General features: G+C 48.3%; 5 protein-coding genes and 1 long non-coding RNA gene across 16 annotated transcripts; 3 read left to right on the top strand and 3 right to left on the bottom strand.

The window, feature by feature from the left end:
• Positions 1-40,459: 40,459 nt before the first annotated feature.
• Positions 40,460-77,709, top strand: FHL2 (four and a half LIM domains 2). 3 transcript variants are annotated; one of them, XM_060168523.1, is made up of 6 exons: positions 40,460-40,586; positions 62,790-62,967; positions 70,794-70,968; positions 74,306-74,475; positions 75,197-75,383; positions 77,420-77,709. In XM_060168523.1, exons 2-6 carry the CDS (start codon positions 62,812-62,814, stop codon positions 77,569-77,571), a joined length of 840 nt encoding a protein of 279 aa, XP_060024506.1. In that variant the 5' UTR covers positions 40,460-40,586; positions 62,790-62,811; the 3' UTR covers positions 77,572-77,709. The 3 variants fall into 3 exon arrangements, with proteins under 3 accessions (XP_060024506.1, XP_060024505.1, XP_060024504.1); XM_060168522.1 differs by lacking the exon at positions 40,460-40,586 and adding an exon at positions 51,070-51,282; XM_060168521.1 differs by lacking the exon at positions 40,460-40,586 and adding an exon at positions 51,467-51,611.
• Positions 77,686-95,249, bottom strand: C13H2orf49 (chromosome 13 C2orf49 homolog). Of its 4 annotated transcripts, none has more exons than XM_060168527.1 (5): positions 94,927-95,249; positions 92,795-92,961; positions 89,671-90,052; positions 87,318-87,392; positions 77,686-78,130 (listed from the first exon to the last, which is right to left on the bottom strand). In XM_060168527.1, the coding sequence occupies exons 1-4, from the start codon at positions 95,026-95,028 to the stop codon at positions 87,336-87,338; spliced, it is 708 nt and encodes a 235-aa protein (XP_060024510.1). In that variant the 5' UTR covers positions 95,029-95,249; the 3' UTR covers positions 77,686-78,130; positions 87,318-87,335. The 4 variants fall into 4 exon arrangements, with proteins under 4 accessions (XP_060024510.1, XP_060024509.1, XP_060024508.1 ...); XM_060168526.1 differs by lacking the exon at positions 77,686-78,130 and adding an exon at positions 78,137-78,445; XM_060168525.1 differs by lacking the exon at positions 77,686-78,130 and having other exon boundaries at positions 87,182-87,392; positions 94,927-95,241.
• On the top strand, positions 95,130-142,442 carry TGFBRAP1 (transforming growth factor beta receptor associated protein 1). Of its 5 annotated transcripts, none has more exons than XM_060168514.1 (12): positions 95,130-95,391; positions 113,253-113,953; positions 121,341-121,535; positions 123,039-123,193; positions 127,305-127,387; positions 128,946-129,287; positions 130,976-131,033; positions 133,776-133,919; positions 135,477-135,620; positions 136,177-136,336; positions 137,629-138,062; positions 139,908-142,442. In XM_060168514.1, the coding sequence occupies exons 2-12, from the start codon at positions 113,266-113,268 to the stop codon at positions 140,082-140,084; spliced, it is 2,580 nt and encodes an 859-aa protein (XP_060024497.1). In that variant the 5' UTR covers positions 95,130-95,391; positions 113,253-113,265; the 3' UTR covers positions 140,085-142,442. The 5 variants fall into 5 exon arrangements, with proteins under 5 accessions (XP_060024497.1, XP_060024496.1, XP_060024499.1 ...); XM_060168513.1 differs by lacking the exon at positions 95,130-95,391 and adding an exon at positions 99,280-99,421; XM_060168516.1 differs by lacking the exon at positions 95,130-95,391 and adding an exon at positions 99,280-99,421 and having other exon boundaries at positions 141,407-142,442.
• Positions 142,443-149,005: 6,563 nt separating this feature from the next.
• On the top strand, positions 149,006-152,933 carry LOC132531032 (uncharacterized). The gene is made up of 2 exons (XR_009543995.1): positions 149,006-149,169; positions 151,823-152,933. It is a non-coding gene; the product is annotated as an uncharacterized LOC132531032 (long non-coding RNA).
• A 71-nt stretch (positions 152,934-153,004) lies between these two features.
• GPR45 (G protein-coupled receptor 45) lies at positions 153,005-154,605 on the bottom strand. The gene has a single exon (XM_060168719.1). It carries the CDS (start codon positions 154,362-154,364, stop codon positions 153,066-153,068), a length of 1,299 nt encoding a protein of 432 aa, XP_060024702.1. The 5' UTR covers positions 154,365-154,605; the 3' UTR covers positions 153,005-153,065.
• Positions 154,606-236,665: 82,060 nt separating this feature from the next.
• Positions 236,666-278,435, bottom strand: MRPS9 (mitochondrial ribosomal protein S9). Of its 2 annotated transcripts, XM_060168519.1 has the most exons (11): positions 278,285-278,435; positions 274,580-274,759; positions 267,271-267,333; positions 267,152-267,182; positions 257,195-257,274; positions 248,235-248,320; positions 247,229-247,304; positions 244,728-244,896; positions 243,691-243,799; positions 239,597-239,766; positions 236,666-237,860 (listed from the first exon to the last, which is right to left on the bottom strand). In XM_060168519.1, the coding sequence occupies exons 1-11, from the start codon at positions 278,417-278,419 to the stop codon at positions 237,769-237,771; spliced, it is 1,191 nt and encodes a 396-aa protein (XP_060024502.1). In that variant the 5' UTR covers positions 278,420-278,435; the 3' UTR covers positions 236,666-237,768. The 2 variants fall into 2 exon arrangements, with proteins under 2 accessions (XP_060024502.1, XP_060024503.1); XM_060168520.1 differs by lacking the exon at positions 239,597-239,766.
• Positions 278,436-287,143: the final 8,708 nt, after the last annotated feature.

Genomic DNA, 287,143 nt, shown 5'->3' on the forward strand with positions numbered 1-287,143 from the left:
GGATATGGCTCAGAATATTATCTAGAGCCCTTGAGGAGGAACTAAAGGTCCTTGACTTTGCTTACTGACTAAACTATTATTTTTTTGGCCTCCTTTGACTGTTTTCCTTTGTCTCTGCATTTCCTCACTTCTCTGATTAAACTTATCCTTTTGCTCAAGTTTTTCCATAGACAAAAGCAGGCTGAGACATACAGAGGGGGGAAGGCTCATAGGGTCCTGCTCCGTTTCAGCGGCACTGTTCACAATAACTAATATGCGGAAGCAACGTAAATGTCCATCATCAGATGAATGGATAAAGAAAATGCGGTATATATACACAATGGAATACCATTAAGCCTTAAAAAACAAGGAAATCCTGCGATATGAGAGAACCTCGAGAACAGTATACTAAGTGAAATAAAACAGTCACCGAAAGACAAATATTCCATGGTTCTGTTTATATGAGTTACCTAAAACAAATTCAAAGAATCAGGGCCGGAGGAAGGGGATGATTGTGGAGTAACTAATCAACAGGCAGAAAGTTTCTTTTAAGCAAGGTGAAAAAGCCCTAGGAAACTGCTGTACAACGACGTCCCCCATAGTCAACAATACCATTGATATATTGTGCACTTAAAAATGTATTAAGAGGGTAGAGCTCATGTTAAGTGTTCTTGCCACAATGAAGTTTAAATTTTTTTAAAAAAGAAGAACTAATTGAGCACCTGGCTTACAATGTAAGGAGTGTGTTTTGATACCACATATCTAAAGCCTCATTTTCTTTCTTTTTTAAAGTCTTTATTGAATTTGTTACAATACTGCTTCTGTCTTATGTTTTGGTTTTTTGGCCATGAGGCGTGCAGGATCTTAGCTCCCCGACCAGGGATCGAACCCGAGCCCCCTGCATTAGAAGGCGGAGTCTTAACCACTGGACCGCCAGTGGTTAAGCGTCGTACTCTACTGAATTAGTTGGCTTTTCGATCCTCGGAGTTTCAGAGCTCTGGAAGTGATCTTGACGTGTGCTCCTCACCCCCCCTTCCCGCCCTCATGGGCTGACCCACCTTCTTTGGGGAAGACTGGTTTTCGAAAGAAAGAAATAGGATGTTTTCGTTTTGTTGGGTTTTTTGGGGGGGTTTTGTGTGTGTTTTGTTTTTTTGCTTTTATCTGACCTCCTTTTTCTACTTCCTGCCCACCTTAAGGGTTTTACAATCGATGAACATCTTCATGCTAGAAAACAGATTTCGACTCCTTGCTCAAAGCCCGTTCCAATTCCTCCCAAAATAGAATAGAAATTGGGGAGGTCTTCTTCCCCATGGTCTTTCGTGACGAAGTAGATGACGATGGAAAAACAGGGCAAACAAATACATGTGTCACAGTGGACAGCTGTCACCCGCTCAACAGCTGGCGTCTGTCTTCTCGAGACAGTACAAAACCTGCGTGTAAGGAAATAAGTACCATGGGAAGAAAGGGGGCCTCTTGGATTGTCTCCTCACCATGTGCTTAGGAAGGAAGGTTTGTTACCTACTTTATCTTTGTCTCCTTACCAAGTTAATTGTTGGGGGCGGTGAGTAGCGTTTTCACCAGACCTTTATTTTCTGGTATCGTCTAAATCAGGACGAGACGGCTCTGACCCCCTTCTTCTGTTTGCACGTCTTTCATTTCTTTCTCTGGTCGCCTCTAGCTCCCTCTCTCCTCTCCCGGACCTCCTTGCCAACCCTCCCACTTCCTTCTTCCCCCTCCATCCATTCCTGGCCCTCCCACATGCCTCCTGTTAGACACTAAGCCCCTGGCTTCCCGCCTGATGGTAGGAGTCCAGCCTGAAAGGACTGCTAACCTCTTTTCACCACCCTTGACCTGGGTCAAGGGTCAGTCTTCGTGCCTCTGTTAAAATGTCTTCGCCATCGTACCGATGAAACGTCAAAGAATCAGCTAATACTGACGTCCCTCCCCGTGTGTTTGGAGAGTCTTACCGCTGAATTTGTGTTGCACTAAAACCTTCCATGTTTTCATAAGTTACAATGACCAGTACCGTGAAGTGATTTAAAGGACAGGGCCCCTTGTTTTATGCAGGTAGAGTTCATTTCCAGGACAGGCTGACAAATACTGTAACATCTTGATTTTGTCAAATGTTCACCAACTATTTTTCAACTATCTTAGTTTCAGCAAAACCAAATCTCTCCCTTCCCGGATTTGTAAATTCATGTGTACTTTAAGTGAGATATAATCCCTATGTTTCTACTACATTTGCACTTAATACAGCCAGCTATTGTTGTCCTAATGTCCAAGAACACTTTAAGGATTTCAACAAGCCTCTTTTCAAAGGCTTTCTTCCTCCCAGGCCCCTAAACAGGAAACTGTATTTTACTCACGGTAAACAGATTTGATAGCTTCCAAAGTTCAAGTGTGGATTCGTGCCAAGCGCCCAACATGATTAAAGAGGCTCTTAAGTTTGACAAAATGTGTTCTGTTTCCTCTGGTTCAGAAGTGCGCAGATGTGAAATTCCCTAGTTTATGATCTTATATGTAAGATGATCAATACATTATAGAAGTGCATTTATATCTTTATATCTCTCTCTCATTTAATGCTTTCTTTCAAGTTCTGATGCTAAGGTCTATGAACAGTTCTTTACTCTGCATGCAAGCATAATTAATAAAAAGCTTTGCATTACATATGATAAGATTTGAGCATTCAAATCAGGACATATCTGACTTGGAGGCTCCGAAGCCTTCTCACGGCCAGTGGTTTGATACCTCTGCTTTCTGATTTCTGACACACCCTGTCCTACTCTCCTCCATCTGAACACCATTCGCAGAGTTTTATAGCTAATTACTTCATCATATTAACGAAATTGGTTTCCATGCTCTGAATGCCATTGCAAAACTCATTTGTAATATGCCTGCTGCCCTCTTAAAAGTGGTTATTTTCCCTCCAGCTAGGCTGGGCTAGCAGAATGTAAGCACCAGTGTGCTTGCCTGCTGGCGACCAATCCGTCAGTCCTGGCATGGCTGGAAACTGCCTAACAATTCCCAAATTCTGTTAAACATGTAAATACCACTCAGGACCTATGTTTCTAAAAACTCAGATTAACTATTTTCAGGCATGGATATACAGATCTTTATCCAAAAATGTCAACCCCCATTTCAACTTTCATGGTATATCTGAAGAATATAAAAAGCATAATTAGGAAAATGAAGATGTATTATTAAATACACAGACCTTGAGGAAATCCCTGAAGCAGCCCATCAAGGCTATCTCTTGATATAACTTTGCTCCCTTAAATATATGACTTAATTGGAGCTTTTCTGTACATCTAGCCCAGTGGTCGTGGATGTTACCTTGTACTCAAACACCTGAATCCAAGATTTCCCTTTTTTCTTTTTTTAATAATCCAGCCGACCTACTAGTTCATTGCTCCATAGCCCAGTTCTGAGCTAGGACAGGATTGAGTGTCCCCAACTAAGCCCAGCTCGAAGATTCTGAGGCTACTCCGGCAATATATTTTCCTGCCAGGATCACTTGGCTGTCAGGTGTATGGAAAGTGATTCTTGTCAAAATGTTCCTCTTTCATGTATGCTAACAAAACACTTAGGAAAGTGGTCACACAGTTCCTGAGCATCCCTTGGTACTCTGCAAGTGTGTATGCTTACACACACACACACACACACACACACACACACACAGACGGCACATGCACAAACGTGGAGCATGTAGAACATTTTCCTATTTATTCCCACGTATCCCTGAACCTAAATGACTTTCACTCTGTCCCAAGAAACGGCCCAAAGCTGATTTTAAAGTGTAACTTTTAGCACAACTATTCCAATCTTAAGAAAGAGAAATTTCACTGTGTGACCTGGAGGCCCAGGGCTATCCCCAGGTGGTTTAGATTTATTAACCCCAGATAGCATTCCTGTCCTCTAATCTCCCAAGAATATCTAATTCTTGTCTTCTCATCTCACCTTTATGGTACAGCCAACAGCCAGACCTCTGCAGCCATCATCAGAAAGAATAGGAGAGGCAAAGGCTGGAAAAGGCTGGTATTTGTCTGCTCATTCGGAGGAAGATCATTTGCATTAATGGTTCATTGTTGGCACTTGTTCCCTGAACGTCCTGAGAGCCTTTACCTGGTACTTGACAGCTTTCCTGCCTCCTGTGTCTCTTACTTTAGTTGGAAAAAGAAAGAAATGAAAATATAGGAAGAGGATGCATGGCCCTGAGGATGTTTGTCTGAGGCTAGGAGAATCAAAATGAGTGGAGAAATGCAACTCACTTTTGCATATTGATTTTGTATCCTGCAACTTTACTGAATTTGTTTATTAGTTCTAGTAATTTTTTGGTGGAGTCTTATGGTTTTCTGTATATAACATCATGTCATTTGCAAACAGAGACACTTTTACTTCTTCCTTTCCAATTTGGATGCCTTTTCTTTTTCTTGTCTGATTGCTCTGGCTAGGACTTCTCATATATAGGGGAGCAAAATTTGCCACCCCCAAATGTGTCTCTTGGTATGAAGATTAATTTACGTTGATTACTTTTAAGAAACAGACTCAGGACTTGACCTCCCCCCTTAGCTGCCTAAAAAATGTAGATGGAGGACCTGTTCCGGGAAGGGAGCTGTCACCATAGATAACTCTAGTGTGAACTAAGCAGGTAGGCAGGGAGGAACCCAGCAAAGTCTCTTAAAACTCCTTTCTGAATCCCACTGTCTCTGCCTGGCCCAGCAAACATTTGTTTACCAAGCCTCACTTTTCCATCTCCATGTGAATTGCCTGCCTCCCCTTTGAGATCCCAGACCACTAACTGAATAGATATTTTTCCAAAGACATACAAATGACCAACAGCTACATGAAAAGGTACTCGTCATCACTGATCACCAGGGAAATGCAAACCAAAACCACAGTTAGATATCAGCTCACACCTGTTAGAATGACTATCATCAAAAGGAAAAGAGATAAGTTCCGGAGACGATGTGGAAAAAAGGGAACCCTTGTGTGCTGCTGCTGAGAATGTAAATTTGTGCAGCCACTATGGAAACAGTATGCAGCTCCTCAAAAACTTAAAAACAGAAGTACCATACGGTGCAGCGATCTCACTTATGGGTATATAACCCAAGGAAATGAAATCACTACCTCAGCAGCATTATTCAGGATCAAGATATACGTTTCCATCAATGGATGAATGGATAGAGAAGATGTGAGATTACATATATTATTCAGCCATAAAAAAAAACGGAAATCCTCAGTTTATAGCAACATGGATGGGCATTGAAGACATTATGCTAAATGAAATAAGTCAGACAAAGACAAACACTGTATGATCTCACTTATATATGAAATCTATAAAAGCTAAACTCATAGAAACAGAGTAGAATGGTGGTTGGCAGAGGTCGGGGTAGAGGGACTTGGGAGATATTGGTCAAGGGGCACAGACTTCCAGTAATAAAGTGAATAAGTTCTGGGGAGTTAGTGTCCAGCATGGTGACAATAGTTAACAATGCTGTATTTTATACTTGAAAGTTGCTAATAGAGTGGATTACAAATGTTCTCACCACGAAACAAAGGTAAATATGTGAAGTAATATTTGGGTAACTAACCTTACTGTGATAATTATTTCACAATAGATGGTATAATCACATTGTACACCTTAAACTTATACAATGTTATATGTCAATTATATATCCATAAAGCTGGGAGTGGGGAATGAAGTGGAGATTCACAATTTTAAAAGGAAGTGGGCAGGGGCTTCCCTGGTGGCACAGTGGTTGAGAATCTGCCTGCCAATGCAGGGGACACGGGTTCAAGCCCTGGTCCGGGAAGATCCCACATGCCACGGAGCAACTAAGCCCGGGCGCCACAACTACTGAGCCTGTGCTCTAGAGCTCGTGTGCTACAACTACTGAAGCCCATGTGCCTAGAGCCCATGCTCCACAAAAAGAGAAGCCACCGCATTGAGAAGCCCGCACACTTCAACGAAGAGTAACCCCCGCTCGCCACAACTAGAGAAAGCCCGCGCGCAGCAATGAAGACCCAACACAGCCAAAACTAACTAAATAAATTTATATTAAAAAAATAGTGAGCAAAACTGGAAACTCTGACAGGGAATATGGGATTAGCAAATTAAGACAGACATTTTTTAGTAGAAATTTCTTTGGTGCAATCCATGATCCTTGGGGCTGTTGGAGATCAGTTGACATATAGTCCCAGGGTTACGGATCATGGATTCAGTTGTCTTTCAAAGACTTACCTGCCTGCTGCCTGACTTCTGTTAGTCCCAGCCTGATGTCAATCACCTTGTGGGTTTTGGGGTGTTGGAACTTGAAGCATCTGTGTTGTGTGTTTAACCCAGTGCCAGAAACTAGAGGAAGTGGTTCAAAGTCTGCAACTGATGGTCCACATTCCGTGGATCCATTTGACCCACACTCTGAAATGACCTGAATACGGGTTCTACTTGACCGGATACTCCACTGAGTGCTCAATGAGGAAACTAAATTAGAAATACAGTTTTCGCTTTTGAAATGCAAACCTGATGACAGTATGATGAGGAAAATAAGACAGAAACCATTTGAGCACATAAGCAAGGCTCATTGTCTGGTTGTTAAAATATTGAAATACTTCCTTATCCACTGGAGACAGCAGCTTCGCAAGCTCCCCAGATGTCCCACTGTTGCCTTCAGATGGCTGGCCCTCCCCAGGAATCTTCTGGGCTGCCACAAGATCCAGCCACAAAAATGTTAACACCTGGCACCTGGCTCAGCAGGAGGCCCTGGACCTGCCCTGGAATGACTGGTTGGGCAGTCATTCCAGGGTGCAGATCTTCTAACACAAAAATCCCCACACAAATTACCATGAATTCTTTCTTTAGGAATTCTAGTTGCTACAATTCAAAAAGACTCAATGAGGATATTCCCTGGCAGTTAGGACCTGGGCTTTCACTGCCGAGGGCTTGCGTTCAACCCCTGGCCAAGGAACTAAGATCCCACGAGCCATGCGGTGTGGCCAAAAAAAAAAAAAAAAAAAAAGAGTGAAACTGGAGTTAGACTACTGGGGACTAGCCCCCGAAGGCAGAATATAACTGAGAATGTTTGTCAAGAGGGATAAAAAGCCTTGAAAAGACAACTGTTGATAACCAGCACGTTCCGGGGGAACAAGGAAGTGCTTTGCCCCTAAAATAGAAATTAGTGGGGTGAGGATGAGTACGTGCTGCTTTCTTCAGCCTGTAACAAGCTTGGGAAAGCAACATAGTATCAGAGGATGCTGGAGCTGAAGGTGTAAACAGGTCCAAAATGTATATTCAGTTTTTGGTTTTGTTTTGCGGTACGCGGGCCTCTCACTGTTGTGGCCTCTCCCACTGCGGAGCACAGGCTCCGGACGCGCAGGCTCAGCAGCCATGGCTCACGGGCCCAGCCGCTCTGCGGCATGTGGGATCTTCCCGGACCAGGGCACGAACCCGTGTCCCCTGCATCAGCAGGCGGACTCTCAACCACTGCGCCACCAGGGAAGCCCTCAGTTTTTTTAAAGTGAGCATTTGGTAGCTTGAATATTGATTATTAAGGGAAAACTGGAAACCTCAGTATGATTGTAACTGTTTGAGGCTGATGTCAGGACGGACGGCTTTACTCTGCAACTATTACCTTGGTGCTTCTACAAAAACAGAACTTTGAACTTGGCGTGATGCGTCCTCTTAGACAGCACACACTTTTGTCATTATTGCCATTGTTGATAGCATGGTGATCAGAAGTGGGTGGGAAATTCTCTCCCCACTGAAGGTGGAGGAACCTGGGACCCTTCCTATTTTTCATCCCTCACCTCCCCCCTTGCTAATCACCCATGGGCAGAACCTAAGGCTTTGGATCGCTGAAAGGTAAAGCAGCAGCTGGGCAAGTGGGACAGGACTGGACAGGGAGTCTGGGAAGTGGGGTTTGAGTTCTAGTTCAGCCATTGAAGCTCCTTGAAAATGTATTATGTTATTAAAAATACATTTCCTCTTTTTCTGTTTAAAAATTATATATATTCCTTATAAAGATAATGAATGATAATCCAGAAAAAATATAAGGCAAAAAATAAAAACTGCCCAATTTTCCACCAACCCCAGAAAAAAAACCCTGGGGTCTAACATTAACAATCTACTGGACATACTTCTGGATAGCTCTCTCCATGGTCCATATATAAACACACAGCACGTAACATGCCACTTTACATCAATGGAATCCTGCTTTATATGCTATCTTATAATATGCCTTTTTTTTTTTTTTTTGGCTGTGTCGGGTCTTAGTTGCGGCACGAGGGATCTTCGCTGAGGCATGTGGGATCTTTCGTTGCAGTGCGCAGGCTCTTTGTTGCAGCATGCAGGCTTCCCTCTAGTTGTGGCATGCAGGTTTTCTCTTCTCTAGTTGTAGTGCATGGGTTCCAGAGTGCGTGGGCTCAGCGCGCAGGCTCTCTAGTTGAGGCGCGAGAGCTCAGTAGTTGCAGCGCACAGGCTTAGTTGCCCCGAGGCATGTGGGATCTTAGTTCCCTGACGAGGGATTGAACTCACATCCCCTGCATTGTAAGGCGGATTCTTTACCACTGGACCACCAGGGAAGTCCCTATAATATGCCTTTTTTACTTAATATATGTTGTAGACATTTTTACTCAATGTATATAGCTCTGTTTCATCTTAAAGATTGAATTACGCTCATTGTTATACTGTTTTGATGTACGTTAATTTACTTGATGAAACTGTAGATGAGCAGTTTGATTGTTCCATCTTTTTCTACCATAAGTAAGTCTATGATGAAAATCCTTGCATCTATATCTTTTCACAATTATCAAACAACTTCTTAGAACAAAGTTCCAGAAATGGAATTTCTACATGAAAGGACCTGCTGATTTTAAATTTTAAGAAACATTGCCAAACTGCCCTCCAGAAATTTGACCTCATTTATACTCGCAGCAACAGTTACAGGGAGTTGCCTTTGGATTCTGGTACCATCAACACTGAGTAAAGTCAACTTTTAATCTTCCCCAATTTGATAGAAAAAAGTGACATCTCAGTTTTGCTTGTATTTGCATTTATTTTATTACTAGTGAGGTTGACACATTTAAATACGGTCACTTACCTCTCTTACGGTGGTTGCTTGCTAAATCATCAGCTTTATGTACTCTTCTATTGGATTATTTACCTTGTATTAATTTATACAAACTGCTTTAGGTATATTAATACTTGATCATATATGTTATAAATATTTTCTCCTTTTCACCTTTGCATATGATAGTTTTTGCCCACATTGAATGTGGCCCAATTCAGTGTTTTCCTTTCCAGCTTTAATAGTCCATGTCTTCCCTTATCTCGAGATTATAACAAGAGCCCACTGGATGTTTCAGCCTCTGACGATTAGATGGATCCAGTGTCCAAATTCAGAAATTCCGTGTTTCACTTGGTAACTTACACTCCCTCCAGTCTTCGCCTCTCGAGCCAGCGTCCACTCCTGTTCCCGAATTCCCTTCATAGTGCTAGGGGATCACGTTCAACCTCTCCCTGTCACCGTGGCTGCAACTCTCCATCAGTGCTTGGCCAGGCCAGGGCGAGACTCAGGTTACCAGCTAGGGGCCAGCACTGACTTCCACATGGTCACAGAAGATAAACATCCGTTATCACAGCAACAGCTGCGTGGCCCTGCCTCCAAGGCCTCTGTCTCACTTAGGTCCCCACGTCTGGAATCGTGCTCATGAGCTGAGCTCAAGCTACTGTCGGTGGCGGCCATCTGAAAAGTTAGCCCCTCCTGGGACCTTAGGGTGCTCGTGTTTCTTGTTTGTTTCTTTCTCTACGATTTCATCTGTCCGAGACCCAAACTTTTAGTTCTGCTGCACAAAGCTAAAGAGTGGCCAGAGGGAAAACAAGGTGAATAAAAGTCAATCGGGGGTCAGGAATGAATCACTAAACATGGATTTCACGGGGAAATTTCTCCTTAGCGTGGCAGAGCAAAGGTTTTCTAAAGTAATGCGAAGCCGTTGTGAGGAATGAATGCCCAGGGCTGTGTGTGATAGCACATCACCTTTCACATAAGAGGTGACTGTGAGAATTCCCTGAGTGATTAAGGCATGAATAATGCAGGGATGAATGAAGAAATGAACAGAACTCCCCAACTACCCTATTGTTGGATAGAGTAAGCCTTAAATTCTATACTGTGGCAGTCGTGATAAAGGAATATGAGATTCTGCTCTCTAGTTTCTACTTAAGATAGGATGGTTTTAAATGCGTCTGAGGCCAGTTCTCAGATGGGGAGGTTGGAAGTGGAGGTGGAGATTCATTAGAACCACCTGAGCAGCTTTTTATTTTTATTTATGTATTTTTTTAATTAATTAATTTTATTTTTGGCTGCGTTGGGTCTTCGTTGCTGCACGCGGGCTTTCTCTAGTTGTGTCGAGTGGGGGCTGCTCTTCGTTGCGGTGCGCGGGCTTCTCATTGCGGTGGCTTCTCTTGTTGCAGAGCACAGACTCTAGTTACGTGGGCTTCAGTAGTTGTGGCACGTGGGCTCAGTAGTTGTGGCTCGTGGACTCTAGAGCTCAGGCTCAGTAGTTGTGGCGCATGGGCTTAGTTGCTCTGTGGCATGTGGGATCTTCCCGGACAAGGGCTCGAACCTGTGTCCCCTGCATTGGCAGGCAGACTCTTAACCAGTGTGCCACCAGGGAAGCCCCATGAGCAGCTTTTTAAACTGCCCACACCCCTGCTTTCTGCAGACGCAATGGTGTGCGTGGTCCCACCTCCCTGTTCTGGGTTCACTGCACTTGCTCCTCTGGGGGGAATCACGCCCGTCTACAACCCTGGACACTGCCGAGGGAGCTCATGCTTTGTTACTATGCGAACCCCTGCACCACCTCCACCACCCCCAGTGTGTCCACAGACCTCCAGGGCCAGCACTGGCCAGACCGCCCGAGGCTCCACCCATATCAACAGCAGCCTCCTTTGCTTCCTGGTGACGCTGTAACAGGTGCGGCTCCAGGAAACCTGTGCACTCAGGAAGTCTGGGCGCTGAGCACCTGCCATGTCTGCGCTCACGTGACTGACAGCTCTGTGAGTTAACTGAATGTTCACAGGGCCCCTTACCTCGCACACCTGTGGCCCCTGGTGCGTGGAAGAAGCCCTGCATCTGGCCTGGGTGCCGTAGTCCGGGCCCCTCCCTGCTCGCCCTTCATGAACCGGTTACACCCTCTGTGCGCAGCCACGCCCCTGCTCTCCCGCTGACGGGTATCGATTTCCCTGAATTCACCGACTTGACGCAGTTCACTACCACTTATTAATTTAATATTCTTTCTGTTGCAATACAGTATCTTTTTCTTCTGATTCTTATACGCATCAAAGTGATTCATTAAATGAGTGACTAGTGTAGTTATACTCCAGTTTCCAGGCCCTCTTCGTAGCTAGTCTGGGCTCTCCTACTTTCTAGCTGCCAAAGCAGCCTCTCCCCTAACTTGGGATACATGTAGCTAATTCTCTCTACAAAGGGCTATATATGTTGACTGATGAAAGCTGAGTAAGGAACTCGCCTTCTCAAAGCATCCCTCTGGCAGTCTTGGAGGACACAGAGTTCACATAAACATGAAAAGATCAATTAGGTCAACTCAGAGGACAGGGTTACGGTTTCCGTTAATTTGTCCAGATATTTGTATATAATGAGACTAATTAACATAAAACCTTGGACTTCTAGAAACAGTTGGAAACGTCTAAATAGGGAAATAAAATCTACTTCAGGTAATTTAGTGGAATTTAACGCCGAGGAGTGGCCACAGGGGCTCTGGAGGAGGAGCTGAAGGCCAGATTGGGAGGGTGAGGAGAAAGCCACTGTGCCTCCATGGGAGCCCCAGAAGCGGGGGTCCCCCGAAGGACGCCAGACCCGCGGCAAGAGCGGCACGTGCTGCCTGAGACACTGCCGGGGGCATCGGGGAAACACGCCTGTCTCGCTTTCCCCCAGGCAGCGCCCCCTAGCGGCTGCACCTTCGGAAGCAGCAGCCACAGGGGCAGGGGAGGCTCCCGTGGGACCACGTGGTCCTGCCGCAAGCAGAGCGGGCAGGGGCGGGGGTGGAGGTGCATCTGGGCGAGGAGAGCCAGAGCCCGCCTCGCAGGCCTCGCCCGCGTCGTGGACCAACACAGACCACGCGATGTGAGGAGTGAGTCTGCACCGAGAACTCCTGGGAGTCGGGTCTACCCTCCGCCCCTCCAGCCTGGCAGGTGGCAGGGGACGACTCTACAGCCCTTACACTGAAGAAGTAACCGTCTCGCCTCCCCTGAGAGCCTCAGCAGTCAAGCCTCTCAAGGTGTATTGTGTGTGTGTGTGTGTGTGTGTGTGTGTGTGTGTGTGTGTGTTACGTGGGCCTCTCACTGTTGTGGCCTCTCCCGTTGCGGAGCACAGGCTCCGGACGCGCAGGCTCAGCGGCCATGGCTCACGGGCCCAGCCGCTCCACGGCATGTGGGATCCTCCCGGACCGGGGCACGAACCCGTGTCCCCTGCATCGGCAGGCGGATTCCCAACCACTGCACCACCAGGGAAGCCCTCAAGGTGTATTTTTAAACAAACTGGTTTATGTTCCCTCACTGGTACTGGGGACTTTAAGGTAGGGAAGTATCCACAAAACGCCCACTCTTCGGACATTTCTCCTAACTGAGGCACAAGGGGCAAACTTTCTGGATTCTTCAATTATGTTTATGTGTATTTATTCTAAAGAGTATGAGATGACTTAAGGAAGAAATCACATATGTACCTGTGCCACCCACGTGTCCATCAACTGATAAATGGGTGATAGAAAACAAAATTCAACTGAGTAAAGTTGAAGATCTAGTTGGCCTTATCCAATGACTCATGAATCAGGCAGCACCCCTCCTAGTAGGTAGAAGGTGCTCCCGGGAGTTGTATAAAATGGAAGGTTTGTATAGGTGGAAGGAGGCGGCGGGACAAGGAAGTTACTAGCTGGAAAGGAAAGAAAGGGCTGTTTCAGGGCAGGTCACCTTCCCCTACGGGGAAGGGCAGGGATCTTCTTGTGCAAATGACCTCACCCCAGTGCTGAAATTTCAGATTGTCTGTTTAAAGGTTACATTTCTGGGAGAGATTGAAACTGCAGTTGTCTTTTTTTTTTTTTAATAAATTTATTTTATTTATTTTTGGCTGCGTCGGGTCTTTGTTGCTACACGTGGGCTTTCTCTAGTTGCAGCGAGCGGGGTCTACTCTTCGTTGCGGTACACGGGCTTCTCATTGTGGTGGCTTCTCTTGTTGCAGAGCACGAGCTCTAGGTGCACGGGCTCAGTAGTTGTGGCACGTGGGCTCAGTAGTTGTGGCTCGCAGGCTCTAGAGCACAGGCTCAGTAGTTGTGGCACACGGGCTCAGTAGTTGTGGTGCACAGGCTTAGTTGCTCCGCGGCATGTGGGATCTTCCCGGACCAGGGCTCGAACCCGCGTCCCCTGCATTGGCAGGCGGATTCTTAACCACTGCACCACCAGGGAAGCCCCCGCGGGTGCCCTGATTGCTGTCCTGTGGGCAAATGACTCCATGTGGGTACTGTGGTTTCTTTCTAACAGGATAAACAATGCGTATGTACATACAATGGGATATTACTCAGCCTTTAAAAGGAAGGAAACTCTGATACCTGCTATACGTGGATGCGCCTTGGAGACCTTGTGCTACCTGACGGAACCTGATGTGAGATGTACAGTCATGTATATATATTGTCCCCAGCTTTATGTCCAGAGCATCTGAAACTCTTGTAATTTCCTAAGTGATAAGAACAAAGGGGCATCTTTTGTTATCATATTTGGGTTTTGTCCCAGGTCCTGAAATAGCTCCAGAGGGTAAAGGTGAAAAGCGTGTCCTGTTATTCACGACAAGCCCCTTTCAACCACACCAGAGTTTATATCAGTGACTGGCTTTCTGGAAAGCCCTAAGGATGGGGGTGGCTGGTTGCCAAGGGAACCAACCATGTGATTAGCGGGTTGGAATTTTCAGCCCCACTCCCGACCTCAGAGGAGGAGAAAGGGTCTGGAAGTTGACTTAATCTCTAACTGCCAATGATTTGAACAATTGCACCTGTGCAATGAAGCCTCCAGAAAACCCCAAAGGAGGGGGTTTGGAGAACAGGGAGGTGCTGCGAGGGTGGTCAGCTCCCACACCTTGTCCCACACCTCTCCACACCTTGTCCCATGCATCTCCTCTATCTGTTTTTGAGTTATGTCCTTCATATTAAACAGGTAAACATAAGAAAAGTGTTTGCCATTCTAGCAAATTGTAGAACCAGAGGAGGTGGTCATGGGAAACTCTGATCACAGCCAGTTGGTCAGAAGTCAGAGGGAGGCCCAGACTTGGGTCAGGCTTCTGAAGTGGGGGGCAGCCCTGTGGGCCTGAGCCCTTCACCTGTGGGATCGGACGCTATGTCCAGCCGGACACTGTCAGGACTGATGTGAGTTGTAGGACACTCAGGTGGTGTTCACAGAAGATTGGAGAATTGGTTGGTGTGGGGGAAAAAATGCATTTGGTGTGGAAGTGAAATGTGAGCGCACAAAGGAAAAATAGTTTTGTTCTCTTTAGCCCATCACAATAGGACAAATCCTGCATGCTTCCACCTACACGAGGTACCTGAAGTAATAAAAATTGCCGAAACAGAAAGTAGAATGGTGGTTGCCAGGGGCCGGTGCGCGGGGGAGAGAATGCGGAGTTAATATTTAATAGGTGCAGTTTCCGTTTGGAAAGGCGAAAAGTGCCAGTGAGGGTGGTGGTGATGGCTGTGAAACAGGAGGGGAGAGGGCAGGGCCAACCTTTGAAAGAAAGACACAGCCCGAGGACAGGACATAGACTGATTAGAACCAAATGGGTCCGAGATGGTGGACAAGTCGACTTCCACTAGACCTTGAGCCCAGGATACGCTCACTGTAACACATCGGCAAGCGAAATGACACACCCACAGGCGCCATGACAGTTCCAAGACCAACCACGAGGATCTAAAAGTGGGCGGTGGCCCGATTCCTGGAAATCCCCGCCCCTTCCTGAAATAGCTGGAATACTCCTCCCCCTCATTAGCCTATGAAATTACCCACCCCTATAAAACCTGACAACCCCAGACCCTGGTGCTTTCCTCACCTTCTAAGGTGGCCCCCACTCTGTCTTGTGGAGTGTGTTTCTCTCTAAATAAATCCACTTCTTACCTATGACTTTGTCTCTTGCTGAATTCTCTGTAATGAGACATCAAGAACCTGAGCTTCAATAAGTCCTGAGACCAGGTGTGTGATCTCTGTTGGAAGACTGTGGGGTTTGGCCGGGTTCGAGTCCTAGCCGAGTGGGTTCAAATCCCAATCTGAGGAGCACGGTTTCAGCTGCACAGCAGTGTGAATGTACTTAACGCCATCGAACTGTCCATTTAAAATGGTTGAAACAGTCACTCGTATGTTATGTATATTCCACTGCAATAAGCAAATATTCGCACATAAAAATGGAGCTATGTGTGGTTTTCCTCCTGAACTTGTATCCGTAAGTCTGGGCATTTGGGGCATTTTAAAATGACTTCGCGACTGCGGTGTGAGTCATGAGGGCTGTACTTTGAGTGACTCATGAAACGCTGTTGCTTACATTAGCTGGACACGGGCCTTTGGCAATCAGGTGATGCTCTCCTGGGTTCTGAGGAAGGCAGTCCTGCCCCGGTCCGTCCAGATGGAGCAGCTGTCAGAGGGGTAATCAGAGCAGAATCAGTGAATGTTGTAGTCACCTGGGAGAGGAGTGAGGTGTGCTTCTCATCCGATGATGCAGGAAGCAGAAGGGGAGTGATTATTTCCTCTCTGGGCTCTTCAGTTTCAGCTTTTCTTTTTTCTCTTTGAATTTCTCTATTTTATTAAAATTTTTTTAATGAATTTTTATTGGAGTATAGTTGCTTTACACTGTTGTGTTAGTTTCTGCTGTGCAGCAAAGTGAATCAGCCATATGTATACATATATCCCCTTTTATGGATTTCCTTCCCATTCAGGTCACCACAGAGCATTGAGTAGAGTTCCCTGCGCTCTGCAGCAGGTTCTCAGCAGTTATCTATTTTCTACACAGTACCAATAGTGTATATGTGTCAACCCCAATCTCCCAATTCATCCCATTCCCCTCCTTTCCCCCTTGGTATCCATAAGCTTCTTCTCTACATCCATGTCTCTATTTCTGCTTTGCAGATATTTTCACCTGTACCATTTTTCTAGATTCCACATATGAGCGATATGATATGATATTTGTCTTTCTCTTTCAGCTTTTATGAATGCAGGAGTGAGCAGAGCTGATGAGTAGACCTGAGGAGGTGGGAGGGAGCGTCCACCTGCGGAAGGTGTGCTTTCTCTCCATCTTTATATTGGTCTGGCTTCAAACATCAGCCCCTTGAGGACGGCAAGTGGCATCAAGCAGATGGGAAGCTGCCAGGAACCCGGGTGGCCCCTGTGAACTGGCAGCCCCGTGCCGCGGAGGCCCCCTCTCTCTTTGGGGCCGAGCTGGGTTTGCCCTCAGGCCCTCAGCCTCCTGCAGCTCAGAGGTCCCCTCACCACCTCTTTGGCGGAAGAAGAGGCAGGTGACGAGCCGCGGGCCAGCACAGCAAGGACAGTGGTGTTTCCCCAGGCTTCCAAGCTCCTTCTCGAGGCTCCCCTTGAGGGGAAGGGGCAGGCAGCGTGGTGTTCACCAGCATAACTGTGCTACTGACCACACGACAGGCAATAAATTGGAGACGAGGTGCTGGGGCAAGGAATAACGACTTTATTCGGAAAGCCGGCAGATGGAGAAGATGGCAGCCTAAAGTCTCCACAAAACGATGTCATCAAAGCTTGGATGCCAGTTTCTTTTATAGCACAGAGAGGGGGAGGAGATGAGGAGGTAAAGTGAAAAGGCCGTAAGACTTGCAGATATCCCCTGGAAAGGCCAGCCTCAGGGAGGCTGTGTTCATTTGTGTTCAGTTTTTGTTCCTGGCCGCCATCCGCAGGTGGACAGGGTCCGGATGCTTCCCTGAACAAAGGCACTTTGGTTTAACCTTCAGGCGGAGGGGCGGGGTTCCCCAAGGCAGGCCACTGTGTACAGTCTCCTTTCAGTGAACAAAGGCAGCGGAAAGCGAAGGTGAAAGTAAAAGAAACAGAGCCAACATGGAGTTGGATTTGTCTCTTACCTGTTACGACTGCAGCTGGTGGTCGCGGCCCTCTAGGCCTGCTCCACACGTGCTGGCCGAGCCGCGACTGTGCCTCATACATCGCAAGGGCTCAATAAGTGGCAGATGGAGTTGTCATTAAGCAGGTGCACATCTCGGTCTAGAAACACAGCTATACAGGAAATATCACTTTATTTTCCTTAGAGCAATTTAATGAGGACCTTGGGCACCCATCTCCCCACAGCACAGTAGGAAATTCTCCCCCTGGCAGTACTGGGTTCCTTCCTGAATCTGGTCCAGAATCTGGAGGACTGTGTGGACCCCCCCACTGCGGGTGGGGCAGTCCCATCACTGGACACCATCCCCTGGTCACGCCCCAGACCCCCCTTCATTCACAACCCCACGGCGCGAGGGCTGGGGGCACACGGGAGCCACTCTCTACCTGCTTCTCAAGACACTCGGTCTTTCTCCTCTGCATCCGTCTGGGTCCAGGCAGGTGAGAGGCCACACCTGACCTAGGTAACTGGAGGAGAGTTTTACCAAAGATACTCTCTCCAAAGGTGTGGGCAGTTAGGGAAACCAGTAAGGGAGAGTGAGGACCTTGAGTTGGCAACTGTGGAGGTCATTATGTAACGGGGAAGAGCCACATCTGACTCCATGTTGGCTCTGTTTCTTTTACTTTCACCTCTGCTTTCCGCTGCCTTTGTTCACTGAAAGGAGACTGTCTGTACACAGTGGCCTGCCTCGGGGAACCCCGCCCCTCTGCCTGCAGGTTAAACCAAAGTGCCTTTGTTCAGGGAAGCATCCGGACCCTGTCCACCTGCGGATGGCGGCAAGGAACAAGAAATGAACACATCCCCTCCCCGAGGCTGGCCATTCCAGGGCATATCTGCAAATGTTATGGCCTGAATTTTACTTTACTTCTTCATCTCCTCCCCCTCTCTGTGCTATAAAAGAAACTGGCATCCAAACCCCGATAAGATGGTTATTTTGAGACTTTAGTCTGCCATCTTCTCCGTCTGCCGGCTTTCCGAATAAAGTCGTTATTCCTTGCCTCAGCACCTCGTCTACGATTTATTGGCCTGTCGTCGGGTGAGCAGAGCAGGCTTGGACTCAGTAACAATTTCCCCGTCAGCCCTTAGAGTTCAGGAGAAGGAACCAGAGCCCGAAGAGGGCTTCCCTAGAGGGACAGAGCCAACCACAGCGGGGACGGAGCACCGAGGGCCTGACCTCACTCTCCTGTCTTCTGCCCTCCGCTGGTACCGTCTACTGGCCAAACCCAACCAAAAGCCAGAGAACAAAGGCAGAGGATAACCGTAGACAGAGAATCACGATGCTGTTATCAACGATGTGAACTGGTGTAGATGAACGTGGTAAGGGCAGATCTGATAGGGATGTAGGGGAGAGAATATCAGATTCCACAGCAGGTGGAGTTTGAGGAATGATACCTCCCGCTATGGGTAACATTTTGTGTGCCTTTGGCACGTGACTTGAAGCAGAGGGATGGGTCGGATCCAGGGATTCTTTTTTTTTTTTTTTTTTGCGGTATGCGGGCCTCTCACTGTTGTGGTCCCTCCCATTGCGGAGCACAGGCTCCAGACGCGCAGGCTCAGCGGCCATGGCTCACGGGCCCAGCCGCTCCGCGGCGTGTGGGATCTTCCCGGACCGGGGCACGAACCCGTGTCCCCTGCATCGGCAGGCGGACTCTCAACCACTGCGCCACCAGGGAAGCCCCCAGGGATTCTTAAGTGAGGAAAGCTTAGCCCAGTGCTGGGCACGTGAGCCTTCTTCCTGTGGTAGCTCTCGGGACCCTGAGACCCCAGTCATGGCTCCGTTAGCTCTCTGACTCTGTAAGCTGGTTCATTTCAACACCCAAACTAGGTCATCCTAAGCCAGGTTCAGAGAAGGGAGGTCTGGATTCTCTCACACCAAGAAATGGTTACGCTACTTTTCAGGTTGAAACTTCCCAGAGCTGTTCGCAGCCGTATTTATACTCCTGGACGTCTATGCAGCCGTTCCTGCCTGTTTATTTTCTGGAAAGTGCGGAAGGAATGTTTATGCAGAGATTTCTGTCCTAGTGCACGGAGCAGACAAGGACGCGGCAGCAAAGGCCAGCCTTGGCCGCCTGGCTCCGTGGATAGACAGTCAGCAGGAGACAGGCTTCGTCAGCCTGCCCCGCGTGGCCTCGACCCGCGGGCCCTGCATCCGAGCTTCCCAGCACCAGGGAGCAGGGCTTGACGCTGTTCCCTGCCCCTCCTCCAAAAGAGCTGCTCTCTGCAGCTCCTGGCCTTACCACTAAGCTCTCCTGCGCCTGTCCTGTGCTTGTCCTTCTCTGGCCGCATGGTTAGCCCATCTTCCGCTGTCATGGAATCTGCTAATCCAACGAGGGAAAATCTGTCCAGGGCAGAAGAGACTAGCTCCCTCCCACTGGGGCAGGTGCATTAACCCCCGTGCCTTCCCAGTCAGGGAGGGCAAGGAGGAAAAGGCCGTCCCGGCGGCAATCTCGCCGGTGACAGCCCTGGTGACACCCAGCCTCAGCAGCAGGGCCCAGGGCTGCCCTCAGGCGGCTGGGAGAGGCGCCCCGCCGGCAACTTACAAAACTCAGCCCTGCTCCGGGAGCAGCAGGGCCGCGTCCACAGAAAGATGGCAGCACAGCAGGAAACGGCAACAACAGTGACCAGGAGACAAAGACGCGCCAGGTTCAAGGTGAGAGGCTCAGGCTGTGACGGTAGCTCACGAGAGGTTGTGAGCTCCTTGAGGTGAGGTTTTTGATTTTGTTCAGGGCTGAGGCTCCCGGATCTATCAGAGTGCTTGACACGTGGAAAAAGCACAACGAATATTTATTGTAAATGAAAGAATGAATAGTACAGATGGATGAACAAGGGGATTTCCTGACCTCTCGGGCAGAGGGCCTGAGAGCCAAGGTGGTGGCAAGTGCTGGCGGCTGGGAGAAAGGTCCCGGAGGTCCTGGGCCACTGGTCTCCATCATCTCTCTATCCTTGTGTCTCCTGGTTCTGGTTCCCAGTGCAGGCTCAATACACAGGTGCTAGATAAATCAAAACGTTTGTCCCAGACCTTGATATCCATCAGTTTTGGTCCCTGAGTTTTTGGAAACTGGACCAAGAAAGGCAGGTCAGCCTTTCTGTGATACTGTGGAAGAGAGGCAGTGCCCCAACCACATTCAGTGCTTCTCCCTGCACCCCCAGTCCTGGCCACAGTCCGGAACCCTGGGCCTCAGCCCCCATACGTGTCTGCTCCAGGGGACACAGTCCATCACATCCCACCCCCCTCCAGGGCTGTGTGCCCCCCGAAGGAGAGTGAGTCAGCACAGAGCAAGGGAGGAGGTCACACCAGGATGCTTCTGAGCGCCGTCCTGGAGTTCAAGGGAGAGACCTTAAACCGGCCCTTACAGAGGCTGCCCGGTGCGTGGGCACCCCAGTTCCTGCCTCAGGCATGTTTCCTGCAAGAGAAGCCCTCATTCAACCCGACCCTGCACTGACCTCTTGTCTCATTTGGGAAACTGGCCTGCGGCTGGAGTCCCCCTTCTCACCACGGCCCCTGGCCACGAGTCAGCACTGGAGTCAGAGGCAGGCGTTAGGTAGACTTTAGGGGAACCGTCCAAGAGGGACTTGGGCTCTGAAAGCTCCAAAGAACTGTCTGGGGGGTCGCTCAGCCTCCAGGTTCTGGCCCTGGGTGGGGTCTGTTACAGGGCCCCATCCTGTAACAGCGACTCCACACAGCGCTTTGAAACTACCCGTTCTGTGCCTTAGACCACCAGGTCCTCTTCACAGAGGGGGCAGCCCCCCTCTAGTTTCTGCATCAGGAGAGAGGCAGTCAGAGGATGGGGCCCCTCTGTGCCACGACCCCGGGAGCCCAGTGAGAGAGGAGGCCCCTTCTCCTTACACCTAGCAGTGACATGTGCTCTCGACGACACAGGTTTGGAAGTCATCACTAAAGTCAGAAACAATGAAAGAGGAAGTTGTCATCAGAACGTACAAATCCTACCAATAAAAGGCACAGAGGTGCCTTTGTCACGTCCTGGTCAGAGCGTGAGTGGGGACGTTAGGTTGGATGGGGTGATCTGGGGCTGTGGATGTGCTCTATCACCCCCATTACACACACTCTCTTATTTTCTAACTCCTCTTTCCCTTAGCGTTTTTTGCTTTGTTTTCTTTTCTTTTCTCTCTCTCTCCTCTTGACTTACGTTGCCTTGGTGGGGGCTCTCAGGGGCCCTACTGGCCTTGCTTCATCACATCGATCATATCGGCATGAAGGAAGGCTGCCGAGTGCTATAAAGGTCTTTCCAAAGACCAGGGAGACCCCGAGGAACTCTGTAATCCTGAAATAAATGGGGGTTCATTAATGCAGGGACCCAGAGCGCTCTCTTCTGATTCTCAGAAACTTCGATTTTAAATGAAATTAAAGGGGGGAGGGATAAACTGGGAGATTGGGATTGACATATACACACTACTATATATAAAAGAGATAACGGATAAGAACCTACTGTAGAGCACGGGGAACTCTATTCAATACTCTGTAATGACCTGCATGAGAAAAGAACCTAAAAAAGAATGGATATATGTATAACTGATTCACTTTGTTGTACAGCAGAAACTAACACAACATTGTAAACCAACTCTACTCCAATAAAAGTTAAATTTAAAAATAAGTGAAATCAGGGCTTCCCTGGTGGCACAGTAGATGAGAGTCCGCCTGCCGATGCAGGGGACACGGGTTCGTGCCCCGGTCCGGGAAGATCCCACATGCCGCGGAGCGGCTGGGCCCCTGAGCCATGGCCGCTGAGCCTGCGCGTCCGGAGCCTGTGTTCCGCAAAGGGAGAGACCACGAAAGTGAGAGGCCCGCGTACCGCCAAAAAAAAAAAAAAAAGTGAAATTACAGTTATTATAAAAGCAAAATTGGATCACTGTAAACAATTTAGAGATTGTGTATAAACCAAAGAAGAAAATGACATCAGCTGTAATTCGACCATCCAGCCATAGCCTCGTTTTCTCACTGGGGCGTGTTCTTTCAGAGGGTCTGGGGGTTAGGGACTGCGTGCAGTCACTTACTACAAATACCCCATCTTCCCCTTAAAGTGGCTGCTTTCTTAGTACCAATTATCATAGTACTGTTTCTAAGTCCTTAAACCCTCTGCCATGGCATCTAAGGTTGCAGGGTGTTTCCTTTACGGACGTACTTTTCCTCGTTTAACCAGGCCTCTGTTTATAGCCATTCAGGTTGTTTCCAGCTATTCCCAATTATGAAAAGAGCTGCAAGAAATGTCCCTGTAGCTGCATCTCTGCCCACATCCCTGGTTCTCTCCTTAGAATAAATCCCTAGACCTGGAATCACTGCCTTCACACAGACAGCGGTCCTCGGATGAAATGCCTTTCAGAAGAAATTTAGTGAGTGAGAAATTTAGGGATGAATCAGAAACAGTCGCTCCCCCAAATTAGTCTTCTCCCTTGTCTCCTGGCAAATGATTTGAAAAGGCTCTAGGAAGATTGCATTTTCTTTAAAGAAGGTGACTTGAAGCTACAGAAACCCTCACCATCAGGCTGGGGCGGGGAGGGTGGGAGCCAGGGCTTTCTGTAAACGCGTCCACTCCTAGCTTCCCGGAGGCCCAGTGTTGATACTACTGATCCCTGGTCTTCCCAGAATCTCCACCCAAACAAATGTCCCTGAAGCCGGGGTGGGGTTAGGGGGGGCTTGCGGGGGAAGGTGGTGGTCAGCTGAAACTCCACTCAGGCCACAGAGGGCTGTGTGTGCTGGGGAAGTTTTTTCCCCTTCTGTGCCTCAGTGCCAACCCGCTAACCTGAGGGGATTGCAGCACGGGGCCTCGGAGGCTCTGCCATTTGTCCGACAAAGCGAGATCCCTCCCTGGCGCCCTGTCTCTCCCCTCCCCTGCCGCCGCAGGAATACGTGCCAGGCCTGGGATGTCCTTGAGGCCGGCAGGCCAGATGGGGAGCTGGCAGCCCCTTCCCCTCTGGGGGCTGAGGCTCCTTTAATTTGCATACCTTAAAAGGCCTGCAGGAGCGAGGGGCTGGGTTCTTATCTCCTGTGCTCTGGAGGGGCCTTATTTATAGCCCAGCTGGCCAGCAGCTGCTCGCACGTTGGGGTGAACGCACAGGGTGGTTGACCTCCCGCTGCTGTCCCCCCTGGTTGGGCTGGAGGGCAGAAACCAGACAGGTAAGGCTCCAGTTTCTCTTCTCTTTCCCTTCCCTTGCCATCCTTCCTCTCGTGTCTGCACAGCTTTGCACCCCAGCTGTGCAGAGGGAGTGTCCGGCCCTGGGAGGGAGCTCTCTGGCAGTGTGGACCGCAGACCCAAGTAGGACCCAGTGGCAGGGACAGCTGGCTCTTCCAGCAGCTAAGCTCCCGCTGCCCCCAAAGCTGCAGCAGGTACCCACGGGACATTAAGAACTTGGGGGACCCCTAGTTTATCTTACTCTCTCTCAGTGGGAATCAGGAATTTGCGTTGAGTTTTGACACCGGAAAGTTTTTTTTAAAAAAAGAGGAAAGAAAAAGAAAAAAAAAATGATAAAATCAACACTGGAAGGGGGAAAAACCACAGTGCCCTTGAACTGCTTCTCCCTGACAGAATTTCCGGATGGCCTGGGGTAAAAAGGCAAGCTACTGATACGTCTGATTCTGTTGGGGAAGTGTGTTTATACAAGATGACTCGTTACGGCTGATGGCTCGAAAGTACAGATCACTGCTGTGTGCTTTACAAAGGAAATGCATTAATATTTTACTAATTTCTAGAGCAGGATATACGTGAAAGACAAAGTACTGAGTAATGTTCTAATGCTTGGCCAGCCGCGTAATAATGTTAATACTGATAGAATGACACATATGTGATAATAGGTATCATAGTATAAACATCCTCTAGACAGACCTCAAGCAAGGCATTTTATCAGGTCCAATCTATAAGGAAAATAATTGTGAGATCAGTCTTTTTTAAATAATTCTGAGGTCAAAAGATAGATTAATAGCTGTGTTACAGGCTAATGCTGCTTTATCACGTGTTTGCTCCATTTAGATTTATTGTTTTGTCTCTTGAGCTATGTTATTTGAATCTTGCTTTATTGCTGGGTTTATAACAACCAAATGTGCTTTAATAGTCTATTACATTTTGGGATCCATTCTACTGTAAAACAAGTTTTTGTTTTTAATGGAGTAGCCAACTTAACTCAGATGATTACATTTTGGAGGCTTTTTCTAATATGAAGGAAATATTCATGTACCACTTCCATGAAAAGCTGCATATTCTCCCATAAAGTGTACCCTGACCGCTCACCCACCCATCTCGCCTGTCTTCGAGAACATTTTGCACCTTTAGTTTCCACCATCCTCTTAGTGCTTCCGTTGATCTGGGGTCCCTGAGGCTGGGCCCCACCGTTCTCTCTGCATCCCTCAGCTCCAACACAGGCACCTACACACCTCCTACTGTGTGTCCTAAAACACTTCATATTTAAGGATAGATGGCCAAGAAACACTGATTTTAAATTCTCTTTTCCCCATTTGTTAAAACACATTCAACTAAGTAAATTTTTAAAGATCTTATTGGCTTTATTCAATGATTCATGAATCAAGCAGCATCCCATCCAGCAGATAGAAAGAAGCTCTAGGAGCTGGACAGAATGAAAGACTTTTCATGGCAGAAGGGAATGGCAACAAGGAAGTTGTACTCGGCAAAAAAGCAAGTTGGTTATTGAAAGGTTACTTTCCTTTAGGGGACGGCAGGGGTCTATCAGGCAGGTGACCACACCGGTCCTGGTCAAGCCATTCCTGACTGACTGGGTTAAGATTCCATTTCTGGAAGAGCTGAAACTGCAATGAAGTCTCAGTTTGGAGACGTGGGGCTTACAATAGGTGACTCCATTGGGGGCCTGTTGTCTTGTTTTTAACACCACAAAAGAAAGAGGTGAAATTATATTCATAGTGTTTATATTTTCTTTTGTTTTTTCTTACTGTACAAATATGTGTTCACCACAGGAAGTACAAACCAGCAGAGAGAAAAAAATGGAAAATGATGTGCAGTCTTACTACTCAAAGATAACTCTTAGCATTGCATTGTGTATCATAACTATTTCTTGATTCTAAGAGGTCTTTGATTGTAACATCAACCATTAATTTAATGCTAGCTTTAAAAGAGAGGGGAAAATTTCCCCCTATGTTGTACAGATTAAGATGAATCCAAAAACAATAAATTGGGGGGAAAATATAAATTGTAATTAAGGAAAAATATATATATGATCAGGTTATTTGGTAAACTACTTTTTGTCCCATTCATAGTCAGTGTATTTTTACTGTGCATTCAAGCTCTAATTCTTTGAAAATTGCTTTTCAATTTTTTTATATACTAAATTATGACATTTTTCATTTAGCCAGAATATTAAAATATCCATAAGAGCTGGATAAGTGGGACGTAAAAAAATCATAAAATGAGATTTAGATAAGTAATTTTTATCAACATACAACTTGTTTCAAAGTACGATCTGCTGATTTCTACACTATTAATGCTACCTACTGAATAAGAGAAACAACTCAAACATCCAGGACCTGGATCTTTATTCCCCCTAAATTTTGTTTTATTGATTTTTTTTCATTATCATTGATTTGTCAGTCTTCATACTTAGTCTCCAATATACCAACGTAAGGTTGAAAAACAGAAAGGAACGTAAGTTCTGAGCAATATGATATTTAACAGATATATTTCATAAATATCATTAAATGTTTTTAAGTGTAAGCCTATAAAAATAAAACCAATTTTAACTTTGAGGGCATTTTTACAATTTGGGGCTTTGTTTAAATCTAAAAGAGAAATTTTAGATACAAGACAGACAAAAATTTATTTTAACAGAAGACTTTGTTACAGTTAAACTGTAATGCTGAAAAGTTGAACTGAAGTAAAACCCTATCCAGCCAACAACACATGAAACATGCTCCAGGTGTTTTATTAAGAAGGCTGCAGGTCTTCCCTGGTGGCGCAGTGGTTAAGAATCCGCCTACCAATGCAGGGGACATGGGTTAGATGCCTGGTCTGGGAAGATCCCACATGCCGCGGAGCGACTAAGCCTGTGCGCCACAACTACTGAGCCTGCGCTCTAGAGCCCGCGAGCCACAACTACTGAGCCTGTGTGCTACAACTACCGAAGCCCGCGTGCCTAGAGCCCGTGCTCCGCAGTAAGAGAAGCCACCGCAATGAGAAACCCCCGCACCGCAACACAGAGTAGCCCCCGCGCGCCGCAACTAGAGAAAACCCGCGCGCAGCAACGAAGACCCAACGCAGCCAAAAATAAAGAAATAAATTTTTTTAAAAAAGAAAGTTGCATAATTAGGTCTTCCGGGGAAAGAGAAAGAGTTTTCGTTTGGTTTTTAAGAAGTGAGCCCTCTTTCTCCGCCTGGGACCTGCCTGCTCAGCATGGAGGGGACCTGAAGGGGCAGGGGGACCGACTGTCTTCACGGAAGTCGAGGTCACCAGAGCACTTCTTGCTCGGGTTCAGGTCTGGGCTGACAAACCCTGACCAGGATTTAGCATGAATGCAAAATAGAAAAGTAAATGGTGTTGATTATTCTACTTCTCTCTAATTCGTAGCCTTTGTAGGAAGATAAAATGGGTAATATGAAGGCACAAATAGTTATATGACAACATATTATATATAATACTAAAACGGTCAACAGTGAGATTGCTCAAAAGTCAAGTATGGTTAAATAAATTATGATATAGACAAGGGATGGATGATGTACAACCATCAAAAATAACGTTTGCACAGAATTTTTAATTAAAAAATCAGAATACAAAGATATATATATATATATATATATATATATTTATTTATTTATTTTTTTTATTTTTTTTTTTGCGGTACTCAGGCCTCCCACTGCTGTGGCCTCTCCCATTGTGGAGCACAGGCTCCGGACACGCGGGCTCAGCGGCCATGGCTCACGGGCCCAGCCGCTCCGCGGCATGTGGGATCTTCCCGGACGGGGCCACAAACCCGTGTCCCCTGAATCGGCAGGCGGACTCCCAACCACTGCACCACCAGGGAAGCCCCAAAGCTATATTCTTATAATTAATGATCTTAACCTATATAATATATAAACACTGAAAAAATATACCAAAATATACACAATTATTGTTTTTGAGGGATAAGATTAGTAGTAAGTTTATATTCTCTCCACATTTTAAATAGTTTGCTACGTTTTCTACACGGAGACTAATCATGAAAGTTTTTTATGGCAAAATTCCACGCAAACGTAAAGATTCTAATTATTGCCACCAATTATAAAAACTGTAAATAACCTATCAGAATGTTTAGCCTCTTGAAACAGGAGGTAAAGTTTACTGAATGGTTACTATGTCCAGGAACTATGTATTATTGGCTCATCTAACGTACCACCAGCCTACACGTGGGTATTATTATCATTGTTGTTATTATTATTATTCCTACGTTCAGATCTGGAAGCAGGCTTAGAAAAGTGTTATCAGTGCAGAAGGTGCAACCCAGTGAAAGACAGGGCCTGGGATCCAGCTGGGGTCAGAAGCACAGCGTGCTCTGAAGGCCTGCGGGAATGTTATAGGAATGGTGGCTGGTATTCCTGAGGAACGCTACTTGGAGTGGGAAGGGAGTCCTTGGGTAGAGGCTGCATACACTGTGGTGTGGAGACTGAGGAAGTGAGGAATGCTGAAAGGGGGGCAGGTTGGCCTGCCAGGTGTAGGGCGGGGCCCTCAGGAAGCAGAGACGCTCTGTGTGTGTGTGTGTGTGTGTGTGTGTGTGTTGTCTGGGCGTGTGTGAGAGTGTGTGGTGTGGGGTATGGGGGAGTGTGTGTTGTGTACAGCGTGGGGAAGTGTGGTGTCTGTGTGTGTGGTGTGTGCTTGTGTGCTGGGGGAAGGGAAAGAGGGTGGAGATGATAAATGTTAAATGCCGTAAGCTTCCTTTTTAAAAAACTCTCCAATTTTGTTAAGAATTGCTTAATTTATTAGGAAACAACAACATTTTGCTCCCTTCAAATATAGTTCAAGAGACAAAAGAGCAGGTGAGAGAGGAATCCCCTTATTTCAAAACCCCAATTTTAATTGCAGTGAATTACAGACCAGCTATTATGCCCTTCCAATCCCTAAATCAAGACAGGTCCACAAGACTTTCAAATCAGTTCGGTTCCATGAAAAAATAATCATGTGTGTGCAACACAAAGAACGCTCAGAGGTTTTGAAAGTGCGTGAGACAGACTCCTTTTAGGCACCTCTCTCTACTCCTGCAAATTGAACAGGCAAAAACGCTATCAACAGGTGCAAACTTGTTGGCATCGAATTAAGCTGCGTGAACAACCGTCCGAGCGAGGGAAGAAATATTTACGACCACAATCCCACGTCTAAAATACTGTCAGATGGAAAAACTCTCAAGGCAGCAAGGAGGGCTGAGGGAGCACCTTCTAATTAAGATAGAGTTCTCTACAAGTCGGAATTCATACCGGCAAGTTCAACATCATTTGAATAATGCAGTTTGGACAGAAGAACGATAAGCCCTTCGGCCACCGTTTCTGAGCAGCAGTAGCACGAATCCTCCAGCCTGGCGGGGGATGAGCTCTGGCAGGATCCTCGAGCCGCCCTGAGCTGTTTCTACTTTGGCAGGAGACACTTCTCTATCTCCTGGGAAGTATCAGCAAACCTCAGCCAGCCTCAGGCAGCAGAAGCCGGGCAGCTCCAGAGGCCCACGTGAGCTCCATTGAACCTCAAGTCTCTCTTTAAACTCCGCTCTCATGTTCCAACTTATATTAGACCAGTCTGTCTTCTGCTCAAAGCTCTCCAATGGCTTCCCAAGTCAAAATAAAGTCCAGTGCTACATGGCCTCCAGAGTCCTACAGGATCCAGGCCCTGGAACCTGCATTCATCTCCTTCCTTCCTCCCTCTCCACCTAGGAGGCTCCTGTCACACCGCCCTGCCCCAACTGTGCCGTGCATAGCCCTGCCCCAGGGCCTTTGCACCTGCTGCTGCGCTAGTCGGTCACGCTCTCCCCCGAGGAAACCACACGCCTCCCACCCCCTTCAATCACACCACATGCGAGAGCCAGCCCCAAGGGTCCCACCTGAAATCACACCCTCTGCCACTCCCTAGCTCCTTGCCCTGGTTTACTTTTCTTCAAATCACTTATCTCACACCCACAAAGGGACGTGTAGGCGCAGAATGAGTATCTGTGAGAGACGAAGGCTCCAACAATCCACTTTCATAAATTTCATTTGAATTCTTAGAAGCTTTTCCAGTGTCGTTCATATATCAATACCCTTACAAAGTATTCTTATCAGGGTCCAAGTCTCAGGCTTCCCTGTCCACAACTTGAACCTCATTTCAAAAACGTCCGCTGCATTTGGAGTTTGTTCAGGGAGAAAGGTGGGAACTGGGGGGTCAGGCTGCCTGGGCTTTGTCCCCAGCTCTGCCATTTACAGCAGGGCGAGACCTCAACCTCCCAGAATCTTGTCTTTAAAAGGGGGATAACTATAACAATAACCTCTTAAATACGTGGGAGGATTCAACAAGGCAACAGCCACAACAGTAATAATAGCTACCTGTGATTGACAGGTATGAGGACAAACTGAAATCCAGAAAAGTATCTTAGGCATAGTTACTATATTAGTTTCTTGTTGCTTTTGTAACAAATTACCCCAAAACTATTGTCTGAAAACAACACAAATATATTACCTTATAGTTCAGGAGGTCAGAAGTCTGCAGTGGGTCTCCGTGGGCTAAAATCAAGGTGTGGGCAAAGCTGTGTTCCTTCTGGCGGCTCCAGGAAGGAATCTATTTCCTGGCCTTTTCCAGCTTCTAGAGGCGCCTGTGCTCCTTGGCTGGTGGGCCCTCCCCCACCTGCAAAGCCAGCACGGTCACGTCTTCAAATCTCTCTTATTCTGACTCTCCTGCCTCTTTTCCCCACGTTATGGACCCTCGTGATGACGTTGGGCCACCTGGATAACCCAGGATCATCTCCCCGTATCAAGACCCTTAATCTAATCACACCTGCAAAGGCCCTTCACAAATTCTGGAGATCAGGACATGAACGGTGCTGGGAAGCTGTTATCCTGCCTACTAAGCGACAGAACTGGGGTTGGCATCCAGCTGGTCTCTTGACGGCTGTGCTACAGTAGGACACGGAAAGCCCCGGGAGTAACGAAGGCAGGGTGGAAAACTTGCATCTCAGATTCGGGTTTTTGTCTTCGACACTGAACAAGACGATTCATCCCCTCTGCCCTGCTCACTGGACAAGACGATTCATCCCCTCTGCCCTGCTCACTGGACAAGACGATTCATCCCCTCTGCCCTGCTCACTGGACAAGACGATTCATCCCCTCTGCCCTGCTCACTGGCTATGGGCGCCAGAGCAGCACAGCTGACTCCAAAGTCACTTTAGCTCATCGAGGCCAGTTTTAAATAATCAGTCTCACTTCAACCTCAAACATAGTAAGTATTGACTTTCAAGAAACCACAGACAGGGACTTCCCTGGTGGCGCAGTGGTTGAGAATCCGCCTGCCAGTGCAGGGGACACGGGTTCGATCCCAGGTCCGGGAATATCCCACATGACGCGGAGCAACTAAGCTCATGCGTCGCAACTACTGAGCCTGCACTCTAGAGCCCGTGGGCCACAACTACTGAGCCTGTGTGCCACAACTACTGAGCCCACGTGCCACAACTACTGAGACCATGTGCCACAACTACTGAGCCTACGCTCTAGAGCCCACAGGCCACAACTGCTGAGCCCGCGCACCTAGAGCCTGTGCTCCGCAACAAGAGAAACCACCACAATGAGAAGCCCGTGCAACGCAACGAAGAATAGTCCCCGCTCACTGCGACTAGAGAAAGCCTGCGCGCAGCAAGCAACAAAGACCCAAAGCAGCCCAAAAGAAATAAATAAATAAATTTATATTAAAAAAAAAAAAAAGAAACCACAGACACTCCATAAAAGTCGGTTGCAGAGTGGGAATGAAAGCCCCGCTTGGAGACAGCCCATGCCGCACCGCCCATGGGGGTCAGGGTAGCGGGGCTGCCTGGACGCAGGATGCGGAGCTGCCGCCAAAGACCCAGAGCCGGGACGCCCCCATAAGAGAGCAACCAGCTGGAGTCATGGCATTAACACCTGGACGGCACCTGGTGGGCTGGGGTGGGCCATGTGAGAGGCAAAGAGGATGCTTTTCATTATGCGCAGGTCAGCGGTGTAAACAGGCCGGGCTGGCGGCACTGCTGGGCAGGGGCCGGGCTCTGGGTCCCAGACCTCATTCACAGACACCAAAACCCTGGATGGAGCTGCCTTGTCTGGAAACACGATCATTCAGAGGGGTTTTCAAACCCTGTAGGCTTCTTGCAGCCTCAGACATTTCTGTTCCTTTCACAAGGAAGATAAGAAGCCACAGGTCAAGTTTCGTACAAGGAACATCTGGGATTTGACCCTTATGCTGGCCACCGTGTTAAAGGCAGGTGTCCTTTCTCCAACAGACAACTGACATTTGACAGTTCTGAGGTTTCTTCTGTGATGTTTTCCTGAATCGGTTGCTTTTTTTCTCTGCTGTCTCCCCACACATTTGTAAGGGCACCACACGTTCACAAGAAGTCCTCCTTTGCCTGATTCTCCCCCAAATGCAAACTTTTCAAACTGGGGGTCAACATCATAGGTCTTAGTGAGTCACGATATCCATCTAGTGGATGGAGACCTGCACTTTTTTTTTTTTGATTTGAAATGTTTATATTGTAAAATCATTACCATGATAAGTTTAGTGCACATACGTCACCTCGCAGTTACAAATTTTTTTGTATATGATGAGAACTTTTAAGATCTGCTCTCTTAGCGACTTTCAATATATAGTAGAGTATTGTTAACTGTGGTCACCATGCTCTATAGTACATCGCCAGGTCTCCTTTACAACCGGAAGTTTGTACATTTTGATCACCTTCACCATTTCACGTTTTGAAGAATAAAATGAAAAAGACTAGAATATGGAAAAGATAGAATAAAAAAGAACAGAAAGCATAGTGAGGATAAGAATTATTTCATGACAATCGCTCCCAGCACTGCACGTGGGGCTGGGGGAAGCCGTGGGGATGTAAAAATGTACTTCCTAGCTTGTGTTGCTGTCAAAGACTTGGAAGCACTGCTGTCAACATGTGCAGGTTCCCTTTCTCCTGGGTCCTCTTGACGCCTATGAGCCCCCCTCAGATACTCTTCTCTCTCTGCAGATGGCTTTGCGCTCCTTAAGGCAGGAGCCAATGAAATGCTTTCCTACTTGATCAGCTCTACAAATGTGAGTCTTCGTGGAAAAAGGAAAAAGGAAAAGGGAAACAAAGACCAAAACACAATAACCTGTGCCATTCACCCAAGAGGGAGACAGCCGTGTGAGCAGAGCTCTGGGGGAAAGGCTAGACGTGCCCCCCCCCCGCAGCATCTCCCCTGCAGCGTCTCCCCTGCAGCGTCTCCCCTGCAGCACCACTTGCGCCTGGCCTGGAGGTGCATGAGTGTGTGTGCTCCTCTAATTCACCTCCCTTCTGAGTCCCAAAATAAGTAACAACACCACAGCCTGGGGGCCCCTTCCGCATTGTTTCACGGTCTCTGCAGCCATGCAGCCTCTTCCTGTAATTTGGCAGAAGGGCTGGGGGGTGCTCACTGGTTCCCACATCAAAGGCTGCCTTTGGTGACTGCTGGCCAGGGGAATGGAGAAGAGGGGCCCCCGGTGCAGAGCAGAAGGGAGCAGGACGTCTGGAAGGAGAGAGAAAGCAAACTGCAAAGGTATTTTAATAGACATGCCGTTTCCATTCTTGGCCATGTGTTTTTCATTCTGATTTTGGTTACTTTTGACTTGAATTATGGAGCTCTGTCTCTTGGTTCAGGCAACTTAGACGCAAGTGCTTTTCTATCTCAAAAATGAATACTGACTTTTGCGGGGGTGGGGGTGTTGGGGATGGTGGGAAGTGGCTGAGACAGAGAGCGTATCACCTTTCAGAAGGCAGGGAATTTCTCCTTTCCCTCTTCCTCAGGGGACTAGAGAGCGCATGTTTCCAAGAGCCCAGGGGACTTTGACAAATGCAGATGGTAAAACACTGCATCCGCATGGAAGAGATCGATGATGCGATGCTGCGGCCCTTCTGCTCAGAGGAAGCAGCTCCTTTCCCCAGAGCAGCAGGATGTAGAGATAAACAGCCTTCCCACTGCAGAGACATGGTGGACTCATCGCAGGGCCCCAGCAAGCACTTCCTCACTTCTCCTCTAAGATGCAGATAATCATATTTGTCAAGGGTCGTTGTCATGAAATACGCTTTTGAAATCTTCAAGTGGCTTCTGAATAGTTGAAAGTTGAGCTACAATTTCCAGTCTTCAATGAGCTGCGCCGTGGCCTGTGTTGGAGCCCTGTTGCTCCCTTGACCATTCCTAGCATCTGGGTATCAGGAACTACCTAGTTCTGTGGCAAAATACAGGAGCACCCTCACTCCTCTGGGGGCAGAGATCAGAGATGGGGAGGGAAGAGGGGCCCCAGGGACACCACTGCCTGAGTCAGGCTCATCTGAGCTGCAGGAAAAGGCAAGAAACAAGAGACAGAGAAAATTAACACTCTGATACCGAAGTCCTCACCATGGTTCCCTGGCCATCTTAGGGACACAGTGTCTACTGAGTGGAAAAATCAGAATGAAAAACAATCACACTGCAAAGATTTTGGTATCTTGACCAATGCAACCCCTAGGCTTGAACCCAGGTCCCCTGCATTGGCAGGAGGATTCTTAACCACTGCGCCACCAGGGAAGCCCAGCATTATTGAATTTTATTATTTAAAGACATTATTTAAACTGTCTTTGCTCTAACAAGAGATGCCACGTTTTAATTTATTATTCTGTTTTATTTAGTAGATCATCAATGCACAAGGTGCAAAATTCGAAAGGTACAAAAGGAGAAATAATGAAAAGTGGTTCCTCCCCCGACCTCCTGCTCCCTCTCCTCCACAGAGGCAGCTGTGATTGCCAACTAGAGATACTCTAGACGTGTCCGGTGGGCATGAGTCCCTTCCTTACGCACATGGGGCGGCGTGCTCTGCACAGTGATTTGCACTGTGCTCTTTTCTCTCACGCCCTACTTGGGGCGTGTTCTGAGCACATATGCTCCGTATGCAGTGAGTCTGCCTCATTTCTTACAGCTGTCAGCTTCCACAGTCAGGATGAATGGTTTATTCGACTCTCCCCTACCTATCAGCATTTAGATGGTTTCCCATCTTTTGCTACTGTAAACAAGGCTTTAATGTCCTTGTACATGTGTGTTTGTGTATAATAAATATATACAAGTACAACACAGGGTCTGTCATATGACATCCCTAAACTACAGTGTATCACAGAAAGTGATGTCCTAGGTCCCGAGAGCGATTGGTAAGAAGCTGCAGGGCAAGCAGCTCTTAGCTTAGTCGCTGTTAGCGCAGCTCTGGGGACAGGAGGTGGTCTTCCCTTTAAAAACAGTGGGGCTTCCCTGGTGGCGCAGTGGTTGGGAGTCCGCCTGCCGATGCAGGGGACACGGGTTCGTGCCCCGGTCTGGGAAGATCCCACATGCCGTGGAGCGGCTGGGCCCGTGAGCCATGGCCGCTGAGCCTGCGCTCCGCAACGGGAGAGGCCACAACAGTGAGAGGCCCGCGTACCGCAAAAAATAAATAAAAAAATAAATAAAAAATAATAAAAACACAGTGGAAAGGAAAAAAAAATAGAGAGTGGAAAGTTTCCTTCTCTGACTAGGAAGAAAAAGCAGGTTTTATGCTTCTTGATCTTGGAAAGTTTCTGTCCATTTTTGCCAGGAGGGTGAAGGGAGAGAGGAGCCTTGGAGAGAAAAGGGACGGGAGAGGCTTTGCCTTTCTCTTGGAGAGTTTATTCCTGTGCTGGTTGAGAAGGAAGAGGTGTGAGGAGAGGAGGTGAGCTGTCCCAGAAGGCGGCACAACGCGGGCGGAGGACCGCAGGCCATGGAGTCAACCTCTCCTGGTCTGACCCCTGTCCACACCGTGACCTCCGATGTTGGGCACATCACTGACCCTCGGGCCTCGGTTCCTACCTGGGTGACTACCTCTGCTGCTTCTGTTTATTCGCATTGTTACTAACCCGGATTCTCGGCCTCCTTAATCAATAGAAACTGACGAGAGGCCAGACAGGAAACTCAGGCAAGGCTGTATTGGGGCCCCTGCTGCAGCTGGGGGAGTGAGAGCAAACAACAGCTTCCCTGCTTTCTCCCTCCCTGAGCTGGGCACGAGCTGGTGAGGGTAGGGGTGTGTCCAGGGGTCAGGCCAGAGGGCTGGCTTAGGTGTTCTGTCCACCCCTTAGGTGGTGTTGAGTGCAGGGGGCAAGCACAGTACCCTGCTTTTGTTCCTGACACCCTGTGTTTGCTCCAGGCTCTTCAAAAGTGGCAGTTGGGGTTTTTTGGTCTCTTTTGTATCTTTTGGGTCCAGAATTTGCCCGGACTTGCTCATGCACGCAGTTACTTTTAGTTCCATACAGTTTGTTTGTATTTTGTTGGTCAAGGAGAGGTGCGTCCATGTGCAAGCACTGCAGCAAAGGGTCCCGGGTCCCAGCCTGTCTCACTATCACACTTGTCTTACCACCAACGCCACATCCTCAGTTGCATTGAGTTCAACCTACTGAGGCTTGGCCTCTGTCCCACTGAAATACATTTCAGTCTCCACGCGGCCACATCCAGGGAGCCCTCAGCCCACCATCACTCCCGGCCACGACTCTCAGGGGTATGTCAGTCGCTAGTGTACCGCTCTCTCTCGTGATCCCCATCGCTGCTGGACAGCCCGCCTCAGTCCTGTGCTTCCTCTTCTGCCTGCCCCACAAACCCTGGAGCCTCCTGGAACTTGACCTTTGATCCCCCCTCACAGTCCACACCCTCTCTTGGGTGACTTGCTGTGTTTCTTAACTGCCATTTAGCCTCCCATCCACATCACCTGCTTTCACCTCCCCCAAGTGTTCATACAAATTTGGAAACTATTTCTGTTTGGATGGCTGTCCCCAAAGTGCTTCCATTTCAATAGGTTAAAACCTAGGAATTCCCTGGCGGTCCAGTGGTTAGGACTCCACGCTTTCACTGCTGAGGGCTCGGGTTCAGTCCTTGGTGAGGGAACTGAGATCCCGCAAGCCACAAGGCCAAAAAAAAAAAAAAAAAAAAAATCAATAGGTCAAAACTGCGTTCATCCCCAACAAAAACTTGTTTTTTCTATTTTGCTGATACTGGTACCTTCCAGTTTTCCAAGCCAAAGAAATTATCTTAGACTCATCCTAGGTAATATCATTTCTACTGAGTTGACATCTTTAAAATTCTTGAAGCTGACACCCTCCCCCGCCCCCAGTTACTCCCACCCTTGTTCATCGCACGCCTTCCACCGAGCGGCAGCCACCTGTCACAGGTTGGGTTTCCCAGGAGCAGAGTGTGGGCTTTGTGAGGAAGTGCTCCCCCTCCACAGGAAGTGGGGAAGCAGGACAGGGAGGGGGAGGGCTGAGCCAGGACGTAGTTTCAGGTCAAGTCCCAGCCTTAGCCGGATCCCGCAGGGATGCTCTGGGTACCAGACTTTCAGGAGGAGGCTGGCCTTCCACATCCCCCCACTCCGGGGAATCCACACAGAAGCAGTAAAAGGGATCCAAAGGGACCCCAGGGGGTCTGAGCAGAGGATCTCCTGAACCTGCTAGATGAGCCACTGGTAGACTCCTACACCTGAGCCAGAGTCGTGTGGCCCAGGGGTCCCCATCCTGTCTGCAGCCCACCGGGCCGCACAGCAGGAGGCGAGTGGCAGGCGAGCCTAGTTGATCTGTATTTACAGCCGCTCCCCATCGCTCTCATGACCACGGGAGCTCCACCTCCTGTCAGCATTATGGTGAGTTGTGTAATTATTTCATTATATATAACAATGTAATAATAATAGAAATAAAGTGCACAATAAATGTAATGCACTTGAATCATCCTGAAACCATCCCCTGCCCCCAACCCCCTGGTCCATGGAAAAATTGTCTTTCACAAAACTGGTCCCTGGTGCCAAGAAGGTTGGGGACCGCTGACGTAACCAATCCAAGAGCTGAGCAGGGCAGGCTCCACGTCAGCCTTTTCAGAGGCCTCCAGTCTCCTAGCAGCACCCTCTGGAAACTGGCTTTCTTCCCCATCTTAATAGGAATCAGAAGTAGACAAGGGGAGGAGTCCGTGTTAAAATCCAACATCCCCTCCTGAACGTCTGCGCTGCACACCGGCCCATTAAAGGCTCTGAAAAATCCTGCAGTAGAGAAACCTATGAACCTTGTTTAACCTGGGAATGACCCACCTTCTCTGACCTTGGCCTTGCACGCTATCTCGCTGGTGTCCTGTGTGAGGCCCTGTTACACGCTGCCATCGGCAGACCTCATGGGAGATGCCAGCCCACAGGATAACGCTCCCTGACAGGGCACACGAGGTTCTCCATGGCTTGGCCACACCTCCACACCCTCATCCCTGGCTCCACTAATGCTTGACGTGCCACAGGGGCCTCGGTGGCCCATTCATGTCAGCCAACTGGCCACCTGTCAAGGCTCAGATCCAATGACATCCCTTCCAGAAGCCTTCCCAGGACCCTGTCTGCCAGTCAGTTAGTGTTCTCCAGAAATAAATCTCCAGAGATTTATTCTAAAACATTGGCTCATGTGATTTTGGAGACCAAGAAGTCCCAAGCTCTGCAGGGTGAGTCGGCAAGCTAGACCCCCAGGAGAGCCTGTGTTTCAGTTCTAGTCCAAAAGCAGGAAAAATACTGATGTCCCAGCTTGAAGGTCATCATGCAAAAAGAATTCTCTCTTACGCGGGGCAGGGTCAGCCTTTTTTTTTTTTTTTTTTGTGGAACGCAGGCCTCTCACTGCTGTGGCCTCTCCCGTTGCGGAGCACAGGCTCCAGACGCGCAGGCTCAGCGGCCATGGCTCACGGGCCCAGCCGCTCCGCGGCATGTGGGATCTTCCCAGACCGGGGCACGAACCCGTGTCCCCTGGATCGGCAGGCGGACTCTCAACCACTGCGCCACCAGGGAAACCCAGGGTCAGCCTTTTTGTTCTCTGCAGGCCTTCAGTGGCTTGGGTGGGATCTACCCCCGGTAGGGAGGGCAATCTGCTCTATTCTGCAGATTCATATGCTAATCACACCCAAAAACACCCTCACAAAAGTCCCCAGAATAATGTTTAACCAATTATCTGGGTACCCCATGGCCCTGCCAACTTGACACACAAAATTAATCATTAGAGACCCTCAGTTTGGGCTAAGTGCTTTTCTTGCATTCCCATCACTTTCTACACTTGCACTTTTCCGTAATTTTTTTAACCATCTTTGTTTATAAGTGTACAGTTCAGCAGTGTTAAGTATATTCACTGTTGTACAACAGATCTCCAGAACATTTTCTTCTTGCAAAACTGAAACTCTATACTCATTAAACAACTCCCTGCTCCATTCTCTTCTCAGCCCCCAGCACCAACCCTTCTACTTTCTGTCTCTATAAATCTGACTCCTCTAGGTCCCTCATATAAATGGAGTATTTGTCCTTTTGTGACTGACTTATTTCACTCAGCATAATGTCCTCAAGGTTCATCCGTGTTGGATCCTGTGATGAACAGGATTCCCTTCCTTTTTAAGACTGAATAATCTTCCGCCATTTGTATCGACCATATTTCGTTTATCTGCTCCTCCACTGATGACTACTTGGGCTGCTGCCATCTCTTGGCTGTTGTGAATTACTTTGCTATAAACGTGCAAGTGCAAATGTTTCTTTGTGACTCTGCTTTCACCTCTTATGAATATATACCCGGGGGTGGGATACACTTTCTATATCTTAACCCTGACAGATGGTATTGGGATTTCGTCTCTACCAAGCTGGCAACCTCCCTTCCGGTCGTGCTAGACTGTAAGCTCTGGGAGCAATGGCCCGAGCTTTATTCATCGCAGTGGCTTGGTGAGGATGACTCACTCAGCAAACAGCAAGGTCCTGCCTGATAATTTCCTCTTGCACATCCTCTTCAATCCAATTGCTCTCAGAAGGATGTCATCTGAGCTTTTAATATCAAACAGTGCCAAATTCCAGGCACAACTTTTTCATTTCAAAGATTAGAATTCTGGGTGAGTAGGGAAAAAAGATTCTAACTCAAGCCAGGAATAATAGACAAGGGCTATTAAGTTGTGCTCCAAACGAATTATTGAGAAAGAAATGTTACACATGACACTTAGTTTTCTTTAAAAACTTGCTCTAAACGTGACAGCATTGATATTTGATAATACTCTTTCTAGAGTGATAATTTGTGTTTCTTTTTAAGTTACCCTTTTAAACTTTACCTCAAAGGTAATACCAGGAAATTATGCTAATGTCCTTTAATTTTGTCTACAGTTTAAGATATATTGGGTGTCAGACTGCCTTAATTTTAGGATCAGTTTTATTGACTGAAGTGAATGAGTTTAAGTGTCTATAGTGATGATATTAATGTGCATGTTTGTGCCCCTAGAGGCCCATTTGGAATTCTTTTATGTTGGTTCACATTACTGCTTGCCCCCCAGCCTGCCCTGCCCTTTACATTTCATGAGGATTTAATAAACAAGCCATGGGTTCAGGGCCAAAATGGTGAACGTTTTGTAAATGATGAAATGGAACTTGGAAATATTAAAATAAAATCCTTCTATGTACTGGTCCCGCGACATCTTACCTGAGGTTGGTTTAACAAGCAGCGTGTCAGGGCTTCCCTGGTGGGGCAGTGATTGGGAATCCGCCTGCCAGTGCAGGGGACACAGGTTTGATCCCTGGTTCAGGAAGATCCCACATGCCGCGGAGCAATTAAGCCCGCGCACCACAACCACTGAGCCTGCGCTCGAGAGCCCGCGCGCCATATGCAGCATGTCGCTTCCTGAGATACCCAAGCGTATTCATCACCTAAATTTTCTAAATACTCACCTCCTGCCTTCGGCTTTGTAGCGCTGTTAACTTGTCTGAAAGGATCACTCATGTCACTGCTGCTCACCTAAGCCTCTCAGCATTTCTTTCCACCCATGTGGATGCCAGCATCACAGAAACACAAGCCGATACAAGAAGATGTGCATCCCACGCTCCGCCCTCGGGCTCCTGGTGCCAAGAAAGCCTCCTGGTCTTAGTAAGACCATCCAAAGTGCTGGTTTCAGACACCAGCATCAACTCGTAGGGTAATACGTGACATCTCCCAAAGGTGAGCAGTGAGAACAGACTTCAAAAGGCCTTGTCCTCATACACCTGCTGGCAGGTAGTTTACTGCCATTCAGAGCAGTGTCTGCTGAGGACTGGCCTGCCAGGGATGTTCAGCTAAAGCGGTCATGGCCCTGCCCTGGATTCACGCAGACCGACATTCAGCTTAACCCGCTCCTCTCCATCTGTCGAGACCAGCCCTGGACTCTTCAGATGCCAAGAGGAGAAAACCATTCACCCCGCAGTTATTGGGGGTTATTTCCCTTCCTGGGGCAGATGCCTGCTTATCGTGAGTACCGTGGAAGTGGGTAGACAGGCCAGGATGCTAGAAGGTGAAGGATTCACCATAAAGCTACCCGGGGTCTCCTTCCAGCTGATGAGCTGCTTCCACGGGGGGACAGAGCCCTCCTGCTTTCCTGTCCTTGCTGGTCCAGCCTCCCCGCCCCCAAATCACAGACTCTGCTTTCAGCTTCGCCGCGGGTAGAGGGTAGTCCGGGGTCCACCCCCTACCTCCCATCTCCCCTTGGAATGTCCCTTCCCCTGGGCTAACTTGGCCTCGGGCCCCATGGCAGGAACCAGGCAGGAGTCGGCTTGTCCTCCTGGCAGAGCTGCTGGGGAGGCCCCGCGAGCCTCGCTGAGTAACCTGCCCCAGGGAAGAGCGCAGCCCGGGTTCTTCCAGGCGGCTCCAGACTCCAGAGGAGGCCAGAACACACCTGAGACGCTGCAGGGTGGATTTTTTTTTTTTTTTTTTAGGTACGCGGGCCTTTCACTGCCGTGGCCTCTCCCATTGCGGAGCACAGGCTCCAGACGCACAGGCCCAGCAGCCATGGCTCACGGGCCCAGCCGCTCTGCGGCATGTGGGATCTTCCCGGACCGGGGCACGAACCTGTGTCCCCTGTATCGGCAGGCGGACTCCCAACCACTGCGCCACCAGGGAAGCCCTGCAGGGTGGATTTTTTATCCCCGCTCTGCCTCCTCTTTCTCAGACAAAGAGCCTGGATAGGCGTTAAACAATAATATCACAGGATTTACTAGCAGCCTAAGCAGGCGTCTGTAAGAGCCGACCACGGGCCATCCCACCCGGTTAGTCCTGCGCGCAGCCTCATTCACCACTCCATGCAACAGAGAGGTCAAGTTCACCATGAACTTGCGGCTGATCCAAAGTGCCAGGTCTCGGGCCCCCTTCCCCTTCCCTTGGCTGCTATCTTCCTGGGCTTAGTGTCCTGGCCTCACTTGGGATGGCTGGAGCTGAGTGTGAAGCTAAGGGGTAGGGAATTTGGGGGTAACTTCAGCTTCTTCCCCGGAAACCATCCCAACTTCCAGGCATCACTGGTGAACAGTGGCCTCACTTGCCAGCGTCGATGAAGCAGCCGCCTCCAGCTTCCCCAGCGGAAGCTCCCCGTCACCTGCTCTCACCACCTTCCCTCCTTCCTTCCCTCACTTCCATCTGTCTTTCCTGCCAACACTGTCCCTCCGTGCGTCCTTCCCAGGAGGCCTCTGCGGCCCCATCACTATGTCCCAAGGCCTTTCCTGCCACCATCTCCAGCTGTTTTCTGGCCCCATCGGGAGGGGCCCCCCCGGGACGGCGGCCGCCGCGGGCTCCCACCCGCGCTCTGCTCCCCCCGCCCCACCGTGGATGCAGAGCCCACCTCACACCGCCTCTCCTCCTGGGGTTTCGGGGGAAAGGGGAAGCGAGGAATCTGCACAGACCGAGTCTGAATCTCAAGCCGAATCCGGCCTCTGGATCCTGACACCGAATTAATTTTTGGAGACAGAGTTTTGGGTGAAGTAGTAAAAAATAGCTTTATTGCTTTGCCAGGCAAAAGGGGCCACAGCGGGCTAATGCCCTCAAGACTGTGTGTCCCACCCTGGACGGGGTCCTGAGGAGTTTCATAGAAATGGTTCAAAGAGGGCGTGGTCAGCTCGTGGACACTCTTCTGATTGGCTGGTGGTGAGGTCATCGGGAGTCGGCATCAACAACCTTCTGGTTCCAACCGGTCTGGGGTCTCCCGTGCTTGTGAGCAGCAGACAGTGAACTTCTCCCGCCTGGAGGGGGTTTCAGTACCTGCAAAACAGCTCAAGGATATTGTTGTGTGCATCCCTCGAGGGGGAACCAGGACCCTGCCCCAAGGCTGCACTATTGTTTCCTGACTGCTCCTCCCTGGTGTCTGCATCCTCTCCCTTCCCTAATTAGCAACTGTTTGAACCTGCCCTTATGGAACTCAGGGAAGGTCCTGGAGGCTGAATGAAGCCTATTTCCTGTAACGAAGAAATGGGGGACACAGGCTTTCGTGCCCAGGAGCCCACACCTGCTCCGGATCAAATCCACACCCACCTCACCTTTCTCTACAAAACGTTCCGCCACATCAGCTGTCAAACAAACAAACAAAACCATTTGTTGTAACGGTGATAATGAATCGGGGACGTCAAGCTGACATCCGTCGACTCTCCGCCTGATCGGCTCTGCTCCAGCAAACAGACGTGTCCTCTGTGTGCGCCCCATGCCTGTGAGGAAGAGAGATCTTTCCAGAATAAGCCACTTCCCCCTGCAGCCCCAGCTGGCTGTGGAGGGCGTCCGTCTCGTAAGCACAGGCTGTCACTCTGCCAGTGAACGGTGCTGGCCCCAGTCCCAGTCAGGAAGGGCTCTCAGACCACCTGCTGGGCCCCCATGCTCGCCTCTGGCCAGGTGTGGCTGGCCACGGCCAAGGGAAGTACCAGTTTATCACTCTGGTCCACCTTTGGGAATGTTTATACATCAGTAAGATGAGCCGCATGACAGGCCCGTGAATCGGAGACTAGGAACTGAGGCAAGAAGGCCATTACGTATGATTATAACAAAAGCAACGAAAAGCAAAGGTTAAAGTCAAAGAAACAGATCCAACCCGGAGCCCATTTAGCTCTTCCCTGTTACAGTGAATGAAGAAAATACAGCGGTTTTCTTTCTGAGTGATTCTGCCTGAAAAAAAAAGTCTGCTGGATGGAGGTGAACAGTGTGCTCCTCTCTGGGCTGTGTCCCTGGCCGGCCCGTCAAAGGCGCTCCTCGAGGGTTGGGGCCCCTCTTCAAAGCTCCAGCAGAGTCGTTGCTGGTAAATAGGCCACTGATTTCAAGAAGACGCTCCCACATACGGTCTGCAACCCAGGCTGCTACAGTTATGGAGGAGGGAACCTGGCTGATTTCTGTGGGAGCGAGAATTTGTTTGGTATGTTCCCATTTGTATAGATGGAGTTTGCTGAAAGCGTTTAAGAGGAAATCAAAATGCCCCAAGTGTTATTTAAAGACACGAATAAGGCCAGTAGGGGGTGTGGGCAGAAGCAGGTCAGGAGGAACCGCCCTCCGTCACTGGGGAAGAGCCGGAGGACCATCCCCAGAGCGGCCCGCTGACCCCTGTAGCCTCCTTTTCAGCGTCCATACCTGCAGATGCTACACCCCCGGGCTTCCTCCAGGTAATGCAGGAAGCGTGATTACAAGTCCTTGTGTGGCCATCTGGAAGGGCAGGCCCTTCTGCTTTGCTTAATTCAAGTTGTCTGCAAGTTGCATCTCAGCGCAGAGCTCTGATAACTGAGCTGCCCAGAGGGACCACGGGCCTGATTTGTTTGCTGCAAAGAGGCCCATGTGAGCCTGTGTATGGAGGCCCTATTATTTTGGGCGTTTTCAGGAAAGCTGATGTGAATTCAGCAAATATTGAAATATAGAAACAAACGTCCCAATCCTGGCCCATCGGAAGCTCACACTCTCTCCTCTGTTGTTCTAAACGAACGAAAGACGAGGCAGTGTGGAATGATGAAAACGAGGCTACCGGTGGCACCCCAGACAGCCTCCCTAGGCCAGATGCTTTATCTGGGTTATACAGGGTACACTGGAGTTTGCCGGGCAGAGCGGAGCGAGGAGAGGAGTTGCAGCAGGTCACAGGATGAAAGGCATCTTCCTCCCAGGCTGCAGGGGGACCTGTGGGCGGGGCCTCGAGACCTGCTCGCCAAGGTTCTCAGTCCCCACGCTCCTGACCCGATAACTTTCCAAACACGTTCTTAGAAAAAGGAAACCTCTCAAGCGTTTCCTTCAACAGATTTTAGCAAGTCCTGGGGACTCAAGGGACCAATATCAATGTAGGGAAATAGACACGCCACAGAAAAAGGGTGGGAGAGAGAGCTGAGTCCACAGAAGGTCAACAAGGTCGGGGAGCCCGGTTATGGTGAGGCCATAAAAATAGAATTGCAAACTGCTGAAAAGAAGGGGAAAGAAAGAAAAGAGAGAAGGAAGAAGGAAAGGGAGGGAGGGAGGGAGGGAGGGAGGGGGTAGGGGGAGGGGGAAGGCAGGAGGGAGGGGAGGGGAAAGCACCTGAATGCCAGGACGGCTAGATGAATGTTTTGGACATCCGGCGGTTAACTTGCCCCTGGTCCATCCCTGCAGGAGGCGCATGAATAATCTGGTGCAGTTACAGAGTAATTGCTCAGCATCTAACTGTGCAGAAGTTTCCAAAAAATATTTGTGCAGTGAGGATGGCCCAGAGTTTTAAGAGATGTTTTGAGGTACAAAGAGTACTGCCAGGAGAGGCTGAAGGTCAGACGTTTTAGAAAATCTTTTCCTGGTTTTTGAAGTCCACTGTTGCAATGATGTAGGAAGAAGCTTGACCGTTCCAGGAAGCTCTGCCAGGACTCTCGGGTCCAGTGTCAAAGCACTTTCTGAAATAGGTGGAGGATAGTCCTTAACTTGTTTTTTAGAGGAACGTAAATCAATTTAAACTACGGTTCTTCATCACACGCGAATCCACACGATGGTGAAGAAACATCCACAGGAGACATTCCAGAAATCTTTCAATTATTGATTAGCCATAACGGTGAGCTGAATAAAAACTAGATACTTAACCCTTTATGGTAAGAAGTGAGGTGGTACATCCTTTGTCTCACAGGTCAGGTTGAGGTCTGTTACCTGCGGCCACGCTGCTCCACCAGAGGTCCTGGCGCCCAGGCTCTTCCTGGCTAGACCACCAGGTTTTCTGTTAATGACCCTGATTTAGGGGCAAATAGTACAAAAGGATTTTGGTGACCAGGAAGAGAGATGTTGGGATTTTAAAGTTATAGTGTTCACTCATAAAGTTACTTCACAAAGAGTAACTGCGATTTCAGTGTGGTTGAAAATCAACATTCTGAGAAATAAGTGAGGCATGAAGAGCTCCCTTATCAAGGATGCCAGGAAGGACCGTCAGAGGACCCAAACATGGTTCCTTTAAAACAGGATTTTGCCAGGTTTGCACAGACCTGGGACATTTACGTGTTCTTTAAATGGATTTTGGACAGGGGAAAAAAAACACAAAAAACTGCTGGCAAACAGAGAAGTGAATTGCCTGCTACAGAACAGGACTGGAATCAGAGACCAAACGATCCCAGAGAAAAAGCAAGAGGCAGAGTTTTTCTGGGCCCACAGTAGAAATAGTTTCCTCTGAAACAGCACAGCGTTTCCTGATCCGAAACAGACCCAAAGGAGCTGCGGCGGGAACGGCTGCCTTTCATTGGACGTTAAGCCACCGGACAGAACCGTTCCTACTGACTTAGCAAAGGCGCCCTGGAAACTTGTGTCAGATGCTCAAATATGCAGGAACCAACGACGGCAAAGTCCGGGAGCCCGGAGCTGCTCCTGGATTTGACTCCAACTCAGATGTGTTTGGAGGCTTTACACACGACCGTTTGCACCCAATAAGTCAAGGTTTATGGAAAGGAGCAGGAAGAAACGGGATGTGGAAACTCTGCATCTTGACGAGGAACCAGGCATCTTCCCTCCAAACCAGAGCGTGAGGGGCAGGGGCAGGGGCTGGGGCAGGGTTTGTCTTTGGTGAGGGCTGAGCTTTTCCTGAACGTCGACCAGGCACAGGAACAACACTTGGGTCCTTCACGAGAGAGCGATCGAGCCACTGTAAGGAGACCAAGTTCTTTCCGTTTGCTCCGTGAGCACCCACACAGGGCCTCATGCACTTTCAGGAAAAGGGAGTGCAGGTATCCTGAGCCCCCTCCCCTCCCCTCCCCTCCCCTCCCCTCCCGGGAGCCCCGCCAGCCTTGTGATCCGAGACATTCACTCCCTCCCCAATCACGAGGCAATTACGGATGATTACCTCTGAATCAGGGTCAAATCATCCGCCGGCTTCCTGCCCAGGGCTGGAGTGGGCGGAACGACTGCCTGTGAGAAATGCTCTCTGCAATGGGAGAAAAGTGTCCTGAAGATCTCCGCTGGGATGGCGGGTTAGGATAGCCAGCCCTCTCCTCCCGGCGGCGGCGAGGGCGCGGGTACCCGTGGGTGTCCGTCACGGGGGTCTGCAGCAAGCCCACGCTCCGGGCAGCTGGCCCTCCTCTCAGGGCCGGGAAGAAAGTTCCGTTTCAGCGTTTGCAGCACCGAGAGGCGTCTGGAACTTCTTGCCCTGTAAGGTTTCTACCTTGTGGCTCCCTCACGACAAGTGTCCGACAGCCTGAGTGGTACTTGCAGTTGGATCTGAGTCCCTGGGCCTGCTCTGTGATTAGTCTACCCCCGTTCCCGCCCCCATAGAAGTTTCTGGTAAATTACTGAGTCCAGAGAGGGAGTCCCTGGCGGGTATTTCACCTCAAAGCACTTATCAGTCATCAGCATTACCTGGAGCGCTTTGTTCAGACACGGAGCCGGCCTGAGAACGTTTGCTTCTGCCACGTTTCCGGTGGTCCTAATGCGTCTGGTTCCAGGTCACTTGGAGAAACGCTGGCCTACCGCACAAAGCTTTCCCTTTCTCTCCCGTTCTCCCCGAACCTCTCCCCGAACCCCCAACAGGAGGGGAAGGAGCCATTAGGGCGGTGTTGGCTGGTGCAGGAACATTAGGAGAACTGAAATAAACTAGAGGAACTTGGATAACCCGTCAATATTGCCACTGGATCCCTCTCCCAGGAAATACAATTTCTTAATTTTTCTTCTTCTATGAACTAGACTTGTATCTGTAGCAGAGAATTTTTCCCTCAAAAAGACAATCATTTATCTTTAGAACAGGATCTAAACTGTAATCCTTCCTGATGAGAATTCTGTCTCCTGCTTTTTCTTTTGTTGAGATCTAATTGACTTACAACATTATATTACTTTCTGATGTGCAGCGTGATTTGAGATTTGTATATATTGTGAAATGATGAGCACAGTAAGTTTAGTTAACATCCATCACCTCAAATTTTTTCTTGTAAACAGAACTTTTAAGATCTGCTCTGTTACAACGTTCAACTATACCGTACAGTATTATTAACTAGTCACCACGCTGTACATTAGATCCCCAGGACTTATTTATCTATAACTGAAAAAAAAGTTTGTACTGTTTAATCACCTTCACATTTCCTTCTTATTCATATGCATCTCTCCTTTACCCACAGAATAAAAGCTAATACTTACTGAGGGCCTACTAGGTACCAAGTGTGTAATAGTGGTAAGCAGTGTATATGCAGCGTGTCAAAGGATCTTCCCAACAATTTTGCAAATGATATGTCATTGGCCCATTTTACATATGAGCAAACTGAGGGTTAGGGAGGTTTTGTGGCTGCCCAGGGCCACAGAGCTAGTCACAGGTAGGACAAGGATTCAAATCTGGGCCTGATTCCAGAGATCAGCTATATTGCTACAGATAGTTATATTTTCTCTAGTATTCCATCTGCTATACTATAAAATAATCAATTACAAAATGAGAGACATCACGTATGAAACAATTCTTCTGTGACCCAACCATTCATTCAAATCCTGTATTTAATAAGCACATACTCTGTGCCATGCCCTATAGTTAGGTCCTGAGAATACAGTTGGCCTTCTATATCAGTGGGTTCTGCATCTGAAAATTCAAACAACCTCAGATGGAAAATATTAAAAAAGAAAAAACATTTCCAGAAAGTTCCCAAAAGCGAAACTTGAACTTGCCAGACTCGCAGTTAGTTACATAGCATTTACAACTGTTTACATAGTTTATGTATTATAAGTAATCTAGAGATGATTTAAAGTATACAGGAGGTAATATGCAAATACCACTCCATTTTATGTAAGGGACTTGAACATCCTTGGATTTTGGTATCCTCAGGGGTCCTGGAACCAATACACCTCGGATACAAAGAGACAACTGTACAATGATGTACAAGATAGAACTTTACACAATATATTTTCCCAGAATGTCTAGTGAACTATTTTTTTAGTAGTTTGTCCTTTGGTTAAAATTGTTCAGAAAAGTACCTATGTCGTTAAGCTCAGAACGCATTCCGCCTTCCTCTGTTTGTTTTCTAGCAAACCACTTTTGACTTTCTAAAAACTCAGTTTAACAAATTTGTTTCCTATTTTTCTTAAAGAAGGAGCATGTGTTGCTTTAACTTTTAAAATACTTTTATTTTTGAAGGGACAATACATACGTATAGCTCAAAATTTCAAAAAAGACAAAGGATTTACAGTAAAAAACAGTCTTCCTTGTACTCCTGACCCCCAGCCACCCAGAACTCCCCAGTGGCAACCACTATTACATGTATATATTGTCTTCCCTCTTCCCTTCCTTATTAACACAAATGGTTGGTTACTGTTGCCAAATTAATAAATATACTTATCTCGTTCTTTTTAACAGCATATAGAACAGCTGTTCTTTTTAACAGCTGCATATAGAAATAATTATAAAATGTACCATGTGATATTTAATTAGGCCCAGTTGATGAACATATAACATGGTCCAATATTTTTCTATTACAAACAATTCTACGATGACTACTCCTGTATGTATATGAATTTACGCATGAGCAAGTCTACCTGTAAGTTAATTTCCTTTAAGGGGAAATGCCGGGTTAAGGGCAAATGATATGTGCATTTGTAGTTAAAATTCTTTTCATTACTGAATATTTCAAGCATTCAGTAAAGAGAGAGACCAGTATCATGAACTTCTACCACCTTCCAACGATTACCATTAATCTATGGCTGATACTATTTCATATATATATACCCTTCAGCCCAAATTATTTTGAAACAACCCCAGACATAATGTTTTTTGTTTTTTTGCGGTACGCTGGCCTCTCACTGCTGTGGCATCTCCCACCGCAGAGCACAAGCTCCGGATGCGCAGGCTCAGCGGCCATGGCTCACGGGCCCAGCCGCTCCGCGGCACGTGGGATCTTCCCGGACCGGGGCACGAACCCATGTCCCCTGCGTCGGCAGGCGGACACTCAACCACTGCGCCTCCAGGGAAGCCCCAGACATTATGTTTTTTCATTGGCAAACATTTTGGTATTATTTCTGAAAAGTAAGGGCTTTAAAAATATGTGTGTGTGTGTGTGTGTATAATTTCATTATCATACCTAAAATAAATTAATATTATTTATTAATGTCACCATTTGTTAGTGTTACATTTCCCAAGATTGTCTCATGAAAACTTATTTTTCCAATAGTTTGTTGTTTGATTCAGAATCTAAGTAAGATCCGTCCATTCATTGCAGTCGGTTAAGGCTTTTTTTAATCTATTAGTTTCCTCCTCCATCTCTCTCCTTTCTTTCTTTCTTTTTTTTTCTCTGAGTGACATTACTGTAGAAACAGAGTGAATTTGCTTCCAGAGTCTCGATTTTGCTGATTACATCCCCATAGGGTCATTTAATATGTTCCGCTATCCTTTAGGTCAAAGGAAATATACAAAATTAAACTGTAGAATTTCTTAAAATAATAAGAAAACACAACATATAGGAGTCTGTGTGACATAACTAAAGTAGTTATTAGAAGAAAATTTATAGAACCAAATAACTATCGATTAAAAAATTAAAATAAATGAATTAAACATTCAACTCAGAAAGCTAAAATAAAAAGTAAAATAAAATCAAGTAAGCCAAAAGAGAGCGAAAAGAAGATAAATGCAGAAATTAAGCTTTCATTATTTTTTTCAACTTGTTTTTACAAACTGAAAGTTTAGGCTCATCATTTGAGAACTAGATCATTTTGTAATTTGCAACTAAATAGACAACATACCTAGGTAACTGTCAGAGGGAAAGGCTTTTCTACAGTTTGCCCTGGATTTCAAGATAGTGCCTGCTTTGACTGTCAGTGGGAAATCGGGTCCGGAGCCCACACTTCCGTTCTTGGTGAGAAGCTGCAAGGTTCAGGCAGGAAGCGGGCGACGCAAAGTTCTGGGGGCTCAGGTCTGGGGCGAGTCTCAGCCCCTAGTGGCCCTGGAGTCACTGACGGGACTAGGGGCACCTCCTCTCCTGTGAGATACCAGGGCTTGGCCTTGACACACTCCAGGTCAGACGGCAGCTGCCGTAATTACTGCTCAGCAGGCCTTGAGCAAAGGTCTGTGAGCTGAAATTGCTTCACCATAAAACGGGGGTATTATTAACCCTTAACTTTTAAGGGGCGAGAATCCAATGAGATGCCCGGTGGAGCTAGATGGTAGGTGGTGGCTAATAGTAGGTGTTAGCTAATAGGATGTAGGTGTTCGCTAATAGGATGTAGGTGGTAGCTAATAGGATGGCGCTCAGGTTCTGTGATTCCGTGATGGAGGCCCATATGGGGAGCCGCTAAAACATCACGGGACACAGAGCATCAAAGAAGGGAAAGCAATCAGATAGCTTCCCTTCTCTGAGGCCCACCGATGCTAAACGCGACACGCCTGCCCGCGGTCCTTCTGCCCACCTTGCGCCCGGGCTGCACGCGGAGGACGTTTCCATCCCGGCCGCCGTGAGCTCTCCGCCTCTGACCCCCCCAGGCCGGGCTCGGGGGCCTGGGCTCTGGTGTGGGAGGCGCTTTCGCCTCCTCTGCTAGGTCTTCCTGGCCCGGAGGGGGCCACAGAACGTCCGAGGAGCCCTCGGCCTGGAGTGTGGGCGAGTGGTCCTTCCCCTCCCCTCCCCAGCGGGACAAAGACCCGGCCTTCCCCATTCTTCCTGCCATCGGCAGGCTCACTTGGTGGCAGAGGGGCCGCGGGGGCCGCGGAGAGACGCCCCCCTCCGCAACCCCCGTCCTCGGTGCGCCTCCCACTCCTCCGGACCCGGTAAGTGGCCGCCCCTCCGCCGCGCTCCCCCGCACCTCCCCGGCCGGGCCGCCGCGCGCTCGGGACCCGGCGGGAGTCCCGGAGCCGGCGCCCGCGACGCCGCAGGACGGAGGAAACGCCCGCGGCAAACAAAGGGCCGGGGTCCCCAGCGCCGCCCCGGAGCCCAGGGGCGCTCGCCCGCCCGGCAGCGCCGCCCGCGCCGCCCAGCGAGCGTCTCCTTATTTGGTCAAATGACACGCGGGGTTCTCCGGGCGGGGCGGGGCGCGCCTCTCCCCGGGCCCAGCCGCCCGGACCTCCGCTGCCGTCCGCCGTCCGCGAGAAGCCGCGCGGTGAGTGCGCTCCAGCCGGGCTAGGGCCAGGGGGCCGGCAGTGGGGGACGGGGGACAGGGGGGCCGGGGGCGGAGGAAGACCTTGGGACGGGGGAGCCTGGGCGGAGGGGGACCCCGGGGCAGGGGAACCGGGGGCGGTGGGGACATCTGGGGAGGGGGTGCTGGGCAGTGGGGGGACATGGGGACAGGAGAGCTGGGCCACGGGGACACCCCGGGGGTACCTTGGGTGGGAGGGACCCCGCCCCAAAATTGAACTACTGAACCACCAGGGTTAAAAAAAAAAGGGCTTGTTTTAGACGAACACAGTAGTAATCTTAAACTGTACTTGTGTGATACCTTAACATAACCTAAAATTGCAGGAAGAGAGTGTTAAATGCTTTATTGACAAATGAAGAGAGTTCTCTTTACTTTCGGATGCCCATTTGGGTTTCCGTTCCCACTAGTCTAACCAGGTTAAATGAGCTGCACTAGGGCACTTAAATCACAGCTGGGGCTCATAGCCGGGAGAGCTGTGCTCAGAACCAGTGCCAAATACTTCCCACCCCTTTGGCGCTAACCCCTGCTTGTGTGTGTTTTGTAATAATACGTTAGAGGGAGAGGCCTTGGTATCCTGAAGGTGATTTCGACTAAAAAACATTTGGGGCAAGTCTGAGAAGTACAGGGATTCCTAGGCTGCCTGTTAAATTCCTATAAAAGCAAACAGTGAAGAACGTTTTATTGTGCATCTATATGAATTTTTTCACAGTGTCTTTCATCCTGAATTTTTAAGGCTTATCAGTTAATGTATAGAAGGGGGTTCAGTGTTTGTTAGCCCGGCATGCCTCAGTGCTTCTGCACAGCTACATGTTCAGAGGGCCGTGTTGGCTTACCACAGGCCGGGCAGTGCCAGGTACCGTGGGGTAGGCTCAGGTACAAACGTGCCACGAGGCAGGTGTGGCAGGTAGCCCGTGTGCTTGGGCTGGAGCTAGGCTGCCTGAGCTTACGTTCCCGTCCATCAGCCCTGAGCGGTGCAGTCTTGGCCAAGTCACCTAATCTCATGGTGCCTCAGTTTCAACAGCTGGAAAACACGGATAAGAGAGTGGCTTGCTTTGCAGGGTTGACGTGTACATCAGAAGCAGTGTATACAAATTGGATATTACCCTCGTCTTTACAGATACACTGCAGTACAGAGAGATCAAGGTAACTTTTCTCAAGGTTTTCCAGCCTAGAAATGGGGACCCTGAGAGCTGACCCCAGGCAGCTCTTAACTTGAGAGCCTGAGTTCTAACCACTGAGCTATGGCGGATGCACCCCAACACTTCAGTGAGGGCTTAGTCTGCATACTTTCCCCCAAGGTTGTTGTTAAACCACTTCCAGGACTGAAAAGACTCTAAATTGTAGACAAAAGGGCCCACCCAGCAGGATATTGAAAAGAATCATCCTGGGTTCAGGAGGTCTGGGTTCTCTTCCTGTCCAGCCCTGGGCGGGTTCCCCAGCCTCTGGGGCTCAGGCTGCCTCCTTATCAGCAGGGGGCTGGAGTAGGCAGGTAACTTACCTAAGCTGCTCTGACTCAGCGCCGGGAGATACCCAGTTCTGTGAGCTCCCATGAGCAGAAAGAGACACTGGATACTTCCTAGGTGGTTTTCTCAGGACAGCTTTATCAGAGCCACCTGGGTCCCGTGGACTTACACTGAGCAGTCACTTCCTGAAGATGGCCCCTCGAACGGAACGCACAAGCCCTTCTCTAGTGACTGAGAGCCCAGTCTTCCGGAGTCCAGGCTGGCATTGTGACTTGTCCTGACTGGTGGATTTCGGCGTTAGCTCTTGTGGTGGTTAATTTTGTGTCGACCTGACTGGGCCACCAGGCGCCGAGACACAGATGTTATTTCTGGGTGTGTCTGTGAGGTTGTTTCTCCGTGTGGTTCACATTTTAATCTGCAGCCTGGGTGCTCTTCCCAAGTGGGTGGCCTCATCCAATCAGCTGGAGACCTGAACAGCATAAAAGGCTGAGCTGGAGCGGACTCCCCCTGCCCTGCTGTGGAGCTGGGACTCCGTCCTCTCCAGGCTCTGGTCTCAGACTGAAGCATCAGCTCATCCTGGGTCTTGAGCCTGACGGCTTTTGAGCTAGAACTTAAACCTCTGGTGCCCTGCTTCTCAGGCCTTCAGACTCAGACCAGAACCACCCAGTAGCTCTGCTGGATCTCCAGCTCGCTAGCTGCTTGCGACTTCCAGCCTCCATAATGATATAAGCCAATTCCTAATATCAATAATAAACCTCTTCATATTATATATATATATTTCCCCTTGGTTCTGTTTGTCTGGAGAACCCTGACTACCACCGTTCCCCAGTAACTTTGCTTCCCAGTTCTGCCCACCAGCTCTCAGTCTTGTTTTTATTGAGGTTCCATCACCCCTTTCCTGCTGGTGGTCCTCACTTTCCTTTCGCTGTAAAATGTGCTTGCCCACCCTCCTGGGTCTCTGATGAGAGGTTCAGGGCGGCCTCCGGTCTGTCCATCTTTAGTCCACGTCTCACGGGTGATTCTCACACACTGAGTTTGGACGTCACACGTCACCCTACTCGTCCTTGGCTTTTGTCAGCCACACGTTGGCAGCCCTGATTTAGCCTGTGACTTACAGATCTCCTTTAGGTGTTTCTGAGTGTCTGCGCCCACAGGAGAAGTGGCTGCCGTTTTTGTTTTTTATAAACTGCATTTATTTATTTATGGCTGCATTGGGTCTTAGTTGCTGAGTGTGGGCGTTCTCTAGTTGCTGAGAGCGGGGGCTGCTCTTCGTTGCGGTGCGCGTGCTTCTCATTGCGGTGGCTTCTCTTGTTGTGGAGCATGTGTGGGCTTCAGTAGTTGTGGCTCGCAGGCTCTAGAGCGCAGGCTCAGTCGTTGTGGCGCACAGGCTTAGTTGCTCCGCGACATGTGGGATCTTCCCGGACCAGGGATCGAACCCGTGTCCCCTGCACTGGCAGGTGGATTCTTAACCACTGTGCCACCAGGGAAGTTCGTCTGCCTTGTTTTTATGGGTAAATAAAACCAGTGTAAAAGAGCATCCTTGAAGCCTGTAAACATTTAGGTTTCAAGAAAATAGGTCTGGGGCTTCCCTGGTGGCGCAGTGGTTGAGAGTCCGCCTGCCGATGCAGGGGACACGGGTTCGTGCCCCGGTCCGGGAAGATCCCACATGCCGCGGAGCAGCTAGGCCCGTGAGCCATGGCCGCTGAGCCTGCGCGTCCGGAGCCTGTGCTCCGCAACGGGAGAGGCCACAGCAGTGAGAGGCCCGCGTACTGCAAAAAAAAAAAAAAGAAGAAGAAAAGAAAATAGGTCTGTCTATGTTTGGTGGTACAACTTTTGGAACAAATAAGAATTAGCCAACTTAGGCAGCAAGCGAAGCCAGCAGCAGGAGGTGTGCACGCCTGTTGTGCCAGGGCCCTGATGGTTGTGCTAGAGAAGCACCACGGGGAGCAGGGTTGCGAGGACAGTGAGGGGCCAGCCTCCCCTGGAAGTTGGGATCATTGCAGACGGAGGGCCAGGGTGAGAGCAAATCAAACCGAGACCTGCCTTTTGGAGACGGGAGGAGACGCATGAAGGGCAGTGAGGGGTTTTCCTTTTGTTCTGTGTAAACAGACATGGATAACTGGACCACACGTTCCCGGGAAGCAGAGGGAGAGAGGGTGGGGTACACGCCCCCCAGCCACACACACCACACACCCACACACACCCACACCATACACGCCACACACACACACCACACACACCATACACCCCCACACCCACACCACACAACACACCCACACACACCACACACACACACCACAGCACACACACACAACACACACACATACCACACACCACACACACCGTACACACACACCACACACCCACACACATCCACACCATACACACCACACACACCATACACACCCACACCCACACCACATAACACACACCACACCCACACACATCACACACACACCACAGCACACACACACCACACACACACATACCACACACCACACACACTGTACACACACACACCCCCACACCACACACACCACACCATACACACACAGCACACACACACACACACACCACACCATACACACACAGCACACACACAGCACACACACCACATCACACACACACACCACACATACCACACACAACACACACACAACACACCACACATACACACCACACACACCACACACACAGCACGCAACACACACACAACACACACACACCACATCGCACACACCACACACACACACCACACCACATCACACACACCACACACACACAACACACACAACACAACACACACACCACACACACACACACCATACACCCCGACACACACCACACACACTATACACCCACACCCACACACCACACCCTCACCACACACATACCATACACACCACACACACCATACACACCCACACCCACACCACATAACACACAACACACCCACACACATCACACACACACCACAGCACACACACACAACACACACACATACCACACACCACACACACTGTACACACACCCACACCCACACCACACACACCACACCATACACACACAGCACACACACAGCACACACACACACACCACACCATACACACACAGCACACACACACCACACACACCACATCACACACACACACCACACATACCACACACACAACACACACACAACACACCACACATACACACCACACACACCACACACACACCACGCAACACACACACAACACACAACACACACACACCACATCGCACACACCACACACACACCACACCACATCACACACACCACACACACACCACACACACAACACACACACAACACACCACACACACACCACACACACACACCATATACCCCGACACACACCACACACACTATACACCCACACCCACACACCACACCCTCACCACACACATACCATACACACCACACACACCACACACCACACACCACACACATAACACACCGCACACACACAGCACACACACAGCACACACGCACACAGCACACACACATCACACACACACCACACACAACACCACACACACCACATACCACGCACACACACCACACACACCACACACTACACACACCACACACACCGTACACCCACACCACACCCACACCACACCCACACCACACACACCCACACCATACACTAGACACACCACACACACCATACACCCACACCCACACACCCACACCACACACACACACACACACACACACACACACACACACACACCACGTGCTAGTTATGGACCTGAGGCCGATCGCCGTCCTAGCCCGCGTAATGATGCTTGTCCTGCGTAGACAGAACTGACACGTTTCGAGATTAAATATCCAGATAGTATCTTAAAGGTGATTTAAACTCTTTGGAGCTAGAACTAACCTCTTTCGGAGACTGTGTGTTTTATCTCAGTCTCCCAGGGCCTAAGACGGTACCTAGAAAAGAGAGGTTACTTAATATATCCTTGTTGGCTGGATTTAAAAGTCCGCAGGACATCAAAACAAGTGTCACTATTCTTAGTTTATGGTCTTAAGGTCAGAATCTGACATTTGTTATTTCCCATTTTCTGTATCCAAAAGATAATTCCAAAGACAGCAGTTCACCTTATTCAAGCCTTGTCTCTCACACAAAGCATTTCTTAACATGAGCATAGACAAATCAAGCTTGTTAGACGTTTTTGAAAGTTACCAGTTTATATATCAAGTTATAATACCTCCCTGATCCCTGTCTATATAGTCAGAAAAGGCTCATAAATGAAGGCATAAATATACAGCAGTAGGCACAGTCATTCTTAGAAGAATCCCAAAATGGATTTCAGATGAATTTTAAATATTATAATATGTTTTTAAAAATAGCAACATCCCTTAAGCTGGTGTCCCTCTCCCTTTCACCAGAATTCCTATTTAAGAGAAACAGTTCAGCTGGACGAATGGAAAGAGTGTCGGGGTAGCAAAGCTGGTTCGTGCGTTGATCCTTCCGTCCATAGAAAAACAAACTGGTGCAGAGTGTTCTCTGGCTTCCCTTCTGGGGTGAGAGCCCCTGCCTTTGGACAGAGGATCTCTGATTTAAAGGCTGCTGCATCCGTGTAGGGCACCCAGGGCCCCACTGGTACCTGGAGCCTGGGTCAGGGGAGCTGGCAGGTCCGCGCAGAGATGTTGGGAGCATCTCATGGTGAGGCTTGTGTGTCTTGGCCTGACCAGGCCTCATCCGGGGCTGTGCAGCTGTGTGTTCACGTGGGTTTGGATCAAAACACAGTCACAACAGTTCCACCCTCTGTGGAAGCAGCAGTGTAACTGGAAGGGGGAAGAGGCCAGAGGCGGAGGAGAAAGAATGCAGCTCAGGATCTGTTGCATTAGAAATTGTACCAGCATCTGATGCCAAGCCCCATTACATCTGGGGTTTGCTATGCAAAGTGGTTGTTCACATAAAACATCCCTCGTTTCCACTCTGGATGTCGCCTACGTGTTTGTGCTCGCCGCCCATCCACGTGTCCGTTCATTCATTCCCCAGGTGTTCATGAAGTGCCTGACCCGTGTTTGTCACCTGGTGTGGCCGCAGTGATCCTAGGGTCCACCTTTGCGGGGCGTACGGCTGGGGGCTGGGAGGTGCACAGGCAGTCAGCGTCCTGTGGTGTCATGAAAACACTGCATTTTCCAGTACATTCTTCAAAAGAGCGAAGAGCCCGCATCCAACAGACCAATTTTCTTAATTCTCTCTAAAGAGCTCTGGATGCTGGTAAGCCACGGCGTTTCCCACCTGGGACCCGGGTGGCATTTAAAGCTGGGCGTGGCTTCTTCGGCACTGACTTCCTGAGGCTGCTCCCTGCCTGTGGAAAGGCTTTGGGAATGTTCACAGATTCCTCTGGAGGAATCGAGGATGTTAGGGCAGTCTCCTGGAGCAGCGTGGATAGAGAAAGACGTGTGGGTTTCGAGGGGCAGGAGGCAAATGGCATCTTTGGGGTCAGATTAAAGTACGTGGTTGAGAAAAGGGAGCATTGAAGAGGGTGCTCCAGGGACGCTCGTGCGGCCCAAAGGGCCTCCTGTTCAGGAAACACCTGAAACTCTGTGCCTCCCTTGATTCCCAAGAAATGTTTCCGGTAAAAAAAAAAAAATGCACGTGCTTCCTGGGCTCTGAACGCCCTCCTCCCATCTCCCTCCTCCTTCCTTTCTCTCCTTTCCCCACCTCTCCACTTCCTCTCCTCCTCCCTTCTTGTTTCTCTTCTCTCTTCCGTCCCCCCTTCCCTCCCCCCCCCAGCAGCCCGCAACTCCAGACACTGACAGTGCTTAAACCTGAGAAGATAAAAGTAGCCCACACGTATAAGCCTGTGGACCTCGCAGATAGTCATTATTTTCCATGGGGCAGCCCTGCGCGTTGCTGCCTGCTGCGCTCTGAACCTGTGTCCTTGCCTCGGACTCAGCGCAGGTGGAGAATTGGTTTGAATCAGAGACTAAAGCTCTGCACCCACCCCTCACCCCAGGACTTTCCTCTCCCAGCACTGTGGTCAGTGGCTGAGCCTGTGGCCACACCTGTAAACCTGCCCCCTAAGATCCGGGTGCTTGTTCAGAGCCAAGGGGGATGATATCAGAGGATGACGTAACCCCGGGGGAGGGGTGAGAACTCCCAGACGCTGGGATTTGGGTTTGGTTCATGAATAACAAGTCAGCAGTCACACCTGCGGTCCCGATGTCTCCTTGCTTGCTTCTGCTTCATGCTGTCAGCACCTGTGCACCAGGTGATGGGCAGGAGTGACAGGTAACCCGCGGGGAGGGATACGGCAGTTGAGAGAGGGTAAGCAGATTGTACACAGTTAGGTTAAAAAAAACCAAGATGGGCTTCCCTGGTGGCGCAGTGGTTGAGAGTCCGCCTGCTGATGCAGGGGATGTGGGTTCGTGCCCCAGTCCGGGAAGATCCCACATGCCGCGGAGCTGCTGGGCCCGTGAGCCGTGGCCGCTGAGCCTGTGCGTCCGGAGCCTGTGCTCCACAACGGGAGAGGCCCGCGTACTGCAAAAAAAACAAAAACAAAAACAACCCCAAGGTGTTCTGTTTGTTTTTTTAAAATTAATTAAATTATTTATTTATTTTTGGCAGCAGTCGGTCTTTGTTGCTGCATGCGGGCTTCCTCTAGTTGCAGCGAGTGGGGGCTACTCTTTGTTGCGGTGCACGGGCTTCTCATTGCGGTGGCTTCTTTTGTGGAGCATGGGCTCTAGGGGTGCGGGCTTCAGTAGTTGTGGCGCACGGGCTCAGTAGTTGTGGCGCATGGGCTCTAGTGCACAGGCTCGGTAGTTGTGGCACGTGGGTTCAGTAGTTGTGGCTCGCGGGCTCTAGAGCGCAGGCTCAGTAGCTGTGGCGCACAGGCTTAGTTGCTCCACGACATGTGGGATCTTCCCAGACCAGGACTCGAACCCACGTCCCCTGCATTGGCAGGTGGATTCCTAACCACTGCGCCACCAGGGAAGCCCAACCAGGCATTTTATAAGATTAAAACATGGAGTTATAGGAGGCGTCTAATGCAAGGCTATAGCTAAGTTTTTGCCATTAAAAAGAGGCTTAAGATGGATCGTATAACTTTAAATACACAATTTTGTATAATAATTTTCTATTTGGTAGCAGTTGATTGAAGAAGAATTGGTTTTAAACACTTTGCGGTGGAAGGGACGCTCTTGGTCTCCTCAGTAGCTCGTGGGCTACTGATTGTGATGCTGAGGGGTTTGTGCTTCTTGTAACTTGCCGGAAATGCGGTCAGATTTGTGTCCCTCTGCTCTGCCCCTCATTAGTGATGGTCTCACTTTCCACCCCAACTTGTTGGTTTAAGCATAAGTGCTGTCCTAGTCAATAAAACTGGAGTGACTTCTCAGAGGAGATAAGGAACAGGATGGGAGAGAGATCCACCAGCGTCCAAGACAGTTCTGCAGAAACGGGGGCTGTCAGACCCTCCGGGCCCGTTCCTCCTGGGGGTTGGTTTCAGGGATGGGGGCGTTGTCTCGGGGTCACCTCTGTCCCCTTCAGCTGACGTGGAGCCCTGTGTGTTCTCACAGTTTACTCTGTTAGATGATTTCTGTCCCAGTCCTGCAGAGTTGGAGGACGTAGAAAGCGTATTCCAGGTCTGTAAGCATCACCAGGGCCTCACCTGGGACGAAAACAGTTCCCCACTTTGATGACTCCAGAGCACAGGAATGGTGCTCAGTGGGGTTGGTGCAGGCTATGGTCTGTCGTCTCCTTTCCCCCGCAGGGCCTGTGCTTGTCCAAACCCACATGGAACCACCTTTCCATTTAGATCGGGAGTTTCTTTTTTCTGAGTGAGACGGCTGTTTGGGAATGCTCATGAATCTTCTGTTTTCATTAATATTCCTGGCCTCCAGTTTTTCCATCCATAAAATGAGGTAGTCATAGATAATCTCCCAAATTATTTCCAGATTAAAAAATTTTATGATCTATAGCCCTATCTCCTTTCCTTGTTCTTATTTCAAATCCTCAAGTCATTATTCTTACATTTGTGTGACCAGAACAGGCAAATAAGATTCCACAGGTAAATGGCAGCCTTTATTCGAAAAATCTATATGTTAGAGGGACGGCGCTTAACTGAGATGAGCTAAACGCTGGCCGCTTGCAAGGCCAGTCACTGAGGAATTACAGGAAAGCATTGCATCTTCTGCCAGCATAGCCGCTGCAACCTGACGGTGGCCTTAGGACAAAGGATATTTACATGTTGTGTTTCAGAGCAAAACTTCAAACGCTCAAGAGCCTCATCTTGTGATGTTATTGCAAGAATGTCCAGACAATGTTTTCTCCAGGAAGAGCAATTCATGTGTCCAGCTGCATGCTTCATACTCTTGGGAAAAAACTGTCCCATAAACACAGAAGTAACCAAGGATGGTTGCTTGAAAGTTGTCCATTTCTTTGCTTACAGTTGTCAGGATCTTATATACACAAGGGTACAAAATAAATAAACACTATCAAATTCGCTATTATCTCATAAACCAGGCAGCAATATTTCATTTGCATCCTGGGGTATGATTTTGGAATTTCACTCCTAAGTGGGTGGAAATGACTGAAAATGGAATCAAGTTTAATCAGAGTTTGTGAAACGTCGCTCAGACTTACACAGTCAACCTGTCTCCCTATTTAATAATTTATAAAGCTTTTTCACTTGTAGCAAATCAAATATTGCCACTTGAGAAGATATTTCTAAAGCAGTTGGACCATGTTTCTAATGGCTCGGGGGCGTTTCTCCACACCTAGCCTTCCCAGGGTGGACTGGCTCTTTCTGGGGTAGTGCTGACATGTTTGTGCAGGAACCGCATGGGGAGCGGGGCAGGGTGAAACCTCCCGCCTTCCGCCTTCCTCTGCCCCTACCCTGTCCCTTCTGCTCACACACACACCACACTCATCCTGGAAAAATGCAGCTCGAGGTGTCGCCTGGAGTGGCCGTTGACTGCCGTCGCTGTGTTTCCCACCGTGATCATCCCCGTCCTTGGAAGCCAGCCTTTCCCTTTCTCCTGCTCCCTGGATATCTGGGCTGAGAGAGGATAGTCTTGTCATCGGGGAGGAATGAGGCCCCCGGGGCGCCTCCTCTTGGGCAGGGGCCGGGCGTGCTTCCCAGTGAAGCCGGGTCGAGGTGATGCTCCCCTGGCCGCAGGTTTACCGGCTCTGACCCCCCTCCCTTGGCTTCTGTGGTTTCTTCTTACTCAGATTCATGAATCATAAAGGGGAGCTCACGGAAAGTCTTTTTATAGCAACGAGCATATTGTTTTCTATCCCTGCTGTGCTATTTTGGGGGCGGGGAGAATGGGAAGATGTGAGGTTGCGTCCCACGTTGGAAGCAGGCACTCCTTCCAGGGGATGAGGGCTCTGATGCCAGCTCTTTCTTGGGTCCAAAACTGGGATCACGTTTTCTGACACAGTCACCCAGAATTGGGACTTTTAAAGAAGTGGAATGTACTCGGACACAGAACTGCCCCCAGCTAAGTTTTTAAAAGTATCATTGAAAATTACACCCGATTCAAGGGTGAGTGTCGATTGCTCACGCAGAGGATGTAGCCACCGATGGGAAAGGTGATGGGAACGGTGACCCTAACGGAGCAGGACGGTCACTGCCGTGTGCACGGGATATCGGGCGCGCTCACCGCACCTGTCCTTTCTCTCCTTCCTGGTAGGTGGCACAACTCTGGTGCCAGGATGACCGAGCGCTTCGACTGCCACCACTGCGAGGACTCCCTCTTCGGCAGGAAGTACATCCTGCGGGAGGAGCGGCCCTACTGCGTGGCCTGCTTCGAGGCCCTCTTCGCCAGCACATGCGAGGAGTGCGGGAAGCTGATTGGCTGCGACTGCAAGGTACCCGCCCCTGGGCATCCCCCAGCCCCGTGCTCCCTGCCCTCCCTCGGGCCTCCCAACCCCCCTGGACACCCAGCCTGGACTCCCCAGGAACCACGTGCTTCTCAGCACAGTTGTGCTCGCGTCCTGGTCATCACCCTGGACGCCCTGGAGGCCCCTCTGCTGGGCTCGGACCCTCCACTGGTCTTTCCCAGCCTCCTCCCCACGGACTCGGTCTCTGCCCGTCCCAGTCCCGCCGCACCTGGTCGGGGCTTTTCCGGGACGTGTGCGCCGAGCATCCCAGGTCCACTTGTGATGGCCCCGTGGTCAGCATTCTTAGCTAACCGGCCACCTGCCGCCCAATCCCGTGGTCCCCCGAGGGCAGCGCTCTCCCTCCTGGGCTGACTCGTGGGGCAGGTGCGCGCGATCAGTATCGGCGCAGTGAGCGTGCGTGTGGGAGAGCCAGCGCCCACCCCCGGCTGGAGGGGCTGAGAGGCCCTGCCTGCACTGGGGCGTCGGGGGAGCTTCTTTTCTTCGTGTGGACGATGAGGATGTGTGGCTGCCAGCTGAGCAGTTAGGGCTGGCTCTGCTGGGGGCGATCCGGAGTGGTCCAGCGCGCGTCTGCCCTGTTTCTGTCGCATCCATCCTTCCCATGACGGTCAGTAAGCAGCCGGCTGACTGGCGCTAGGTGTTTAGTGACAGTCGAGGGATAATTTCCATCTTACGGGGAAGAAGCCTTTGCCCTGAGCAGAGACCAAGGGTGTGGGATGCCCCCACTTGAGCCCAGGCTGCAGCCACGTGTCGTGGCTCCACAGAGGAGTGGCACGTGGAGCGGAAGGGAAATGGGACTCGGCACCTGTCCCGTGGAAGCCTTAAAACAACCAGAGCTTTGGCTACGACCACGGGCAGAAGTAGCTGCTCTTGCTTGTCTGAAAGCCGCCTGCCCTCCGACCTCCAGCTCTGTGTGATGTGTGTTCGAGCCCCTCTGCATTCATCTCCAGGCCGAGCACAAGCGCTTGGACACCGAGCTGCCCCGTTCCGTCCTGGCTCTGAGTCTCACTGGCTGTGTGATCGTGGGCCCATGGCTTGACCCCTCTGTGCCCGTCCACACGTTTATAAAAGGGAGCTACAGGGCTTCCCTGGTGGCGCAGTGGTTGAGAGTCCGCCTGCCGATGCAGGGGACACGGGTTCGTGCCCCGCTCCGGGAGGATCCCACATGCCGCGGAGCGGCTGGGCCCGTGAGCCATGGCCGCTGAGCCTGCGCGTCCGGAGCCTGCGCTCCGCAACGGGAGGGGCCGCAACAGTGAGAGCCCCGCGTACCGCAAAAAAAAAAAAAAAAAAAAAAAAAAAAGGGAGCTACAACAAGGGAGACTGCATTATGGGTTCTTGTGGTGTGTAGCCGCCATGCGCTCAGCGCTCTAAGGAGCGGCTGATGGTGTGGAAAATTCCACCCCCTCTTCTCTTCCGACTGCTTCCCTGCAGCGTGCTCCCTCCCCCTGCCTGTCGAAGCTTCGCCCTGTCTCTTCATCAGTTTTCACTAGAGAAACATCAATAAAAATGTCCGCTTTGAGGAAGAACTAAGAGGCAGAGAAAACAATTATTATTTTATAAAGGCATTACCTGGAAAAGACATAAGTAGGTGAAAGGTTCAGATATCATTCTGACAAACAACTCTGCTTTAAAGGAGACGTTTTGGAGATTTAGGGCTCATCATCCTTGCCTGGGAGCTAAAGTAAAAACAAAAGTGAAGTCACTGATCATTTCTTCAGTATGATTTAGTGGACAGACCCTTGAAACTAGTTATCCTTCAGCACATGCTTTAGGAGCAGATAAACAAGAATTCCCCAAATGGGGCCAAAATCAACAAGACTGCTGCAAAGTCAGGCGTCAGTCACGCTGAACTTTTCAACCCGGATAACGGTTCACTCTCTGCGGAGTTACGCCACGTGATTCTGCGCATGTGGGAAGGGAAAAGATGTGAACTTGCAGTTAGACCTTGCCATTTGGGGCTTCTGAATATTTGGAACGGTTTTCTTGGCTTTCAGAAGTAATTATGCAGTTGGTTTTGTGGAGGAAGTGATGGCAGGAAAAATGTGCCTCTGCACTTCGGGAAGAGAAGCCCCAGCTTGGCAGGTGGGGCGCTGGGCAGAGCAGCTAGGGTGGCGGGTCTGGTGGCCGTTCTTTTGTCTGAAAATAGCAGGGGTGCCGTAAGCTCCACTTGGGTCTCCCTCTGAAGGACATTTGTGTGTAACTTAAAATACTGCAAGCCACTGGGGATTAGGCTGATGTTGTATTGACTGACTTTCAAATGAGGTAGGCAGGACTTCAGGATGACCTGCTTCCATAGGTAGCTTACCTGTGTTTCAGCATCATTTCTACGCAGACTCTCTTTCTGTCCTTTCTTTCTGTTTAGTTAACTCTGAGGAAATGCTGTGATCTCCAGGGGTAAAAATTATTCATTTTTATGGCCAGTGGAATAGTTGACAACAGGTAATACAAATAAAAATTTATGATCCTCTGACCTTATGCTCTTCCAGAAATTTTTCCTGGACACCTGTGGATACCAGCAAAAAATATATATATTTTTTTGCCTGATTACAGGTGTTTTTCAGGGGATAGGTCTACCTAAGTCCCGGGCTTCAAAAAGTCAAGAAACCAAAGAAAAGATAAGCTGGGCCAGTACTCAGAGATGGCTGCTGGTCCCTCCCATCAGCACATTGGTGCCTTTAGCAAACTCTGAGCCACGTACCTGGCTCAGACTTTGGGTTTTCCGTGTCTCTGCGGGCAGTGCCATAAAGTCAGACGGGCCTCCAAACCCACCCACCCGCGTGCCTGGAGGGGGCTGCAAAGAGGAAGACGTGGTAACAGTCAAAGGACCTTCTGCAGGTCTAAAACCAGCATTAGGGTCTTCCCTAGTGGCGGTGCAGTGGTTAAGAATTCGCCTGCCAACGCAGGGGACAGGGTTTCAAGCCCTGGTCCGGGAAGATCCCACATGCCGCGGAGCAACTAAGCCCGTGCGCCACAACTACTAAGACTGCGCTCTAGAGCCCGCGAGCCACAACTACTGAGCCCGCGTGCCACAACTACTGAAGCCCACACGCCTAGAGCCCGTGCTCTGCAACAAGAGAAGCCACCGTAATGAGAAGCCAGTGCACTGCAACGAAGAGTAGCCCCTGCTCACCACAACTAGAGAAAGCCTGTGTGCAGCAACGAAGACCCAATGCAGCCAAAAATAAATAAATAAATTAATAGGAAAAATAAATTAAAAAAAATAAGTAAACAGGTCCCCTAGAGGGCACACCTGGGACAGGGCTGCACAGCATCGTTCTTCAAGGATTTGAAAGAACGTGCAGCTGGGGACGTGGTAGCCTGACAGTCTCAAAGTGCAGAACACCTTTTCAAAGTGCTGGGCACGAATGACACGGCAGATCCACTGATGAGGTGAAATCCCGTGGTTTTGAGGACTGGCTGGTTTGGGAATCAGCAGCTGAGCTTCTCCCAGCCTGGGAGGGATAGACAGGGTGTAAAGGAGGATGAGGGACCCCCCTGCCCGGAGCTGCCCTCATTAACTTGTGGGCGAGGGGGCACCTCCAGGCCACTGACTCCCCCTGCGGCTCAGCTGAGGTCTCAACAAGGGCACATTTGGAGCAAAGCCACAAGCGCTTCCCATATTAGGAATATTTCTGAAATGGAAAAATATAAATTCTGAGAGGAAGTGTTTGGGCCTTATCTTACCTTGTTTATCAGACATTTTACTGCAGTTTATGACATTCTGCGTGCATAAGATCAGCAATGGTCTTTTTTCTGCGACGTGTCAAAGATTTTTTTTCTTCCATTTTTTTGTATCTCTCCTTCGTGCTCTTTCTCTACAGAACCTTAAAACCAGGGTATTTCTAGAACATTTCCAAGTTCTTGAAAGTCAGCGCGTCCATATGTCTTAGCCTTGAACCTCCAGAATCTAAATGGTATCTTTGGGGACCACGTGGCGTACTCGACACATAACAGAATTAAGTGAGACGAGACTAGCTCGGAACTAAAAACCAAAACTAAAACTCTGTTTGGAGCCGTGAACACCAGAGGTGGAAAGAGCCGCTAGGAGCCCAGTTTTACAGACGAGCATTCGGAGCAGCCGTGCATTTCGGTTCAGGCACCGGGTCAAATCAGCCCAACCTAACCTGGAGCCTTGGCCTTTCTGTGCCATTTTCCGGTCCATCCCCACGAGCCCCGAGCCCCCAAAGCCAGTGGCATTTCCCACCTCCGCGCCCACAGGGCATGGACTCTGCAGAAGTGAGTTCAGGAATTATCAACTTGACTCAGACTCCCTTTTCAGGACCCCACAAGAGGAGAATTAAGGGAAACCCGACGGCACAGCAGCAGATGAGGGCTTCCATGTGCGGTCCTGAACGAGCTGCATGACGTGGGCTTTTCCGGGGGTGCCCGCGGGGGTGGCACCAGGGGCACAGGGTCCTGCGGGGCCACCATCACTCATGGCCAGACAGGCGTCACCGAGTGGCTGGTGCCCACGCGGGGCCTCACAGCCGAGGGGGCGGAGGGGCCCGCCCCCTCGGCTCTGAGGGCATGGGCACGGAGTGAGAGAGGGAGGACACTGGGGCAGAGGGTGAGGCTGGGCGAGCGCGCCGAGACCTGCTTGCAGAGATGCTCCCGGGCTGCAGGTCAGCAGGAGAGATGCAAGAAACGGGGTTCATGGTGTCTTAGCATTGTTATGTTAAACTTGCTCACCTATCAGATGGGAATAAACCTTATTCCATGGGGTGGGGTTATTGTGCGGTTGAAATCAAGTAAGAGGGGACTAAGAATTTTAGAATCAGAAGGGCTGTGGAGGCCAAAAGCACTGTACAGAGCAGTGACTGAGCCAGGAGCTCGGAGCCTAGGTGAGGGCGTCCGTTCCATCCCCGTCTTCACGAGTAAATGTGATCTCAGCAAGTGACGCTTCGGGGCACCTGCTGTCACCACGAGCTGGCATCTACGACTGACATTAATTGAGCCGTGTCAGGGTGCCAGGACCGTTGTCAGGGCTTCACCATCATCCCTGTTTCCCCGGGCGGATCGGGGGCTGGGAGGGGCCAGGTGACTCACCCCCAGCCCCACGGCAGGTACATACGTGGCAGAGCCAGGGTTTGCGTCTGGACCCCTCCGCTTTACGCACTGGGATGAAATGCATCAGGCATTTTCGACACTGTGCTCCTGGGTCCCCGAGGGCACCGGTGGCACAGCAGGTGTGCAGGTTGGTGACCGGAGGGCAGTCACTGCTGGCTGCAGCTGGAACAGGGGTGGACCGGTGCCAGTTCCCCACGGCCCCGCCCCCGACAGTGATGCTAGCTTGTTCAGAGACTGTTCGTGACTCACTGAGGCTTCTGAGAGCAGGAGTGTGGGTTGGTATTTATCTCAAGGAAAAACACTTCATCAGAAGGTTTGAGAATTATCAAATGCCCCTGAACGAACATTTCAGGGCCGTGGAGTGTTAATGCAGAAACACGTGTGTGTGTGCGTGTGTGCGTGCACATCTGAGAGGGGCAGACAAGGGAGCAGCTGTGTGAGGTCACAATGCTCCAAGGAAGGGACAGCTGGTGACTCAGCTGAGCTGGCATCTGGGAAGGACAGAGACTAGCTCGCTGGGGCGGGATGAGGGTGGGACCAGGAAGGGGGGATGATTCCACGTGGCTGCTGTTACCAGCCTGGAGGGCTGGGCAGAAGGCAGGGCGTGAGCAGTCCTTCCCTTGAATACAGGACACGGGATGCAGGACGCAGGACAGCAAGTGACCAAGTGACCAGCAGCCTCGGGAGGGTGGAGGCTAGGAGCTGGGCCTCCAGAAGGTCTAGAAGTCCTGCCTGGGTGCTTATGGTCTCGTCAGGACAGGGCAGTGGTACCCAGATTTCTAGGGAACTTTCTAGTGTCAGATGTCTGTCAACAAATCAGCTCTTGTCAACCTAGCTAATGTGTTTTCATGCCGGAAATGTTAACCGTAGGCAAGTGGATTTCTGCAGTGCTTTTGACCCACGAGATCGTTTTAAATGAGCTTTCCTCTGACTGTCCAGTCCCCTAACCATGCGCGGCTCCGTCCTCCTATGGGACTCGCTAACCAGGGCAACTGGTGACAGCTGGTGGCTTCGCTCTCACGATGTCATCCGTGGAGGGTCCCCCTGGGCTGTGTTGAAGGTCAGGCCCCAAAGGCAGATGTCCTTGGACTTGGCTTCCTTTCTTCCCGGTTCGCTCGCCGCCTCGCTGTCCCCTGCCCCGCCCTCCCGGCTCGCAGCTCAGCGGGGTGGGGCTCACGGAGGGGACCCGCTGAACTTCTGGAAGGGTGCTTTCCACATGCCACGTGATAATCAAAACTTGTTTTTTAATTGTGGTAAAATACACATAAAATGTGCCATCTTAACCGTTTGGAAGTGCACAGCTCAGTGGTGCTGAGTACCTACGCTCTGCTGTGCGACCGTTTCATCTTGTAAAACTGAAGCTCTGTCCCCACTCACACCTGCACTGCCCCAGCCCCGGGTACCCACCTTGCTGCTTCCTGTCTCTGAACTTACCTCCTCCGGGACCTCATATAAGTGGAATGATTCAGTATTTGTCTTTTTCTGACTGACTTATTTCACTCAGAGTTCATCCATGTTGTAGTGTGCGTCAGAATTTGTTTCCCTTGTGAGGCTGAATAATAGTCCATGTTTATCCGTCATCTGTGGACGGACGCTGGGGTGACTTCCCCCTTTGGCTGCTGTGAATGTGGGTCTGCAGAGTCCTTCTTTTTTTTTTGCGGTACGCGGGCCTCTCACTGTTGGGGCCTCTCCCGTTGAGGAGCACAGGCTCCGGACGCACAGGCCCAGCGGCCATGGCTCACGGGCCCAGCCGCTCCGTGGCATGTGGGATCCTCCCGGACCGGCGCACGAACCCGCGTCCCCTGCATCGGCAGGCGGACTCTCAACCACTGCGCCACCAGGGAAGCCCTAAATGCATTTATTCTATAATCAGTGTCGTAATAGTGATCCCATGATCAGAAACTCCTCGTCTTCTTAAATCAGGCTGATTATTGTTCTTAGTGGACGGGGCATTATTTATTTAATTATTTAAATTTTTTTGGCCACGACGCTTGTATCATGTGGGATATTAGTTCCCCGAGCAGGAATCGAACCCGTGCCCCCGGCAGGGAAGCACGGAGTCTTAACCACTGGACCACCAGGGAATTCCCAGCGGATGGGACTTTAAATGGTTTGTTCGACTTTCAAAGCCTCAACAAAGACAGTGCTGAACTGCATTCATTCGTTTGGCCTCCTTGGTCTAGCCGGGCGGGAGCTCTCCCAGCCGGCTACCTGGAGCCGCGGCACAGCTCCGCCCGGTGCCCCTCTGTCTTGCCCTCCCGGCCTGTGCCCTTTCTCTGCCCAGCTCACGTCTTCGACGCTCAGCTGATGGTACCTACTGGATCTCTCCCGACCTGCTTTCCACCAGGTTGACCCAGGGCCCCGTCCTCAGGCTCTGTCTCTGAGCTTCCCAGCAGCCCGGCCTCCCTCCAGTCATCCAGCACAGTGGGGTTTGCCCAGCGTCCTCGCGGCCAGAGGACCCCGGGGTCTGTGTGTCCAGGAGAAGCGCTGATGAGTTTCACGTGCCGTTTCTCGTTCTTACAGCCCCCAAGGGAAAGCCACTCGTTTTTCAGATGCATGTCTCGCACACACCCCTGTCTAAACAGCGGCCCTAAGAACAGCAAGAGAAGCATCCTACCTAACTCATTCCAGCCCCTCGTTGCCCACTTGCCCCCCTCGCTGTGGGTCCAGCAGAGCCCACGCCCCCGGCCCCTCTCCCGTCTCACGTCTCGTGTGCTCCGGGCCTGCAGGACTTGTCCTACAAGGACCGACACTGGCACGAGGCCTGTTTCCACTGCTCGCGGTGCAGGGGGTCCCTTGTGGACAAGCCGTTTGCTGCCAAGGAGGACCAGCTGCTCTGCACCGACTGCTACTCGCAGGAGTACTCGTCCCGCTGCCAGGAGTGCAAGAAGAGCATCATGCCAGGTGGGCACCAAGCCGCTGAGAGAGTGTCTGTGCGCGTGCGTGTGAATGTGCGTGTGCGCGCTTCCCCCGCCCCCTCTGCCCTCTTTGCCTCCCGCCCGCCCCCGCAGAGCTTGCGCGCGCGGGCATGAGTGTGCATGTGTGCGCGCTTCCCTCGCCCTCTCCGCGCCCTCCGCGCACACGCAGAATTCCCGCCCCGTCGGTTACTGCCGCAGATGGGTGCTGGGCCGGGAGCTGGGCGCTGTGCCCTCATGCAGGTTATGTTCCCGGCAGGCTCGGCGGCAGCTGGGTCCAGTGCCAAGGCCAGTGATGGGTGGCCTGTCTGTTGGTGGGGGAGGATGGGACTGTGTCCCTTGCTCTTTGGGGGGACTTTGGTTTCTTTGTTTTATGGGAGAGAGGAATCTTTCATTTTAAAGGACAGAGTGGACAAAAATACTTTATGGAATTTTTCAATACAGCATTTAAAAAACGAATCTCGTTAGACACGCACACAGTGCGGGCGAGAAGCGCCTAAGATTTGGACCTGGGATGCTTCATCGGCTACTTAGGGTCAGTGACTTCCTCTGTGTGACCAGTGAGGGGTGGCTGGACGGTAGGTATAGCCTTGGCAGATTTAGCAACTAAAATACAGGACTCCCAGACAAATCGGAATTTCAGCTGATCCCACCTGGGACCTCGTTAATCTGGCGTCTCTACCAGAGAGCCACCTTAAAACCCGGAGAGGACTCTGTCCATCGACTGACTTTGGGGACGTGGCCCCCGAATCAGGCTCAGGCTGGAGGAGTGGGAGTCAGGGGCACAGGCCGGGACCCCTAGCTCTTAGGAAGCTCGATACAGTTGCGCAGGGAGCCCTCAAATTGCCCTGGAAGGTATCTGTTCTCAGGACATCTTCTTTGGTAGATACACTTCCTTTAGTCCTGCGAAGGTTCAGAATTAAGGGCACACATATAAAGAGAATCCAACTCAGAGCAATAATAGTGTGTTAAATAATCTGGTAACGTGTGGGTGAAGTTTAGAAAAAATTGGGTCTAAAGAGTAAATTAACCTTATGATTCTGACTGAAAGTGTGCAGTCAGGTAAGTGGTTTAGGCTTGTGGTCTTACACTGGAATTTTCTTAATTTGTAAATGGTTTTGATGCTTAAGATATTTTAGGATTCATCATATTTATAAGTTTAATTCATTTCAACAACAATTACTTAAGAACTTAAGGGACTTCCCTGGCGGTCCAGTGGTAAAGAATCTGCCCTCCAATGCAGCAGATGAGGGTTCGATCCCTGGTTGAGGAACTAAGATCCCACATGCCCCGGGGCAACTAAGTCCGCGCGCTGCAACTACTGAGCCTGAGCGCCTCAAGAGAGCTCGAGTGCCGCAGACTACAGAGCCCACGCGCCCTGGAGCCCGTGTGCCACAGCTAGAGAGAAGCCCGAGCGCACCAACAAAAAGATCCTGAGTGCCGCAACTAAGACCCAACGCAGCCAAAAAAATAAATAAGTAAAAGAAAAGAAAAATAGGGGTTACTTTAAAAAAAAAAAAAGAGGAAGCACTTGAGGTGCCGTTTGCTAGTTGAGGCTTGGTTTGCTGGTTGAGGTTCTTAAAAGGCATGTCAAATACATTAAATTTTCAAGTGTCCTTTTAAAGGAGTTCAGTTCACTACATTGGTGAATGGAACTGAACACAAAGAAATGCACCTTAAAAGTAATTTTTTAAATTCTCTGTATTCATGAATGCAGGATAAAGATGTGCAGGATGAACTTCAATTGAGGGTTTTGAATTTTCAACTTCAATAGAATGAATATCAATTTGTAGAAACCAAGGTACCCTGCTGAGTCCTCCTAGCCCACACAGCAGCTGGGGTCACCCTGCCATGTGAAGAGAATCAAGGCTACAGGGCTAATTTAGAGTCAGACTCCTGACTCTGTGGGGTAACAGCCTGGAAATTCCAGATTGGGAAGAAAGATTTTTTTTTTTTTTAAAGTTATTGATTTATTTTTGGCTGCATTGCTGCGCGCGGTCTTTCTCTAGTTGTGGCGAGCAGGGGCTACTCTTAGTTGCGGTGCGTGGGCTTCTCATTGCGGTGGCTTCTCTTGTTGCGGAGCACGGGCTCTAGGTGCGCGGGCTTCAGTAGTTGTGGCACGCGGGCTCAGTAGTTGTGGCTTGCGGGCTCTAGAGCACAGGCTCAGTAGTAGTGGCACACGGGCTTAGTTGCTCCACAGCATGTGAGCTCTTCCCTGACCAGAGCTCAAACCCGTGTCCCCTGCATTGGCAGGCGGATTCTTAACCACTGCGCCACCAGGGAAGCCCTGGGAAGAAAGCTATTAACTGCCGCTTTGACAAATATATGTCTATCTTAGAGCAGAAGGTGAATTTTTCTTGATTCTGGCAGGCTGATCTCAAGACGACGCCCTCCTCCTCCCCAGGGATGTGCATCTCACCGTCTCTGCTGTAGGGGGTTTTAGGTAGAGACGGTGGAGAAGCCTGGCTGGTACCTCCGGTGACAGAGGCACAAGCCCAGAGAAGGGCAGCCAGGAAGGGGAGCCTTGGGGCCGTCACCTTTGAGCAGCCTCGAAGGTCAAGCTGATTTTAACAGATGGAGAAGTCAGGAGAGGAAACGGATGGAGCACCAGAGGCAGGGTGTCTGGAAAAGGCCTGGTGTGTGAAGAAAAAAATAAATAAATGCAAGCACTAGATACTTTTTTTAAAAAAACCAAGAAAGAAAGAAACCAAAAAAACAAACCTGGACCTGAGCGCTAGCTTCCTTCCTTGGTTTGATTTTAGAAAGTGCTACGAGCAAATCAAGGTGAAAGCGGTGCAGACGGTCAGTGTGGCTTCTGCAGCGAAATCAGATAGAGGACAAGAGGCCCCCGCTCAGTGCAAAGCTCGCCCCCCTGCCCACACCGGCAAGTCACCAACCGCGGTGCACGGCTCCGTCCCCACCCAGGGAGGCTGAGCCCCAACTAGCAGGCGCACCACGGCCTCCGGGCCAGGGGCACGCTGTCACCAGGCCTTCACCGGGTTCCTCACTTGCTCCTTTGAATCAGAAAAAGACGCCCCTTCCACCAGGCGGTGGGCTCTGTCGGAGGCGCGTCCTCATCCGCAGCCCGTGAGGAGGAGCTTTGCCGCCCTCTGCTGGCGACGCTGCACAAGGACCACACGGTCTGCACCCAGCCCTCTGGGGCTGCGGGCAGCCAGCGGGCGCCCTCCCACGGACCTGGGACGGGGCAGCACCCCGAGCTCCGGGGTGGACAGAAGACTGTCCTTCAGAGCATGCAGAAGGCACGTGTGGTGTGGCCCGGGGCCTTCAGCGGGCATCGCGATTGCCCTCTCTCCCCGACCCGCCAGGCACCCGTAAGATGGAGTACAAGGGTAGCAGCTGGCATGAGACCTGCTTCATCTGCCGCCGCTGCCAGCAGCCCATCGGGACCAAGAGCTTCATCCCGAAGGACGGCCAGAGCTTCTGCGTGCCCTGCTATGAAAGGCAGTATGCCTTGCAGTGCGTTCAGTGCAAAAAGGTACCTCGTACTCCCCCTGGCCCTTGCATACCTGTTGTCCTTTCCAAAAGACCGTCCACCTATCCCTAAGGTGTCTTTGTTCATCGCCCTCCTTGAATAAACAAGAAACGGCCCTAGACCTAGTGGGGGGACGGGGAGGGGAAGAGGCAAATGGAAAGGCCTGTCCCTGGGGTGAGGACAGCTCGCTCGTCACTGATCCAGGGCTGCGTCAGGTTAAAGAAAGAAAAGCGTCCTAAGACCACAGACAGGGTGGGAAGGCGGGCTCTGGGCTCATTTTTTCCACCCAGGAAGCCAGCCCCACGGTGTCTGTTAAGCCTCGTCCTTCCCCCCGGAGTAGCTGAGGAGGCTGTTGGAGCAGGTGCACCTGGTGGTAGAGAGATGCTACAGGGATCTGCCCGCAGGTGGGGCTGCGTGACATCAGACCCTGGCCCCTGAGCTGCGGTCTCCCTGCTTCGCCCTCCTGCCGGCCAGGAGGCAGTGCTGTCCCAGCAGACACCCCGGTACCCACGTCACGAACGGGGATCCGGGGTCTGCAGTGGGGGCCTGGCAGCTTGGGGAAGGGGCGGCGGGGTGACCTTGCCGTCCGGAGGACAGCACCTCTGGGACCCGGACGCCGGTGCGGTGTGTCCTGGGCGACGACCGCGCGTCCTCCAGAGGTGAGGGCCGGGACAAGGGCACCAGGCACAGGGCCCTGCGGGAGCTGACGCCCTTCTGCCCGCAGCCCATCACCAGCGGGGGCGTCACGTACCGGGAGCAGCCCTGGCACCGCGAGTGCTTCGTGTGCACCGCCTGCAAGAAGCCTCTGTCCGGCCAGCGCTTCACGTCCCGCGACGAGTTCGCCTACTGCCTGGGCTGCTTCTGCGACCTGTACGCCAAGAAGTGCGCCGGCTGCGCCAGCCCCATCAGCGGTGAGTGTCCGGTTCCCGGCCTGCACCGCCCCCTGCCCCTCGTGTGGCTGCCAGGCTTTGGCTTGTGGGTCTGTTCACGTGTGCAGACTCTGGGCCGCCGCGCTCCCCTTCCCTGCACGCTGGGCGCGCTTCCCTGCCTCCCCTCCACCCCACCCCCGATCCCCACGGCCTCTTCTCCACAGCGGCTTTGGGCTGGATTCTCTCCAAACCGCAAGCTGTGAGTCTCTGACATCCCCGCACAGGCCCCGGGAAGCAGCTGGGCTGTGCAGATGCTCCCCGGCCTCTGCGGGTGGCACGCTCTGGGTGGGCCCTTCCCACCCCTCAGGCACTTGGTGGAGCCCAAATCTGGGTGAACTACAGAATGCGCCCTAAATTCAGAGTGGAGAGCAGATGGCTGGTGGGACTCCAGCCCTGGAAATGCGCCCACTTTAAACACCTCTGGGGAACTTTACACATGTCTGCTGCCTGGTCATGATTTAATTACTCTGGGGGACGACCTGGGTGTTAGAATTTTTAAAAGCTTCTCAGATGATTCATACATGCAGAAAATCCTGAGACTCTCTGGCCTGAATCACTCGTTTGGTTCTGCCTCAGGGCCAGGGCCCGGGCCGTGTGATCCGCGAGTCACAGCGGGTGACCTCAGGGCCAGGGCCCGGGCTGTGTGATCCGCGGGTCACCATCATCTCTCATAGTCACTGTGGGCCTAGGATGGGTAAAGGCAGTTTAAGATGTTTAGGGAAAGAGGTGAAAAGCTTTGCTGGTGCAGCTCCATCAGTAGCAGAGGGAGTGTGGTATCAGAAAACTGGCCTCAGTTATACACATAGAGATTCCTTTTTTGATATCCTTTTCCATTATGGTTTATCACAGGATATTGAATAGAGTTCCCTGTGCTCTAGGGTAGGACCTTGTTGTTTATCCATCATATATATAATAGTTTACATCTGCTAATCCCACACTTCAGTAAAAAAAAAAAAAAAAAAAAAAAAAGTTAAATTAGGAAGAAAAAAAGTCCCTATCTAGGTTTCAGATCATAAAAAAAAACGAGAACTAGCCTTGGAGACCTGGGTTCACCCCCAGTCCTGTCACTCACTAGCCCAGGGGATTAGCCTGAGGCCACCCACGTGTGAATGGATTTAATGCCAGACAGCAGGCAGTTAAATTACAAAAGGAGCTAACTGCTGGGTGAATGACAGACTTCTGCTACTGAGACCTCCAACTATTAGCCAGTGTTGTTACTTGTTCTTAACTTGGCAGACTGAGCCGTTATTTCTGGAAAGAGTTTGTAATTGCAAGTCATGATCCAAATTTCACCAAGGATTACCCCGTGTATTTGATTCCATTTTGTTTCAGGGGCCTTGGTGGCCGGACAGACCACCTGTATTGTAACAGGTAGCCAACGTACCTTAAACATTTGATAAGTAAATGTCAGACAGAGTCAGACACCCCAACTGAAATGAGTTCCTGCTTCCCTTGTTTCGATAAAGGATGGCTTTCTCCACTGCCCACACGTCCTCCTAACCCGCTCTCACGTTCCACCGGCCTCACTAGACCTCCGTGGGGTGAGGACATGTGGGCAGTGGAGAAAGCCATCCTTTATCGAAACAAGACGCCCATGTAGCATCTCTTTCGTGAGGCCGTTCTGGGCAGTTCCAGAGACGGTTCACAGCTTTCTCATCTGCGCTCCCTTTGGCGCCTCATTCATTAATCGCCAAATTTTTGAGCACCAGGCCTGAGGCACCCAGGGAAGGAAGGGGTGGGAGAAATCGGCTCTGTAACTCACGCGTTTCACTCGGGTGGGAGGAACACACACACCCCGCAGGCTTCTTATAATGACGGCGATCGTCATGTAGCTGTGGAGCCCGTCTGTCTCTCTTTCTCCTGCGATTCAGGAGCTCCCCGACCTGAGCACAGGATGGGATTTAAACGTGGAGCCCAGCACTGATCACACCGCACCAGCCGGGCTTGGAACGCGTCCACGCAGGACCCCCCCCCGCCCGCCCCCCATCCTCACCCGTGTCCTTTTCCTCCGTCCACAGGACTGGGCGGCACGAAGTACATCTCCTTCGAGGAGCGGCAGTGGCACAACGACTGCTTTAACTGCAAGAAGTGCTCGCTGTCGCTGGTGGGGCGAGGCTTCCTCACGGAGAGGGACGACATCCTGTGCCCTGACTGCGGGAAGGACATCTGAGCCCCTCCCCGACCCCCCTGCAGCCCCCCCAAGCTCTGCTCACGCTGCACCTGGCTCCACCAGCCACCTGGGGACTTGCTCCGCGCTGCTCAGCGCTACTCACGTCTGTTTAAACCCTTCATCTACCCTTTGCGCTCATTCTGTTAGAGAAGGAGAAAAGCCATGGAAGCCTGAGGCGGGAAGAGGGTTTTGAGTTTCTGTAATCAGGCGAGGCCAATCAAAGTGTAAAAATCCTTTTGAGTGATACCTTTATAAACGCTTTTCTTTCACTGCATATTTAATTTTTAAGTGCAATTAATGTGTCACGAACTTGAACATTTCCAAGCTACGTACGGTAATGAAGAGTTGGTATTTACAACAGTGTAACTTCCTGTCGTGCAGGGCCCGAAGCAAGATTATATGGCTTACAATAAAGTTACCCAGAGCCAAATCTTTTGCCAGGCGCAGTGTGTGAAGTGGTGATGCAGCATTCAGGTTCTGAGGACGAATAACACTTTCCTGCGGGTGCCACTCATCACTCTGGCGGGCTGGGTGGGTGTCGACTGAAATGGCATCACACCTTTTATTTAAGAGAAAGTCTCAGTTGGAATTTCTTTCTCTTGGAATTCAGTGCTCTGCCTTTGACGCAGTGACACAGGCCCCGCACATGGGCTAACGGCCTCGCAGGCAGCATGGGGTCACTTTTCTGGACAGAGCTCGGTGCCCTCCCATCATCATGGGTGGGCCACCTGACAGTGGCCTGCCTTCTCCTCTGTAAATGGAGGGGTGCAGAGGCACACAGGCACCTCGAGGCCGGAAATGACATCTTGGTCGCCCGTGTAGTTATCAACACCCGGGCAACTGAGGGCATCCTGGGAGACTTCAGCGAGTGTTTCTGAAAAGAAAGACAGTAAAGAGAGAGAGGATTGCTGCCATCAGAATAACACTCTTTTCCGGTAAACCTCTAAAAACGGTTCGCTACTCACTTGACCCAGAAAACCCCATAAAACTGTGCAAATCAAGAGGTTCAAATCTTCGTGTTTACTTTAAGAACGCGCGTGAAACTGCCCAGGCCGTTAAGGTAGGCACATCCAAAAAGCCACCAAAATATCTGAAGGATGTCACTTGACAGAAGCAACATGTGCCATTCCGTCGTTACGATGGTGGAGCTGGTAGGTGTGCCCAGGCCAAACGGTGGCCCAAAGAGAGTGCTGAATTCTTACTGCACTTGCTCAAAAACGCAGAAAGGAATGCTGAACCTAAGGGCTTGGATGTAGATTCTCTGGTCACTGAGCACGTCCAGGTGAACAAAGCCCCCAAGATGTGGCGCAGGACTTCCAGAGCTCACGGTGGGCTCAACCCATACATGAGCTCTCCCTGCCACAGGGGACGAGCCTCACTGAAAAAGGGTAGATTGTCCCTAAAGCAGAAGAGGCGGCTGCACAGGAGAAAAAGGTATCCCAGAAGAAACTGAAGTGACAAAAGCGTATGGCCCAGGAATACATGCCATAAGAAATAAATGCAAATAAAAGTAAAAAAAAGATTAACACTCAGAGCCCCTAGCCTGGCAGTAGTCTGTAAACTCGTCTGGGAAAGAGCAGTTTACAGTTGGGAAGCACTGAGCCAATTTATGAGGTAGGGCATTGCATGCTTCTCTGTTTATAGTAACAGTTGTGACTTTCTGTCTTCAGTTTTCTAAGACAATGCAATATGATAAAATGATAAGCTCTGCAACAGAAAAATCTGGTAGAAATCAAGTCCCGTCTGTGCAGAGCATGCGTGAAGTCAGTTTCTTGACCTGAGCACTGGTCAGTGCAGGAAAGCCTTGATCATGGCTGAGACAGGCCTCTGGATGGACAGTCAGCTGGAGGCTTTGCTTAAAACGAATACCGCCCACCACCCCTTGTGAGTTGTTTTGCCAGCTTCTTCTACTTTATGATACAAAAGTAAAAGCATTCTTGCAGATGTGCTTTTGAAAATAAAAAAGCAAACTGTGTTTAGAACAGTAAAAGCCTTCTACATCTTGTGATGGAGCGTCTTACCTGCCCCTCACGATAGCCACGGGCACACCAGACAGCCAGCGTTAAATTACCCAACCTTAACGGTTAGGAGAGTTCCACGTCTAGTAAGTAGCTCCTATTGGAATAATCTTCCCACAAGTTAGAACCACTCTGGACAGAATATTTTTAAAAATTTGAGAACACTGGAGCATGACCCACAGCAGGAGGACTCTGGAGGGGCGTGGGCCCTGGAAGAAGAGGACAACCGGTAGGTTTCCCATTCTTATGGCTTTTAGGTCAGGGCAGGCCCCACAGGGCAGCTACAGCTCTGTTAGAAAACCTGCAGCCTCACCAGCTTGAAGAACCAGAGGCCAGAGTTTGGGACCAACAGCCTCTGGAAAGTGAGATGGAAAATTCTAGAAAAAGAGAGCCCCAAGTTATGTGTGTGAAATCCCTACAAATTGCTGGCTGAACCACCAGAATCCAAACAGCCCCGCCAAGCCTCAAAGAACTGACTTCTTTGAGGAGGAACTTCTGGATGGTGGTGTGCACCACCGTCAGCCCAGGTCAGCTGCGCTCAGCTGACCCTCTGCCCAGTGGAACAACCCTTTAGCTGGGGAAACTGTATACAAACTAAATAACGTAAAGTCTCTGAAAATGTTCCTAGCATACAGCACATGGAGAAACATTTATTCAGGAAACTCGACTGCATGTTAACGAGACCAGTGAAGTCTGTGGCATTTGAGCCCCAGCTGATCCCACCCTACCCCCACTCCCCAGTGTCACGTGACAGAAGTCCTGCTCCAGGTTGGTGCTGCCCGGAAGGGAAGGGCTCCTATGGTTGAGGGCTCTGCCCCAGGGGTGACAGGCTGAGAATTCCGGGGCCCCAACCTCTCATGCGGTGGAGGTTCCACATCCAGAGGGGCAGTCTGAGAAGACCAGGGGCTACCAGTCCCCCCACCCCGACACTTGCCCAGCACCTACCTGGGAGAAGGAGTGTTAACTCTAGGAGAAGCCAACACTGTCCAGCCCCAGGGGGGGAGGCAGGCTCTGTGAACTGGCAGCTCTGTGAACCTCTGCAGGAGGGCACTATTTCGTACCAAGAATGGAGAAATCTGCCGGAGGGGACTGTCAAAAACAACAGAGACCTTGGTGGCGAGCAGTCAAGAGGGGGCTGGTGGCTCCATGATACGAACAGCAAAAAGCCAAACGGCAGGCAGGTCTGAAGTTTAACTGAAAGAACTGGGGAAAGAGCTGAGAAGAGCTGTCCTGGGCTCCCACTTAGGCCAGGAGACTGTGGGCATGGACTGGTCTGCACCCACCCACTCAAGAGCAGTCAGAGGGGGACATGAACAGACTTGAAAGCATTCTCCAAGCCACACGAGCTCCTCGGCAAAGAGCAGAGGTCTTAACTAGCTCAAGGTGCTTACACAGATCCTCCAACCAAACACTGCTGAACGTGTGTTATAAACACGTTCAAAGAGGGACTTCCCTGATGGCGCAGTGGTTAAGAATCCGCCTGCTGATGCAGGGGACACAGGTTCGATCCCTGGTCCAGGAAGATCCCACATGCTGCAGAGTAACTAATCCTGTGTGCCACAACTACTGAGCCTGTGCTCTAGAGCCCACGAGCCACAACTACTGAGCCCTCGTGCCACAACTACGGAAGCCCGCATGCCTAGAGCCTGTGCTCCACAACAAGAGAAGCCACCACAATGAGAAGCCTGCGCACCGCAATGAAGAGTAGCCCCTGCTCGCCGCAACTGGAGAAAGCCCTTGCACAGCAATGAAGACCCATCGCAGACAAAAAACCAAAAAAACGAAAAAAACATGCTTGAAGAACTAAAGGAAACCACATTTACAGAACTGAAGGAATGTGCGTGAGAACAATCACTCATCAGACAGGGAATAACCAAAAAGGAATAAACATGATAGAAAAGAATCAAGTGGAGGGCTTCCCTGGTGGCACAGTGGTTGAGAGTCCGCCTGCCGATGCAGGGGACACGGGTTCACGCCCCGGTCCGGGAAGATCCCACATGCCGCGGAGTGGCTGGGCCCGTGAGCCATGGCCGCTAAGCCTGCACGTCCGGAGCCTGTGCTCCGCAACGGGAGAGGCCGCAAGAGTGAGAGGCCCGTGTACCGCAAAAAAAAAAAAAAAAAAAAAGAATCAAGTGGAAATTCTGTAGTGGAAAAGTATATTAGCCAGAATGAAGAAATTCACTAGAGGGGTCAATAGTAGATTTGAGTTGGGAGAAGATAAAAAATCAGTGAACTTCAAGATGGATCAACAAAGATTATGAAACTGAAAAACAGAGAATAAAGGAAAATGAACAGAGAAATGTGGACATCACTAAATGAACCAACATTTGCATAATGGGAACACCAGGGAGAAGAGAGAAAAGGGACAGAAAAAATAGTTAAGAATTAATGGCCAGAAACTTCCCCCCAGTTCAATTAAAAACATTCATCTAAAAATACACATCCAGGACTTCCCTGGTGGTCCAGTGGCTGGGACTCTGCACTTCCACTGCAGGGGGCACAGGTCTGATCCCTGGTTGGGGAACTAAGATCCGGCACGCTGTAAGATCCCTGGTTGGGGAACAGCCAAAAAAATAAAATAAAAACACATCCACAAAGCATGACAAACTCAAAGCAGGAAAAATGCAGAGAGACCCATCAGACACATCACAGTCTAAACGTTGAAAGCCAAAGATAAAAGGAAACGTCTGGAACGTGAGCCAAGGCTCGAGCTGTCACACCCACCTCTGGTCACACCACACACAAAACTTGCCTCTGCCTACCCCGCACCTACCCACCCACCCTCTATCAGTGGGATCACTGCAACGCACAATATTTCTGACTGGCTCTAAAATAATACAGTTCTTTGATAATCCTTTACATTAAACAAGACTTTTATCAAATTAGAAGAAACGTTCTGTGTATCGTTGGCCCACGGGCTAAATCCTACCACCTGTTTTCTTAAAAATTTATACTGGAACACAGCCATGGCCATTCATCTATGTACTGCATGGCCCACAGGGCCTAAAATTTTTACTATCTGACCCTTTACAGAAAGTTTGCCAACCTTGCTCTGTATCTTGATCTGGACAGTGTTTTTTTATATACATATATTCATAAATACATATATATGTAGATTCACTGAGCTGTATAAGACTTTTAAAAGTCATAGTATTTTATGATATCTCAATAAAAATAAAAAAATTTTAAACGTGTTACACTTTTTACAGCTTCTGTACTTAAGTCGTTTTTTTTTTTTTTGCAGTACGCAGGCCTCTCACTGCTGTGGCCTCTCCCATTGTGGAGCACAGGCTCCGGACGCGCAGGCTCAGCGGCCATGGCTCACGGGCCCAGCCGCTCCGCGGCATTTGGGATCTTCCCAGACCGGGGCACGAACCCGTGTCCCCTGCATCGGCAGGCGGACTCTCAACCACTGCGCCACCACGGAAGCTCTATTAGCCATATTTTAAAAATGAATATTTTAATTCAAATATGCTAAAACAAAAACTTAGATAATTTTACTAGATAAAAAAATGTTTAGGGCTATTATATATACTTATTGAACTAGTCTTATTTCAGTCTTCTGATTAAACTGAACGCTTGGTTAAGTCTGAACACAGTTAACAAAGAGCTTCCAATTGCTCTTAGAATCAAATCCGAAGTCCTTACACGGCCCGTTTAAGTCCTGTGTAACCTGGCTCCTGGCCCCCTGCTTTGGGGTCATTTCATACTAGCGTCCCCAGTCTCTCACTGATCCTAGCCACACCAGCCTTTCTGCCGTGAAATCCTGTCCAGCCTCAGGGCTCCACTCTGCCCCTGGCTGGCATCTGAGTTATCCAGGGCCAGGAGCAAAGCACCCCAACACCTGGTGGCTTCGTACACCCCTCACTCTGCTCCCTCATGGCTCCGAGTCAGCTGCCTGGGCTGCTCTCACCTGGCAGCAAGTGGGGAAGGGTGATGAGCGGTCCCAGGTCTGGGGGTTAGTGCTGGCTGCTGGCTGGGACACGTTTCTCCCACAGCCTTTTCCCACGGCTGCTGCAGGGCTCCACGAGTGAGAAGCACCAGTTTGATCAACACAAACTACCAGGCCAGGCCACACCCAGCAGGGGACACGGACTCCGCCTTCGACGGGAGGAGCAACAAAGACCATGCAGCCCTTTAAAACCCACCGCCAACAGGAAGCTCTTCCGGAAAGCTTTCCAAAACCGCCTTCCCTAAAGCATCATCTCTTCTCGGAGGCCCTCCCTAACCACTCCTCGCCCTCCCCCCATCCCTCAACTGTTTCATGACTGATTTTCTTCCCGTCATTCACTGAGCAGGAACTTGCTAACGCACGTCTTTAACTCTCCTGCCTCAGTAGGGAAGACAACCGAGTTCAGCGCCACAGCACAGAGCACGTGAGCCAGCAAAGGGCACTTTAGTAAAAAACGATCTAAATGGAAATGAGATTTTTTCGTCTCTTCTGTCCAGACAAAAAATGAAAGATCTACTTTTAAGTTCAAGGTATTAAAGTTACCTGAGGCTTTTCCAAGTTAATTAGTTAATTTAGAGCTTCAGTCTCCAACTGTAAGATACCAGTAAAAAACATTAACCTTTCCAAGATCACTCCCAACACAAATAACCCCCCGACCGAATCTCTGGTCAGTGCCCCCCTGGTAGGAAAGCTTCCACAGGACAGGTCCGGGGGACTGTGTCTCCATCCCACGAAGTGCAGTGGCCGCCAGCGAGTCAGCCGTGCAGGAGGCCTCCCGTACAGCAGGCTGCCCTGGCGACCCAGCACCTCCCGCAGGCCCAAGATGTGGCTGGACTATTGGCACCAGGGCTGAGCCCAACTGACCTGGGCACAGAAGGCTGTACTATAAAGAATAAACAACACTTTTTGACATAGTTTAGTGAAATGGAAAGAGATCAAATCACTACAGAGTGTGTTTCCATTTTATTTTTTTGTGAATGAGAAACCTACTCAATAATTTTATTCCTTTTATTTAAATAAGGATAAGGCTCCTTAAAAGACTTTTTACATACAAAAATGTACATTACAAGGTTAACCTTTCTGTACCGAATTACAAAACCTGCACAGGCATTTAATGGAAAGAGCACAACACTTACAAACGCTGTGACCGTCTGGAGCCTCAGAACTACTGAGGTCCCACAGTAGTAAACAAAGGAAGCTCTTACATACATATGATTTAATCCACTGGCAGTTTCACTTAATGTAAGTTTTTAACAGGTTGTTGCTATTAAATGAGTCTCTAGATCAGTTTTAGCATCACCTCTCAAAACTTAAGTTAACCAAAACACTCTTTCAAACAATAACTGCAATCATGAAGAATTTTAATACTAGCAGAAATACCACAGCCTCCCAGCAGTAGTTGAGCCAGCCTTGCAGAGTGCCTGGCAGCCGCCCAGATCAATGAGTGGGCCCTGCTAAACCACCCCGCCTCCAGAGCCACTGCGGCAATTCAGCGCCCGGTGCCGCAGGGCCTTGAGACTCGCAGACCCCCGCAGCAGCGTCTGCGGTCCTCAAGAAGCACGGCGCTCGCCTAGCCCCGGCCCCAGCGATAAGCGGGCCGAGCAACACAACTTGTAAACCTAAGCCTGGAGCTCAGGGTCTACAGGGTGACGGAGAAGGAGCAGAGAAAGTGAGCTGTGGGGGAGGGGAGAGTAAGAGAAAGGAAAACAGAGAACAAGGGGGGGGGAAGAAAAGAACGGGACCAGCTGCTAAGGGCAGAAAGTGGACACATGCCTATTCCCTGGGAGCCACCTGACTCGACCGACTGCCCTTCGCTGACCCCAGGAAGGGCTCCAAGCCGCCAGATGAGCCCACGCTAGGGAGCGAGGGGGGGTCCAGGTGTGCGCCGTTCACACCAAGGCCGTGGAAGCTCTAAAGCCCACAGAGCACCACCTCGGATCCCTACCATGGCCCACGGAGCTGTGTCCGCGCACCGCGAGGAGGCCTAGCGCTCGGATGTCAGTGTACGTGACACACAGCACAGGGCTGAGGCTTCTCCACTTTTCAAACTCAAAATAGCTCAATAATATGCTGCTATATGAGCACTGATTCTGAATGTTCATAATATAAACTTCAATTTGAAGCAACAATGTTACACAGTTCAGCTGTTATTACCAACCTACTCTGTAAGTTAAATATACAAATTAAAAATTAATTTTATTGAGTAACTAAAAACAAGTTTCCACTGACTTAAAACTGTCAAATGGCTAACTCTCTCTTAACTAAGAGAGAAATGCAAATGGAAGCAGAAGAGACAACAGAATGTAGAATATAATTGTCATTCTACCCTGAAATCTGCACTTTTAAAATCTCCCTTAACACACAGCTGTGTATAGGATTATGGCTGTCCTTCAACAATATTCCAAATATCAGCCCTGCAGACAACCAAACATTTAACAATTTAGCATAACATTAACAACTTATGCCACACTCAGTGTCTTTCATTTTCGTCTTACCGGTATGGATTTATAGTCTGGATAAAGGCAGAAAGGCTAACAACTGTAGGGTTAAAGTTTTAGTACAGTACTCACCTGCAAGGCTGAATTAATTTTTTTGTAAGGCTATTCAACAGCTGAACTAAAATGCTTGTTTTAACATATCAAAAAAGGAATGGATTGCTCTAAAAAGTGTTGAAAGGCAAACCCCATTCGGAGATCAGTCGTACGAGGGGAGAGTATAAAGTACCCTTGGCCTTGGTTAGAAATACACAGCAGCAAGTGGACACCAGAACTCGTGAACCTGACTTCTGCTACACAACTGGAGTGACACCACTTAACACCAACGAAACCTCAGCAGTGCCTCCGCGGGTGCCGGGCCCTGCCCCCACGCTGCTCTCTCGTGACCTCCGACTCAGCAAACCCCCTTCTGCAGACTGCACACGCGCTGAGTTCCCCTCACTGCCAGGCTTCCTGGATTCTCAGGTTCTAGAATTCTACCCACCCTTCCTATCCTGTAAGCTTTCTGCCATCAGGTACCACCTCTGAAGTGATTACTTCCCCTGAAGAGTCTGAAGTCGGCCTTATTTGGAAAAGATTAAGCTCCCAGGAGAGAGTGATACCAGAGCTGAGAGGGAGGTCAGAGCCACCACGAGAAGAGGGGCAGGGCTGCCACATGACAGGAGCGTCCAAGGGCTGGGCCGGTCTACTCACAAGAAGTCAATTCACAATTAGAGGGAAGGAGCGATAGCAAGCACTGGTTCCCCTTCTGATTTTTAGGGAAAGAGGCAACATGAGCACTTAAAGAACAGCCATTTTATCTGTATATCTGGACAGCTTTCCACGGGGAACCTTGAGGAGGAGTCTGGCAGAATTCACTAGAATACTGCAATGAATTGTTATTTTCTTTGCTTGGGAAAAGAAATGAAAATTGTGAACTTCTAAAATATCCGAGTTTAAAAAACCTCAAATTTCCCCAAAGACCAAAAGAGACTAATGCGAATAATTCCTAAAGTTCATCAAATGCTTTATACCAGACTTGCAGCTAATTGAGTAGGGCCAATATAAATGACTTATACTAAATCATTTGTTTAAAAAGAAATTCTTTCCTAATTGGAGCATGAAAGGCAAGATTTCTTCCCCCCAAAGGAAGGAAAAGGAGGGAAAAAGGAAAGGAAAGGACTTTATTTTTTTGAACCTAATTTAAACCTCTTAAGAAAATTCCACAATAATCAGGATCTCTGTAAATACTGTCAGTAAATGTGAACTTGTTTGAAAAACTACAGTTACAGTTATATTTACGTTTTTGGAAACTTTCCTTCACGGCCATGTAACATGCTGTATCTTCCTCTTTGCTTCTGGGGGCTTCAGGTTATTCTGAAAAGACATGAGAAGAAGTCAGTTTACACTTGCAGAAATGTCAGAGAATACCCAAAAGGCACATTTTAAACCACCAAGCTTGACCACTGAGGCAGAAACGGTGGGGCACTGCTGCCATCTGGTGGGGAAGGCGAGGAAATAAGGCAAGCCCCGGGCTCCCGTTTTGCCAGCTGTGGTTCTCAGATGTTTACCCTGCAGAGTCACCCACGGTAAAGTTGACCAACTAACCAACATGCCCAGGCCTGGGCCCTATCGCAGAACCGACTCAGTCAGCGGCCACGGGAGGAGGCTGGGACGAGGCTCCGGCTCTGGCCAGGTTTTCTGGAAGCCCCTCGAGGTGACCTCAGGCACATGCGGAGTTGAGAACCACTGACTGCTCCCACCTTGCTTCCTCCCTGCCGAGCCCATCTCCTCCCAACCTCACAATCTAAGACTTTAATACAAGATTTAAAAGAGAAAAAAATCACACCTCTGAAACAGTAAAAGCTTTCTGGGTAGAAAAATGCTTTCCAAGAGACTGGGGAAAAACTCCTCGAAGCTCACTCTTATCCCAATATTCACGGTCTGGACCGCTCATCCCGCTCGCCCCACAGGAGTGACGGGGTGAGGGCAGAGGCAGCGCGGTGCCGGCGGGAGTGCGTCCGCTGAGGCCACACAGACCTGGATTCAGACTGCAGGCCGGCCACTTACTGACTCTGGAACCTGGACAAGGTCATTTAGATTATTTAAGCTTCTTTGCCCTCATCTGTGAAAGGGGAAAGCTATTGCACCTCCTTCACAGGGTTGCTGGAAGGAGTCAGTGAAGAACTAACACGAGAACTTTGGGCGGCTCAGATACAGAGCAGCTTTCTTTCTCCAGGGTCTGCTATTTTAGGTTTTTTTAAAATTAATTAATTAATTAAATTTTTGGCCGCGTTGGGTCTTTGTTGCTGTGCGCGGGCTTTCCCTAGATGCGGCGAGCGGGGGCTACTCTTCGTTGCAGTGCGCAGGCTTCTCATTGTGGTGGCTTCTCTTGTTGCGGAGCACGGGCTCTAGGCACACGGGCTTCAGTAGTTAATGCTCGCAGGCTCTAGAGCGCACGCTCAGTAGTTGTGGTGCACGGGCTTTGTTGCTCCACACCATGTGGGATCTTCCTGGACCAGGGCTTGAACCCGTGTCCCCTGCATTGGCAGGCGGATTCTTAACCACTGCGCCACCAGGGAAGCCCCAGGTCTGCTATTTTAGAAGGTCTGAACCACTCAGAGTTTTGCTCCCTTTGACACACAACTTGAAGATGATAATAAAGCCAAAGTATACTTACAGGAATGCTATGGACGGAATGTTTGTGTCCCCTCAGAATTGTGTTGAAACCTAATCCCCCATGTGATGGTACCTGGAGGCGGGGCCTTTGGGAGGCGCTTATGTCATGAGGGTGGAGCCTCATGAAGGGGTTTAGTGCCCCCATAAGGGGCCCCAGGGAGCTCCCCTGCCCCTTCTGCCACGTGAGGACACAGTGAAAAGCAGCTGACTCTGAACCAGGAAGTGGGCCCTCACCAGACACTGAATCTGCCAGCGCCTTGATTTTGGACTTCCAGCCTCCAGAACTGTAGGAAATAAGTGTTTATTGTTTGAGCCACCAGTCAATGGTATTTTTTGTTATACCAGCCTGAATGAACTAAAATAAGGAATAAAAGCTATAAAACTGCTGGATGTTTAAAAGTGAAATCACTTTTCTGAGAAGACTATGGGAAGATCAAATATATATAGATATGTAAAATCTCATAATTAAACTCAAAATAAACCACGGTAACTACAGCAATCTGCCGTACGAAATCCAGGCATCCAAATGCTAAGTCTACTAGAGCGCAACAGAGGAGACTCCAGCCTTCTAAAGACAGGCACGTGTGAGGGGTGGAGGAGGCAAGGGGTAACTCCTAGAGATGCTGGTGTGATTTCAAGGTAAGTGCAAAACAGACTTAAGGTCAAGCTCTAAAATGCTACTTAATAAATGTGCGACCCTGGGCAACTGAGTTAATGTTCTAAGCCTTGCTAACAAAGGACTATTTCTCTCTTTTAGTTCCAAGATAGTTAAAGGATCTAAGTGAGGAAAATCTAGGAAAACGGCCTAAGAGACATTCTCTTTACACATTTTAAGCAGAAATAAACTGAGTGCACTTTAAGAAACATTAGCTTATCATCATGGAGTCCAGGACTCAAACACACGAGAAATGAGGTGCACAAGTGAGCCGGATCACTGCCGGGCTGGAGAACGATTACACGTCCTGTCCACACTCACCGCGGCCTCGGCCTCGGCCTCCTCCCTGGGAGCAGCGCGCTTTAACTTCACCGGAGTACTGCCTACAGGCGACAGAGGCGGCGACTTCACAGGGCCGGAAGGACTTTTCCTATGCGTTAAGTCATGGTTCTGTTTAGTGTCATTATTACTGTGTTCCATTCTATTGTTCGTAGGCAAATTGGAAGACAAAATTAGGGGTGAAACACCTGAAGAGGAATCTGACAATTTTCGAAAGGCATTACTGGTAGCACCGGCCTGAGGCCGGGACTTGAGTCGGTCATTGTCTCCGTTCTCCGTCTTCTTCACTTTTATGCTTGTACTTGTTGAACTCCCGTCAAACACGATGAGGGGTCTTTTCCGAAACCCGTCTGCAGTGCTACTCCTGAAATTGGAGAGATGTGTCATGAAAAATACCCTCTGGACAGCAAACCAGTTCCCTGGGACTCAAAGGTAAAACAATGACCGAAAAAGATTTATTGATAAGACTAATCTATTCTAAGTAGGACTACTGGAAATAGGACTACAAGAAATGCAGTTTTCTATGATTAGTTTAAGTGAAATGATAATTTTCCAGTGCTTTTAAGTTTAAAATATTTATTGACAAAAATTTAAAGTTACCTTTCATGTGTACATAGTTATTTTTAAAGCATCAATCCACCAACTAACCCCAAAACTTAAAACAGGATTTCCTAGTAACAAAAAAAATTTTTTTTTAATTTTTAAAAATCACCATCCTATTGATAGGGTTATCTTACCCATGTATCAATGATTATTTAGAAAGGAAACAGATTATAAAACTATACTAAACTACCATAATGGCAGTCTACAAACAACGGGACAGGACATCCTACTCCATTCATTAAAGGTCTTTAAAGCCACGGCATCTTCTAAACTAACTGTAACATTTGTATAATTTTAAGTTTATAACTTGGCAGGTCTTCACATTTAGCTTCCGAAAACCTAACTTCCACTCTTAATCATAAAGATGAATAATAAAAGCATTCATTTGTTCATTATTAATTATACCTCAAATGATCTGTTTATTTAAAATAAACATGGTAAAAGAACTTGAGTCATCAGGAAGAGCACTTCAGCTCTGCTGCTCAGGGGCCAGCAGCTTCAGCACCATCTCAGAGCTCAAAAGAAACGCAGCACCTGGGCTGTGACCTGCACCGATGCAGAATCTGCATTTTACCCAGATCCTAGGTGACTGGCCAGACTCACCAATTCTTAGGTCACCAGTGAACACCATTTGGTAGAAGATGAAAAACAAGCTCAATGTCCACCCACTGCCACCTCAGAGGGGAACAGACAGCAGGACTGAGGGCAGGACACTCCGGCTGGGGAGAGGCCGGCCTAAGACTCAGGACCACGCTGAAGCTGGAGAAGCGCTGCAGCGAGAGCTGGGCCTGCGTGGTGTGCCCTGGGGGACACCGGAGCCCCTCTGGGGCTCAGCTCCTCCGGGAAAAGCATCAGCAATTCAAAAAGGCCTGATGGTCTCTTAGATCCTTCCAGCTTTAATGCTCTGATTTGAGAGTCAAACTGTGATGTTTACAAACAGTCAAAGACCCTTTCCAAAATGATATAGAAGAATTGAGGGATTACCATAGGAAGTAAAACATAATAGTATTGAAAGCTTTGCTTACGACCATGTGCCTGAATATGCAGGTCAAGAAGAAAATACTTTCTTAACAAGAGTCAGCAAAAATAAATTAAAGGTATACACGGCATAATTCACAGGTTTACAACAGTTAACACTAATACACGGCCTGTAACCACAGAGTTAAAGTGATGCTCACCCTGAACTGAATGTGCTCCTGACCAACAGTGACACTGCACACACATCTGTTCTCCAAAAGACTATACGCAGATGAGCACACGTTACGTTCTTCAACTATTCTCAGACTTGGGGAACGATCTCCCTATCAGTCATGAATTTTTCTTTGTACCTAGAGATTAAAGCCACTAACTCAGAGCCCGCGCTCTCCTCACCCAGCCCTCTCACTCCATCTTCCCCCACTTTCTCTAGTGCACTGCCTGTGACAGTAAGGCTCTGAAAAGAAATTCAGCAATTAATCAATAGCACCCACTTGTGATAAACAGACACAAGAAAAGAAATAATTAGCCCATTTAGGGATCTTAGGATACTTGGTCCTCACTAACCAGCTACACTGATTAGTTAAATGTAACTTTCTTTATAAAAGGAAATTCATTTGCTTGTGGTTTTATGAAAAATTTTCTGGAATTTAAAACTTTAAAATAGTATACCTGAAGCTACACGACCATCTCTTCATTTCTATTTTATTCGAAGACCTCAGAGTCTTATCTGACTCCACTTTTTTCTGACAATTCAACAAATCTTATTGGCTCTGCCTCCAAAACACATCCAGACCCCAACCGCTTCTTATCAAGTCCTCCACTACTTCAGTCAAAGTCACTGCCATCTGCTGCTAGGATTACAGCACAACCCCTTAAGTGGTTTCCCTATTCCCCTCCCCCAACCTTAAATCATTTCTCAGTACAGCAGCCAAAGTAAACCTCTTAAAATGTACATCAGATGGTGTCATCACTCTGCTCAAAATTCTCCGATGGCTCTCATCTCAGAGCAAAGCCAAGGTTCTTACGACTGACCACCTCCTGCACTCACCCCTGTGCACCTCCTTCCCTGCTCTGCCCTTGATTCTCCCTGCCCAGCCTGATGGCCTCTGGGCTGTTCCTGGCACATCGTGTGGACACACTCCTGACCAGGTTCTCAGGTTCGGCCTGGGACGCTGGCTTGCCCTCCACTTTCTACAGGTCTCTCTACTGAAATGTCACTTCTCAGTGAAGTTGTTCCTGGCCACTTTAGGTAAATTGTCATCCCTTTCCCTGTTTCACTTCTCCCTTAGCATTTACCACAATGTAGCATACCTTGTATTTTACTTAACTTTTTTATTGTGTTTCTCCCAATTAAAATATGAGCAAGGAATTCTGTCAGTTTTATTCAGGCTACAGCACAGCACCTGGTACTCAATAAACAGTCGCTGAGTCAATATTGTTTACCTAAGTTTATCTGGGGAAAAAAGAAAAGCAAAATTGTTTAGTCATATAAGATAAGACGGTAACCAGAACGACGGAAAAGTACCTTTTCGTCTCATTTTTTATCTCATGTTGGTCTCTTTTCTTTTCCATCACCTTCCCCCATCTATTCTTTGGCAAATCTCTCTGAGGCAGTGGTATTGCATGCTGAACATAAAGATCGGTCAGACTGTCTTTGTTTACTCTCATGTCATTTTCAACAGTTATGTTCTTCTGTAAAAAAGGAAACAAAAGTAATTTCAAAACAACATCTCTCATTTTAATAACTAACCAACTGCCCACCTAACAGGGTAAAACACGACTGCTTAAATTACAAGTATAAAACCATTTTCACGTTTAGACATATGCCTAACATTCTATATGATACTGCAAGAAACAGTATTACAGAGACACTAAGCTCTTCAAAGTTTTGGTTCAGCTTCATCTTAAAGACAGCGGTCATATGTCCTCAGTGCGATAAGGACAGCTGTCCACACTGCTCAGCCCACACAGGAGGCATAAAGACCATTTCCAGTAGCAGCATCTTAATCTATGAACAAAACTGAAAATGAGGGACTTTCTGGGGAGACCAGACAAAAGAAAACAAACAATGATAACAATTACTACATCCTGTCAAAAAGTTATCTAGAGTGTTACTATCATGATCAGATTAGCGGGCTGGAGGTCTCACCCTGTATATTATTCCCCATGTTTCCCTAATAGTGCTTCTTAAACTGAAGTTCACCACCCAGACTTCAATGGCTCTGCGGATGGAAGCTGCATTCCCCTTACTGATGATGGTCCTGATAACAGCACACACTAGAACAAGCGGCCCCTCATGTCTGTACCAGTCCTTTCAATGGCTCCCAGTCATCGTCCAACTATCCCTCTCCGCATCACCTCACTTTCCGATTCATTCTCAACAGAAAACATACAGCAGACACATAGGAGCAGTTACGGATAGAGTTGGATTTAGGAAGGAAAATAAGGATGGAAAGGAGATTGTGGGCTCAACAATTCAGAAAGGCGTGGAAACGTTTGTGCTTAGAACTGACAAAACAAATCCAATCTGCCCTCTGATAAATTGATCCCCTTTCCTTTTGTTCTTCAAAATTTTAAAGCACAAATTTTACTTCTTTTATCTCTCATACTGGACCATTCTTTATTATCAAGTGTCACCTGTACTCACTCAGAAGAACGGGGAAACGCTAGGGCTTCTCTTGGACAACATTCCTACAGAATCCATAAACACCTTAGTTAGGGAAGCACTGCCCCAGGACAGTGATTCTCAAACTGTGGTCTCTGGACCAGCAGCAAGAACTCGTTAAAAATGGCAACTTCCAGGCCACACCCCAAACTACTGAATCTGAAACTCTGGATATGAAGCCCAGCAGTCTGTGCTTTCACAAGCTCCGGGGTGACTGTGACCTACCTAAAAAGTTTGAGAACCACAGGTAAGAAAGGTAACTGACATCCCTAAAATAATCTACTTAGCAGGGGAGCTTGAGGAAACCAGAGCAACAGTACCGAGGGAGGAAAAAAACACAAGGAAAACAACAAAACATGCTACTTAAACCCCTTCAAAAGCTTTCGGTAATTCTCTACCACTTTGAACAAAACTCATCACTTCTTTGGTCTTATTTCTCTTCTGCTATCAGAGGCCACACCAGCTGAAAAAGAGCAAACGCTGCACTGAGAGCCAGTTCGCCTGTCTGCACCATCTACCAACGGTGTGACCTCACAGAAGTGATGCCACTTCTCTGGGACTCAGTTTCCCCATCTTTGAACGCAGTGAGAGTGGAGAACAGTCGATTTCTCCGATGCCCTCCAGCCCTGGCAGTCGGGGACTGCCAGCCGTCTTTTCCGTTCTTCTACGACCTACCCCAGCCCCTCTCTTCGGAGGCTCTTGCTTACATCCAGGCCGCGGGGGTCGCCTGGACTCCCCTTTCCGAGTCACCAGGACCCAAAAACGTAAGTCCTAACTCCCGGGAGTTCCTGATATTCTGAGGACGTCTCTCTCCCGGACAGGGTAGTGAGGAGACCCGGCCGGCCCGAGCGGGGCGGAGAGAAGCTCGACCCGGCGGCAGGCGTGCCGGCGTGCCGGCGGCGGGTGTGTCCGGCGCCGCCGAGGACTCCCCGGGGCGAGCTCAAGTCCCAGCGCCTCCCCCAAGCAGGCCCGCCCGCCCCGGCGCGCCGCACCTGCTCCAAGGTGAGAAGAAGGAACTCCTGGGACAGCAGCTCCGGGTGCAGCAACAGCTCCGAATCGGGGCAGCTGCGACCGCCCACATCCCCCGCCATCATCGTCGCCAGGAGACCCCGGCCGGCTACCCACAAGGCCCCGCGAGGAAGCGTCCCGGAAGTGACGTCCCGTCCGGCGCGGCGGCCTCGGGTGTGCCGTCACTCTGGCTGCGCCGCTCGTCCCGTTCCGCCTCTCAGGGTCGGCTGGGGCGCCGAATGGGGTCTCGCCGGGGAATACCCCCGGGGGCGAAAGAAGTGAAAGGTCTTTCTGCCGAGGAAACGATTGGCGTTTCCAGTCTGGCGGGAAGAGAGGGAAAGGCGAAGTTCACGGAGCGGCCCACCATTGGCGCCCGGTCGCGCCTCCTGTGACGTCAGGGGCAGAGACCAATGGGAGCCCCAGGATGGCCTCGCGGGAAGACGGCGCGGGTGAGACGTTATCCCAAGTATGGCGTGGGGAGCGTCTCGGGTTTTTTTTATTAACCGTTTTATTGTTTCTTAATCTTCCTTCAATATGGTGTAAGGCCAGAGGGTTTAATTACCTGAAACCCCACCGCCTGGCACATAGTAGGCACTCAAGTATTTATTCCCTGAAATAATACTCGGAATGAAACTGCTCAAACATGAAAATAACGTCTGAGAAGCGCCGGGGACACGGCCGCACTTTTGTTTAGCTTCCGCAGCTGTGAAACGGGAATGATAACGCCACCTCACAGTGTTGTGAAGTTGGAGCCAAAGCAGGGAAAGTCCCTTGCCTGTTACCTCTATCTACCCGGACATTTGTTGTAGCCTGTTGACTGTCATCAGGGGAGAGAGGTGGCAGGACGGTGGTGTAGGTGGGGGGAAAAGAATTTAAGAGCCTGAAAATGGGGTTACCGGTTCTTGCTGTGTTCTTTCTCCCTGTGGTTTTCAGGACTTAACCTGAAGCCTCAAGCTCTTCATCAGCAAAAATGTTTTATGGCAGGTGAGATCTGTGCGCTTTTTCTCTGCCGATATTTTCCAGTTTAAAGCTAAAAGCACTTCCCTGCTTAAAACTAAAGCCATTAAGATAACTCATGGTACCTCTGAAACAAGCATCTCAGGATAGAGAGAGCGTCCCTTGGGCAGAAGAAAAAAATCAAGAGTCAGAGAGGAGGGAGTAGAATTCGGTTCTAACACCCCTCCCTGGTCCAGGGAAGGAGAGACTATGTCTTTGGTAACGCCTGCCCCGGCTCCATCCTGGGCAGAGGCTTAAAGAGTGGAGCCTACGAGAACATGTGGTCTGCTGTGTTTTAATCAGAGTTTCTGATGTAGGAAATAGGGCAGGGAGAATTTGCGTTTCTAACAAGTTCTAAGGTTATGTTTCAAACGTGTCCAGGCAGAAAGACCACCTCACAGAGACTCCTGTCACATCGAAATAAGGAAGCTACAGGTACCTTCAAGCCAGGCATTTACCGTGATTGGAAGGGCCAGGCCTGTCAGCACCAAAACCAAAAGACTGAAAACCAAACCCCAGAGTGGCCCAAGAGCATGTCAGAATCCGTGTGGGGACCAGGGATGCGAGGACCCGACCTGTCTCGCTTCTCCTCACCCCTGGTACTTCACAAGTTCCCTAACCAGACACAGTCCTGAGGAAGGGGGCCGGCCTCCGCTGATAAGATTATTGTCACTGCAGCCGAGTGGGGGCTTAAAGTAGAAATAAAGCTCAGTTACAGAAAAAATTCCATTTGTTGCATATTTAAGTTTGTAGACTGAAGTTTATTCCTGCTACAGTATTATCTGTGAGTTTTATATAGTAACCATAAATGCTTAAGTTTTATTATGAGAATTTTCCCTTCACTCAAAGATCATGAGGTTTTCATTAACATTTTTATTCGGTGCCTGTAGTCGACAAGAACAAAGCTGAGGGAAACGAACAAATACTGCCCTGCCTGGCATCATCACCTCACTGGGCTATGAGCTCCTCTGGGGCAGGGTACATATGTGTCCTTGGAATCTCCGCCCGGTCCCTGGCGCGCACAGCGCTTGTACTTAAGTACGCAGTAAGTGTCTACTGAATGAATGAATCGTGAACAAGATATAAACTGAGAGCCTGGGGTGTTGATTCCTCTTGTTGGCAGTGTAATATTTAAGAGACTTACAAATGTTTTATCAGATGTATTGTCAACTATATCTGAGCATCCATAAAATGCTTCAAAGTGAATAGAACAAAAAACAGTTCATGTTTTGGACCCGTGTTTTTAGCTGTTTAGAGCCACAGTTCTGCTATGTGTAAGTGAGGATGTTAAGTTTTGGGAGTAGATAGCAACTATTAAAGTATTCGGTTGTACCTATTCAACGCTTAATCTATTAGACCATTTTTTTCAAACTCTATAAAATACTCTAACGTGTGTAGTATGAGCCCAAGGGATATTTAGTAAATATAATAAATGAAGTTAATAATTCCTTTGAAAATATGACTTTGATAATTCATAAATATGACCAATCAAAACAACATGAGAAATATTGAATGAGCCTGATGCAGATCTTTGCACATTTATGGAATAGTTACTTACATACCGCCGCCGGACATATGTGAAATAGATTTCTCAGAAAGTTCAGGAAGAACAAGTGTTTCTAGATGGAATAATGAGCACATGTGGAGTTTGCCATTTTAAGAATCTTACGGCAAATCCTTTCAAAAAGGAAATAATTATTTCTGAATTACCTCCTTTTACTCCCCTTTTCCGTTAACACGTTTGCACTCCTAGATTGTTTAAAGCAGAACACAAATATTCCATAAACCATTCAACCAACAAAACTTAATTTTATGTATAAAAAAATTTATGGTGTTATTGAGTTCTGGGTTCTTATCCTTGCTCTTTTCTTCCATGGAGTTTGGGAGAAGCCTTTCACTTCTCTTTGTGTCTGTGAATTCGCGTGTACAATGCAGAAATCAGCAGTGCCTACTTCATAAGGATATGGCGAGGCTTAGATGAGATCACTGCAGTGAGCCCCTTAGCCCAATGTCCAGCTGGCAGTCAGTAGGTGTCACCTCTGCACCTAATCTCATGCCAGGCCATGGTAGAGCGCTGAAATGAAATAGCGCAGAGTGGATTCAAGCTCCCGCTGGGCCAGTGATGAGCTGATGACCAGTCACATATTCTCCACAGGCCTGGGCAAAATGAGGAGACGGCTGTATTTACTCTGGTGTTCTCCAGCTCCCTGGCTGCACTGGACTCGGGGGTCCATTCATCGCCACTTGTCCTTGAAGCACACATAGCTGTGCACTCTGGGAAACCCCTTCCCCACCTGGAGGCTGGGCCAATGACACTGGATCCATTGGGTCAGGGCTGAAGCACTGTCTGGGGCTGCGGCACATGTGTGGCCATGAACTCAGAAGGGAAGGGCGTAAAAGGCCATAGAAGATTAATTCCTGATGGTTCTTTATTTCCTTCATTTAACTTTTTTTGGGGGGGGGTGTCATTTGTTTTTCTCCATTTGAAGCAGAGGACCACAGAGTAGAACCTGGTATGACTCCTGGTTCTGGAGGACGGTTTTATTCTGTAATCCCCAGGGGCTGGAGGAAAGCTGAGGTCACAGGGGACCTCTAAAGTCGGGGAAAATCATTGAGAAAATTGGGCTTTTTATAATTTATGCTGATAATTGAGCACTGACAGCTCTGGAGGGAGTTTTGTAAGTTTTTCATCGTGAAACTGGATTTTGACTATATATTGAAGAGAGGCGCATGGCTTGTTCGTAACCTAGGAGTCTTCACTGTGGCTTGACCCAAAGGAATAGCTATTGATGGGCTTTCCTTAAGGAGTGGGTAAACTAGCCCCAGGACTCCCTGCTTCAGTACGGACACCTGGGAATACACTGCCCCTGGGGCTCGCGGCTAGCGGTGGGCCGCAGGCGGGCGGCTCATGCCCAGCACTACATTTCGGTTCCAGGGGGGCCACCAGCAGCCGTCCACTCCTACAGCCCGACTTCGTCAGGTGGCAGCGCCGTCCAGCCCTTCCCAGGAGTGATGGATGGGTGGATGGATTCATTCATTCCTTCAGCAGGTGCACTGCCCAGCGCCGTCGCGGTGCTAGAAGCAGGACGGCGAGCGAGTCCGGCAGGCCGCGGGGGAGGAGAAAGCGCGGCCCCGACAGCGGCAGCCTCGCCGCGTTACCAACCCCGCCCTGCGCCCGGTAGGCTCCGCTCGAGCGCCCGCGGGGATCGGCGCGTCTACCCCCGGACCCCTGAGGCAGGCGCGCCGGGAACCCTGCAGACCCCCGGCACCTGAGGCCGGAGGGGCGCTCCCCTCCCCGTAGCCCGGCCCGGGGCGGGGTCTGCAGGCGACGCGGGGCAGCAGGCCGGACGGGGCCTGGCGCTCCCGCCCTCGGCCGTCCACGTGACGGGAAGCGGCGGGGCCGGGCTGGAGCCGGGGCCGGGGCCGGGGCCCAGGAGCGCGCAGCCCGGGGCGCGGGGCCCGGAGCAGCCGGAGCGCGGGCCGGTGAGCGCGGGGCGGGCAGGGAGCGCGGGGAGGGTGGGGCTGGGGTCGGCAGGGGCTGGTGGGCGGCGGCCTGCGGGCAGGTGCGCGGACAGGTGCGCGCAGGCAGGTGCGCGGGTGGCGGGCGCGCGGCGCCGGGAGGGGGCGGCTGTGCGGCTGCGCGCTTTCGGGGCAGGGAAGACCCGAGACTTGGTCCGGCTTTGGGTGGGCTTTCGCTGTTCTGGAGGGAGGAGCCCGGCGGGACGACACCCCGTGCCCCTTGCCCGTCTCCCCTCCACCCGTGCGTGCGATGGTTTTGTCGCTGTGCTTGACGTTTCTTGGAGCTCGTGGGATTTGAGGGTGCAGATTCCGGGCCACATTCGGGCCTGTTTGGCCTGTACTGGGAGACGGGGCAGGGGTGCGATGGGAGGAGGGGAGATCTCGCCCCTGTTCTCCCCTGGGATGTACGGGTGGAAGGAAGTTGAGTTCTCCGCTTCTCGCCTCCTGTGTTTTAAGGGGTGGCTTTCAAGACACAAGCTCCCGCCTGCAGTTGCCCGCACCTGCCATTGCTTCCGCCACGGGCTGCTGGGTGACCATCACCCCCCAGGCCCTACCTGGCCGCTGGAAATGGGGGTTCACACAGCGCCTCTTAATGCACACGGACTGTACTGGGTGCTGGGGTCCCAACCTGTCGGATCAGGGTGCCATCCTTGAGGAAGCGCTTGGGGAGGGCAGGCAGCCGCGGGGACAGTGGTGGCAGGTGAAGACCCGGGGAGAATGTGTGAGGAGGGTCCGCTGCGGTGTGAGCTGGCAGACCCTGGCCCAGAGCTCACGGCTGGAGGCGCCCCCCGAGCCCACTACCCCTCCTCTGGCCGCGCTTCTCTGTTGGTCAGCCGGAAACTCCAGCCCTATGGTCGGATAGGAAGGAACATCTGGCCAGCTGCTTCCTTTTATTTTTCCTTCCATTTCTGACAGCCACACAGCCTCAGTGGTCACTGAAGCGGCCTCTTTGGCGTGTGGCCCTAGAGGCCATCTACCGCTAGCCTTCGCAGGCCCCGTTCCTTTGTGAAAAGGGGCCGTGCTGCTCCATGGCGGTGGGGGGCGTGGAGCTGCAGGTTCAAACCCTGACGCTGCCACTTCCTAACTGGGAGCCCAGGGCATTCACTGGACGTTCTGAGCCTCACTTTCTTCAATCAAAATAGGGGGAATATGAGGAAAGATACATGCATTCCAGGAAGAAAATGTGCATTGGGCACAGAGCCTGGCACTTAGTAGGTGCTCGATGAATTATTGTTACCGAATAGAAACGAGGACGTGGGGTGGTAGCTGTCTCGGCTCTGAAGTCCGTGGTGGTGGCTCTGAGTAACCGTTAACCCAGTGAGGGCGCTGCTCTGGGGTGAGGCTCCCCGGGGGCTCTGAACGCCAGTTTGCCGTGCACATTTTACAAAGACACGGGGGACAGGTGTGGTGCTAGCCCTTGCCTCCAGGTACGTCCTCTGCCTTTTCTCTTCCACTCAGACGGTGAACAGCAGTCCTTGGGTCCTACAGGTGGAGGCAAGTTGCCATCCACTGCGGGCTCCCAGGACGCTCCAGCCTCTGCCTAACCCTCCAGTGACAGGGATTTTTGTCAGGAGCCTGTTCTTCCCTCAGGCAGCTCCAGTTGACAAGTTTTAAAAGCACAGAGCTCACTGTTTAAAAAACGTGAAATTTCCAGGCCTGATTTGCAGCTAGCATTTCTGTTCATAAAAAAAGTAGTTATTATGGTTTATTCCTTCACGCTAATATTAAAATTTTGTGATCCTTTAAGAAAACTCGAGGAAATTTGACTTAACGAGTTAAGCATCTTCATCTTGGTCTCAGTTCTCATTAGAAATACGTTAATCATTTGTGGTAGCCAGGTGTTTGTATACCGCCTGACAATTTGGCCTGTACTTTATAACTTATCTCCTCTGTGGCAAACCTGACCCATTTTTCTTTCTTAAACAATACTGTACTACAAAATGGACGTAGAAGTAACAAGTTAATTTGGGGCTACCCCGAATGAGCTGGAGTGCCCCATGCAGAAGGGCAGGAGTAGTCATTGAGCGTGTTGTGAAATCGTGCAGATGATTTGAGATCAAGATCTTTTGATAGTCAAGTAGCTGCTGTTGGGTAAATTAAAGATTCAGGAAAAATAACGTGTGGAAGAGGACAATTGCCTAGCATCCAGTAGGCCCTCAGTGATTCTTATGATGGTTTGAAGGTCCAGTATTGAGGAAGACGTTACAAAGGAAATGCCTGGAGATCCACACTCCTCCTCTGCTCTTTTCCGCCTCCCCTGCCCCGCCCTTCCCAAATCCCTGCTTCAGTTATAACTGCTGATGTTGCATATGATATATATACACAGAGACATGCAAATGCATATATGTGGTATGTGTATATATGTATGTGTACCTACACTTGTGTGTGTATATTTACATATATACGTATTTAAATAATTCTGATTAGTATTGCCCAGGAAAAGGGTGCCAACTATGAATAGTTACATATAGGTATGTACTGGGAAACGATCAAGATGACAAGTTAGTTGTTCGGCCTTAGCTGTCTTTTTTTCTTCTGTTTTAAGATACTCTTTCAGGTCATTGAAACAGGTTTATTGTGATGTAACTAGCCTTATAATATCTCTGTCACATGAGTGCAAAAGAGAACATTAAATGGTCATCCAGTGGTGTCCTGATTTTCAAAAGGGGGAAAAGTTGTCTTTGGTGCAGGTTGGTAAATGTGTTGTCGGTTCCTGGCGCATTTCAGGACCGGGTCACTGAGCAGCCGGCTGTGAGAGCTGAGAGAAGCACAGGGGCAGCATGGGCTGCAGTCCCTCAGAACAATTGACGCCACAGAAACGTGTGTCCCGTTTAGATAAGATTACCGGGCTAGCGGAGAAACGTGTCCGCGTGTCACTCTGTATCTGAGGTTGAGCAAGGCGGTGCTGACTGCACTCCATTTGGGAAGAAGCGTTTATTTGTGACACAGGTTGTTTAGGGGGCGTGGGGAGGGGGCGAGGCGTTTGGCCACAGAGAAACGTTAGAAGGGAGGGTGAGGCGGGTCCTGGGGGCCCTCTTCTAGCCTCGGGATGGAAAGCGAGGACCTACTGCTGAGGGTCCCCCGGGGAGGGCCTCACACCATGGTGCCCCCTGTGTCTGGGGTTGTCTGAGTTCTCTTCGGGGATCCGAAGTCACACTCGCCCCCTTTGGTCAACGCAGTAGGAAGAACGTGGCCTTGGAGTCAGAAACAGAAACGGGGCTGAAGTCCCAGTTTTTTCACCTGCGGCTTTGTAGCCTCTGTGTCCACAGTGACACCCGCCTCTCGAAGCGAAGCATCTGTCCAAACCCGGGGCCCAGGGCCGCAATCAGCTGGTGCCCATCCTTCATCCAGACTCAGAGCGGCCTTGAGCCTGGGGTGGGCAGTGTGGTGCAGTGGTTAGGGCCCCGCTCTCCGTGGTCCTTCAGCCTGTGAGAGCTCCATCTCCCCCTGCGGAGTGGAGTGATGAGAGTGCTGGCCTGGTCGGCCACCGTGGTGAGCTGGAATAGCCCGCTTGATCCGGAGCCTGGCACGTGAGGAGCATCGCAGGGGTCGTGGCTTCCCTAGGATACTGTTATCACTACCCTGTCCTCCACAGGAGCCAGAGAATAGCCCAGAGGGAGCGTGTCATCCACCCAGATTCAAGAAGGGGACAGGCGCAGAGACTTTAAGTGACTTGCCAGGAATACACTCTGTCCACCTGAGTCCATCCCAGACTTTCCCGGCTACCCTGGTCCAGCGTCTGCTCAGTCTTCTCCCTGGTCCACGAGAAACTGGCCCCGAGCTTGCTTGTTAGCCTCCGTGGGAGAGAGGCCAGGTGACCTGCGGTGTTGTGAGCCCTCCTTTCCGACCCCTCCACTCAGCTCCGTCCTCTGGGCCTTAGCTGTCTCTCCTGATCTTATGGGACCAACGTGATAACCTGTTGACATGGGGTTGAAAACAGCTGGTGAAACTTGGGAGGCTGTGTATGTCCCCCCTGGCCCTTTCCTGGAACGTGAGAATGTGTGACAACTTTAATTCCCTTGTAGGTTTGATATTTTCAGACCTGATTTCAGTAGAACTGCTATTTTCAGTTTTCCCAAAGATTTCCCCCTTCTAGAGTATTGGTATCTCAGGTCTTTATAAATGCGTTTACCCAGGTTAATCGAGAAACTTCTTACGAAACTTTTTTCTATGAAAGTCTGTTGTTAAAATGGCAAAATAAAAATTTTTTAATAGTTGCATTTGTAGAAATACTGTAAATGACAGGCAGATTCAAGGAATGCAAGCTCTCTTACAGCTAACGCCTGAACTCCTCTGACCAGTGGCAGGCTCTCGGAGGGTCTCTGCCATGCTCCCTGGGCCCACTTCCAAGACTCTGACCCCCAGTCAGAGTCTTTCTTTCTTTCTTTTTCAATTTCTTGGCCGCACCCTGCGGCATGTAGGATCTTAGTTCCCCAACCAGAGATCAAACCCGTGCCCCCTGCGGTGGAAGCGTGGAGTCTTAACCACTGGACCACCAATGAAATCTATTTTCTAATGAATGGTTTCCATCCCTTGAAACGGTGCCCAGGGAGTGGTTTTTGCCCCCGATCCCCTTTGACAACTGGTGGGTTTGTAGAGCACCTCACGTGCTTGCAGACGTAGACATGGCTTTCCAGCTCAAGTGCCTGAGGAATTCAAGGATTCAGAACTGAATGTAGCTAATAAAACAAGTGACTGATGTGGAATAATATGAACAGGTTAATGACTGTAACTTCTCTTTATGAGGAAGAGGAAAGGTTGGCCAAGTTTACATTTTTAAGGGTTTCGCATCTTGTGATCAGTTTGGAGTTTATCTTTTAGGCAGTGGCACACTTTCCGAAGCGCTTTAAGGGGGGTGATGACGTGATGTTTGAGATGTGAGGTCCATGGTCCTGCCCATCTTCCTGTGTTGGCTTAGAATCAGGCCTGGCTCTGGTCCAAACATTAGAATGACCGTTTGATCTCTGTTCACTTATAAAGGACTATCAGAAAATTTTTAAAAAATGTAAAATGGGACAATAGCAAATCTGCCTTTAGGTAAAGTGTCCTTTTTAAAATGTAGGTAAGAATTAATCTTTAGCTGGTCCATAGGGAAGCACCTCCTGTGATAGGGCTGTGATACCCATTGATGGGTTTTTACCTCTAAAGTGATACGTCTCTGGTGCACATATGCTGCGTAGGGCTCTATAGAGTTTGTTTGATTTTAAAGTGTTGATGTAATCCTCAAATGTGTGATTCTTTGCAGACACACGGGATGCCATGCCCATCTTAAGGCTGTTCTCATATTATGTGAACGTTCTGTGACAGGAGGTAACAGTGTCCTTTGGTTCAGGAAAAGTAATTATTGGTGAGGATCCCATCTTAATAAACAGCCCTTTGTCATAGCATTCTTTTAGCAGGATATATTTATTTCTGGCTCAGATCGGGAGTCTGTATGTATATATATATATTTTTCCTTGTTTAATCTTGTAACCTTGGGTCTACGAGTGTCTTTCTGCGTCTAGATAATCTTTCTACCTCAGACATTGCTTTTATTCCACGTTCATTCTTTCTGCTGTGACTTTTACCCGCAGCGTGAGCATTTCCATTGCTCCAGGGTTCTTGCAAATCCCCAGTGTCATAGGACTTCAGAGGTGTGGTCCGCTTGGTGGATATGCAGCGAAGTCTCCTCGTAGCTGCAATTTGCAATTCCAGATGGTTCTACAGGTTGATCACTCCTCCACGGCTGCTGGCCATTCACGTCTCCGCTTCTGTGAGAAGCCGGCTCACCTTTTGCCCGGTCTTCTGTGAGATTCGTGTTATTTTCTTCCTGTGCGAGTTCTCTGGACCATCCGGGCGTGTTTTCGTCAGACGTGTGAGGTCAGCGTCTTCTCCCCCATCCTCATGTTTCTTCATCTTAACTTTTCACTTTCTTGATGGTATCTTTTGAAGAACGTAGGTTTTACATTTTAACGTGAATAAATTTATCTTTCTCCCTAGGGTTTGTGCTTTTTTATCTTATTCTAGAAGTTCTTCCCTACCTTAAGGTCATTAACATATTTTTCCCCTATTTTCTTCTCAAAGTTTTAAAGTTATGCCTTCCAAACTTAAGACTCTTCATCCATCTGGAATAATTCTGATGTATGGTATAACGTAGGACTCTGGTTTATCTTTTTTCTTCTGTGTGGATATCCAGTTGCCCAGCAATGTTTGCTGAGCAAATGAGTGCTCTGTATACACCCTGTGATATGCAGTGCCACCTCTGCCATATTTCTAGGTTCCGTATATGCACGGTCTGTTTCTGAGCCCTCGGGTATGTTCTCTTGGGTTCGTCCTGTACCAGCACCACAGTATCCCAATAGCCATCACTTTATATTTCATCTTATCTGTTGAGTCAAGTCCCCTTACCTTACCTTTTTCAGAAGTGTCTTGCCTTTTTTGGTCCTTCTCTGCATATGAATTTTATAGTCTTCATGTTGAGTTATACACACACACACAGATACACACATATATACCTGTTACAATTTTATTGGAATTGCATTTTTTTCTCTGGGTCTTTTAGGGGCAAGTTTGCTTTTTATGGAAGCAGAATTTGCATACAGTAAAATACGCTGAAACTAAGCACACAGTTCAGTGAATTTTGACAAACCCATACACCTGTGCAACCAATGCCTCAAACAAGACGTAGGATATTTGTGTCACCCCAGAAAGTTCCCTTGTGTCACCCCTTTCTTTCCAGTAACCAGTGTTCTGACTTCTGTCACTATAGATGAGTGTTGCCCGCTTTTGCACATCATATACATGCAGACACACGCATGTGTAGGGTTTCTTTCGTTCAGTGTTTTTGAGATTCACCCATGCTGTTGGCTTTAGCGGTGGTCTATCCTTTTTATTTCCAAGTTGTATTCTGCTTCGTGAATACTCCACGTATGGGTACAAATGGGTAAAACTGAGCTGGTTCCTGTTTGGGGCTGTTATGAATTAAGGCTGCTATGCACATTCTTGTACAAGTCTTATTGTGGGTGTTGGCATGTACTCTGGAGAAATGGAAACATTAAGAGCGGAACTGCGGGGTGACAGGATATATGCATGTTTAACTTCGTAAAAGACCACCAGATTTCCAAGGCAACAGTACCATCTTATCCTCCTTCCAACAAAGTATGAGGTTTCAAGTTGTCCTTTATCCTCATTAACATTTAGTGTTGTCAGTCTTTTTTGTTTGTTTGTTTGTTTTTTGTGCGGTACGCGGGCCTCTCACTGTTGTGGCCTCTCCCACTGCGGAGTGACGCGCAGGCTCAGCTGCCATGACTCACGAGCCCAGCCGCTCCGCGGCATGTGGGATCTTCCCGGGGCACGAACCCGCGCCCCCTGCATCTGCAGGCGGCCTCTCAACCACTGCGCCACCAGGGAAGCCCACGTCAGTCTTTTTAATTGTCACCATTCTAATAGGTGTGAAATGGTATCTCATGGCTTAAAATAGATTTCTCTGATGGCTAATAATAGTGAACATCTTTTCATGTTCTTATTGGTCATTCACATACCTTCACTTTTGAATCTTTTTCCCATTTAACAACTAAGGTTGTCTTTTTATTATCGGTTGGTGGGAGTTCTTATATATTCTGGAAAATGAGCCCTTTGCCTGATATGTATATCACAGATTTTCCTCCCAGCCTGGGGCTTGCCTATTCATTTCCCTAATGGTGTCTTTCAATGGATTCACATTTTAAATGTTTATAAAATCCAGTTTATCACCTTTTTTTTCTTTTCTGGTTAGTGCTTTTTGTATCCTAAGAAATCTTTATATACCCCGAGGCCCCCAAGATATTCTTCTGCCTTTTCTTCTAGAAGATTTATAGTTTTAGCTTTTGCTTTTAAAATAACTCGATGCATCTCAGATTAATTTCTGTACATGGTATGAGGTAGGGATAATTGAGGTTAATTCTTAACCCCATTTAAGGTTACCCACATGTTCCAGTGCCATTGATGGAAATGACTTTACTTTCCCCACTGAATTTCATTGGTGCCTTTGTCAAGAACCAATTGAATACATATGTGTGGGTCTAATTTTGGACTTTCTATCCTGTTCCATTTATCTGTTTTCCTATCCAGATATCTTAATTACTCCGGTTTTATAGCAATTGCTGAAATCAGTGTAGGTCCTTCAACTTTGTTCTTCGTTTTCAAGATTGTTTTGACTATTCTAGGTACTTGGATTACCATTTAAATTTTAAAACCAGCTTGTCAATTTCTGCAGAAATGTATGCTGAGATTAAAAATCAGGTCTTCCTTAATATCTAGCAATAAGATTTTATGATTTTCTCCTTGAAGTTCTTACACGTCTTTGCTAGACAATTTCTTCATACCTTAATTTTTTTATACTACTGTAAATGTCCTTTATTCAAGATTAAAATTTCTAATTGTTGTTTGTGTGTAGAAATGAAGATTACTTTGGTATACTGATTTTTTTGATTAAAGGATATTTCTAACCTTTTATTAATTCTAATAGATTATTTGTGAGTTTCCACGCAAACGGTACTATCACCTGTAAACAATTATAGTTTTATGTCTTTGTCTTCAATTCTTTGTAACTATTCTTTTTCAACTGGCGAAGACTTCCATTACAATGCTGACTACCAATGGTGTATTAGTTTGCTAGGGCTGCCGTAACAAAGTACCCTAAACTGGGTGGCTTAAGCAATATAAATTTTTGTTGTCCCGCAGTCTGGAGTAGAGAAGTGTGAGATCAGGGTGGTGGCGGAGGTGATGTCTCCTAAGGACTGTGAGGGAGAATCTATTCTAGGCCTCTCCCCGAGGTCCTCACAGCCTTGGGTGTTCCCTGGCTTGTAGATAGCCATCTTCTCCCTGGGTCTCCACGTGTCCGTCCTCTACGTATGTCTGTCTTGAGTCCAAATTTCCCCTCTTTATAAGGATACCACTCATATTGGATTAGGGTCCACCCTAATGACCTCATCTTAACTTGATTATCTGTAGGGACCCTATTTCCATATAAGGTCCTATTCGCCGGTAATGGGAGTTAGGACTTTTTTTTTTTTTTGCAGTACGCGGGCCTCTCACTGTTGTGGCCTCTCCCGTTGCAGAGCACAGGCTCCGGACACACAGGCCCAGCGGCCATGGCTCACGGGCCCAGCCGCTCCGTAGCATGTGGGATCTTCCCAGACTGGGGCACAAACCCACGTCCCCTGCATCGGCAGGCGGACTCTCAACCACTGCGCCACCAGGGAAGCCCGGGAGTTAGGACTTTGTAACATATTTGGGGAGATATAATTCAACCCATAAGAGATGATAAGGGTCTTGTTCCTTCTTTTATGTGTTTTCTCTTTTAATCTTTAAATGTGCTCAGTTAAACTTGGCAGATTTTATTACCTTAAACCAATATTGCATGCCAACTTATTCATATTGTGTTCATATATATACACACACACACATATATATGTGTTGCTTGACTCAGTGTGCTAACATTTAATACTTTTGCATGTTTATCTATAAGACTGATCTATGATTTTCCTTTTTCCTATATCCTTATCTGGTTTGGATATCAAAGTTATACTTTACATTGGCTTTATAAAATGAAGTAGGATACGTTCCTTCTTCTTTTTTATTCTCAGGAAAGTGTATTGTGTAAAATTGGAATTATGCGATTGCCAAAGGTCTGGTAGAACTCTTAGGAGATCCATCTGGACCTGGTGCTTATTTTATGGGACAGTGTCCATGAAATCAGAGTATAGCCCGAGGTCTTGCATTGTGTAAATGCCTCAGCTCTCCCAGGCTCCGCCGAGTGCTACGAAGAGAAGTAGGGCCTCTAGAAGGCTGTTGTAACGGTTCTTCAAGTAAAGAACACAGAAAAACATTTTTGAAGCTTATGGGTAATCTCAAAATCTGCTGCCCAGCTCTCTGTGTAGCAGCAAGAAGGGACTTATTGAACTGAGGTTTCCTAGGAAACCTAAAGGGACGTAGGAAGTTGCCAAAGCAACAGGTTCTTTGGACAGTGGCTTCAGGTGTAACTACAAGATACTGTGTACATCTGTAGAAGAAAACTAGTATTTTTACATTAACATTTTCAGAGACACTCAGATTCTGATTATCACTAGTGGTGGTGTGTATATTCTTAATTTGGTGGAAAGTAATCACTAATATTTAAATTTTGGCCCTTAGCACACATGTTGCTTTATACTGTTACTTGTGTAGTTTTCTATTATGTCCTTAATGAGACTGGGAGACTCTTGGGAAAGGCACAGTGTCTTGTAACATTTTTTGCCCACATACAGGTGCTTGTTGCATATGTAATGTTATCTGTTTTTATTGTCCATGAATGTATTAATATTTTTCCCTTTTTTTCTCTAGGTATATATTTTGCAGTTTTGAGAACACTGAAATATTGATCTTTTAAATTACAGCCATGCTTTTAAGGTGCAGTTCTAAGAAAAAGTTAGTTTAAATATCAGATCAGTTTGCAATCACACGATAAAGTATGAATTGTACACTTTAGAGAAATTTTTAATCTTATTACCATGTTAAAACCTCTCTGAATTCAGACCCCAGTAAGGTGGACTTAATATAGGGAGGTACAGCCTAAAGTTTATCTTTCTGTGATTCATTATTTTATCCAAGTAAATTTATCATGTGACTAGATCATGGAGGAAATTTTCCTGCTGCTTAAAGGAATAAATCATTTTTAAGTATCAGAATGTTTAGTGTCAGCTTTCATTTACCTCCATGTAATTCTGTTTTAGCAACTTTGGAGTTTATAATACACTATTGTTGACCTTTGTGCTGTGAATTGGCTCTCCGGGACTTTATCTACACTAGATACACGCTTGCACCCTTAAACAAAATCTCCCCAACATGCCCCCAGCACCTGGGAGCCACCATTCCACTCTCTGTTTTCAGGAGTTCAGCTTTTTTAGACTCCACAGATAAGTGAGATCAGTCAGTGTTTGTCTTTCTCTGCCGTATCTCACTTAGCATAACGCCTTCAAGGTCCACGCATGCTGTTGTAAATGGCAGTATTTCATTTTTCTCATGGCTAAAGAATACTCCCTTTGTATAGAAGTATATGTATGTATGTGTGCGTGTATGTGTGTCCATATATCTCACATTTTCTTTATCCATGCATCCATTGACAGACACTTAGGTGGTTTCCATATCTTGGGTATTGTGAATAGTGCTGCAGTAAACATGGGAGTGCAGAGATCTCTTCGAACTTCTTTTTTCATTTCCTTTGGATATATACCGAGAAATGGAATTGCTGGATCACATGGCATTTCTATTGTTAATTTTTTGCGGAGCCTCCACGGTGTTTTCCATAGGGGCTACACCAGTTTTCCACCGACAGTATACAAGTGTTCTCTTATCTCCACATCTTCATCAATACTTGTTGTCTTCTTGATCATAGCCATTCTAACACATGTGAGGTGATGTCTCATGGGGGTTTTGATTTGCATTTCCCTGATGATTAGTGTTGTTGAGCACCTTTTAGTGTACCTGTTGGCCATTTGGATGTCTTCTTTGAAAAAAATGTCTATTTAGTTCCTCTGCACATTTTTTATTGGATTGTTTGTTGTTATTATTATTGATTTGTATGAATTCTTTATATATTTTGGGTATTAATCCCTTATCTGATATATGGTTTGCAAATATTTTCTCCCATTCTGTAGGTTGCCTTTTCATTTTGTTGATTATTTCTTTTGCTGTGCAGAAGATTTTTAGTTTGATGTAGCCCCACTTGTTGACTTTTGCTTGTGTTGCTTGTGCTTTTGGTGTCATATTCAAAAAATTATTGCCAGTCCAAAGTCAAGGAGCTTCTTCCCTACGTTTTGTTTCAGTTTTACAGTATCAGGTCTTATGTTTAAATCTTTAATCCATTTTGATTTAATTTTTGTGAGTGATGTGAGATGGGGTCCAATTTCATTTTTCTGCACGTGGTTATCCAGTTTTTCCAGCATCATTTATTGAAGAAACTGTCCTTTCCCCATTGAGTATTCTTGGTTCCCTTGTCAAATATTAGGTGATTGTATAAGTGGAGGATTACTTCTGGGCTCTCTATTTTGTTTTATTGATCTCTGTGTCTATTTTTATGCCAGTACCATACTGTTTAAATTACTGTAGCTTTGTAGTATAGCTTGAAACCAGGAAGTTTGATGCCTCCAGTTGTGTTCTTCTTTTTCATGATTGCTTTGGCTATTTGGGTCTTTTGTGATTCCATACAAATTTTAGGATTATTTTTTCTATTTCTGTAAAAAATGCCACTGGAATTTTGATAGGAATTGTATTGGATCTATCGATGGTTTGGGGTAGTAAGTACCTTTTAACAATGTTAATTCTTCCAATCCATGAACATATTCAATAGGTATCCTTCCATTTGTGTCCTCTTCAGTTTCTTTCATCAACATCTTGTAGCTTTCATTGTACAGGTCTTTCACTTCCAGCCTTTGCTGGAACGCATCAAAGAATTAGGGGTTTGGTCTCTTATGAGGCAACGCTTCTGGATACGGGAAGTGAGAAGAAGTCCAGCCAGCCTCCCTCTGACTTCATCAGGCCCTGCAGTTCTCTTTAGAGCTGCATAATCCCCCCCTCCTGCTTGAGGCTGTCAGGGACTACTGGGCGTGAGTCTGCTTTCTGGCCAGCAGAGACATCAGGGAAAAGCCATCTTGCTCATTCCTGCTGCCTCTAACTTTGTGGAGTGTGAAACCAGTGTCCTTTCCGGAGGAAGAAGTAGAAAGCCCAGGGTTAGAGTGTGGGGCAGTCTGTCCTCTGGTGGAAGTAATCCATTAACTGACCTGTCAGTAACCTCACAAATCCACTAAGTACCTCAACTCACCACCTGCAAGCCTTGGAGATTTGCAGCACATCTCTTCTTTTATTCTTTTTGGCCACACCGTGCAGCATGTGGGGTCTTAGTTCCCCAACCAGGGATCAAACCCACATCCCCTGCAGTGGAAACGCGGAGTCTTAACGACTGGACCGCCAGGGAAGTCCCGAGGCACGTCTACTGCTCCAGCGAACAAGTTTCCTCTGGGAGCCAAATACGGTGCTGGGGCAATGTGCGTACCTCAGTGGGAAAAATACAAGGGAATTTGGGGTGTGATCCGTGCCTCTGTGTCTCCTGCGAGATCTGAGGGGCAGGAATTAACCACACAATGTAGGTTGCTCTCCGCCATTCACTTAGACACCGAGTCTAGTGGCTGGTGAGGCTCAGGGGAACATCAATGAGGATCACTTGTGCCTTTTTCTGAAGTGTTTTTGTTGCGTTGTCTGTGTGAACAGGTGTGCTTGTCTTCTGCCCACAGGTGTGTTTCCCAGGAGCGGTGTAAGGAGACTCTCTATAAGTCTCAGCTCTCTTGAGAACGGGCAGGGTGACACTTCGTTAGAGGCACGCGTGTGCTCTCCTGCCGGGGTCTCTGTTTGCCTGGTGGGAGGAGACCAAGTGGGAAATATATATATTTTTTTTGCGCTACGCGGGCCTCTCACTGTTGTGGCCTCTCCCGTTGCGGAGCACAGGCTCCGGACGCGCAGGCTCAGCAGCCATGGCTCACGGGCCCAGCCGCTCCGCGGCATGTGGGATCTTCCCGGACCGGGGCATGAACCCGTGTCCCCTGCATCGGCAGGCGGACTCTCAACCACTGCGCCACCAGGGAAGCCCGGAAATCTTTTCTCTCCTTCACTTTTTTTCCAATAGCGCCGAATGATTTCCTTTCCCTGAAATCAGAGCTGGGAATCCACGTATATTTATCGTGACCGGAAATGGTTCTGCTTAGTCCTCGTTCCTCTAACTTACCTTTCTTTTCCTCTCCCGCAGGTCAGCCGCAGACATGATGAGCACCAAGGCGTTCACCCTGGTCCCCGCCGTCGAGCGGGAGCAGCTGATGGGCGACAGGGAATGGGTGTCACTGGAGTGTGTGGAGTGCTGCGGCCGGAACCTGTACGTGGGCACCAGCGACTGCTTCGTGTACCACTTCCTGCTGGAGGAGAAGACCGTGCCCGGCGGGTCGGCCACGTTCACGGCCACCAAGCAGCTGCACAGACACCTGGGTTTCAAGAAGCCGGTGAATGAGCTGCGGGCGGCGTCGGCCCTCCACCGGCTGCTGGTGCTCTGTGACGGCTGCATCACCCTGGTGCACATGCTGAGCCTGGAGCCTGTGCCCTCGGGCGCCCGTATCAAGGGGGCCACGGCCTTCGCCTTGAATGAGAACCCGGTGAGCGGAGACCCCTTCTGCGTGGAGGTCTGCATCATCTCCGTCAAGCGCAGAACCATCCAGGTGTTCCTGGTGTACGAGGACCGCGTGCAGATCGTCAGGGAGGTGTCCACTCCGGAGCAGCCCCTGGCAGTGGCGGTGGACGGCCACTTCCTGTGCCTGGCCCTGACCACCCAGTACATCATCCTCAACTATAGCACGGGCGTCGCCCAGGACCTGTTTCCCTTCTGCAGCGAGGAGAAGCGGCCCATCGTCAAGAGGATAGGGAGACAGGAGTTCCTCCTGGCAGGCCCCGGCGGATTGGGTGAGGCACCTCGGCTAACCTGGCCGACCTCTGCCCGGTCTCCCCGTGTTCCGTCCTTGAATTCACGCTGAGATCGGAGAGGCAGATTGTGGTTCTGAAAGCTAGACACTCGTGCAAACAGAACTGCACGCCCAGTGCTTGCGCAGTTTGCATTAGATGGTTTTGTGAGTGTGGGTTTAATGGAACAAAAATAGGCCGCTCTTAGAATCACATTTCCTTTGTGCTAAAGTAGAGCCTGACGATGGCTCTGGGGAGAGGATTCCACTAAGGGGATAAGTACACGAAGAAGAATCTGTAAGACTTCTCGATAAGATTTTCTCCTGTGGGTGGGTTTCCTAGCGGATTGTTTTTATTCTCCATTCTGAAAGGAGCTGAGGGAGCTCACTTAACAGATGATTTCAGAGGTGGAGGCTCCAAGGGTATGTCCCTGGTTTTCTCTTACTGACTGCAGTTTCGTGCCACAGAAAGCGTCTAGCAGCTAGCTCCTTAAAAGGGCTTGAGCTGTTTGGTGTAGCCTTCCTTATTCTCCGCGCTGCCTCCTAAGAATCAGAGCTGGCAATGTCATCTGTGGTCATGGTCGTGGATGGTTCATAGTGTGTGTGTCTGGGACAAGCAGGGGCTGAGACGCGTGAGTCTCCCTTAACACCCACAGTCTTTAACCTGTCTTCCTGCCCTCTTACAACTTGGTGATGTCCGTGGCTATGCCTGGATCCTTTAAGTTCCAAGGGGCTGCCGAAGGGCAGCATTCTGTTGCTGTCCATTCCTCCTTCCTTTCGACTGGAACCTTCTGCAAGAGAAGCTTCTCATTAACTTGGTTTGCCCCCAGGATCATCGTATAAGAAAGGCAGGAGAAGGAGGTTTTCGGAAAGATGACCCTTCTGTCTTCCCTAAGTGAAGTGTCGCCATGAATCATGGATGTAAATGTATGTGGTGTTTCGGTCCATCTGCCCTTGGGGGTGGTTTATTCAGGTTGACGGCAAGCGCCTTCCCCACGCCCCGGGAACGTTGGTATCTCCCTTGCCTTCTGCTGTGACAAGGTGTCCGGGGTCCCTCTGTACGTTTCCTGCCCTAGATCTGGTTTCCGCCATTTCTCCAAGGACCCCTGATGTTTAGAGACCACAGTCTGGGTGCTGGAGGTGCTTGGGGTCTGTTGTTTCTAGGCTTGGGTGGACAGAGCTGGGAAGTATGCATTATTTAAAGATAAAACCCATCATGAGAGTATATCGATGGAACAAGTTTGGGGCTACTGGGCCCTGACCCCGTCTGTCTGCGTGCCTGTGTCTCCTCCCGCCCACCCCAAATCCTAGTAAGTTCCCACCGTGATGTGGTCGTTCCTTTGATCTGCCCCACAGGACACAGAGCAGAAGGACAGGACCGACGCCACTGCGCCCGCCATGTAATCACCAGAAAACGTTTGATTGTAGTTCTTTTGTCCTCAGGGTGCGGGCCGTGTAACCCACTAGGAACGTGCAGTCGCATTTCTGCATTTAAAGTCACTGGGGATAGTTCCCATCCGTGTGGCTGTGCCGACAACGGGATATACAGTTAGACGGATGTGCTTCGTTTCACTTTCCATTTCTAGAAATTGCTTTCTCTCATTGTTTTCTTCTGTAAATATGTACAAGTTTCCACGTCAGATCCACACAGCAAGGTACATTCCCCTACTCTCTCCTTCCCCCAGAGGTAACCTTTATTAGTGTTTGTCCTTTCATTTTCAAATAAAAATTATAAATGAATATGTAGGTATGTGTATCTCCCTCCTTCAGAGTTGCAGGCTGTCTCTCCCGTGTGAAGGGACCACTGTGCCTCAGTCAGGCCCCAGTGGTGGGCATTTGGGTTTTTTCCAGTCCATGGTATTAGTAGGAGCTTGTCTGTTTGGATTTTTCCAGTGTATCTGTGGGAAATCTTTCTAAAGATGGGGTTGCTGAGTCCACATGTAAACGCATGTGAGTCTGGAGGGGGACACTACCACCCACCACCCACCCACCCCCGACAAAGGTGGTAGGTTGGGTTTTTTCTTCCCCTGGCGCCTGTTTCCCCTCAGCTTTGCCAGCAGCGTCCATATATTGTCAGACTTTCGTGTTTTTGCCCATCCGGCACATGAGCAATGGTATCTCAGTGGTGTTAATCCCATTTCTCCTTTTGTAAGCAAGATGGAACATTTTTCAAGAATTGAAGAGCCATTTGCCTTTCTTTTGATAATTATCCCTTCTCGCTAGCTGGTTACTTTAGCATTTGTTATATATTTGAGATACCAACTTGTCTGAGACATGTTTCAAATACCTCCAGTTTTTAACCCTGAAAAAGCGTTTCTTACACGTTTCTATATAATCAAATGTATTAACTTTTGTACTTTATTGCTTCTTTTCTGAGTCATAATTATCAGGGATGTTTCCCCCTCTCCCAGGTTGTAGACAGATTCACCCGGATTTTCTGCTGGTACTTTTATAGTTTCATTTCTTACAGTGAAGAGTGAATTCGATTTCCTCTTCATCTGTGTGGTTGTCTGCTCTCCCCACACCTGATTCAGGAGTCTGTCTTTCCTCGCTGGTGACGGTGGCTGCCTCTCCGGTACAGTCAGTTTCCTCATGCCGTTGGGCCTTGCCTGATGGGTTTCCTGTTTTGTTCCGTCAGTCCGATTGCTTATTGATGAGCCGGAGCCTGCTTTGGATGTAAAGGCTTTGTTGTGAAAACATTTGACTCCAGTATCCTTGTGTTGGTTTTAGTGTCCAGATTGAAGGGAAATGGTAGTCAATCATGTCCAGGCCTCATTTTTCCTCAAACTTAATCTGTCTCAACTACCTGGGCATCATGGTAAACGAACCAACCTTCTTAATCATTGTTCTGCTTGTAATAGGTGTGATTATAAGCAAATTGGAGATCCCTGTAAGCTCTGTAATACATCACTGTATGCAGGCTCTGTGTACAACACAGTAATCACCACCATCGTTAAAAGGCTTCAGAGATTAAGTTCAAGCAAATTACTGTAATGAATGCATATGCACCATCAGACATATGAACGCTGTGTGTTTTCATTTTGCCCACTGCCTTCCCCCCTGAAGATCACATGTGTCCACTGCCCTGTCATGAGAAATTGCTCTTAACTTTTTGCCTTAGTTTTTTTGTGTTTGTTTTGTTTTGTTTTTTGGGCGGGGCCGCGCAGCCTATAGGATCTCAGTTCCCCGACCAGGGATTGAACCTGGGCCCCGGCAGTGAAAGCCCAGAATCCTAACCACGAGGCCACCAGGGAACTCCCTGCTTTAGTTTAAATTGCACTATTTTAAGCAGCGCTTTGTTGAAAATTTCATAATACAATTGATTCTTGTGACTTTAAACTCTATCCTTGGATAATGCTTCTTGAAAAATGCAGATAATTCAGCTATTCCGTACCTCTCATGGCCCCCCTTCCCCCTCCCAGCTCAGATAAGGGGGTCCCCTGATATTTAGAGGGTGGAAACCGTCTAAATGGAAAAATAACCCAGTGGAAAACAATGGTTTTTGAAGGTGTACCATTTACAAACGTGGTACATTTGCAGGTTGACAGCACTTGTGTGCCTTTGACAATACAGAAACAATAGCGAGTGTCACCTGCTTTCAAGCATAGAATCGGTGGGTGGGTGTCAACAACGGTGCCCCTGTTCCTGAGTGGACCTGTGGCGCCTTAACTCCACCTGACCTGGACCCCTGGTTGCCAGTTACTGATCTGTTCTTTTATTCCGGTGAAATCCTGTGCTTTTCTTTTTGTGTAGAAGCCTCTGTTCTGGATCTCTGGTTTCTGCCCTTTTCATTGCAAGAACATTCATGTCTGGGCCTCTGTGCTGCACAGTCCCCGGTCGGGCGATGCCCGGCCTTAGCGGGTAAGTGCGGCGACCCTGTTTAATTCCAGGGCGAGGCTGGACAGCGTTTTGGTGTCCGTGCTCCCATGAGAGCTGTGCTATCCAGAACACGGTTGTTTGCTCGGAAATTCACAGGCTCCTTGGGGTTGCTCTATGCTTGTCCCGTCACCAGGTTACGTTTGCCAGACATCTGGGTGCAGACGGTGTGCTTTTCTCTCCCTTCGGGCTCTTTTGCTGGCTGGTTCTAAATGCTCGGAAAATTCTAGAGGGTGCGAACCTCATTTCCTCCTGCCAAGCTCGAGCTTTGCACCTCGAGTTTCTCTCCCTCCACGTGTTTCACGCTCTTTGAATACTTCGGCGATGCAGTCGTGGGGTAACTCAGACCTTAGTTCCGTCCTCTCTGTGACTGTACAGTGTCAGACGTGCCAAAGTCCATGCCTTCACTCTTGTGCCCTCTCCACCCCTGGCCCAGAACCCACCGCCCTGTCCGCCCCTCTTACCTGCTGGTGCTGAGCTTTCCGGGGTTTTCCACATTTCCACCGAACTCCTTGACTCCTGGTCTGCTCTGGAAAGAAATAAGGAGGAGCGCTCTCCAGCCTCAGAGGAACCTCCTCTCCCCATGGCCTGGCGTCCCCTGGCTCTCCTGCTGCAGGAAGGGTGCCGTCACCCCTGAGGATGCACTGGAGCTCCAGGCGCCCCTCCCAGAGGTCCATGCCCTGCCAGCCCTGCATCCTGACCCCGGCTTGGTCTCAGACTCGCCCGATCGTGTCGGTCCTTATTCTGATGGCGCACAGTGGCCTTGACTCTCGCTCCCTCTAAGTCAGGTGCCCAGTTCCATGATTCGCGCTGGAAGTTACCCCTCCTCGGTCAGACCCCCCGGCTGGCCTGACTCAGGGCTCCTTCCTGGTGGCTGGCGGCTGCCTGGCCTCCCCCGAGTTTGGGTCTGTCCCTCCTTCCAGGCTCCTGCCAGGCCAGCCTTCCTAAGGCCCCTGTAACCCTGTAACAAGTTCAGCCTGACTTTCCTGGTCAGCGTTTCCTGCTCTGCCCCGAACTTGAACTTGACTTTCTGACCCTCAACATCCCAGGCAGGGTTTGCTCTCTTCCGGGGCCACATACCCACTTCCCTGCATCCCGGGGACCCTCGTGCTTCTTGCCGCGGGGGCCTCACTGGCCTCCTGTCATCCTCCTGTGTCTGCTTTTTATCGGGAGGTAGTTACCAGTGCATCTCCCTGAACCCCTTCACCGCCGGGAGCTCCTGGGCGCGGCTCGGGTCGGCTGTCGCTTTAAGCTGACGCTCCGCGTGCGGACTTACAGCTCTTCTCGTCTGTTCTCATCTAATACATGAGCTCTCTCTTCTGTCCGTGGTGGGTTCACCCGAAGCCACATGCTCTGTCGGGGCGTTATTCTCGATTTTACACGATTCCTCAAAACACCCCAGTGACCACTGTGCTTGTCGATTGGCCATCGATTTAAAAGTAGAATCAGCAGATTAACATGTCAGTGTCTATTCCGTTCTGATAAAGAATTACTCTCCAAAAGCGTTCCTCATACCAAACCAACACTTGGTGCTGTTAGTCTGAAACCTTTGGCCAATCTGATGGGTGTGAGTTGGTTTTTTACTTTTTTTTTTTTTTAATTTCTGTTCCCCTGGTTACTAAGGAATATGGGAATCTCTTCAGGAATTTGTTAGCTATTTGCATTTTGTTTTCTGTGAATTACTGATGCATATCCTTTGTTTTTCTCTTGAGTTAGTCTTTTTCGGAATGATTTTAAGAGACTTTTAAGGGTGGAAAGGAAATACTGAAGGGGAAGGAATGTGTTTCCTTAGTAGGAGATGCACTCTCTCTCTCTCTCTCACACACACACACACACACACACACACACTCTCACTCTCTCTCTAAGGCTCACTGCTCTGTCATCTTGACAGGGTTTTGGTTGGTGCTACTTACATGACGAGAGCCAATATTTTAAGTGTGAAGCAGAACCAAACAAGTGTTGTACGTACAAGTGGCCCCTGCAGGAGGTGCCCCAGATTGTGTCAGGCAAGAGCACAGCGTGGACATGCATGTGTGATCCCACCTGATACCCATTTTCTCTTTTTATAAATTTATTTATTTTACTTTTTTTGGCTGCGTTGGGTTTTCGTGCTGCACATGGGCTTTCTCTAGTTGCGGTGAGCGGGGGCTACTCTTCATTGTGGTGGGCGGGCTTCTCATTGCGGTGGCTTCTCTTGTTGCAGAGCACGGGCTCTAGGCGCGCGGGATTCAGTAGTTGTGGCTCACAGGCTCAGTAGTTGTGGCACGTGGGCTCAGTAGTTGTGGCTCACGGGCTCTAGAGTGCAGCCTCAGTAGTTGTGGCGCATGGGCTTAGTTGCTTCGTGGCATGTGGGATCTTCTTGGACCAGCGCTCGAACCCGTGCCCCCTGCATTGGCAGGTGGATTCTTAACCACTGCGCCACCAGGGAAGCCCCTGATACCCATTTTCAAGAAAGCCTACTTTGGAGGAAAAGAGCTAGGTTTGTACTTGATTAAGTGCAATACATTTCACTCTGTAACCATGGAAAATTTAGGAGGGTCAGTGATTTCATAGGCTTAGGAAGTTTGCTCCTATCGTATATTTGAGATACTTTCCATTGTTTTAAAGTACTGTCTGTATTTCTCTGTCTCTTTCCCTCTCCCCACTTCTCTGTTGTGTAATAGAAACCGTTTTTCTACTGTAGGAACATCTAATCATTTGCAGGCAATAGCATGCTGTTTTTTGTTTTTATTGAAGTATAGTTGATTTACATACCATGTTTTTAAAGGTGTTTTATGTCAAGCACTTTGAAAACTGACTTAAAATGGATTGACTTCACTGGGTGAATGTGAATTTTCATAAACCCCAGTATCTATGGACTCTATCCAGCTCATTTGGAAATTTCGTTTAGTGCTTTATGTACAAAATAGATGAACCGTGGTTGACTATGGAAGCTATCATTGACGAACACTTAACAGCTCTCTGTTTTCAGTTGCAAGATTGGTTGTATCCCTGCATCAGAGAGAACGTGTATCCAGAATTAGACTTGAACTCTGAACAGAGACAGTTCTGGGTAGGAAGCCTTGTAGAGTGCCCGGCACACAGGAGGTGCTCAATAAGTATCTGAATGAATGCGTTCAGTGCTGAGTGAATGTGTAGGGAAGAGCTGGCACTTAGAGATGCAAACCCACCGGAGGACCGGACGTGGAAGCAAGCTTGTGAAGCTTCTTAAATGTGTGAAAGGCACTTTTCCCCACTTTTCCCCATGGGCTGTACACACCTTCATGTGGGTACATGCACACGTTTTTAACGTCACGTTTAATTGGAAGGAAATACTGATGTAGACATCCTGGGGAAAGCGGCTCTCTTCACGAGAATAGTCACAGAGGGTCCTTTGCACACGCCGCTGTTATATTATCTTTCCCATCTCGAAATGTAATGAAGGGGTAGGTATTCTGCGTTGAGACACATCTACAGAAAACAAACAAGCAAAGCCCAGCTCCTTGAAGCCCTCCTGACCCTTCCTGTTTTCCCAGGCATGTTTGCCACGGTGGCCGGGATATCTCAGCGCGCGCCCGTGCACTGGTCAGAGAACGTGGTTGGGGCAGCCGTCTGCTTCCCATACGTCATCGCCCTCGACAGCGAGTTCATCACAGTTCACAGCATGCTGGACCAGCAGCAAAAGCAGACCCTGCCCTTTAAGGAAGGTCACATCCTCCAGGATTTTGAAGGTACTAGTTTCCACGGAATCTTAACAACATTTAGCTGTCAATCTTTTATGCTTGTATTTCTTCACTAAATGCTATTAAGGGAAACAAACCCTGCCCCCCATTCACCTAGATTTTTTCGTACTGGTTCACATTCTGCTGAGCAGTTTGGAAGTAAGTGGAGGAGACCATGGCGCTTAATCCAGAATCCTTCAGCAGGCATTTTCCCGCGTGACCACGAAGCCCTTTTCACACCCCAGAAATGTGCTCTCAGCCCCTGCCTGTGGTCAGATTTCCCCGGCTTCCTAAGAATGCCCTTGATGATATCCTCTGCAAACCAGGAGCTAATCTAGATCTGTGCATTGCCCTTGCCGTGTCGGGACTGGGGCTCCCCAGACATTGCCCTTCCTATGTTAGGTGCTGGGGACGCAGACCTGCTGAGTCTCGAGGTCCCACGCAAAGCGTGTCAGGGCTTGACTGGGGCCCTGACACGTGTGCCGGGAGAGCTTATTCATGACAGTGTTCCGTGCTGTGCACACTGAGGGGTGGAGGTGGGCACAGGGGATCGGTTGCAGGCACGCAGAGGCTGGCAACGTAACCCACCCCCGGCGGGAACACGGGGAGGCTTCCCAGAAGGAGGGACACGAGTGCAGGGCAGGGGCAGAACCTCATCTGAGTGCGAGGACAGCGACGTAGCTTGACATGGAGGACAGATGATGCAGACAGAGAGCCGGGCAGGGAGGCCAGGAAGAGGAGATGCAGGCGGGGAGAGACCAGGCGGTGGGACTGGGATGCACACGATGATTCCCAAGGAGGGAGGAGCAGACGGAGAAGAAAAGGCTCTGCTGACCCTGAACGACCTTCAGACAGACAGACAAGGTCGTTCCACCGCTTCCTGGGAACAGGTGATAGTTTAGCTTAAAACGTGTCTCCAGAGGGAGCAGAAGTCGCTCTCGAAGCTTGGCAGGTGGAGCTGCCTTGGGTGGCAGGTCCGACTCCCCAGGGGACCGTGCCAGGCATCACGGTGCCAGGGGGCGGTGGGGAAGGGAGAAGGTAACGCCGAGATCGGGTGATTCTGGATGACGGGCGAGTGTGAAATGGTTCAGAATGTTGCATTGTAATCTTAGTTTCCTGTAAACTGACTACCCTGGAGAGAAAAGAATTTTTCAAAAGTTTTATATGAGGGATAGCGTAATTCTTATTGCTTATTTTCCAGGACTGAGCACTATAGCCTCATTATGGACCTACTCAGCTGGTTTTAAATTTAGCAGCACTTCAGAATTTTAAGAAAAGGCCAAACGTTTTAATATCCCATACTTTGGAAATGTACTGTTAAGAGTTCACCCTTTTCTGATGGTGGGAAGAAGGAAAGAGAAGCATTCTTTCTGGTTGCCGTGGGAACTGGGGGTTGGGGCACTGTGATGACCTTGGTCACACATCCGCTCGTGCTGTCTTTGGGCGAGGGGATGTGTTTTCTTCCCAGCACTGTGTTCTTACCCTTTCCAACCGTGTTCCATTTCTTCCCAGGAAGACTGATCGTTGCCACGAGTAAAGGAGTTTACGTCTTGGTTCCGTTACCTCTGGAAAAACAAATACAGGATCTTCTAGCAAGCCGGAGAGTGGAGGAGGCTCTGGTTCTAGCGAAAGGCGCCCGGAGGAACATTCCAAAGGAAAAATTTCAGGTTTGTAATCAGCGGGCCCCCAGGCCACCGGCTTAGAAAACGTTAGGATCTAAGTGCGACCGCTTCCTGTCCATCATTCAAGTTTCTCTGCGTCTCCACGTTGTACAGATAAGGAAGCAGGTTGCAGAGCAGCCGGACCAACAGCTGTATGAAGTCACGCTGCCGGCAGAGGCCAAGTCGGGATTTGAGCCTCTGACATAATTCCCGCACTTAATTCACCAAGTTGTATTTCTAATCAGCGTCCTTCTTCCAGAGGAGCCTGAGGGCACAGTTGTTACAGACAAAAAGAGGGAACCTCAGGTTAATTTGTCTCCCAATTCAGAATTTATATTTGTTGGGATGGGGTTGAATTTGTAGAGTTTAGGTTTATGTTATCTACAGAAAAAGCTTTGTGAACATTAGATAAACCATCTAATGTTGCCGGAATCCATCTAATTCATTTCCTTAGGAGAAAACTTTTAATGCATTTTAGAAACGCTAACTTTAATATCGTTGGTATGATCAATACAATTGATGAAGCAAACACGAATTATTCTCATGTCCAGGTTTCCTAAAACTTGCTCCCTGGTCAGTTGCGAGGTGAGTTCGGGTTACTCTATGTATTTGAGAATAATAAAGCGTAGTATTGGTGTGTGCACGCTTCGTGTGAACATCTAAGTCCATCATTAAAAGTTCTAATTAATTCATAGCGATCCCCTTCTTGTTTCTGTTGGCCAGATTTTCAGGACGATGTGGTTTGTGGAATGAAGCTGTGCTTTCTGGCCTCAGTGGCTTTGTGCTGCAGAGGGTAGAGTTCGAAGGTGGAAGCGGTCAGGATGTGTCATTTATGGTCACAGGATAAATACTGATAAACTTTCCATCTTAACTCCTCATTTAAAAAAAAATTTATTAAAGTCCAGTTGATTTACAGTGTTGTGTTCATCTCTACCGTACAGCAGTGACTCAGTTATACATATATATTATTTCTCATATTCTTTTCCATTATGGTTTATCCCAGGCTGTTGACTGTAGTTCCCTGTGCTCTACAGTAGGACCTTGTTGTTTCTCCGTCCTACAGAGAACAGTTTGCATCTGCTAAGCCCACACTCTCAGTCCTTCCCTCGCCCATTTTGAGTGAGATGATCTGTGAGCATTCAGCAGGGAGCAGCAAAAGCACAAAGAAGAAACCTGTCAGTTGAGGGCGCGTTTCTGTGCTGGGAGCGCCTGTTTCTGCCGCATTTTCCTTGCGCGTCCGCGTGGGGAGGCGGGCGCTGAGGCAGCCTTGGCCACTGCTCTGCCGCGCTCAGCTCCTCTCGGTCCCGAGGGTGGGCCCCGGGAGCTCGTGGGTGTCTGGACGGGCACGTGTCGGGGGCCCCCTCCTTGCACACACCCAAGGGCACGCCTCAAGTGGGTCCCATTTTCTTAGGGAGGCTGCCCGTGTTCTTGGATTTTTGCTTTTTCCTCCCGTTTTCCTGAGAGCAGCTGCGCAGTGGATAGTGGATGGTGTTAGCGCCCGTCTGGCTCTGCCGTCTGCCATCCCAGTTGGGGTTTGTCCACCTGGCACGCTCTCCGCCTTCCCCCTGTGGTATGTGCCCCGGACGTGCACCCCAGTGACCTTGAACTTGGCTCTCGTGCTCATGCCCACGTGGCTGCTGGGCATTCTCCCGTTGTGCCCGAATTGTTTTCAAGCCCCTTTCCTGCGTGTCTGCAGTCCGTCCTCCACGGCCCGCGGAAGGTGCTTTCTGACACGTCCACCAAACCCTCAGCCGGAAATCCTGCCGCGGGGGCCTCCCTGCCCGCAGTCAAGTCTGCACCAGGGGCCTCCTTCCCCCCGTGACCCCGGCCTGAGCTGCGCCCGCGCCTGAGCCCTGCACTGTGCAGGCACTCCGGGAGCCATCCTAAAGCACTTCTAATCCTGAGAACAAGTCAGGAACAGCCAGTGCCACCGTCCAGAGACCCACTGCAGGGACGGCTGGCCTCCGCGCATCCCTGGGTGAGGCCGGGCCAGCCTCGCTGCCCCGTCAGCGCCTCGTGCTTTCACCCACCTCCCCGCACGCCCTGTTTTCTTTACTTGTTATTTGTGCTATTTTCTATCAGTGGAGTGAACTTCTAAACTCCACCGAGTACAGGTTTCGATACCTTGCTCAGATATGCCCTTTTCTCTGAGTCCACCACATCCCTGAATGCTTGCTCTGCGCTCCCACAATTACACGTGTTAACCTGTGACCAGGGCCGGGTTTTTTTGGTTTTTTTTTTTTTTTGCGGTACGCGGGCCTCTCACTGTTGTGGCCTCTCCCGTTGCGGAGCACAGGCTCCGGACGCGCAGCCTCAGTGGCCATGGCTCACGGGCCCAGCCGCTCCGTGGCATGTGGGATCTTCCCGGACCAGGGCACGAACTCGTGTCCCCTGCATCAGCAGGCGGACTCTCAACCACTGAGCCACCAGGGAAGCCCCGCTAACGTAGTTTTTATTTCCCTTTAGGAAGGGGAAGAGTGGGTGACATTTGAATCCTGCAGCCACGAGAAAAAATTGTCATTCAGCGGATTTCTCACCAGCGAGCCAGAGTGTGAATGAGAATTCTTCTGCCGCAGCTGACGGGGCCTTTTTATCCTTCTTGCTATGCGGTTGGCCTTTGTTGCTTCTCCTTTCAGAGACGGAACTGGCATTCCCTCACAACAGAACCTGGCCTCGCTCCTGTCTACTTATTGCTGGCGGCATACAGAGGCCAGTTTTCCCGTCAGACGTAGCTGGTGTCGGGGAAGAGAGTCATTAAAAAACAGCTGCCTCTCCTGCCGTCTCTGCAGGAATTGCTCTGAAGGGATGGGAGGAGATGCTGCTGTGCTTTGGAGAACAAGCCCCTCTGAGAGCTGATCAGAAGCAACAGCCTTTAGGTGTCTCCATCTCCCTCGTTTCTTCAGGGGTAACAGTGTTAGCCACCTGCTGTGTACCTGGGTGAGCCAGTGAGAGGGAGGAACTGGGCTCTAGAAGCAGAAAGGTCCGGGTTTCAACCCTGGCTCAACCACTTCCACGTTAGTCACTCTGGGATAAAAACTTAGCATCTCTGAACAGGATGTTCCTATCTGTAAAATGGGTTCAGCAAGTGACAAAGTGGAGTTTCATAAAAACTGATCAGGTCAATAGGTGATTACTTAAACGGCAGGTACTCTGCCAGGGTGTGGGGATGCTAAGATGAATTATGTACATGCCTTCAAGGAACTTATGGCGTATCGAACAGCGGGACGGATTATAAAGGGGAGGAATTGAAGTCCTAGGGTCTTAAGCACAGTTAAGAGTCTTTAGTTGTGAGGTGGTGAGGGCCAGGGCTGAGGTGATGGAGCCAGTGAGGACAGAGCAGAGACGAGTCCACAAGGCCTTTCAGACAAAGGCGGACAAAGCTTGAAGCTGACCGGCTGGACAGTGACAGGGAGGGGTTGGAATTACAGACACCACAGGGTAGCTTCCTTAAGTGCGTTGCTATTTCTGGAAGTTACCAGAACAAAGGGCTCTGTGGTCCAGGAAATTTGGGTAGGACTGTATTAGACACAGATCGACGGCACTTTTATTGCAGGAATCCTCGGACTGCGGTGTGGATGTGGCTGTGTATCACCGCTGGGGGGAGGGGACAGAACACACAGTGTCTCCCAAGCTTCGGCAGGAAAACCTGCGTATTTATCTGTTTGTCGTTAAACGGGAGGGGCCTTGTGCTCTGGAAGGATGCTCAGAAGTGCTGGTGTGAAGAGTCAGTTCCACAAGAATGAAGAAGGATGGGCAGCTTCCGGGCTCCCAGGGATGCCGGCGATGTTCACATCCGTCTGAGCACCAGAGGTGGAAGCATCAAGAAAGCCAGGGAGCGCGGGAGGAGGAATACGGATCGGGACGGAGGGGAAATCCACGAAGAAGAAAGAGCGATGCTTAGAGAACAGCTTGGTCTCGGGAATGAGGGGTTGATTGACATGTGTACGTGTATATGTTGAAAATCATTTCGTATAAGCCTCGTTTTTACCTTACCTTGTAACTTCAGGTTTCCATGTAATCGTTAACAGTTAGCCTGGATTATGACCAGAAACTTAGCTTCGCCTCCTGTCGTGGTTCCAGGGCAGGTCAGAGTGATGAAACCTGTCTTTCCCCGCAGGTCATGTACCGGCGGATCCTGCAGCAGGCGGGCTTCATACAGTTCGCGCAGCTTCAGTTCCTGGAGGCTAAAGAACTCTTCAGGTAATTGCGGTGTCGGCAGCAAGCCTTCTAAGTGTCCCTCCGCGGTCGGACCTCCACTGCGGTGTCGGCAGCAAGCCTTCTAAGTGTCCCTCCGCGGTCGGACCTCCACTGTGGTGTCGGCAGCAAGCCTTCTAAGTGTCCCTCCGCGGTCGGACCTCCACTGTGGCTGTGATGGGAAAGGCCGCCACGGGTGCTGTGCTCCGGGGAGAAGTAGCGAGGCCGTCGTGTGTACACCCCTCGTGCCCCCTGCCCCCCTTAGCCCGAGGGTCACTGTCCTGTGTATTGAAGGTAGGGCAGATAAGGCGCAGAGTGGTCCTCTAGGAGAAGAGAAGGCAATTCTTTTTTTTTTTTATAAGGAACGTGGAATTTTTTTTAATGTATTTATTGATTGATTTTGGCTGTGTTGGGTCTTAGTTGCTGCGAGCGGGCTTTCTCTAGTGGCGGCGAGCGGGCTTCTTATTGAGGTGGCTTCTCTTGTCACGGAGCACGGGCTCTAGGTGTGTGGGCTTCAGTAGTTGTGGCACATGGGCTCAGTAGTTGTGGCTCGCAGGTTCTAGAGCGCAGGCTCAGTAGTTGTCGTGCACGGGCTCAGTAGTTGTGGCTCGCGGGCTCTACAGCACAGGCTCATTAGTTGTGGCACACAAGCTTAGTTGCTCTGCAGCATGTGGGATCTTCCCCGACCGGGGCTCGAACCCGTGTCCCCTGCGTTGGCAGGCGGATTCTTAACCACTGCGCCACCAGGGAAGCCCGAGGAGGCAATTCTAAAGAGCGTGTTTGATGCCCTGTGAAGGATTCCTAGGGAAACGCGATGGCTCACTTTCCCTTTCCTCCAGAGATTTTACCAAAAGCTCTGAGTTTAGAGAAAGAGCAGGTGCTTCTGGGAAGACTTGAAAAACTGTTCTTCTGAGGACATTGTAAGCGGCACGCTCCTGGCCCACCGTCTTAGGAAGCTGAGGTCCCTTCCGCGTGACATGGATCCTGCACGCGTGGGCCGCCCCCTTCACCAGCACCCATCCCACCCCTCTCCCTCCCCAGCCCAGGCCTGTCTCAGCCCCTCCCCCCTCCAGCAGCCCTTCCTCTGGGCTGGGGGTCAGGTGTGCCCTGGGAAGCAGTGCTCTTCACGCTCGCTCAGAAGATGAACTTAAACCCGCTGTGATCGCCCTTCAGTGTCCCACGAAGGCATCGCCTGTAGAAGAAGTTTTCCAAATGTTCGTGTAGAACAGATTCCGCACGACTCAGAGCCGTAAGGGAGGAGTGTACACGGGGCCTCCTCCGAATCTGCCTTTGATCAGAGCCGCTGTGCCTCCTGCTGTTTCCCCCCATCTGGGTTTGCGGGGACCCATGTCCCACCGCAGCACTGGAGGTGTCATGTCTGCGGCCGCCGAGCCCTCTGCTCTGTCGTGGGGTCTGGGGGTGGGCGGTGCCCAGCTTGCGGTGCTTTGCAGCCCGTGCAGCTGTGGACGGCGTGCAGACAGTGCACCCGTCCAGTGTCGTCTTGTGTGCCTACGTGCACTCTCTTTCTCTTTTTGCTTCATTTAGTTTGACACTGTAATTGCAGAAGCGGCCAGCTCGACGTGCGGGAGCTGATCTCCCTGTACCCCTTCCTGCTGCCCACGTCCTCCTCGTTCACCCGGTCCCACCCTCCTCTGCACGAGTTTGCAGACCTCAACCAGCTGACCCAGGGCGACCAGGAGAAGGTGGCCAAGTGCAAGCGCTTCCTCATGAGCTACCTGAACGAAGTCCGCAGCACGGAGGTGGCCAACGGCTACAAGGAGGACATCGACACGGCTCTGCTCAAGCTGTACACGGAGGCTGACCACGACAGCCTGCTGGACCTCCTGGTCACCGAGAACTTCTGTCTGCTCACCGACAGCGCCGCCTGGCTGGAGAAGCACAAAAAGTGAGTGTTTCTGGCCCCCGGACGCTCCCCCCGAACCCGGGCCTCCCTGCCTGGCCCTTCCCCGCCCCCACCCACGGGAAGCTGTCGTGCAGCTGAGGCACCAGCATGACTTCTGAGTCGCAGGCATTCATCAGGGACCACCCGGCACCCTCGGGGTCCATCAGCCTCATCACGGTCTGCAGATCCACCGCAGGGGTCTTAGAGGGCACAACTCTCGTGCCAGCTCCTTCCTGACAGATCGTACAGTCATAGGCCTTGGTAGTCAATGGTGTGCTTGTTCAGTGTCCATCTGGCTGGGACTCAGCTGTGTGAGATGCCACACGCGTGTCGGTAAAACGATAGCGCGCTGCAGCCATGGATGGCCAGACTGAGCGGACAGATGGGCGTCTGGATAAACAGATAGAGAGGGAGGCTTCCGGATCTTGTGGATTAAAGGTTACGGGGTCAAACTCCTTCATTACGGACGTGAGCTGGTCGGCACCCACCCGCTTGCCGACCGGCCACCGGGTACGATGGGGGCCCGTCTGCAGTGATGACGTGGTTAAGTCGGGCAGCTTCTTCATCCTGGGGGCAGGCGGTGGTCTAACCCTTCTAGGCCTGCGGGGGTTGAGCGCTCCCTGTAAGATTCTTTGTCTGTGACTTTTGGTATGCATTTGACATGGCGGAGGTGCTGGTGAAATTCCACGGAGACCCCAGGCTCACGATCCAGACCCTGTTCAGATGCAGGACGTCATGGGCTGGTGACTGGCCTCCACGTGGGAAGTGGCTCGTTCAGCCGTTTCCCTCAGTTTCCCGAAGGCACCGTGGAATGGAGTGATTTATTTAGGAACCAGAAAATGCACTGACAGCTCATGGCAGTGACTTGGGATGGCAGGGTCTGGCGGGGTCAGTGTAACTTGCTAAAAGCTTTCGGGAGAAGAGAAGGGTTCTAGGGGATAGTTCAATATCTTGAGAGGTTGCTCTTTGAGGGAAGAAATCCAGTGGCCCCCTGGGGCGGCTTGATCTGGTCACCTGCTGGGGAAGAGGGCCAGGAGAGGACGCACCTGTGAGTGTGGGAGGGTGGCAACAGCTCACAGCCTGGGCGATGCCCGTGTTGGCACCGACCCTGTCCGCTTATAAATGAGGAGACAAGGGCCAAGAAAGGTAACCTACTTGCTCAAGGTCATACAGTCCCTAAGTAACGAAGCCTGGATTGAAAGCCTGGAACTCTGGGTCCCCCCAGCCCGACTCTCCCTGACCTTCTGTTCTCTGCAGTGCCTGCATACTGTTGGCGTTTATTGCCGTTAAAAATCCTCACCCCAGAATGGCTCAGACAGCATCCCTTCCAAACGGTCTTAATACCTCGTGATAAGTTAATAATGGTTAACTGAAGAGATGGCAAATCACACTAGTATTTGAAGCAAATTGTAAAGCAATTCCAAATGTGATTTTCCATAGTATCATTATAGTTTTATTTTTCAGCTCATCTTAGATGTGAATACGGTCCTTTCTGGAAATTGATAGGGAATACATTTTCAGACTATAAGTAAATAAACAGAAAGGATCTTTCTGGTGCTTGAAATTTGTTGTTGAACTGAGTTGAATAGCACATGTGGGGCTGGGGGCCCAGGGCCAAGGGCGTTGCTGTGGGGGTACTGCCCGCAGTGGGTGGTCAGGAAAAGGTGCACTTACCCCGAGTTTTCTTCCAGGTACTTTGCACTGGGGCTGCTCTATCATTACAACCACCAAGACGCTGCTGCCGTTCAGGTGAGTTCAAAGGCATCTCAGCACTGTTTAAAAATCACCACCATTTAATTTAGCAACTAAGTTGCTAAGCAACTAAGCCCATGTGCCACAACTACTGAGCCTGTTTGAAAAAAAATTACAAACTGATAGAGACCAGTCTTGGCTGATCTACAACCTTTTTTACAAAACAAAAATAGTACTGTTTTAGAAAGTGAATGCTTGAGAAATGTTGGCCAAGCATTTTCTTTTTTTTTCTTTTCTTTTCTTTCTTTCTTTCTTTCTTTATTTATGGCTGCATTGGGTCTTTATTGCTGTGCGCAGGCTTTCTCTAGTTGCGGTGCACAGGCTTCTCGTTGCGGTGGCTTCTCTTGTTGTGGAGTACGGGCTGTAGGCAGGTGAGCTTCAGTAGTTGTGGCTCGTGGGCTCAGTAGTTGTGGCTTGCGGGCTCTAGAGCACAGGCTCAGTAGTTGTGGCACGCGGGCTCAGTAGTTGTGGCACACGGGTTTAGTTGCTCCGCGGCATGTGGGATCTTCCCAGACCAGGGCTCGAACCCGTGTCCCCTGCATTGGCAGGCAGATTCTCAACCGCTGCGCCACCAGGGAAGCCCCAAGAATTTTCTTTTCTTCATCTTTCCATCTCTTTTTTTTTTTTTTTTTTTTTTTTGCGGTACGCAGGCCTCTCACTGCTGTGGCCTCTCCCGTTGCGGAGCACAGGCTCCGGACGCGCAGGCTCAGTGGCCATGGCTCACGGGCCCAGCCGCTCTCCGGCATGTGGGATCTTCCCAGACCGGGGCACGAACCCATGTCCCCTGCATTGGCAGGCGGACTTTCAATCACTGTGCCACCAGGGAAGCCTCATCTTTCCATCTCTTTAAAGAACATTGTCAAGACTGAGTTGTTTAAAATGTAAGAAAAATAGGATTTCTTACTGAGCCACAAGGCCTGTGACTCCACTGCCTTATCAAAAATTAAGGCTGTGAGTAACAGGTTGTAATTTCCACTGTTAATGGCAATAAGTCTTGCCAGAGAGCTGGGTTGTCATGTCATTTGTGACAAAACTAAACCTGATCAAGGCCAGTCACTTGTCCGGGTGGCACCGCTGGTCAGCAAGAGAGCTGGGGACTGAGCCAGTGCTCAGGGCCCTGGCAGGGGCTCTTGCGCCCAAATTTCTCATCTTGTCTCTTGTCTTGCATCTTTTGTGAGCGGCCAAGAGCATCAGCTGTGCTCACCAAACTCACCAAGCGTATCCGGTTGCTTTGAGAAATTACCATGGTAACACGATTGTGGAATAGGTAAAAAAAAAAAAAAAAAAAAAAGGTTCCCATCAACATACACCCCATGGCTAAGAGCAGATTTGGGTGTCAAAGCTAAAATTTTTATTTTTTTAAAACACCATGTTCTGAGAATTTGTTATAAGTATGTTAATAACATTAGCAAAGCTACATAGACAGGAGTTTACAAAATTGAAATCATATGGAATAAATCACCATATAGGGCAGAATTTTTTTAATGACACATTTCAATGGCTGTGTGAATAGTTTGTTTGATTTGGGGAATTCAGCGCTGAAGAAACTAGTAACATAAAAAACATTGGTGTGCTGCTACCAGAATTACGGCTGCCTGTGACAAAACGAAAGCTGTTTACGCTGCCTGCCTGTTTCCTGGGCCGCCTGCTGGTATGGTGTGGTTCAGGAGTCAGTGTGGACAGGTGGGTGAGGACCACGGCACGGACGGTGAGCAGGGGGGCTCTCAGGCAGCCCCCATCTCTGCCACACCTCGTGATGCCATTTCATTCTGAGGCTCTGAAAGTAAGATTCAGTTTACAGGGGCTTCCCTGGTGGAGCAGTGGTTAAGAATCCGCCTGCCAATGCAGGGGACACAGGTTCAAGCCCTGGTCCAGGAAGATCCCACATGCCGCGGAGCAGCTAAGCCAGTGTGCCACAACTACTGAGCCTGCGCTCTAGAGCCCACGAACATCAACTACTGAAGCCCACACACCTAGAGCCTGTGCTCCGCAACAAGAGAAGCCACCGCAGTGAGAAGCCTGCGCACCGCAACGAAGAGTAGCCCCCGCTCGCCACAACTAGAGGAAGCCTGCGCGCAGCAACGAAGACCCAACGCAGCCAAAAATAAATAAAATAAATAAAAATTTAAAAAATAAAAACAATAGTACATATGCACAGTGGAGCATTAAAAAAAAGATTCAGTTTACACGGCAGGGAAGTGTCTGGATGAAATAGCAAAGGACTTTATTATTAAAATCTACCCTGAGCCCCCATGCAAAAGACAGTAGGAACACCAGGGCACAGGGTCACCAGAGGTTTTGAAAGCACATCAGACTCTCACAGTCCCAAAAGGTCTTCAAAATCAGAAATTCCTGTGACGGAGAAGGCTGAAACAGCCCGGCAGATGGGTGTAGGTGAATTTCTTCTGTGTCCAAACATTGTCAGTGATGATTTTATTTCAGGAAGAGACATTTTTTAATGCATCCAAGTCTCCTCATATGCTCTATTTACTATTTGTATTACTGTGATCTCATTGAAAAGGAAAGAGAAAGAACCTGTGCTTTATGTTCCTGATTTCCTGGACCGTGTCCCCTCTTTTTTTTTTCATGTGTGTGAAAAAATTAAAATGGATTTAAGCCTCTAAAGTTTCTCCCGCCACTTTGACATATTGAAAGGCCAGACAAACAAACACGTGCCCTTTCTGAGCTAATTCTAAGAGGTACGTAACCTCCCCTACCTTCTACTTTATTCCTCTCCAGCTGTGGGTGAGCATCGTCAACGGGGATATTCACGACTCCACGCGCTCAGACCTGTACGAGTACATCGTGGATTTCCTCACCTACAGCCTCGACGCGGACCTCGTGTGGCAGTATGCGGACTGGGTCTTGCAGAAAAATCCGGAGGTTTGTGCTTCGTAAACGCATTCGTTCAGGGGCGGCAGGGGGACTGGTGAAAATGGACAGAAAAGTTGATTCTAGGTGGGAAAACAAGCTACACTTTAACCCTTCTCTCCGCTTTTTTTCTCCCCCCCTTTTAATACATGGCTTGAGCCGTCTGAATCCCAGCTCTCGAGGAATTTCTGCATTTCGGTGCTTCTGCACACCTGTGTCGGGGGCAGGCCACTGTGTAGGAAAGCAGAAGGCGCCGCAGGTCAGGTCTTAGCATCTTCTTAAACACCCGTGTGTTGACCCCCATCCCTAACGGCATCTGGTCCCTTGTTCTCTGCGGGCTGGAGAAAGACCAGACTGTTGCCCTGCAGGGCGTGGAGCCGGGCCTGGGGCACATCAGGCAAACCGTCGCCCTTGCTTCTATGTCCCCAACCCCCTTTGAGGGGGTGGGTTGGGGACATAGAAGGGCCCTTTTTTGTTGTTTGTTTTCATCAGTCATTTTATTAATCCTTAAGGGAAATGTAAATCAAAACCATTTCACACCCAGTAGGATGGCTAAAATTTAAAAGACAACAATAGTACACGTTGGCAAAGATGCAGAGGAATTAGAACTCACGTTCATTGTTGGTGGGAAAGTAGAACAGTACAGTCATTTTGAAAGACAGTCGGCGGCTCTACAGATGGTTAAACAGAGTTACATATGAGCCAGCGATCTCACTCCTAGGTATGATCCAAGAGAAATGAAAACCTTTATTCACATAAAAACTTGCCCATGCATATTTATGGCAGTATTATTCACGACAGCCAAAAGAAGGAAAAAACCGTGTCCGTCACTTGATGAATAGATAAATAAAATGTGTATGCACAAAATGCAGTATTACTTGGCAATAATTAATGAAAGGGGTTCTTTTTAGTATTTTTTTAAACAAATTTATTTATTTTTATTTATTTATGTTTGGCTGTGTTGGGTCTTTGTTGCTGTTGCGTGGGCTTGGGTCCCACGTGGGTAATGCACACGGTGGGTATGGGCGTTTGGAGAATCGAGTTCACTGAATCTTCAGCCGCTTGTATCTTCTTTCACTTATGATCCAGCAAGGATGATCTAAACGTTACAGAGTTGTTGCTTCACGGCTTGTCAAAACCTACCACCAATAAATGTTTGGTTCCTTAGTTTCCGACCCTTTTAGAAGGAATTCCGGCTGGAGCTCTGCGGCATTTCCTGTCTCTGTCAGTGCTTCATCTGCACTGTTTTTCCGAATCGTCATGTTTTTTTGTTTTTTTTTTTTAATGTATACCATTTTCAAAGTCTTTATTGAATTTGTTACAATATTGCTTCTGTTTTATGTTTTGGTTTTTTGGCCGTGAGGCATATGGGATCTTAGTTCCCCGACCCGGGATCGAACCTGCAACCCCAGCATTGGAAGGTGAAGTCTTAACCACTGGACCACCAGGGAAGTCCCGCAAATCATCATGTTTTTGACAGTGGTTTTACCCAAAGCGTACAGTGCTCAGAATGAAGATAAGATGGGGTCTTTGCAAAGCATGATAAATAAATTGCTATTCTTCTTTCAGGTCGGAGTTCAAGTTTTCACCAAGAGACCTGTGGACGAACAGCAGAGTAGATTTAACCCAGATGATATCATCAGTTGCCTTAAGAAATACCCACAAGCCCTGGTCAAGTACCTAGAACATCTGGTCATGGACAGGAGACTGCAGGTGAGGCCCCAGAGCGCAGGCTGAGTTGCGTGGGCTGCGGTGGCATCACCGGGACCTGAACTTGGCCCATGGGTCTAACGTAATGTCTCGTGTTCCCGGCACTCAGTCTGTACGCGTGGGAGGTCAGGGAGGGAGCCGGATGTTCGTGAAAGAGACCGGTGGCCTAAGTAGCTTTTTTTCTCACCTTCCATCTCTTGTCCCCTCCGCTTATATTTTCTTCTCTTTTCCTTCCTTGTTATTCTTTTTTTTTTAGAGTTTTTTTTTCCTTGTTGTTATTCTTAAAGGAAATGAGGAAAGCTGTCCCCTTTTGGAGAATACCTGAATCCCGTGGCCCTTACTTCTCAAAATGAGATATTTTCCCATAGATTTTAGATTCAGCTCCTCTGTGTTGTGGTTTCTGAAAACTCTTGCCCAATACACGTGTTCTGTGGTTGTCCTGTAGCCCCCGCTCACCTTGCACGTCCAGTCTCAGGCACCTGCTGGCTGGTTGGTTAGGGGGTGTTCTCTGGGCTCCCCTAGCAACTGCTGTCTGTCTGCTTGTCCTCCTGTCCTGTAGAAGGAGGGGTACCACACGCACTTAGCCGTCCTCTACCTGGACGAGGTGCTGCAGCAGAGGCCCAGCGCCAGTGGCAAGGATGCAGAAGTGACCGAGACGCAGGCGAAGCTACGACGCCTGCTCCAGCAATCCGATTTGTACCAAGTCCACTTTCTGCTGGGTGAGTGCATCTCTCTGCATAAACGTCACTGGCGGGGGTGGGGGGTGGGGGCAGGGACGGAGGTCTCTGTTCGGGGGCAGGGGGTGGGTTGTGAGCCTCTGTGGCACAAAGTCAGCCTCCTGGAGGGCAGGCGAGCCCCCTCGTCCGTCCTCCACCCTCTGGAAACGGATAGGGCCCCTTAGCTGATGACACGCAGGCTGCCCTGGGCGTTGGGAGGTCTGCATGTCTGCTGAGACAAGCTGCTTTGAACTTGCTTATTCGGCTTGGAAGCCCTCAGGTCAGTTCCTTCTGAGGCTCCAGCTCTGATCACGGCTTGGAGGGTGGTACTGCCCCCAGCACCCCACTCGGCTGCCCCAGGCTTGGAGGAAGGCGGGGGTCCTGGAGGGCGTCTGGTTTTCATTTCCTCCAGGGCAGAAACCACGGTGTCCATGTTGTGTACGAGCCTCCGAGCAGCACCTGGCAGACTGAACTTGCCTCTTGCGCTATCGGGCACCGTGGAATTTCCGGGTTGTCCTTACTGGGTTAATACCTTTCTCTTTAGCAGCGTTTAACACCGCTCTCTGACCATTAACTACACCCATTCTCACTGTTCGCGGTAGTTGTGTCCTGTAGAGTCTCCACACTGAGTTCTCGGACACGGAGCCGTCGTACCTGGAGGGATGCAGGTCAGGCTCCTGAGAGCCTCTGGTCACATCATTTTCACCAACCGATCAATATGGCACCTTCTTTATGTGTGTTTCTGCTTAAAGACACCTTATTTAACGTATGTTGTTGATTCAATGACACTGAGCTCGTGGCCAGCAGCACATGACTCAGGCCTGAATGATGCTCGTGTGACACATGTAGTTTGTCCTAAGGCACATGGCAGCCCTCCTGGGAGGCTACGTGGACACCCCTAAACTCTGGGTGTCAAGGCAGCCTGGGTGGCAGAGCTCAGGGGCGTCCAGGCAGCCCAGGTGGCAGAGTTCAGGGGCGTCCAGGCAGCCTGGGTGGCAGAGCTCAGGGGCGTCCAGGCAGCCCAGGTGGCAGAGCTCAGGGCCGTCCACGCAGCCCGGGTGGCAGAGTTCAGGGGCGTCCAGGCAGCCCGGGTGGCAGAGTTCAGGGGCGTCCAGGCAGCCCGGGTGGCAGAGTTCAGGGGCGTCCAGGCAGCCTGGTGGCAGAGCTCAGGGGCGTCCAGGCAGCCGGACTTGCTCTGCCCGTTCTTAAGCGCGTGGCTCATTCAGTTGTGGCATTGGATTGGCACCGCCTGGCGCGGGCCCTGCCGTTTCTAACCAGCAGGTCCCACCTCACAGACAGGATCCGGGGCGCCGGGCTCCCCATGGAGAGCGCCATCCTGCTCGGGAAGCTGGAGCAGCACGAGGAGGCCCTGCGCATCCTGGTCCACGAGCTGGCCGACTTCCCGGCAGCGGAGGGCTACTGCCTGTGGCGCTCCGAGGGCCGGGCCCCGCCCTACCGCCAGCGGCTCTTCCAGCTGCTGCTGGCCATCTACCTGGGCCCCGGCCCCTCTGCGCCCGAGCTGGCCGTGGCCGCCGTGGACCTCCTGAACCGCCGTGCCACCGAGTTCGACGCGGCCCAGGTCCTGCAGCTGCTGCCGGGCACGTGGTCGGTGCAGCTGCTCTGCCCGTTCCTGACGGGGGCTGTGAGGGACAGCGTCCATGCCCGGAGGACCACTCAGGTGGCTATGGGCCTGGCCAAGTCCGAAAACTTGATCTACAAGTACGACAAGGTGAGAGCCCGGCCCTCTCGGGCGAGACGTGTGATTTGAGGTCGGTTTTCCCCGTGGAAAAACAGTCCTCGTCCGTTTCTTCTCTGTAACTTCAACACACGTGATTTCTTCACACAGACATAGGTGGGTGAGCCCAGGCGGGAGCCGGGCCGGCAGGTGTATGGTTGGGGCAGCTTCCCGCCCCTTTTAGACACTGATGGTCCGCAGAGCCGCGCTCCGGGCCCTGGTCCACGCTGCACGTCACGGTGTCACCATCCACACAGCGCTTCCGGGCACAATTGCGTCCCCGTCACAGAAGGGGGGCAGGGGCACCAGGAGGTGACACAGGACACAGGATCCCGGCTGTGGACTGCAGGCCGATTCAGAGCTGCACGTTCCGGGTCCCCATCTCTGTCCCCTGGGCTTGCTGTGACTAATAGTAACAAATCCCACAGGCGGGGGCTCAGACGACACGCATCCTGTCCTCACCGTCGGGGGGCCGGGAGCCCGAGATCCAGGCGCCCCGACAGATTCGGGGCCCAGTGAGGCCCCCTTCTCGCTGAGCTCACGGGGCCGGGAGCCAGCGCTGGTCTCTTCCCCCTCCGTAAGGGCCCTGAGGCTGTCCTGGGGGCCCACCTCCAAACACCATCCCACGGGGTGTCAGGGCCTCGACGTTTGGTGAGAGTTACAGGCATTCAGTCCATAACATCCCCAAGCTTATCCAGAGGAGGCTTCTCTCTGGTGAGGCCCAGACGCCCCGCAGCCAGGAACCTGTCCTTCCAGAGCAGGAATCCGCCGTGTTCCTCCCGCTGGGAAGCCTTCATTGACTCCCCAGTGGAGAAGCCGAGGCCGGCAAAATTCAGCCTCCCTCCTCTGGCCTGTCCCTGCCCGGCCCCGGGTGCTCAGACCCTCCCGATGGACTTGCCGTTTCGTATGTACGGCCTTAGAACCCACCGTCTCCTCTGCCTGAGACGGCTCACCTCTTCCTTTTGCGCCTGGTGAACGCCTACTCGAAACCCCGCCTCAGTCTTTCCTTTGTGAAACCTTCCCATCCCTTGAAGCAGACGGGTGCCCCGTGTGCCGACTCACGTGCTGCGTCTGTAGCTGTCCCCTTCCCTGTTAGGCTTTGGGTTCTCTGAGGGCAGGAACTTCCTTTACTTACCTCAGTATTCCTGAGCCAACCTGGCATCTTGAAGGCATTGAATGTTTGCTGAATGACTAAAGAAACTAATGAGTAGGGTGAATTCACTAAGCCGTCACCCTGTCCTGCCACTAGGCTGACTTGCTGGGCTGATTCACGCAAATTGTGCAGAAAGGCTTTTAGCTTGCAGAACTCAAGTCCTGTTTAATCAGACAAGAAATAATAAAGTTTTGTTAGTTTTGTTAGTTAACATTTGAAGAAAGGAAATGACGTTTCCTGGGGCCAGTCGGGAACGTGCCATGGATCAACCCCATGGGTTTGACCCAGTCTCTTATTTGGGCCTTAACGTTTCTTGTCTGCAAACGAGGGGAGCAGGGAATTAGATAGCTTTCATGGTCTTGTCAGCTCTAACGCCCCGTGATTCTGTAATAGGCCTTGCTTGAATAGATCAGAGCTCAGAGAATGTCTGAAAGATCTTGGTGAGAAATTCCTCCGCCAGACAAGCAGCAATTGCTTTTGTGAAATAAGGCAGTTTTGTAGCTTTTTGGACTTTTCCAGTTCCGGAGGGTGTTTTTGTTTATTTTCACCGCTGATACTGTTTCGAGAAATTGATCTTAAAGCCCTCCTCACCAGTGATGGTAGCAACCCCCGGGGTGATGCGTGTCAGCTCTGAAGACCGGTGTCACTTATGTCACAGGCGTCCCTGTCTTTGTTTCTTTTTGCAGATGAAGCTGAAAGGAAGCTCAGTTCGGCTCTCGGACAAAAGACTTTGCCAGATGTGCCGAAACCCCTTTTGCGAGCCCGTGTTTGTTAGGTATCCCAACGGTGGTCTCGTCCACACCCACTGTGCGGCCAGCAGGCACACGAACCCCAGCTCCCCCAGCCCCGGGGCTCGGACTTGAAGAGGCTGGGCCGAGGGCTCCTTCCCAAGCCGGCCGGGTGCACAGAGTAGGCGGCCGCATCAGCCGCCATCTGGTGCCGGGGGGCTTCAGTCGTGGGAAATGGGATGCGGCCGACCCCCTGCATCGGATGGAAATGGATAATCCCCGAAATAGAGACAGGCCAGATTCACCCGTCCAGGGACATCGCCACCCAAAACAGATGTCTGCTCTGAAAGGAAATGAGCCTTCCTGTGCCACCCGGACAAACCAGACCCCGCACCCCGAGCCCCGATCTGTAGACACGTATTTGCACTGGAAACGCTTGCTCCGGTGGCACGGAGGGGACCGCGTCCTGGTGGGCGAGCGGCCAGGGCGCAGAGCTCTCCATCCTCACCGCCTGGCCACCGGCCACCCTGCGGGCTCTGCCTTTGCCCTGAGGGACAGCTGACCTCAGGGAGGTATCCCATCTGGCTTGCAGCCCCTAAAAGGTCTGCCTGGGTACCCAGGCCCTCCCTTTGGGGTAGATTCATCCGCTTCTGTCTGCCTCGCAAGTGAAGGCTCCGAGAAGCTGTGACGCGCCGGAACGAGCTGCTCGCGGGTCTGGAGCCGACGGTGGGGCCAGGAGCACACGGCGCATCGCCCGCCGGTTTGTAACTCCGTGATTAACATGTTCGATTAGAACTTTTAATTTGGCGTTATATCCTCGTGGTGATTCTTCTCTCTTTTGGAAATTCACCTCCGTCATGTTCATTCGGGACGTTTTTCTTTGCACCACCCTCCGCCCCATTGATTCCTCGAGAAATTAAAAGGGAAAGGTCGTGAGCACAAGCTGAGCGTGTTTTCCGGGGAGGCTGGTGGTCACCTCCACGCTGGCCAGGGCGGGCCGTGGGTGACGGCTGCCCTGCGCGACGGGGATGTCACCCCTCCCAAGGGAGCGCCGCCCCCAGAGGAAGTCCAGGCGGGCTGCCTTACCTCTAGCACTTTACACGCCTGCCCTGCGGCTTCCTGGACACACAGGACAGACACCTCCCCACATCACAGACCCCGCGTCCATTCCGCGTCTCTGTCCAGCATCGTGGAGAAGCTGACACTGTTGTTACTTCACTGCCCTCTTCTGAATTTCTTCTTGGTGATTATCGACTTTATCGGGGACTAAGAAGAAAGATGCCGTGACGCCTGGCAAACGTGCATCAGCTCGTGCGTGTGACGAGGGGACCCCGGGATCCGGCCCCTCTCCTTCAGCCCAGCCCTTAACAGACAGGGTGGAGAGCTCATCCTCCCTTCTGTGAAGACGCTTTCTGTACTGATCACGGTCACTGTTCTCTTTCCTCTTGTGATTCCAGGGGGTCCAGAAAACAAAGGCATCTGTGCGCTCTTCCCTACTGTGTCTCGATTTCTAAAGAATAAATGATGAAGAAATTCTTGCAGCTCAGCCGTGTGCTGTGTAAGCTGGTGTGAATGAAAGCCCAGTCATGAGTCCTACCCTGCGGATGGCTGTGAAGGAACGGCCATGTCACTGGGGACGTTCCCATTACGACTCGTGAGTTTGGGGTTATCCCTCAGAGAACAAGTGACTAGGACACGGAAAACTGCACCTTTAAAAGCACTGTTTCTCTCCACGAGATGGGTACAGTCCTGGAAGAGCCTTCTGATGGTTCCTTTCTCACTTGGGGGCACTGGTCTCTCTCTGCTCTGAACATTGATCAATATTTTGAAATGTTTGTTATCCTTTAGAATGATGGGAACTGAAGTTAAGCAGTTTCTATCTCTACTCTAGAATCCTCTAATGCAGCAGAATTCTCTGACCCTGTGCAGAATTGTTAAAAACCTTGCCTTTCTCTAACTCCCACAAGGCCGTTTTCTCAAATCATATTTTTTAAAGAAGTACATGGTTCTTTCTAAAGACCTGCTGTCTTGTGATTGTGCCATTGGATAGAGGAATTAGAGCCATCACTTGGCCCTTGTCCCCCTGGGTCGGTTCGATGTCACCATCCTAGTTAAAATAGCATGAACTGGACTCAGCTGACGTTAGTATTCTCTGGGCAGGACTCTTCAATTTCACGAGCTGGTTATCTGCTGTCGCTTATCAGGTATCCATGTGGGAGTGGCACATGGGCTATGGAGTCTTGAGCCCACGCGCAGGGCCGGAAGGCCCGGGCCTGAGCCCCGGATGTGCTTGTGGTGGGGCTCCAAGGGCCCTGGGTACCACCCTTGAGTCACTGCCTGTCACACAGCCAGGGTAACCTGGGCTTCCCCCTCGCCCACCTACGGAAACCTGGTCCTTTCAACTTTACCCTTTGCCCCTGGTTGGATCCCAAATACACAAGATGTACAAATGTAAACTTGTTGATTTTATTAAAATTCTTTTGATTCTTTGTCCCTCCTGTAATTGTTTTTTAAATAAACGTTGTCTCGGTGACGTGATGGTTTCCGCTCGCGTGGCGCCTAATAGCCCAAGCGGCCATAGAACTTAGTCGTCTGTCCTGGTGGTGCCTTCCAGCTCCTGCAAAAGCACTTGCATTGGTCGTTCCTCAAATCCTTTGGTGTTGCTTCACTACATTTTAAACAATGCACTTTTTAAAAAAAAATTTTATTTATTTTTTGCGGTGCGCGGGCCTCTCACTGCTGCGGCCTCTCCCGTTGCGGAGCACAGGCTCCGGACGCGCAGGCTCAGCGGCCATGGCTCGCGGGCCCAGCCGCTCCGCGGCATGTGGGATCTTCCCGGACCGGGGCACGAACCCGCGTCCCCTGCATCGGCAGGCGGACTCCCAACCACTGCGCCACCAGGGAAGCCCCTCTCTGCAGCTTTTTGCAGCCGGGGAAGGGAAACAAATAGTTATAATGCAGCCTGCAATCCAGAGTCCTGAATTAGTGCAACAAGACGCGTGGTGAGAAGGAATTAGAAAGCAACACACACAACCCGCAGGCCACGTGTGACTTGGGAAGTAAAACGCTGTCACTAGGGTCTCACTGGGCTCTGGCACCCTCTGCTGTGGCCCTGGCAGGCCACCTCCCTTCGGCCGTGGTGTCACCCATAGCCTGGAGGTGGTGGCTGAGGGCCCTCTGGGTGGCTGAGGGCCCTCTGGGTGTTAGGCCTTAGTCTCAGGACAAAGCAGCGGGATGGGCCAGCCTGGGATACCAAATGCTGCTCTCTGGGACCTCGGGTCTCGGAACGCACGGGAACTCCTCTGCAGCGGCCCCGCGGACGTGTCTGAGCGCCCGGGGCAACAGCTGCAGGAATCTCATTGCGTTGCTGCAATCAGCAAGAAGGTCCCTGTGTGCAGCCCACACCCCTGGCTCCGGAGCTGGTCTGCGGCTGCCCTCTTCTTTTCTCTTCTTTCTTTATAATTGATTTTTATTGGCGTAGAGTTGCATTACACTGCGGTGTTAGTTTCTGCTGTGCAGCAAAGTGAATCAGCTCGACGTATACATATATCCCCTCTTTTGGATTGCCTTCCCATTCAGGTCACCACAGAGCACTGAGCGGAGTTCCCTGTGGTTTTTGAACCTCTCTTTACACAAACCTCTAACATCTTTCAGGGAGGGAAGGAGATATGCCCGTCCCCAGAGCCCTGGTCCAGCCCCTGCTTAGGTGGTCGGTCCTGCTATCATGGCTCGGTTCCTGCCTTCAGGTAGGTCACATAGCGTGTGCGTGTGTGTGTGTGTGTGTGTGTGTGTGTGCCTGCGTGTATGTGCAAGCATGTGGATGTGTGTGCGCGTGCATATGTGTGTGTGCATGGGCGTGTGGGGGGTCTGGGATGGTGAGGACTGCAGTTCACCACCTCTTCCAACATGCTAATCAGGGAAGCAGGGAGTTAGACCAGCCCGTTTCCTCCCGTCTGGCTTCTTTGTCTGCTGGGAGGAGTCTGGTGCTGTTCCCACACCTGCACTCAGACCTGTGTGGCGGGTCACCTGCAGCAAGGGTTCCCTAACTGCAGGTGGGCAGCTGGCTGTCCCGGCACGTGGCACATGTGAGCCCCCGTAACCAAGCATCCCCTCTGCTCCTCTGACCGTAATTGCATGCAGCGCGTGTTGGCAACGTGCAGGGGCTGTGCCACCCTCCTGTTTGTGCTTGGTGTAATTTCCTGGTGTAATTTCCAGGTATCTGGTGTTTGTACAAATACTAGAAAATACACTGCTTTGTAGCAGCTGACAGAGAAGCTCAGCCATTCCCAACCCGCCTCCGTGCCAGGGGCACACCCACCGGGCCAGGAGCTGAGGGGCTAAGAGACTCACCTTACCAAGAGCTGTACGCAAGGTGCTAAGGGGGCGGTTTTCCTTTTTCAATCCATGCATTCATTTATTCATATATTCATTCATTCATTCCACAAGTATATAGTGTAAGATGCTCCGTACCAGACATCGTGCTCCGTTCTGCAGAAAAACTGGTGAGAGACACATCTGGTCTCAGCCCTGCTGGAGGTAATGACAGCCCTGGGGGACAAATGCCGGAGGATGCAGTGCCGGTGGACCAGATGCACGGAGTTGGAGGGAGAGTGCTGCACTGAGGGTGGGGGCGTGAGCGGACTTATGGCCCCGTGGGGATGGAGAGAAAGAGGATCTGATGACTCTGCAGCCCGGGAAGGCGGCAGGGGACAGTGACAGATGAGGCTGGGGGCCGAGGCTTCATCCCAGTTCTGGGCGGAAGAGAAACACGGGTGTCTGTGCTGTAGAGAGACCAGCAGTCCCCCCGCCAGGGGCAGCCTCAGCCAGCGTGTCCATCTGGTATTTGGTCCATTCATCTTGGTCTTTACATGGTTTTTATTTATACGGGAAAGGAGTCCCGCCCCCCAAAAAAGAAACAGAATGTTGTGGCCAGTTTATTTGGAGAGTCCCTTGTATTAAAATATAGTACATGGAGGGCTTCTCTGGTGGCGCAGTGGTTAAGAATCCGCCTGCCAATGCAGGGGACACGGGTTCGAGCCCTGGTCTAGGAAGATCCCACATGTCACAGAGCAACTAAGCCCATGCGCCACAACTACTGAGCCTGCGCTCTAGAACCCCGCGAGCCACAACTACTGAGTCTGCGCGCCACAACTACTGAAACCCACACGCCTAGAGCCTGTGCTCCACAACAAGAGAAGCCACCGCAATGAGAAGCCCGCGCACTGCAACGAAGAGTAGCCCCCGCTCGCCATTAGAGAAAGCCCGCCTGCAGCAATGGAGATCCAATGCAGCCAAAAGTAAGGTAAATTAATAAATAAATAAATAAATAAATAAAATTTTTAAAAAAATTTTAAAAATAAAATATAGTACATGGATAAAAAATTGGAGGTATAGTAAGGCCAACAGATCAGGAGACAATTGCCACTGAAAAGATAGTTTTTATACTTACGGATCCCGGATACCCTCCTCACAGGGGAGGGGGCACACCAGCCACATGGGGAAGCACCAGGGCCAGGCAGGAGGCACAGGGCGGGTCGGGGAACGTGGGCAGGAGCCTTTATTGTGGTTTCCAAGGGAAGGAAGGGGTGAGGCAGCTGGGCAGGCTTGGGGCTGGCGAGTTGGAATGATTTCCGTGGGCTCTGGGCCCAGGGGCTGTCCCTGGCTGTCTGGCCCTGGCCCTGGGGCATTGGAGCAGGTGGATAGCAGCTCGGGGTGTGAGCTCTCACAGAGGAGGCGGTGGGGTGTGGGCGCTGCTTGGGCTGCTTTGTATTTGGAGGGGCGCTCGCAGGCGAATTGTTCAGTGTCTCCAGGAGCCAGCCAGTCCTGGGAGCAACCTCTCCAGGGTCAGCCAGGGCCCGGATGTCAAAGCATCAGAATACAGAAAATCAAAGATGTGGTTAATACAGATTTTCGATTAAACCACTGGGGTGGCCACATTGTACTCTCCTTCCCAGGACAGAGAATTGAACGTGACAAGTTTAACGTACTTCTAACAGCAAGATAGCAAAGGCTGCCCAGAGTAGCACAGGATGAGGAACAGGAAAGAGGATGGTCTGGAAACCCTTCCCAGGCCCCGCCTACCAGACGTGTGTTGTGGTCAAAGGGTTTCTCGAGCCTGAGTGACTCAAGTTGGCTTATACTTGCCGTGAATAAGACTTTCAACCCAAATTGGTTTCTGGAGAGATGTAAGATGCCTTTAATAGTTGTTTCTCTGTATAGCTACTGTATAGCACAGGGAACGATACTCAATATTTTGTAATAACCTATAAGGGAAGGGAATCCAAAGAAGAACGTATAATATATATATAGTCTGAATATAACTGAATCGCTGTGCTGTACACCTGAAACTAACATGATATTGTAAATCAACTGTACTTCAATTTAAAAAAAGGAAAACATTAAAATGTAGTTGTTTCTCATGCTTTTCCGTATATAATTAGTGAATATATATTAATTGGCCGAAGCCTTTGCAGCACTGTCAAGCTCTTGTATTATTAATGTCTCCTCCGTCACACGCCTGTGGGCTTTCTCTCCTGGGCTCCTTCATGTCCCAATTCAGAATCCAACCTTGGCCCAGCCTGTTGGCAGATGACCCATTGGTGGCTGCTGAGAAGAGCTTCACAACCTACCTTAAGAGTTTCCCAAGTTTTTGGTAACTCTCAAGCACAGCTGGTTAGAGAATAAATTGTCATGACCTTTCCAAAAAAACCAATTTTATTATGGCATCAAAAGCCACCAATTCCACTTTCATAAGTTTATTTTAGGAAAATAATCAGCAGCTAGGTAGGAAGATTTATGTCAGGGATACTCATTATAGGATTTTTTTTTTCAATAGTGGAAAACAGAAAAAAACAAAACCAAACAGGGAGTACTTAAGTAACTTAGCTGCTGGTGCAGCCACATAACGGGTGACTTCCAGCCAGCAGAGATCACTTCAAAACATGAAAATAAAATCTACCAAAACACTAAGCTAAGTTGTGGGATAGTATGATCTAAATTTTGCAAAAGAAAGACACATTTTTATATGTAAGTTTAAAAAACTAGAATATCTTTAATTTTCTTTATGCGTTTGGGTAAAAACAAAGTTTTCACTTCTACAAGGAGCAAATTACCTCTATAATAAAAAATAATCAGTAGATATGATTTTTAAAACTTGTCTAAGACTAGGGAACATTTATTCCTAAGGATGGAAAGTACTCCATTCTCTTACAGAATCTAAATCTAAACTTTAAGGTATAGCATCACCTCATGTCTAGTTAGGAACTTACCCATATCTGCTTATTGCATCACTTGAGAAGGAAAGGTTCGAGGAAAACAGAGCAGGGGGCCGGGGAGTGAAGAGGATCTGTAGGTTCACACGAAGGTACAAGGGAGATTTAGACTCTGGGGACAAAAACCTGGTGGAACCTCACACCTTGGAGACCGTCCGAGCGGATGCCTCTCGGTGGTCCCAGGGCTCCCCGCCAGGGAAAGCAGTTCCTAGCAGCCTGGACTGCCTGCTTCCTGAGAGGGCCGGCAAATCCCGTGACAATCAGAGCCCTGGGGAGACAGAGCCTCCTGCTTGCCACAGTGTTTCTCCCTTCACGCTTTGAAAGCAAATTACGCTTTGCACTTTTCCGTATGCATTTATAAAGTTATTCAGTCCTGTTTGTCTTTTATGGTGAGGTGAGCGACCCTTCCTTCATGGTTTAATAAAACATCCGAAGTCTTCGTGACACCACAGCAAAGCACGGCAAGGAGGGGAGACGGCAGCAGCATTTCAATGAGGGAGGAAATGAGAAATGAGTCCCCAAAGGACACTTAATAAGGAACAGCAAACCTGTCTTTTCAAAAATGCTTCTGGAAATGAGCTTGGCTGTTTTTTCCGGCTGGATGGTTGGCAAAGGGGCAGCAGCTGCCAGAGGCAGCAGGAGAGAGCGCTGGGGAGCTGGAACACGCAGATCCATGCAAGGGACCGGCCTTATTACCCCGGCCTTGGGGATGGTCAGACGCTTACCTGGACACCTCCAGGCTGAGCTGGCGGATCAGCACCCTCGGATTCCTGGTTGCAGAAGGTAACGTTCTGGTGACACCTGTGTGTTTCTCATACAGGTGAGTTCTTTCTGTTCCTATCAGACTAAGTAGGGAAAACCCTCTGTGCTGCAGCCCCTCCCTCCCTCTCCTATTCTTAGATCACCTCGCCCCCGGCTCCTCCAGGAGGAAAGGGCAGAGGGCGGAAGGTAAACCAAGGCTGTCTGCTACAGTGCCCTCGCCCGCCCGCCCCACCATGCTATTGTGTTCCAACATCCTTTTATTCTTATGCAATCCAGATGTAACCACCCCTAGGGTCCCCAGCCCTGTTTTCTTGAGCTGCTCAGTCGCCATGGCCTGGCCCCGGCCCCCCCCCCCCCGCAGGTCCACCTTGCCATCAGCAAACGGTCTGCACCTTCCACTAGCTTTGGAAGCTATTGGAAGTATACTCTTTCCTTTAACATAATCAAATTCTTGGCAGACTCGGTCTCAATCGCTGTTGATTGTGGTTTTAAATTATAAGTTTTTTACCTTGGCAAAAGTCATCTCATTGTGGCTGCAAATTTTCAAACACCTTTTGTGCCTAAAAGGTTAAACGTGGCGACTCTCTTCTCAGCCCAGTCATCCAGGCATATGCAATTTCTGTGTCTGGACGCACATCCCCAGGCGCTGGGGGCTAGAGGTAAAGAGAGGGGCACCATCTTGGGTTGACTGTGTTTATTTTACATTGAGAAGAGGCTCAGTTATGAGATTTGTGCTTAGGACTTAAGAATGTATGTGTGTGCTAAGATCGCTCGTTTTTCAAAATCGTGCAGTCTCGGGAGAGACTGCTGGGAGTCCCCCAACTCCTCCTCTCCTGTGCTGACAGAGCCTTGACTGGACACGTGGGCACCTGACTAGGGACTCAGTCTCCCAGCCTCCTTTGCAGCCGGCGTGATCATGTGACTCACCCCCCAGCCTCCTTTGCAGCCGGCGTGATCATGTGACTCACCCCCCAGCCTCCTTTGCAGCCGGCGTGATCATGTGACTGGGCTCTGGACCAGGGAAGACCAGGGAAGACCAGGGGGGCGTGGATGTGTCTGCACACTTTCGCCCCCCGAGGAGCCAGGACACAGACCTGGCTGCGGCCTGCGCTGACCACAGAGATGAGGACGGTGCCCCAGGGACAGTGCACCCTGAGATGGGTGGAGCCTGAGTCCCGAACAACCCGGTGGGTAGGGAGCCCCCCTCACAGCTGGACTTCCGTGAGAGTGGGCGGGGTTATTTTTTAAAGTTAGGGCTGGGGGGTCGGGTACAGCAGCTCTGCCTATTTCCCCTGGCCCACTGCCTCCCTCCCGCCTGCATCCCTGCATTCCCGGTTCCGCCACCCAGCTGTCTGCGGACCTTAGAACCACGGGGAACAGTGGGGTGGGAGTAGGGGGGCGCACCCACCCATCCCTTCCCCTAGCAGCCCACGGAGGCTGACTCACAGCCCTGGGAGCATTCTGAGCGGAATGAAGTGGTCATTTCAGGCCATCGAGTCCATGCTCCTGGCTTCAGTAGCTGTTGTGTTCTTGTCAGCCGACGCTAAAATCTTACAAGCACATGAAGACAAGGAAAGGACAGGACAGCCAGTTTCTGAAACACATTTTTACCCTTGCCCCAGGCGGACAAAGCTGGGACGTAAGCAGGTTGACAACACGACCCTAGTGATTACTGCTCCGGTATATCCGGCCCAGGCGTGGGACTAGATCCTCATATGCATTATGTCATGTGTTCCTCTCGGGGGCCTCGGGCTGGGAGTGTCTTCCTCATTTAGGAGGCCAGGAAGCTGGACACGGAATCACTAGCAGGAGGTAAGGCTGCCGACTGTGTGAGCAAGGGGAACATAGCAACGTCGGAAAAACTTAATGTGGCAGAGTTTTAGTCCCCAAAAAGCATGTACTGTAAACCATGTCAGGGGAAACTACGCCAGGGCTCAGAGTAGCCAAGTAGGAATTGATCTAGATTTTGCTTTTCATCTTGGTTGTCAGAATGGCCTAGAGAACCTTTGCCTTTATTTCACACCAACAGCAGGGGGCCAAGGTTCATGATGACAAAGTAGTGGATTTTCCTGGGTGGTGAGAATTAGGATGACACTTCTGAGACTTACTGAGTCTCGTTTTCTGAGGCAAGGCTCTCCCACGGGCCGTCACCACCACAGTCACTGCCCAGGACCCCACAGGAACAACTCAGCACCCAGGGTTTGGGGGAAGTCCAGGGCCAGAGAGAAGATGAAAACATAATACAGAGAAGCAGTGGTCGCCCTGCAGGCATCAGGGAAGGAGACAAGGACTTGCTATTTCTGTAGTATTTTAAGAAGTTCCTTGAAGGCCTAGCGAGGCTGAAGAGAATCAGGAAGTCGGCAGAGTGAAAGTCAGAGGTGAAGCTAACTGTCTGGAATTATCTAGCAGGGTGGGGAGCTTTTAAAAATGTGGGCGCCTTGCTGTGACCCTCCCACTGCCCAATCTCCCGTTGTCATCAGTAATGCCCTTTAGTCATTGCAGCTCAGCTAGTGGCTTACAGGTTCTGGACTAGACTTCCCGAAGTGGGTGTATCTTAGGAGGTGTCCGGCCCCAGATTCTTGGTGTACTAGTCGTGGCTCTGGCGCTAATTTTGGCAAGAAACACAGTTTTATACACCGAAAGAGCAATAATACTTTACTTAAAATATATACAAAATTATTACTTTGAAACATATATATTACTATCCAACACACATCAAATAACACTGATTGATGTAAATTTTGGTACCTTCATTCGTTCAGTTTTGTGATTTCTCCTTTACACGAGGCTCCTGTAGAACGTTCTCTTAAATGCCCACCGGAGGGGAGGCGCCCAGAGGCCTCGTCCCCGTGGTGGTCTGGCTGTGCTCTTGGACACCCCTGAGGCTGTGCAACTCTGCCTCGCGGCGGGCACTCGGGACACAGAAGTGAGGGGACCCACCTCGATCAATCACATGCCACTGACGGTCTTCAGCCAATCTCTACGTCTCTCCTCTCTCCTCTCTTGTCTGTCTCCCTCTCCTCTCTCTCCTCTCTCTCTCTCCCCCTCACTCTAGGTATACAATGGTCTGGGGGGGTCTGGGCCTGGGTGTAAAAGGAGGGTGAAGTTGGTGAGAAAAAGTGCCAATTATTGGGGCTTCCCTGGTGGCGCAGTGGTTGGGAGTCCGCCTGCTGATGCAGGGGACATGGGTTCGTGTCCCGGTCCGGGAAGATCCCACATGCCATGGAGCGGATGGGCCCGTGAGCCATGGCCACTAAGCCTGCGCGTCCGGAGCCTGTGCTCCGCAACGGGAGAGGCCACAACAGTGAGAGGCCCGTGTGCCGCAAAAAAAAAAAACAAACAAAAAAACAAGTGCCAATTATTTTCGGAAAAGCCCTCGTCTGGACTTAGGTTAATGTGAGTTATGTTATCTTTCTTTTTTGCTTCTGTCACAGCAGGAAAGCATGGGAATGGGGAGCTGGTCTCTTCATACAACCTTGGAAAGGAAATGAGAAGAAAAACACAAAGGGGAGCGTCTGTGTTTGAGTTACGGTTATCCTGAGATAAATCAGACATGTGCCTTTGGGCCCAGACGGGCGTGACTCTCACCGTCCCCTACAGTGCCTTGCATGTCGTAGGCACTTAATAAATGCTCACTGCGTGGATGGATCTGGTGACTACAAGTGGAAAACACGCACATGGCAGGGATGTGGGAGACCCTCTAGGCCTGCTTCCTCGCTTGGCAGATGGGGAAACTGAGGCCCACAGAAGTGGGGGTGAAACGAGCAAGGTCATGTGACTAGTTCCTGATGGAGTTAGACTTAGAACCGTATTTTCTAAATTTCTCCTTAAATTTCCCAGTCTCTTCAGATCTGAAGCTGTAAGGAGAGCTCCGTGGACTCGACCATGTGCCCTGACCGCAGGAAAGTCACCTCCCCATCAGAAGCTCCCAGAGGTAAAGGGGGCCCTGGGTGTCGAGGCCGGGCGTACGGGACAAGCAGCAGGTCCCCTCTAGGCAGCTGCCCTCCTGGGACCCCAATCCTGCCTGGGCTGGGGGACCACGGTCCCGGGGAGGTGGCCCCGACAGCAGCGGCCAGACCCCTGCGGCCCTGAGTGAGGTAGAGGAACACAGAGGTCAGTGGGAGTGGGTCGTTGCGTCCCCGCCGCAGGTCCCGGGACGGGGTGAAGCGGCAGCCTCAGCGCGTCGAGAGGAACATGTAGACAGAGCCCCCGACCGCTTCTGGGGCTGAAAGCAAGTCGCTGCAGGTACTTGCTGAAAAGATGGATCACAGGAGAAGGAGTGCGGTTCCTGCTCACGGGGACAGACAGAGTGAGGACAGAGGGGTCCCGGGAACCAGAGGCGAGAGAGAGGGAAGGGGCAGGGGCTGCCACGGCAGGCAGGGAGGTGACAGGCCTCAGGGTGAGGGTCCAGTGGGCCGGTCCAGGGAGGAGGGTTGAGGATGTGCGCTGGGGTGGGCTTGTCATTTCCGCTGAGCTGCCCCCCGAACATTCTCTGGGCTTCAAGCCACCAAGGCCTCCCACGTGTCACACGGGGGCCGCTGAAAAGCCCAGGGGCTCCTCTGCTTCCCGCGTGACTTTGGTTTATAGAACGGACGATTCGGCCTCGTGCAAAACGCACATCTGAGGCCTGTGAAGAACCTGGCACGTTTGCACAACGTACGCCGTACACGCAGACGCCTCCGAAGAACGCTGGCGACAACACACGGACTGATGACCCAGCGGTGAACCACCTGGGTTTCTCGCGTCAGAACACGGCACCACGGCTGTCCGCGAGGCAGATCTTGAGAGAGCTCTTTAGACAGAGCTTTCCTCCTGCCCCGCAGCCAACCTCCCTCCTGCTCCCCTCGCCTCCCTAACGCTGGGACTCCTTCATCACCCACCCGCTTCCCCTTTTGTCGTGACGGCCGTCCAGTTTCCATCAGACCCGCAGGGAGAACAAAAATAATTCATCGTGCCAACCTGGGAGCCGCAGCTCACCCGGTAACAGTTGAGTCCCTTTGTGCTTAATTAAGAGGCCCCCCAAGTGCTGACTGCACGGGAGTCCCAGGAAGCCGCGCGAGGGGCAGGGGCTCACCGCCACCCCCTACACGGCGGACTGGTTTTCGGTGCACGCGTAGACGGTGCTCGGCTGGATTCGCCTCCGGATCCGCTCAGGCACTTTGGGGAGGGTCTGGAAGGTCTGGGGCAGCAGCTCCAGGCAGGCCTCGCGGAACTTCTTGATTCGCCAGCAGTAGACGATGGGGTTGAAGACGGACTTGAGGTAGCTGAGCCCCAGGATGCAAGAGCTGGTGGCGTAGAAGGAGGGGCCGCAGTAGAACCTCCGGCTGAACACGGACAGCAGGCTGTAGACGGAGTGCGGCAGCCAGCACAGCGAGAAGCCCACGAAGAGGATCAGGATGGTGGTGAAGGCCTTGGTTTTGAAGCTCAGGTCCAGGCTGACCTGCTGCTGCCGCTGCAGCCGCCGCAGGCCGGCGCGGGGCAGCCGCCGCAGGTCCAGGCTGTCCGACTGGTTGTGCACGCGCACGGCGTTCTTGCGCACCGTGTGCAGGATGCCCAGGTAGGAGCCGAGCATCACGGCGAAGGGCGCGAAGAAGGCGGCGCCCAGCAGCGCCAGCACGTAGGCGCGGCCGGCCGGCAGGTCGGTGTAGCCCAGCACGCACTGCGGCGCCCGCGCCGGCACCTCCACCAGCGGCCAGGCGGCCAGCGACGGGGCCGAGACGCAGAAGGACAGCGCCCAGGACGCGGCGATGATCACCTTGGCCCTGCGGGGGTTCAGCCTGTCCTGGCGCTGGACGATGATGAGGAAGCGGTCCACGCTGATGATGAGCAGGACAGCCACGCCCTCCAGGACGAAGAACCAGTAGAGCGCGGCCGAGAGCCGGCAGAAGGAGTCCCCGAAGCGCCAGCGGACGGTGACGAGGGTGGCGGCGGCGAAGGGCGCGCAGCACAGGGACAGCATGATGTCCGAGAAGGCCAGCGTGGCCAGCAGCAGGTTGATGGCGGAGCGCATGGCCGGCCTCTGGTACACGATGATGCAGACCACGGCGTTGCCGAGCAGCCCCACCACGCCCGTCAGCATCATGAGGACCGCCAGGGACACCCTGAGGGGCGCCGGCGGCGCGGGGGGCCCGGGCTCCGCCGCGTGGCTCCCACTGGGCAGCAGGTATTCGTAGGTCTCGATGGACGAGCGGTTACAGGCCATCGTGGAGGAAATCCTGGAGCCGGGGCAGCAGGGAGAGGAAGGGGCCTCAGCGCCTCGGGGGCGGCAGCCTCCTGTCTGCCGGCTGCATCTGCCTCCCGGCTGTCTTGGATCTGGAGGGCGCTGCAAAGGCTGGGAGGAGCCTCCCTCTTCGGGAGCAACTGGCGGGGATTTGCGATTCATCAATCACGGCCTCATCATCTCCGTGACAACCAACTGTGTCCGCAGCTTTCTCCTCGGACACGCTCTCAGCGGCCTGGGGCAAAGAAGCACGGAAGAGGACGGGGTTAGACCTTCCAAGCACGGGTTGAACAGAGCAGTGTTTGCCTTTTACAGGTATTTTAAACATCAGAGTGGCGGTGACTCACTCACTTCCCACGTGGGATAAGGCTTGGTCTTCACAAATACGCCGAGCCTTGTCACATCACCCGGGAAACCCGATTAGACCCACCTTGTGGGGGACCAGACTTTGTAATCAACATCTTCATAATCGGCATATATTTTATAACTTGAATTATAAACAGCCTGATCCAGTGAAGCTTCGGACAAGGCAACCCCCAGTAGAAAGCCAGCGCCATGAGGGCAGGGTCTTGTCTGTGTTGTTTGCTGTGTCCCCAGCGGAGAAGATGCTCAACAGAAATTCTGTGGAGTAAATAAATGGTAGTTATGCCGCTATTCGTTCTACGTGTGGACTCACATGCAGTTGTAAGAAAGAATCCAGCAAGATCCCATGTACCCTTCCCCCAGTTTCCCCTAATGGTAACACTTTGGATAACTAGTGCTGCTAGAATGTTACTTTTGGAAACACTGATGAAAAGGAGGACACTCTCCCCCTAGATAAACCCTTTTAAAGGGTGCTATTGGGGCTTCCCTGGTGGCCCAGTGGTTAAGAATCCGCCTGCCAATGCAGGCGATACAGGTTCGATCCCCGGTCTGGGAAGATCCCATGTGCCGCGGAGCAACTAAGCCCGTGCGCCATAACTACTGAGCCTGCGCTCTAGAGCCCGGGAGCCACAACTGCTGAGCCCGTGTGCCACATCTATTGAAGCCTGCGTTCTAGAGCCCGCAAGCCATAGCTACTGAGCCTGTGAGCCACGTCTACTGAAGCCCGCACGCCTAGAGCCCGTGCTCTGCAAAAAGAGAAGCCACCGCAATGAGACGCCCGTGCACCGCAACGAAGATCCAACACAGCCAAAAACTTTTTAAAAAAAGATGTTGTTCTCTTTCATTTCTTGTTTCTTTCATGGGTGTGGCAAGGATGGTGTTCTGTAGCTCAGTCCAAAGTCAGCTTGCTTGAGCAGGTGAAATCCACCACTTTCCCATCAGTGGGCGCCTCCGGAAGGCTGCTTAACCTCTGCTGGTGTGACCTCCTCGTCCGTAACATACAAATTCCATAGCTTCCCACTGACCGATGACTTGGCAGGCTGTCCACTTGAGGCTGAAGGAATGTCCTCGCAGAGACTGGGAGACGTCACTCCTTCTGGCATTCAGCATTGCTGGGGTTAGGCTGGAAGTGGATTTGGTTCTGTTCCTTCACAGGTGACAAGTTATGGCCTCTTGAAGGCTGGATATTTTCTTTTTGAAAAATGTTTACAAGGCAGTGTCTAGATATGAGTCTTTTCTTGTTTGCTGTGCTGGGTACTCAGTGGGCCTTTTAAACCCAAAGCCATGTGCCCCTCAACTCTGGGAAAGTTTCCTGTTTCACGTCTTTGCTAGTTTTCTCCCTTTTGATCTTTGTGGGGAATACTTAACAGGTAGATGCTGGACCTCATTGATTGGGCCCTAATTTTTCTTTTCTTTTCCCTTATTTTTTTTAAAAAAACTTATTTAAAAAATTTTCATTGAAATGTAGTTGATTTACAATGTTGTGTTTCCGTGTGTGTGTGTGTGTGTGTGTGTGTGTTTAATTTCTCTGCTTTGGACTCTTTTTTACACTGTGCTCTGAGGGGTTTTGACTTTATGTTTAGTCCTATTTAATTTCTGACTCTGGCAGTCATGTTTTTAAATCTCAGGGTGTTCCTATCTTCTGTGTCTTTTGTGCAGCTCTTCACTCGTTGAGGGATGTACGCTCGAAACTCTCCAGGTTACTAGGGGTGGTATTTTAAGTTCTCTTCATTTTTTTCTGAAGTTTTTCTGGTTCCTCTGGAGTCAGGGCCTCAGTTTCTCTTTTTTTTTTTTTTTTTTTTTTGTGGTACGTGGGCCTCTCACTGCTGTGGCCTCTCCCATTGCGGAGCACAGGCTCCGGACGCGCAGGCCCAGCGGCCATGGCTCACGGGCCCAGCCGCTCCGCGGCATGTGGGATCTTCCCGGACCGGGGCAGACTGCCCCCAGTGGCCCCCCTGCCCTGGGAACTGGGCAGGATGAGGACTCAAGGTCGCTAGCGTGAGGAGGACCAGCAGTCTTAAAGAGAAACTGAGGGGCTTCCCTGGTGGCGCAGTGGTTGAGAATCCGCCTGCTGATGCAGGGGATGTGGGTTCGAGCCTTGGTCTGGGAAGATCCCACATGCCGCGGAGCGGCTGGGCCCGTGAGCCATGGCCGCTGAACCTGCGCGTCCGGAGCCTGTGCTCCGCAACGGGAGAGGCCACAACAGTGAGAGGACCGCGTACCGCAAAAAAAAAAAAAGAAGAATGTTGCAGTAGAGAATGTAGGTGACTAGAGTGGCCATGGAACCAGGAGGCTGGGCAGGCAGCTTCGGGCTGCACCAGGCCCCCGGGAAAGTCCCACTAGCCATGGGGGGGATCACGTGGGCAGTGACCAGCTTGGGCTGGTGCAGGCAGTGCCCACCAGGAGCCAAAAGAACACATGTGACCAAGTGGAGATTCCTGCCGCAGGTGGTGGTCCAGGAACGAAAGCATTCGGAGACAGGAATGGTTTCTTCTTTCCTTTACCTTCTGCCAGAGACAAACTGTGTGAGCCAGGTGAGCATCAGACCTGTAGAAGCTTCCAGAGACACCTCAGCTGATGCTTCTCTTTTTTGGAAGCCCTCCTGCTTTCCACTTCCTCATGCCTACTTCTTCCTCTGTGCTGGCAAGAAGCATCTCTTTCCAACTTCCCTAGAGTTGTCCTTATCACAGAGATCTCAAGTTGAAGGGCAGGGGTGATGTAGGAATCTAGGAAGCCTCAGACCACTTAGTCTAAAGGCTCTGCGGGTGGCAATGTCTTGGTGATGTTAGCTCAGGTCCACAGCCCCTGGTGCTCCAGGCGTAGACCCTGCCTTCCGAGCATACCCGGAACGAGTTCATATCTGTGGTGGGAACAGTCATCCAGACTTGTGGAGGCTGAGCTGTATAATCAGAGATCTGGTGTGTTACTTTATAAGTGAGAAGTATCTCTCTGCAGACGACACATGCTTGTGTTAGCACGATACAATACTTCTGTGCCTCAGTTTTCCGATCTGTGAAATGGAGATAACTACACATCTACCCCCAGGGTTGTAAAAACACGTGCAAGACCTGGTACAAAGAAGGGCATTAGTAAATAATGAATCAACTAGTCGTTAATACATTAATCCACATCCCTCATTGTTTCAAGTTTATGGATTTCTGTCTCTTGGATTAAAGAACAAGAACCATGACAGGCATGCATACAGCCCTCATGGATTAAGTCCTTCTTGGAGCACAGAATAAGGGGTCACCGAGTAAAAGACACATCCCTGTGTGTCCATGTGTCTGTCAGTCCTGGCTGAACCCTTCACCTGCTCCCTTCTCTACGCTGTAAGAGCAGATCTTCCCTACAACATAATTACAGGGGGTGATTTCATGCTTAACCAAAGGAACAGATGGTGCAAGGAATTCTTTTTTTAATGTGTGTCTTGAGGTTGAATCAGATTAAAATTGTTTGGGCTTCTGGGCAGCAACTTGTCTCAGATATTTTAATTTAGCGTTTTGGTCACAGTCCTGTTGCTAATACCCAGATCAACAGCACTTTTCTTACCAAGAGCTCGGGCACAGTAAAGATCAAAGGGAGAGGTAACAGGCGAACAGGAAATGTTCCAGTACCTTCTTTAGTCTGACCCAGCATTACCGCCTCTCTGGCGATTTTCACTCGGAGGGGTGGGGTCATGATGGGAATTACAAGCCGAGGAAGAAGCGAGATGGGAACGGAACCATTTCAAGGTACTTACTGTAGCTCCCATGCCATCAATCCCACCTTGGAGCTGGGCGGTCGTGCAGGTGTTGAAGATAAATAAGCATCTTGAACTGAGGTTTAACAGGTCCGCTGACCGTGTGCTCAATGGACTGTGTCTACGCAAAGGATGGAGGGAGCTTTCGGCCGTGCGCAGGGAGGAAACACTGCCGTCTGTACACTGAACGGACCATGGCATCGCCTAAAGCTCCTGCAGCCACTCCTGGGGTCCTGCCGCTGCTCTGCGCGGAGAGCTGGCCCTGCCCACCATCCGCGTGTGCCGCTCAGATGCACCCACGAGCAGCTCACCTTCGCAAAAGTAGTGCCAGGTAGAGAGAGCCAAGACCCGAGGCCGGTCCCCGGTGCCGAGGCTCCGAAAGAGGGGCCCGACGTCGGTAGGATCAGAGCGGGAGTGAGCGCAGTTCCTTGTCCGTGATGCTGACGAGCAGAGAAAAGACAAACGGTGCCGCCACCGAGCCAACCAAGATGCGGCGCAGAGAACCCTTAGGCGAGGGCACACCTTCCGGTAGGTGAAGGCGCAGAGAACCCTTAGGTGAGGGCACACCTTCCGGTAGGTGAAGGGTGGAGGGTGAGGGAAGGTGTCTTTCCCTGCTCCGTAAGTATGACAGCTCTGCGGGGGACCACCTGGTGGTACCCTGGGGGGTTACCTGGGCCAGGGGCAGCCGCAGGATGCTGCGAGGCCCTGGGACCTGGCCAGCCTGCCTGCCTCCCTCCCTCCCTCCCTCCCTCCTTCCTTCCTTCCCCCCTCCCTCCTTCTCTCTCTCTCCCTCCCCTCCCATCCCCTACTTCTCTCTGTCTATCTCTGTGTGTGTGTCTGTCCGTCTCTCTCTTTTCTAGCTTTTAAAACTTTTTATGATGGTACATTGCAAACCTATAGAAAAGTAGAAAAATTAGTATAACAGAACCCCATTTGGCCAAGGTGTTTTTTTTTTATTTTGAGGTACACGGGCCTCTCACTGTTGTGGCCTCTCCCGTTGTGGAGCACAGGCTCCGGACGCACAGGCCCAGTGGCCATGGCTCACAGGCCCAGCCGCTCTGCGGCATGTGGGATCCTCCCGGACCAGGGCACAAACCTGCATCCCCTGCATCGTCAGGCGGACTCCCAACCACTGCGCCACCAGGGAAGCCCTTGGCCAAGGTTTTGAGATGTGTTTTTCCCATTTCCTTCCATTGAGGTGGGAGCAGCTCTGCACGTCCTTGTCACCAAACACCTCCTGTCTTGGCTTTTGTAAAAAAATTATTTATTATTTTTGGCTGTGTTGGGTCTTTGTTGCTGTGCACGGGCTTTCTCTAGTTGTGGTGAGCAGGGGCTACTCTTCTTGCGGAGCACAGGCTCTAGGTGTGCAGGCTTCAGTAGTTGTGGCATGCGGGTTTCAGTAGTTGTGGCTCACGGGCTCAGTAGTTGTGGCTCATGGTCTCAGTAGCTGTGGCTCACAGGCTCTAGAGCGAAGGCTCAGTAGCTGTGGCGCATGGACTTAGTTGCTCTGTGGCATGTGGGATCTTCCCAGACCAGGGCTTGAACCTGTGTCCCCTGCATGGCAGGCGGATTCTCAACCACTGCGCCACCCGGGAAGCCCCTGTCCTGGCTTTTGTTTCCAATGTAAAACCCGAGATTCTGCTGGGTTTTCTTGGAGAGCGGAGAGCAGGCTGAGAGGCAGAGGAGTGTCCTGATAGACAAGGAGAGGAACGCCAGCCCAGGAGAGGTTCCTAGGGGACAGGTTCGGCGGGGAGTGGGTACACAGAGGGCTAGGGGTTCTAGAACCTCTCCGAGCTTCTCCAAGGATTTGACCGTCCTAGTAACGATGGTCCTGCAGCCAGAGATCAGTCCTTGATAGGATGTCACTGACTGTATTGCAAACGTGTAGTTTCAGGTAACAGATCTCCTCTTAGCTGGTAACATGCAGCTCTGAGTTGATGGGAAGGGACAAAGTCTAAAATGGTTTTCTTCCTTTTCCATTTTCAAAGTCCGACATGAAGAGACCATCCAGGCTGTAACGTGAGATGGAGCTCGCTAGAACCCAGAGGGGGAGGGAACGCAGTGTGCAGGCAGAAGCCCCTGGACTGGGCAGAGGGTTGCTGGGAGGGCAGCAGGGCCGGGCAGAGGGCAGAGCTGAGCCAGGGGAAGACTTCCTGGCAACTGGGAGGTTAAGTACCAGCAGGTACCAGTGGAGGCTCTTATCTCTTTCCTTGTTGCCCCTAAAACAGAATGGACTCAAGGCAGGTCCACGTGGAGGCAGCAGGGTGTGTCATCACCTGTGTTGTCTGAGAAAAACAATGCACAACCTAAAAGTTGAGAGTTATGTTTTATTTGGCGGACGAAACTGAGGACTTAAGCCTGGGACACAGCATCTCAGATCACTCCGAGGGACGGCTCCGAAGAGGCAAGGGGATGGGGGTGGGGGTGGGGCCAGGATATATGGGAGTTTCTGCAACACAGACCAGGTAGTTGGAACATCAGAGGATTACTTAAAGAAAACCAGACATCTCAAGTGAAGGAATGTAGCGCTTTTCTCTGCATGGGAAGATGCAACAGTCTTGACTCACTGAAATCATTCCTTTGATCTGCACCTCAGCCATCTGGGGCCAGTGTCCTGTGCTTTCTCATCCTGAGTCTTCCCAGGGTGCACCTTCCAGGTGGCTTCAGTCCTGTTTCTATCCCGAGTTCCCGCAGGGCTCACCACTGGGGCACCTGTAGTGTGATGGCTTGATGGCTGAAGCATCCTTTGTTTACTGATACGGCAGGTGGCACTTGTAGTTCACACGTTTGAGGTCGGTGCAGCCCAGAAAGCCCGTGTCACTGCTGGGTGTTCAGGGAAATGACGGCCCCTCCTCACATGATGGCAACAGCAGCTGTTCCCCCATCTTCAGACCCCACCTGCCGTCTCCTTGCGGCTCCTCTGTGCATCTCTGCGTCCTCTGAGCGAAGGCGGGCGCTGGCCTTCCTGGGGCTGTGCCCTGGGTGCCTGGAGAGTGTCCCTGGGGCGGGACCACCGCCCGCATCGAAGAACAAACTCTCAAAGCACTGGGCCGGAGACCAAGCCCTTCTTAGGGAACAGTTTTCCAGAAATACTAAAGTCAAGTACGCACTACACACAGGCACGTCTACATTTTACTTCACAGACTTAGAAATATGTATTTAATCTCCAATAAATTTGCCGTCTCTTCTGGTGGGGAACCTGGTGGACTCTTTCTCTGAAATTGTGGTTATTGCTTCAGGTAACCAATTGGCATCTGAGATATTGGACTTTCATTTCTTACTACGGAAAAACACACTGGTTCACAAACACCCAACCTAGGGAATGAAGCCGGTTTGGGCAGATGGAGAAGTTTGCTGTGGAGACAGCTTGACTCTGTCCTTACCTGCAGCCACGTCACCTGCCTTTTTGATACAGACTCTCGAACAGATGGCATATTCCAATTTCAATAACTTTATTGGCAATGAAAGAATATGCAAGAGCTGCCCCAAGTAATTCATCAGTAGCTGTGCTTAGAAACAGGTGTTGGGCTACGTGTCTCAGCGTCTGAGGAAAGTGAGCTGAGGGAGACCAGACTGTTTGATTTCTCAAGTAACGCAAGACTCCTGGGGGGAAGTTTTTCAAATAGAACAGAATCGGGGAGCCTTTAAGGAAGCACATCTTTACTGTTTTTAGCAACACCTGAAATGTATTGTGTGCGCGTTACTGCCGGCTAGGCTCGGTCCTAGCTCGGTGGTTCTCTGAACCTGCATCAGCATCGCATAGGAACTTGTTAAAAAGGCAGATTATCAGGGCCACCCAGACCTACTGAGCCAGGACCCTGGGAGTGGGGACCAGGAAGCTGTGTTTGAACCAGCGCCCCAGGGGATTTGAAGTTCTCAGTTGTGGGAGCTACTGACACAGCCTACCCCCTGGAACCCTGCCACTGACTCGGTTTTACAGACAGAAGTTCTTGACCTAGAAATTCATAAAAAGACAAACCTGCCTTGGGACCCAGGAGGACCGGTTTAACCCTGGACTGTGCCACTTCCATGAGATGTAAGTGAGAGTTCATGGCAGTCTTTTATATTTGCAACAAGTTAGTATTTCGGGGCAAGAGCAACAGAAACAGACGAAGGGAGGAAAGTGGCTCAGAGGCTCTGTAGGACCAGCAAGGGCCGGAGTGTGGTGGGAGCACGGCAGCCGTGGACAGGCCCCAGGACCCCGGCCGCCCTCGGGCACATACGACCTGCACAGCTGAGCTCTCACAGGTGCTTCTGGAGTGATGTGGGTGAGTTCTCCTTGTCCCCCCAAAGTTAAACTCTGCTGGCTGGCGAGAATGTAGGATTCAACGCTACATTGGCGGGAGACGCAGGGTAGCACCGGGATTCGGCCGCTGTCCACTCTTGAATCCACGGTGCCACCCCCACGATACGTACAGAAAACATCCATATGGCCCCGTGGAGTGACCAGGCTCGGGGCCTGAGAGGGTTAAAGCCTTGAGATGCCCGCAGCCCATCCCACGGAACTAGCTTTCAGGATTCTATGAGTAGACGGGGGCTAAGACAGACTGAATTTTTGCTCTGACCAAAGAAACAGTAACAACACCTAGTATCTGGACAAAACTTTAACATATTCAAAATGTCCCCAGAATGTGCTCTTTATTTCCTTCTCACAGCCACCCGATGACACATTAATATTCCCATTTACAGATGAGGAAACAATCAATACATGAAGTGATTTGCTTGAGGTGACACCAGTGGGCAGAGGGGCTCCGGTCACTTCTCGCCTCGTCTCAGGCCCTGATGCTTTCTCTGTCCCGGGGGCCCGGTCAGTGGCACCCACTCAGGGTGCAGGTGGGTTTCATCGTGTGGACAAATTCCTTTCTACAGACTCAGATGCCGACTCGGATACGCTGACTGCCCACACTTGCTCTAGTTATGAGAAAGAATAGTTGGTAATATAAGTCCTTCCGAAAAGTCCAGAGAACCCACCCAACCTTCGCCAAATACCTGTTTTCTGCATCTCTATGTTCTCCTCTTTCTTTAGAGGAGGCCGAAGCGTATGGTTCACGTGGGGACCTCAGTTTCCAAGTGAACCCCTGAAAATTGCATTTGTGCATGTCTCTGTTAAGAGGCAGCTTCTCCCCCTTTCTGAACTAGTTTAGAGGCGTTGCGTCTGAGGTGGAGTTTTTAAAGTCCCGGAATCACTATGAAGAGTTTGCTAGAGGCACAAAGCCTACGGCGCTTGTTTAAACATAGTTCGATGTTTTAATGAAATCTGAGACACTTAGCACTTTTTCAAGATGCTAAAAAATAAGACCTGCCAAGGTCAAGTTTCTCCAGGTAGACACGTGACGTCCCAAGCAGCCTGTCTGGGGCTCCAAGACAGCCCACCCTGGGGCTCCCAGCGCAGCTGCAGCTCCTTTAAATTCGAGAAACCCCGGGTGCCGGCCCCTCAGACTCCTCAGCCTTGCAGCCTGGCTGCTTTGCAAAACCTTTTCCCTTCTCCAAAATCACATCTGCAGGTGCCCATCCCTCTGCTTTAACTTGGCTTTCTCAAAAACTATTTTTAAACTGTTTTTTGGTACCTTTGCAATTTTTCTAACATTTTAATGCCCCTATTCTGAAAAAAGAAAACCCTGACTCTGATAAAAATATACTTTTTCATTTGTAGTAAAGAAAACAGACGCAGCTGATGTATTCAATTAAAATGATTTGATGATATTTTAATGTTTTTAACAGCTTTATTGAAACACTTTACATATGACAAAACCTGCCCATTGTAAGATTACAATTCAATGAATTTTGTACAATTTATAATGTTGGGCAACTGTCACCACACTCTACCTTCAGAACGTTTCCATGGCCCCCTTGTGTCTGTCTGCAGGCAACTGGTTGCATTTTTAATAGTGGTTTTGGTTTTGTTTTTGTTTTTTGGCTGCACTGCATGGCTTGCGGGATCACAGTTCCCTGACCAGGGATTGAACCTGTGCCCTTGGCTGTAAAGGCATGGAGTCCTAACCACTGGACCACCAGGGAACTCCCGATTTTTAACAGCGTTTTAAATTTCCAAAAAAGAGTTCCTAATACCGCCCAAGAACTTGACAGTTGTATGGAGGGCTGTTAATCTGGCAGCCCCGCCCTGACATTTCCCCCCTGGGTCCCCGGCAAGAGGAGGGAAGTGGTATTGAAATTTGTGATAAAGATGAAATAGCATTGGAATCATTTTAGTCCTTGGGCCCCGGCCCATGTGGATATTCGTGGCTCCGAGTGAACGAGCATCAGTTGGGCAGGGAGCAGGGCAAGCTTAACTCCTTCACCCCTATACCTCCAGCAAACCCCTGCCCAACCTAGAGTCACGATGGACCCGTGAAGCACAGCGGGCCGCGGGGCTGGGCTGGTCAGGGAGCTCCAGATCCAAACCACCGTCCTGCCTCTGCTTCTCAGCCTTGGAACTTGAGGACCCTTGGCAATTCTTCAGCCTCTGCTGCTGCTTCGTCTTCTGTACTAACCCCACAGGGTGGCAGCAAAGATTAAACAGCATCTTGCAAGTCACAAGGCAAGCGGAGGGACGGGCCTTTATCAGGGCAGAGGGCGAGTTCAGAGGCATCATGCAGCAGAGCTACTCGGGAAGCACCTGCCTGGCTCTCCAGGTGGATCCGGTGTGGACAGCCCTGCAGAGCACCGGGGAGCGAGGGGCTGGACGGAGAAATGGCCGCTAGTGTTCGGTCGAGTTCTTGTTCCGGAGAAACATGGTCACAAGGAAGCTACGCTCCCAGAAGCCCCGTCAGACCCAAGATCATTACTGCTTCCCGATTAACTGTCATGCATTGTGTTCAGTACTATCCACGGTCCCTCCGAGCATCCGGAATGACTTGTTCAGACTTGTTTCACTTGCAACGCATTAGAGTTTAATTGTCACATTAAAAGAACTGACCTAGAAATTCTACCTCCAGGAATTGGTTCTAGGGAAATAATTATTGATGGTCACAAAGATTTGGCCACACGAATGCTTAGGGCAGTGCCGTTTCTGAGAGGGAGACTGAGTGTAAGTTCGGTGACAGGAAGGCAGTCAGGAGACGCAGGGCCTGTGATCGCAGCTCTGGGTTAAATGTTGACTCCGCTCTGGGTGAGCCTCTTGGCCTCGGTTTCCTCATCTGCAAAATGGGCAAATGAGATTCCCTCCCTCACGGCGGAGCAGCGTCGTGCCTGGGACCCGGCGATCACCGGGCACGGGCTTCTGCTTCGCCTATGACGTCCTACAACAGAATTGTGTCCCGCAGCAAAGGTAACCCTGCAGGCCAACGCTCGGCAGCTCGGAAAGATGTTCACGAGAGAGCAAGGGGAAAATGCAGGTTAGAGCATAGTTCGTAGAGTTTGAACCCTCGCTAATAAATGCACGCGTTAAAAAACGAGCATGGGAAGTAAGTGCATGTTCGCGTTGGTCTCTCTGGCAACTTCCCTGCCTCCACCCCTCCCCGTGCAGGCCCTCCCACCCCAGCGCAGCAGCCAGGATTCCTGGGGAAACGGGAGTCAGAGCAGGTCCTTCTTGTGCATCTCCACTGACTCCAAACTCACTGGGAAATGGGCATGAAAGCCGAACTTGTTCACTGTGGTGGTTTCCGGCCCTAAGCTCCCTCTGTGACACCCCCAGTCTCCCCTGCTCCCGCCTCTGCCCCTACGCTGGTTTCCCTGCTGTGCCTGCTTGGTGTCCTCTGTCTGGAATGTTCTCCCCCTCCTTGCCCACCTCCTGCAAGTGTTTCTTCAAAGGCCCGTCTCAGTGTGTCCTTCCGCTCACTGGTGACAACCAGCCCCCAGAGGGCTCGACCTGCACCCTCCTCGCAGCCACGTGCAGGGCCCCGCCCACGCTCATCCTCCGTTACCCCAGCAGCACGTTCTGCGCCCTCCTCGCAGCCCGTCACTGACGTGCAGGGCCCCGCCCACGCTCATCCTCCGTTACCCCAGCAGCACGTTCATCGAGTGAATGAATGCTCTGACTTTTCTTCCATTGCGCACCTGTATGTTCTAAGCTTTCTACAGTTAACATACCTTATTTTTTTTCAATAGAAAGGTCAATTTTTAAAAAATGAGTATATACAACTGATTCACTTTGCCGTACGCCTGAAACTAACACAACATTGTAAGTCAACTCTACTCCAATATAAAACCTTTTTTAAACGAGCAGCATTTTATACGTATGCCTCAATTTTACACCATTTCGGTTTTGAACTCAAGATTCATGGATGTGATGGGCAAGGGTGGGAAACAGACAGTGAGACGGAGGTGGGGAGAGGGTACAGGCAGAACCCACTATTTCTGGCCATTTCCTAGACGGCAGGCAAATCCTTTGCTAAATCAAAGGGCTGGAATTTAATACGACTCCTTATCAAGAAAGACAACTTACTAATTTAAACCCAGGTCCAGAATATTTCCATTCCAGCTGCTACAACTTCTAATAATTCCCAACATCTTTTTATTGTTCAGGATTTCAATAACATCAAACACATCTTCCCCAGCACGAGGAACACATTTAGTTCAAAAACAGCCAAGCTGGAAAACATGTGAAATGCGCAGCCAAGCCGCAGGGCAACTGGCCCGCAGGTCGGCAGCGTCCGCGTGGGCTTTCCCCACAGTTACAGCCGGGAGAAGAGGTCCGTTCGCCATAAGGGAGGCTCGGCCCAGGTTTCTTGGGATAATGGTTAACGATCCATCAAACACGCAGGCCTGCTCTGGGTTAAGCTCCTCGGGTAATGTCACCCAGATGTCTGCAGTGTCTGGAAGATGATGACTTGATTCTTACTTGGGGACAAAGACGGTGCTCGAGCAGGAACTGTGGGCGCCCCAGGGTCCGTCCTTGCTGTTTCCCCACACGCTCCCTAAGAGATCACTTCTCTGCCAAGATTCCAAACACCCCCAAGACACTGCTCAGACCCAGTTCCGCAAGCCAAATCCGGCTCCCCTTCTTGACTCCCAGGTCCAGGAAGATCAGCTCTTGCCTGTTTCACACCCAGCGTACCTGAAGCGGAACTCAGCATCTTCACCCCCGACGGGGTCCTCCCCAATCACCCCGCATCCCAACAACCACGCCTCCGGCCCTCCAGTTACCGACGCAGAACCTGGAGTCAACCTTGACCCCTCCCTGTCCCTCATTCCGTGCCTCCAATCATCTACTCTCTGTCTTAGGAACCTCAGAACTCAACCCACGTTTCTCTGTCCACACTGCCACTGCTCCAGTTTGGGTGCCGCCATCTCTCAACCAGGTGACAGCCACCTACCGGCCCCAGGGTACCCCTCCCCTGCCCACCACGGCCCTCCCTCTGCTGCCACTGGAGTATCTCCCTGCGAAGGGAACCAGACCAGGTTGCCCTTGGCTTAAAGCCCATCAACCGCTTCCCACCGACCTCGGGACGAAGTCCAGCCTCCCTGCGCGGACTTACAGGGTGTGTGGAGGCTCATCCTGTGAAGGCTGTGAAATCAGCTTGGGGGTCACAGCCAGCACTGACAAAACTAGAATAAGGTGGAAATGGAGCTCTTCATGCAGGGTAAGGGGAGTACTGCTGGTGACTGTTGTGTCATACTGATGTGTGCGTCCTGAGCTGTGATGTTACATGCATTTCTCACTGTGGGTTGTAGTTGAAGACTGGTTTGGAAGACGCTAGTGGGGACTCCCCTTGGTGGCGCAGTGGTGAAGAATCTGCCTGCCAATGCAGGGGACGCGGGTTCGAGCCCTAGTCCGGGAAGTTCCCACATGTCGTGGAGCAACTAAGCCCGTGAGCCACAACTACTGAGCCCACGAGCCACAACTACTGAAGCCTGTGCTCTAGAGCCCATGCTCCGCAACAAGAGAAGCCACCGCAATGAGAAGCCCATGCACCGCAACGAAGAGTAGCCCCCGTTAGCCGCAACTAGAGAAAATCCCGTGTGCAGCAACGAAGACCCAACGCAGCCAAAAATAAATAAATAAATAAATAAAAAGAAAAACGCTAGTGGACAAGACCTTTGGTGAGCTGGCCCTGGCCCGACTGTCCAGGCCCCTCTTCCTCCCCCACTGCAACCTCCTCCAGTCACCTGCAGGATCTCACATACCCAGCTGCCTGCTACTTCCGGCCCTTTGCACATGCGGTTCTCTTCCCCGGAAGTGCTTTGCTTGCGCTGCCCTGGCCTTGTTATGTCTAGTTCTCGCTCTTCAGATCTCAGCCGAAATGTCTGTCCCTCATGGAAGCCTTCCTTGACCCCTAGGCAGGGACAGGTCACCTGCCCCATGTCTGCCTGTCGTCCTGCCCTTCCCCACTGTAGCCCACATCACAGTGTAGTGCAGTGTAGTGGTTTGTGTCTGCTTTCCTGCTCTTGGCTCCACTGGGGCAGGAATTACATCTGTCTTTTCCCCCTCTGTGTCCCTGGCACACAGCAGAGTGTCCAACATAGAGCAGGTACTCAATGACCATGAGTTGAATGAGCCCATTCATTAACTCAAGGCTTATGCGTCAAGGGTTGCTTGCATCCCTCTTCTGTGCAAGACCTCGTGGACAGATGGAAACAAACAAGGCAGCATCATCGCCTGGAATTCGGAGGTAACGTTTCCCTGACCTCTGCAGCAGGACTGCCACTCCCCAGGGGACAGGCAAGTTCAGCTGCACAGCATCCTACGGGGTGATGCCCGAGGGTTAAGGAAGATTCTTTGGGACCCAGAATAAATCTAACAAAACCTCCTCCAGATCACGTCCTGCATTTCAGCCTTGACTTCCAGCTTGGGAATTTTATATTTCACGTAACATTTTTATATGAAAATTATGTTTATATTTCATATACAATTTCATATGCAATAGATATGAGACCCGCAGTTTACTCAGAACTTTAATATCTGGGGCAACGACAAGGTGTCATTCCTTAGGCTTAAGCCGGACACAGGGACTTTACCAAGCCTATAATGCTTCCACCTGGGGAGGGAGAATACATTGTAAACGTCAGTTATTCGCGCCACGTGACTTCATTAATTCACACCCATTCCCTTCAGTCCTGTCTGAAATAAATAATGCTGAGCCAAAGGAGGAGGCATTCAGGGTTCTGGACCCCGAGGCCAGACAAAAGGAAGACGAGGCAGTGGGGAGACCCAGGGCCTGGGGTCCGAGCCTTGCCCGACCCTGCCTGCCTGGGTTGCCCTGCTCGGGGCACTGAATCTTCCCGAGTCACGTTCACTTGCCTACACAGAGGGGCAGCCACACCTGCACCTAAGCTGGTTGGAGGGATGAATACAGACAGAACTTTGACGCCAGCTCTGCGGGTAGGTTGTGGATGCAGGAGCCAAGGCCAGGAGGCCGCTGGGAAGACGCCCTCAGGGTGACGAGGGAGGGAAGTGGGGTCTCTAAAACTGGGGGTCCTCCAGCCCCCAGGAGACCCCACCGGGCGGGGCCTGGGGTGGGGTGGGGAGCTGGGACCAGGCAGCCTCTCTCACCGGGGCCTGACCAGGGGCCAGAGCATCAGCGGTACCAGGGGGAGCCCAGGATCAGGGAGTAAGAGGCCCTGTTCAAACCACGGAGCAAAGGATGCACTTTCCGCATCGGTTTCGTTTTCTTTTTCCTTTACATATACTGTGAACTTCTGTGTCCAAAAACATCCCCCGGCAATAAAGCGTTTCCCTCCGTGACCACGTCAGTGCGAGGAACCGACTGAAGGAGGGAGCGACTACTGTCTTCTTATCCCCCGTCAGCCTCCGAGTCCTGCTATCGGATGTGAACGCTCCTGCAGCACCCTGGCCGGCGCTCCCCACTTCCTGACGAGCTGCAAGCAGGAAGGGGGGCCGGCTGGAGCTGGGGAATCCAGTACCCCTCACCCTGTTCAGAGTCACTGTAACTGAAGCGTTGGGGAGAAACACTAATAGAAGCCACACGAGGGAGGCCTTGCATCGCCAGACGTTCAACATGAGACACGCAGAGAACAGCCAATGGGCTTTGTAAGAAACGTGGTTTGTATTCCTCAGAGAAAGTCTGGAGATCAGATTCTCAGGGAGTTTCTATAAGACATTTGCGGAAGTAAGGAAAACAAGGGGCCCCCTTCACTTGGGGGTGAGAGTGGGGCAGGCTGTCCTGGGGGGAGGACTTGGGGTGGGTCTTCCTTTCTTTCGGTTCATCAGGGTGGCTGTGATGGTGAATTCTGTGTCACCCTGACTAGGCCACAGCGCTCACATTGTTCTAGATGTCTCTGGGAAGGAATATTCTAGGTGAGATTAACATTTGGTTTCGTCTTGTTGTTGTCATTGTTTTTTACACTTTACTTTTATTTTTTAAACTTTTTATTTTATATTGAAGTACAGTTGATTAACTACGGTGTGTTAGTTTCAGGTTGGTGGGAATGTAAACGGGTGCAGCCACTACGGAGGTCAACATTTAAATCAGTAGCCTTTGAGGAAAGTGGATGACTTTCCCTCACGTGGGTGGGCCTCATCCAATCAGCTGGGGGCCTTAAGAGGAAGAGCCGGAGGTCCTCAAAGAGGAGGGAGTTCTGCCTCAGACGGTCTTCAGACTTGAGCTCTTCCCTGGGGCTCCAGCCGCCAGGCCACGCAGGACTCATACATACCAGCCCCACCGTCACAGGAGCCAAGTCCTTAAAATCAATCAATCAGCCTCTCTCTGTCTCTCTCTTTCTCTCTATATACATACGCACATCCCGTTGGTTTGTTTCTCTAAAGAACCCTGATTAGTACAGGGGGTGAACATCCCCCTAACTCAGGTATGAATCAGGAAGATGGAAAGGGGCCAAGCGGGGAAGTGGTCTGATCGTCGCAGGCCTTCCAGAGGACTGGTTGGTGGCAGTGGGTGGAGTTAGGCTCCCATCTGAGTCGTGAGGTTCAGAGAAGTGTCTTGTGTCCCCACTAAGCTCGGGGGAGGCGAGCTGGTGCTGAGCAGTTTGGGCTCACCCATCCATCCGTCCACCCATCATCTATCCGTTCATGCAACAAATCCTGACTACAAGGCCCCCTCTAAGGCACTGGGGGGGTGCCCTCCTAGCGCTTACAATCCAGGGGGGAGAAGACCGTAAACAGGTAAATAATGATATGAAGTGAAACAGAGTGAAAGGCTGGGGTGTGACAGACTGCTCGTCTTGAGGGTCTTCTCGGAGGCAGATGCTGTGCTAGGACAGTGAGAGGCCCGCTTTCAAGGAGGGTACAGCCTCCTGCGGGAGGCCAGCTAGTTCCCGGGCAGCTGAAACAGCAGCTCCGTCCAAGGGCCACGCAGCAGCATCCTGTGAAACCAGCAAGGGCTCCTGGGCACTCAGCCGTGGTTCCTGGAGAACGTGGCCTCTCACATCGCCAGTAGCCATCTCCTTCCTCGGGCCCTCTCTTTCGGGAAGTTTTGTGCACCTCTGAAGCCCTTGCCAGTGGCTTCTGGGGAAGGGGGCTCCACCTTGGCTCAGACACCCTCTCTGGGAGCTGCTTCCTGAAGCCTTTGCCACTGCGTGAATCCAGACCGGAAGGCTGCTCCTCTCTTGGTTCGGATCCGCGTAGGTCTGTGTTATTTCTAGCCTAGGACGTAAGGGGCATCTCCAACCTGTACAGCAAACCCAGGACGGTTACAGGGAAGAGGAGAGACTAAAGCTGGGGTTCCGGCGGGGAGGGAAAGTCAGGCTGGATGTCCACCTGCAGAATCCACGTAATCAAACTGCTGTGGTCTCCTGTCTCTTCAGACCCCAGAAGTCACCAGAGGGAAGAGGCTGAGGCTGGCTTTGCAGCACTGGGATTTCTGAGCTGAGACGAAAGTGTTTTTCCGTTTGCAGTGACTCGGTGGAAACAAAGACTGAGCGCCACGAGCGATGGCCCTTCTCGGCACCCGTAACATCTGTAATTTGCGTGTCTCCTTCAGAGCGCTTTCATTTCGCTCAAACGCCTCATGGAAATATCCCCTTAATTGCTAGAGCTACAGCGGTAATAAGGCGCCTCTAGGTTTCGCACAGAAGGAGGAAGCCCAGCTGGAAACAAGATGAACCTTAGTAACAACTGCGAAGGGAATCAGTGACCGCACCCCAGCAAGAACAGAGCCTGCGAGGCAGCAGGGGGCACCACGAACACACAAGACTAGGGTTTTATCTTGAGGACTAGACCTTATTTGAGAGAAGAGATCACACCTTTTGACTTCTTTCATATTCCTTCTACAGAGGTTGGTAGAGAGATTTATATATAAGTGAGCACAGCCAGTGTTCATTAGATTAAAATGCATAACAGTAAGCTCTTAATTTTCCACATCAATGGCAGGAACCTTTTATAGACAGCATTAGTAGAAACGATAATAATACTAACTATAATGTAATAAAAACAACAAAAATAACTAGGACCCGAACAGCTAAACATAAGTCCTGAAACCATAAAACTCCTAAAACATAGGGGAAAAGGTTCATGACGTTGAACCAAGAAAACAGTGATTATTACTGAATTTAATTACGTGTACAGACCAGGGCAGGGATTGTTAAAATCAATCCGATTGGGTGTGAAATATGTCAGGAATGCCTCTCAGTGGAGGTCACTGAGTGCCCACAGAAAGAGCAGTTTTGCTGGAGGGGGGATGATCCAGTAGTGACGGGAATGGGCAATGCAAGAGGCAGGAAGTTCTGCGGAAATGAACTTATTTACAAACCAGAAACAGACTCACAGATCTCGAAATCAAACTTACGGTTACCAAAGGGGAAACATGGGGGGAAGCGATAAATTAGGAGGTTGGGATTGACATATACACACTACTATATATAAAATAGATAACGAATAAGGACCTACTATATAGCACAGGGAACTCTACTCAATATTCTGTAATAACCTATATGGGAAAAGAATCTGAAAAAGAGTGTTAAATATTATGAAATATCAAACTACAGAAATATTTCAAACTTCTGCTTCTCCTGAAGCAGAAGCAGCTAGTTTTCCCATCGTTTCTAGAAGTTCTCCACCATTACGTCACCGCATTTGCTCTCCCCTCCTTCTCTCTCTTTCTTCCTCCTGGAGGGACGTTCCCACGTTCTTCTCTGCGTCCCCTAACCTCTCATATTTTCCACAACATCATCTCTCAGTTTGTGCCTCCTGGGTGATTTCTTCAGGTTTTTCTTCCAGTTTACAAAGTCTTCCTTTTGCTGAGTCTATTCTGCTATTTAGTCTGTTCAGGAAGCTTTAATTATGATGGTTTTCATGCCCCTGCTCCTGGCACAGAGTTTACAGGCCCTCAGGATCTGATAGGAGTGTCTTTGTGATGCTACGGATGCAGCTCAAGGTGGGTCCCTAGATGGGTCGGGATGAGGCTGGTCACCGGAAAGGCAGACCGTGTGATGAGAAGGTAGGGGGTTTTGGTCATCCCCCCTCCAGGGAGGAAGGGAGCTGGAGACTGAGTTCAATCACATAGACAATGACTCAGTCCATCGTGCCCCCCGTGAGACCCTGACAAACACTCTGGAGCCCGCGGTTTCCTGCTGGTGAACACATGCCTCAGAGCTCAGCTCTCTGCTCCTTTTATCTGGCTGGTTCTCCTGACCTGTGTCCTTTATAATAAACTGTAAATATAAGTGCAGCACCTTCCTGAGTTCTGTGGGCTGTACCAGCAAATTATTAAGCGGGAGGGGTCATGGAAACTCTGGAACTATAGCCGGTCAGTCAGGGGTCCCAGTGGCCTGTGAAACAAGACTGTCTTGTTGGGGGCCAGGCCTCGACTTGTGGGGCCTCTGCTGACTCCAGGCGGTCAGGGCCAGGACACTCGCGTGTACAGCTGGGGTTGGAACAGAATAGAATCCCGTCCTCCTACTTGCTGTGTGTGAGACTCTGGGCAGGTCACAGAGCCGCTCTGTGCCTCAGTTTCCTTGTCTTAAAAATGAGGGACTTCCCTGGCGGTCCAGTGGTTAAGACTCCGAGCTCCCAATGCAGGGAACATGGGATCGATCCCTGGTCGGGAACTAAGATCCCGCATGCCGCATGGTGCGGCCAAAAAAAAAAGATCATAGCAGCACCTGCCACATAAAATGTATGAACAATGAGCGGGACACTCGGCGTCTGTCACATCACGACCCCCCGACAAGTGGGAATGCCCCAGACTCCCGCTCAGGTGTTGCTTATCCAGAAAGCCTGCGGCGCGGCCTGCAGTGGAGGTCACTCCTCCTTCCCTGCACTGTGGGTACCCCCATCCCTCTCTCTGTTTTATTTCTGTTCGACCTGACACCTGTATTAGGCAGCTCTTCCAGTGACAATGCTCTGTAACAAATCACCCCTCAGACTGTCACGTCCAGGAGCAAGCCTTTACACTCACGCTCACAGGTCCACAGGCTACGGGACTGGTTGATCCCGGTGGGCTCAGCTCAACAGAGATGCTGCCACCTTGGGTCTGCTGGGCGGGTCTCCAGGCTGCAGGTTGGGGTCAAGTCGCTGCCACAGGTGTCCCATTATTCTGGGACCAGAAACTACTCGGGGCATGTTCTCGCGGCAATGGCAGAAGTACAGGAAGCAAGCCAACAGCCATGAGCATATGTGAAGCCTCTGCTTGCGTGGCCCACCGATACCCACAGCCCAGGTGCGTCACCTGCCACGCCCAGTGTCCAGAGGCCAGAATGGATGCTATTTCCTGGCAAGGAGCTGCACTGTCCATAGCAGCGTGTGATGCTTAACTCTAACATGAGCAGGCTTGGGGGATCCGGGAGCAGCGCTCCCATCTACCACTCTCCTTGGCACATTGTATTTTTACTGGTTTTTATCAAGAGTACTTTGCCTGCCATGTAACAGAAGCTCCACGAGAGCAGGGACATTGGTTGTTCTGTACACAGTTCTCTCCTGGGCCCTTAAACAGTCACTCTTCAGCAGGTGTCTGTTGACTGAATGCGTGAACAAATGAATAAATGAGCCAGGTGAGAACGGTAGTGATAGCAGTCACACTGCTAACCTTCTATGGTACAGCTGGGGATGAGCCGAGAAACGGCCAAAGAGAGGTGGGCAGGTGGGGTTTCCTTAATGCTGAAGGGAGGGGCCCTGCAGTGCTGTCGGCCAGTTGCCTCCTTGTACCAGAAACTGGCCATGGGACAGCAGAATCACAGGTTCTGGGCCAGGCCATGGTTCATCCATGTGGACCGCTTTATACTCATCCTCAAAGCTAGATGCTAGAGCAAGAGCCACACCACAGGTACCCAAAGCCAGTGATGAGACATCACTTCAGCATCTCAACGCCCCTGGTTTCTCAACCATTTGTTGTAAGAAAAAGCGCTAGTGCTGAGTTAACTTCCCTAAAGTAATACTTAGCAGCTGGCTGACCACAGAATTACCAGCCTCATTCACTATGTAGGATTCTACACCCAGAGGTGGAAACACTGAGTTCAGCCTACTTTTATCTACGTAGTTTTTAACTTTCCTTGTTAAGGAATGACACCATGAATGGAAAGAACCCTAAAAATACAAATTCTCTACAATTTAGCAAATGAAGGGACAATGAAAAGTCTAATAATAAACTTGAGACAGACTAAATACCACCTAATTAGCACACTTGAACCAGAGGCAGAAGAAAAACATGTAATTAAATCTGAATACTTTAGGAAGAAATAAAAGTGGTGCAATAATAGCTAAATCAACCAGAATGAGAAAGGTTATAAAAAGAAACCCCCGATTGATTTCCCCAGTAAGAAGATGATTTGGGACCGAACAGCAAAGGCTGGAAGAAGAGGGGGAAATTCACTACGGATACAGAAAAACGAAGCTGATGTAATTTCCAAGAGCAAATGGTTGCTTCTCCAGAAGCACCCTGACGGCTGAGTTCTCTTATGGCTGGTGAGAACAGAAGACACTGATGTGTAAAACTCTGTTCGCATGTAAGTATTAGTTATGTAAAGCCATCCCACCCCAAGCACCTGGCTGGAAGTACATGAACAAGAAACCTTCACTGACTGACTAAACCAGCACAGCACCCCAGAGGACCACACAGTAAATCCTCCCAAAGGTGTGAACAAACAAATCCGTGGAATGTGTTGACTCGGCTGAAGGAAAGCACACCTTCATCCTCAATATCACCGTTATAAACGCTGTTGTTGAATAGCAGTGGTAAGTATAGCTGCCCTCAGCCTGCTCTCAGCACTGAATGGTACTGGCATTGAATTTGTTTCTCACAAGCACCTTTCTGGGGAGGTCCACGTCAGTGGGGGAGAAGGGGGCCCCGGAGCCCGGGATGCCTAGTGCGAGGCCGCTGCGGAGCAGACTCAGGACTGCCCAGGCTGGGGGGGAGCTGAGGGAGCTGGCGGGCGCCACGTCTGCAGGAGGCTCTCCAGGAACCAGCAGATCTGGGACTGACAGAACGATTCCTAGTACTCTGGCTTGTCTCCAGTTTCTGCGCAGAAAAATTGCAATTACTTTCTTCCCCCTCTTTCTGCTAAGAACCCGCAGAGAGAGGATGGCTGGCTTTCCAGGGACCCTCCGGACTCTGGCAGTCACAGTGATTCCCAGCCCTGGGCACAGGAGAACCACCCGGGGAGCTTAAATCGTAAGATGCTCAGGCCTCACCCTCTGGCATTCTATTTGCACTGGTCCGGGGCTGGGCCCAGGCATCTGCATTTTTTTTTAAAAGTGCAACAATTGTTTCCACTGTGCAGGGCGTTGAGAGCCGCTGGGGCCCCAGAAGAGGTGCAGGGTGTGGAGGATGGGGTGATGGTGGGGGAATGAGGTGCCTCACTTTCTAAACAGACGCAGGGTGAGAATTACTACTTTTCCTCTTGCCTCGGGCTCTGACATGGCTCCACACTGGTAATAGTCCTGTCTTTATTTAAACATTTCGCTATTTTGCTTGTCGTGGGTTTTTTGCATTAATTTTTATTTTTAAAAAATGCATGGAAATTTTACTTATGTTGATTATGGAGGTGTCCCAGCACCTCGTTAACCTTAGTGCCTCAAGCAAGTGCCTCAGGGCTTCACCCTGGGGGTGGGGGGAGGTGGGATGTGGCAGTGCCCATGGGAGGGGGCAGAGACCTGCCAGAGGGTGCATTTCCTGATGGGGACATCTCATCCCGTCACCAGAGCCTCCCTCGGGGAGACACCCAGACCTCGGCTCTAAACACCATCTTCATGAACATGGTATCTCCGTCCGGCCCAGACTCCTCACCTGACTTCCCCCTGACGGTCGCATTTGAGTATCTGAACACGTCTCACACTTGTTCAAAGCTGGCCTCTGCGCTCCAAATCCTTCTCTGGCCCAAAGCAGAACGGCAGCAGCAAACCCCGGTCCTCCTAGACGTGCCTCTCAGTTTAGTTGGGGCGCAGGGCGGGCTGCCCCAAAATGTGCCTCCTCAGCGTATTGATTAATCTGAATTAAAGTTACTGAAGAAACGGCCGACGCAAGAGGGTCACGGTGACCCTCCTCTCTGTCCCCCCGAAAGCAGGAACTAAATCCTCCATGTGAAGGGTACAGGTACAGGAGGAAGAGGCGTCCTTATCACCACAGATGGGGATTCAGGGCTGAGCAGCCTGGATAAACACACCTCATTCCCTCTTTACTAATTTAGAACCCAAGCCCAGAGCTTAAATTCCTTGCCAATTAGGCACCCAAACCTAAGTTTCTTTGTCCTGTCAATTCCCGCCTGCCCTCCTCAGGGCCCATTTCTATGAGAATTTAGATCTGTGTGCATGAATTAAAGGTTTCTCTTTCTCCCGCTCATCTGCATTGTGTCGATTTTATCACCGGTCCCGCCAGGAGAACTCAAGAGGGATCAGAGGGGGAATTTTGCCTCCTCCACAGCAGCGGTTCACAGGCCAGATGCTCTGGCATCCGTCACCTCCCCCCAGCCCCTCAGCACGTCCAATCCGCCAGCAGTCTGTCGACTCTGCTTCTGCACATGCCCAGAAGCATCTCCTGTCCGTCCTTACTGCCTCTCTCCTGTCATCTCCTTCCTGGACCCCTGTCAGCCTGTCTCCCCCCAGCCTCCAAGCAACCCAAGCGATTGTTCTACACCCAAGACCCATCACTAAGTTCTGTTCACACCTTGCCATCGAAAATAGAGCAAACCCGGGGCTTCCCTGACAGTCTAGTGGTTGAGACTCTGCGCTTCCAATGCAGGGGCCACGGGTTCGACCCCTGGTCGGGGAACTAAGATCCCATGTGCCAAATAAATACATACACAAAAGATTAAAAAAAAATAGAGCAAACCCCTTCCCACAGCTTTCCCTGACAAACAGACACACCCTATGCCTCGGCCCTTGAAGCTTCTCCTGACCAGCCGTCAAGCTGCCCAACCCTGCTGTCCACCACCCTCCTCCCCGCTCACCGTCTGCAGCCGCGCTGGCCTCCTTCCTGGCTCTTCCACAGGCCCAGCTGGCTTTTGCCTCGCGGCCTTTGCACCTGCAGTGTCCTGGTCTGGACCGCTCTCACCCCTGGAACCTCCCATGGGGGCCCCAGCATTTAGGTCTTTGTTGAAATGTCATTTATTCAGAGGGGACGTCCCTGGCCACCCCAGTGGTCACTCGTGATCTCACCTCTGCTTTCTGTATCGCACTTGTCTGTCTCCAACATCATTTTAAGGTACTGATATTTTGCCTGTCTACTGTCTTTCTTCACCACCAGACTGTACATTTCACGAAAAGGGCGGCATCGTCTGTGTGGTTTGTGCTGTGTCTCTGTGGCCTACAAGAGAGCTGGCTTATAAGAGGTGTTCAATAAATACATGTTGAATTAATAAATTACTGAATAAATGAATGGATAAGTGCGTAACTGAATGTTAATAACAGAACTTTCTCCTGGAAATTCCTAGGACCTATAGGCTAGCAGGATGACTTTTACACTTCAAGGAAAGAACCAAAGACATACAGCTAAGAAACTCCAAGAACTATAAGGTACAGAGTTGCTGTTCTTCTTGGAAACCCTTCCAGGACCTTCAGTGGATTCGAAAGGCAGGCCCCTGTGACACAGTCCATAAGTAGCAGAATAACGGCCCTGCCAAGAGGCCGGGACAAATCCCTGGAACATGCGAATATACTGGACGTGGCACAGGGGAGTGGAGGGTGCAGGTGAGCTTGAGGTTGTCAGCCAGCTGACCTGGACGTGGGGAGGATCCCGACTGTCTGCGCGGGTCCACTGTGATCACAGAGCCCCAGGTGGGAAGAACCAGCGTCCGAATGGGCAGCAGAAAACTGGCCAACGCTGATCTTAAAGACGGAGGCAGAGGCCACAAGCCAAAGAAGGTAGAGGCTGGAAAAGGCAAGGAGACGGACTCCTTCCGAGCCTCCAGGAGGACCAGATCCCCGCGGACGCTGGACCGCAGCCGAGGGAGACCCTTCTCCTTCGTCTCGTCCCTTGTCTGTAAAATTATTTTTCTTTGCCGAGATGCTCTTGAAGCCCAAGTTCTAACCACCCCTTGAGCTCGTCGGCACTGAGCTCTCCCGTGTGTACGTGCGATGCACGTTAGTAAGCTTCTGTTTGGTTTTCTCTTGTTAATCTGTCTTTGTCAGTCTAATTTAACAGGGTCCCAACCAGTGTAAGATGTATATTTCTCTCCCTGACAGTGGCTCTTAGGGTTCCTTATATGGTGGCCCAGGGCTCCTGAGGTGTGCGTCCTGAGAGAACTGCCTTCTCTAACCTAGCCTCAGAGTCACGCAGCTTTGTTCCCACAGCATTCTTTGGTGGAAGCAGCCACAAGGCTCACTCAGGTACAGGCGAGAGGGACCCAGAGGACACCTCTTGACAAGAGGCAGGTCAAATGACTTGCACATATGTGTTTAAACAACCACAATATGGTTCTCCCCACTTTTGTGTATGTTTAAAATGTTTCCATAATAACACACACAGCCACAGAGATTTATAAAATGCTATTTGGGAAGTCTCTTTACTTCCTTAGATGAACTTCAAATTAATGTAAAAGTTTTGTATGCAGTTCGGAGGCAAAAAAAAAAAAAAGATAAAAAGAAACTGACTAGAAAAGAATGTCTTTCCAGCATAGTATATCATGCAGAAAAGAAACAATATCACGAGTCTGGGGAAACCCAAATACTGTTTTATTACACCTTGCAGCCTGTAATTTAATTCCCTTTGCATATCACCTTTCAGCTCTGGGGTCTGTAAATATTTGCCAACATATTTATATTTATGCAGTTGCCATAAGAAAGAATAAAGGTTTTGCTTTTTTTTTCCAGCCGGGCAGAGGGAGACGGTCTGGGACAGCTGCAAATGTGGCACAGGAGGGCAGTGAGGGCTCTGCCCCCGGGAGCATCTCAGTGCTTGTTGGGAGGGGCGGGGGGCGGGGCGATGGGAAGGGCGTGGCTGGTGGTGATTGGGGCAGCCCCAGGAATCTCCCGTGGGTCTCCAGCCACACGGTCGGGTCGCCCTCTCCTCTCCCTTGAGGTTGAGCGCGGCAAGTGGCCCTCGTTGGCCAGTAACCGTGAGGGGTGCCCTCTGGCTGACGCTGAAGGGCAGGTGCGCCCCTGACTCCCTCGCCCCTCCTGGCCCTTGACGCTGGAGCCTTCCCTGCCTGAAGGTGACAAAGAGGAGACCCCAGCCACCCTTGGCGACCACGGAGCAGGAAGCAGCCCTTTGCTGCTCCCCGGGGTTGTCAACACCACGTGACCTCGTCCCCTGGCCACACAGCAGGCAAGGACTCAGGATTTGGGTCACGTCTCTGCCGCTCCCTGGGGCTCTGGGCAAGTGAGTTGCCCTCCCTGAGTAAGATACACATATTAATGCCTCCAACAACCTACAAGAAAGCATGTATGAGGCTTAAGTGACGGCCACACAGGGAGCAGCCATTCAGTGCCAGGGCATCTATGTGCTCAGTAGAGCTCAGTCTCTGATCCCCTGGTTCTCTCCAAGGCCTCGGTTTCTCAGCATTAAATGAGGCTGTGAGGTTGCAGGGGACGGTCTCCGAGGGCCCTTCCTGCCTTCTCTAGGACAGGACCGGCGCCTCTTACACAGTCACACCGTAGAGTCCCGGAGCGTCTGCGTGTGTCTTGACAGTGATGGGTGATTGAAGGACACGGGCTAGCCACCTCAGAGGAGAGGAAAGATCGCTTCCCTGCCCTGAGAATCGTGCGTGATGGGCACAGAGCCTTTGGCAACCCCCGGCAGTACACCAGCGGTCAGAGTCACTGGATGTGGCCTGAGACTCAGGGATGTGCCCTGGGGAGGGGACGGGAGACCCCGGAGAGAGCCCCAGCTTCTGACCAGCCACTCCACACACCAGCTGTTTACTTTTCACTTGCTTACGTGATGAGATCTGCTTGGCTGGCGGCCTTTCAAGGATCCGTTCTCAGGAAAACCGCTCTGACGTTTAATAAGCCTGGGTAGACGGCGGCTGCGCGAACCACAGGGCACCAGGTCAAGGTTGACCCGCCCCCGCCCCAGCCTCGTCGTAGCATTTTCTTCTCCATCAGGTGCTCTTTTGCGGCAACACAAATCCCCATCCCCCCACCCCGCAAGTTTTCCTTCCCCACCGGATTCCTTCAAACAACACATAATGACTGTGTGCTGGGCTCTGAGCTGGGAGCTGGGATGCAGCTCGGGGCTTGCCTCATGGAGTCCAATGGGGAAGAGGCTTCATGGAACCGTCAGGCAACTGCTGGAAAATGGCAAGGCTGGAAAGAGCTGCGGAAGCAACACCCACGGTGCAGGGACCACGGCGGCGCGGGGACCACGGCGGCGCGGGGCCCCTCCCGCACGTGCCCGCTCCCCAAGGGTCCGCACGCCTCCGCCCCGCCCCTGCCCGGCTGACACATCCCCACCGTGCTGCAAAGACTCCCCAGTCTTGACCTCCGGCCCCTAGTCTGAGCTTCTGGCTTGTATTTCCAGCTGCAGTTACACAACTTACAGTTGTCTCTCGTAGAATAAAATCACACGTGTACCAGCACTTACTATGGGTGTGTTTGACAGGAATGTATGCAATCCTTCTTAGGAGTTCTCCTACTGTTCCTATTTTACTCGGGGACAGTGGTGTGCAGAGGGGTCATACCCTTGGTCAAGGCCACACGGCTTAGAAGTGGCTGAACCCGGATTTGAACTCTGAGCTCTGACACCAAGCCTGGGCCTTCACCACCGTCCACTCCATCCACTGCCACCGGGGTGACCCATGGCATCTCGTATTAAAACATCTAAAACCAAGCCCTTCTTGCCCCTCTCCACCGAGCCCCTTATCCATGCACCCTGAGTGAGCTCTGTCCCTCTTCCTGTCTTTTCTAGAAATGACATCGTCACTCTCTCAGGCACTTAGACTGTCAGCACTTAGACTGTCACCTCCCCCAGTCTCTTCCCTCCCATGTAATCAGTTGCTAAGTCCTGTGGCTGTCTGCAGTCTTCTAGGTCATTATAACAGCTCCTGAATGATCCAGTTTCTGCCTTGCCTCTCTTCAACTGACCCCCAAAATAACATGTAACGTTTGTCCCCCTACATCTGTTTGGTTCCTTCCTTGATCAGATACCTTATGGCTTCCTAATGGAACTCATGAATCCTAAGTCCTGAGACCTCTCTTCTGGGTTGCACATACGTCCCCTGAAACTCACCCATGGCACCTGGAGCTCAACATGCCTCCAACCACACCTTCTGCTGTCACCCTCCCCATCCTCCCGTTCTTCCTCTGGTAGCAGAACCCCAGAGAGTTAGCGGGACACAAGACCATGTTTCCCATTTTCCCTGCAGCGAGGTATGGCCACGTGACTAAGGTCTAGCCAAACAGATGTTTAGCAAAAAGGATGTGGGAAACTTGCGGGCCATGACCTGGGAGGGAAGAGGCACGCTCTCCTTCCACTTCACTGGGGCCGGTGGTCTTGGTGGCGTGCCATCTCGGACCACCTGACAGATGACAGAACAAGGTAGAAAGAGCCTGTGTCCCAATACCATGGAGCCACCCTGTTCGTTCTGAACTGCTTACACTTCAGCATCTATGTAGAAGATAAGCAAGTGTCTCTTTTGTTTAAGTCATTTTGTGTGTCTGTAGTAGGGGGGGAAATACCTTTCTAAGCTCTTGACTGGGGCCCCTATTGTGAGAAACAGATGAACAAGAGAAGGGCATACACATTTACTTGATAAACTTTCACATGACACAGGACCCTTAACAAGGAAATGAAGGCCCAAAGAAATGGTTAGATCCGAGTGTTTTTATGCTAGGTCTGATAGGAGTGGAAGGCTGTGGAAAGATATAATAGGACAGAGAGTGTGAGCTAAGTATAGTAAACTTGAGGAAACATCGCAAGTTCTCTTCCTTCAGATTCATCTGTGTCCCTTTCTATTCCAAGATAAGGATGCCCTTTTCCTGTGGATATAGGGAGGGTACCTCGCACATAAGGGTTTAAGGGTTTTATGACCTGCTTCAAGGGAAGTTCAGAAAGCGTTTTTTACTAAAGACCTAAAACCAGAACTCCGAGAAGAGAACATAGGCAGAAAGCTCTTTGACATAAATCACAGCAATATATTTTTGGGTCTGTCTCCTAAGGCAAAAGAAATAAAAGCAAAAATAAACAAATGGGACCTAATTACACTTAAGAGCTTTTGCACAACAAAGGAACCATCGACAAAACAAAAAGACAACATACGGGAACGGGAGGAATGTTTGCAAGTGATATGACCGACAAGGGGTTAACATCCAAAGTATACAAACAACTGATACAACTCAATATCAAAAAACCAACCCGGTCGAAAACTGGACTTGAACAGACACTCCAGAGAAGACATCCAGATGGCCAACAGGAGGGTGAAAAGATGGTCGACACCACTAACTACTAGAGAAATGCAAAGCAAAACAATGAGCTATCACCTCACACCTGTCAGAATGCCATCATCAAGAAGACCACAAATAACAAATGCTGGAGAGGATGTGGAGAAAAGGAAATCCCCGCACACTGTTGGTGGGAATGTAAATTGGTGCAGCCACTGTGGAGAACAGTATGGAGGTTTCTCAGAAAGCTAAAGATAGAACTACCATACGATCCAGCAATTCTACTCCTGAGCATATATCTGGGAAAAAATGAAAACCAATTAGAAAAGAATCATGCACCCCAATGTTAACAGCAGCATTATTTACAATAGTCAAGATATAGAAGCAACCCAAGTGCCCATCAACAGATGAATGGATAAAGAAGATGTGGTACATATATGCAGTGGAATATTACTCGACCATGAAAAAGAATGAAATTTGCAGTAATGCGGATGGACCTAGAGAATATTATCCTTAGTGAAATAAGTCAGACAGAGAAAGACAAATATTGTATGAGATAACTTATATGTGGAATTTAAAAAATAATACAAATGAATATATATATAACAAAACAGAAACAGACTCACTCACAGATATAGGAAAACAAGCTAGCATTTTCCAGTGGGGCAAGGGAAGAAGTGGAGGGTAGCAAGTTACGGGTATGGGATGAAGAGATACAAACTATAATGTATACAATAGATAAGCAACAAGGACCTACTGCACGGCACTGGGAATTACAGCCATTATCCTGTAATAACTTTAGAGTATAATCTGTAAAAATACTGAATCACTCTGCTGTGCACCTGAAACTAATATAACATCATAAATCAACTATACTTCAAATTAATAAACAAATAAATAAATGTCCTTTTCACAATGCCATTTCTCAAATTCCTTCGTCTCGAAATATTCAGTATGTCAAGGTGCCTTATTTTAGGGTAGCATGTCCTGAACCCCATCAGCGTGCATATGTGTGTTTTTCATTTCGGTCTGTTTAAATAATCAAATCTGTATCCTAGTAATGCATTTTTCCTTCCCCTCTGCCAAACAAATCCCTCCCTCTGGTTAATGACACCCTGTACCCCAAGCAAGCTGCTTAAACCAGAAACCTGGGAGCCACTAGCTGACCCTTCCTCTCCCTCACCGTCCCCTCCAATTGCACGTCTAAGTAGTTCTCAGACCTGCCCCTCTTTCCGGCTGCGGTCCTAGCCCAGCCTCCCTTCCCAGACAGAGTGCACCTGCCCGGGCTCGGGTGGGTGCCTCTGCAGCCCACGGCCCCTGGGCTGCCACCGTTCTCGCCAAGTCCCCCCCGACCCCGAGACCTGCCTCGGCTCAAAAGCTCTCGACAACCAGCACCTGAACGCAGGGCAAATCGCCGGCTCTCTTCAACAAGTGCCAGGGTCAGGGCGAGGCGGGAGCGACAGTTACTGATGTAGTAACACTTACAGGACTTACCGACCAAGTGCAAAGTGTACATCTCACCTGGACCCAAACGCCACTGTTAAAAGACGTCTCCAAGCCGACTGGGGAAATGTGAAAACTGCCTGAATATCAGATGATATTTGGAGATATTGCTAAGTTTTAAATTGTAATAATGATATTACGGTGTGTTTAAGATGAGTCTTTTCCTCTTAGAGATACAAGCTGAACTAACATGATATGATGTGAGGGGTTTGGTTTAAAATAATCCAGGGGGACTAATAAGGACCTACTGTATGGCACAAGGAACTCCACTCAATACTCTGTAATGACCTATACGGGAAAAGAACCTAAAAAAAGAGTAGGTATATGTATAACCGATTCACTTTGCTGTACACCTGAAACTAACACAACATTGTAAATCCACTATACTTCAATAAAAATTAAAAAAATAATAATCCAGGGGGTGCAGGAGGGGTAGTGGAAAATAGAAACAAGATAAGCTTGGCTCCATATTGACAATTATGGAACCTGGATAAGCAGGTGCGAGGAGGTTAATGATACTATTCTATTTTTGTGCACGTTTTAACATTTTCATAGTCAAGAATTTAAAACAAACAAACAAACAAGCGTGCAGAGAGCCCTGGCTTACCCTATTGCCTTCATGGTCACGCGTCCTAGAGACCCCCTGACCTCTGCCCTCTGAACTCCTGTCCGCCCTACCCCTCCAGGTCTCCGGCTCTGCCCAGGCCCCTGCTGTCCCCAAGCCTGCGCCTCCACAGTCCTGAAGTCCTGCAAACACTCTCAGACCTGCTGGAAGTGCTGTCTCCCTGCCTGCTGGCCTGCAGCCTGCCCGCTGGCTCTGCTGGGCTCTGTGTGCCTCTCCCTGACCCGTCCCCACCCCGTCCCCCTACAGGGTTTGAGGCTCCATCCTCTTTCCCGAGGGTGTCCCAACGCACCTCAGGGACAACCCCTCCAAACGGCGCTGAGCCCATTTGCTTCCTTCTGTCACCCCCTCTAGAGCCTGCACTCCTGGGAGGTGGCAGTTATGACCCCTGGATCTGTTCCCAGAGGACTAGGGCTGCCTAGGTCCACGGCAGGGGATGTTTAATACAGGAACAGAATGAGTGCAGGAGAAAACTGCTGAGACAAGGAAACGGTCTCTTCCACCACGGATGAGATGCCAGCATGCCGTCACTCCTCTGAAGAAACGTGGGACCACCAGGTGGAGGAGGGCTTTCTGGTTGTACGTGGTCACCTCTGGTCATTACAAAGAGGGGGAGGGGTTCCAGCAAGACAACAGGCCTCAAATGGAGTCGTTCATGCTAAGTCACCAAGCCGAGATTCAACTTAACGACAGTTTCCGCTAGAGCCGCCTGACCGGCACTGGTCACCTGCCTGTAGACCCCTGCCGTCCGTCCCCTACAGGAGAGTGATCTTGCCATAACCAACCTGCTTTTTTGCCAAGTATAACCTTCTTGCTGCCGTTGCCTTCGGCCTATAAGAGTGTTTCATTTGGTCCAGCTCCTGACAGCTCTTTTCTATCTGCTGAACGAGATGCTTCTTGATTCATAAATCTTTGAATAAAGCCAACAAGATCTTTGAAATTTACTTCGTTGAAGTTTGTTTTTTAATGCTAGGGACATTTTTTTTTTTAAGAGAGACACTAATCTTGCCTGCTGACCTTCTTTAAAAGTGAGGACAGACCATGAAAATGCCTCTGCTGAGAATCTGCTTCTCCAAGGTGAAGACGAGAAACACTGCCTCTTCCTGGAAGCCTCTGGCGCCTCCGTCCACCCTCCTTAACCTGAGCTCCTGGGCTGGTCAGTACCTCTATTCTGTTCTGTCACCGTCTGAGTGGCAAGGTGGGAGGCTTCCACCCTCCAGGAGACTGAACTATAACTGTCTCTGGAAACAGATTTCTCCATAGGGAATAAGAATGGAGACATTTGTAAGAAAAAAATAAGGCAGAGTCTTGTAATTCTTTGGTGAACAGGATTCCAATTATCCTCACTTGCTTTTGCGCTCCACGGTGTTGTCTGTTTACAGTTTCTAATAAACCCTTTTTTTTTTTTTTTTTTTTTTTTTTTTTTGCGGTACATGGGCCTCTCACTGCTGTGGCCTCTCCCGTTGCGGAGCACAGGCTCCAGACGCGCAGGTTCAGCGGCCATGGCTCACGGGCCCAGCCGCTCCGCGGCATGTGGGATCTTCCCGGACGGGGGCACGAACCCGCGTCCCCTGCATCGGCAGGCGGACTCAACCACTGCGCCACCAGGGAAGCCCCTAATAAACCCTTTAACTCTGCAAAGTTCTTCCCGAATACACTGCCATTTCTCTTTGCTCTTTCACCAAGGTGGAAATAGCACCTAGAGGAAGGCACACCATTCACTTCCTGCCCCAGTGAATGAAAGAGAAACCACCAAGCTACCAAGCATTCCACATCCTGCTCAGCCTCTTCTCTGAGCTGGGACCTGAGAAAGTGGAAATTATACTGAATTACATGAGACCAAAAATGTTATTTACTGGATGCAGGTCAGAGGTCAGTGGTGATGCTGACGGTTCCCTTGGTGGCATTCTGGGCGCCAGGATGCAGCCGTGAATAACACCCATGGAGCCCATCCTTGGAGCGCACAGTAAAGCGGGGGCTCAGACATCGACCACTGTGCTCACAGCAGCTCACCCAAACCAACCCAAATATCTGGGGACAATTTGGAAATAAGTCATGGAAGAAAAAGTAAACTACAAATCAGGCCAAGCTTCCAAGGACAAGGCCAGTTTTTAATCCTTCACCACCATCGGCGCCTTTCTCAAGGCAGAAACAAATGTTTGATGAAAGAATGAGTGGATAAAAGAGATGACAACTCAGTTAAAAAAAAAATCATTTTTTGGTCCTCATGGCCTTGGTCATCTGGTCTACCACTAGACTACCACTTTTTAAATTAGTAATCACCTAGCAAGTAACTCCACCCCCCAATGGCTATACTCACAACAAATGCCACATACAGAGGGAGGGGAGGGGTTATTTATTAAGCATATGCTACGTGCTTTACAAATGCTGTTTTGTTTAATCCTTTTTTTTTTTTCTTTTTGCGGTACGCGGGCCTCTCACTGTTGTGGCCTCTCCCGTTGCGGAGCACAGGCTCCGGACGCGCAGGCTCAGCGGCCATGGCTCACGGGACCAGCCGCTCCGCGGGATGTGGGATCTTCCCAGACCGGGGCACAAACCCGCGTCCCCTGAATCGGCAGGCGGACTCTCAACCACTGCGCCACCAGGGAAGCCCTGTTTAATCTTATGTCAGCTCTGTGAGGCATTTTTCATTATATCCCTCTTTTACAGAGGAACAAATAGAAGTTAAAACTGGTTACATAACGTGTACAAGATCATACAGAGAGAAGGGAGTCACTGTGCAGACGCAAATCCAGGTCTGTCTGAGTTCCATGTCCTGCTCTTCCTGGAATATCATGACTTTTCAAACTTACTCCAGATGAACAAGGAAGACTTACCTGGGGGGCTTTCACTGCTAAAATCAAATAACAATTTATAATGACAGCTTTTTCCCAATTTGCACGAAAAGTTAATTGAATTCTCTTAATTTCATGTTTTTTCTCCCATTATTTTTTTTCCTAAGGCTTTGGCGCCTGCTACCCCTTATCTGACAGTGACAGCAGCAGTCCTAAAAGGAATGAAAAATGAGGCAAGGATCATTAACGACGACTCATGCTTCAGCCAGATTTTTTTTTATTATGGAATGAGCGCTCTCAGTTTTGATTTGAGATTGAATCTGTGTTCCAAGAGCCCTGGAGCTCACGGGAGAGTTACACGCACGAAGCTCATTGAAAAAGGTGTTTGGACTGGATGTCCTGAGGAGGGCTGTTCATTTGAGGGAGAACAGCAGGATGAACCCAACTCCACGTTAGCAAGGACACACCAGGGGCGATGAAAGCAATTTCCTATTCAGAGGTACCTGGTCCTGTTCCTTCCAGGAAGCAGCTTATCTCTACTGGCTTCTATTAGGCACAGAAACAGTCTTTGGTCACTCAGTAAATCACCGATTTCCCACAGAAGACATGTCCTTTTCATTAAAGAAGGAGGGAAATTAGACCACTGCCTTAGAGCCACAGAACAGTATTGTTACACTACAAACAATTATATAAAAGCCAGGTCCCACTGAGAGGCAACCTTCCAGGACAATAAGGAAAGAAAGAAAGAAAAGAGCTTTTGCAAGCGGTCAGGTCTGAGGCTCTACAGCCTGCTGACAGGCCAATTTCTTCCTTCCAGGAGCCATTTGTTCAGTCACCTCTTTATTTATTTCTCCAACATTTTTTCAGCCCCACTCTGTGCTGTGTAGTTCTTTGCAAAGCCCCAGGATGCATACGAACGTCCTGCCATCCATCTGGTGCGAGACAAGAGTGGTGGAGAGAATTCATATGACACTGCGCCCCGCAGGCTCTGCTGGGTGGGGAAGGGTGCCGGGTGGGGACCACAGAGGAGTGTAGGCGTCAAGGACAAAGGATGTTGTGTTTCCATGTTGTGATGATGCCCCAAGGCATCTCCAGATTTGGCGGAAACATCAACAGAAAAAAATAGATTGGATTTCATCAAAATTAAAAACTTTTGTGCAGCAAAGGACACTATCAACAGAGTGAAAAGGCTATCGATGGAAAATGTTTGCAAAGCATACACCCAACAAGGAATTAATACCCAGAATAGATGAAGAACCCCTACAGCTCAACAATAAAAACAAACAGCCTGGGGCTTCCCTGGTGGCGCAGTGGTTGAGCATCCGCCTGCCGATGCAGGGGACATGGGTTCGTGCCCCGGTCCGGGAGGATCCCACATGCCCTGAGCCATGGCCGCTGAGCCTGCGCGTCCGGAGCCTGTGCTCCGCAATGGGAGAGGCCGCAACAGTGAGAGGCCCACGTAACGCAAAAAAAAAAAAAAAACCAGCCTGATTCGAACATGTGCAAAGGACTTGAAAAGACATTTCTCTGAAGAAGATACACCTATTTTCAGAGTGTTCAGTTTTCCTTTTTTTTGTACTGTTGTTTTCTGGTTTTGATATCAGAGTAATAATGACTTCATAAAAAGGACTGAGAAGTTTTCCTTCATCTTCTATTTTCCAGAAGACATTGGGTAGAACTGATGTTTTTCTTTAAATGTTAGGTATAATTTTCCAGTGAAACTATCTGGCCTGGAGATTTTAAATTAGGAATTTAGGGCTTCCCTGGTGGGGCAGTGGTTAAGAATCTGCCTGCCAATGCAGGGGACACGGGTTCGAGCCCTGGTCCGGGAAGATCCCACATGCCGCGGAGCAACTAAGCCCATGCGCCACAACTACTGAGCCTGCACTCTAGAGCCCGTGAGCCACAACTACTGAGCCCACGTTCCACAACTGCTGAAGCCCGTGTTCCGCAAGAAGAGAAGCCACTGCAATGAGAAGCCTGCGCACTGCAATGCAGAGTAGCCCCTGCTCGCCACAACTAGAGAAAAGCCCGCGCACAGCAACAAAGACCCAACACAGCCAAAAATAAATAAATTAATAAATTAATAAATTTTAAAAAATTAGGAATTTAATTTCCTTAATAGTTATAGGGCTATTACAATTATCCATGTCATATTGGAGTAGCTGTGGTAGTTTGTACTTTTTAAGGAATTGGTCCATTTCATCTAAGTTGTCAGATTTATGTGTATAGAGTTGCTTGGACTATTCTCTTACTACTTTTTTTTTTTTTTTTTTTTTTTTTTGCGGTACGTGGGCCTCTCACTGTTGTGGCCTCTCCCGTTGCAGAGCACAGGCTCCAGACGCGCAGGCTCAGCGGCTATGGCTCACAGGCCCAGCCGCTCCGCGGCATGTGGGATCTTCCTGGACCGGGGCACGAACCCGTGTCCCCTGCATCGGCAGGCGGACTCTCAACCATGCGCCACCAGGGAAGCCCTCTTATTACTTTTTTGACGTCTGCAGAATCTATAGTGATATGCCACTTCCTTTCTGGTGTTAGATTCAGCATCTTCTCTCTTTCTTTCTTTGTCAGTCTTGCTAGAGATTTGTCAATTTCTTTACCTTTTCTAAGGGCCAGCTTTTTGTTTGTTTAATTGATTTTCTTTTTCTAAATTCACAGATTTCTTCCTCCTTCTTTCTTTCTTTCTTTTTTCTTTCTGTCTTTCTTGAGGTATAGTTGATGTACGATATCATATAAGTTTCAGGCGTACAACACAGTGATTCACAGTTTTTAAAGGTTATCCTCTATTTATAGTTACGATAAAGTATTGGCTAGATTCCCTGTTGCTGTACAATATAGCCTTGTAGCTTATTTATTTTATACATAATAGTTTGTACCTCTTAATCCCCTCAAATTCATAGATTTCTGATTGAATATCATTTTCTTCCTTCTACTTGCTTTGGGTTTATTTTGCTCTTTTTTTTAGTTTCCTGAGATGCAGGCTTAGATTACTGATATGAGACTTCTCTGCTTTTCTAATGTAAGCATTTAATGATGTAAATTTCCCTCTCCACATTGAATTAGCTGCATCCCACGAATTCTGATATGTTGTATTTTCATTTTGATTAAGTTAAATGTGTTTTTAAATTTCCACTGAAACTTACTCTTCGACTCATGAATTATTTAGAAGTGTGTTAGTTTCAAGGTGTTTGGATTTCCTTTTATCTTTCTGTTATTGGTTTCTAGTTTGAATAATAACGACCATTACTGCCTTGAGCACTTTTTCAGTCCTGCCTTGTATCTCTCCTCCTAGAACTCCAATGACGGGAATGCTAGATCTTTTATAGTCTCACAGGCCTCTAAGTCACCTCCCTCCCTCCCTCCCTCCCTCCCTTCCTTTCTCCTTTTGTCTATTTTTTCTGTTAGTCACTTTTGGTAATTTCTATTTATCTTCAAGTTCACTGATTTCTTTCCTCTCTCTCCTCCACTCTGCTGTTAACTTCATCCACTGAGATTTTTTATTTATTGCACTTTTCAGTTCTAAAATTTCAATTTCATTCCTATTTATATGTTTTATTTCGTCACTGAGATTTTCTACTTTTTCATTTGTGTAAAGTGTGTTGATAATTGCTCAGAGCACTTTTATGATGACTCGTGTAAAATCCTTGTTGGTAATTCTAACATATATATTATCTTGGTGTTGGCATCTGTTGGTTGAGTTTTTTCATTGAGTTGAGATTTTCCTGATTCTTTGTATGATAAGTGATGTCGGGTTGAAGCCGAGATGAGTTGGGTATTGTGTTATGAGACTCTGGGTTGCAAGAGGCGAAATAAAACACAGGGAACTCACTGCTGTGTTACCCTTCAAGTTCTAAGGTCCCTGGTGGATCTGCCTCCTTTTCTCCACTTTTCAGAGTCTTCTTATGTTTATTTTATGCATAACGTCCAGGGATTTTGAGCTCTACTTGGAAGGAAGGGTAAGAACAATCACTTCTACACCATCTTTCTGGGAGCAGAAACCCATATTTCTTTGACTCGAACCACCTTTCTTCTGTCTTAGGAGTCACGTCTCGCTCCTTCTTACTCCTAATACCAGGACAATATGTGAAGATACTACCTCCTTAACGACCCCTGAGTTAAGAGTATGCCCCTTTCCATACTCCATGCCTTTCCCCTGCTCACACACTCCTTATCCCTCGCTGGAATTATTTAAATGGCTCCCTAATTAGTCTCCAAACTGACAGCCTCTCCCTTTCTTCCAGTCTCCTCTGTTCTGCAGATTGTGGGCAGGTCGATTTTGAGGCACAAATCTCTATCCTTCCTTTCTGTGCCTCCCTAACTTCAGACAGCTCATCCCTAGCTTCATAGTAAAACTCAAACTCCTTAGCCTGGGGCTCAAAGCCATCCATCCAATGGCTGCACTTCCAGCTGACAGCCTTCCCTTCCTCTGCTCTCACGTACGATCTCATACCGCAGCTAAAATGCCTCACTTCCAGAGTCCAGACACGTGCTGTGCAGTTGGTCCTGGGCCTTCACTCATGCTTTTCCTCCACTTGGAATGCCCCTCCTTGCCCACTGCCTCGAGGAACCATTCCTTGATCAGCCAAGGCAGACTGACAGCTTCTCATAGCCTTTTGCTCACATCCCTCTTTGAGCGTATTTTCAATCCATGTCATAGAGACAAGGCAGAATATATGCTCCCTGCAGGGTCTCCTCTTGTCTAAAACCAGGCCTTCCTGGCTCAGCAGTCCAGGGAGGACAGCAGGCCCATCAGCGGATGGACGACCAGAGCTGGCTTCACCCGGAGGCAGGAGGTATGGCAGAAAAGCCTGCGCTTACTTCTAGAATATGTGCCCGTTTCAGAAGATTCTGCTCTGCCCTGGGCTCCTCTGAAGGTCCAGGAAGAACACTTTAGAGATACATTCACCACACGTGTCTTGAAGTCAGTGGTGGAGACCCTCTAGGGCAAGGCCCCTCGCCCTGCATTACATCCACCTATTCTGTCTGTGATGTGGACAGTCCACCCTTTGGGGTGTGGCTGCTTTCTCTTAAGGGGGCTGCTGGCAGCGTGAGGAGTGACGGAACGGAGAAGTTGCTGGGATTTGAGTCTTAACTCTGCCACTTACGAGCTCTGTAAACTCTGGACAAATTATCTAACTTCTTTTTGTACCTCCGGTTCCTCATCTGCAAAATGGGGATAATTATAGAACCTGCAGAGAATCCCATTCAAATGCTCAGAACGTCTGACGGCGCTGCATAAATGCTAGCAGTTACCATTTTCAGTGCTTTCCCCCGAAGTGCCCTGGACAGTAGAAGAATATGAGTGAGGACCTGCAGGGACAGCCCAAGTTAGCCTCTATTTGCTTGACGTTTCTTTTCAGCATTCTATTTCACGTTAAATATTTATGCAAGTTTTGCATTCTACTCTATTATAAGGTTGAGTTTGTTTTAATATCTGGCTAACATTTCTTCTGCAAATGTACTTAAGACAGCATACATTCTAGAAGGACGCCTCTGTGTTTTCCCCTCGGCACAGGCTGGGGCTTCCCAGTGTGAGGGGCTCAGCCAGTGGGCCTTGAGCCAAAGGTGCAGAGGTCTGGCGCCCAGGCCGCACCGGAAGGTGTGTCTCACTGGTGAGTGCTGTGCGGGACCCATGCAGCCCCGCCATCCCATTCACTGCTCCTCCCGAAACAGAGTCACAACCTCAGTCCACCTCTTCTCATTCCGGAGAGCTGGCCTCTGGCTGGACGCGTGGGACATGGGGAATGTGGGCACGGAAATAAAAATCTTGGCTTGGACTTCCTGAGCTATGATCATCAATAACACAGGGCAAAAGAGAGAGCTATAATCTAATGTACTATATTACTGTAATTAGAGCTCCGCGCATGGGGCTCCCGCACGCCCTCCCTCCAGAATAATGAAACAGTCTAGCATAAATAGTAGTGACTTTATTCTCCATCATGGGGTGTTCAGTGATCGGGTAATTATGGTAACAGCACATCCAGTTAACGGGTGTCGAGTTCAGAATGTAAGAGAAAAAGGACGCAGAAAGGCACACGAAGGAAGAGAACCACAGAATCACAGCGCTGCAGGGTTGGGAAGAATCCTGGTGATTGCGTACCTTCCATCCCACAGAAGAAGAAACGGAGACTCAAGATGGGGGGCGGGAGGTTAGGGCGGGGGTGAATGACCTGCAAATGTCAGATGCTTAGACAGCGGTGGAGTCAGAACCAAAACCCATGCCTCTCTCTCCTGTTCCAATTCTCTTCTACTGGGGCTTCCCTGGTGGCACAGTGGTTAAGAATCCGCCTGCCAGTGCAGGGGACACGGGTTCGAGCCCTGGTCTGGGAAGATCCCACGTGCCGCGGAGCAACTAAGCCCGTGCACCACAACTACTGAGCCTACGTGCCACAGCTACTGCAGCCCGCATGCCTAGAGCCCGCGCTCCGCAACAAGAGAAGCCACCGCAATGAGAAGCCCGCGCACCACAACGAAGAGTAGCCCCCGCTCGCCGCAACTAGAGAAAGCCCGCGCGCAGCAACGAAGACCCAACGCAGCCAAAAATAAAGAAATAAAAAATTCTTTTCTACCCACGTGTCTCTGGGAAACCACATAAGGCAGAATATTCTAGAAAGCTTTCTGTAGGGTGAGTAGTCTTTGTTAACGAAATCTGCAGAGGTAGAAAACAACGTTCTTCCATTGTCTGTGGCTGAAAGTCATGCCCACTGAATGTCAACAGCAATCAGCAGTAAAGGTGTGAAACGTGTTTTGTTTTGTCCATTTTGTTCCTCTGACGTAGCAGACAGGAAAAATGAGCGAGTGCACCCATTAACATTTTGTTCAACTTACAGTCGAGGAGGCTGATTGTTTATTTTCAGTTAGATTTTATTCCTGTTATTACATTGAAAGCATCAGATAAAAAACATACTTTCCCATAAGAATAGGTACATTTCTTAGTCCTGCACTGCATGTAAGGGACTTGGATAGTCAATGCTTTTAGTCATGACGGCACAGGTTTCCTAAGGAAGCAAGCTAAGAGTCATCATGGGGCAAACAGGGGACAGAGGCCAGCCGGCAGACGGGTAACAGGTTCACACTGACACAACTGTGCACCATCTCCGCCTAGTGTGTAGACACAATCAGAGCCAGTCATCCACATGACCGCCCTCCACTCTCCTCCTTCCTGTAGAAAAGGAGAGGCTGGGAAGTCGTAGGAAAGATGCCCCTGGCGGCCAGAGGGAGCCGGTTCCCCACCAGTGCCCGCGGCCTCTGTCCTCTGCTCTGCAATCCCAGGAAAGCCACCCAAGGGCTGGGGCCAGGGGGCTTCCTCCTTCCACTCTGTCCAGTGACCACCCAACAAAACACGCACGTGCCACCGCTGGGAGCTAAGCCCGGCTTGGACGGGGTGGACGGGACAGTCCGATTCTGTCTGTGACGGGAACAGGGGCCACTTGGGCAAAAGCCGCCGTCACGGGTGGTCACGGGCCACTTGGCAGGAAGCAGCCGAGCAGCTGGAAATACTCGCTTCGGAAGTTCGGTTCACACCATCACATCCACAGAGAGATGCCAACGCCACTATTTCTCCCCATTTCTTTCTTGCTCCCACTCAACCCTCCCCCAGCCTCAAAACGCATCCGGGGCCCAGACATCTTGCTGGACAGAGATGCTCACAGTCAGACTGCAAGATGGGATGAGGAGTGTGGAGACAGCAGCTGACACCAGTGGTGTGACGTGGGAAGACCCCTTCCCGCGGGCACCTCGGCCATCAGTGGGCAAGCAGCCCAGCCTGGGAGATGCGTGCTGTCTGTGGCTCCACCGACGTGACACCCATGGCCCACTTTCCCACCACAAAGTACTTCCTCGGCCGAAGTTCTATGTGAACATCCCCAGGAGTCAGCTGTCCAGGGAGCGGTAGGGTGGGGACCGGCGTCTCCATTGGCTCGGGAGGAAAGCGAAGCCAGGGCAGCTAGCACACAGCCAGAGGGAGGAAAGACTAGATGTGCGCTGAATTTACTGCAGGACGGCTCTGCTCCAGACCCTGGCAGTGCTGCACTGCCTTGGTTATCTCATCTGTAAAATGGGGCTGATAACGGGGCCTCCACACTCCAGAGGATGTTGTAAGGATTAAATGAAATAACGCAGGAGACGGGTTTCCCGTGGTGCCTGGGCTAGGGGAGCCTTCAGTTTAAGCGTCAGCTGACCCTCCAATGTCCTTACAAGTGTCTCTGTCTTACAGATAAGGAGACTGGGGCACAGAAAGGAAAATGACTCACCAGCACGGTACATGGCCTTGCTGGCCTCAAGATGCAGACCCGCGTGACTGCAAAACCTGCCCTCTTTCCACTCGAGAACAGGGCGGTTTCAGAGCTCAGGCTGCCTGCTTCCAAGTTCCGGCACTTGCACCCTGACTTGAGACAGCTTCCTACAGAAAGTGTTGTGACCTGGTTTGACCACCACACCCAAGCCTTCTGCCTCAGAAAATACACAACAACGCGCCGCCATCCGGACAAAAATCCGAGCACCACGTTCCATGATGACTTTGATGACATCAGCAAAGAAGCTCTCATCGGAGCCCCTGGAGCTCCAAGAGGTTCTGTAGCAGAGTTTAGCGTTTGAGGCCAGTAATGAACATGAAAGCCAATAGGATGTTCTCATCAGTGTTCCTACAATTTCAAAAATCCTTTTTCTTTATGACATATTTCCATCTCTGTTATTTATTTTTTTTTTTTGTAGAAGGTTAAGTGGATGTAAAGAGAAAGATCATTAGAAAAAACCTTCCTAATTCCTAAGGCTTAGTGCACGGTAGGCATTCCATAGATGCTTGTAGAATGTAGGAATAAATGGATTACATGAATGAATGCAGCTATTTTCTTCTTGTGGATTGGCGCAAAGAGCCAGTTTTACAGAGACTGGCTAAAAACTGCATCCTGAGAGCTCTCAAGTATCCTTTGCTTTGCTGAAAAGCCCACTGTCTCTACATCTTAGATGCCCCCTGAGGCACGGATGTCCCCCACGGGTACCGCCAGAGGCTCATGCCTGCTTGGTAAGCATTCAACTTGAGCTTGAACGTGAGAGCCTAGGAGGTGTCCACACTTACGCGGGGACCCGCAGCTCAGGCGGGGAGCACACCCTCCTCTGGGCGTCGTGTTCATTCTGTGCCCTTTGCTGGGGGCTGGGCAGTTCTGATCCCATTTCCACCCATTTGATGATTCTTGAAAAAAACAAACACGCAGACGAGATCAGCAGGCTGACGCCGCTGAGATACGACACAGGCTTTGCTGGGAGCTACGTTAGGAGACGCTCTTGGGTCAGAGGGACCTGGTCTGGTCAGAACACCTGAGCCTGAGTCTTGGCTCTGGGGTCTCATCAAGGAACCACGGAATATTCCTCCTCCTTCCCAACCTGTGACACGGCCCTGGCGACACTCATTAAACAAATGGTGGGCACAGAAAAGACTCGGACTCAGTGAAGAGACAAGCTGGCCTGACTCAAAGGATCACGCCCGCAAACGTAGGGGCAGGAGGAGAGCTCGCCATGGCCACCGGAGGGTCCTTGGCTCATGACATGTTCTCAGCAGCCGGTAACTTCAGATGATCACATGCACCCCACTCTCAGGTTAAACTACAGGCACCCCCGAATCGGCCGTTCATGCACCTGGCACCTTCCCAATTTCTGCTACATATAGCGGAACACCACCGCTGTTATAATTTGTCTATGTTTCCCCTTACATCAAAGTTCTGTATGTTTTCATCTTGTTGTAATCAATAAATCCCAGGTTTGACATGCTGGGACCACGTGCTTCTATGCTGCATAGCATGCTCCGTGAACCAGTGTATTAAGCTAAAGACCGTTCTATTGCTTGATCCCGATAGGAATAAAAGGGAGCCTGCGGAAACCTGTGTGGGCTGCGTGTCCCCAAGGCTGAGCAAAGCGCAGTCCTAACATATTTAAAATCCATTATCTGACCACATGTAACAGGAATTATTTACAATTTACACGTTACAGCGTTAACACCACATTCATGGTCATATACAGTCTGGTTCTGAGCACAACACTGACAGCAGGTGGGGTGGCTGACAGTCCCTTGCACACAAGGGGCTCAGACATGTTAGAGGATTTTGCAAGATCACATTAGAAATAAACCCCTACATCTTCAGCTCATTTCACTGGACGCTCCACAGGGGGAACAATCTTTCTTTAAAAGACTGCTTTTCTCTTTTTAGGCAGATCAACTCTCTCCTGCCATCTTTTTATCCATCCACTCTTCTACCTTCCCATCCATTTATCCATCCAGCTACCCATCTACCCACTCATCCATCCACCCATTCTTCTATCTGCCCTTCCAAACATGTCTCCACATCCCTCCATTGATCCATCCAACCATGTATCCCCTCCCCCATCCATGCACCCACCCATCCATCCATCCATCCATCCTTCCACTCAACGTTTGAGGACCTTCTTTGTGCTTGTCACTCTATAGAGCACCGGAACTACCTACCAGTTTTTATTCTTATAACAAGTTTTCATTTTGAAAAAGCGATGGCAATAAAGGTAATTCAGGCACACCTCCTGGTACTGCGCTTCCCTTCATTGTGCTTGGCACAAACTGAAGGTCTGTGACAGCTCTGCATTGAACAAGCCTATCTGAGCCATTTTTTCCAACAGCATTGGCTCACTTCACGTCTCTGTGTCCCATTTTGGTCATTCTTGCAGTATTTCAAGCTTTTTCTTTACTATTATATTTGTTACGGTTATCTGTGATCGGTAATCCTTGACATTACTTGTGTGATTGTTTTGGGTCGGGGTGCCACGAACATTGTCGTCTTATTTCAAGCAATTGTCACGGCCACCCCAGCCTTCAGGCACCACCACCCTGATCAGTCAGCAGCTGTCAAATCAAGGCACGACCCCCCCCCCCGCCCCGCCAACAAAAAGATTATGCCTCGTTGCGGGCTCGGGTGACGGTTAGCATTTTTTAGCAATAAAGTATTTTTAAATTAAGGTACACACATTGTCTGTTTAGACACAACACTAATGCACACTGAATAGACTACAGGATAGTGTAAATGTAATTTTTATATGCACTGGAAAACCAAAAAAACTTGTGACTCGCTTTACTGCGATGACCTGGACCCGAACCCACGGCATCTTGGAGGTGTGTCTGTATCTGCCTGTATCTGCACCGGTGTCTTCTCATTTGAAAATCGACCATTGATTTTCCCTGATGATAGCAAAACATAGTAATGTGCTCTAATTCTTCCTGTCAAGTGAAATAAAATACTCGGGAGTCTGACAACAAAAGAGCCAGGAAAAGACCTAGTTACTAAGAGCCTTCTTCCTCGTAAGTGCACGAGAAGTACAGTCATTAGGGTTATGTTGTTGGACCCCTTTAGATGAAAAGGGCGCACATCCAATTACTTCACATGATAACGAGTTCAAATAATTAGAAACCCTTCCCTGAACAGAGTCTTGGAACTTTTTGGAGGAGCTAATTTAAGCATCTAGGTGTTTTCTCAGGCTGCCCTTCATAGTTGAGATTCACTTATCTTCACTACTGCACTCTGTTTTGCCATTTTAATTCCTCCATTTCAGAGTTGAGGGCAGTGAACCAATTATCAATGATGTAGGTGGCCTTACAGATAAATGGAAGTGTTTCAAAGTAGATGAAAACAAAATGCCCACAATCATACTGAACTAGAGTGAAACAAAATGTGAATCCATTATCAACTAACAGATGAAAGGAAAAAACTCAGACGTGCAAAAGAATAAAAAACATTTGAAATTTCTAAATAAAAAAAAAAATACAACAAAACTAACACTCCTGTTAAACATTTTTAAAGTTTGCCCTAAACAGGCTGTACCTCCAATGAAATCACTTTCACCAAGTCTCCCAGGCACCAGTGACTGACTTTCTTACGATTAATGCAGTAAAGCAGTGGTTCTCAAACTCTGGGGAGCATCTGTATCACCTGGAAGGCTGGTTAACACCCAGAGTACTGGGTCCCACTCAGAGTTTCTGATTCAGATTCAGTTTCAGATTCAGGAGGTCCAGAGTTAGCGCAAGAATTTGCATTTCTAAATCCTAGGCTGCTGGATCCTAGGGAGACCCCACTTTGAGAAGCAAGGGAAGAGACCATCCCTAGTCATCTTACATAACTTCTCAGCTGCGGGTGGCACTGGGGACCACTCCCTAGACCCCCGAACAGCACACTTCTCTTGCTTTCTCTGCCATCCCTCCTTGTCTCCTTTTTAGTCTCCCGGTATCCCTCGAGATTTACCCTAGGCTTCTGCTCTTTCACTGAAATCCTACCGAGCAAATTCATTCACTCTGAAGCCTTCGTCACCACCTACAGCCGGCAGCCCCGAGGCTGCAGCTCTGGCCTGTTATACGTGAGCTTCACAAGGCCATGGTTCCACGTCGCGTTCACAGCTGCAACCCAGGTGACCAGAGCATGCCTGGCACATGGAATGTGCTCCGTAAATATCTGTTACAACTTCCTGGTAGATATTTCTACCTAACTGTTCCACAAGCTAACTGGCAACCGAGATCAAATGTATTCGGAAAGACATACATCAAAAAAAGGATATTATATAAACTAGATTCTCCGCCCACCCCACCCAATATTTCCAATGGTACCATCATCCCTCGGTTTTGTAAGATCTAAGAAAGCTAACAGTCATCCTGGAATCCTCGCCTGTCAAACGCCAAGTTGTGTTGGCTTTACCTTCCAAATCTCTTCCAAGTCCATCTGTTTCTTCCCATTGCCACTGCCTGGCTAGGCCACCTCAGTCTCTCACCCGGATGCCACAGCGCCTGCCCCCGCCCCCCGTGTGCCTCCTGTAATCGCCCCAGCACAGCAGACGGCTGACAAAGCAGGTCTCATCCTGCCTGGGACCAGGGATGCCCCCTGCCTGCAGCGCAGGGCGTCACTGCGGCCTCAGAGTCTCCTGATGGGCCCCCGCTGCCTCTCCGGCTGTCCTTCACCCCCTCGTTCCCCAGCCTGCGCTCCAGTTGGCCTTGACTTATTCTTGCTCCTTGAACCCTCCACGCTCTCTTCTTTCTGAGCCACCACTCGTGATACTCCTCCCACTTGGAATAGACTTTCCTTTTCCTCCGACTACATTTTACTGACTACCTCCTGCCCATTTTTCAGTTCCCGACTTAAAAATTCACATCCTCCAAGAAGCCTTCCCTTTCCCCCTCAAAAAAATGAAACAGAACACCCCCAAAACGGGGATACGGCCTCCCTTGCATTCCAATAACCCTCTGTATCTGCACACATGGTGTTACCTCTGCTTAGTTATCTGCCGTATCTGCATCTCCAGGGGAAGGCTCCCGTCTATGCAGTGCTGGGCCCAGGGCCGGACCCAGCTGCATTTGCTAAAGGAATAGCCAACCAGATTCAATGGGGGGAAATTTAAAAGAAATGATTTTAAATGAAATTATTTTTCTATGTTGAGAACAGCCAATGGAGCGGTTCTATCTGGGAAGGGGCACAAAGGGACACTTGGGACCATGGAGGTTTTCTGTATCTTGCTCTGGTGGAGGCTACATGGGTGTGGACGTAGGTATAGATCCATCAAGGTGTACACTGAAGAGCTGTGGGTTTTAAGTGTGTAAATCATACATCAGTAAAAAGAAGTAAGTTATTTTAAACTTATAGCATAACCCATATGGGGATATAAATACTGCCATGAGTTAAACAACTCATGCAGGATATAACAATAGAATTTGCTAACAACCAAAGGCATAAAGGTCCCTTAAGGAGCTAATTATTTCCCAAAGGTCCAGAACTAAAAACACGGTGAAGTAATTCCTTAAGTCTTTGTTCTGGAATTGAGATTGTTTTGCAGTGACTATGCCTTTTACTCAAAGTTGAGGCCCTGAAATATTTTCAAGGAAAGAAATTATTTCAAAGTCATTCTCTACAGAATCACACAGATTATTTAAAAACCCCATTTCCAAATTGAGTTAATGAAGTATAGTTACATTTCAATGTTTGAGAAATCTTTACGGTCATGACAACAGCTGCTCAGTGGGGTCCACGGTGTGCTTGATATTATCATTTCCTTCTTGAACCGTAGGAACAGGACACAGCGTGAACCACTACTGCCCTATTAAAAAGGAGCCCTGCTATCCTGACTTTTGACCAAGAGAATTTTCCAAGCATCTCAAGAAATGTAGAATTGTCTGGTTGTCTGTCTTGGACTAGAACACAAAACGCGGACATCCAAGGTTTGTCTCTAAGCAGTAGAAAATGGAGGGGACTTAGGCGCTTGTTTTCTGGAAGTTACTTTTCATGAGGAGGTGGTCCCTGCGCTTCTCACGCTGGGCTCCCTAACAGTCCCCATGGCTCTGGCGATGTGTGTTTGTTCCAGCTGCTCCACGATCCCTTGGACCAGGTAAAAGCCAGTGTTGAAACATCAATGAAAACATTCTTCAGGTAGGGTGAAAAACACCCAAGGGATACTACATGCCTCCAAAGTAATGAGACTGAGAGCCACTAACCACTAAAGGGGCACTTTCGACACTTCAGATGGGACTCATTGCCCTCTGCCCACTTGGGTGATTTTTCTACAAAGGAATCTTTTGCTCCTATTCTTGGTATTGTTTTAGTGACAGTTTCAGTTTCCTTATGTCTCCATTTACTGCTGGTATTTTCACACTCAAATATTAAAGGAGAGAAAAATTTTAAACTCCTGATTATCTAATTTACTGAGGATATTACTTTATCATCATCATCATCACCAAGTGAGGGAGGTTTTTTTTTTTTTTTAATTTACCAAACCGTTCCAGTACCAGAAATAGAAAAACTGAAAGCATCCCAGCCTGACTGCCCCTTTTCCTGATGGGAAGACGGAGGTAGCTAACGGACAGACAACGGATAGCCTGCCCCCCGCAGATGTGCTTATCACTAATCTGAGGTACTCTGTTGCTTTCTCAAAGTATTACCCATGAAAAGGAAATAATCTGATAAAGTTGGCGTTACACAGGGGAGGGGAGGGGGTATGAGCGACGGTCAGCGCTGGTGATGGTGGTGGATATGGTGATGGTGGTGACGGCGGTGACTGATCGTGATGGTGACGCCGGCCCGGTCCTGTCCCGTTTCTTCATCACCGCCTGTCTTCTCTGCCTCCCGCCTCCCCGCGCGGCCTCTGCCCGGAGAAACACAGCCGACAGGATTTGCACCCAAGCCGCACGTCCACGGGCGCAAGGCTGCTGTGCCCAGCGAAGCGGCACCGCTCGGCTGGCCCGCGCCCTGCTCGGCGCCCTCTCGGCTGCGGCCCCTCCGCGCCCCCCGCGCGCCGGCACCGCCTCGCGTGGCGCGCGCAGCCCGAGCCCCGAACTACCGGGCCGGCCCGCCCACCCGCGGGGAGCGCCCGCGACCCCGGCCCGCTCGCCGCCGAGCCCCCCGGCCCGGCCACCAGTCACTTACGCCTGCGCTGGGCCCGCCGCCCGGCGGCCCCGAGACAAAGGCTGCGCGGCCGCTGCGCCGCCGGCTGCTCCCGGAGCTTCGGCTGCCGGGGACCGGGAGGAGGATGGGGCGGAGGGGACCGTGTGGGAGGGGACCGTGTGGGAGGAGCCGGCGCGCCGCGGTCCACCCGCTGGAGCAGCCCAGACCCCAGCCCTCCTCCCCCGCCCGCCGCCCTCCCGGGTCCTCGGGGAGCGAGTGAGAGGAAGAGGATGGAGGGAGACGGAGAGAGGGAGGGAGAGAGAGGGAGAGAGAGAGAGAGAGAGGGAGGGAGTGAGTGTTCCTCCTTCCTAGTCACAATCCTCTCCATCCACCCCCGCGTCCCCAGCAAGCTTCGGGAAAGGCCAGACTCTGTCTCACCTGGGCAACCCTGGAGACGCTCCCACCCACCCGCCTCCTTCCACCGCGCGCAGCTCTCCCAAGGATGGACATCAGACCATTAAATGGAGAGCAAAGCCGAGGCCTGGGAGGTCAAGTGCGCCAAGACGCGGGGCCAGGAGGGGCTGCTGCGGGAAGAAGGCCCCGGGTGCCAGGCCCACCCCTTCCCTGTTTTCCTCCCCAAAGCCTGGCACCTGGCAGACCGGCAAGGTTGTAGGGTGGGGACTGCACACTCCCTCTCTGGGAGAATAACACTGCCGTTTGGCTCCGAGATTTACATCTTGTTATGAAGAGTAGGTTTGATTTATTTTTATTTTTAAAACTTTTTAATTATGGCATTTAAAAGAATCAAAAGTAGAGAGAATAGTATCATGAACCCACAAGTGCTCAGCTCCAGCCTGAAAGACTGTCAACATTTTCTCTTTTTTCCTTTCATCTGCTCCGCACTTTCCTATCCCTGGACGCTAAGGACTTAAAAACAAACAAACAAAACAAAAAAAACATGGGGGACTTCCCTGGTGGTCCAGTGGTTAAGACTCCACACCGGCTGGATCCCTGGTGGCGGAACTAAGATCCCACATGCCACGCGGCAGAAAAACAAAACCAACAAACAAACACATGATCACAATATCATGATCCCATGTTACAAAATTAAGAATAATTCCTTGATATCTTGTGACTATGATTTATTCACAGCCTGGTCTGTGTTGCCTGCTTTGTGTTTAGTGCTTTACCTGTGCCGCTCAGCCTAGGTGGGCCCTGACTTCCACTGAAGCTCGTGGTAGAGGGGAGGTGAGCTGGTAGTTGCCGGCCCGCAGTCGCTGCTGGAGCAGGAATTGGTGAGCACTGACCCCCTCCAAGGCCCAGACGCTCCTTAGTGTGCCCAAACCCCTTGAGAATCTTGACTGAAGGCCATCCTTCCAGAATAACGCACACATAGAATTTGGATTTAAATTCCAGGAGTTTCGATCCAGTTCTCACAGTGTGTCTGAGAATGGTGCAGCCGAGGCATGCCCCTCGCCCCCGGCTTAGGGAGCACTGCTGGGAGGTGGCAGGCTGTGACTCGGACTGCCTGGATTTGAACCCTACGTGTCTTGCTAGCCTACTGGCCTTGGACCACTTACTTGACACCTCTGTGCCTGCTTCCTCATTGGGAAAAGATGGGGCTGTCATTCGAGGTTGTCTAGTCGGGCTGCCAGGGCGCTGTTATGCATGGACAGTGCCTGGCACCGGAAGCATGGGGAGACGCTCAGAGCATTCTCGCTGCTCGTACCCTCTGAGTGGTTAAACCCAGAAGGACCACGGCCCCAAAGGATTCGCAGCCTTACTTGAAGCAGAGGGAAAGGGCCCACGCCTGCTTTCTGCTGCAGTAGAAGCAGCGTACACCCATACATATGACAAAGACAAAGCGGCCCTTCTCTCTTTGACGGGGGTGGGAAGTGGAGGGCGGTATGGATGTTTGCCTGATGGCCAACGTGGAGTTCTTAGAACTGTGCGGGTCACGTGTACCGACATGGCTCCAGGAAATGATCTTTGAGATGCTGAAAGGATGCAGTCATTCTCTATCACCCACGCCAGCCAAACTGGCCTCAGTTAATGGACCGAGACGGTCCCCGAAGCCTCACCTCCTCTCCGAGGTGGCCCCTGACAGCCTCGGGCAGTGGGCAGTGTCCCCAGTCTGAGCTCCTGGCCACCGGCCTGCTTTAGTGACTAGGGCTGTGGGTCGCTGTGCGTGATGTGTCGGCCCATCTAGGCTGTAAATGTGCAGAGAGCTGCGATCGTTAACGCAGGGTCTCAGCATCCCTCAAACATCTGTCCATCGTCCACCCAGCATTGGTGCAAGAGGTGTGCACAGAGACGTCAAGTAAGTGGTCCAAGGCCACTAGGCTAGCCAGGCACGTAGGGTTCAAAGCCAGGCAGTCCGAGTCAGAGCCTGCACCCTGGCTGTCTCTGCCACCTCTCAACAACGCTCCCTAAGCTAGGTACCTAGGGGGAAGGGACTCTCCCTGATTATGACCCCCTGGTTCTGCCTCTTCACCTCCTGGTTGCTCGGTAACCGCATCCCTGAAGTGGGAAGCACGGTCACTTCCCCCGCGTGGCGCTGGGCTCCCGGGACCTTCTGACGAGCGCCCACCTCTCTCTCTGCCCCGTACTTCCCCTTTCTCTCCCGCTTCCCTTCCCTCACTCCCGACTCTCTGTTTTCCTTTCCTGTCTCACAATATGGATTATATGATTTTTAAAACCGTTTGATGGAATTTGCTTGTATCAATGAAGGATGATGTAGGTGAATAAAATCAAGACTAAAGCTTTTGTAGAGTGAGATGTACAAATGACAAACAGCGTCTACTTCTACTCAGGGGAGAACGACCCGACTGTAGGTCTTCAAACAGAAGGGAGAATATTTGAGGGATACTCAGGCCTTATGGGTCTTCTTGGGAATAAATTTACCAAAGGACCCTGAAGTTAAGAGAAAGCATAACAGAGAGTGTTACTGGCATCTACTTGTTCTTTGGGGACAATCTGACACTCTGGGCCAGCTCCAAGAAAGAACTATTACAACGACAACGAACTTTAGTCATGGTAAAGAAATAGGGTTTGGTTTAGCTAAAGGAAGACCCTATGAATGTGAAAGGACAGCTCTTGGTGATGCATGGATTTCGAGGCCCTAACAATCAACTTACAGAAGATTTTAATAGAAGGAGAGCTGTATCTTATCTGGGCGTCCAGCTGTTGAGAAACCTAAACTTATTGACACCAAAGATAAGTTTAGATAAAAGACCTTCAGTTCAAATGGAGGCAAAAATACTTGAAAATGAGCCTAATGCTAGCAACTAAATGCAGGCAGTAAACGTATCTGTGAGAGACTACAGATCCACCAAGTGCTCTGTGCCTCATGACATGTGAGCCGCAGCTAACTCTCCCACATCAAAGGAAATCGGCTGTCCTAACAAGGAAACTCACAGCCTAGTTGGAAACTAAGAAAACTGAGGAGATCGTAGGGGGTGAGGTGTGGTCAACGTGGCCTCCTGTTGAACCTGGATGGGCTTGGGGCTGCTTCCACCAACAGATAAGGGAGGGAGGGGCCATCTGTGGTCTCCTGGGACTAGATCATCAGAGGCATGTAGCTTCCATCTGCATCGAACAAACGCTCACCCTCCAGTGCTTCCTCTTGGGATAAGCCCACCAGGCTGGGAGAGGTCCAAGCCACACGGAGAGGTTACGGAGAGGTGCCCAGGTCAGTGGTCCCAGCCTTTGAGTGCCCCCAGCCCATGTACCAGACATATGAATGAAGATGCCTCCCTGTGATTCCAGGGCCCAGCCTTCAAGTTCCCTGCAGTTTTCCATCCCAGACCTCAGATGTCATGGAGAAGAGATTAGTCATCCCCTCTGTGCTCTGTCCGAATTCCTGACACAAAGAATTTGGACATAATAAAAAGGTGTTTAACGCCACAGAGTTTGGGTAGTTGCTGTGTAGCAGCAGATAACAGGAATATCAAACAATCTGCCAGATGCCTGAGGCAGACTTTGCCTCCAAAGAGCTCACAGTCTTAGCAGGGACGGCGGTGGTATGAGCTGAGCAAGAAGCTTGGGGGCTTCTGAGCTGGACGCTGCCCCTCTGGCTGCGTGGCCCTGGGGAGTGACTGTCTCTGTGCTCCCTGTCTTCGTCTGTAAAATAAAGGTAACGATAGTACCTGCTTCACAGGCGAGCTGTGGAGAGAGAACATCCCTGAACCACGTAGAGCGCAGTGAACGCTGCCTTGGGGCATAATGTTGTCACGCCCCAGGCACACGTACCTGTGACACCAGCAGGAGACAGGCTCCCGAGCCCCAGCCATAGCGTCAGGTGATCTCTGTGTCAAGGGAAGCGGATTCCTAGAATGGAGTTGATCAGTAGGCTCTGTGGTTTTATAATGAGTTCACAATGGCTTCCTTGAAATCAGAGTTTTACAATCTTTTTTGGACTGTGACCCACAGTAAAAAAATACATTTGCTATTGTGACCTAATACACACAAGCATCCACTGCTATAAAGACCACATTAAGGGGCTTCCCTGGTGGCGCACTGGTTACGAGTCCACCTGCCAATGCAGGGGACACGGGTTCAAGTCCTGGTCTGGGAGGATCCTACATGCCACGGAGCAACTAAGCCCGTGCACCACAACTACTGAGCCTGCGCTCTGGAACGTGTGAGCCACAACTACTGAGCCCTCAATGAGGAGTAGCCCCAACTCGACACAACTAGAAGGGCCCGCACGCAGCAATGAAAACCCAACGCAGCCAAAAGTAAATTAATAAATAATTAAATTTAAAAAAAGAAAATCAGAGAATATTAGAAACAATATTAAAAAAAAAACACATCAAGATGTTCATGAGGGGCTTCCCTGGTGGTGCAGTGGTTGAGAGTCCGCCTGCCGATGCAGGGGACACGGGTTCGTGCCCTGGTCCGGGAAGATCCCACATGCCGTGGAGTGGCTGGGCCCGTGGGCCATGGCCGCTGAGCCTGTGCATCCGGAGCCTGTGCTCCACAACGGGAGAGGCCACGGCAGTGAGAGGCCCGCGTACCACACACACACACAAAAAAAAGATGTTCATGAAACAATACTTGCCCTTACTCTGTGCAATGCACTCTGGTATTTCATATTCTGTTCTCTTTAATTTTGCAAAATCCACTAAACTGATTTTGTGACCTGCTAAATGCGTTGAAATTTACCATCTGAAAAGCAGCGTCTTAAATAATCATTTTTATAGTTTCCTTGTCCTAAATATTTCACTGTGTTTTCCGTTGTTCATCTAACTCACGCTCCACCTTCTGGAAGTGGCCCCCCTTCAGGACGCCCATCCACTGGCCCCCATCCTGACTGGCTCTGCTGGCTTCTGGCGGAGCCAGGGGTCTGTCCAACCAGGTGGCGCCAGACCTCGTGCTGTGTGCTGCCCCGCAGGTCCTGGCAGCGTGCTGGCATGTAGGGGGTGTCAGCAAGCAGTTTTGAATTGGTCTTAGAACAGGGATACTAACTTTATTGTTCTGCTCATGTTTTATGTGTGCTAAGCACTTAGCTGGTTCTCAGATGATTTATAACTTGAGGTCGTTATTTGGTGAGAGGATGCGATATGCCAGGGAGAAGAGACCTGGCCAGCACCCCTTTCCCGGGTGTCCTATACCAACACGCACACAGTTCTTAGTCTTCACCCCAGTCACAATGCCATAAGGCTGCTGTCGCTTCATAACCGCAGGACATGGAAAATCAAATTCCAGAAAGTGCCTCGCAGGTAAAACTTTACACCGCCTGGTGCTGCAGACCAGCTGGTGACTGCTTCTGGTCACTGGCCGCCACAGACAATGACCCTGGCATGCGTTCTGCTACTATAGTCATTCCCCCAACGCACTGTCCTGCTCACAGGAAACAAGCAAGCAACTGCTAAGTTTTGTTGTTTTCTATCTTGTTTTGCTTTTTTCTTCTGCAGAACCTCACGAAAGGCAATGAAATGAGCCAGTGGAAATCTCAGAGAAACGTGAATTAGAGGCACAGATCCTTCAGGGGCATCTACATTTAGCTCACGGTGCAAAGTATTTTTGTCCACTCTTGGGCTGCTGTGTCGGCACAATGACAGCGTATTTGCACAGGTGACACACCTTAATTCCACTGTATCTGCAGACAGAGGGAATTACCTTCTCTTCACGGGGAGTCATGTGATGGAGTAAAAAGGGGTGGCCTTTGGTGGCCCACAGACGAGGGTGCTGAATCACAGCTCCAACATGCATCACCTGAGCGACTGGAACCCAGGAGCTCCAGCTTTTTGGGCTTCAATGACCTCATCTGTAAAATGGGGATAATAATATACGTCTCAGGGTCATGGTGTTAGACAAAGGTCCATGCACACCATGGGGTCAGAAGCCACTCCTTGTTCATGCGGGTGACACATGTCTTGTGCCGTGGTGTCCTGCCTTCCAGACCAACGTGGGAGGGGCCAAGGACCGATGGCTGAGCCAAAAGCAGCCCCAGCAGGTGGGCCAGAGATGCCTCGGCCTAACTAGAAGGTCACTAGAGAGTGAGCAACAGGCCCGATCAATTAACTTTTAAAATAGCTTTATCCAAAGAAATGATTACCAAAAAGTCTGTTTAGTGGGTGTAGCAGATAGAACAATGGCTCCATAAAGATATCTATGGTTCTAATCCCTGGAATTGTGAATACGTTCATGTTCCATGGCAAAAGGGACTTCGCAGATGTGATTAAGTCAAGGGTCTTGAGATGGGGAGACGATCCTGGATTATCCAGGGGGCCTTGTGTAACCACAAGGGTCCTTAAAAAAGGGGGGCCAGAGGGTCAGAGTCAGAGAAGGAGGTGTGAGGACAGACACAGAAGTCGGCTAATGTGGGGTGACCAGAAGTGAAGTGTTGTGTGTGTGATGGTGTGAAAGTAGGAGAGACATGCAGGGGAAAAGCACAGGAGGGAGGATGGGGTTCTTCTCTACTGAGAAGGAAAACTGGATTTTTCCAAGTCAGGAGGTAATTAGGTCGTGAAGGTGGAGCCCTCATCATGGGATTAGTGCCCTTATGAAAAGAGACATGAGAACTTGCTTCCTCTCTGCGTCTTTGTCTCTTTCAGTCTCTCTGTCTCTGTCCCTATGTCTGTCTCTCCCCACCACATGAGGACACAGTGAAAAGGCAGCTAGTTGTCTACAAGCCAGTGGATCTGCTGGCATCTTGATCTCAGACTTCCAGCCTCCAGACTGTGAGATATAAGTATTTGTTGTTTGAACCACTCAGTCTTTGGTGTTTTTTGTCATAGCGGCCAGAACACCCTGCCCCCAGATAGCTCATGATGGAGGGAGATGGTGGTGGGTCTCAGCTGTGGCCCTGGGACCAAACGCAGCAGGGAAGTTTCTCCCTGACATCCTTCCCGTAAGTTCCCCTCAGGGATGGAGGTCCACTGTGACCTGAACACACACGCAGCACGCAGCCGAGCGGAGCAAGGGGTGGCCTGTGACGGGCGTGGAGACAAGCCGCCTGCTTCTCGGCAGCGCCTGTGCCCGGGGTGGGGAGCCTGGGGCGCAGACAAGCTCTGAAAGCCAGCTGCTCATGGGCCCACATCGGCCGTGAGAGCCACCTGCTGAGGTCACCCAACGAGGCAGGGCAGCCCCGCTCCGTGGAGCAAGGCAGAGCTTGAGGGCAGGCTCCGGGCTGCTGTCCAGGGGAGCTGAGGCTCTGTGCGGCTCACACCGTGTTTCAGCCTCTTTCTCTGGCCCGTCCTTTCTCCTCCCGTCATGGGTGCTCATCTCTGCAGGAGTCGGCTTGAGCTGTCATGACAACGTGCCACAGACTGGGAGCCACGGACCAGGGGTGCTTAAACAGCAGAAACGTATTCTCTCACAGTCCTGGAGGCTGAAGTCCAAGCGCGAGGTGTCAGCAGGGTGGGTTTCTTCCGTGGCATCTCTTCTCGGCGCATTGATGCCCATCTTCCTCCTGTGCCTTCGTGGTGTTCTCCCTCTGTGTCCTCATCCCCTTTTCTTACAAGGACACTGAGTCCTACTGGATTAGGTTCTACCCTGATAGCCTCATTTTACCTTTTTTTTTTTTTTGCGGTACGCGGGCCTCTCACTGTTGTGGCCTCTCCCGTTGCGGAGCACAGGCTCCGGACGCGCAGGCTCAGCGGCCATGGCTCACGGGCCCAGCCGCTCCACGGCATGTGGGATCTTCCCGGACCGGGGCACGAACCCGCGTCCCCTGCATCGGCAGGCGGACTCTCAACCACTGCGCCACCAGGGAAGCCCTAACTTTTTTTAAAATTAATTTTTATTGGAGTATAGTTGCTTTACAATGCTGTGGTAGTTTATGCTGTGCAGCAAAGTGAATCAGCTCTATGTATACATGTATCCCCTCTTTTTTGGATTTCCTTCCCATGTAGGTCACCACAGAGCACTGAGTAGAGTTCCCTGTGCTCTACAGCAGGTTCTCACTAGTTACCTATCCTATACATAGCAGTGTATATGTCAATCCCACTCTCCCAATTCATCGCCCCCCTTCCCCCGCACCAACTCATTTGAATTTAATCACGTCTTTAAAGCGCCTGTCTCCAAATTCAGCTACATTCTGAGGGTGAGTTAGAGCTTCACCCTATGAATTTCGGGAGGACACAATTCAGCCCATAAGAATCTCTAATGAACAGCTTGTACTCCGAGCTCCACAGCAGCATCTGCTTCTGGAGGATCCAGCCTGGACACCAAGCCAGCACACTACGCCCTGGTGCCCAGTGTCCACAGGTTTGGCCTGATGGAGTCTTCCCTGTCTTCCCTTCGGTCCACTACCCTGACGATGCGCCGGCCACGCCTCTGCACACGCCCTTTCACTTTCAGTGTAAAGGCCACATCCTCCTGGAGCAAACGACCACAGGTGAAGCCGTACCATCTGGACCTTAACACTAATGTCTTTTTTTTTTTTGGCTGCATTGGGTCTTGGTTGCTGTGCATGGGCTTTTCTCTAGTTGCGGCGAACGGGGGCTACTCTTCATTGCGGTGCGCGGGCTTCTCATTGCGGTGGCTTCTCTTGTTGTGGAGCACGGGCTCTAGGTGCACGGGCTTTAGTAGTTGTGGCTCGTGGGCTCGGTAGTTGTGGTTTGTGGGCTTAGTTACTCCGCGACATGTGGGATCTTCCTGGACCAGGGATCGAACCCGTGTCCCCTGCATTGGCAGGCGGATGCTTAACCACTGCGCCAGCAGGGAAGCCCCAACACTAATGTCTTAAACTTCTTTAATGTGTCTCTCCCCTTCCGCCACCACCGCCTTAGTTAAATCCATTGTCCCCTGCCCCTGGGTTTTTGCAACAGCATCGTAAGTGGCCCCGCTGTCTCCTGTCTCATCCATGTTTAATTCATTTCCTGCAGGCGCAGCGTTTGTGTGATATTAGCTGATGTGGTTTTCCTTTCTTGTAGGTGATGCAGGCTCCCCTTCCACTGAATCACTGGCATTCAGAGCTTCGGAAGGAGGCTGAAAAAAACCTAGAAAAGGGACATCTGCTCAGCTCTGCACGATACATGAGATATTTTTAAGTCCATGGCAGGAATTTATTCGTACAAACCTGGCTGGAGCGAAAAAGAAAAGCGTTATTTGTTTTTGTTGTTGTTGTTGTTGTTGTTGTTTTGCGGTATGCGGTCCTCTCACTGTTGTGGCCTCTCCCGCTGCGGAGCACAGGCTCCGGACGCGCAAGCTCAGCGGCCACGGCTCACGGGCCCAGCCGCTCTGCGGCATGTGGGAGCTTCCCGGACCGGGGCACGAACCCGTGTCCCCTGCATCGGCAGGCAGATTCTCAACCACTGCACCACCAGGGAAGCCCGCGTTATTTGTTTTTTATTTCATTCTATGTTTCAAAATTATTTCCTTGCACACCAAGAGCCAAGTTGAGTCCCGAGCCCAGAGTTGGCTCAGAACAGAGTAGCAGGCTATGAGGCTGTGAGGTAAGATTCCCTGCTGAGGGGACCCAGGGGAGCCCTCCTGGATGGGAGGGGCCTGCAGGAGAGAGGGAGGGGCGGGCTCAGGCGTGGGGACCCCGGTTAATCCCACCCACACCCCCAAATGAACTTGTAGCCCGCGGGGTGGGCGGGCTCTTTCTGAGTCCCTGGGGCACACAGCCTGGTGATCGGGGCACTCTGATGGCAAGGGCGGCTCCTGTGTCCTGTCCATGGCACGCGGGGGAGGGGAGGGCTGAGAGGACCGAGGCCTGGAAGAGCCTGGGCTCGGGTGAGAAGGTCTCCAGAGTGAGGACCTCACGGGGAGGCTGAGCCAGGCTGTGAACTTGGGCGGCTGCTGCCGCCTGACGCCCAGAGCGCAGGGCAGAGAGGCCGGTCTCAGCCAGGTGACTGCAGCCTGGGCCGCCCGGGGCCAGAGGAGTGAGGGGCTGGTGGAGACTCAGAGGGGCGTGCGAGAACCCAGGCCCCTCCTCCCTGCCATGGCGGGTTGAGCTTCTACTGCGCCCAGACCCCTCTCGGAGAAGGGGTAAGGGGGAAGCCCTGAGAGGAGAGAAACCGCTAGAAGGGCGTCTGCAACGTGGGCAGGTGCTCCCTGCTCCTTCCCTGCCTCACAGCCACTCCGTTGGGGGAGAAGACGATGAAGGGGTCAGTTCCCAGAAACGCCCCCTGTGGCCCCTTTCCCTCCCCCCTCTCTCTTTTCTTCTCCCTGTGTCTCTCTCTCCCTTCTTTTTCCTTCTTGTCTTTCCTTCCCCACCCCCCTCCCCAATAATTTTCGTTTGTGAAACTTGACTTGTCTCTGATACACATCCGATGATGTCACCTGCCTGCCACGACTCTCCAGTTCTCTCCTGGCAGTAAAACCCCAGCACAAACCTTTGTCACAAATAAACCTTTGCAGTTTCTAGAAGGGGAGGCGCGCGGGGCAGAAGGAAGCTGGGAAGGACTGTGGTCTCTGCCACGGAGATGCTGGGTTACCGTCAGGACGAGGGTCCCAACGTGGTTAGGCTCCAGGTAGCGTGCGGGAGACGGAGGGCCCACGCGGAGCCATCCTCGCAGCCGGACTGTGTGCACCTGTCACACCTGAGGGCGCCTGTTCTACCTCATGAGCCCACTCTGGTGGACGGACTGCTTATAAACATAATAATTGTGATGCAAAACAGTATGGAGGTCCCTCAGAAAACGAAAACTAGGACCACCATATGATCCAGCCATCCCACTCCTGGGGATACACATGGACAAAGCTATAATTCAAAAAGATACACGCACCCCAGTGTTCACAGCAGCACTATTCACAATAGCCAGGACATGGAAACAACCTAAATGTCCACGGACAGAGGAATGGATAAAGAAGATGTGGTACATGTATACAATGGAATATCACTCAGCCATAAAAAGAACGAAATAATGCCATTTGCAGCAACATGGATGCAACTAGAGATGACCATACTAAGTGAAGTAAGTCAGACAAAGACAAATATCATATGATATCGTATGTGGAATCTAAAATATGGCACAAATGAACCTATCTACAAAACAGAAACAGACTCACAGACACAGAGAACAGACTTGTGGTTGCCAAGAGGGAGGAGGGGTGGGAGAGGGATAGAGTGGGAGTTTGGGGTTAGTAGATGCAAACTATTACATTTAGAATGGATAAACAACAAGGTCCTACCGTATAGCACAGGGAACTATACTTAATATCCTGTGGTAAACCATAATGGAAGAGAATATGAAAAAGAATGTGTATATGGGTATAACTGAGCCACTCAGCTGCACAGCAGAGATTGGCACAACACTGTAAACCAACCATACTTCAATAAAAAACATATAATACATATATATTATATATATATTATATATATATTTTTTATATATATATATATATATATATATATATATATATATATATATATATATATATATATATATATAAAATGGAGGGAGGACAGACTCCAGGGTGGCCCCTGGGATGCCCGCCCCTCGGGTGGAATTTGCTCCCGAGTGTGGGTGGGGCAGGAAGGAAAGCCTAGATAAGCATTCTCTGGACACGTGCAAAGCAAGCATCTCAGCGCCAAGCCCCCACCGCAGATCTGAGCAGCTAAGGTGGAGAGTGGCGCTGGGGGCGGAGCGTCCAGGATGCCCGGAAGCGCTGGCTTCCCTTGCTTCCAGGAAGAGGGCGAGGAGAGGGTGGGCCTAGAGGGCCTGTCTGTCTTCTGTCTGGAGCCCTGTTTCCTGTCCCCCGGCTGTCAATGAGCTCGGGAGTGTGGTCGGACCTGGGGGAGCGGCTCACACTTTTCCGGTTAGATGCTTATCCTGCGACTCGGTTATCTTGTCTGAACTGAATCCTCAGAATATTAAATATACGCATAATCAAATGTAAGTACAAGCCCACATTTGAAAGTCAAATATAAAGAGTTTCTGAATTTGTATCATTTTGCATTATCCAGGCTTCTGCCTTCATCCACGGGAATGAATAAATAAGAGTTGTCTGAGACCAAAATAATTTTCTGGGCAAAGAGGAATAAATGTGTTAAAATGAAGGGGGAAAAAAAACCCTCTGAAGATGAAAAGGTTTTCACCCAAGCTGGATGTGGGAGAGATGGAATCTGCCTGTTACTTTCCATTTCAATCATCCAGCCTTTTGTCATCAACGTAATAATGGGGCAGCACGGAACATCCCTGAGGGAGAACCAAGGCCAAAACAGCAGCCGCCAGTGAGCCCAGAGCCCTGGACGCGAACCTCAGAAAACATGAGCCTCTAATCAGTTCTCCTCAAGGTCCTAATCAAATTCCTTTTTATGAAAATCAAACTTCGTTTGATAACATTAATATTTTCAAAGGAAGCCTGAGAATGCCACCCACTTAAGACCCTGAGTTAGCTGGATGTTAATTCAAATGAAGGAGATTCTGCAATTCCTTTCCTCTTTCCATTTTTAGAAAGGAGTAGACATTTTCTAGCTCAAGGAATATTTGAAGCCTTCTAAACTGAGGAGACAAAAATTAAATTATTAGAAACTGTTTCCCTTCTGACAATTTGGTATTTCTCATGTTGGCTTATCTAAGAAGCCCTATCTGTTATTTTCAAAAACGGTTTTCTGGATAACATTTATGTAAGAATTAGTTCTATTTTAAATTACATAGGCACTTCCCCTTGTCAAATACAGTAGGCGCTTTGATCAGCGAAATGGAACCAGTGGGTTGAAATAGCATTTCTACATGGGCTACTTGCATTTCTGATGCTTCTCTGAACACGGGAGGGGCACTTTTTATTGTGAGATACATCCGTACAGGCATGTGCGGATGAACGGGACAGTTCTAGATTACACTGGGTGTAATGGCCATCGAGACCAAGAAAGAGAACTTTATCAGCACCCAAAGCCCACGCCGGGCTGGCTCCCCACCCACTCTGACTTAGCCAATAGTCCTTCACTGGCTTTTCTTTATGTGTGTACTTCCTGCTTAAGGATCCCCAGATACGGACAAGCTCCCCCCTCTCTCTCCTTATGGCCCCTAGATTTTTATGTCTTCCTTATTTTATACTCATTGTTCTGTTTGATGCTTACATTGTCCCGACTGGGACCAGAGGAAGTCCATCAACGTGGCTTCTGGGTCCTTGGGGACCCCCTCCCACCATACCTTCAGTCTTTAAAACTCAAGTTCATTGCAATATTATTTACAGAAAATAAAATACACCCACAGTAACTGTGGAGGGTGGGAAGTTTCACACAGGTACACACCTGCGTGACCACCGCCACTCGTGCAGGATCTCCATCATCCCGCAAAGGTTCCCCCTGCCGCTTCGGTCAGCTCTCCCCCGCAGCAGCCCCCATCAGTCTCAGTTTTCTCCGATTCCATATCAATGGAGTCAGACAGCGTGCGTTCTTTTATGTCTGTTAGTTTCTCACTCAGCATGATGTGTCTGAGGTTTATCCATGTTGCCAGGAGCGTCTGTGACCCTTTGTTACTTCTGGGTAGCCCTGCCCTGCGGGCTAGACCACAACCTGTACATCTATTCACCTGCTGGTGGACATTTAGGCTGCTGCCAGTATGGGCTAGTGAGAGCAAAGCTGATACAAAAGTTGCCCACATACAAGTCTTTGTGTGGACGTAGTTTTCATTTCTCTTGGGTAATAACCCAGGCTGGTACCGCTTGGCCATATGGTAAATGGATGGTTAACTTTATAAGACACTGCACAAAGCCACCCAAGGTCGCCTCGTACATTCCCTGCCTTGGTCAAAGCAGTCACTTCGCCAACAAGCACTGATTCCTTTTTAGTACAAAACAGTACTTACAAATCAGGGCTGGGTATGGTCATGCTCACGGCTGCAGGCAGTGGCCGTGTCAGTAAGCACTGCTTCCGGTGGGTCATTTTCGGAAAAGGTGAATCCCTGTCCCAGCACTGCAGGGCACCCAGCATCCTGGCCTCTGTGCAGCAAATACCGGTGTCACCCCTCAATCGCTGAGAAACACATACACACCCCTAAAGCCACCACACATTTTCCATCCTGGAAAGACCCACTAGTCCACACAACTTTCCGCCATCAAATGCATCTGTGATCTGCGTCTACACCAATGTGCTCTTGGTTCTCTGCTGTTTCAATGGAAAAAGGGAAGTTTCTCCTGTCTGGGGTTATTTCCTCGCCTATCCTCACTTCCCTGGCATTCACAGCGCTTCTCTCACCCACTTTCGCCTCCTTCCCTAACATCTTCATCTCCTCCTCCACTTTCACTTCTCCCCCATGTGCAATTCCTCCCCATCTTCACTTTCCCCCACCTTTACTTCCCCCATCTTCACTTCCGCCCATCTTCACTTCCTCCCCCACCTTCACTTCCTCCTCCACTTTCACTTCCTCCCCACCTTCACTTCCTCCCCACCTTCACTTCCCCCACTTTCACTTCCTCCCCATCTTCACTTCCTCCCCCACCTTCACCTCCTCCCCACCTTCACTTCCTCCCCATCTTCACTTCCTCCCCATCTTCACTTCCCCCACCTTCACTTCCTCCCCTACCTCACTTCCTCCTCCACTTTCACTTCCTCCCCACCTTCACTTCCTCCCCACCTTCACTTCCCCCACTTTCACTTCCTCCCCATCTTCACTTCCTCCCCCACCTTCACCTCCTCCCCACCTTCACTTCCTCCCCACCTTCACTTCCTCCCCATCTTCACTTCCTCCCCATCTTCACTTCCCCCACCTTCACTTCCTCCCCCACCTTCACTTCCTCCTCCACTTTCACTTCCTCCCCACCTTCACTTCCTCCCCACCTTCACTTCCCCCACTTTCACTTCCTCCCCATCTTCACTTCCTCCCCCACCTTCACCTCCTCCCCACCTTCACTTCCTCCCCATCTTCACTTCCTCCCCATCTTCACTTCCCCCACCTTCACTTCCTCCCCATCTTCACTTCCCCCCATCTTCACTTCCTCCCCATCTTCACTTCCCATCTTCACTTCCTCCCCCATCTTCACTTCCACCCATCTTCACTTCCTCCCCCATCTTCATTCCTCCCCCATCTTCACTTCCCCCATCTTCACTTCCCCCCATCTTCACTTCCTCCCCATCTTCACTTCCTCCTACCTTCACCTCCTCCCCACCTTCACTTCCTCCCCATCTTCACTTCCCATCTTCACTTCCTCCCCCATCTTCACTTCCTCCCCCATCTTCACTTCCTCCCCCATTCCATTGGAATTTGTACACACTCCAGCCTCCTTATCTCAGAACAAAACCAAGCCTTCGGGGCCCAGGCCCTCCTTCAGCTACACCCCTTTGGTCCTCTCTGCCTGGCCCCACCCACATCCTCACCCCACTGCACTGTGGGTTCTGTTCCCACCACCCTACCACACCTGCTTTACTAAGGTCACCAATGACCTCATTTGCGCCAAATCCAGAGGACACCCTTCGGCTTTCACCTGACATCTCTGCACAGTGGAGATTCCCCTCTCCCTTGCCAATGGTGAGATTGGTTTTCTTCATTTGTCCTGGCTCTGGCAGGAAGTGCACAGAAGTGGTCCAGGGTTTGAGAAATGGTCCTGGGGTGACTGTCTGGAAGGGCTCCACATGCATTTGGAAGTGTTAGCCCCAGGTTTGTTAAAACTGTAATAGAACAGACCTGACCTACTGCATTTCTAACACCATATGCTCCCCTAGCACATAAACCCCCTCCACTGCCATCCCAGCATCTCATGGGAAACTCTGTGTTGATACACGGAGAAAACAGAAGGAAAATATACAACATTTGGTTCATCTAACCTTACATTCCTCCTCAGAAACAAATACCGCTGTGGATCTATTATCAAAAGATGAAACTATTTTTGAAAAAGTACCACAGCAATTCAGCGGAGGAAGACAGTCTTTTCAACAAATGATGCTGGAGCAACTGGACACCCCCAGGCAAAACATCCAACACCCTCGACCCAACACCGCACCTTATTCAATGAAAATTATATCAAAATGAATCACAGACCTAAAAACACATAAATGTAAAAAATGTAAAATTATAAAACATTTAGGGAAAAAGAAGGTCTTTGGGATCTAGGGCTCAGAGAAGAGTTCTTAGACTCGACACTAAAAGCAGCGTCCATAATAGGAAAACAACCTCCTCTAAATGAAAAACCTTTGCTTAGTGAAATATCCTTTTAACAGGATGAAAACACAAGATACCAAGTGTGAGAAAATATTAACAAACCACATATCTGATAAAGGGCTTGCAAGTGGAACGTATAAAGAACTCTGAACACTCAACAGTGAAAAGCAAACAATCCAGTTAGAAAGTGGGCAAAAAACATGAATGGAGACAGGACATGTCTTCACGGAGGAAGGTACACAGTTGGCAAATAAGCACATGGAAAGAGGGTCACTGTCGTTTGCTATCAGAGACACGCAAATTAAATCCACACTGAAATAACACTACATACCTGTCAGAATGGCTACAATAAAAAATGGTGAAACACCAAATGCTCTCAAGGATGCAGAGACGCTGGGCCACTTACACACGGCTGGAGGGGATGGGTTCAGCCACCCTAGCAAACGGTTCAGCAGTTTCTTATAAAACCACACAGGCAACGACCACGTGACCTAAGGCTTGGACCTCTGTCTAGAGAAATGAAGACTTAGGTTCACACGAAAACATGTACACAGATGCTCGTAGCAGTTTTATCTGATCTCAAACTGGAGTAAATATATCTTAAGTTAGAGAAAACTTAGCCATATTCATCAGTGCTTGCAAAAACACTGCTTCACCCCCACCAGCCATTTAACAAAATAAAGTGAGCAGCTTAAAATGCCTTTTACGAAATTCTTTCCTGTTTTGTAGTTGATGCAAATAAGTGGATAATCAGGAGTTCTTGTATGTTAAAAGGGGAAGCTTTCAATTTAAATTATTAATATTCCAAGACTTTCTAACCCCTGAAATGACTTTTGAGACACAGAAGTAGAGAGAAATCCCTCCGGCTTAAATGCAGAGGCTCTGCCAGGCGCGCCAAGATCCTCACGCTTCCTCCTTGACACCATCCTAATGCCTCTTATCATACAGATGAATCATCAGAAATCACCACTCAGCTTTATTTCTTGCCTTTCTCATCAGAAAAACTCATAAACTTCACATTTTACTTATGCTAATGTTTCTAAACAAACTTTGTTGTCTTATTTGCATAATATCAAAATATTGTTCGAAATCTTACATTCATTCGTCTTAGTTAATTTCAAGCTCAGGGACACATGAGCACAAAGATGAGCTAACGCCTCCCGGGACCCCACACTCCTCCACCCCGTGAAGCCTGGGCCTCTCTGCCCCGCACTTGCGCACCATCATTACTGCTCATGATGCCAACGATGGTGGCAGAAGGGTCTCCAAAGGCCAGCCTGTGCATTACTTCTTCCAGAATTAGAGATACTTCTCCCTCAATTTAGTGCTGAATCGAAGACTCGTATAACTTACCATGTGCCAGGCACCTTTGTAAGTATTTACACGTTAATTCATTTATTCCTTATAACCACCTTATGAAGCAAGTAGTATGGTTATCCCATTTTACAGATAAGGAACGTGAGGCCCCGGGAGGCAAATAACCTGTTCATATCACACAAATAGGCGGCAGAGACAGGACTCAGACTAAGCAGTTCAGACCTGGACCCTTAGCTAGGCCACCTCCCAGAAAGAATGGATGGATGGGGCTTCCCTGGTGGCGCAGTGGTTAAGAATCTGCCTGCCAAGGCAGGGGACACGGGCTCAAGCCCTGGTCCGGGAAGGTCCCACATGCCGCGGAGCAACTAAGCCCTTGTGCCACAACTACTGAGCCCGTGAGCCACAACTACTGAGCCGGTGCACCTAGAGACCGTACTCTGCAACAAGAGAAGCCACCGCAATGAGAAGCCCGCACACCGCAATGAAGAGTGCCCCCACTTGCCGCAACTAGAGAAAGCCTGCATGCAGTGTCAAAGACCCAACACATCCAAAGATAAATAAAATAAATTTATTAAAAAATTTAATAATAATAATAATAAAGAATGGATGGATGGATGGAGGGATGGAGGAATGGATGGAGTGATGGATGGAGGATTGGATGGATGGATGGAGGGATGGATGGACAGATGGATATACAAATGATTGAATGAACTAATGAAAAAGTTTGTCCTGTGTGGCCATAAGGTGCAAACGGGATCCGCATTGACCTGGGAGCTCCCTGGTTCTTAGGGCCTGTCTGTGGCCTCCGCATGGCAGCATCTAGCCTCAATCCTAACTTAGGACTTGCTTTTTCATGAACACTGTGATTGCCAAAGTGTAATATCAGGAACGCAGAGCTGGGAGGCGGGAAACCTTATGTTGGCTGCAATACCAACCTGTGCGCTCTCAGGTACACTGGGGACCTGTTTCCCCATCTGTCAATGAGAGGGTTCAACTAGAGTAATTTCTAATATTTAACAAGTCTATGTTGTGATGTGTCCAAGTGAAAGTCCACTGGCAAGACCAGAAGGTCAGAAGTGGGCATGAATCAAGACACTGGAGCACCCGGCAGAGGCTGAGTGTGGTCCAAGCTCCTGGCCCAAGAGACGGCCGCAGTGCTACGTAGCTGCGGCTCAGGGAGAGGCAGGAGATGAGGCCAGAGAAGAAGAGCTGAGACGGAGCCTCAAGAGCTTGCAGCACCAACTGTGATGCTGCAACTCTGCAGGCAACGGGGAGAAACTGAGGGCTTTCACTGATTTATTTTGATTGTGGTACATACAATTCTACCCTTCTGCTCATTTTTACATGCACAGCTCAGTGGCATTGAGGACATTCACGTTGCTGTGCAACCATCCCCACCATCCGTCTCCAGAACTTTCTCATCTTCCCAACCTGAAACTCCGTCCATTAAACACTCACTCCCCCTCCCCCGGTCCCTGGCCTCCCACGGTCCCTGGTCCCTATGGATTTGATGACTCCAGGGCCTCAGAGCACTTGTCTCTTTGTGACAGGCTTATTTCACTGAGCATACCATCTGTCAGGTGCACGTATGTCGTGTCACGTGTCAGAATTTCCTTCCTTTTAGAGGCTAAATAGCACTCCATCGCATGTATGGATGACATTTTGCCTATCCATTCATCTGTCGACGGACACTTGGGTTGTGACCACCTTCTAGCTACTGTGAGTAGTGCTGCTATGAATGTGGGTGTTCTCAATCTGTCTGAACGGAAGGGTTCTGAGTAGGTTACTGGTTGGACCAGTTTTCCTTTGGAAAGATCTCCCTGGTGGTGCAGAGACGACGATGGTGATGACAGCGGTGACATTTAATGGGTGCTTTCTATGCGCCAGGTACCGTCCCAAGTACTGGACGTGCACTCACTCACGTAACCCTCATTCCACCCTCACAGCTGCTCCTGCGAGGAAGGTGCTCTGTCTCACCGTACATGTGGGCAAGTGGAGAGAAGTTGAAAACTCTGTCCAAAGTTATGCAGATAGCAAGAGACAGAGTCTGTAACTGAACCCAGGAAGCCTGCCTGCTCACACTGAACCCAGCACCACTCGGGATGTGTGGGGAGGGGAGGGCTGCAGGATGGCGGCCCTTTGCGGGGCGTTTGGAATTATCCAGGCAGGAGCTGACAAGGGCTGTGAACTCAGGCAGCAGAGAAGGATGGTCGAGAGGGGAGAGGTTTGAGAGTCTCGGGGTGCGACGGACAAGCTCCCCGTGAGTGAGTGACCATGGATGTGAGGAAGGGGAAAGGGGCTGAAGTGGTGGACAGCTTTTGAACTTGACTGCATACTGGAGAGAGGTGTCATCACTAAGAGAACACGGGTAAACCTGAAGGGAGGGCAGGGCGGGGACAATGGACAATAATTCTCTTCGGTACCTGCTGAATCTGAGATGTTATGGGGCATTCAGATAGAGGCAGTTATATTAGAGACACACTCAAAGGGAAGACCTCGTTGGGGGCACAGACCAGGCACTTGTTAGCGTGGGGAGGGTTAGAATCTTAGAAGCAGATGGGCTTGTTCATGGGTTGTGTGTCTAGAATAAAAGGGAGAGACTGAAACCCAGGGACTGGGGAGCCTCAAAGCCGGGTAAGGGGCACACTTGGGTTTGTAAATTTTAGAACCGACACGACAGCACAGAGAGAGGGGGTGAGGCCCCACTGCGTTGCCCCGTGAGCCATCTGTTCTATTCGGGGGACGCCAAAGGTTAGGAGCTGGGTCAACAAAGAGGATAGAGAGGACACTTACAGAGAAGCGTCAGAAGGGCAGGAGGATGTGGGATCCAAGGCGGTGAGAAAGTTTCCAGAGGGGTGGGGTCCAGTGCCTCACAGAGACCAAATGAAAGGGGCCTGAAAGATGCCCCTGACCTCTGCAGTTAACATTACTGGTGACCTTGGCAAGAGCCGATCGGTGAGTGTGGTGGAACCGCCCTGGGCTGGGCCTGGCGGAGTGGAGTGAATGTGGGGTACGGAAAGGTGTGGACAGGTGCCGGGATGAGGGGGAGAGGGCAGGGGCTGCTGAGGGGCCCTGGGGACAGCAGGCACATCCCCCCCGAGGAAAGGAGCTGTGCAGACATCCCAGGCCTGGGAGGCCGGAGGGCAGGGTGACCAGACGAGACTCACCCCCAGCAGAGGGGGCCACCTGAGAACAGACAGGGGCAGTAGGAACGGCTGGGTGTCCACCGGGCAGAGACCCTGGAAAAGCTGGAGCTCTTGAAAAGGGAAATGCTCGGTGCTGACCTTGGCCGTGGGGCTCGCACACGCGCCCCGGAAATGGCAGAGGCTCTACGGAGCCACTGGCTACCGGTATAAAGTCAGTTCGTGCCACTGACTTGATAAAGTTAGTTCTGGGAATTGACCCTAAGGACAAATGAAAGAAAAAGCAAGTATGCTGGTCGTACAGTATTTATGGTATTAGTTTTTAAAAGCACACGTGGCTAACGGTATGGAAACTAGTTAAGTAAATTGGGAAACATATGCTCGATGGATGGAATATTCTGAGGTCATTAAAATGATGATTACGAAGCTCAAAGTGGTCATATGATAGTAAATGGAAATCAGTTTTGAAATGGTATGTATGTTCTAATTACCATGATGTAAAATATGCTTTCACGTGAAAACATACATAACAGAATTCCTAAAAATGCTACTAGCTGTTGGCTGTGGATAATGGTAAGATTACGGGTGGGTTGTTTTCTTTCTGCATTTGGTAAACTCACTTTGAATGCTACAGCGCTCGTTAGAACAACAGAAAAGCAGCCTTGAATCTTCTTAGTTATCAGCCTATTGAAAAGAGAACACAGCTGAATATTTCCCCTCCATCCTCTGACGGTACGGAGGTCTACGAAGATGGAGTTGGGACGTCCCCGGTGGCGCAGTGGTTGAGAATCCGCCTGCCAATGGAGGGGACACGGGTTTGATCCCTGGTCCAGGACGATCCCACATGCGCGGAGCGGCTGGGCCCGTGAGCCACAACTGCTGAGCCTGTGCTCTAGAGCCCGCGAGACACAATTACGGAGCCCGCGTGCCACAACTACTGAAGCCTGCGCACCTAGAGCCCATGCTCCACAACAAGAGAAGCCCCCGCAATCAGAAGCCCGTGCACTGCAACTAGAGACAGCCCGGGCACAGCAATGAAGACCCAACGCAGCCAAAAATAAATAAATTTATAAAAAACAAAGAAAAGAAGATGGAGTTTACGTGATACAGCGATTCCACTGGAACCCTTGCACTCCACGGCGTGGAGGCTGAGTGTTTACGACCAGGGTGGTCCCCCTGCTCCCGTGGCAGCCTGGGTCACCCCGCAGGCCACAGCGCACCTGGATGCTGTTGACAGAAACGTGCTGGCTAAACTCAGCCTGCATGTCCTGTCAGGGTGGGGAAGGCGGGGAAGGGGAGAGAGGGCCGTCCTGGCCAAGCCCGTAGCCAGCACGTGGCCCACACAGTGCCTGCGCCACCGGGCAGGTCCCTGGGGGCCACCCACACGCTCTCATCCACTCCCACCCCCCGCACCTCAGTCTCAGGATGGAATGCCCCGTCCCAAACGTGTTGGTTTTGCTTCTCGGTCTCTTAATAGTGGTCTTCCACTATTTTGAGTTAAATTCTCTCCACTTTTTTCCTTTTTTTGTAAACTAGCATTTAGAGAGTTTATTAATACTCAGAACACTGATGTAAATGTATGTTTTGAAATAGCAACTCGCAGTCAAAGGGGAGCCAGTCTATCCCAGGGGCAGCGGCTGGAGGAGGAAGCAGGGGTGTCCGGCCTCCTGTCTGCAGGAATCTTCCTTCCCTCCCTGCAAGACACTGCTGCCAAGTCCTGTGACTCGGCTTCTGGTCTTTTCCAGCAATCCACCTTTCATAAGAGGACGGAAGTTATCCTCATCACAAGAAGAATAATTTTCCTGGTAACTATGCATGGTGACAGATGTGAACCAGACTTACTATGGTGACCATTCTGCAATATACAGGCAGACCTCGGAGATACTGTGGGTTCGGTTCCAGACCACCGCAGTGCAGCGAATATTGCAGTAAAGCGAGTCACACAAAATTTTTGGTTTTCCAGTGCATATAGAAGTTATGTTTATGCTATACTTTACTAAGTGTAGCATTATGTCTAATAAATGCACATGCCTTAATTAGAAAATACTTTATTGCTAAAAATCGCTAACCATCACCTGAGCCTTCAGCGAGCCTGACTGTTTTGCTGCTGGAGGGTCTGGCTCGGTGCTGATGGCTGCTGACTGGTCTGGGGGGTGGCAGCATTAAGTCTGCCACATCGACTGACGACTCTTCCTTTCCTGAACGATTTCTCTGCAGCCTTCAATGCTGTTTGATAGCATCTTCCCCCCAGTAGAACTTCTTTCAAAATTGGAGTCAATCCTCTCAAACCCTGCTGCTGCCTCATCAACTGAGTTTATGGAATATTCTAAATCCTTTGTTGTCACTTCAACGATCTTCACAGCATCTTCATCAGGAGTAGATTCCAACTCAGGAAACCACTTTCTCTGTTCATCCGTAAGAAGCAACCCCTCATCCGTTAGTTTTCTCATGAGATGGCAGCAATTCAGTCACATCTGCAGGCTCCACTTCTAATTCTAGTTCTCTTGCTGTTTCCACCACATGTGCAGTTACTTTCTTCACTGAGGTCTCGAACCCCTCAAAGTCATCCATGAGGGCTGGAATCAACTTCTTCCAAACTCCTGCTAATGTTGATATTTTGACCTCTTCCCATGAATCAGGAATGTTCTTAATGGCGTCTGGAATGATGAATCCTTTCCAGAAGGTTTTCAGTTGACTTGGCCAGATGCATCAGAGGAATCCCTGTCTGTGGCATCTACAGGCTTATAAATGTACTTCTTAAATGGTAAGACTCGAAAGTTAAAATTCCTCCCTGAGTAATTCATGGGCTGCAGAACGGATGCTGTGTTAGCAGCCATGAAAACAACATTAATCTCATTTTCCACGTCCATCAGAGCTCTGGGGTGACCAGGTGCGTTGTCAGCGAGCAGTAGTATTTTGAAGGGAACCTTTTTTTCCTGAGCAGTAGTTCTCAACAGCGGGCTTAAAGTATCCAGTAAAGCATGTTGTAAACAGATGTGTTGTCATGTTCCACTTACAGAGCACAGGCATAATTCTTAAAGGCCCGAGGATGTTCAGAATGGTAAGTGAGCACTGGCTTCAACTTAAGGTCACCAGCTGCAGAGCCCCTAACAAGACAGTCAGCCTGTCCTTCGAAGCTCTGAATTCAGGAACTGAGCTCTCTTCTTTAGCTATGCAAGTCCTGGATGGCATCCTTTTCCAGTAGAAGGCTGTTTCACCTACACTTAGCATCTGTTGCTTACTGTAGCCATCTTTATTAGTTATTCAGCTGGATCTTCTGGATAACTTGCTGCAGCTTCTACATCAGCACTTGCTGCTTCACCCTGCACTTTTTATGTTTTATTTTTTAAGATCTTTTGGCCTCGCTGCGTGGCATGTGGGATCTTATTTCCCCAACCAGGAATCAAACCGCGCCCCCTGAACCGGAAGCGTGGAGTCGTAACCACTGGACGCCAGGGAAGTCCCCACCTTGTACTTTTATGTTACGGAGGCGGCTTCCTTCCTTAAACCTCATGAACTAATACCTGCTCGCTTCAAACTTCTCTTCTGCAGCTTCTTCACCTCTCCCAGCCTTCACAGAGTTAAAGAGTTAGGGCCTTGCTCTGGAGTAGGCTTTGGCTTAAGGGACTGTTGTGACTGTTAGGATTTTCTATCCAGACACTACAACTCTCTCCACGTCAGCAATAGCGCTGTTTGCTTTCTTACGTCTGTGCGTGTTCACCGGGGCGGCACTTTTAATTTCCTTCAAGGACGTTTCCTCTGCATACACAACTTGGCTAACCGTCTGGCACAAGAACCCTAGCTTTCAGCCTGCCTTGGCTTCCGACATGCCTTCTTCATTAAGCTTCATCATTTCAAGTTTTTGATTTAAAGTGAGAGATGCGTGAACCTCCTCTCACCTGAACACTAGAAGCCACTGCAGGGTACTAATGGGCCGAATTTCAATACTGTTGTGTGTCAGGGAGCAGGGAGGCCCGGGCAGAGGGAGAGAGATGGGGAACAGCTGGTCGGTGGACAGTCAGAACACACACACATTTATCCATTAAGTTCACCATCTTACATGGGTGTGACTCGTGGGCCCCCCAAACAATTACAATATAGTAACATCAAAGATCACTGATCACAGATCACCCTAACAAATATGGTAATAATGAAAAAGTTTGAAATATTGCGACAATTACTAAAATGTGACAGAAATACACAGAGAGCAAATGCTTTGGGAAAACGGCACCAACAGCCTTGCTCCATGCAGCGTTGCCACAAACCTTCAATTTGTATACATATATAAAAATGCAATATCTGGGAAGCACAATAAAAGGAGGTGTGCCTGTGTACAAATATCAAATCATTATGTTGTGCACCTGAAACTAATATAGTAAAAGGGAATCAATTTAATAGGTGAGATCATTATAAATTCAAATGTAAGCACGTGAAACATAAATCAGAATTTAGAGATTCATCTGCAATAGACAGATTTAAAAATATAATTAGTATGCCTGATGTTTCCAAGGGGCATTACAGCGTACAGGAATCACCTGGATGAAATTAGGGAAGAGGGCGGGAATCTCACCCCCTTCGCCTTTTCTGCACCGAGTAGCCTATTCGGTTGTAAACTACTCCACCTGGTGGTTAAACCAGGGTACTAGTCGCTAGAAATCTGGACACTTCAAGGCGAAATTCACTATTTTCTGTTATAAAAGTTATGAATGAGCTTTAAAAAGTTCAAACCACACATGAAAGAAGAAAGTAAAAAATAATAATTTCACTGCATAAAGATATCTGGACACAAACAGATTTTATAAGTCAAATACGGGCATAAAGATATCTGGACACAAATACATTTTATAAGTCAAATACAGGCATGTAATACATGAATATTCTTTGATAGAAGAGAAATAGTTACCACTTGCTTTTTTCACTTCGAATGAATCAACGTCTCAACACAATTCAGGAATGAGAGCTAGTCCGTATCTGATCACGTTAGCGTGAATAAAAACTCAGAATCCTTTCACCCAGCAATTAGGGTAACCTCTGTGGACCTCTGTTAAGGGGTGTGTGTGTCAGAGGTTGCACACCAATGGGACCCTGACCCCTGGGGCCCGTGGTCTCTCACTGTCCAGCATGCGCACGTGGCCTCCCTGGGGAAGCCTCTGGCTGGTGACAGCTGGACGGAAAGAGCCCTAAGCTCCCCTCTGCTGCCCCTTCCGGAGGACACTTCACACCTGGAGCAGGGTTTCCCTGTGTGTGATCCCCGGACCGGCTGCAGCCGCATCGCCTGGAACTAGCTGGACATGCAAACTCAGCTAGAAATGCCTGCTCTAGGCCTCCTGCCGAAACTCGGGGGGGGGGGGGCGGGGGCGGGCCCGGAACGTGTCTTAAGTCCTCCAGACGACTCCGATGCCCGTCTGAGAACCACGATCTAGAACACTGATGAAACATCCCCTTCTTTCTTATTCACTTGTCCCTCACCTCATTATTAACCTTCAAAATGTTCCCTCCACACGGGATTGGGTTACTACGCTTCAACTGACCGCCATAGGGGTTACACCATTCACTGACCTGGTAGTTACGGGTCACCTTGACAAAGTAACGGGATGGGATGACACACACTTCACATACATCACGAGGGACTTGATCTTGGACTTAAGCTTTCAAAACCCAGGGTCTGAGCCCTCTCTCCAGCTCTGCTTCTTGCACTCTGGTCCCAGCCATCAGCGACGTCACCTGACTCGGTGCACTGCCTCCTGCCTGAATTCCCTGCTCCACCCGAGGCCCCCCGAACACGAGGATGGTCGGATGCACACACAGGGTGCGCCAGCCTCCGCTCAGAACGTGCAGTGATTCCCGTCTGCTGCCAGGGAAACCATGGCCTTCCAGCCCTCCCCGTCACCCCGCCCGGCTCTGCCCTGTCCTCTCACTATCCTCCTCCCTCTGCTCCGCCCACACCTGCCAGCTCCCGGGGTTTGGCATTAGGCCAGCCCCTCGACCGGGGCCCTCCGGCGCTTACTCCTCGCTGCCTTCACGGCTCCCTGCAACAGCTGCCCCCCACCCCGCTGTACCAGTCCCAACCCCCCTTCCCTGCTCCAGGGCACCCTCCACCACGCGCAAGGCCAGCCACGTAACACCTTATCGTCCCCCCAGCCGGCACGCAAGCTTTTGTTTCTGGTCCCTAAACCTCCTCGGCACTCACCGTGGGGCTGCGTATATCAGCATCTGTTGGGTAAATGGAAGAGCGCAGGGCTCTGCGAGGGACCCCGCACCTTCGCTCTGGAAGGCGTCAGCCCGCTTTGTGCCCCGGAGCTAGGCTGGAAGTGCTACCAAGGCCCCAGGCAGGGCACATCCTGAAACCCAGCCGGCTCCAGGCAGCCACGCCCAGTCCAGCCGTCCAGGAGAGAGGTGCACAGAGTAACGTGTGTGGGAAAATAAACTTTCATTTTTTGGTTTAGAATTCGCGCATCCCAGAATATGTTTCCCCAAATAAGCAAGTCTTCGCAGGCAGAGCCATTAGACGGTGTAAAATTGCCCACACGAGCCTTCCCTCGGGCACTGGCTACAGAAACGTCCTAAGGGAAGGCTGTCGCCTGAGCTCCATCGGGGATTCAGTGCACAGATCTCTTCCAGAAGCCCTGCCTCCTGTGACTCGCTCGGGGACCTCTGAGTTCCTGCGCCAGCCTCATCTCCGACAATAACCTATGCTCACACCTATTCTTTCTTTCTTTCAGCCGTGCCACGCGGCACGTGGGATCTTAGTTCCCCAACCAACCAGGGATCCATGCCCCCTGCATTGGAAGTGCAGTCCTAACCACTGGACTGCCAGGGAAGTCCCCTGCATTACTTTTCTATGGCTGCTGTAACCAACCACAAGCATAATGGCTGAAAACAGCACTAATTTACTGCCTTACAGTTCCGTGGGCTAGAGGTCCAACCCCGAGGGTTTACCTCACTGGGTTAAAACCAGGGTACGGGCAGGCAGCATTCCTTTCTGGCGGCCTGCAGCACCTTAACATTAAGGCTAGGGTTCACTCGCCTGATAAGATTAAAAGTATAGACTATTCAATGTTCACATTTTTTAATTTTTCTAATTTAAAGGAAACAGATTTCCTAAACCACAAGCAAGTTATTGTTACTCTATTTATTGAGCTCTGAAGTTAAGTAAATCATTGAAGAATATTCTGAAAGACTTGGTACTACGATGAAATGAGTAGTAACAGCCACACACTAGATGTTTTAGAAATACCCATCCATTCCCTCCGAGCCACTCCTGTCTGTCACCTCTCAAACCGCCCTGTGTCATGCACTCTGCCCAGCAGGACATCTCAATTCTCATCTGTGTGACCCACGAGTGGGTTCCACTCTGTGGGGACAGCTAAGTTTGTAACTTAAAGATCCGCTTTGGAGTTTGGGTGGCTTATTGTAGGTCTCCAGATTCTCCCTGCAAACCCTCTGAGATGCAAAGTGATTTCTCCCCACATGCCGGGGAGTCTCTGAGGCAGTATGTGGACATGAGGGCAAGATGACGGTGGTGAGCTGGCCCCTTGCCCTATGGACCCCGCAGATCCCAATGCACGGGGTGGACAGGGAGAGGAGGGGCAGGGAGGGCAGGAGGGTGGTTGGCAGGGGAGACCTCAGAGGGCGATGCCGCACAGGCAGTCAGAAACGCCCATCCCATCCCACACGAGGATACTGGAGCTTATGTTTAGGAAGCCTATATATAAAGACCAAAACGAGCCCACTATGCTCTTTAAACAAGTAATTTCAAGGTAGGAACAAGAAACCCAGACACTAAAATTGAGATGACCATAAAGTTTTGAATTCGTCCCATCCTTGTCATGAACTGAATGGGCATTCTCAACGAGGCGCTGTGGAGACCCTCAGGCCAGGAACGGACTTCCGGGGTTCCGCGAACCCCTCAGCGTTACAGGATGGTACTCTTGTATACGCTGCCTTTCCAGGGTGAGGAGTCTTTGTTTTCACCTAATGCCATTGCTCCAACATGGATGAGAATTTTTACATGGTTTACATTCGCATCATCTTGAAAGAGAACCAGTGCTGATGATGTATGGGAGGCCCTCTAGCTTGAACGGCATTCGTGTGCAGAGATGTCTCTAGAAAGCCTCCAGCACCCGGGTGTCAGGCTGCAGCTGGCTGACGCTCCTGTCACCACCCGTGGGCAGCCGGCTGGGGAGAAGAGAAGCCAGGCCCAGGAGGGCCCTTGGAAGAGGGAACGTCCACAGGAGTTCCAGCCAGGCCGGCTGAGGCCAGCCCGTCTCAGGGATGCAGGGATGCCCACGGCGCAGCTCAGACCGTCACGCAGTTGGCACTGCCTTCCTGTCACTTCTTCCCTCAGGAAGACAAGGCCCCGGGGATGTGCAGGGGGGCGGCTACCAAGAGTAACTGGGGCGCAATCTCTGAATGCTGCCCGCCGGGCAGGGCCCACGTCCTCCTCGAGGCAGTTTTGACGTTTTTGGTCGACGCTGGCAACGGAGAGTCACCAGGACCTGCTGTCTCGGAAACTGCCAGGTGTCTCACCCCAGTTCTGAGTGGGCCGCGGAGCCCTGGAAAGCAGGGATCCTGCCCCCATCTTTCAGACCAGAGGGCGGAGGCTCGGTGTGGGTGGAGGGCGGTGGTCTCTGGAGCACGTGTCACCCCAGGCCTCGCAGAAGCTCCCGGCCGACCTGCCAGGTGAGGTCCCGTCCTCAGCTCCCTGTCATTACTGCTCAGTCAACACTTCTCAGCAGGACCTAATTGCCTTCTAATTGTTTTCTCTGTGTTTGTTGTTTTTCTAATTAGAGACGCAAATTCTAAGCTTTGAGGACAAAAACTCTGTTGACTACTTTTTGTAACCCCCTTCCTGGGGGAACCAGAGGAGCCAGCAGTAAAGACGCCATGGACTGATGGAAGAATCCAGACGTGCAAGGCAGATGAGCAGGCCGACCCCACCTCCCGAGCTACCGGAACGTCTGAGCGAGGGGTCGGTAGTGGCGTCCTTCCCCCAGGGGGAATGCTGACTCCCGAGCCTGGCGTGAGGGGCGCTGGGCACAGACAGCAGAATCCTCCCGCTGCCTCTGTTGCAGGGAGAAACACGCACAGACCCGCACTGCCCGCGAGCTCGGGCTGGGGAGGAACAGACGGCAGGGGAGGAAGGGGTGCTGGGGACAGCGGCCGGGCCGCTCACGGGCACCAGGCAGTGGGGGGGACGGCGCGGCTGGGGGGCTCTGCAGGCAGGGCTGAGCCTGAGGAGGTGGGTGGAGGCCAGTGTTCCTTAGCGGTGAGGGGCCCCCACAGCTGTGGCGACGACCACTCTGCAAAGCTCTGCAGCGACCCAGGCCTGACCCTGGGGCACAAGTCCCACCTTCAGGGACGGGACCTGCTGTCTGCTAGGACTGTCCCTGCGCCCGCTCCACCACTGCTGCCGTGGGAGCTGCCCTTGGTCCGAAGTGGCCCCAGCTCCCTAGTCTGTCGGAAGAACCCCGAGAAGTGAGAGGCCAGGTTGGGAGCCGAGCGCCCGGGAGACCTGGGACACGGCCCCCATCCTGCAGGATGTCTGCCCAGCCCAGAAACCCTGAGAACCTCCCAATAAGTCCCCCTTTTCAGTGTAAAGACAGCCCAAGTCTGGGGTTCTTGCCACCTGCCACCGACAGGTCCTCATATAGCCAAACACAACCACCTACCGATGTGCAGTGTCCAGCTCCCTTTCCTTTCTCTGCAAATCGCCGTGAAACACGCCTCTCCTCTACCACCTTCCCCTCACTTCAAGGCAATACAAAATTCAGTGTAATAGTGGGGGACCCCGAGCGGGAACAGGGACGACGGTGTCCTCGGCGGAGAAGTCTACAGGGTTCGAACGCCATCAGGAGAGTTTGTGTGACTCTCGCATTCTCGACTTGGAGAGAAGGACCTCACACCGTGAGGCTGGCTCCCCCGCGGAGGTTTCAATCATTTTTAAGAGAAGTACAATCAAGTCTTGGGAAAATGAAAAAGGAATAAATTTGGAGTTCTCATGAACAGTTTTCATAGAAGATCCAAAAGTGGTCCTAACTTTTGTTAAAGCTAAAGTAGCAGTGATTTCACGAAAAGTAACAAGAATTTACCGCTTTATTAAAGGGGTCTCCTCCCATCCGTTAAAGAAAATTTCCTAGAAGGAACCTGTCTGGTTTGTATTTATAACTTGTTAAATAAATGTCTGATGAATAAAAATTGAGTAAGAAAAAGCACTAACACAGCAAGACTAGGACCCCGTATTCTGCTACTGCAGGAACAGTGCCTGAAAGGCTGAGGCCCTGCGTAAAACCCAGGTTTTATCAGGATCAGGTATGAGGAGGCCAACAGGCCAGCAAGTGACCGCCTGAAAGGCACGCGGCAGGCATGTGGTTTACTGTGGCCAGGGACCCGCTAACCCTGGGAGGGGCCCTCCCTCCAGGCAGCAAGGCCCCAAGACGTCTGGAAACACATGGTTAAAGCAGGCCTTCACTCCAAAAATCATGGCCTTTAAATACCTTCTGATTCTAATGAACTACCTAATTCTACCGTATGGTTCCTTTTTTGAAATATATATTATAAATGTTATTATTTAGTTTAAAAAGCTAATGGCCTGTGCTGAAGGAAGGAATACACTGATATGACTTGAATTGTTTTTTTCCCCACATTTTGCACCTCTATAGTAATTTATATTTTCCGAGAAATGACAGAAAAAAATTCTGACAATATTTTGCTCAGTGTTGAAGCTCAGCAGTTTTCATAGCTTAGTGCTCAAAGATTACTTTCAGTTTTCAGTAATGCGTTCCTGGTGTCTTAACCAAAGGCTTACAATAAGAAGAACATCTTCTGTAGCTCACAAAGTTGGTCACCAAAGAAGGTGGCAGTATTTCTGTGAGATGATGATGATTTTTATGGCCCCTTGACTGTTGATTTGGAGGAATGGGTCACAGGCTTCCCGGTAGAGGCGCTTGACATCAACACTCATGCAAACACAAGGTGCTGCCCCTCCCTTACAAACACTGAGAGCTCCTCGCGGCTGCCGCCTCCTGTGGTGTGTGAGGGCTGGGCATCTGTGTCAGTGGGGCTGCTGGATCGAGTGTAGCCTGGACGTCTTAACAGATACATGGAAACACTCGGTCTACAGCACTCAGCTACCCCACGTACAGCATCGTGTTTCTGTTTCTTCTGAGGAGTCAAGGTAGTGAACTGTCATTCATTTTCAAGGAAACTGCCTGCTTACACCATGACCCCCACTCCTTCCCTCGTCCAACTGAGATCCTGTGCACTTGGGTTTAAGCAAATGACAGCGGTTAAGGAGGGGTTTCTTGAGGAAAATCACAACCCACACTGACAGGGGACCTGCTCTGGGCTCCACGGCTCCTGTGGATTTTACTGAACCCTCTAACCCTGGACAGGGGCTGCTGTGCTCCCCTCCTCACAAGCGACCACCCAGCTGTGAGGAGGTCAGCTGCCCGAGGTCACACATAAGCCCGGAGACTGTTCTCGAGCTCCTACATCCCAACTCACGGCAGTCGTTCATTCACTTTTATCATAAAATGGTTCATAATAAAAATCACACGTATCACATTTGAAAGGTACAGTAAAGTGGACACTCATGTAACCCTCCTCCTAGCCAGACAAAGATTATGACCAATACCCTTGACCCCTGCTCCCACCAGGTCAGGCCCAAGATCTCACCATGGTGTCTGCTTCACCTGCTGGATCTAGGGCTGCACACAAAGGGCGGACTTATTGTCCTTAAACCCCCCCCCCCAAACCCTCCTCATGCCCGTGGTTCTCAGTATCATAGGGAGGGACCCCTCTGGGCATCTTGTGAGAGCAATGGAACTACGTAGCCCAGGAAAAGTGACGCATGTATAGAACCCTGGAACTACTTCAAGGTTTCACAGACACGCTAAAGCCAGATCCTCAGAACTAATTCATACTGTAACCGCAAGTCTGTACCCAGCTTGGAAGGTACTATGCTAAGTGAAATAAGCCAGAAAGAGAAAGGCAAACTCAGGCGTGGTATCACTTATACGTAGAATCTTTAAAAAAAAAAAAAAAAGTCACACTCAAACAGAGAGTGGAATGGTGGTTGCCGGGGGCTTGGAGGGGGGACTGGCCTGTTGTCCTCCGCAGAGGCTCAGCTGGGCTCCTGACAAAGACGCTCCAGGGGCTTCACTCTTCTCAACAAGGACTCTCATCCCTCAGTTTTGGAAGATATGTTGTAACAACTGCTCTCTGGGAAAACGAGTGAGTCCAAGTCCGTCCTGTCATTAAGTTAGCAGTGCGGCTCTGCTGGGTCAGATGTGTGGGGCTGGGCCTTTCCGTCCGCAAAAGGCGGTCTCTTGATTGGATTTTGCTGAATGCTCCTTTCAGGTCAAATGTGCCAAGACTCTGAGTTATGCTTTAAAGCTCTCTTCTGAAAAAGTTTTAAAGTAAAGCAGCGGAACAAAGCTAAACAGTTTTAAATAATGATTTTGAGAAGGTGACCTTTACGACACTGCATTTAGCATAAATCAGCTCCCAACTCCAACGTGTGACGGTGCTGCTTCACCCGGCCGGCGCCTGCCTCCTGCGCGTCCGCCGCGTGCCAGGTGCACAGCGCCCCTCCTTTCCCGCCCAGACACTCAGCGCTTCTTCCAGGTGAACTTCCTGCGGGCTCCCTCCTGGCCCGGCTTCTTCCGCTCTCTGACACGGGGATCGGCAGTAAGCAGTCCCGCTGCAGCATAAAAAGAGACGCCTTTATGAACCATGGAAAGCGCAGGAAGGCAGGAGAAGCGCCTGAACCGGCAGCTCCTGCCGTCAGAGGAAGAGCGCCCAGGCCCAGAAGCAGTTCCCAGCCTCGTGTACAACTCAGGACAGCAGTCCGCTTTCACTCCCCTAAGCTATCTTCCCAGCTTCCGAGACAAACACCAGGCACATTGCTTGAGTCTGCTTTTCCTCTCCTACGAGAGATACGACTCCCTGTTGGTTTTTAAACTTGTTCAACTTAAGACAAAGCTGCTCCGCTGTGCCAGTCGCTACTCACTGCCAGGGAACTTGCCCGGCGCACTTACTACTACAGGTGTGAAAGTTTCAAGAGGGAGAGAAGCAAAACCTCCTGGGTGGCGAAGTGTGTGGAAGTATACACACACCACACAGTAACAGTGCCCGTGCATACACCGACACGTAGCATAGGACTTATCAAACATACCTGAGAAAAGAAACTTACTTTTCTAATTTGTGTGAGAATAATATTTCTTGGTACTTTGTTTCAGAATCTAAAAAAGGTTTTAGAGTTGTGTTCTCAGCACAAGGCGTTGGTTCCAGAAGAGTAAAGTCAGTTTAGACTGGAAGCTCCCGGTCTCCCACCACCAGGAGTAATTACAGCTTCTGAGCAATAAACGAGTCACTCTCAGCGTACGGCCCCGATGGGAGTGCCCAGTGGTGGCCCGTGTCGGGTGTTGGTAACGACCACAAGAACACCAGCGACGAGAAAACTCTTTAACTGTGTTTGTAAATACGGAAACAGACCGGAGTTTCTGTCTTTGTCACCTTCCAGCACTAGCGCTTCTCTTCACTGTATGCGAGGCTTCTGTCCTTTATTAAGGTACTTTCAATGGCCACACAGCACAGGCAAAATTCACATTTTACGCTTGTCATATACCCATAGCTCTCGCATTTACTTGTACTTAGGGGGTGTGGAATAACACAATGTTTTGTGCGGAAGGCAAACAAGACCTGTCTACATTCTAGTTTAAATGATAAGTAATGATGCTTTATTACTTTTCAATATGCACAGAAACTCAAAACTAGCAGAATTGTTAAGTGAGGTCCTATCAAATGATTTTAATGACTAGATATGAGTCCTACAAAATGGTGAACTGTTTATAAGCAAATGGATTTTTAGAGGTTTAAAAAAATTAACTTGCCTAAGCTACGGGTGGCCCTATCTGCAGCGTGGGATCAGAACCCCAGCGGCGCAGTGGGAGGGCAGGGGCAGGGCCCACGTCACTTGCCCAGAGGGGCTCCTGGACCCAGAGGCGCCGGGGGCCTTGCTGAGGCCACACAGCCGGTCGGCAGTGCCCGCAGTGCTTTCCTCCTTCACAAATGGTGGGAAGACACTCCTCAGCTAGAGCTGCCCCGACTGACTGTGAAATGCGGACGCAGGGCCCTGACGAACATATTGATCGTAGAACCCTTCTCCCCCTGTGCAGAGACTCCGGAATTCACGGCTAGGTGACAGGGTCACACAGAGTGAGTAAGGGAAATAAAATTCGAACTAATATCACCGTGGAAAAGGAATCTCCAATAACTTTGGAGAGAAACACCTTAGGGGTTCCATCATTAAATCGGATAACAATTACAAATTTCTGTAGTAAAACAAAAGCCACCGCTCACGTGCCCGACACAAAACGGAGTCGGATGCAGACTCGAGGGTCCCCCGTCCCCCCGCCCCCCGACCTGAACTCGCACCTTGGCGCATCCACTCGACCTCGTCCTCGGTGACAAAGCTGCACAAGGCTCTCGCCGTCGCCAAGCGGATGGCCCCCGCCTGCGCCGCCCGCCCGCCCCCCGACACCGTGCAGGTCACGTCGTGTTCTCCAAGCCGGTCGAGGAAGTGGAAAGGGAACATCAGCTGTTCTCTAAGGCACAGCACGAGAGGTGGAGTTAGGTTCACTGCGAAGATACACAACGTTACAGGCTGCTCACATTCTGGGCGTGTGTGAGACCCACACCAGATGCAGAAACGCTAGCGTCTCCGCCACTCAGATGCTCTGTGAGAGCAGGTTCAGGCCTCTTCTGCTCAGGCACAACGGCACACCCCAGCTGTGTGCTGACCCTGCTTGTCTCCCGGGAATTTTGTGAGGCTTGAACATAACCTCATAACGAAGTCAAAGCTGGGAGAACTCCTTTAATCCACTGAATCCACCTCTCTGGATTCCATGATCAGATGCAATATTAACAGGTCTTCCCAAGCAACTATCAAGCGCCGTTGGGGTCACTAAGGAAAGTGTACTGTGCTGTATCTGTATGAGGTTTGTGCTCGTCCTGACGCCGTGAGTTTTAAAGTCACTGAAACCACACTCGACATTTTCCCACTGAGACACGCACTCTGCCTGCAGTTCCCTCGGCTGCAGGGTCCTGCCAGGTGACACCCCACAGACCAGTCAGGCCCGCTTCCCTCCACAGCCAGTGAGCACCCATGCGGTCCGGGCAGGGCCAGAACCAGAGGCTGGAGCAGGCAGACTGCCCTGGACCTTCTTCTCACTCACAAACAAGGGACTGCTTTTGCCTTCATAGCTCTTAGGAATTTTACTTAGAAAAGCTGATGAATATTGAATATCGCGTTTGCTTGTTTGGTCTGACACTGCAGCTTTCTGGACCCCCCAAGTAAAGGTTAGCGTCACACAGTGACGCTGAGAGGTGGATGTTACCCCTTGGACTGCACACTAGCGGAGCAAGCCCAGGCTGGTGTGGATGGACACAACAAGAGCTCGGAAGGGCAGAGTTAACTGGAATTTGTAACAATACTGCTTCAACAGGGATGCTGTTCCAACAGGAATGAAACAAGTCCTACAATAGAAAACAGGTATGAAACGACCTAAATCTAATATTGTTTTCTTTGAACAAATGTTCCAAAGTAACCAAATAAAAAACAGGGATGCTACAAAAGTAGTACTACAGTTGACCTTTGAACAACATGGGTTTGAGCTGTGCAGGCCTGCTGACACGTGGATTTTTTTCAACAGTAAATACTACAGACCTCCACCATCCACAGTGGTCGGACCCCTCGATGAGGAAACTCGATACAAAGAGCCATCGGTAAGGTTGTACTCAGATTTTCCACTGTGCTGGGAAAATCCCAACCTCCACATTGTTCAAGAGTCAACGATATTATAAATAATAGCTGTATTATAAGAGCTAAAGAAAATTTAGAGGCTGATAATCTAACCCCGCCATCTCCAGCAAGGACACCGAGGTCAGTATGGAAACTAAGGAACTGTCTTTGGCACATCACAGGCCCACGCTGTCTGACACGACTGCGCAGGTGAGTGACGTGAGTGATGATGTTACTAAGAGAAGCCCTGCTCACCTACTCGTTTGGGAGCTTAAACATTTATCTGTTTTAATTCCTAAAACTTTAAGATTCCCTAACAAATGCTTATATAGATTAAAAAACTGAGACTAAAATTTGGGGAAAAAATTCAGGCTCTATGAGAGCACTTGAGTCAGGGTGGTCAAGGCAAGAAAGGACCTGAGGAAGAAGTCTGCACAGTCAGGAAGCTGGTGCACACTGAGCACGACACTAAGTCTATAAAGAGAGACAGCAACATCCAAAGGGTACAGTTGAAAACCATTACACACCTATTGGTTTTAATTAATCTGGACTCACACTAGTACATGCAAAAACAGTTACACGGCATGAAAATACTTCACAAATCTCTCCTCTCAGTGATCTCAGATGAAATCCTGAGCTAAAGAATCAATTTTATTTTGCTCTTTGTTATATAATCAAAGTTATTTTGAAAAAAAAAATTTCCTCCTTTCAATCTTCTCTGAGTGCCACTCCGACGGCACCAATCGTACAGCCCGTAACCTGGTACATATATAAAATCACGTACTCTTATTTTTCTGTGACTGCTTAAGATGCTAACTTGTGTCCTCTATTACACGGTTAGTGCCATGTGAGGAATGTACTCCCTTTGTACAGGTGATCAATTAAGAGTTGCTCTCCTGGCTGAGTGACAGAGCAAAGGCCTTTCCAAATCAGAAAGCATTGCTCTGTGTACCCCACACAGCACCAGGTGCATCGTGGTAAACGTCTGCTAAGTGAATGAATAAACACAAAAGTTCTGACAGCTCGAGGAAGGAACACAGTCGACACTCCCAATGACCTGTTTGCTATGTCTGTGTAAAAACAGCCTAAAGAAAGGACCCTGGAAAGAAAAGCAAGCAGTTCAAACTGACCTTCAGGCAAGCACCTCAGAGATCATCAAGTCCAACTCCCTCCTACATTTAGGGAGGTGACCTTTAAACATCTCGGCTGAGTTCACACAGCTGGAAAACACACCTAGAATCAAGATCACCCATTCCTGGCTCGGCCGTCTCCCTACTACTGGTCAGTGGTCACCTCCCTGCTCATCTGTAAGCTCGTGAGCCACTCGTGCAGGAGGAAAGGCCAGTCCCCGAGTAGCACGGCTGCCGTAAATCCCGACAACTACTGAAAGACAGTGAGGCGGTTTGGGCGCCTATCCCGCCAAGACTAGCCTGAGGCTTCCCAATCAGATAGGGAGTTTCTTGACAACAGAAGCCGTATCTCACATAGCTCTTGTATCTTCGCAATGCCAAGAACAAGACTGGGCACACAGACAACCCTTAGCAAACGCCTGCTGAATCAGACTGAAGAGTAAGTTCTAAGGGGGCAACTTAATTGTGAGATAAAGCCAAAATCGAGACTTGCTATTAAATCATCAGGAGTTATACCTGAAAACAAATTAACAGACGGTTATTGATCAAATGCCATTCCTTACAGCAGTCGTAATGCTGAAGTTACGGGTCTCTCTGGCTTTTGGTACGACAAATAATAGCTTCCTCCGTCGCCTTCCCTGGGAGGGTGATGGCAGAATTAGTTTAATTCCTACTAAACAGAGTTAGAGCGGGCTACTTCTTGACACACACACACACAAATAAAATAAGCATACATTTCCTGAAGTAATTATTCCATCCAGAAGCTTACACTACACTGGCATGGTCCTCTTTCCTGACATAAGCATTGGGATCATAAGAGCCTTAACCCTTCTGACCCTAAACACCACTACAGGAACCAGGAGAAGATTAGGAAGAGAGGAACTAACCATGCAGAACTGCTGTGACTTGTGGATAATGACAGTAAGGACTGGGAAAATCATAACCATCTCAAGAAGAGGCCTTATACAGTGACTAAGGAACATATCTCCGATGGGCTATTTAGTGGAGTTGGGCTGTAACACCTATTTATAATTAATGTCTGTTCCTCCACGGGATACAAATTTCAAAGAATAAAACGGCCATATGTAGCCATGGGAACTAAGCAAAGCCTGATGAGCTCTTATTTTAATATATAAATGTCAGATTTCTTTGCTTGCTCAAAATATATATATAAAATTTTCTGTGAATAGAAAAACATCCAAAGTGATAAAGCGAACTTTTTCTAATATTTACGACGGTAAGTGCCAAACAAGGTTGGTCTTCGTTGTTTTGTGGCTGCCCATCCCCAAACCCAGGAAGCAGAGGTGGCACAGTCTGCATTTCAGAACACAAGACCCCGAGACACTCAACTTCCGGTATGATCTGATGAAAAGGGGAGGAAGACTCAATTAATGAGGAATTCTAGAGATGCTTTTTAAAGATCTGGAAAACAACACAAAAAATAGTGACCGCATCCCTCTAGCTAGTTTGTTATATTCTACTAGTAAAAAGAAATCATCATGCAGACAAATATAATCAGAAAATCATAAGCCTTAGTTGATCGTGACATATTATAAAGTACATTTTCTTTAAAAACAAAACCAAAACAAAGACCTCACCTGTCCTGAGTCACCGGAAAGTAGAGCAGGTAGTCGACCCCATTTACTTCTATCCTCCCACTTCCATGGTCATAAACAGTCACTTTTGCCTTTGCAGTCTTTCTGTTACCTTTAAAAATATAAGACATCTATTAGTGAACATCTTGAGGCCCAATGCTTTGACAGAGGCAAAACTACGTTAAATTTTTTCCCCCAGAATAACAATATGTAACACTCTATGTAGGAAAGTTCTATAATTAATACAAGTCAAACAAAAATAGAACAGGCAAACTACACCATAACTGACGTAATAAAGCTTACTATGGGGTGACTTTATTCCTTAATCCCATTTTAGAAACACTACAATGATTTTAGTTTCAACAAAGTAATTCATATTTATTTATATTATTTAAAAAATCAATTTACATAGTGTTCTTTTTAAATTAATAAGAGTATATCTTAATCGTATAATTTTTAAAATATATGAACAGTATAATAAAGTATAATTGGTAGAAATAAAAGGAATCCTTAGGAAAGGTCACACTTCTTTGAAAATATTAACTGAAAATGAAATGATGTAAAATTTTTTTAAGTTGCAGATATATCATTTAATAACTCAATTCTTTGAAGTTACATCATGTCAAATGTCTCTGTACACCTACAAGGAAGATGTGAGTCGAGGACCTAAAGTTTTAACGTTCTGTAGTTTTAGCATCTGACGTGCAGATTCACCGAAAATTTTCATTTAATATAAGAAACCTTTATTTAGAAACCTAAACCTTTATAAGAAACCTATATTTTGTTGTTTCTACCAGTTGAAAATATGAAAATACAAAGTGTTAATATGACTGTGTAGGTATGTGTCCACACTTTTTTCTTGCAACATTATAAAGTTCAGTTTTTAAAAACGTCAACAGAACCTTAATATTTGGAAATCCAGCATAGCAGCAGCAAAAATAAACAAACAAAATGAACACCAAAGGGCAAGAGCAAATAAACATCCGGCTATTTCCCAATCCTCAGCGGGACGGGGTGGTCTCTCTCCATGGGTGCGTTACCTTGGCCTGTGCTGAAGGCCATACCCTTCTCGTCATACTGCAAAGGCTCAATCAGCTGTTTTTTCGATTGAATGGTTACACTCCTGCGGAACCTGCCCACAAATTCTTCTTCAGCCGCGTCACACGGCAACGCCGATAACCTTTCCAGCAGCCGAATGAACTGTGCGTACTGCAGACAATAAAAATTCATTAGGAGATGCAAGTGTAATTGCATTTGCTAAATTTTTTCTATTTTTATACACTTGATCTTTCCAATGTTGCTTTTCCTGATGAATTTTGACAGGATGACACTTCTGCAACTTCATGCTGCTTTTAAAACAGCGTGCAGATGCAGCACTTCCCCTGTGTACCTTTAGTGCTCAATCTTTTCTTTCGAGAAACAAAGAGATCTATCATTCAAAGAAAAATCCATTTCTCTGTATCAGGATTACATGAAGGTGAAATTTAAATTCACTTTCAAAAAAATACTTAGATGATCTTTAAGTATAATTTCTACTCTTTTATTAGAACTGTATCAAGAGGCGCTTCATAAATAATTTCCAGCAAATTTCGTACAGTAAAATGGGAAGAGTCTGATTTTGAGAAAACGTACCTCTTAAACTACATTTCATAATACATTTGGCAAATGTATCTTTAGCTGTTCAAGCTGTGTTACTTTAATGTTTATGATTTCCTTTAAAACCGAACAATCAAGCTATTTAAAAATTCAAGAGATACTTGACTTAAAGGGCAACCTCTTGAAATAAATTACCCTTGCTACTCAGTGCATTTTTTTTAATAGTTCTTGAACATGTGATTAGAAAGTAAACAACTTGGTATTAACCCCTTAAAATTAGAAGCCAGAGTAATCACTCTAAAGTGTTTATGCAGAAGGAAACAACTGATACTTGAGATCCTTAGCATGGAGTGTGAAACCCAGTTTTTGATAACCTTATTTATGTTTTGCCAACCCTAAAAATCATACTCATCTTTGTTACCACTGCCTTTACAGTGAAAATCTACCCTTAATAATTTGAAATGTATAAAAATCTCACAAGTAAGATTAAAAGGGCCGCTTCAATTATTGCTTCCTGTGATGTTACAATACTGGAGAAGGCAACTGTCTGAGGAAGAGTGAACTGCTAGCCACCTGCGGTACCTAGCCTGGTAAAGCTCCATCACCTTCATTCACAGGCCTGTCCTTCCTCAGCTGCTCTCAGTTCCTCTGCACCGGCTGTAATACCCTTGAACACACAAGGAGGCAACTACAGGTATGACCCAGCCTTGCTTGTGAACTGGGATCATGGCTCAAGACATCACTGACTACCCCTGCCTTCCTCATCTTGACACCAGCCATCAGCTTCAGGATTTCTTCCAACAGCCAGCTGCCCAAGGTACAAAGATACCTATATATTTGGTTGTTTTGTGTTCATAGCTGCACACCTATAACAAAGTCCTTGGGATGTTTTCAAAATGAAAACAAACAAACCTGTATTATAAAAATAAAAGCAGCCAGAAAACAGGGAACACTGAAATGATTCATTCAATGAAGGAGCAAAGAGAGGTTTTTCAGTTGGATCCACGTGCAGCGATACTGACTTGGCAGTTAGGATATTAGAAATTAATTTCAGATCTTTAACTCACCAAATGCCCGACACCTTAGTTAAGCAAACTGCAACTTTTCCAAAACATTAATTTCTTCAATATGTTAAATGAGGAAAAGAGCAATTTAAGCATATGACTTGAAATCTACACGGCAGCAAGGTACTAACAATGTTACCCACTGCCATGGAAGGAAAAAACCTTTCTTGGAACAATTTGTGAAATTTTTCTATACTCCAATCTTCCAGAAATAATCTAAATTTAGAACACCAACACATTTAAAACATCAAATTTCCTGTGATAATACTGGCATATATTAGAACAGTGAGCAAAAAAAGAATCAGACTAAGACCTAAAGCAGGGGTCACCACATTCCCAGGCTTTAACATTCACTGGGGGAGCCTGCTGAAATGTGGATTCCTGGGTGACACCCATGGAAATTCTGCGTGAGGTCTGAACCTTGGGAACTGCATTTTGTAACCAGCATTCCAGGTGATTCTGATACAGGCAGTTTTGCCGATTCCAAGATGAAACATACTGGCCGTGTGGATACTGCATCTGGTAAGTCAGGAAGGTAACCGTGCGCCTCATTTCTCTTCTACTTAACCTGTAACAGCCCCTTACACTTATCATTAGCCTGTAAAATTAGCACCCACTTTACTGAAGGGGGTGAAAAATGACACCTGCCATGCGCCCCTGAACAAGGGGCAGAGGATGCAAGCGCACTTGTGGAGGAGGGTCTGGGGACCAGGCACCTTCCTGACCCTCCCAGGGCAGAAATCAGCTCCACATGTTTTAAAAGGAAAACCGTCTTATGAACACCTGCCTCTGAAGAACATTACTATTAGGATCCTAAATACAGCAAATGTCTACAATCTTACAGCACAGGTCCCCTTAAATTAAAAAGATTAATTACTCACATCTTGATCTGACAGTTTTTCCACTAGCATTTCTTCCAGTTCCTCCTTAATCAGCCATCTGCTGCCAATCGGGTCTCTGTTAAAATATCACATTATATTCTCTTTTAAATTAACCATACAATGAGTTATATCACAAAAGATCCCACAAGTAGTAGCGATTCTTGATTGGGAAACACATTTTTGTATTATATAGCTGTTAAATTTCATCCAAGTAAATGATTTTTTTTTTTTTAGCAGCGTGGGAAGTAAATGATTTTTGAGACACATTATTTCATTTCCTCAATCTACTTTAGAAAAGATACCCAGTCTAGCAAATGTTCCATTCGCAGAGTTAGACATGGCATTGGGGAATCCATCTGATGATATCCAAGTCACTAGATTTCTCAAAAATTAAAACTGTGCTTGCTTTTCATAATTTACTTTAAAGGGTATGTTACAGACACAGAGTTAATCTGTCCATGGACTAAAGTAGTAATGAAATCCAAATAAAAGGCTACGGGTAGTATTTACAACTAAAACTAGGTATATTCAAAAACTTGTGTCTTTTGCATAGGAAGAAATATGTGAATAACCAGCCCCAAATTTAAAACTGGTTGGTCAGGTCGATGGATCTAATCTATCACTGTTTGCTAAATGGAAGCACAAACCTTCAAATACAAAATACACACACACACACACACACACACACACACACACACACATACATGTATATCTACGGGCATATAAATGCACAGTTACATACACAAAAATTCTAAAGAAGTAATATTCAAATACAGTAAGTGCCACTTAACATACAAATCTAGAATGAAGTAATATAAAAATAATAACCTTAATACTTACATCCTCCCAAACAAACAAAAAAATCACCTATTATTTGGAATTTTAATGATTAATGCTGAAATAATGAACACATTTTTAGGCTTTAGGTATGCCTAAAATACACCAATGATAAGTGGTATGTTTTTAGTTAATTTTCTCATATATTTTAATGCAAAAAAGAACTTACTTGGCTTTAGTTTTTTCTGAAAACAGACCTTTGGCTCGCAGCTGGTCTTGACGGTTTTCTACATCTAGTAGCTTTCCGTAGGCTTCCTGTGGCAAATAACACACACATACACTAAACCAAGAGAGACGGCGAACCATTACCTCCCTTTATGTCTCCCATGAGCACCTCATCTCAGAAGCGCCCTCCTCAAGTCACAGCTGCACAGCAAGGATTACTGAAAATGCTCTTTAACAACGCTATTTCTCATTCAAACTAAAGAATGGTGGAGTAATTTCAATGAGAATTTAGTATCATACATAGTAACACACTTAACTTCAAATGATTTTCAGAAAACTCTATAGAAGGTTTACAACTCAGTGAGGTTCGTAAAAACGAAAAAAAGATACAAGCTATTTATTTTCCTTAAGAGTTCCACAGAGAACCAAAACTTTTCCTTAAAAAAATCATAATTTATACAGCAATATGCATTTAAACTTAGAGTTACCAGTAAAAAATTTTAACATTTATATAAGATTTCTCTTTACCATGTAGTTTGTATCTTAAAAAGTTTTCTATTAATATTTGTTTTTCATTATTTGATTTCTATTAGTTTACTTTCTAACAAAGTCTGTGAATGTATGTCACCTGTTAAATCATAATGCAAGTAGGAGAAAATTTACCATTTTGTAAGCACTAAAGGTTATCAATGAAATACGATTTCCAGGAAATGAGTTTACAATAAGCAGAATAATGCAACTGTCTCCCAATTTTTTTGACTGAGCAAACTTGAGGACTCAAATCCAATCTATGTGTGTTCATTTATAATGTACACATAACCTACCACACTAATACCTAAGGAACAGATGTTTTCAAAGGATGAGCTAGAGATGATGTAAACATTTTTTCTTGCTTCATCATGACACCGTCCAATACCATCAGCTAATCTCAGAAGACACAGCTTGCTGCTCATAGAGATGTCTATCCATATTTAAAACAGTCTTCATAATTTCCAGTTTTGGGGACAACCTCTTGTGGGTGCTGATTAGAGCGTCATATTGTATCAAAGTGTTGCTGACAGTCTGCTCTAAGAATACACGTGCCCCTCTGTTACTCCCTCCAATGCTTGCATTTTATTATCTTCATTCTGCAACCTCTTTTCAGGAATCCATTTCCCTCAAGGGGAAAAAGAATGTAGGAAGGAAGGAAGGGAGGGAGGGAGGGAGGGAGGAAAAAGGATGTAAAGACTGAGCCTCTGAGTTTCATAAACATAGATGAGAAAAGCCGAGATTATGCTCCATGGGCCAGGACTTCTTGGTGAGAAAAGGGTAAGTTCATTTCCTGTAGTAGGGAGACTCGTAAGAGTGTGTTTTGTTTTGTTTTGTTTGTTTTCAGTAAGGGTAGTAGGATTGATACCTTAGAAAAGAATAAGAAAAGCAGCAGCACTTAGAAACAGTAACACTGGGCCGAGCATCTCCGACAGAGTGAAACTATCACTATCAATAGTTGAGTGATTCTAAAGCTAAGTTCCCAGCAGAAGCAGACAGCAGCAGCATCTAGGCCAAGCACTAGGTTAGAAATGTAAATTCGCAGGCCCCAACCCAGACTTTCCCAAGAGGAACCTGTTGGAAGGGGGGGCCAAGTAATCTGTTTGAATGATGCCCCCAAGTAACGCACCCTGAAGTTTGGATCTAAACACTGGAACTCTGGGGACAAATGAGCTTAATTCAATTTTAGGGTACAGATTAACTATCTCTACAACTATACTCAAAGTATAAATCCGTCACCTGTAGCAGCAGAAAAATGTACCTGACAATTCAAAACAAACTGTCCACTCTAAAGAAAGCAAGAATAGAAGCCATCCACATACAGAATGTGTCCCTGCTATGCAACTTAAAACCATACAATTTGTCTCCCGAGAATTGGTAAGCCGCATTTGACTGCAGTTCGGGTACCTGAAATTCATATTTAAAGGCTAAGATAGTGAGTTGTAAGCCCAACTGAATAGTGTATCAGAAAAATCTCTATGTACCTATTTCTAGAAAGCAATTCTGAAGTGCTCTGAACAGGTAAAATACAGGGAAAATAAAAACCCCACAAAATGAATCCTCCCCGCCTTGTACGAAGGGGACAGACGTGTGCAAGCAGCATCTCGCTGTGCACCTGCACCGTGCGCCCTGCCCCCGCCCCCGGAAGCCTGCTCCAGCTGGGGGTCTGTGGGAGCAGGATGGCATCAGTCTCCACGTCTCCACGCTGGGCTGCTCCAGAGCCCTGAGATTCTGAGAGTCCTGAGTCAGAGATGTATCTTTCAAATCTATCTTAAAAATATGAATTCAAGAGAATACCAACAACGGTAGTAAGACACCCTGCCTGGTTATAAGGGTCTATTTAATTTTCTGGAATAACCAAGGCAACTAAAACAAAAATAACCGATCTGCTTCATAGGTCAAGTTTCAAGTCAAAATTTGGGGTGCTAAATGTGTCATCATTTTCCAGTGATTCTGAGCAATTTTTAAGTCCATATTTTTCTTAAAACTTTCTTGCACTCTGCTACTACCTTCCAGTGTTATATTTAGCTCCATAATAATGTATAAATAGTGTAAGTAAAATCACCAGAAAAAATGTGGAATATGAGAAAACCACCCATGAAGAGTGCACGTCAAATTCAGAACATGGTAAGTTCTATTCGTTTACGGCACATGCTTTGATGGCTGTAATTCATCAAGTTATTATATCATGCTCTTTAAGCCCCCTCATACACTTCTTTAAATAGGAAAATATATGTAAAGTACTTGGCATACTGCCTGGCCTACAGTAGTGGTCAAGAAATGATACAGCGGTGAGGTATGGCGTTCAGGAGTCAAAGAGTCGAAAAAGTTTTACTGGTGCATCATTTCTATTTTTCTTTCTTTTCTAGATAATAAAACCACTCCTGAGATTCTAAAGGTTCCATCTTGGTTAGTCAGAGACAACAGTCCTCTGGAAAGTACATTCTATAGCTTCAACTCCCTGAAGAGAGGTGCGCTAATTTACATCAAAAAATCCTTGAGGGTATAAAATATGCCAGGAACTGTCAACATCACAGATTATCAGTGCTAGCTTCTGGTATATTGTTAAATTTCCACTTAATTTTTAAGGGACCCTAGAGAATTAGCATGACCCCACCTACACTAAGTTTATATACTGTATTTAACAGTATAATTTTCAAATATGACAGGAATAACCCAGATGTGAAATGCTGAATCATTCATCACAGCTATGATTAATATTTCATAAAATCAAAGCAAGTCTATCTACCCCTCATGTCATCAGATTTCCATAATGTATGAATCGAATTTAGAAGGTGCCTAATTTGGAAATACCAGATGCTCAGGGTACAGAAAAGAAATGCTTCAACTAAATTCTTCCAAGAGCATGAGCAATGTCATCTTTAGTCTACCAAATTCTGTTTTGGTTGTATTAACCATGTTGAAATTCCAATTTTAGGACGGGTAAACAAACAACATTTCTTAGGAGGGTGGTATAGAAAAAGTCAACTGTATTTTGATATACAAAATATGTAATAACTAACAGTAATTATCATCTTAGATACTAGTTCAATACAGAAAAGTAAGCGACTTAAAATATGTGTTTGTTGGAAAAAAAAAAATCACAGAAAATAAATTTCCTAAATAACAATCTTCTCAATGTTTTGGCTACTGGCATATACAAAACCAACTGGAGTAAATACGCATATAATTCATTTATCATGGCTTTTATCATGCAATTTATCTGAAGCTCCAAGTGACACACCTCTATGGTAGATCCTAGCTATCACTTTGTAAATACATTATGCTATACAGCGTATACTTCGTGTCATGCTACCCGACATAAAAAAAGGAAATAATCTCACATATAGGTCATGTTAGACAAGTACTCTGGGAAAGTACGCACCTGGGAGTAATTACATAGAAGTGCTTGTGACTCAGATACCATATATTTTTACTACTGAAAGCTCTACCATATATTATAAAAACAATTTTACCATTATAAAAGAAGTAATCTGATTAAAGTCAACAGAGGCAATAAGTTGAATCAGTTTTTAAAAATTAATTTTCCCAATTGTTACACCTGGAACATACAAGATACACAATGGTAATTATTCATATATCAATGTGAGAAAATGTATATTAAAGATACTTCTAGAACAGCAGTTTGTTGCTGAATTAGTTACTGAATTAACTCCTGCTGTCAAGAAAGAACTTAAAACAGCACACAGACACATGTCAGCACTGGTCTGTAGCTTTCTAGAAAGAAGCACTTTACACAGTCATAAAGTAGTAATTTGGTACCTCACTGTGAGAAGGGTCACTACCTTAGTTCCATTTTTCAAGGGCACTGCTTCAAGTTTTCCACATTCACTGCCCGGTGGCCAGGAGGATGCACAGAACTGTGGCACTGAGCCTCCGGAACTTCTGCTTGTTGACTCTGGAACCTCCATGTACTGAGGCCTCAGACCCCCCCCCGGGCTACCGTGTGAACACAGAAGGTTTAAGTCGCTTAAAATGAACCGGAGAATTTCTAAATGAGCCAGGCAAATGCATCCTGTTTATACACACATTATTAGGATTAGAATGACTTCGTACTTTTTAATATTTTAAACTTTTCCCCCAATTCAGCAGAGTAGTTTAAGTGCATAATGATCTACTTATGCCTTAATTTTATACTTTTTGGGGTAAAACTTTCATCCAAGGCCATATAATTCCTTCAATTTATAGAAACACTCTGAAAATACTCCAATGTTTACTGTAAAACTAGTCCTAAAATATAAATGAGGTTTCTGTAAGATGCTAAATTCCCAGTATAGTTTTTAGACATGCAGAGCCTTATCTTAAACGTTGGGGTAGGTGAGCTGACGTAAAATGTCAATAGATGCTTAATGTTTCTGACAACTCACAGTGTTTCCAATGTTTTATACAGCTTTTCCCAAGCTCTGGTTTCACGGGATGTTAAAAGATGTTTTGGGTAGAAACAGTTCCGTGATCCAACATATTTGAGCAGCAGTGTTTCTCTACTGAAGGGCATCAGGGAGTTTTTATCACGCTAAGTGTCTCCTTATTAGTTTCCTAGTGCTGTATATAATATGCAGCATTCCCAAACGAGCTTAATTTCAGAGACCCTTTCTTGACGCTTTCATAACCAGGGTTCCTCAGAAAGCACTTTGGGAAAGGCTATATTACAGCCATGCCCTGTCTTAATGAATCATATTTTACAAAAGGATTCCCACTTCAGAGTCAAATAATCACCTCCCATAATGAGTTTAAAATAATTTTCAACTCACTTTTAGTGAGTTTCAAGATATTCAGAAACCTAGGTGTTGATAGGAGTGAACAGGAATTAACATTTGTCTTAGGATTAAAGGACCTGCACAACTGCCCAGGTTGTGACCGCCCCGTTCATGAATGCAGCCCCTTTGCCTGCCCGCCCCGCCCGGTCGACTGGGCAGCTCCAGCTGTGGCGGGCAGGGGTGCCTGGGGCAGCTGGGACCCAAGGGCACAGCCATCACCCTATCCTTAGCTGCGCAGGCAGGCTTCCTCCCCCACCCCCGGACACGCTGCTCAGCTATTCTCTGGTGCAGCACCTGCTCCACTTCAGACGCACACATCCTCTAAAAAGTCTTCCCTCTCCTTTACATTTCGGTTCAGTTGTTTCTGGAAACTCCTTTTACTCTCTCCTTCTTCTTTCTGCTCCCAAAATGCTACGCTGAAACTCTAACTCACGTCTGAGAAGTACACAGGTTCCACTGGTTATGTGGCCATTAAGGAGATGGCAAGTCATCCATTTGGGGTAAAAAAGATGGATGAGCAGGGCCATCCAGCCTGGAGCCCCCTCAGTCCTCAACGATCCTTTGAGAAACTCCGTACAGCCCTTATATCTTCTTAAACTACCTCTCACTGTTTAAGAATTTACTTATTAGTACTGTTTCATACTTCATTCATTACGTATGTACACCCTATTCACTATTTTGTAAAATAAATGGTTTTTATGGACCTTCCCAGGAACCTGAAGACAGGTGTATGGTTGTGGCCACAGGAAGGTGGGAATTCCAGCCAACCTGATGATGAGCCCTTAGAAGGTAACACACTCACAAAGTCTGTGACCCCAGCCCCCGTGGATCAGCAAGTTTCCCTTCACCTTGTGCTTTCCCAACAGCTTCACTTCTGGGCGGGAACAATGAGCCGCTTCTTTCTTCTCATCCGCCTCTTCCCTCAAAATCCTCCTACTTCTCCATAAAAACAACTGCATGGACTAACTACGGGTTAACTGGAAACAGTGTTCACTTAAGCATTACACATTACCCTTAACCGGAAGCTGCATCAGGCCCATCTTTTATTCGCTGCTCTAATGTAATATACAACTTTAACATGCAAGCAGTGAGCAAATACTAAAAGCAGCTTTGATGTTATTACCGAAGATAAAAAAGGTTAAGGGACATCACAAAGACCTCCGGGCAGAACTGCAAAGATGCTTAGAGCTGTGCTTTTCTGACAAAAAACATGGCCATGACGGCCACAGCTCACACAATCACAGCCGGTCCAGGACATGGAAAACAGAGTTTGCCTTAGTGTCTTTCACCCTGTCACATGGGAAGAAACTGCATCAACAAAACGAAACGGTAGCAATAATGATTCACTTCCTGCCCACCTGCCACAGTCTTTGCGGGGCTGGCTCCCTTGCTACAGTGGGATGGCGGCGGGGGGATCACCCTCCCACAGAATGGAACGGACCCCTCCGCGCACCGAGAGGGCAGACAAAGGAGGGAGCCAACATGTGCAGCAGTTTCAGGTTTTACCGTCTTATTTTATATGCGATCCCTGATTCACTGCGAAACCACCCTTGTGAGCTGAACAGTGACTCTTTAGTCACATGCTATTTCAGAGTAACAAACAGCACCTAGCATGACGCTGACCCGCATCAGCCAGGCAATGACCACAGCTGTGAGTAATAACATCTGCCGTACGTGAGGCTCAAGTGATTGGTATACAGTTAGGAAAACATTTATCCTTTTTCCATACATGTAATTACTTTAAAGTTCCGAAAGATGCATTTTTGAAAATACAAGGGTTTATTAATTACCTGAATTAACACGCTCAAGTTAAACCAAAATATCTGTAATTTACATGTATAAACTGTTCTGATGAATAAAACAAATACCAAACCCACAGTGTTTGGGGGTCAAACTACGCAACAAATGGACAGACCTAAATTACTGAATTTAACTAACACACAGAAGCCCAAAGAACTCTCCTATATGCAAAGCAACTATATGACGCAAAAGGAAGACTTTATAAACTGGATGTAATTTGACATTCTAGTCGAGAGTGGGGTAGTATTTTATCCACTGAGAAACTGACCAATTTCTTGAGCAATCCCTTTTAAAACTCATAAATAAAGTTAGGCCTCTTATACAATGTGTAATTTCTTCGTTATGATGGAATGCAACAAAATATCTTGCCCTTGGGTTGCTCAGTTTCAGCCAAAACAAATGCAAATGGCTTGTCAGATGACAGCTGTTTGATAAGGCTCCTCTACAAGACCCGCATGCTTTACTTTTTTCCGTGAAACTTGGGATGAAAGGCAGAAGGCAGGAAGAGAATTAATGTAGCATACAGTCTAAAGGCAATGCTACAACCGTGATTAAGTAGAAAGTTGAAAGGCACAGATTTTCCACAGCTCCGCTGCGTGCGACCCACCCGTGTAACAAGTTGACAGGCCTGGCGCGCCAGCTCCATCATCCCCCCGACAGCTAAATCGCAGCGCTGCGCCCCTTTTCAGCGGAAATTTGCGTCTGCACCATGAAGCGTTGTACATTATTTCTCAGCACTGCAGGGGGCTCGAGTCCATATGGAACCTCCACAAATATTACCACAGATCAAACCAGCGGCGTCGTGAGGCAGATTTGACATACCTATTTAAATGAGCAGCAGGGGTCCCTGGGCAGCCTCGGGCTGTACGCAGAGCCTGGGCGGAGAGCAGAAGCCCAGCTCCATTACTCAGCAAAGACACTCTCCGCATCCATCATTCATTTCATTTCTGCCAGGGCAAGCAGCTCATTTGCCCAAGGTCAACAAAAAGTGAAAAGAAGGTTTTCTTTTTTTCCCCGAGAAATAAATGTACCTGACAAGTGGGGATTTTGTCCTTTGGGTTTGCGGAGCACAAATACACACCAGCCAGCTCGACAGAGTACACGTGTGCACGCGAGCCAAGCCACCCGAGAGCTGACTGGGGATGGGAAGGCCCAGGGACAATGTCTGTAACTTGTAGAACTCATATATGAATAAAATAAAATGACACCGTGTTCTAAAAACAAAGTGGGTTCTGCTGTTTAAAACTGGGCATCAGCATCCAGCCTCTTGTAATGGTAACTGTAGGGAACTCCCCAGTGCGCGCACCATCAACCAACTTACAGCTCTGAAAGAAAATAAAACCTGTTCCCAGTACACGCGAACGCAGCTGGAAGGCAACAAGTAATAAAATCACTTCCTAGGCCTTTTGAGCCCAAATTCTAGACTCATGCACTACACTGACCTATGAAAAGCAAAAATCGTATAGGAATAACTAAAGGGTAGAGAGAAGGACTTGCCTCTCCCCCAAGGTGAGCGCCCCATCGCCCTGACAGCCCCTTTCCTGATTCAGGTGCCGCCTTGACGCACACCCACGCATTGATACTGAGCTGAGCATCTATCTCCCAATATGACCTCAGTTTGGAAGTAAAAGCATTTTAAGGACAAACCATTCTGACATAAATTCTCTAATGCTTACCTTTAGCAAAAATGAATTAATAAAATATAAAGCCTTTCAACATACTGTCTTGTCTCTGGAAGTCTTATTTTTTGTCCATTATGAAACACACTAGGTAAATTCTGAAGCTGAGGGAAATCTCTGCTATCATTAGTTACTTAGCTTACAGTTCATATTATTTACCATAAATGTAATATACTTACATGCATTAATGAATAATATGACTGTTTGCCAGTATAAAAGAGAAAATGAAATGGGCGGCCATCTTCTCCCCACTGGATTGCTAATAAAAACCAAATGAAAACAAATAAACAAAAATAAAAATATACAGAGATCAAATAGCTTGTATTTAATTGCAATTCATAATTCTGCAATAAGACACATTTTTAATTCTGATTAACTTTTAAAATAACAAAATAGCATTTATATTTAGAATTTAGTTTGGCAGGTTTAGCAGGTTAGCATTTAGGATATTTAATATTTCATACCCATTAATACAAAGCAACGTTTATATTTGATAAAACATTCCTAAATATTTCACCATGAGAATTTCTGTAATGTTTTAAATAAACACACAAAATACCGAAGTCATCTTGCTAGAACAAAAAAATTTATGTTTGGCTGTAAATACAACGCACTCCCATATTCTTAAAAAGGAAAACTGATAAAGTCAATTATGTAATATAGTTAGGAAATTAGAGACAGGAATACTATACGAAAGAAAAAAACAAAATGGATTTTTCCGTGCCCAGTTATGTTTCAACTCTGTGAGACACCTCCGAGAGTTTGAAACGTTTAAAACAGAAGGGGCCCCACAAAGATGTTTTGTGTAATTCCTTTTGAAAAACAGATGGTCGTTCACATCTAATACACCCAACAAATTGGGAAACGGAGCTGCTGCAGTAAATAAAGCAAACACCAACTCCACGTCCTCTTCCTGTATCTGTACTGAGCTGTTTCTCTGTCAACAATGTGTGAGAACTCCAAACACGAAGGCTACACTCCTCTATTACATGAGTTGTAAACTCTTTTCTCCCAGTCTGTCACTTGCCTTTAAATTTTGTTTGTGGTGTCTTTCATACTCAAAGACGTTTAAAGTGTATGTGTACAGTAGACTCTGCCACTTTTCCTCTATGGCAGTGCTTCTCAACTGTTTTTTCATTATCATTCCTACTAAGGCAGCTTTTCAGACACTTTTCTCCCTAATTGCCTGCCTCCCCATGAAATCTTACTACCGCAGATACACTGCATATCCACTGATGTATATACTGTGGCCCTCTGGAGGGCCACAAACATTGTAATAGCTAAGATTTTTTCACCTCCTGTGAACCAATTTACACCCCCTTGGGGGCAATATCACCCCCATTGAGAAAACCTGCTTTAAGACTTTGGGCTTTCTAAAAACTATTTTCCCATATTTGCTTCTGGAATTTTTGTATGTTTTCATGATCAGAAATTTAATCAATCTGAAGTTAATGTCTGTGAGGCAGAAATCCAAACACGCATTATTCTGTCCAACAAAGAGAGTCATTACTCCATTACAGTTTTTTGAATAATACCCTTTTTTCTTTTAAAACATTACCTGTACAATATGTAGGGTATCCTCCTCTTCTGGGGTAACTGGATTACACACAGAACACTTTAAGTGCATACATTTAAAATGAAGACCGAATTTCATAACAAATGGTGAAAAATGTCTAGATACAGTGCTTGGCTTGAAAAATAAAAACACATTCTTATTCGCCAATGGCTTACTGATGAATTAAATGGTTCTCCCAACACCACTTTCAAAGACTTCATGAAATCTTGTATATTTTCCAGCATTTATAACTCTGCTATGCAATTTTCAGTATATTGTGAAAGTAGTCAGAGAGTGATCAAGAAAGACAAATATAATGGTTGCAGATAAGACTCTACTGAAAAGCTTGGAGGGATTTTGGAGTTGGGTCTCATTCCATGTGTGTGAATATGTGTGTACATGATTTTATAATATGCATTTACGTGTGTGTGTGTGTCTGCGTATACGTGTGTGTATATATAATTTTATTCAATCTAAGATGTCACGGATTTTAAGATACTCCATCACGTATCTTATACAAAGAAAGAAAGAAAAAAAGCAAATGGTATGCAATATAGTTTACATCAATTGTAAAATGAATCCTGTTTGGTAAAGGTGTTAAAATCTGAAAAACTGTGTCTTAGAATTCACAAAATATGGCAAAAACAAACATATGCTGATTGTGAATAATCTGGTCCACTGGTCTGTCTGTTTGCACCATTACTACCATTTAATTAAAATCAGTTTTTTGCTGCATAGGGTAACTTCTTTCATTACTCTTATTTCTTTTAAAAATTTCTCGCTGCTTCTTGTACATTTACTCTTTCAAAATAAACTTTTTAAAGTTTTTTCCAAAAGTCCTATCAGGACTTTGAAATTATATTATATTTATTAATAATTTTTAAAATAGCAACTCTGCAATATTATCTTTCCTTACATGAAAGTGAAATCTTTTTTCCAGCTCTTCAGATTAACACTTATGATCTTTTAAGTTTTACAATTTTCTATATAAATCCCTTACATACTTTTGGAGCTTCATTTGCATTTTAGTTTCTGTTGCTCTTGATACTGTCCCCTCAGTTATCTGTAAAATCAACTTTAATTACACAATACACTTTTTAAAAAAAAAAGACTTTATTTTTAGAGCAGTTTTAGGTTCACAGCAAAACTGAGAGGAAGGTGCAGAGATTTCCCGCATACCTCTACCACCCCCATTATCAACATCCCCACCAGACGAACCTGCACTGACACATCATAATCACCCAAAGTCCATAGTTTACATTAGGGCTCACTCCTGTGGGCACTGTATGTGTTTGTAGAGATGTATAATAACATTTATCCACTGCTCTAAAAAGCCTGAGCTCTGCCTATTCCTTCCTCCCTCCCCCACGACCCCTGGCAACCACTGACCTTTTCACCAGTTCCATAGTTCTGCCTTTTCCAGAAGGTCACAGAACTGGGATCATGCAGTGTGTAGCCTTTTCAGGTTGGCTTCCTTCACTTAGTAATATGCATTTAAGTTTCCTCCGTGCCTTTTCAGGGTGTGACAGCACCCTTCTTTTTAGTGCTCAACAATACTCCATTATCCGGATGGACCACAGCTTAATTAGCCATTCACCAACTGAAGGACATCTTGGTTACTTTCCTTTTGGCAATTCTGAATAAAGCTGCTATAAACAACTGCGTGCAGGTTTCTGCGTGGACGTAAGTTTTCAACTTACCTGGGTAAATGCCAAGAAGCAAATACCAAACTGCGGGATCATACGGAAAGAGTAGGTTTCGTTTTGTAAGAAACCAGCCAGCCACCCCCCGAGCCCCTATCAGTAAGGAACGGGCTCCTGCTGCTCCACACCCACCGGCACTAGCTGTTGCCAGGGTTCTGGATTCCGGCCATTCTAATGGGTGTGTAGTGGTATCTCATCGTTGCTTTAATTTCTATTTCCATGGAGCATCTTTTCAAAGGCTTATTTTTCATCTGCGTATGTTCTCTGGTGATGTGTCTGTTAAAGTCTTTGGCTCATTTTTAAATCGGGTGCTTGTTTTCTTATTGTTGACTTCTAAGAGTTATTTGTGTATTTTGGATAACAGTCCTTTATCAGATATGTCTTTTCCAAGTATTTTTCTACCGTCCTGTGGCTTGTCTTTTCATTTTCTTGACCACATCTTTCACAGAGCAGAAAATTTTAATTTTAATGAAATCCAGCTTATCAACTCTTTCTTTCATGGATCATGACTTTGGTGTTGTATCTAAAAAGCTATGGTGAAACCCAAGCCTTCTAGGTTATTAATTACTGATTCAGTTTCTTTAATAGGTACAGGCCTATTCACATTGTCTACTTCTTGTGTACGTATCATACTATTCCATAGTATGATTCTCCAACAGTTCATCTAGCTACACTACTGATGAACGTTTAAATTGTTTCTAATTTTTTGCTGACACAGGCTATTCGCAATTTCCAGTCTGATGAGTGATTATGATCTCTTATCCTTAACTGACAGACATTATTTCTGATCTGATATTTTCCAATGTTTACTGGCTACTTTTATTTTCTTCATTTATGAATTACCTTCTTTCCCTTTTGCCCATTTTTCTATGAGGCTGTTTTCCTTGTTAATTTTAACAATAATTTATTCCAGACATTAGACCTCTATTGTGTTTCAAATTTTCTCCAGTCTGTTGCTTGTTTTTTAAATTTACTGTATCTTTTTTCTTCAGGGAGAAGTTTCACATTTTGAAATAGAAAATTTATTGATCTTTGTCCTCTTTGTTTGTGACTTAAGGGCATAATATTTGTTACTTAAAAATATTGATAGTTGTATGATTATCTTTCAACTGGCCACTTTATCTGATTCCATTCTAGAGTTTCAATCTCTTAATTCCAAAATCATAACGTACTTTTAAGTCGTGACCCAACTCTGTCATCTTCTGGATACAATCTATTTTTTAATATTCCATTAAGTGGATTAAGAAATAGGAGATTTCTGTCCACAGAAATGCAGAAGCATGTTTCCACCAATTTTTCTTTAAGGTTGCCACAAATTTAAAACAGAAAATGAGAATAATCCAAATGTACCGCTGATGAAAATTCATCCTCACCAAAACCAATGGCAGAACAGAAGGAAACTGAAATACAACACTCCAAACTGAATTAAATATCCTCAAACAACCATTTGGAGTTTTTGGAGAACACTCTGAATCAAAAGTTCAAAACTGAGAACAAATGGACAAAAGCTCAAAGAAATGAAACAACTTGATTAAATTCAGGGGAGAAAGAGAAAAAGTTGGAAGAATCAGAAATGTAGACTAACTTATAAGTAACCAAAAAAAGAACAGCCTAAAAACATAATAAAGGACATTTAAAAATAAAGTAGGGAAACAACCAAAAAAATGAAAATGACATAAAGAAGTTAAGAGTCAGAGAGATGGTGATTGACTTGGAAGACAATCAAGGAAGGAATAACATTTATATAATTGGACTCCCAAGGAACAGAAACAAACAGTGGAACAGAACTAATATTCATAACTTAAAAAAAACTATTTCTGGATGTAAAGACTTGAACCTACCTATTTAAAGAGCTCATTGTCACCACTGTAATCTAACCCTCAATAATCAACTTGATGCCATATTTTTATAAAGCTACTAGATAGGTTTAGATTAAGAATCCTCAGGATCACCAGGGGGAAAGATAACCAGACTAGCACGAAACTTCTCAAAAACTACAGACAAGGCAAGGCAACGATGGAGCAGCATTTTCAAGAAACTCAAGAAAAGAAAGTGTGAACCAAAGATTTTCCCCTTCTAGCCAAGCTGTCCTTCAAGTATCAAGGCTATAAAAAAAACAATTTTAAAAACATAAGAACTCAGGGAATTTGTATCTATGAGCCCTTTTTGAAGAATCTACTAGAAAATGAACTCCATTCAACCAAGAGATGACCAGGGAGACCTTAGCAGAAGGAGTTATGGACAGCATTTAATAAGCTAATTGTAGACTTAAAACTAAAACAAAGACGAGCAAGAAGTGCACAGAAGAAAATGTTAAAAAACCACATGTATGCGTGTATGTAGGTATATATTTGTATAGTTGAAATTCAATGTTTTTAAAATAGTTCTTGTCCACCAAAATACATAAAGGCAGAGAAAGATCACAATTTGTTTGTAACCGAGGAGACCATCACGTTACTGAGGTCATCAGTACACTCCATGCCACACTGATTTCTTTGTGTGGATTTGGCCACCATGCTGTCATCAGCTGGCAGGAGGCTCACAGGATCTCTCCATGACTAGCATTTCAGCTTCACCTATACTCTGGCATGTTTTTATAAAAGAGTATCATTTTAACTAATTTCAGAACAATTCAGTTTGAATGTTTCCTGTATTCAGATATCCAAATAATGATATTCTACTGTAATGCTTATATAGTTTTTAGTTTTGTATTTTCTAAGTGGGCACTCATAACACCTGTGCATATTAAGTGATTTATTCCTAATTTCTTGCCTTTTTTAATCATACTGGTTAAGACTTTCAAAAGAAAAATGGGTACCAGAGGCAAGTGTAGGCATACTTGTCTTATTCCTGAACTTAATGTAAAGGAATCCAATGATATGTTTTTTAATCTGATGTGTTTCTGTTTCTCATGATAGTCTTTCTCAAACTAAGAAAATTTCTTTCTATTTCTAGTTTAAGAGTTTTTAACCAAAAAATAAATGCTGAATTTTGTTAAATAACTTTTTATTCATCTTCGGAAATATTTTTTCCCTGACTCAGTTAACACAGAGGACTACATTAATAAATTCCTAATGTTAAACCACCCTTGTATTCCTGGGGTGTGGGGGAGAGAGATCCTATTCTCTACAATGCTGTATTTGGTTTGCTATCATTTAATTTAGTAAGAATACAGTGTAGGTTTCTTTAAGGTGAGCTTAGAAGTTTATGTTATCCTTTTTCTGCTCTGCAGCAGTTCACATAACATAAAAGTTAGAAACTTTTTCAAGGTATGACAGACCTCACCGACAAAACTTTCTGGGCTGTGTGCCTCTTTGGTTAGGTCTTTGATTACCTTTGACTTCTCCAGCTTTTAGTCTAACTAGCGTTTCCTAATTAAGACAATTTTGGGAACGCTGCTTTTCTTTAAACTGTGTGAGTGGGGTTTGAGCTACACTCTGGATCCACAACTGCCTGGGCCCACCTACGTCCGCTGCCTCGGCCACTTCCCAGCTATGTGCCCTGGGTAAGTTTACCCAACACATCTGAAAAATGGGGAAAACAATATTATAGACTTATGAAAACTGCTGGGAAGATTATGAGTTAATGCATAAAGCACTGAGAACTGTGCCTGGCCTGCTCTTAAGTTTTAATAAATACTAGTTACTATATTATTTAGGATATTTTTCAGATTAATAAGAATCAAGTTACCCATAACAATCGTACACTTTTAAATATCCTCTGAATATTATTATGTAAAATTATTAACGTTGTCCTCTTATGTTTTCTCTCTTTTTCCATTAACCAGACTTGCTAGAATTTGATCAATTCCACTGGCTTTTTCAAAGAGTTAGTTGGTTTTATTGTCCTACCCCTTCTTTTAAAAATCTTTACTTCATTCAGCCATTTCATTCTTTTTTCTGTTTTTTTTTTTTTTTTGCGGTACGCAGGCCTCTCACTGTTGTGGCCTCTCCCGTTGCGGAGCACAGGCTCCGGACGCGCAGGCTCAGCGGCCATGGCTCACGGGCCCAGCCGCTCTGCGGCATGTGGGATCTTCCCGGACCGGGGCACGAACCCACATCCCCTGCATCGGCAGGCGGACTCTCAACCACTGCGCCACCAGGGAAGCCCTTTTCTGCCTTCTTGAACTGAATACTGAACAGTTCATTTATTTCTAGTCTTTCTTAATAACTAATAAATATATGTTTGCCTCTGCATAAAACACTATCCGTATCCCATAGGGCTTAATATGAACTGTCATATACTTCTAAATAGTCTAAAAAATCAATTTTGATTTCTCTTTAACCCAAAAGTTTTATGGTTCTACAATTTTAATTCAGAATATCTAATCTACGAAATTTCTATAATTTGTTAGGTTTTCTCTACAACCTATTACATCATATTCTATTAATATTCCATTGGCATCCGCATAGAAAATGTATTCTTTGTACTTGTATCTGTAACTATAAAATCATGCTGTGTTATTCAAATTCTTTACAGCCTTAGTTAACAGCTTTTGCTTTAAACATTTCAACGCTAAATGCTTGGTGCAAAAAGGTTCATGGTCGTCAAATCCACTTAATTGATATTAGGTTTTATCGATATAGATTAACATTCTTGTCTCACTGAACCATTCCCGAACCTCCCTGAATTCCATTCTGTCTGGCATTAGGTGCTACTCCTTGCTTCTGTCATCAACCGGGTACATATCTTTGTTTTTCCCAATATTTTTATCACTTACTTTAAAAAGTAGAGCAGCTTTTTTATGTTAACTCAATCTGGAAGCTTCCATCTTTTAATATGGGAAGTGGCAGCACATTACAAGTGCCATAATCTATTCAAATCTAAAGTTCACTGATTTTTTTAACATAAAAAAATCAATTTGTCCTATTTACAAAGTACAGCAAAATTGGTAGGTAGATGGCAAAAAGTACTCTGCTGATTCTAAAGGCATACTGTTTAAACACAGTTAAATATACTTCACTGAATTGTAAGAAAATCCTATCAACACTGACATATTTCCAAAATAACACACAGGCATTTTGCAGGGACACACAGACATTTCAGTTTTTACATTCCAGCCGATAGTAGTAACAACTTTCTAATATTCAGAAGCTGGTATGATCTGAAAGAAAGAACCAGTCTCAGAGGGGCAGATATACAAGAACAGATGCAACTAGCAGAGATATACAGAACAAAGAGAGGAAGAGACATAAGTGAGGAGACTGAGAGGTTGAAAAATGGGGGGAAAAAAAGTAATTTTTTTTTCCCACTAAAATAAGGGGAAAAAAATCACTATCATTACAAACATTTACAGAAAAGTCACTAAGTGTAAGTTACTGTGCCTTGTGCATAGTTTTATTTCTAGAAAACTGAACTGCATCTTTAAATTTGATGTGTACTTTTAATATAGCCTTCATCTATTATCTTCCCAGAAGCTATTAATTGAATTGATGTCATAGTTTATTATCAACCACATCTAAGAATTCAGAAAATACAAAAGACAGAATATTTATTAAAAGATTCAAAGTATTTATAACAAGATTCAAAATAAAAATTATCATGTAAAGAGAAGTAGAGAAAAATGACAGAACACCTAGCTTTGAACAAAGGTGACTCAGCAAAAAACAAGGCAAAACAAATACATTTTTAATAAAAATATCTGCTCTCTCACCAATCTCTATTTATCAGCTCTGCAACACCCTAATGCTGCCTGTAAACTGAGCATCTGTGGCCAGCAAGTGACCCTCCAATGTATCCACACATTTTCGCTGTTGAGTTACACACCTACTAAGAGTCAACTGTGTTTATTCCCAAAACCTGTTTATTAGAATTGTACTTATTTCTGTAATTACATGAATCAAGTATTCCATAACAGATGAAACATGGGTGGAAACAGAAAAGACAGTTGATGCTTCTATCAAAACGAAGTTGAATGCTTTAGAAAGATTCAAAGGCAAGTTACTAAAAAAACAAAGTCTGTTCAACTTCTGTGTAGTCAGGGGAAAATTGGTAGAAATATAAAAATATTCTGCACTCAGATTCCTTAGGAAGTTTAAGTTCTTCACTCCACTGTAAGGAAATCAAAACTAAAAACCTCTGATGATGTATCTCAAGGGCAGAGGCACGCAAAAGAAATGAGGAGGAACAGATACATCCTCAAAGAAAAACCCTCTAGGGCTATAGCAAAAGACTGATGAATATAAATTTATATTTGGGTGTTTTAAAGAAATGATTTCTGGCTTTAATACTTTTTAAAGTAACTGACAATGCCTCCCCCCAAACTTATCCAAGAAGCTTCTAATGTAAATTAGAAAATAGTAAATATGTTATTTTCTGGTGACCTTAAAGCTTGTCCTACGTTTTCAAGATTTTAGTTTACACATTTAAAAGGTAAAGAGAAAAATCTTAAAAGAAACCAGAGAAAACAGGGGGCCAGCTAAGAATGTTGGCTAACTGCTCATCAGGAACAATGCAAGGCAAGAGACAACAGAATCACATCAATAAAGTAATAAAAGTCAAAAAAGAGGGGAGGGAATCTATATTCAGTGAAAATATGCTTACAAATTGAAGAAAATTTTTAAATTTTCATATTAAAAAAAGTTGAATTTGTCTCCAGCAGATCGGTACCCAGCTCTTCTTCAAAAAGGCATATTAGAATGCAAATAAACTGACATTAGTATAGGCATAAACTCTAACCTGATCTAATTTTAATATTATTTAATTTAAAAGAAACAGTTTGTAAACTCCATTCATTATTAGTTATAAAGTACTGCTGACTTATTTCACGACTACCAAGACACAGGAGGGCATCTCCGTAACACCTGAGTGGCTGCTGATATATAACACAGCACTGTAGGAAAGAAAGAACTATCTGTTTTATTCTTGAACAAACTTACCTCTTTGTTTAGGAAAAATCTCTTCAGGATGCTGTAAAATAAATTAAAAATGCATTAGGTAATTGCTGTAAGATATAAACCTAAGTGAAATTTGTGAAAATATTAATGAAGATAACCACCTTCATTACTGGCCGGGCTCGCTTCTCAAACAAACCACTGGGAAAAAGGTAAGCAATCGCTCTCTGAAAATACACACAAAGGTTAATTAACAATTGTTATAAAAACAAGTTCACGTTATGACTAATAGTAACTGAGTGCTTACCATGTGCGAGATATCGAACCAAGAGTTTCACATACATTGTCTCACCTTGTAATCTTCTAAATGGGATAATAAAATTACCACATATACATTCCCCAAAAGAAAAAAACTTGTAACTGTTAAACTAGATCTGTCTGCTCCCAGACAGAAATTTATTAGACTATGGGATGGTTTACCTGAATCCAAAACAAAAAAAGTACTGATTAAAAAAAAAGAATGTAAACTAAAGAAAAAAATTAATCCAAGTAAGTCACCGAATAAAGTAATTCTCATTTGTAAACATGTTGTTTACATCTTTGGATTTTCACTAGAATACTGGTAATTCAAGTGTTCCCTAAAATGAAGGCAAAGTATTTAACTATATTCTTAGGCTTATGTCAAAGTATAAAAGGACTGCAAACTCAATCCAGGAGAAGGAAGCACTGGGTCAGGAATGCAATCTCTATTAATTAGGTATCCCAGCTGGGCAGTGGGTCTGCAGCTGTTAACTTGATCAATGACTTACCTAAATGTCATCTCTACTGATTCGCTTATAAATTACCAGCAAGTGAGACTAATGTACAGGTGCTAATTTATTTAAACTGTTCTCTACAGTTCTACACAGCTTTATAAACTGCATCTGGCACCTGATGTTAGCTGTCAGTTGTACTTAGACATGCCTGTCCTAACGACTCTGTTCATTAGAAGTGAGCACAAATTATGAAATATTGTGAAAAATGATACATCAAATGGAATGGGCACAGAAAATCAATTAGAGAAACTTCACACAGCATATTCACACTCTGGAGAACAAAACATTCAGGTTTCGGAAGGAGGTCTATAATACCAATTAAAAAGTGATTGGTAGGGCTTCCCTGGTGGCGCAGTGGTTGAGAGTCCGCCTGCTGATGCAGTGGACGTGGGTTCGTGCCCTGGTCCGGGAGGATCCCATGTCGCAGAGCGGCTGGGCCCGTGAGCCATGGCCACTGAGCCTGCACGTCCGGAGCCTGTGCTCTGCAACAGGACAGGCCACAACGGTGAGAGGCCCGCGTACCGCAAAAAAAAAAAAAAAAAAAGTAATTGGTAGACTTCAGCAGTATTATATATCAATTTGCTGGCTTTTTTCCTGAAATTCTAGAGTAATGCAGAACTTAACTTTTAATTCCCAAATAAAGACATTAGTAAATGCAAGTGCAATTCTGTATCCATAGTATTTAATATAACCGAAATGTCTCCAACTTAAAATTTATAAGCTTAATTCAAAAAGGAAAATGCAAATATCAGTGGTCCTCAACCTTTCTGTGTTTACAGCATGATTCTGAGAAAAAGAATTTTGATGGTACACGTGAGAGGATGAAAAGGGTGAGCAACACTACACAGATCGTCTACTCCAGCACAGCGGTGTGTGACAACGCCTATGGAATTCCAAGGCCCTGACCACTGGCCAGTCTTGAGCCTTCGGTCAAGATTTGAGGAAAACATTTCTGCCCACCTCTGTTACCCACTATGGGGCTATTTCTTACAGTTCCCATACACACAGACTCTTCTTTTGACCAAACTATAACTGCTTTACACTGAATTACAAACTCCGTTCAGCTCAATGTTCATGGGACAGAGTCCTCCATGGAGTAACATACACTGTCTCAGACAAGAGTCCTTTTCACACACTGATCAACATCTGGAAATCACCTGGGAAAGATTTATGGCACAGGAGTTGAGAAACACGGCATTAAAATCTATTTTCAAAATATTTAGCATGCATCTGAGTACTTTCAGCAAGACACCAAACACACATACACTACACTGCTTGTCAGAGGGACCTGTTTGTCCTCCTATCAGATCTTATGGGGGTTACCAGCAGCACCAGTGATTCACAGAGAAAGAGCAGCAGGCGGTTCCTTTCTTTTCAATGTAACTTAAGAAATTAGGCAAAAATTAAACTATTTTGAAATGGAGAAAATCTATACCTAATTTCTTTTTAGTTAATTTGCTATTTCACCAACTAAAAAGGATATTTTTTCATATAAATTTAATGCCATCAATGAGCATTAAACATTTTGCAAAACAAAATTTCTAGCAGATACACAACGCTGTAGTTTTAATAAAAAAACCTTCTAAATAATGTACCTTTAAATATCCACAGTGACAAGCAGAATTATTTTTATCCGTAAAGTTTACCTGTCATATTTCTTTTTCTTTCACTAATCCACAACAGTACTCTTGTTTAAAGGCTTATTAAATTAAGGGTGCACTAGCATAAAAGATTACCCAGGTGTAATTTTCACACATAAGTTGTATACGCTTCACTCAGTGAGGCCAGAGGCCATATTTCTATTCAAGCTCAACCTTCTGGAATAAAGTTGTAAACCTAGAAATCAATGAAAAAGGCCTATAAAGAGCCGAAGTAGCTACTATAAACTCATGATTTCCTCATGCTGAGTCCAGTGGCTCCTAGTTTTAATCCACACGCCTAACAACCTTAGCTATGCCAGAAGGCCAGCAGGCAAAGGGAGCGGCAAGAGGCAAAGACAGACACCTTGATAGGGAAGGAGACAGGGCAGAGCCAGGCCACTCAGTACAGCGACAAACACACACTACGGGGCTCCGCAGTTTAACAACCACTCTCAACAGGAACATCCTGAGGTTAAATTATACTCTCTATATTCTACTAAGTAAGGCTGGGGAGACTGCAATTTATTTTAGAAAATGCTACCAAAAAATTTAATCTTTGAAAGTGTGGAAAAAACAGACTTTGGATACAGAAACGCCGTGTACAGCTTTGATTTCCTCAACAATAAATACCTACTCTGTAGGTTTTTATGAAGATTAAATGTGCGAATGTATATCAGGCTCCCAGACAGCATCTTGCACATACATACGAGGTTTTCAGTAAGTGGTGGTATTTTTCTTTCCAAATAACAATTAAAAATAAGTTTCTCTCATCTAGGAAATTCCCTTTTGTAGACTATCTAATTTCCTGATCATATTATTAACAGACAAATTACAATACCTAGTTTTAATTTATATAGTAAAAGTCAACATATTATAAAAAGCATTCACGATATCTAAATACGTAATAGCAACCATAATGTTCTTCTGAAGATTATCTGGAAGCTTAAAATATTTTCCTGATTTTGGATATCAAATTATTTATTTTTGTCTTTAGAAATAACCAAGCATGCTGTCAGTATGGAAGTGTTAAAGAGGACTTAGCTATACTGTCTCTCTTTCAGGTTATATACACAGCCAAACCTGTTACAAAAATAATAGTTTCAAATAAATAAATGAAAACAGGAACTATAAAATGATAAATTGCCATATATTTTCAGTGCTTTGGAAACAGTGGCTGTCATCGTCCTCTTTTGCTTTTACATCTACTCAGATGTCAAAGAAGGTCCTCTTAATTTAATAAAATGCCAGAAGAGGTAATTGACATAAAACGTGAGACTGAGTGAAGCATATCAATCATTTGTAGGAAAGTCGAGCACAGCAGAACCAAGTGGCCCACGTCAAGGAAAAGGGATCCCACTTCCACAGGGCTTTCAGACATGAGCGAGGTGAGACCACACACCACCCTGCAGTACAATACAAACTCTGGCTGAAGTGGCTCCTGATAAATCAATGTTCCCAAGAGGACTGCAGATTCTCCTCCCCAACATTCTGTCTCATGGAAGACTTGTATGACCAAGGCAATCAGAAAACTAGTGACTGATTCAAGTCATGGTAGATTTTATTTATTACAATAAAATCTGCCATAAGAACAATAACATAACGCATTAATCTCACCCTCCTTAGTTATATTCTGAGGTAGGCGAGCAGGTATTATTATTTTAGAGATGAGGAAACCTAGTGACCGTGCTGTGACCGGTCAGACATTACAATGCGAGTTAGTGATGCTGCGAGGACTCTCCTAATGCCAGGTTCTGCATCTTTCTACAACGTCACTTCAACTACAACAAATTTATCTTTTAAAAGAATATTAATTTAACCACAAAGTTCTACATGTTCTGCATCTATATTCCTCACAAGAAATCCAGCTTCATTTTAAAACATTTTACATATTTTAAAGAAGTGATTGGACTTTTTTCATAACAATTCATGATTTCATTATTTTATTGTCTAAATCTAAAGAAGATTTTTATTATGTTCTATTAGCACAATGACACAAAATAACATCAACTTACTTTCACTACACACACACACACACACACACACACACACACACACACACAGAGTTTTAAAGAAAAGCTGCCACCCCTCACATTTACTGTGTGATGTTAAACACACTTCTCTGGAAACAACTCAATATTTTAAGAAGCAGAACTAAAAATATTGTTTCTACCTGACTGAATGACAGAATCTTTTAGATTTCTCTAAATAATACAAAAAGGATCCTTTAGATGAAGACACCAATGTCTGTCTGTTTTAAACCCCTTAGAGAAAAAAATTTTTAAGTATTTTAATATATGAAAAAAACTGTTTTAGATCTTCAATATTTTTGCCTAAATGCATTTCACAGATGACTGCAGCAATCATTATTTTAGCAATTGGTTAGTAGCAAGGAAAAACCAGTTTCTAAAATTCATATAATAACGAATGGTTTTATCTGAATACAATGGCACTTAATTTACCTACGTGAAAATTATACAGCAAGCCTAGACTTTTAACTAGGTAATTGAATTAAATTATAGGTCATGTCTACTCTGTAAAAATTAAAACTATTTTCATGAGGATTTAACATCTCAAACTAGCATTCTGATTCAACAGCCAAACAATGAACTCACACCACTCTAAACAACATAATTCATATGTAATACTTATGTTGTGAAAATGCTCATCCCTTCAGATAGATTTACAAAACCGCTGAATGATTCTGTTTCTCTCACTGAGCTAAATATAGTCCATGTACACCTAAAAAGGTAGTGAAGAGATGCTCCAAAATGCCTTAGTGGTCAAGTCAGTTAGGTAGTGGGATCCTCTTCCTGAAAACAGTTACTCAGGGACACACAGACCACAAGGAGAGAGGGGAGGACCATTTTTAAAAGCAGACAGTAATTATCAAAAATCAAAAACAGAAATACACACACAAATCCCAGGCCCAGAGGCCTGCACTGATGAATTCAACCAAACATTTAAAGAAGAATTAATACCAATTCTTCACGAACAATTCCAAAAATAAAAGAGAATTTCCCAACTCATTCTGTGAGACCAGTATTACCCTGATGTCAAAATCACAGACATTACAAGAACAGAAAAATACAGATAAGTATTAATTAGATGCAAAAATCCTCAGCAAAACACTAGCAAACCAATTTCAGAAACACATAAAAAAGATGACCCACCCTGCCAAAGTGGGATTTATTCCAGGAACACAAGGTTGGTTTAACATCTAAGTCAATTGATGCAAAAAATAATAAATAAATAACCCATATCCTTTAAAATATAGTTAAAATCTCTGATTCTTGTGAGTCTTACCTGACATCTAACACTTTGTTTAAAAGGGTTGGCTGGGGCTTCCCTGGTGGCGCAGTGGTTGGGAGTCCGCCTGCCGATGCTGGGGACACGGGTTCGTGCCCCGGTCCGGGAAGATCCCACATGCCGCAGAGCGGCTAGACCCGTGAGCCATGGCCGCTGAGCCTGCGCGTCCGGAGCCTGTGCTCCGCAACGGGAGAGGCCACAACGGTGAGAGGCCCGCGTACCGCAAAAAAAAAAAAGGGGTTGGCTGTTAGGAAGTAATGTTTCATTGAATAATGTTAAAAAAAAAACAAACAAAAATCTTCATTTGCTTCCATGATTCCCAGAACAAATTATAGGTAAAACAAGTTTGTCCTTTATGATTGACTTTGTGATTTATTATGTCATAAACTTTTTTGGGGTTTGTGTTTGTCTCCTTAGTCCTAAGAACAACATGGAGATCGTCATCCCTATTTTAATTTAGTAAATAAATAAAGAAAAAAAAGATAAAGTAGATAAAGAAAACGAAAAAAAATCAAGTAATGTGATATACCACACCAATAAAAGATATCATCTCAGTAAAAGCAAAAAAAAGAAAAAAAGTTGACAATATCCAAAACCCCTTTATGATAATAATGCTCAGCAAACTAGGTATGGAAAGGAATCTCCAGTACCTGATAAAGAGCATCTATAAAAACCCATAGCTAACATCATTCCCGACGGTGAAAGACGAAGGCTTTTCCCTAAGATCAGGAACAAGGTGAGAATGTCCACTCACTATTTCTATTCAACTTTGCTAGAGGTCCTAGCCAGGGCAATTAGGCAAGAAAAAGAAATAAAAGGCATTCAGATTGGAAAGAAAGAACTAAAACTATTTCTATTTGTCAGTGGCAACATTTTATATGTAGAAAATCCTAAGAAATCCACCAAAAAACTACAAAACAATTCTATTTACAATAGAATAACTTCAAAAAGCAATTAATGCTCAGAAATAAACTTAAAAGAAATGCCAAACAAACTCTGAAAACTGGAAAACATCACAATAAGAAATTAAAGAAGATCTAAATAAACAGAAAGACATCCCATGATCACAGATCAGAAGACTTAAGATGGCAATACTCCCAAAATTTATCTAGAGATTCAACATAATCCTATCAAAATCCTAGCTGGCTCGCTGAAGAAACTGATTAGCTCATTCTAAAATTCATATGGAAATTCAAAGGGCAGAGAACAGACAAAATGACCTTGAAAAAGAAGAACAAAGTAAGAGTACTAGCACTAGGTGGAACAGGAACAGAATTTTAGCCCTACTCTCAAATCACTCAGAACATGCCCTCACTTTGAAAATTCAAATATATAGTTAGGTTGATAAAAACTCTGGGCTTGGGTTTACTTACGGGATTTTTCCTATAAACTTACCATTTGTTTTATCATTTTGTAAGAAAGCTGAGTTTAAGACTACATAACAGGATAAATGTTTCTAAGTCGTGTATAAACATTCATTGTGGCTCCTGCGACCTGGAATCAAGGAAAAGTATCCATTTCTGGGTAAAATCTAAACCTCACTATACTTTATAATGCTTCAAATACAGAGTAGCAACTCTCTGAAACCACAGTTCCAATTTCTACTATTGCAAAATAGTAGAGTGGCATTTTTCCTTATTCTGACAGTCTGACAGCTTTCGGTATTTAAAACTCTACAACAATTACTTTTCCAACAGAGTAACTGTACTTACATCAATATCCTCTTGGGTAAAAGTTTCTGGATCTTCTCCCATCATGTTGGCTAAGTGTCTCTTTCCTATGTTGAATTCTTCAATCTGCTTTTTAATAAAATCCACTGTGTAAGTTTCACGTCTTAAGACTGCAACATTTTTCCTTGTTGTTACAACTGTGGTGTGTCTTAACCTTAATATCTAGGAGAAAATACAAATGGAAAGAAAAGATTTTAAATTAAACAATGATCTTACAGGCCACTGTCTCTAAATAAAACAAGACATTCAAATAACTCTCTTTTTATTATGGTACTCAATTGGCAGGAGTCTGGAGACAAGGTAAAGGCTTGTTAAGACAACTGTTCCCTGCTAGAAAGTCCCTGCTAGAAAGCTTGCTTTTAAAAGCTTCTGCTTACAAAGTTGAAACTACTAGCATTTCAACACATTATAAATAATAATAATAAAAATAACTGTGAGTGATATGCTACCTCCGTGTCTGCTACAAACATCCACATTTGATACCGACTGGTCAATGTCGGCTGCTGTGATATTTGACACACAACGAATAAAGAGTAAAACACCACTCCCTTAAAAAGAATTAAAAAAAAAAGAATTCATGGGTAACCTTTGTATCACACCATGACTGTCAAACTGCTTATAATAAAGCCAAAACTACTTTCATTTGTGACAGTTTAAAAAAAAAAAATTCAAGTATCTTCACATAGCCATACACTTTCTAATCCTGTCCCACCGCTCTCTCACCAATTATTATACCAATTATAATTGCTATAACCAATTATTTGTTGTTGCCAGAATCCACTGACTCTGTACATCGCTGTCCCTTGTGGACCCATTACATGTTCCTAGAACAGAATACCTCTCTTTTCTCACATAACTCCTAACTGACTCTCCCAACACCTCCTCTGAGAAGCTGCCCACCACTCTACCCATCACAACTCATTTGTATTAGGCACTGCACTCTGTGCTTTTCTGTATTTACTTTGTAAATCTCACAGTACACTGTGTGTAGATCCTTGATATTCACGGGTTTAAAACCAGAAAAATTTGGCCATTCCCAAGTAATATTCCCTCCTCCATCCCAAATTTGGGACACTCAGATATCTGCACTGGTACTGAGCCATTAACATGAAACGTGTATGCCACAATTCTGGTATGCAGGAGAAAACCTGGAGAGCTTCCCAACTGAGTAGCCAGGAGCCACAGCTTAACAGAACTTGTTTCTTTTTCCTTTTGCATCAGTGTCAAACATGTCTGACTGTGACCCACAGTAACAGCTACTGCTTATATCACCCCCTAGGACAGACACACACACACATATATATACATAAACAAAAGGCAAAAATACCCTGTATAAGATGGACTTTGATTATTATAATTATTCTATTCTCTCCACTCCCTTCTTTAACCTCTTATGAGATTTCATAACTAATGGGTTATGACCCAAACTAAACAAAAACAGGTGTAGTGTTTCAGCAACTCATAAAGTGATTAAAAACTTTGTTTTATGAAACATGGCCCCTAAAAGAAATATAATGATTAATATTGGAGACGGAAGTGAAGAAATGCTAATATTTAAGACAGATAAGCTCTGGGCCAGGAAAAAAGCTTTATAAATGTCTTTAGCCATATAGAAGGAACCATTAAGGGCCTGATGGGGTCAGTTAAGTCTTTCAGTTGTATCTAAGCTGTACTGCATGTGCTAACATATGTGCTGTGGAGGTATTCAGGAATTTGGGGATTCAGCATCTCAGGACCAACCCTTGAGAGTGCTAAGGGTGGACACCATCTAGGGATTGTTTGACTTCAATGATTTGTTTACTTTGCAGTGCCTGGCTCAAGTGAACTGCTCAGTAAACACCTGCCATAGGGGTGGGAAAAAAGAAAAGCTTTATTTATTTCAGGAGTGGTCAGGGAGGTGAAATTAAAGCAACAAAGGAAAATCATTTTTCACCCACCTTACTGAAAAAAATAATACCTAATGCACGTGGAAAGAAGGGCATGCTTTTACGTCAAGGATGGACTGTGAATTGCTACAGCCTTTCTGGAGAACTATGTGGAAACATCTATTAAATGTCTACTGACATTTGCAGCAATCACCTCACAACTGGGACTCTCTCCTACAGAAATAAAAGCATCAGATACAAGATATTTGATGTAGTAAGAATTACACCAGGATGTTTACTGAACACTTTATTAGTGGGAAGAAAAAGGAAACAAAGCAAATGTCCATCAACTGTTAAATTAACTTTGATACATTCATACCACAGAATATTATGCAGCAAATTTCTGCTATACGTGTAAGTTAAAGAAGCAAAAAGTAGAACAGGATCCATCTTTTGAAAGTATGCATATGAATGCATGTCTATGACTAAAAGAACATCGGGAAAGACACAGAAGGATACATACGTTCAAAGGTTTGGGAGTTCCAGGGATGGAGCAGAAGTTAACAACTCTCTGTCACCTCCCCCACTTAGTGTCAACAGTAAGAACATTCTGTATGCTACAGTCCCTTTTATAGGAAATTATGCGTCTACAGAAAGGATACACTCAAAAGAGATGCATGAGAAAAATAAAAACTTCCAACCTATTTTCCAGCTAAAAAATAATAAAAACAAATGTTTGATGGATAAATGGATGGATTGGTTGATCTGAGTTAAAACATAAAAGAAAGAAGATTTTTAAAAAAGGAGTTTTTAAAAAAACTCTTTTTTCAACAGTTTTTGATCACAGTACTTGACTTCTTTACAGTACTTGGTACTGTCAGGCACTCTCCCTCCTTGGAACACTCTCCTGTTTTCTATGCCTCCACACTGCCTGGGTTTTCCCCTACTTCTTTGGCAGGTCATTCTCAATCTCTTGGGTGGCTCTTCTTCCTCTGCTGTTTGTCCTTCAGGGTCCGATCCCTCTGCTTATTCCTCATTCACTACAACCTCCCCTAGATGATCTAATTCATTTCCAAGACCTCAATTACCATCTACAAGGTAACAGAGGACGTGTAAATCAGCTTTCTTCTTTAACTTGTTTATCTATGGGTTTACTGGAAATCTACACTTGGACATCCCAAATATAACTATTTAATAAACACAATTATATCCAAAACTAAGCTCGTTTCCTTCCCTCTCAAATCTCGTTCCTCCTACTCAGATCCCATGTCAGTAAATCGCATCATCATCCAATCAGCTGTGAAGCTAGAATCCTGGCTTCCCACTGCCCTCAGGATTCAATTTAGTTTAGAAGTTGTGATCTCCATCTATCAGACAAAGTACCGTGAAAATTAAGAAAACGAAAACTGCACAGATGCAAGACACTTTAAAACTGTCACTCTCCTCTCCACTGTGCGACTTTCTGCATTCAGTCTTCGGGTCCCTGCAGGGGTCCAGTTCTCATCCACCTCCGCCCTCTGGACCGCGGGGCTCGTGGGCAGGGCGGGACCCATCACCCACCCGGGCGGCGGGTCAAGGCAGGGGTCGCTCTAGTTCCGTCTCAGGTAACCTCCCCCTCACTGTACCCTGAGAAAACCAGCAACAACGTCCAGGGTGGGAACCAGAAGGCAATCCCACTCCTCTCTCTACCTCAGACCGCTGCTGAGCACCTAAGACCCCAGGGCCCCGTCTGAGGGCGCGGAGACGCCAGAGCACCGCGACGGAGCCGGCTCCACATCCGCGTGCTCCAGGGACCAGCACTCCCACCTCTCTCAGGCCTTACCTGGCATCCGGGACTTCTCTGCAGCTTAGCAGCCGCGGCTTTCCAGAGGCCCTGTCCCCGAGCAAAGGTAACCCTACCCCCAAGAAAGAGCCCGTATGAAGCAGCTGCGCCGCAGGACACACGTAGAGCCGCCATGTTGGCTGCGGGAGGCGCGGGCAGTAGGACGAAAAGGCGGGGCTTGCGGACTGCGCAGGCGCTGATGGGCTCCGGGTTCTCGAGGCTGCCGGGAAGAGGCGCTGGAGCAGGGGGCGCGTCCCGCGGCCAGAGGCGGCTCGTCGCTGATTGGGTGCGGGAGCTCGAGGGGCGTGTCCGACCCCGGCCCAGGGCAGGTGTTGACCGTGCGAAAGGTAGTGGGTCTGCATCCTGGCCTCGCGCATCTTCTGCGCGTCTTGTAGTCGGTCGCTACCCGAGTCTCCTTGGAACGACTGCCCCGTGGCTGTCTCGCCAGCCCTTCCGCCCCACGTCCAGCCTGCCCTAGCGCCGGCTCCCCTGCTTAGCCCTGCCTTCACGCTCCATCATCACCCAGCTCCTCTCTCCGCTCAGTAGGACCGAGCTCCGTGCCTCTGCTCCCAGTAGACCCCTTCCTGGCATGGGTTTTACCTCCTCCTTCCTTCCCACGTGTATCGGGGTCCAGTGTCTGCACCCTCCTCCGGAAACTGGTTGTTTCCTAAGTGTATGAAGCGCAGGCTAAACCTTAAACCTGCGAGGACAGACACTTGTCTTTGCTTGTCACCCCCTTACTGTTAGTACTAAACCTCCCTGGAAACTCAATCAGAACTAAATAAATGGGTATGAATATAGATGAGCATGGCTTGCCTTCTGGGGCTTTTTTACTGTTTGCTCCAGACAGTAACTCCAAGGGCGCTTTCTACGAAATACATATTACAGGATGTAGTAAGCTGCTCTTAAAGGGTTTCCAAACAATTAGATTCGAAGGATCAGTAAAATTAATACGCAAATACACACATGCATATGGAAAATCTGAGGTCAAGTTGTCAAGCAAATAAATGTCATCTACTATCATCACTATTTCGTAAAACACAGAACATGTTAATATTAAGAAGGTAAAAGTGACATAATCTTGGAATGAAGTGTGGTCCTTCAAATGGAGTGCATTTATGTGTACGCAAAGCTCGCACTCGTTCTTTTTGGTGTTACCTTTTAGGCTAGCGAGACTTTCATCAAAAGTTGGCAGAGGGGCTTCCCTGGTGGCGCAATGGTTGAGAGTCCGCCTGCCGATGCAGGGGACACGGGTTCGTGCCCCGGTCTGGGAAGATCCCACATGCCGCGGAGCGGCTGGGCCCGTGAGCCATGGCCGCTGAGTCTGCGCGTCCGGAGCCTGTGCTCCGCAACGGGAGAGGCCACAGCAGTGAGAGGTCCCAGTACCGCAAAACAAACAAACAAACGAACAAAGTTGGCAGAGACCCATGAGCTAGTATTCGGGAACCAAGACTTTATAACTTATTAAAATAGATGTCTTTAAACAGCAGTTCCTACACATTGTAAAAAAAAAAGTTTTTTAACTTAATTGTGGAAATTTCACCAAGACAATCAAATAAGTATGTAGAAGCAGAATTTATATCATATTTTAAAATGACATGTTGGAGCATATGAAAAATACATTAAGTACTGAAATTAAGATTAGGAATTGTGGAAGTTTTTTTCTCTAAGATTCATGTTATGATCTTTTACTAGATTACAGTAAAGCAAATGTAATACATCTCCCACCTCTAGGGGCAACCCTTGGACTGCTGCTTTGAATTTCCTGTGTAGCCTTTGAGTTTGGGAAGAAATATGTAACTGTAGGTTGACACTGGCTGCATAATTTGGAGACAGAAGGAAAGATTGGAATCAGGAATGTACTGATAAACATTTAAAATATGAAAAAAATGTCATTTTACCAAACAGCTACATCTTAGATTCATTTAATTTTTCTCTCGTTTACTGAGCACCTGTTATGTCAGAGGCAACAGGCATCCTCGGTCCCATATCAGGATCATAAAATACCAACAGTCCAGCATGGTGGAGTCATGTAAATGTGAGGATTCGGTGCTAGAGCAGCTTCTAAGGTAAATATCAGGAAAGTCGAGATGTTGGACAAACAACACCCAGTGTTGCCGAGTTGTGAGAATGCAGGAAGTGTTAGATGCTGGTGGTGAGGGTGTAAACTGATATAGTTTTCCTGAAATCCATGAATCAATGATCTAAAGTTAAGATGAGCACACCCTACAATCTATTGATTACATTCCTAGGTATATATACCCTGCAGAAATTCTTGCACAGTATATCAGGATACATGTATAAAAATGTTCATAGAATCAAATTCTTTTGTAACAACACAAAAAACCTACACACATTTTTAAAGGATTCCTAGAAAGCGTCCCTGGAACTGCAGAGCTTTGTCGATCAATATGGAAAACTTCAGTCTAGAAAAAACACGAAGGCTTGATAGGTCCACAGACGATGGAGATCTTCAGAGAATTTTGAATCAAAGATGACCAAAGAACGAAATAATGCCATTTGCAGCAACATGGATGGAATTAGAGATGATCCTCCTCAGTGAAGTAAGTCAGAAGGAGAAGGACAAATACCACATGATATCACTTATACGTGGAATCTATAACGCAGATGAACTTATCCACCAAACAGAAACGGACTCACAGACATAGAGAACAGACTTGTGCTTGCCAAATGTGGGTGGGGGCAGGATGGAGTGGGAGTTTGGGGTTAACAGATGCGAACGATTATATACAGAATGGATAACAACAAGGTCCTACTGTACAGCACAAGAAAAAAAAAAAAAAAGATGACCAAAAACCGTATGCTTCAGGGAAAGTGCATAAAATGTGGATCACGAAATCAGAGTTCCCCTCTGAGCCCTGCCACGGACTCACTCTTGACCCTTGGTGGTCATTTCGCTTATGGAAAACCTGCATTTCTAATCAGCGTAACAAGGGTGTATTAGACCAGTGATCCTCAGCAGTGCAGCCCCCAGAGCAGGAACTTCAGCACTACTTACTAAAAAAAAGTAAATTTAGACACAGAAACAGACATGTACAGAGGAAAAACAACATAAAGACACAAGGAGAGGATGGCTGTCTACAAGCCATGGAACCCCCGAGGACACCAGAGACAAGGAAGGAGGATCTGGAACAGATTCTCCCTCACAGGGAAGAAACTAACCCTGCTGACCTTGATCTCGGACCTCCTGCCTGCAGATTGTGAGACTCTACAGTCTCCCACCCGCAGAGCTGCACCGGCTTGTTCCAGAACAGGTGATCTGCCTTTCCTCTGAGTGAGGACGGGATGTGAAGAAAGCCAGCATCGCTTGCCCTTAAACCATTACCACGGAAGATTTATTACTTTGACTTTAGTTTACTATGCTTCAGTTAAAAAAATTACGTGAATAAATTATTTTGATTTCTAAAGGTCTTTAAAAAATCCAGTAGCTTCCTTTTTATTTATTTATTTTTTTGCGTTACACGGGCCTCTCACTGTTGTGGCCTCTCCCGTTGCGGAGCACAGGCTCCGGACGCGCAGGCTCAGAGGCCATAGCTCACGGGCCCAGCTGCTCCGCGGCATATGGGATCTTCCCGGACCTGGGCACGAACCCATGTACACTGCATCCGCAGGCGGACTCCCAACCACTGCGCCACCAGGGGAGCCCTCCAGAACTTCTTCATCTTCTCCAGCTGAAACTCTGAACCTATGAGACAATTCCTATCTTCCCTCTCCCCCGGCCCCTGGTAACCGCAATTCTACTTTCTGTCTCCGTGAATTAGGCTATTATATTTACCTCATCTAAGTGGAATCATACATTTTCCCTTTTATGACTGGCTTATTTTACTTAGCATGTTTTTAAGGTTCATCCATGTTGTAGCATGCATCAGAATTTCCTTCTTTTTTAAAGCGATGTAATATCCCATTGTATGCATAGACCACATTTTGTTTATCCATCTGTCAAGGGACACTTGAGTTGCTTTCACCTTTGGGCTTGTGAATAATGGTGCTATGAACATGAGTGTACAGTATCTGTTCAGATCGCTGCCTTTAATCCTTTGGGGTGTATACCTAGAAGTGGCATTGCAGGATTCTTGTTTTTAATGTGGCCAGATTTTTAACTTAATCTACACAGGTGGTTGCCCACGAAAGATAACCTGATAATTTAAATCTACAACATAAAAAGGCTCTAGTTATATAGACCACTCCCAGCTAAACAAACAGTATACATGGGGTATGAAAATGAGTAATGTAAATTTCACTGGCGTTTAAAAATATTTATATGAGATAGTTTTAGTACATAATTACTATATATCAAGCTTCTCTAACAGTTTAAGAACTGAATCTGTCTCAGCCCACAAGTAAATCTAGTCTCCCAAAGTTCATATATTTTATCATATTGATTGAATTTTAATAAATAAGAAATAGAACAAGTATCTTCTTTGGCTTTTTACCCCACTGTGTTCAGTGTGAACCCCATCCATTTGCATATGCTCTTTACCTACGAGCTGTCATTTATGTCTGCTATAAGAGAGACGGCACTTGGGGAGCTGTCAGTCAATGCTGTTATGATACTTCAAGAATCATTCCTCCAGGCTTCATTATCAAAAATAAAACAAATTTACATGGAACATAAATGTGGATTAATCGCACGATTTGCTGTGCATTGAAAATGACTTCAAAAGCACACAAGTTCATGCGGCAATATGTTTGGGCCAGTGTCTCCTTGACCATGTTTGCAATTACTTTGCATAGATTAAGTCATTTTTAAAGTGAATTTAGACAGTAAAGGTAGTTATCCGGATAGGATGGTAGAATTATAAGTGGTTTCCCTGCTTGAAATAATAGTGTGTAGAAAATGTTCTGTGACATTATGGGTGTCTCTTTCACCCATGTCCGAGGCATGAATTTGGGCTCAATTCAGGACTCCTTTGATGGGTGCTGAGTGAAGGTATAGCAGACCTAGAAAAAAGGAACTAAATGAACAAGATTTTAGCCCAGATATAGTCAAGGGTCTAGGACTTGCAGAATGAAATGAAATTGGAATCAATAAAATCACTAAGGGCATGGTTAAAATAAACAGGCTTAATAATCAAATTCTAGAAAACTAGAACTAAAGTGAACTTCTTGAGGCATAAAAGAGACTATTTTAGGACCGATAGAAGAAGTACCACTTTACACAGCAGGGAGGCAACTTAAAAAGTGCATTGCTCCTCAGAGGTGGATGCAGTCTGAAAATGTAAGTAAGTAGCAGATTGTGACCCAGACCTGAAAAATGAGAGTGTTCTCGTTCAAAAACGTACTGAAGTGTGATCTCACTCTTTTGCAGAAGTAAAGCTAACAACGAATCTCTAGAGTCTGTGTCAGATAAAGTATCGATTTAGGTGGACCGTGGGGTATCATTCTAAGAAATATAAAAAGAATTGTATAAATTATACACGCATGTACACATGAACACACACACACACATGTAAGACATTACAAAGTGTAAAGAGAATTATATAACATGGCATGAGTTGAGCTCTGTTCTAAGTTTTTTCTCATTGAATCATAACACCCCTATGAGGGAGACGCTGTTACTACCCTCTTGTGAGACATAAGGAAGGTGCCGTTTGGACGTGTTCGATGCCTTGATCCGGTCCCACAACGAGGAAGGGAGGGAGCCAGACAACGTGCACTGGAGCACTTGCTTCTCTGTATCACGCCCCGTCCTGGGCAGGACTGGTGTCTTTACCAATGGTGTCTTGAGAACCTCATTCTCACCTTTCTCCATTGTACCTGCTCCCCGGTACCATTCTCTTCCGGGACCCAGTCCACTTGTCCGCCTGCTTTAGCACCAACCCACTTAACTCCGTCTGCTGCTCTTATGGTCCCCTCACCCACCCCACCATCTACGTAAGGACACAAGGCTACAGCTGCTAGGTTGCTCTTCGCCGGTCAAAAACTGGCTGCCCTTCAGACATGTTTTCTTTGGCCTGCACAGTGATGTGTGCGTGTGTGTGTGTGTGTGTGAAATTTAAATGCGGATGCCTTAGGTTGATACACACCCTCCTTCATGTCCCCACCACTCTTGGCGGCCTGCTTCGGGCTGTTCCCGTGTTCGCGTTACAACCCTGCCTTCTACAGAGTGCACTGTGAACGCTACACACACGCCCTGATAAAGGCTTCCCCATATAAACATGAACCCCCAAACTATTCAGGTTTCGTCTACTCAAAGATAGCTAGGAATGTTCAGGCTCTAGGACCCAAAGGACTTTTCCAGAAAGGCCAACCGTTCTGGACATTGAATACTTTACGATTTGGAGACATTGGATATACCTGCCCAGCATCTCGGCTGACTCTGCCATCCAGCTGGAAAGTGGAGTCTTGGTACTTTAGGAATTAATGTACGAAATTAATCTACACAAAGACTATTTTATCTTTAACACCCATTATTTATTGATACACACTTTGCAAGGCTCTGTGATAGAACTATCTGGGTATTAAGATGATACCTGTCTTTCAGGAGCTTATAAACATACAGGGAGAAAAAGATATTTACACCAATTTGATCATTCTAAAGAGACTGTGATATAGTCATGAAAGAATCGCAAAGTAATTGGGAGTCTGAGAAAGAAAACATTACTGCCTGTCAAATGGATCAAGACGGTTTTATTTCCTAAATGTTTTATGGAGCTGCAAGTCAAATTAAGGAAACCATCAAACTCATTTCTTTACCATTATGCAGAACCGCTTCTAAACTCTCTCTGAAAGCAATTAAACTACCCCTTTTTATAAATCCGACAAAGTGGAATTTTCTTTCTCAATTTATCAGATCAGGTGATTAAAAATTATTCTTCAATATCCCTAAATGACTCTCAAGCATTTGCATGCCACCTTTCTTATTTCCACTGAAGAAACATTTCCGGCCCATTTTCCAAGTGTTTTCGGAAATAAGTATCATATCTGAAATCTGAAATTGTGTCCAATTTCACTGAGCAGATCACAGCCTAGTGAATGACTAAACCATCACATCTCTTTATGAAGAAAGTTTGCTGTGATTAGATTGTAAACACCTGCATGTTGTTATTTTAACTTTAGACTCAAAAGAACATTTTATCCTGGGAAATGTAGATACCTGAAATAAGCATGTCAATTTTCAAACGAAGCTATTAGAGTTCCATTCTTAATAACCTTGAAGCTTAGAAATAGCTCTGCTTATACGGTAAAGCCATGATTTCTTGTTGTTTTATTTATGTGCCCGGCACTCTTTAGATATAGGTTGTTGACCTCAGGTACACACATGTCAAATATTCATGTTCTTTATGACTTCGTATCTAATCATGGCAATGTGTTTCTTTATGCAGTCAGAATTCAAGACTTCAATTTAATAATGCAACCACTCGTGAAGTTTACAACAGGGAAGATAAAATTTACAGTACGAGTCTGCGTGACTTCCAGATTTTATATGTTATACATTTGATCTATTGTTGGAAAGAGAAAGCAGAAGGGAAGAAATAGGATTTTGGTTTTCATCTTCTGTTTTTTGTACTTGCACAATCAATATTGTAGAATCCCACTGGGAACAGCAGTGGAGAGGGATTCCTGCTAAACCACGGGCACAAGCATTGGGTTATTAACATTGTATCAGTCCGTGCTCCGCTGTGGCTGGGATGTATTACCTGGTGTTCACTAACTTACAAAATCGTGGAAGCACCGCCTCCCCTGGAACCACCCTGATGACGCTGATGCAATGCTGTGCACCTGCCAAGTGGACGCCTCACGCCCTGCCTGTCTAGAGCCCATCTAGAGCACTTAATCCAGTTACCAATCTAAGCCTCACATGGGGGCGTCTGATTGGTAGAAGCTAAATCATATCTGGAACACTAGATGCAAGGAGTCTTTACATTTCCAACTGGAGCAGTACAGGAGGGATGTAATTTGTTTCACAGTTTTGCTTGCTGCTCTATTCCTAACAGTTTTCCAAACAGTCCCCAGTACCTAGAACCTGGAACATAAATGTCTGTTGAGGAAGGAAATTGGAAGTTAATCCATGGTTTTCGACACAACCACTCAGTAGGGATGTTGCAAAGGCGGCTTAAGCATCTACAGATACCTGGATGAGATGAATTTCAAGTCTTTTTCAAAACCCTTGAGGACAGAGTCCATGTCTGTTTTGTTCACATGGTACCCCAGCTCCACTGTGCCTGGTACAATACTAGGCAATCAATAAATTCTTGTTGGTTGAATGACTGATGATGTGAAATGTAAGTTGTCACTTTCTCCTGTCTCCATTATTCTTCAGGCGTCTAGATCCACATATTGACTATTCTCTGGTTTTTGTTTGCTATCATGTAGATATTATATTTGATAATGTTTTCATTTGATTTCCTTTGTATATTATTTGTTGCTTTTCCCTTGCTGCTTTTAATATTTCTTCTTTGTATTTAAATTTTGATAGTTTGATTAATATGTGTCTTGGTATGTTTCTCCTTGGATTTACCCTGTATGGGACTCTCTGTCCTTCCTGGACTTGGGTGACTATTTCCTTTCCCATGTTAGGGAAGTTTTCAACTATAATCTCTTCAAATATTTTCTCAGACCCTTTCTTTCTCTCTTCTTCTGGGACCCCTATAATTCGAATGTTGGTGCATTTAATGTTGTCCCAGAGGTCTCTGAGACTGTCCTCAATTCTTTTCATTCTTTTTTCTTTGTTCTGCTCTGCAGCAGTTATTTCTACTATTTTATCTTCCAGGTCACTTATCTGTTCTCCTGCCTCAGTTATTCTGCTATTGATTCCTTCTAGAGTATTTTTAATTTCATTTATTGTGTTGTTTATCACTGTTTGTTTGCTCTTTAGTTCTTCTAGGTCCTTGTTAA

Source organism: Lagenorhynchus albirostris, chromosome 13, assembly GCF_949774975.1.
Source record: "Lagenorhynchus albirostris chromosome 13, mLagAlb1.1, whole genome shotgun sequence".
NCBI lineage: Eukaryota > Metazoa > Chordata > Mammalia > Artiodactyla > Delphinidae > Lagenorhynchus > Lagenorhynchus albirostris.

Bases quoted from the DNA above. Each gene is read 5' to 3' on its own strand.
- FHL2 (XM_060168523.1), top strand. From the start codon at position 62,812: ATGACCGAGCGCTTCGACTGCCACCACTGCGAGGACTCCCTCTTCGGC. The intron at 70,969-74,305 runs GTGGGCACCAAG...CCGACCCGCCAG, and splicing joins CAAGAAGAGCATCATGCCAG to GCACCCGTAAGATGGAGTAC. The intron at 74,476-75,196 runs GTACCTCGTACT...TTCTGCCCGCAG, and splicing joins AGTGCGTTCAGTGCAAAAAG to CCCATCACCAGCGGGGGCGT.
- C13H2orf49 (XM_060168527.1), bottom strand. From the start codon at position 95,028: ATGATGGCGGGGGATGTGGGCGGTCGCAGCTGCCCCGATTCGGAGCTG. The intron at 92,962-94,926 runs GTGCGGCGCGCC...CCTTTTTTACAG, and splicing joins TTCTTCTCACCTTGGAGCAG to AAGAACATAACTGTTGAAAA. The intron at 90,053-92,794 runs GTACTTTTCCGT...CTCCAATTTCAG, and splicing joins ATAAAAAATGAGACGAAAAG to GAGTAGCACTGCAGACGGGT.
- TGFBRAP1 (XM_060168514.1), top strand. From the start codon at position 113,266: ATGATGAGCACCAAGGCGTTCACCCTGGTCCCCGCCGTCGAGCGGGAG. The intron at 127,388-128,945 runs GTAATTGCGGTG...CTGTAATTGCAG, and splicing joins GAGGCTAAAGAACTCTTCAG to AAGCGGCCAGCTCGACGTGC. The intron at 135,621-136,176 runs GTGAGGCCCCAG...CCTGTCCTGTAG, and splicing joins TCATGGACAGGAGACTGCAG to AAGGAGGGGTACCACACGCA.
- GPR45 (XM_060168719.1), bottom strand. From the start codon at position 154,364: ATGAATCGCAAATCCCCGCCAGTTGCTCCCGAAGAGGGAGGCTCCTCC.
- MRPS9 (XM_060168519.1), bottom strand. From the start codon at position 278,419: ATGGCGGCTCTACGTGTGTCCTGCGGCGCAGCTGCTTCATACGGGCTC. The intron at 274,760-278,284 runs GTAAGGCCTGAG...ATTTTCTCCTAG, and splicing joins AGAGAAGTCCCGGATGCCAG to ATATTAAGGTTAAGACACAC. The intron at 267,334-274,579 runs GTAAGTACAGTT...GTGTATTTTCAG, and splicing joins TTACCCAAGAGGATATTGAT to AGAGCGATTGCTTACCTTTT.